The 280,799-nt window shown below is 45.1% G+C and overlaps 5 long non-coding RNA genes across 8 annotated transcripts; 3 read left to right on the top strand and 2 right to left on the bottom strand.

The window, feature by feature from the left end:
• The first annotated feature begins 9,063 nt into the window (after positions 1–9,063).
• Positions 9,064–32,926, top strand: LOC103547118 (uncharacterized). Of its 2 annotated transcripts, XR_011529801.1 has the most exons (4): positions 12,508–12,713; positions 13,003–13,223; positions 15,657–15,834; positions 32,148–32,926. It is a non-coding gene; the product is annotated as an uncharacterized lncRNA (long non-coding RNA). The 2 variants fall into 2 exon arrangements; XR_011529787.1 differs by lacking the exons at positions 12,508–12,713; positions 32,148–32,926 and adding an exon at positions 9,064–10,233 and having other exon boundaries at positions 15,657–18,807.
• A 3,165-nt stretch (positions 32,927–36,091) lies between these two features.
• Positions 36,092–43,551, bottom strand: LOC139077340 (uncharacterized). The gene is made up of 4 exons (XR_011529768.1): positions 43,334–43,551; positions 40,584–43,006; positions 40,010–40,189; positions 36,092–36,975 (listed from the first exon to the last, which is right to left on the bottom strand). It is a non-coding gene; the product is annotated as an uncharacterized lncRNA (long non-coding RNA).
• A 28,461-nt stretch (positions 43,552–72,012) lies between these two features.
• Positions 72,013–252,279, bottom strand: LOC139077335 (uncharacterized). Its single transcript, XR_011529759.1, has 4 exons — positions 252,172–252,279; positions 168,580–168,668; positions 78,107–78,260; positions 72,013–75,903 (listed from the first exon to the last, which is right to left on the bottom strand). It is a non-coding gene; the product is annotated as an uncharacterized lncRNA (long non-coding RNA).
• LOC139076963 (uncharacterized) lies at positions 87,142–98,221 on the top strand. Its single transcript, XR_011529059.1, has 3 exons — positions 87,142–87,323; positions 93,260–93,514; positions 97,975–98,221. It is a non-coding gene; the product is annotated as an uncharacterized lncRNA (long non-coding RNA).
• On the top strand, positions 120,689–131,719 carry LOC139077313 (uncharacterized). 3 transcript variants are annotated; one of them, XR_011529717.1, is made up of 4 exons: positions 120,689–120,862; positions 125,757–125,917; positions 126,557–126,648; positions 128,419–130,192. It is a non-coding gene; the product is annotated as an uncharacterized lncRNA (long non-coding RNA). The 3 variants fall into 3 exon arrangements; XR_011529743.1 differs by having other exon boundaries at positions 120,720–120,862; positions 125,784–125,917; positions 128,419–131,719; XR_011529730.1 differs by having other exon boundaries at positions 120,720–120,862; positions 125,784–125,917; positions 126,557–126,787; positions 128,419–129,335.
• Positions 252,280–280,799: the final 28,520 nt, after the last annotated feature.

The raw sequence follows: 280,799 nt of genomic DNA, 5'->3' as shown, positions 1-280,799 counted from the left end.
TGGCCATCCTGCCTCTGCTCACACACCTCCTGTGATGGGGTGCTCACTACCTCCAAGGCTGTCAGGTATTACTCGTAGCTCCCACCACCACAACGCTCTTTAGGCAACAGCAAGATGACTCCAGAGAGCCCACAGGGCAGCGGGGCCTAGCCCGGTGGTTGAGAGAGAACCAGGACTCTGAATCAAACCACCTGGTTAGAACCCCAACTCCGTCACTCACGTGCTGTATACCAAGGGACAATAAGCTATGCCTCTCTGTGCCTCAGTTTACTCACCTGCCAAATGGGGGAGGTCACACACTGCACTTATCCCATAGGGCTGTTGAGGGGATAAAATAAGTGATGTAAACCGTGCTTGGCACCTGGTGCCGTACGAGTGTTTGATGCTATTCTTCTCTGAAGTGCCAGGACTTGGGGCCCCCAGCAGCCCCGTCTTCTCCTGGGATTCTCCACCCAGCATGTCAAAGCATGTGAATCCAGCCTGGGCACGAGGCACCCAGACTCCTGGCTTGGACGCCCACCCAGGCAGCCTGCTCCCCAGGCACAGCCATGGCACCAGGAGGACCAGGCCAGGGAAAGATCCGGGGCGTGGGTGCTGCTCTGCCCGGTCAGTTCTTATGCCCAAAGCCCAGGGCCCCAAGCCAAACAACCCTCCCTCCCTGCAGGTTGGTGGCCCCTCAGGGCCCCTGTCCTCATTAAGTCTCTTCTAGTACCTCTGAACCCCACGTGGGAGGGTAACAGAGCTCATTGTCTTTCCCTATCCTGGGGGACCCCATGTAAATTCATAGCTGCCAATAATGGATAGCATCTCTTAACTTCACCCCCATCTGCTTCCAAGGCCTGGTGGAAGGACTGTCCCTGGCAATGTTCCCCAGGACCCTGGAGCCACTTTGTCCAGGAGCAGAGTGCATCCCCAAGCTGAATTATGGAGTCTCCAGCCACCACCGGAAACAGAACCAGCTCAAAGCTTCAAGGACACAGCAGCTGATTAAAGGAGCAAAATGACAAAAACACAAAACAACAACAAAGCCCCATCTCCCCAGGACCCTGTTCCCCCTCAACAAGTTTTTGAGCCAAACTCAATTTCCCTTGAGATTTCAGCCATTCTCAGGCCCGCTGGGGCCAGGCTGAGCATCCTTGGTCCCTCTTGCTCGAAACAGCCCTCCAGCCGTCGGAAAGCACTTCCAGCCCCCAGAGATGCCTCAGCAGCTCCCTGCCTGTCCCTCTCCTGGGGTTGTGCCCGGGTGCCAGTGTCCCCACCTGAAGCAGCTGGGTGAGCTACAAGTGGATAGCAAGGATATGAGGCCATGTAAAAGTGGGTCATGATGGAAACCTCTGGGAGGCCCTGGTGGGCCTGCTCTGGGGAGTGAGTGCCTGCTGGGAGCCCCGCCATCCCTGCCTCTCTGGGAGCGAAGCTTCCGTCTATGCACAAAGCCATGGACCATCTCATCCCCACGGCTTCATGGTAGATATTATTGCCCATTTCACAGAAGAGTAGACTAACGCTCAGAGATGTTGAGAAAAACTAAGGTGACCCGCTATCCTGCATTGCCCCAAAATGAGTTTCCTGGGACACCGGGCTTTCAATGCTGAAACCAGGACAGTCCCAAGCAAACGAGGACAGTTGGTCACCCTAGCAGTAAGTGACAAAGCTGGGATGCAAGACCCAGGCCTTCCTGACCCCTCTGTCCGAGCTACGTCCACGCTCCCCAGCTTTCTAAAGGCGGGAGAATCGGAGCGATCCAGTCCTCAGCTGAGCGGAGCCCTGAGCTCTCCCTTCACCTGGGGCGAAGCTGGGTTTAGTCATCGGCTCGGCAGAGGAAGGGCCGCCAATCAGCAGGGCAAGAATTCAAGGATTGTCCTCTTAGCTGTGCTCTGTTGGGAACAACATGGTTTTTAAACTTTTTTGGGAGTTGGGATGTTGCAGGTAGATTTATTTGCAAAAGTGAAACAAGTTATACCACATTGGTCTGGGGTGCTCTCCTTTCATACGGAAGCTACTGAAGAACACCTCTGTCTTGTCTTCCTTAAAGGAACAGCAGATGCCTCGGAGGAAGTGGAACAGCAGCTGTCGGTCCGCAGCCTCTGCTCCATCCCGCCATCAACGGCCTTGGAGCATCACCTCTCCTGCAGAGCACAGCAAAGCGTTGCTCCGCCTACAGCAGTAGGGCCCGTTCCTCACGTGCACGGGGCCTCAGTGCTCACTAGTCATTGGAATCTTGGTCTCGAGTCGCTTCTGTTCAGGGCCAGCTTCCCCTCTTTGGTCTCCTTGGGAGTCCCGGCGAGATTAAATTCAATGAACACCCTTGCGGGCCCAGGCATTACGACCAAAGACTAAAACCAGTAGGGCCTACGATTTTGTTAGTGGTGGGGACACTGCAGGTGCGGGTGGGGGGGGCGGGGTGAGCAGGGAGACTGCAGAGAAAGTTCCAGAGAGGATGCTCCCTTGACTTGCACTTGCCTCCAGGCCCACCCCTCTGCTCCCCTTCCCCCACTTCCCCCCAAATCCCCAGCAACTTGGCAGCTGGCCTCCCAGGGGTGAACTGGGCCCTGCAGAAGCCACTTGAAGCCATTAGAACATTAAATGGAGAAGCAAGTCCCGACTGAGAGAGCGGCCTGTTCCCAGACAGGAACAAAGGCTAACCCATGAGTCAGTAAAGACCCAGCTTGGATCTGAAGACAGGGCGAGGGCGCTGCTGGCTTCCGCCCTTGAGAACCAGTGGCCTGGCCAGGAGTCCTGGGAAGACCTCCCTCTGTGAGCCGGGATCTGGTGCAGCAAATGCTCCCTCCTCCCTTTGGTCATCAGACTGACCTCTGTTAGTTAAAGCGTGTCAGCCTTAAGCTGTAAGCTGTTGAGGCAACTTGATTCTAACACAATATTGAGAATGGAATGGAAACGCTGTGTCTGGGAGATGAGAGCTGGTGGCTTTCCATGAAGTCATCGTGATGCTGGGCAGGGGCCACCCCTGTGCTCCGGGGCCTTCAGACAGGCTGTGATAAACTCAAGTCAGCCCAGAAAAGAGAGAGCCCACGGCCATCCTCCCACAGCCTGAGCCATGGACGTGCATGTGGGCCTGTGCCGAGGACACTGGGACACCTGCTGGAATCGCAGACTCTCCTGTAGGAGGGTGAACAGTGTCCATCCGAAACTCGTGTCCACCTGGAACCTCAGAATGGGACGTGCTTTGGAAATAGGGTGTTTGCAGATGTAATTAGTAAAGATCTTGAGATGAAATCATCGAACCAGGACTCGTGCCTCTACAAAAAGAGGACGCAGAGAGACACACAGAGAGAAGACGGCCGTGAAGACAGGGCAGAGAGGGGAGCGATGCAGCTGCAAGCCAAGGAATGCCAGAAGCCACCAGAAGCTGGGAGAGGCAAGAAGAATTCTTCCCCAGAGCCTTCACAGAAAGGGGGGTCCTGCCACGCTCTGATTTCCGACGTCCGGCCTCCAGCAGTTCTGGAGAATAAACTGCCATTGTTTGAAGCCACTGGGAGTGTGGGAACTGGTCACAGCAGCCCTGGGGCACTAATATAACACCGAGGACCAAAACGAGGACCCAGAATTCCTCGGGGACCTCACGCGGTGGGGCTGGCGCCCTGCTTCTTCGCCTAGAACAATAGGAATTGTGACTCTCCTCTGCCGTCCTCTCCTGGCTGCGGGCGGCTGGCAGAGGCTCCAGCTTGTGTGTTTTGCTGGGAGTCTGCTGTCTCAGGGAAGGACCCACTTTTCTAAAAAGAAAAGAAGGGCTTCAGTTGCACCTCTGGACCCAGAAATTTCTTTCTTAACCAGATTTACACAACCAGGCTCTCTGCCTCCTCTTTGTAGCTGCCTGAACGACGCTTTGCAGACATTCCCTTCTGCTGCCCGCTGATGATCAGAGAGAACCATGGGCACCAACGATGCCAGCATCCGTAGCCCAGGAAAGTCCGGCTTGCCAGTCGAAGCCCTCTGGACCCATGCTGTGGCTTGGGGAAGGTTCCACAGGCAGGAATTCTCTGTGCTTCTAGGTTCCCAGAAGCTTTTAGCTTCTCTTCCGGAGCCAAGAATCTCTTTTGCCAATATATCCCAATCTGTGTTCCTTGGAACTGTAATGTCCTGTAAAATATTAATAATTTTTTTTTTAAATATCATAGTTAAATAAGTCTGGGAAATTCCAGAATAAATATAGTTAAGTAACTTTCTTTACTGCAGGCCTTCTCAGGGCCTTTAATGTGTCAGATACAAGTTGTGCCCCTCCAAGCAAAGGGTAGAGTATTTGGGATTCCCAAATCTGTTTGACCACAGGTTCTCTCTGCGTTCTGCCTGCTCCAAGCTGATTGTGCTTTTTGAACCTCAGCAATGAAGACGTCCCTCCCTTCCTTCTCTCCTGCCAGGATGTTCTCCTCCAAGTTTTAAAAAACTACTCTGCCCCTCTAGTCTTCCCCACGAATCGGTGTAACCGTGCCACTTCCCAGCCCAAGCCCTTGACCAAGTCTTTATCCACCCAGGGTCAAGCTCACTTTGAATGGCATCAAAGGCCCTCCAGAGCCCGCGCCAGGCCACCTCTGCCACTCAGCGTCCGCTCTGTGCACCCCTTCACTCCATCAACCAGCCTGACAAACTTATGATTTCTGACCATGCGGCACCGGCACGGCTTTGTTCTTGCGGTCTTGCCTGTCTCACCTGCCTGGAGAAAATCTACGGGTCCCGAATGCTGAGTGTCCTCCCCCACCTCACGCCTCCTGCTCCACCCCGACCCTGATCACTGCCCCACCTCTGAGTCCCACACCCCATCACTCCACAGAGTAACGGACCATTCATGGTCTGCCTCCTGCACTGGGCTGTAGGCCCCGAGAAGGCGGATGGGTCTCCCCCACAGCAGCATCTCTGCGGAACCGGTGCCTCCAGGTGTCCACGCACCTGCTTCTTCATGATGAGTCAGGGTCCAGGACATTCACAGGCCGTGTGTTCACTGGAGGGGAAAGTTCCTGCTGTGACAAGGCTGGCAGGTCCGTACACCACCGCTCCGTGTGCTCTCTGCTGCTTGTATCACTGTCTGCTCTGCTTGATGTTAGCACAACGACATCATTTTCTTTTCCCTTGTTCTTATATTGTTTTATGTTTAGCCTTCTGTGTCCTTAAATTTAAGGGGTGTCCCTTCTGAGGACCACATCGTTGTGTTTTGTTCTCTATTCACTCTACCTTTCACTGGAGTCTTAGACCTTTACACATAATGGTGTTCCTTATGTGGTTCGTCTTAAATCTACAATTGTGTTATTTTCCGCTCCTCCCCACTCTTCATTTGGATTAGTATTTTTTAATATTCCATTTTCCCATTATTATCTTATTACTAATATATTCTCTTCTTTTTATTTCATAATTATCTAGGGGGTTGCAACATCCATTTTGACTTATCATTTAAGTCTAACATAAATTAGTACTTTTATGTGTTTCTAGGCAGTGAAAAGGACCTTAGAACATTCTAACTCCATTCATCCCTCTCCTGGCTTGTGTGCGATTGTTATTACGTATTTTAATTCTATGTACATCTCAAACCCCCTCAAGACATAACTATTGTTATTTTAAGCAATCAATGTCCGTTTAGGCTTGCCCACATTAGTATCCACTTCCAATGCTCCTTAGTCCTTCCCACATCGCCAAGCTGCCATCGGGGATCATTTTCCCTCTGCCTGAAGAACACTTTTCAATATTTTCTGTAGTACATGCCTACTGGTAATGCATTCTCCCAGCTTTTGCTTGTCCTAACTGTCTTTATTCTGCTCTCATTTCTTTTATGGAAAATTTCAAGCATACAAAAGTAGAGAAAATAATGTAATAAATCCCTGTGTATCCATAACCCAGCTCAAATGTCATCTCTTGTCTCCACGGTTTAGGGCTATTTTCAAAGGATGGTCTCGGTTGGAAATTTTTTTCTTTCAACACTTTGAAGATATTCCATTGTCTTCCAGCTTCTGCTATTTCTATGGAGAAGGCTGCTGTCAGTCTTACTGATACTCCTTTGAATACGCCTGATAATTCTGATTGTCAGACAGACATGCTATAGCAAAAGAATTTAGATATAATTTGAAGCTCTGGACGGGCTGTCTTCCTCCAGAGAAGGTTTGCTCTTGCCTTCCACAGGCAGCCAAGCTAGGTGCACGTGCAATCCCGGGTGACCTTAATCCAGTTGGGAACAGAGATGATTCAAAACTGGGCTTTGACCCTTGTGAGAGCTGGTCTATGTCCGGTTCACTCTTGTTTTTAGAGTGTGCCATGCCTTCCAGGGTCCCCCAACCCCCTTCTGTCTCCTGAAACCTCCACTTACAGTCTCAGCCTCTCAGTCACCACTTTTAAATCCAAGAACAAAATGTTTGGGGAGACTTCTCAAAGAAGGAGGTAAGACTTCAGTTGCCCTGGTGCCTTACCTGCATGGTCTGCTGACGGCAGCAGGCTCCACTGTAACTGCCAGATAAGGCAGTGTCCTCCCAATTCAGCAAGGGAAAGCAAGTCATAGTCAAATCTTCCATCGGTTTCCGTAATGCTTACCTTCCACTAGGGCGCTGAGGAACAAACAGAGTATGTAACAGGGAACTTGGGAGCGACTCATGATGCTGAGGGCCACAGCTCAACAGGCTGTTTTTCGAGACATGCTTGTGGTTACAACATTTAAAAAATGAAAACATACGGTCTTATGGTATTTTTTACCAGTTGGCTGGTTCGGGGACTAGAACGAAATGGACACACATTTCTGGTGTTGCACACCAGAGCAATTTGACTTGTCTTGCTTGATTTTAATTCAGATTAGGTTCAGATGGACCAAAACTTCTTCTTTTACAGATGACTGAAGTCCACAGGCAAACAAATCAGAAAGTCAAGGGCCAGCAAGGGTGGGGCAGTCACAGTGTGAGTGAGACAGTCAGGGTGCAGTGCTCAAGTCCACCCCGTGTAGACGGTCCCGGGGCTCCGGGCTCAGGAAGGAAAAGCAGTAGCAGCTACTCAGCGCCAGCTGACTGTTGGCACGGAAAAATTCAGGCCCTGAGCGTCAGATCTTCTGATCTTTCAAAAGTCCAAATAACTGCATGCAATATCCCAATTTTTCAACATTGGCTCGATTAAAAAAAAAAATCCAGTGCAAGTCAAACCAAACACATCTTTGAGCCAAAAGTCTGTGGTTTCCATAACCATAAAAATAAGAAAGTATCAGCATCTCACTTCATTTTTTAGCTTCACTGTGTTAATACACAAAGAAAGCTAAAAGATGTTCTCCACTTTGGAGCACCTTGGTCTCACTGCACCACCCGGGACCCACCCTGGACACACCTGGGCTGCTGGAATCACCTCCTGGATGTTTCTGCCCCATTCCTGGTCACCTGAATTGTGTATGCAAAGTTTTAAAAAATGATATAACCACACAGCCTTGTTTAGTTGGAGTATCCAGAGTTGCGGTCTCAGCATCTGAGGCTGGCACAGGGCCCCAGGCGATTTCAGTGTGCGGTCAGGACTGAGTTCCTGCTTCCCCTTCTCCTGGCCGATCAGTGACAGTGACAGAGAGCTGACGTGCCTCAGCCGTCATGGCTGAGAGCTGGCTGATCAGCCAACTTGCTGGCTGGATAGAGCTCTCTGCTATGCAATCTGAATTTTCCCACTTTTAATGATAGTGATAGTGATGTTGATGCTGATGAAATGCAAAATTCTGCAAGCAGCTAGTAAACTGTGAAGTGCAGTGCACACACATAGGTTGGTTTTCTGAGTTTTCTCCTGTTCCCAGACTTCCCTGTGTGCCCTCGTTCTTCACACGTCCCCTGCTCTCCCAGCTAATGCCCCCATGCTGCTTTGAGCAGGCCCTTGCACTGGAACCCATTATCCTCCCTCCCTCACTCCTGCCTTGTTGTCACCAGAACCTTGGTGGAAGGCTCTGTTGCCTCCAGATGTTGAGTCCCAGGACCCTGCCTGGTCCAGGGCACAGGACTGGCACATGGCTCTGCTGCTGACTGGCACAGCCTGTGGAGAGGAGACTTTGGTCCTTGTTCCAGATGTCGGCCCCATAAGTGCCCCTCAGCCCCTCCCCTGCTCCCCTCCTAGGCTCCAGCCAGCTCTGGCTCTGCTTTCCCGGGGTGACAGCCCCTCCTCCCCTCTGTTCCCAGACGCTCTTCTCCCAGTCTCTCCCATGCAGGGTCCCCTCTGCTCTCCCCTCCTCCTGCCTGGAGCCCCCAGATCGCAATTTTATGCTCTCCTGGCCGTTGGGGCATCCTTATATCTGAAAGCGTGTAAGGATTTTCCACACAGTGAGCCCCAGAACACTGCCACTGTCTTCTTAAAGTGACCGTACTTTCAATAAGAAAAATCCCTTCCAGTGATCTGACAAGTTCAGGGTCCACTGGGGGGTGGGGATGGGCAGGGGACAACCTGACAGATACTGGGATGAATTGAGCCCTGAATGCCCCTGGCACAGCCGGGTACTGGCAGAGTGGTACTCACAGATGAAGAGAGGGCAGAAAGAAAAAATACTCATGCTACAGTGTTCACGTAAAAAGCAAATTACCAACCAATATATAGCATGATAGCTAGTGCAGTATATATTATGTACTATCCCATATATTGACATAAAAAATTCAGAAGACTCTACAGCCAACTCTTGTCAGTGGCTACGTCTACATGCTGGGATTACAGGTGGTTAAAAATGTTTATCTTATGTGTACAATGCATATTTCCTAAAATTTCAACAACAAAATTGTCTCATAAGAAAATACTAAAAGCCATGTTTAATTCTAATTATAAACAGACTCAGCCCACCCATCTCCGACCTCCTGGGAAAGTGGAGTTTGAGGTGTCCTCTCTCCCAGAGCGCTCAGGGCCACCTCCTTCATAGGATGTGTCACTACCCTGGTTTATGATCCTCCCTCTCCCTAGGCTGTGCCCTCCAGCCCATCAGAGCAGCCAGAATATCCTCGTCATAGTGCTTATGTAGTCATCAACTAATTAATTTCAGCTAATGCCTTTTATGTGCAATTTCCGGTCTATTATCTGCCTTCCCCAGCGGGCTGCATCAGCAAGTTGGGGAACGCAGGCTGAACAGTGAGCACAGTCTGTAGAACCCACAGTTGGTGCTTGATAGACAGTTGCTAAACGAGTGAACGCATGAATGCATGAATTCAAATCAGGACTGTCTCAGGAAGTCCACATGCCTGCCCGATGACGTCTGCCATCAGACGCGTCTTGCTGAAACGCACATATCCTGCTCGACAGCGGAGGCTGTCACTCACCGGAGGGGGCACGCATCACCCAGATCAGAGAACACTTCCATCTGTCCCTGAGGAGTCCTGTTCTCTGCAGAAGCCACCGTGTGCTCCGGGAATCCAGACGTTCTCACAGCACTGATCTTCCCAGACAGGAACTGAAAACAAAAGAGTCAAATCTATGCATTTTCCCATGTGTTATTTTTATTTTAAAGATGCACAATATGATTAAAAAAGAAAAAAGAAGAAAAGGTCTATTCCTCCTCCGGAATTCTACTTCCAAAGAGACAGCAACCATTCTCATCTGGAGTGTGCTTCGTGAATCCCCTGGAGCGTGTCCTAAAACGCTGGGAGCTGAGCCCCACCCACAGTTTCCGATGCAGGAGGTCGAGGTGGGGCCCAGGAAGCTGCCTTTCTAGCCTGTTCCCAGGGGCTGCTGATGCTGCCGGTCCGGGCGCCAGGAGGATCGGTGAGCCCGAGGACTCTGCTGGGCTGATGGGGAGGCAGCAGCCCTGCTGACTTGCTGTGTGGCCTAGAGGAAATCACTGTCCACTCTGAGCCTCAGGTTCCCTGCGGGTAAAGAGAGAACCCCTAGAACGTGGTTCAGCGACGCCCAGCACCAGACTTCGCATCGGCACGTCCCAGCCAGTGCTGGGCAGCAGAGGGCAGCAGAGACTGGGAAATGGGGTTTAGTCCTGCTGCTTAACCACGCCACTGAACTGCATATTCACTGAACTGTCTTCTGTTTGAACGACATCTCTCTGGCAACTCAGCGCTCCAAAAACCATCAGCCAAAAGAACAGGAAATCTCCTAATCCATGTGCACTCTCTTTCGTGACTAGGAGAAGTGAACTGATGCCTTACGTGGAAGTTTATTAGAGTCAGATACTTCTGAATCTCCTTTATGGCCCTTCTGCACACAGGGAAACTGAGGCCTGGAGAGGGAAGAAATGGCCATGGTCACACGTTGGCGGCAGGCTTAGGATAATGCACAGGCCTATCGCTCTATCCTGTTGTAAGTTCACATTCGCTCCTAGAGGAGAATCACGCAGGGTGGGCTCTGGGGGCTCCCGGCAAGGCCCAGGGACTCGTGGGTAGGTCAAGGACAGGAGAGGTTTCCAAGCCGGGCCCCATGAGCCTAGAGCACCCTCCATGTGCAGCTGGCAAAGGGGTGCCCTGCAAATATTTCACCCCAGGGTCCCCAAACATCTACGGGGGGTGGGAAGGGAGGCAAAAGATGCAGCTTCCCAAGACCCACCCCCAGGACCCCATTCATCAGGCCTAGGGGGGCGGCCCCAGGATCTGCATGGTAAACACACCCCCATGAGACTCAGGCTGGTGTCCCCCAACCACACCTGGAGGATCGTTGTGTGGAGGTCAAGTCACAGTGGAGACAAGACAAGGGACGTGGCCAACACTGGAAGTTCCCATCTTTGGGCTCAGAATCCCGCTCCCCCACCACCATGAGGCATATTCCTTGGTTCTGGTAACTTCCTCCCACAGTATCTGTGCTTCCTAACATTTTGGAGGCTCCATACTTTGTGTCTATTACTAAAAAGTTATTAATCAAAATAACAAGTTGTCAGATAAACGTGTTATTTTTTCCACCTTGATAAATATGTCTTCCTTGTGATCTGGAAGGCCAGCTTTGAATTTAGAAATCTCAGGAGTTGCCTGTCAGAACGTGGCAGTGCAGGGAGCAGGACTGTGGCCCATCCCCTTCGAGGTCCACCCCCAGCTCTTTATTGGGCTGGGAGGGGCCTTGTGCACATGAGTGAGTGCACACATGTGCGTACGCACCAGCCTCCTGTGCCCACGCACCAGCCTCATGTGCCCAGGTTCTGTCCACAACCCCATCCCCGCTACCTACACATCCAGCTGCACTGTCACCCAGAGGAGAATGGACCCAGGGAGAGAGGCCCACACAGACCTGGAGTTGGTTCAGGGCTCCAGGTTCCCAGGATGAACTCTGGAAGGACAGGATGCAGGAACCGGGTCCCCACATCCCAGCCCAGGGACTCGTCACCCTATAGACAGCAGGGGCCCAGGAGGCAGAGGAGTCCCGCCCCTTCCTGCCCGGGGCTCAGACGGGACTGCCTCAGGGGCAGCAACGCCACTCCTCCTGCCCTTGGAAGACCCAGTGCTCAGTGCTGACCGCCCTGCTCCACTCCTCAAAGGGCCACAGTTGGACAGGGCAGTTGAGTGGCCATCCATCCCCACCCCTAGCCCTAGGAGGCGTTCAGAGACCCCTTAACGAGAAGTCCAGATCCACCTGCCACTTCCAAGGAGACATCTGGGCCCCGGAGCCTTGGGTGTGCTCAGGCTCCTTGGCTGTGGTGGTCCGGGGATGAGGGCCTCTCCCAGGCCAGGCCTGCGCCGCGGGCCGTGTGGGAGTTGAGGGCCTGGGTCGTGAAAAGCCCCGGTGGGCCTGTGGATGCTACACTAGCATTGGGTATCCATAGCCTGACTCGGAGGGCTTTCTGGAACCTCAGGGAGGCGTGCTGGGACAGAGATGGCGGAATCCAGGATGGAGCAGGCTGCTTGGAGATGGGCTGCGGGGCGACCGCGGCTCAGGCTGAAGGCGAGGGCTGCCGCCGTGGCTGCCAGCTGGGCCGCGGCAGGGGCTCCGGGGCTGGGGCTCCACGGGCAGGCCAGCACCAACTGTAGCAGCATCTCCGTCAGAGGACAGGGTGGGGGTGGGTGCAAGGGAGGGGAGGGCCGTTAAAACACAGCTTTCTAGGCCTCACACCACCCCTTCTGAATCGGGGAGCCGGGAATCTGCATTTTAACAAGTCCCCCAGAATATTCTAATGCACACTGAAGTGTGAGAAGCACAACTTGGAAACATTTTTTTACTCATCCAACCAACAAATATCTTCAGAGTGTTCCCTCCCTTGACACCGTCGGACCCCTGTCTCCTGCAGCCAAGAAAAAGCCAGCTCTCCCCAGGCAGCTTCTCTCCCTCTTCGGGTCTCAACTGCAATTTCATCTCCTCAGCGGCGCCCTTTCCAAAATAGTTGCCCCTTCCAGGCCCTCTCCACCACATCCCCTCACTTAGCTCCTTTTGGCCTTTACCACGGGCACAAACTAGCTCATTCATATATTTGTTTTACTCATCGCTGTGTCTCCCCCTCTAGAATATAAGGTCCCTCAGCCGAGGCAAGGGCCTGATGAACCGAGATCACCCCTCCATCCCCAGTGTTGCTGGCAAATAACAGGCTCAATGAATCTTTGTTGGGTGATGAATGAGGCCACTTCTCACAATGGGACAATGGGGCAGGCGCCTGTTGGAGAAAAAGGGCATTTGAAACGAGGGAAGGTGTAGGTGGCGGAAGCCCCCGAGCCCCGAAGACCCAGCGCGGCTGGCTGCCAGCCCCTCTCCAGGGACGCTGGCCCATGAAAGGCAGACAGGAAGAGAGACCAAGAGAGCTCACAAACGGGGGCGTCCTCCCACCTGAGGGAGGATTCAGGGCTCAACACGCTTCCTGGGGCCAGGTCCGTGCAGGCAGAAGGAAGAGGCCCGGGGGCTCCTAGGCCGCGCCCGTAGGGGCCCGGGGTTGGCGGGAAGCCGCCCTTGCGAATCTGCTTGTAGGTACTTGCTCTCTGGCATGCCATGAATTGTTTTCTGGCTGCCTTGCTAGGGGATTAAGCTTTCTTTTAAAAAGATGAAAAAAGTCTCCAGCAAAAGCTTGACTAGAGCTGACCCCCAGGAGTGGGGGGTGGGGGGGGGGGTGTACAAACTGACGGCATTACATTTGTCTAATTAATCTTCTTGTCAACAAAGTTGTTCTCTGCCGGTGCCAGCCCTGACATCAGCCCGCAAGCTTGCCACGCTGGTTCAGACCCGACCCCAAAGGCCGCCCCTGACCCGGCCCTGGCTCGCCGACCGACCACCCCCAGAACGCCGGCTGTGGTGCTGCTGCTGGAGGGGGCGCCGGTGGATGAGACCTGAGGTGTCCCAGACCCGCTAGCCTGGGGGCCTGGGGAATCCAGCTTGACCGAAAGGTGGGTAGAGACGGAAGGTTCGGCGCTCTCCAAGCCATAAGGAGCCTGGCTCCCAAACAGGACTCAGAGACACTGAGCTTTCTCTCAGGTTAAACTCTAAGGGGTTCAGTTCCAGAGAGCAGATCGCTGGTGCCACGGCTGGGCTGCAACTTTGCACATCAGGGCCTTCAGGACACAGGCAGGAATGTAAATAAGTCTGACCAGGCTTAAGAAGTGGGGGGGGGGGGGGGGGGGGGCACTGAGGTCAAAGGGCCAATACAGGTCCTGCCTATGAGAGGCAAATTTTCAGACTGTGCACACAGGTTTATGGGCTAAACTGGGCCCAGCGGTGCCCATTTCCTACCTCTGTATGAGACTTTTCAACAGCACACATCTCCAGGCCTTCCCCACCTCCCGTCTGACACAGGCCCCTCCTGATTGTATTGTCAGAATCACCCTGGTGATTTCCTGCAAAGCATTTGGAATGGTCCCTACCCCCTTTGTCTATTTACTTATTATCTGCTCACCTCCCAGCTTCTTAACCAAGCGCTCTGTGCATAAAATCCAGGCGCTCCGTGAACTTGGATGGGGAAGCATTCACAACCTTTTCACTAACTTCTAACTGAAATCTAACGTTTTCTTCAGTCATGAATATAGGCAACACGTCACAGTGCATTAGCAGTGCCTGTGACTCTGTCACCAACAGCAATCATGGCTGTTTTCACCCTGCCTTGCACTTGGTACCATTACCTGGAAATATCATCTGTGCTCATCACTATTTGAAAGGGTGGTTAATATACTGGTCTGCACATCTTGTTACATCATATATTAACAAAAAACATGACTATCTGACAATTAAACACTTTGATGACTGCATTTCAGTATAGTTGGCTGCTTTGTAATTCTGTGTATCTTATTTTTTTTGTGTGTCCTGAAACACTCTGAGAAGGGACCCAGGAGCTTCACCCGACTGGGAAAGAGCCCACTGCACCCCAAGCTCCCTTTTGTCTTCTTCTGTATCATCAGCACCCATCTCGGGTCCTAGCACATAGTAAATGCTTATCACTGTCCTGCTGACTGACCTACTGAATGAGCCATAAAACAAATGAATGCATGGTGGCATGAGCCTTGATATGACCTTGTCCGGGTGCAGGGACCTATGTACCCCCAAAGGAGCAGAAGGTTCCCGGAACCCTTTGCCACCTGAGCTCCTTTCTCCGCCACAAACCCGCTGCCCCAATGGGAGGCTGGGGGCCTTGCATCCCCAACTGAGACTTCAGGGCTGACCAAAGAGTCTCGGCCAAGTAGGACCCCACCGGGCCATTCCCTTTGCTGCTGCAGCCACACGGGCCGCCAGCGCCCAGAGCTGGAGACCAAGGGATGTTCCCTAAAGGACATAGCAGTCCCTCCCCATCCACTGCAGTTGCCTGACTCACCCTGGTCCTGGCGAAGGTCGGAGTCGGCGGCCCCGGATGCGCTGCTCGCTCCGGCCGCGCGATGGCACTGTGCGCCCGGCCGAGGAGGCGCTGCGGGTCCCCCTGCGCGCACTCATTTTGGGCTCCCCGCCCGGATTCCAGGCCCGGAAGTTGGGATTCGGATCCTAGCTCCGAGCCTCCGTGGGGCTTCGGCCCAGGGAAGGGCGCTTGCGGACCGCCTCGGGCCTCTCTTGAGCCCCCTGAGGTTAATCAGCAGCCAGTCAGTTACCCATCAATTGAGTTGCGCCTCAATTACCCATCCGTTACCCATCAGTTCCTTGGGGCTGGAAATCATCCCCAGGGCAGGGCGGGAGGCGTGGGAACGCCGGGCTCCTGGGCCCAGGCTCAGCGGGAGGGGCAGAGGGGCCGGGTCGTTGCTGCCCTCGGGGTGAAACCCCAGGAGGCGGGCTCTGAGACCCTCTAACTCGCTGTGCGCACCCCAAGTCTTCAGAGGGGACCATAGCATAGAGGCCAAGCATCCTGTCATGAGAGCCAGATAGACTTGAATTCTAATTGTGTCGCTGCCTTTCTACCTCCCTTTTCTCTTTTGCAAAATGGGGATAATAATGGTTCTGTTCAGTTGGTAGGATTGAACGAGATGGTGCTAGAAGGGCTCGCTTAGCACCGCGCCCTGTGTTCAGACACTGCAGGATCCATCATCATCATCCCTGTTGACTCAGGCTAGGCGAACCTCGGCGTCACCATCCGCAAAAGAGGAACAGTATCCGCCCTGTACCTTGCTTCATGGGATTGTGGTGGATTTGAATGAAATGTATGCAGAGCTTGCACTGTGTCTGGCACGCTGAGAATAGCCAAGGACTGTTGTCCTTTATATTGTTCTTGAGCCTGTACTGTGCCGGCGTAGGCAGACACCAGGACATCCTGCTGCCTCTAATAATACCGTCACCCCCACGTCCTAGAGCTTTATGCCTAGATGGGGTGCAGACTGCACCAAGTCTCCCGTTTTCTCGTTTTCTAGAGAGAACTCGTGCAGTGGGGATTGCTACTTTCAGAAGGAAACTGGAGAAGGTCGTGAACATTCACCCCAGTCCTTTTTATCCAGCGAGATTCACGCCTGGAAAACTGCTGTCTGGTCAGAAAGACTTTGCTGAGAAGAGCCAAGAGCTGAAACCCAGCCGAGGTGTTTCAGGAAAGAGGTGAGCCAGCCTTGCTCCTGTGCTGTCCTGCATCGGCCCTAAGGCGCGTTTCCCTGCGCGGACGGAGACCCGGCTCCTCCTGGCTGGTCCCTGTGTGCGCGGTCACTGGGGCGTGCAGGCCCGAGCCAGCCCTCTCTGAGTCAGCCCCGGACCAAGGTGTCCATAATTAAGAGACACACGTCAGGAATGTAAATTCCTGTGGTTCCCAGCCGAGGATGGATTCATTTGGTGCCTCAGGACAATTACAGGCTGAGGGAGTCTGAAAGAGGCAGTGTTACAGTTTAAAGTGTTATCAGTTTAATGAACTGCTTATGAAGTGTTAAATGCATACAAGTGTAAACGCGGCATCTGGGCTTGTGTTTTATTTGTAGACTTCAAACTGAGCGCTTGGTGTTTTGAAAATGCCAATTAATGGTGTAAAATCAGAAATCCTAATGGGAAGAGAAAGATTCTTTTGTGATATCTCCCTAAACTATATCAAAATGAATCGGAAACACACACACACACAGGATATAGCACAAAGAACTAAAAGATAAAGTCTTTTAAATTAAGGAAGCAGGAATTTGCTACTCTGTTTTGCGTTGTTGCATGATTTGGTGTGTTTTTGCTGGAGGAAGCAATGAAGAGTTTAAAATCAGAGGTACCATCAACACAAATTTCCCAGAAGTTGTTCTAGGAAATTTGTCATTTCTACCCATTTCTTCCAGGCCAGAAAGTAGACAGTCTACAGGAATATTTACTGTGCTTTCATGAGAAAAATTTCCAAGCTACCCCTTGAAGCAATGAAGTTGGATTTGGAGCAAATGGAAACATTGTGAAATTGCTTATTTTCTTCCAAAATTTGTATTTTTCTTCCTTATTTCCTGTTAAATCAGTGTCACTCATTAGCAACCATATTTTTGCGTTATATACTCAGCAGAATTTTCGCTCCATGACTGTATTCCAAATTAAACTTTTAAGTTTCCAGGAAAAGTGTAACAAATGTTTAAATCGGTCAGAAGTTAAACTAATGAGAAGAGGGAGAAAATACCCCACAACTTTCTTCTTCTCTTGCACAGCGATTGCTTTTTATCTGCTTCACACCTTGGGGACACTTTTATCCCTGGGATCTTGGAAAGACTGTTCACAAAGCAAGAAGACCCAGGAAAATGCCAAGATGCCTGAACTTCGAGCTATTGAAAAGTTCTGGCAAATGCTGGTTTCAGGGAAGCAAAGGCAGTTTGAGGATTTCATTGCAAGGTTTGGATGGGGCCGCCCACAACCAGTTGCACTGTGTTAGAGCTGGAACAGTGTCCAGTCTGGAAGCCTCATTTCACAGATGGTGTGGCAGAATTCCAGGCTGTGACAGTAGCATACCCGGGATAATTTAGTGATAAAGTTACAAATATAGCTCCTACCCTTTGCTGAGTGTTCTTTAATGAGCAGCTACTAGTCTCGTTTATGGGTGTCTCTGCCAGGGTACAACGTACACATAGCTAAATGCAAAGTGTTGCTTTTGAGTGACAATAGACAAATGATGCCCTTCATGAGAAGAAGGTGGCCATATAAATTAATCTCCTGGAAGGTGACCCAGCAAGACCCAAGCTCTGTCTTCATTCTGCCCTTGTTTGCTTTTCCTTCCAAAGCAAAAGGCCAGGATGAGCAGGGAAAAATTAAAAGAGCAATTTCCTGGGACAAAGTTGTAAATCTGCTATGATCCTGACAAGACAGTGGTGGCTTTGCAGGTCAACGACAGTTACAGACAGACAAGGTCTGGAGTAACCTGAAATGTTCTTCTAAGGAAATTCTGGTTGCTTCATCAGGCCCAGAATATTTTCAGAAAGAAGTATATTAAAAGTATTATATCTTTGAGGGAAAAGAAGAAAAATGAAGATATTATAAAACTTCAGTAGCCAAATCAAACCATCAACAGATGGATGGGTATAACAGAATGCCTCAAACACAGACCTAATAGAGATAATATAGATAAAAAATTAGTACATAGTAAAGATCCATGAAGAAAGAGAGATTAGTCAATCAATGATGTTGGGACCAACCATGTGGAAAAAATTAAAGATAATCCCCAGCTCTCCCCATATACCAAAATAAATTCCACATGCATTTAACAGTTATATGCAAAAATAACATAAAAATGGAAGACGTAGGTAAATTTCAGAGAAGGACTTTGTAGATATAAAAGCTTAGACATTAGTTAAAAAGTTAAAGGTTATTGGGTTTGACCACAGAAACATTAAAACTTCTCGACGTCAGCAACGCTGGGAAGATGTTTGTGATAAATACCGTGAAGAATTAATCCTATTTTTATGTGAAAGGCTATTTTGCAAAACAATGAGAAAAGTGCTAACATAACCATATTAAAATGGACAAAGAACACAAGTAAATAACGAAAATACAGATATTCAACAAACATGTAAAATATTTAAATTCATTCATCAAAATATACATCAAACCAATAAAGAAAATTCATTTTTCCCATTGAGCTGCCGTGGGACACGCCGTCTTGCACATTCCCAGCGGGAGGTCACACTGGCAGAAGCTTTCGGTAAAACAATAGTGTTAACCAAGAGCCTTAAAAATGGCCATATCCTTTCGTTATGTTTTCCTGGTTCTACAAGAGCTCTACAGCCAGATAAGAGCACAAAGAGTCATTTACAAGATTTTCCATTTTTGGAGTTGCTTATAAATTTTGGGAGATAGCCTGTATATCCAGTAATCAGAGTTGCTATCATCCAAATGATGGAACATTATGCAGCCATTATTATTATTTTTTTAAAGATTTAAGGCTATGGGGAATTGAAGATGAAATAATGCTAAGAGAACAGACTTTGGATGTAAAACCTGTACATACTGTATATTTTAAAAGACTGAAAACAATACTAAAAGTTTTCAATGGGCATTGGGTGTAATTTTTATTTTCTCCTCTGATGCATTTATTTTTTTCCACAATAAAATATATTAATTTATGTTCGAAAACAAGTTGTTGAAAATAACACCACCTTCTCTGTCTGACCCCCTCATGCAGACTCTGGTGGTGATTGGTGGGGGCAGACATTTTTCTCAGGCGGTGGGAGGTGAGCACATTCTCTCATTGGAAATGGGACCACGTTCTCACAAAGCCGGCCGGGCCCTCCCATGGCTTCTTGTATGAAAGTTTGTTCTGCACTCGTCAAATCCTTTAGGGCAGGTTTTCCCAGCCTAGTTAGGGGAGCAAGGTCTTCAAAACCCTAAAGAGCTCTGCCTAACTCCCACCGTCCTCTGCGTCTCTACCCCTTAGAAGGGGAGGGGCTTGCTCTGCTGTGTTTTTCTGTACTGTGGGAAGATACTGTCAAACTAGGGGTCCTTTAGAGTTGGTTAGAGGAATCAGTTCTCTGTCTACATGAAGCCAGAAGGGCCTCCTTCTCTACCTTGGCCAAAGGCAAGCACAAATGAGCTCCACATATCCCGGTGCTCGCTGGCTCTGGGCTCCATCACATAAACTGGGGAAGGAACTTTACTACACACTCAGGAGCCCCAGCTGGCCCTGTAGAGCTGTCCTCTGTTGGGGTCTGCTCTGGCACTGCATACGGGGGTGTACTGGAGCCAGCTCACGCTGCTGGCCAGAGCCTGCTGTGAGCATCTCTTCCCAATTCTGTTCACCACATGGGTAGCTTAACCTTGGCCATCATGGGAGTATTTACACCATGGAAATAGTCAAACACTGCAAATGGGGCTTTTTTTTTTCCTGGAAAGCCCAGAATTATTTTATCTTAAATAAAAATCTACCAGCACTTAAAATAACGATCGTTTTGTTCTCTCTCACAGTTTCTGTGGGACAGGAAACAAGGAAGAGCTTGACTGAACAGTTCTGGGTCTCAAGCAGTTGCTGTCAGATGATGGCTGGAGCTAGGAGAGGAGAGGGCTGCAGCAGCTGGAGGCCGGCTGGAACTCTCCCACCCCTCGTAGGCATGTGCTTTCTCCACGTGGGAGAGTATGGGCTTCCTCACAGCATGGCGGCCGCAGCACCATCAGCGTGCTTACATGGTGGTCCAGGGCTCTGATGAGAGTGCTCAACTCACATGGCAGAACTGAATTGCCTTTTATGGCCTCACACTGAAGTCAGACGGCATCACTTCCATGCATTCTGTTGGTTATAAGTGAGTCAGAAGCTTACCTAGTTTCAAGGGGAAGAGAATTAACTTGAGTGTCAAGTTTCTTGAAAAGTATATAGGATGAGAAATACGATGAGAGATGGTGTTTTTGGAAAATATAATCTGCCATAGAGTTTTAAAATATACTTTGGGATTTGCCTTCAACGGCTACAGCACATTCTTGCAGATATTCAGTGGGTGGCTACTCTCTGTTTGCTGAGCGTATATCTGATTTCTGAGAATACAGAAAGGTATTGAGAACTAACTCTAGTAAACAAGGGAGCTAACTCTGCTGGATAACCAGAAAAAGAGAAGTTACAATGGTGACGGAGTCAGGTTCATATGAGTCCTTACCCGAGGCCCAAAGACATTTCCCAAAGAGGATGCCACAGCCCTTCTCAGCAACACCTCAGAAATAAGTGTGCAACCTTCTAAATGGACTGCTTAGAAGAGCAGCTTCTTCCGGACTAGATATTACAGATGCAGCAGTTTCACCATAAGTCTATCTCACCGTCTGGTAGCATACTGCACTTTTCTTTTGCAACCGTCAATGTATTTAGCATTGTCCTAGGCATAGGAGAGGCACAAAGTAATACCTGAGTGATTGACTTACCCACTAGAGCAAAAATAAGCCAGCTCTTGGTTCAACTCAGTCCCTAGGTACTATTTGGAATTGGCCAGTCATAAAAAAGAGAAGCTGATTCTTCTCTTCAAAACCTCTTAAAATCTTCCAGTCTAAGTTTAGGCTGGAAGACTCAGGGTTTAAATAAAAATGTACATTTCTCTTGATACACGAGTTCATCTCTTTCCAAAGTCTGTGAACCTCTGCATCTATTTCCTCTCACCCTTGTTGGTGGGGATCACAGAGAGCAGAGGAGTAGGTGGGCAGCGCAGGTATTGATGCAGGTTTCTTCGTGGCCTGGAAGGAAGACCCAGATGGACCAATTGGCTTATTTCTCCTTCAGGCCACTAAGTATCCTCTTTTTGTTCCCAGGCCCCACTTGACTAATTGCTCCTCAACCATCAAATATTTATCAAGATTTTAAGCTATTCTGTCACTAGATGGACATAGATGCCCATGGAAGTCGTTATGCATCTGTGCTTTCCCATTAATTGGAGCTTTGAATTTCCCTCATCTCCACCAAAGACGAAGGAAAGAACTCAGAATAGTTTTCAGTAGGACTCATGGTTGTAGACATGTTGGTGCTTACACAGGATGTCAGAGGCATTTCCTGCTCCCTATAGATCATGTGCTCCCCCTGCCATATTTCTGAGCCCTCTTGCAGATAGGTGGGGCCATATTACTAGTTCTGACCAATGGGCTGTGAGAGGAAGTGACCTGTTACTTCTGGGTTGCAGCATAAAGCACTGGGAGTGGGATCTCCAAGTGTTCTCTTCCTCTTCCATGGTAATAATGGAGGTCATGTATTCCAAAAGGGATAGCTACAAGATGCAGGGCCACCATTAGCCTAGGTCTTTAAGTGACTATGTGGAGTACTAGCTCCCTTGACTATTCCTCAGGCCCTGGCCAACCTATGCTGGGCATGGAATAAACCTTTGTTATGTTAAGGCACTAAAGTTTTAGAGTTAATTAGTTGTTATAGTATAGCCTAGCCTAACTCGACTAGTATAAAGGTCTAGAGCAAAAGAAGAGGCCTGTGAGCTAGCCATGTTCTCACCAAAGGCTGGTTTAGTGGTCCTATCTAAGCAGGACACCACGTGAGTGGCCCACGTGTGAGATGCTACTCTGCTGGCAGGAAGAAGTGCCACTCAGCTTTTGATTTAAGGAAGATAAAAATGGGACCCTACTGGCCAATAAAGGATATTTCCTTTGGATACCATAGAAGCACAATAAATATTTTATTTTTGACATGATTGTTTATTATGGGACATATTTATGGGTTCAGGATCATGATCAGTATGTAGAGAGTCTAAAAGCCAATGTCTGATGAGTTAGGTGGACACCTAGCATTTAACTCTCAGATGGATATGTAACTATCGGTGTGCATACACGTGTGTGCGTGTATGCATATGTGTCTACATACCTATAAATCCACAAGAGTTGAGAATATAATAAATAGGGGTATTGTTGCCCCATTTTGTAGTTGGCCACTCAGTGGCTCTACTCCGGAAGCCAGTATCAAATGCTAACAGATTTTTATAAACAGTAAATGAAGGAAGCCAGAAAATCAACCTCTAAAGGAAGAAGGCCAGTCATTTATTGAAATATTAGGCAGAAATAATATAGAATATTATTATATATATGTATTATATATTACATATTTTCTTATATATATTATATATGTATTATATATATTAGGCAGAAGAATATAGTTGTTAAAAGTACAGGATTTGAACTCTGACTGGCTGGGCTAGAATCTCGGTTTCATCCCGCTTCAGGTGTGTGGCCTTGGGTTAGTTATTAATCTCTAGGTGCCTCAGTTTCCTCGTATGGAAAGTATTGATGTCATGTAGTTGTTATAAGGATTAAAAGGAATAACTCTTCAAGGTCCATATTAGGATTATGTTTAGCTGTTTGTAACAGAAAACAGTGGCTTAAAACAAAAGAAGGGGAGTTATTTCCTTTAAAAAACCAGAACCAGGCACTCCAGGCTGGTAGATTGCCCAGTGTCAGGGACCAGGCTCCTTCTAACTTGTTCCCTCATCTTCAACAAGCAGCTTTCACTCCATGACCCAACATAGTCACTGGTGCTCCAGCCATCAGATCCTCACTTCAGCTAGCAGGGAGAAGAGAGAAACTAGAGGCAAAGGGCTCATTCTTTACATCTCATTGACCACAACTTAGTCCCATGGCCACATCTGGGTCAAAGGGAGGCTTGCAGTGTTGTCTCTATACTGGGGGGGGGCCACGTGACTAGCTTCAAACCATGACTTCTAGAATTAAAGAAAAGGCAGAAAGCAGATACCAGGGTATACAGCTTGGAGTCTGTGTCTCAAGTGCTTGAAGCCGTACCTGGAACGTAGTGAGCAGACAGTAGATGTAGACTGACACTTATCAGAAGTCCGCCATAGTGATGGAGCTAGTCACGCTTCAAGCACACCCTAGACCTCCCCTTCTTGTTCAGAACAGTTTACTTTTGTGCTCAGGTTCAATATACAAAACAGACTGTCCTGTTTTGACAGAATAGCAACAACAATTGAAAAATAAAAAGCAGGTGCGGGAAGGGACTGAATCTTATATTCCCTGGGAGAGAAAACACTTGCACCCTAATGATGCCATAGGTGTTGGTGCAGCAGGGCTACGAGGGGAGCCCTGGGAAGGGATGAGAGGTGAGGGGGCCTCAGGGGAGATGACTCCTCCAGCTGAAGGAAGGATTTCAGATAGACACGTCCACATGAAATGCAGATGAGAACTGCTCTGGTCCTTCCCAAGGACACACAGGACGGCATGTCACCTGGCTTCTCTTCTCCCAGCTCCTGGTGAGGGCGAGGGGAAGGAGAGGAAACAGGAAGGAAGACAGGCTCGTGGAAAGGCTGGGACCTGAGGGGAGCAACTGCCGCTCCTGAAGCTACTCCTGCTACTCCCAAGCCTTTGGTTGCCAGGACTGCTCGGCTGGCCCCACCCTCAGGTTTGCGTGACAAGAGAGGGGACGGCCTGTGTTGTCCTAACCTTTTGCATCGGTTCCCTTGCTGGAAGGGGAGGCAGTAGAGGTCCTCTTTGTTCCAGCTCAGTCAGCCCTCTCCTAGAGGCTTTATCCTGCAAATGTCTTCACATCTATGTCCTTGTGTTTCTAAACCAGCAGTTCTCAAAGTATGGCCCAGGGAACCCTGGGGTTCCCCAAGAAACTTTCAGAGGATCCAGTAGGTCAAAACTATTTTCATAATAACACTAAGATGTCATTTGTCTTTTTTGTCCTCATTCTCTCATAAATGTGTGGTGGAGTTTTCCAGAGGTTGTGTGACATGTAATGTTGCAAAGAAGTGAATACAGAAGCAATTATGAGAATCTTTCTGCCTTCCATTAACCCAGATTTTAAAAGGATTTGCAAAAATGTAAAACAAAGTCCCTCTTCTTGGCTAAAATTTTTGTTTTGAAAAATATAGTCGTTTTTCATAAAAATGTGTTATATATGTTAACATGTATTATTATGTTATTTTAAAGGAATTAATAAATATTTTAAATGTTTCATAGTTTTAGTTTTAAATATGGCAGATATCAGTAGATACAACTCACATGAAACAAAGGCTCTTTTGTGTCTTCAACGATTTTCAAGATTGAAAAGGGTTAGCAAGCCAACCAGTTGGAGAGCCACCGCTTTTTTTTGCACTGCTAGTGTCTGTGTGCACACACACGTACACTGAAAAGTACACCGTGACCAAATGTCCCTTCCTACCTCCAGGCCAGAAGTTGGCAAACTTTTCTGTAAGGGGCCAGAGAGTAAATATTTTGGGCTTTGGGGGCCATAAGGTCTCTGTAGCAACTTCTCAACTTGACCACAGTATGGCAAAATCAGCCATAGACGATGGATAACAAATGAGCCTGGCTATGTTCCAATAAAATCATTTATGGACACTGAAATTTGAGCTTTGTATAATCTTCATGTATCACAAAATATTATTCGTCTGCAAATATTATTCTTCCTCCACATAAATAGATTTACAAATCAGAGAACATCCTCGTTTCCTACTTTTTAGCTTGGGAAATACGATTAGCCATACTACGTCACCACTTTTCTCAATGCCGTCGAAGGCTTTCAAATTAAGTGGGTGGTGAAAGTTCAAGGGTGTCATCCAGAGTTTGCTTTTGTGTGAGGGGACATATAAGCTGGGTGCTTGAGACTCAGAAAAATGCCTCTAAGGAACTAGCTGAAGGCAGGGCAGGGAAAGATATTGGTTAAAAAAAAGAAGAAATAGAAAAATTCATTCTGCTGAATTCAGTCCGAATTGTCTAACAATCTCTGACTTGTTTCCTACTCATTCAATGCACACTGTGTTTATTGAGTGCTTACTATGTACTAGAGGCTTAAAAGTTAAAAGATTAAAAATTTGAATCATATTTTCTATAGAGACTTTCTGGAACTCTTTTTGGAATGCTTTTTGTGAATTCACAAACCAGGAATCCATGAATAATGAGGATCAACTCATGTCAATGTGTTATTAGCACCTAAAAAGTTCTCAAGATGAATAAACATTGGTATGCTCGTTCTGGGGGAGTTGGGCCATGTATCTGTAAAATCTTTAACTCTGAGAGTTCAACTTCTGAAAATTATCCAGAGAAAATCATCAGGCAAGTGAGTGAATATTTATGTGCAAGGATGCTCATTGAAGAGTTGTTTATAATATAATGGAATATTATGCAGTTGCAAAAAATAACGAATTAGATATTTGTTATTATGAAAAGAAATTCATGAAATGCTGTAAAGTGAAAATACAGTCAGGCAATAGATATACAACGGGCCCATTTATTGAATTGATATATTCCATTTATGATATAGATATACTGTCATGCACCACATAGTGACATTTTGGTCAATGATGGAGTGCATGGACGACAGTGGTCCCAGACAATTAGTACCGTATAGCCTAGGTGTGTAGTAGCCTATATCATCTAGGTTTGCTTAAGTACGCTAGATGGTGTTCACACAACAATGAAATCGCCTATTGACACATTTCTCAGAATATATCCCTGTCATTAAGCAACATGTGACGGTATTGAGTCTATGGGTAGAAAAAATTCTGCAAGGAGATATATCCATAAGGTACCATGTCTGGGAGTTTGGATTATAGGTGAATTTTTGTTCTTTGTACTTCTCAGTGTTTTCCAAATTTGTTTAAAATGAGAGAGCTACTCTTAGAACTAGAAATGTATTATTTAAATAATGACTAGTTTTGGGGTGCTTACTCTATGGCAGACACTGGGCTAAGTTCCTTAACTCTTAAATTTTTATTAAAATCCTATGAAGCAATAGTTGGTTATATTTTATAATTTGTCATAAAAATAGAGAAAGTCTCAAGGTCTCCTCGCTTCGTTCCACACATTTGGAAGGCTCTGGAGGGCTGGCTCCCTCCGACACGCCTTGCTGCCACTCTGGGAACCAGAATCCCAGGCAGAGACTTCGGGCCAAGTCCCCATTGCTCAGAAAAGTGCTGAGGCCTGAGTCTTCCCAGCCAGGGCAGAATTCCTGGTGCTTGGCCACAGGGATGGGGCGAACGGATTCAGGCAGGAATTTTGTCTGTCTCCTTCTTTGTTTTTAAAAGAAATAGCCACTGCCTACACTGGGTTGAGCCCAGTATTATCTGGTTTTCTTCAAAGGCTGAGCAAAGATGAGCTGCTGCGTTTATTTATAAGTTTCTGGGAGAGAGTGTGCTCAGCCCAGATCGGAGTCAATTGTCAGCAGGGCCCGTTACAGCACCAGGATGAGCTTAACAGATGTAAGCGCATCGGCGTGAGAGTTTCTGCTTGTAATTTATCCTTTCGAGCATGGCTATATCCCCAACCTGGATTTTTCCAACAGTCAACAAATCAAAAAATGACCCAAGGTGATAATGGGAATGAAGTTCAGGCTCCAGCCCTTTCTATAGGGCATTCTTCCCCAGTACCAGTCTGCAATACCATGCTTGACAAATCCTCTGCTTTCCAGCTTTTCCTTTTACTCCACATATTATAAACTGGAGTCTGCTAGATCTGAGGCCAGAGGACTTGGATGCAAGTTTGGCTCTGCCACATTCTGCCTGTGTAACCTTGAATTAAGTCACTAACTCCGTCTGGCCCCTCAGTTTGCCTATTTGAAAAATAAGGTCTAAATATTAGGTCGTGTTTTGATTTGTTGACTGTTTAAAAAAATACAGGTTGGGATATAGCAATTAGGTCCCGTCCTAGAGCCTTTCCACTGAGTTCTGTTCAGGCCAGCACAGAGTTTGGGTTCTTGCGATGCCAAAAGGCTAGAATTTTAAAGCGCTACTCGATTTTCAGCATCAATGAGCTTAGCTGGGGTATTTCTGGGGCAGGAGCAAGGAGGGGGCCTTCCAAAATCCCAGCACACAGGGGTCCCTTGACCTACATAAAACAAGTCAGTGGCCCCTGCGGCCAGCCAATTGGAGCTCCTCCGATCACGTGGCAGAATCAGGCACGGTCTGTGGTTCTTTTCAGGGAGCTGCATTTTCCGAGAAAGGTGTAAATGTCAGTCTCATAAAAATCCATTCTAAAAGCCCCAATCAACTTCTCAATCATCTGCTTCCCCTTCTTCTCTCAGCTCTCCCAGAGTGCCCACGGCGCTTCTGAGATCAGAGAGCATAATTACAAATGAACTGGGGCTCTGGGGAAGGCTTACAGCTTAATTAGCTCCCGTCCCTGCGCTGTCTGCGTTTCTCGGCCTCACGCTCCATGCAGGAGCCCTGACTGCCGGAGAATTCAGAGCGGGAGCCTCCTGGCTTGTTAACACACTCTGCTCGGTCCCTCCTGACACTCACATCCAGGCGGCAATTAGGCCCAGCGAGGAGGGGAGAGGCCCCTGTTTGTGCATCCGGAGCTGGCTGGCGGGGGGAGCTTCTTGTCTGAGCCAGCCCGGAGGTGAGGCGCACCGTGGAATGTGGAGTGGCGGCGGCGGCTGCGGGAGCGTGCACCTGCCCGGCCCAGCCCAGGTCAGAAGGCTTCGGGCTGCAGGTGTGTTTCCAGGGGCGTCTGGCAGGGGCGGGGCACTGAAGATACCTGAGGTTAAAGGGGCTCATACACTAGGGGTCCGGCGTGGGGGCCAGGAGGGATGGCAGAGATAAGGGCTGCCGTGACCCCTGGCTGTGAGCCACCCTGGACAGCAGAACTCCCTCCTAGCTCAAGCCGGGGCCTCTAGAAAGGGCTGTGGGCTTGTGCAACATCAGAAAGAAGCAACTGTGCAACCACACCTGGAGGGCCCCTCTCAAGGGAAGGAGCAAACCCCAAAGTTGATTTCTTGGTCCTCATGACTTCCTGGTGTGTTAAGGCTTGGGCTGTTGCTGAGTGCCTGGCTTGAGGTGTTTCTCCACCCTAAAGGGAACTCATTGCCCTGTCTCCTGGAGAAGAGGGATCTTAGAGGAAGAATCCAGCCTGGAGGCAGAAAAAAGAAGCCATTAGCTAGGCACTGATGCTTGTCCAAGAAGATAATGGAGGAGGAGACAGGGGCGCCTCCCAGCTGCTGATCCCACCCCCACTCCCCAGCCGGGCGTCTGCACGGCCCAAGAGGCCTGAGCTTCCTCGGGACCCAGACCCCACAGAAGAATTTAAGCCACACTCCCTCCCTCAAAGAGAGGGAGTAAAACATCCAAACTGAAATGAATACTTGGATTTAATATTTAATAAAAATATTTAATAATAATACTACATCTAAAAGTCAGCCATCACTCTACTTCAGTACTTATATAAAAATGGGTTTGAATGTCAGCCAGGGATGTATTTCAATCTGTTTGATATAACACAAAATGGCTTTCCTCAAATTGAGTGCCCTGGGCCCACAAAACTCTTAACACAGACCTGCCTTACACCTCAGAGAAACTAAGACACAGAGGCAACATGAACCTATTTCACGACCAAAGTGCTGAGGCCTCAGAGGGACCACAGGCCCTGAGGCCTTAGAGGGATGCCCTGGACCGGGGCCTGACCCTTCTTGGGGATGAACTTTGTCAAAGGATGCTCAGCGCTCACACGGTCCTTTGTATACACCTGCCAGGCTCACGGGGGGCCTTTCTTCTTGAGGAAAGAAGACTAAGGGGGAGTGTTGGAGTGAATGAGAGAGAACGTCCCGTCTATCTCTTATTTCCGAGCAGTGCTGTAAATCTCTGCCCTGCCGGCTCTCCACACTGAGATGCCCTTTGTGCCTCCTCCGGTGGCTCTGAACCAGGCTGCCTTTTTGTTATATCGTTAGGGAAGGATTGCTTCTGTGCACAGGAGGAAGCCAGAGTGACTAGTTGCTCGCTGTATTTATATTTTAAACAGGCATTGACTGGGTGTGGACCACATAGCTGGCGGATGCTATTTTTGAGGTGTTCAGAGGCCAGCAGGGGAGACAATTATAGCACAAGGAAGGCTCAGAGAAGAGTATGTACAAGTGTTGCAAGGCCCAGGGAACCTGAGAGTCATTCTAGCTGAAGTTGGGAGACCACACAGAGGAGAGGATGGCCAGGCTGGGCCTCCGATGATGACCAGGGTGTCTGTGCATCCAGGCCTGAGAGAGGGTGGGAATTAAGGGTCAGGGACTGGGCTATGGGGCAGGGGGCTCAGGATGGACAGGTGGATTGTGACCCGAGGGAGGGAGGCAGGGTGCCCGGAGCAAATGAGAGGAGACAGCCTAGACTACAGGAGCTACGGGAGGAATCCAACAAGGGAATGTTTCTTCGGCTTCTCTGCTGCAGAGCAGAGGCTGGAAGGGAGGGAAGAGAAAAGGGAGGTCTCTTCGACTGCCTGCTTTTTAGCAACATCACCCTACTTGTCAGCCACAGCCATGAACGGGTCACACCACTGTGCTCTCCGTCCACGGCACCCTGTGGCTGCCTCTGTAGCTTTTCTGCCTATAAACCAGGGATCTTTCCATGAAAGCTCCAGCTGGGTTTGGACCTAGATCCCGAGCCAACCGGAAGTCCCCAGGCCTTGCCACTCAATGTGTGGTCCAGGAACCCGCAGCATCAGCATCCCCTGGGAGCTTGTTAGAAACGCAGACCCTCAGGCCCCGCCCCAGACCCACGGGATCAGATTTCTCCAGCTCACCAGAGCCATGTGACTCCCTGAGGGTTTCTAGACCTAGAGTGGCCACTGCCTGGGGCAACGCGACCTCAAAGTTGGACCCTTCCGCTCCCAGGCTCAGGCCACCGAGGACAGGGCGATTACAAAACCAGGAATTTTCTCCAGGTGCTAAGCAAGGCTTAGTTTAGGGTTTTCAATATTGCAGGCAGAAGGCCAATCAGAAGGGGCTCAGTCCCTCTCAGACACACGTTGTCTTGTCGGGCGCACAATCAAGAAACAAAACAACCCAGGAATGCCGGTGAGCTCAGGCCAAGGTGGAGCAGCAGTAACTCATGCCGCAACAAGTTACATGTGTCTCACTGACGAGGCAGCCTGTACAGGTGGAGTCACGCGCCCATACCTGTCAGCACGTACATTATCCACGATTATCTGGATTTTCTTTCCATTTGGCCTCAGAGAAGGAGCCGCCACACAAAGAGTTTAGCAGAGCAGAGTCACTGGCCGTGCACTTGGATAGAACAGTATCCACAGATACAAAGAATAACCAGTTTAAGGTGTATGTCTATGGGGGGGTGGGGCTGCCGAAAATCCGACGCACCTTCTCGAAGGGGAACTTACGAGAAGCTCTCTGCTTTTCTGCAAGTCACGACGTGAGAAAAGCTTCTCATCACATTTAGGGCCTTAAGCATTTGAAAATAATAGAAAGGAAAAGTTTTGAATTAAAATTTATGGTTGAGCCTGCCTGTCTGGGAGGAGCTGGCTTCGTGGGCAAAGCTGACGCCAGCCAGGCTGCAGGGGCTGGGAGAAATTGGACACCAGCGTCCCCGAAGTGAGGGGGGACGGCTCTCCCAGAGACCAGCGCGCTGGCCCCTCTGGGCCCAGCAGCTCCCGGCTCAGGCTGCACTCTGGACACTCCTGGGGGAGTGTTTAAGCAATGCTGATGCCCGGACCACACTACAGACCAAGCCAATCTGAATCTCTGAAGGTGGGGCCCACTCATCGACAGATTTTTAAAGCTCTCCAGGTGATTTTAATGTGACACCAGGGCTGAGAACCACTGAAGACTCCAGAGCTGGAGGAAAGGGGTGGGGCTCCTTGCTTCTGACCCGCTGGGGTCTTCCCCTCCGCTGGGAGGGGAGAGTGAAGCTGACAAATTCATCTGCAGGGATGTGGTGTCAGTTCAGCACTGTCCTCACCACTCCTTGCCTCTGAGCAGTATGAACACTTCCGATTTCCATCTAGGCAGCATTTTTCAAAGCACTTAGACATCCATGATCTTATTTTAACCTGTGTATTCGTTTGCTATTGATGATGTAACAAATTACCACAAATGTCAGGGCTTGAAGCAACACAAGCTTATTATCTTACAGTTCTGTAGGTTGGAAGTCCAGCGTAGTCTTACTGAGCTAAAATCAAGGTGTCACAGGGTTGTGCTCCTTCTGGAGGTTCCAGGGGACAATCTGTTTCCCTGCCTTTTCCAGCTTCTGGAGGCCACTCACATTTCTTGGCTTGTGGTCCCTCCAATCTCCCTGCTCTCTGCTTGCCTCACATCTCTGTCTCTGACTCCGACCCTCCGGTCTCCTTCATCTGAGAACCCTCGTGATTACACCAGGCCCTCTAGGATAATATTCCCATCTGAAGATCCTTAACTTAATTGTATCTGCAAAGTCCCTTTTGCCATGGAAGGTCCTATTCCTAGGTTCTGGGGATTAGGATGTAGACATCTTTGCGGGGTGGGGAGGGGAGGCGCATTCGTCCCCTCCCCCACCAATAGCACCTGAGTCAGATGTGCATTATTATACCTGTTCAGCAGATGAGAAAACTGACACCTAGCCAGAGACAGGCAGCTCCTGGATGGTAAAGCTCCTACATTCTTGTAACCCCATGCCTCATTGCCACAGCATCTGGCGGCTACCTCTTGGACTCATCACCCATCTTGATCCTCCAGCCATTGATCACTTTCCCCTCCCCTCCCCTCCATGAAGCCCAAGGGGTCTCCTGCCCTCCTGTGGGGTTGGTTATTCCTACCCTCTTATATTGGACAGCTTCATAGGCACCCAGCAACTGATACAGAATGGTGTCACAGCGAAACCCACGGCTACAACCAGGTCAGGCTGCATCACCATGGGGCCTGGGAAGCTGGGTTCTCTCTCTGGGCTGGTGCCCATGGTTTTAGGCTCCTCACATCCCCTTGACTAGGTCATCATACACACAAATAATACCACAGACCTCTCCCCTGTGGCATTTCTCAGAATTCCACCATTGTTTATGTACTTCTGTAACTAATCTCGGTCTTTCTCTCTCAACTGTAAACTCCACAAGGACAGAAAACATACTTGTTATTGCTCACCAGCACCTTGTAGGGTGTATGGCATTTAGGGGATATTTAATAAAAATCTGTTAAATGAAGGAGTGTTTGCCAGCTCTCTAAGGCTGACAGACTGTAACTACTTCTTTGCCTTCTAGAAGCTATGGTTGATTGCATTAATGTTCCCATCTACTGCTTTCCCCTGTAGGAGGACCACACATCCCCATTCATTGACATGTGACCACAGAGGATCCCTCCCTGCCACTTCCAGGCTTGGCCATGTGACCTGCCTTGGCTGGTGGAATATGAATGGATACGACAGAAGCCATGTCTCTGCAACTTTGAGAGCAGTTACATGGCTTGGTTCTGCCTCTTGTTCTTTTCCCTTTGCCAAGAGAACACAATGTCTTGACTGTGGGCTGCTCCTTCAGCACATGTCCCAGAACGAGAAGGAGCATGGAGCAGAGCCACAGTGGCCACCATGCAGCTCTCAACACGAGCAAGATTGAAGCTGATTTTTGTTACTGCAGCACAACTTAGCAAGCTCTGACAAATACAGAAGGCTCTACTGGACATCTCGGGGTATATCTATCCAGCTTTCCTTCCTCCCAAATGGAGACCACAATGCTGCCACCTACAAGCTGTGTGATTTTGAGAAAAATCACAGAACGTCTTGGCCTCAAATTTCTACACTAACAGACAGAGCTTTCTCCCAGCTTTCTGACCAGCAATTCTGAAGAACTAGCCTATCACTTGACACTTGACCCCTGTCGTTCATGAGTTATCTTTGCACGTGGTAGTATCATACCAGGGAAGTCCCCCCAAATTTTGAGTCCAACAGCTATGTATTCTTGAGCAAATTGTTTTATCTCTCTTATCTGTAAAATTTTTCTCCTCTATTAAAGGAAAATGCATCACACAGCATTGGGGTATGTCATCTAGCTCATAGAATGTACTCAATAAATCGAAGTGCCCTCCCTTTCTCTTACCTTCTTGATCAGATTGAGTCCTTTGAGATACACTTCTTTGAGTCTGACATGCCCTGAACCTGGGGTTTCCTCAGGGAGGGGGTGACAAAATCCCTGGATAAAAACCCACAGAGGTGTATGCAGATATTCATAGCAGCATTATTCATAAAGGTCCAAAAGTGCAAACAAGCAAATGTCCATCAGCTGAGGAACAAACAAAATGTGGGATTATCCATATGATGAAGTGTTTTTGAGCCATAAGAAGGAACGAAATACTGATTTACGCCACAAAATGGATGAACCTTGAAAACATTATGCTAAATGAAAGAAGACAGTCACAAACGACCACCTATTGTGCACTTCTATTTATATTAAATGCCTGGAAAAGGCAAGTCCATAGAGACAGAAAGTAGATTGTGGTTGTCTAATCTACTGGCAGGCTGGAGAGGATGGAGGGGTTGGGGGGGGGGGGGCGGTGACGATAGCTAATGGGTACAGGGTTCCTTTTCCAGGTGATGAAAATGTTTTGGGGCCCGCCGTGTGGTCAAGTGGTAAAGTTCACGCGCTCTGCTTCGGTGGCCCAGAGTTTCACCAGTTTGGATCCTGGACACGGCGCCACTCATCAGGCCATGCTGAGCTGGCGTCCCACACAGCACAACAAGAAGGATCTACAACTAGAATATACAACTATGTACTTGGGGGCTTTGGGGAGAAGAAGAAGGAAAAAAAGAGAGAGAGAAGATTGGCAACAGATGTTAGCTCAGGTGCCAATCTTTAAAACAATTTTTTTAACTTAAAAAAAAGCAAATGTTTGAAGTTAGTGGTGATGGTTTCACAACTTTGTAAACACACTAAAGAACAATGAATTGTACACTTTAAAAGGGTAGATTATATGGTGTGTGAATTATATCTCAATATTTTTTTAACAAAGAGCCTCTGGAGAGATGCAAAGGGACCAGTAGCCAGGGGTGGCTGGCTCAGGGGAGGAACATTGCTGCATCCGTCCCTCTTCTCAGCCCTCTCTGTGTCACCCTGCTTTGGTCTCCTAAATCTCTTCATTTTTGCTGAGGCCACATGCCCAAGCAAGGAAAAAGTCTCTTTTTGCTTAGCTCAAAGGAAATGGTTGAGATTTTTCAAGGATCACTTTATTAAAAATTTAAAATGGGGTAGAGTGAGGAATAAGACTATAAATGCTCAAAATGTGAAGGAATGAAAGATGGAAGTCTCCTGGAGTTCAGATTCCTTACTCTACAACAGTCACAAGTACAAGCCAACTCATGGGTCTCAAGTCCTTCCCACCCATTCAGTTCTGTCTAGGAAAACCAACCCTGAAAGTCCCCGGACCTTTGGAAGCTCTGGACAATCTCCTCTATCCCTCCTTGCCTTTCACGTTGGGCCCGAGCCCTAGCTGGTAACAGTCTGGTCGCTGGTCCTCTCAGTATGGAATGCCATCTCCTCCCCTCCAGACCCAGGGACCAAGGCATTGGTGAGTGAGAGCATGGGTGGGGACCCTCAGCTCTTCTTTCCACCCCAACCTCCCAGAAGGAGAGGGCTGTTTCCTTACAGTGCTCCACAAACATTATTGATGGACCTATCACCCAGGGCCCAGAAAATTCTAACTTCCCTTCACTTCCCAGGAGAGTGTAGGTCCCTTGCCCCATCTTCAATCTGTAGGTTCAAAGATGACCAATTCAATTGTAAGAGTATCCTAGCAAAATGAAGACAAATAAGTCATGACTCTTCCCTGCTTTTGCTTGCATATTTTTAGATTTTAAGATCAAATGATAGCGTACCAACCCAAATCTTTGGGTGTGTTTTGGATTGGTGTGAGCCTGTTGGCCACTGCTACAGGCCAGCTTGAGCTGATTGACGGCAAGAAGCCCACACGTAGGAGAGAATGGGCTCCTTCCAGGGCAATCACATCACCGGTGTTGGGGGGAGTTTCTTTTCCTTGCCAGTGTCTGCTTCCCTCTGAGGGGCTGCTGGCATCATCTAGAGAGAGTTTGGAATATGGGAACATGACTTGTCTCTTTCCTCAGAGCTTTGGAGCTTATTTACAAAGCTCTCCAGTTCCTGGGTTGAAAGGGCTCACCAAAAGACCAAGATATCCTCAAAACAATCCAGGCCACAGTCAATATTTATAACCCAGGGCTGCAGCTCAGGTGGCTTCATGCAACTATTTGAGTTCCACTTAACCACTGGACACTGATCATTGTGGGACACCTTTTGCCCTCTGGCCTCTCTCTCTATTGGGAATACACTTGACTTTCAAAGGCTCAACTTGTGCCATTCAAAGCAAAAATGTTCACCTCATTTTTAAGCCCTATCTTGTTCCCCTACAGTCTAAATAAACATTACTCAACAGCCCAAGTTACTTAACCATCAATCATTTCCACTTCAAGGAGAAGGTAAAAGGAACAAAGATGTAACAGCACAGAAAGACTGAAATTTAACCTCCACCGCTGGGCGCTTTCCAAGCTTGTTCAGATTAGTTCTTCAAAAAGAAGCCCCAGAGAACTGACGTTACCTCAAACTTACTGAAATTCCTTTTCTCTCAAGGATTACACTTGAGCATGAAGCAAGTCATCTTGGAAGCCCCGGGCAGGTGGTAAACTCAGTTAGTGTGCGAATATTTGCTCTCCCTCCCCTTTGGAGGAATGTCCACACATCTTTGACATTCCTCTTCTCTTTGATGCTCCCTCCCTTGGATGGGTCTCTGACCCAGCCCTCCACCGTTTCTCCCTCCACGACATCTCCCAGTCCATGAGCTTCCATGTCTATTTCTCCTTCCTTCCTTTCCCTTTACAAATCCTCTGGAAAACAATCACCCCCTACAGAAAAATCGGCCTCTGAAATCTCCACTCTCTCTCATCTCATTGACAAATGCCCATGTTTGGCTCTGAGACGCAGAAGTCCTACTGTGTAGAGCAGGGGACAGCGGTTTCCCAGGGGTGGCCTCAGACCACCTGCACTCGACTCACCCGGATCTTGCTAAGTATAAAGACACCACTCTGAACCTTACCACCTCTACTGAGTTGGACTCTGGGAAGTGGGCCGGGGACTCTGCATGTTTAACAAGCTTGCCAGGTGGTGCACCCAGTGAAGTTGGGGATCCACTATTACTGAGGGGGAGCATGGCTTTAGAGTCAGAAATACCCTGGCTGGATTCTGTGCCTTGCTTTTTAGTAGTAGCATTGTTTTTGAACAGTTTTATTGAGATACAATATACATACCAGGCAATTCTGTGTACATACGATTCAATGGTTTCTAGTATATTCACAGAGTTGTGCAATCATCACTACAATCAATTTTAGAACATTTTTATTACCCCTAAGAGAAACCCTGTATCCATTAGCAGTCACTCTCCATTTACCTTTAACCTCTCAGCCCTAAGCAGCCATTAATCTGCTTTCTGTCTCTATGGATTTGCCTATTCTCAATATTTCACATCAATGGAACCACACAATGGGAGACTGTCTGAGTTCTCTCACTTAGCATGTTTTCAAGGTTCATACATGTTGCAGCATGGCAGTACTTCATCCTTTTTCGTGGCTGAGTAATATTCCATTGTACGGATATACCATCTTTTATTTGTCCACTCATCTGTTGATGGGCATTTGGGTTGTTTCTGTTCTTTGCTTATCATGAATCAAGCTGCTGTGAACATTTCTGTATGAGTTTTTGCATGGATGCATGCTTACATTTCTCTTGGATATATGCCTGGGAGTGAGTGGAATTGCTGGGTCATATGGTAACTCTATGCATACGATTTTGAGGAACTGCCAGACGGTTTTCCAAAGTGGCAGCACCATTTTACATTCCCACTAGCAGTATATGAAGGCTGCAATTTCTCCACATCCTCACCAACATTTGTTTTGTCCATCTCTTTTTTATTATAACCATCCTAGTGGGCGGGCAGAGGCCTCTCCTTGTGGTTTTGATTTACATTTCTCTAATGGATAATGATGTTGAGCATCTTCTCATGCACTTATTGACCATTTGTGTATCTTCTCTGGAGCAGCTGCATGATGTGGAAAGGTATGTAATCCTGAGCTTCAGTTTCCTTGCCTGTAAAATGGAGGTAATCGGAAGGTGATTAAATGAGGTAATGAAGCTGGAGTCCCTGATACATAAGTAAGTGCTTAACAAAGGTTTACCCTTCCACGCCATTGATTTGAAACATATTAACCTAGCTAGGCTGGACCCACGATTTCCAGCATCTCTTTTCCTGTACGGTTCCGGGTTAAGGTTGACCACAGGAGGAAAATTTGGAAGGCACAAGTGCTGCGATAGCCATTTTATGCTCATCCACGATAGCCAAAAGGTGGAAACAACTCAAATGTACGTCAGTGGGTAAACAAAATGTGATCTATCATTACAGTGAATATTGTTTGGCAATAAAAAGGAATGAAGTCCCGACACACGCTGCAACATGGATGAACCTTGAAAAACTATGCTAAGTGAACGAAGCCAGACGGAAGTGGCCATATGCTGCATGATTCCACTTACGTGAAATGCCCAGAATAGGCAAATTCACAGAGACAGAAAGTAGATAAGTGGTTGCCAGGGGTTGTGGGGAGGTGAGAATGGGCAGTGACTGCTTAATGGATCCATGCTTTCCTTTTGGGCTGATGAAATGTTCTGGAACTAGATAGTGGTGACGGTGGCACAAGACTGTGAATGTACTAAATGCCACTAAATCGTACACTTTAAAATGGTTTGGATGGTAAGTTTTATGGTATGTGTACAAAAATTCCTTTTTAAATTACTTAAATGTGCCATATGACTCCTGCCAGGTCTAAGCCCCCACACTCTGGTGATTTCACCAGGGTGCCATCACTTTTATGCTGGACCCTAAACCTCAGCTGATCGTGCCCATGATGGGAGCAACTGCTGTTTACTTCTGGGAGGATCCTTCCTATGAAAACATGCCGTCTTCTGGAAATGCAAAGAAATCCTCTGCAAAGGAGGGGCAGTTCGTCTCAGCAGCCTCTGCTGGCCAGAGCATGGCATGGAGACCAGGGCAGGTGGTCTGAGGCACAGACTCCAGAAGCTTCTTGAGCAACACTGGGGACACACCTGAGGCCACCCCAGGCACTTATGACACCTCCACTGAGGAGCTGAGGACAGTCTCTTCTGTATTCTGCTTGGGGTTGGGCTAAGTAACCAAGTGATCTCGCACTCCACGGGGCCAGAGGAAAGACTGTTCTGCTCGAGATGTGGCCTGGGCAGAAGGTTAGGAGGCCGCCACTGGCCCAGATCCCGCTTAACAGAAACCTGTGTCTTATCTTCTAAGTTATGTGGGACTCCTTAGTCAGGTCAGCTTCCTTCTCTCTCTCCACCCCCCAAGGACACCAGGCCCTTCCAGGCTGGTTATTCGGGTGGAGGCCCTGGCTGCAGCCTGACACAGCTTCCCAGGCAGGGCCTTCTCAGTCACCACTCTTCCTGATGTGCACGTTCAGAATCTTCAGAAATCCTCTCCTCCCAGCCTCAAGTCTAGGCCAGTCTCTCCCAGCCCGTAACATTCACTGCCTGCCTTTCACTCCATCCTGGCCCCCATGTTTCTCCCTCAATGTCATTTCTGACCTTAGTCAGTTGCATTTTATTTTCTTGCTCCCTGGCTATGAGGGCCAACCTCTCTGTTCATTACCCATAAATCCTTCCAACCAGCTCCAATGTGTGAGCAGAAAACACTTGCTTTTAGACGCTCTGAGGGCAGATAATGTGTGTGGACTGCCAAAGAGCTGACGCACAGGGCTACGGAGTGGAGTGGAGGGCCGTGCATTGTCCAGGACCATTTATCACAATGTGGCACAAAGTTCAAGGTTTCTGCCAGCCGGGCTATTTCCTAATGTGCTGGAGGGGGGTACACTTCACATGCCTAGAGAGGCCTCCAATTTATGAGGCTTTAAGATCAAAACAAGGTCAGAGGGAAATTGGCTGACCCACTGTGAGTGCAAAGTGATTTCAACTAAAATGAGTAGAGAAGATGGAGATCATAGAAAGGGGAATTTCAGATTTAGTGTCTGATGTTGCATCTCCTAAAAATAGGCCACCTCCCGGGCTCTGATCTTGGCTTTCTCTCTGCGTTGTCTCTTTTGGAACTAACTGTGCAGACGTTTCTGTGCTAATTTTCCACCTGCCTGCTACAAATCCTCTATTCGGAGTCATAGCACGCTTCAAATGCAGCATATCCCTAACTGAACTCATTTATTCATTCACGGTGCTCTCTCTCATGGCGGTCACCTCCAAACTTCTCTGCATCCTGACTTCCCCGCCATTTCCCTTTCCCACCCTCAGTGGACCACAACCCCAAGCTGCCTGCCAGTGCCCACGAATCCCTGCTTTCTGGTCCTCCCTGCTCCAGTCTACCCTCAGACCCACAGTCCAAATTCTCAGAAGCCTGGCTCCAAGCTATCTGCCCCTACTCTAAGCTTTCAACTTATCATCATGAAAACTCCATTTCATTCACTCTGCATCCCGTGTTTCTTGAATATCTATTACGTGCTGGGCATGGTGGCGGGGACTGGGATTAAAACAGTGAACGAGTCTCTCGGGGCCCCTGATCCAGTTGGAGAGGTAAATGTGAAGACAGGCAGCAGGGAGGCACGAGGGACAGTGCATGCCAGGGCCGTGGATGAGGATGCCGACCCCAGACTCCGTGGGTCAGAGAAGGCCCCCAGGACTTGAAGGAACAAGTCTAGGTTCCTCAGGGGGCACCGGATTGTCCATTCTTGGCTCTTGTCCCTCTTCTGGCCTCTTAACTCCTCACATGTTCCTGGAGCACCCACAGCAGGCTCCCACCTCTTTCCAAACAGGCCAACATCCTCCTACTTCCAAACATTGTTTTTCATTCTTCTTTCTCCCTGAATTATTCTTGCTTCTCGGGTCTAAATGTAAACTACTACTGAGCCATGGAAACAGCAGCTTCTCCCGGAAGCCTTCCTCGGTTTCTGGGTTCACACGTAATCTCTCTCTTTACTGCCTTTATCCCCTTCTACCTGGTCTACTGCTGTGGTCTGTATCACTTCCTCTTTTTCTCATTGAACTCGGGGGGCAGAGACCACACTTTGTTCATTTTTGAGAGCCCCAAAGGACCTACCGACCATAACGCCATCACTGAGGTGAAGGTGAAGACGAATTAAGGAACAGGTTCAACAGGGTTTTTTGTCCCAGCTACTCTGAAACCCTAATGGGCCACCGTGGTAGATTTGGACCGTTCTGTGTGTGCTGCTTTGTTGTACCGAAACCCTCTGTCAACTCATCGGCTCCAGCACGAGTCCTGGAAAAAGTCAAGGGCAAATCACTTTCATCCGCATGTCCCTGGGGCCGCAGCCCACCCCTTGTAGATCCACAGTAAACCTTTCCTGCCCCCGACCAAGAGCAAATACTTCCAACTCTTTCACTACACCATGCACAATCTCCATTGCGCCCACGTTGAGACCGAGTTAAAGCTCTTGCAAATACAGTCACATCTTTCTCTCTCGCCCATTTGGAGGAGAACTTCCTTTTATTCTGGGCTCATTGCTCTCTGCCATCCTTTTCAATCCATCCTTCTCTGCTTCTCAACCTGCTGGCAAACCCTCCCCTCCTAAGCCAGCTCTATTTAAACTGGCTGGCAGCCCAATCCATATGACCTTCCTTCCCTCCCCTCCTCTGGCACTTGGGCCCCTCACCTTGGCTTTGCTTTGGAGAAAGTTTAAAAGGCTGGTTTCCTCGATCCCCTTTAATCATATTTTGTTATCTCAATCAGCATTTTTATTTTGCATTGTTAAGACAGTCTGCCTTGAGTTCTGACTTCGTGGGGGAGGGGAGAGAGTTGGAAAGAGGATTCTTGATGACGGCTATATTTTATTATGTGTGATGGTCACGGGTTAGACGTGAAGTGCATCAAGCTGGGGGCTGGGGGGTGGAGCAGAGAAGGACACGAAATACCATAAAGTCACGGTGCAAAATATTTTTCAAAGAGACATCAAAGCCTTTCTCTGCGGTGTCTTGCCTTGACCCCATTGCACACTGGCAAAACACAAACTCGAATTAAAATAAAAATACCAGGCTGGCTCCATTTAGCCAGTTAGGCTGCTGGGCTAAGCGACCAACTTTATTAAAGTCACCAAACGCAAACATTCCAAGATTTATTTTCCTCGTTTATAATTTTTCTGCCTTCCCACTGGTGGGCTGTTTATTTCTAATAATTTGGTAGGAAAAAACATTCGCTCATACCAGTGGAGGTCTTCTATGCCAAGCTGCAAAGCAGAGCACATTTTATTGCGGAATAAAACCCCTGGAAAACAGGCTCCAGGGGGGCCCACAGCCGGCGAGTTTACAAGCACAGTACAATTGACGCCATTATAATTAGTTCCCCCCAAAAGTCTTATTTTTCAGGGCAGAGATCTGAATCTTTCTCTTTGCACATGAATATCTCCGGACTAGAGCAAAAACATTATGGAGGGTGAGTCATAGACCAGCTCTGGGCTTTAAAGCCTAACGCAAATCCTATAAATCTAACCCACATTCTTTTACTGGGAATGACTGACTTTTATGAAAACCAAGGATTGTAAATCAGAAACCTAAATAGCTTACTTTGCAGCAGATAAACACAGATTTATGTAGTGGCTGAGCCCGAACTTAACCCTTTCATGGCTCTACAGAGGACCTGGGGGAACGTGGGCGGTTGGGGGTTGCTCACATCCAGCACTGGGGTTTCTTCCTAAAAGCTGGAGGGTGGAGATGGGACATGCTGCACGTCTATCTCCAGCAGATGGAGGTGGGCAACACGAGGAGCACATCTTTCTGTGGCCAAGCGTGCTTGTTGCTAATCCATCTCAGCTGGGTGCACACTGAGCCACCAGGAGTTGGCTCCTGATTATTCCAAAAGCCAGTCCCCAGCTTGAGGTGGCACACCCTCAGGAGCTAACCTAGAAGGGGTCTCTGTGTGGCTGCTTGTATGTGAGCCTGTTCTCACCTGGGATTCTAATCCCTACATGGGTGACCTCTGGCAAGCCACCAAATCTCCCTGGACCTCTACCTTACCATCTGCAAAATGGTGCATCTAGCACGTTGTAAGGATTAAAGAGGACAATTACGTAAGGTGCTTAGAACAATGTTGGCTCATGACAAGTGCTCAATATACGTAAGCCAGTATTGTTACTATTATTACCAGAATTACTGGTTATGTAGACCAGACTTCTCAAACTGTAATGTGCACATGAGTCATCTGGGAATCTAATTAAAATACAGATTCTGGTCTAGCGTGCCTAAGATGCCGCATTTCTAACAAACCGGCAGGGGATGCGATGCTGCTGGTCCCTGGACCCCGCTCTGAGTAACTTGGGTGCAGAATTTGAAATTTACCAACTGTGCCCACATCCTTTCTCATTCAGTTCTCATTTCAACGCTTGGCCAGGTGGACAGGTCAAGCGTTCTTCTTGTGGTTTATGTTATTATTATCGCCATCACTGTGATCCCTGGCAAAGAGACCTGTCTCCAAATCCCCTCCCATCCTAAGCGAGCTGCCGTCCCGCGGGTCGCAGTGGCCGCCCGGGGCCGCCCCTCGCGGGCCAGTCCCGAAGCCCGCCGCGCGCTCGCCTCCCCGGCCTCCGGCTTCTGTGTTTAAGCGGGGCGCGCCCTGGTTGTCTACTCGAGCTTTAAAGGGAAACAGGACCCGCCGACCCCCGGAGGGAGGCAAAGGGCATCGATCATTTTTATGTGGCATTTCAAAGGGGGAGGCTCCCAGGCGGCCGGAGACAAAGGCCCGCGGCGGGGTTAATGGAGAACCCCGGATTTAATCATTAACGCTTAATACTAAAGCAGCCCCCAGGAGTGCTGCCGAGGTGGGGGTGGAGGATGCCCAGCAAGCTCTGGCTCAGCCGTTGGGGGTGGGGTGGGGGCCCTCTGGGGGTCGACCAATGTCAGGGCTCCCATGGGCGGCTGTGACATTAGGGCCCTGTCCCAGCCTTGCAGACGTGGCTCTCTGCTGCAGCTGAGTGTGGGCAGATGCGTCCTTTCAGCTCCAAGAGCCTGAGAATCCAGGGAGGACGAGGGGCACCAAGGTGGCGTCGAACTAGGGAACTGGATCCTTCCGCAGGCTCTCCTTGCCCTGCGAATGTAGAGGCATTAGCTCAGGTTCTAGGCCAGACCTGAGACCCGGGGAGTAAGCCTCCCAAAGCCGCACACGCCTGGCGGGGCGGGTCTGCGAGTCCAGTGCACAGGGGAGGCCCCAAAGCCAGCAACTCTGCGGTGCCTGGGGCGTCCAGAGGCCCTTCTCAGCCCAGACTCTGCTCATCCCAGCACTGAGGCATTCAGCTCTGACACCTCCTGGTCCCCATCCCCCCATCCTCCCACCACCCACCTGTCCGCCTGCCTCCCATGAGCACACACTCAGCGTCCCCCAGCTCTCCACTCTTATCTCATTTTAATCATTTACCTGGAGCTGGGAATAAGTTGCCTCCTTCAGTGTTTTCTCAAGTGCTTGGACAAAGCCTTGAAATCGCACAGAGAGAAGTCATTTCCTTTCCATTTCTCCTCCAAACCATCTGATAAGGAGGAGCAGGCCGCTGACCCCCTGCGGGCACTGGGGCACCCTCTTCTTAACAACCCGGAAAAGGCTCCCGCTCAGAGTCCTTAGCCAACGTGATTTCTCCCCAGAATTTCGTAAGCATCATCATGTGTTCACTGTTTCTCTTATTTTTAACTTTTTTTTTATATTGAATTTTGGCGCTGTGAGTGATGTTAAACTGAATGTTAAACTGGGTGAATTATCACCAACTGAACAGTCTGTGAAAGCAGCACTCAGATCAAGAAACAGAATTTGATAATTCTGGATCAGAAAACAGAATTTTCTGGACTCCCAGAAGGCCCCTCCCCCTGTCCCTTTCCGGTGACTATCCCCCTCCCCAAAGGGGGACCACTCTCCCGGCTTCTCGCAGCGTAGGGCAGATCCGACTTTTTCACACCATCATACAGATGGAATCCAGGTCCAGCTTCTCTTGCTCAGTGTTCTGTGTGTAGTTGTGGACTCTTCACTCTCATTGCCGAAGAATAATCATTGTATTGATTTCATGGTGACTTTCTATGTATAATACTTGGATACTGGCTTTCCATTTACCACGGTCAATACTTTTGAGAATTATTAAAGAAAAAAATGACACACAGTTCAAAAATTAAATAACAGCCCTAGTGGAACAGAGATGTGGCAAAAATAGTGCAGATGTGCATGAATCACGAAGATGTGGCATTTCAGACCTACTCATTTAAGCGATGGAGTTTCTGGTCCTGTGCCCATGCCCAGGTTGGGCCACTTGTAAACCTCATCATATGGGAACTTCATAAAATCTCCCAGCGCACCTGTTTTCCAGCTGTCTTGCAGGCCAAGCACCATGGTGGTGTCCCTGACTCAGAGCTCCCTAGTATGCCTTAGAATGACACAGGGGCCCCTGGAGCACACATATGCCGGCTCTGGGACCTCTGCCATGGCTGCTCTGTAGCAGAAGAGGGTGAGTCTGCCCTACGCCCCCAGGACACGCAGCTGACCTTTCCCACCTCCCTGTGAGAAGACTGCCCAGGAGGAGATAAGATCAGTGTAGTTAGGGCCTTGCAGGGGGCCTCATGCCTGGGGAGCAGGATTGAGTGGAACAGTTCAGATCTGGCTTGAGCCAGGTACCCCCCGGGGCTCTCTCTCCGGCCACAGTTTCGGGCACATCCTCCTCTGGCTTCCCTGCTGAGCGGGGGACCCTCCTGGAAATAGCACAGGGCCAGGATCCCCAAGGGGCTGGAAGCAAAGGCTGCCCCAGAGAAACCTGAGCCCTTGCCCTGGGCTCAGTTAGGGATAGATTTCCACCTTTCTCTCCCGAGAGAGGAAAAGTCAATCACAAGCCCTAAGCGGGAGGTGATACTGACTTGTTTACTTTCAGATAGGGCTTGGAGAGCCCTGTTGACTCATTCATCTTGGGAGATCTGATCGCCCAGCAATGATGGCTCACACTTAGGAGGCTGAGAAAAAAGGCCTCTGTTCTCTCCTGACAAACTCAAATTGAATTCCCATCTCCTGTCCCTTTGTAGCTGCGTGACCTTTTGCAAATCCTTTAACCAGTCTCAGCCATCATTTCCGGGTATGTAATGGGGAGGTAGGAACACCCTCTCAGGGCAGTGGCGAGCATTCCACGGGCCAGAGCCAGGCAAGCATTTCGTGTTGAAGCTCAGTCAGTGGTGTTGGCCTCCGTCTGGAGGAAAAGAGGCATGGGGGAAAAAGTCTAACTTTGAACCCAGTTGCATGGTTTTTAACCCCAATTCTTGACATTTCTTCATTCAGCTTCAGTTTTTTCTTTGACTGGAAGAAGGAAAGAGGCAGAGTTCCGCCTGTCACACCACAGGTGCCTCTGGTTGGTTAGGATCTCAGGCTCCCTCAAGCTTGATCCTCTGATGGCCTATTTCCAATGCGGTATCTCCAAGAAGAGCTGGGCTGCTTCCAAAGGGCCGTCCCAGCATCCTCAGCAAAGGCCCAGAAGCAGGATTCTCGCAAAGGCTCCCTGAGTAACAGTGGCACTCAGGATACCTGACTCCCTACTCACTAAGGGCCCCCCATTCTACTCCACAACTTGTAAACATTGTTCAACACTTTAGATGATTTTAAAAAATTAAAAAAGGACACCCATGTTGATGGCAGCATTATTCATAATAGCCAAGAGGTGGAAGCAACCCAGGTGTCCATCGATGGATGAGTGGATAAACAACATGTGGTATATCTATACAATGGAATATTATTCAGCCTTAAAAAGGAATGAAGTTCTGACACATGCAGAGGACACATGGACGAAACTTCAGGACATTATGCTAAGTCGCAAAGAGACAAATATTGGATAATTCCACTTACATGAAGTAACAAGAATAGTGAAGTTGGTAGAGACAGAAAGTAGAATAATGATTGCTGGGGGCTTGGGGCAGGGTGGGAGGGAGAGTTGATTCAGTTTTAAAATTGAAAATTTTTTATCCTGGAAACCCCCTCCGTCTTGGACAAATGGGGATGATTGATCACGCTGCTGAAACTGCTTCATCACATTCTGCTCTGGTTACTTTCTGCCTCACCCAAATTAGGAACTATGTTTATTGAGCAGAGGCTGTGCTGAGCACATTTTCTACATGATTTCCCTTAATTTCCCCAACAACCGCATGAGCTAAGTATTACTATTATTATTAAAACCAACATACTTTACTGTTCCTGTGCTAAACAATACTAGGACAAAGCATGCATTCTGGTTTTTGTGCTGAAATAAAACTGTGACTATACAAAATAATTTAGCTGCCTGCTGCTGGCAGGAGGCTGCAGACATATTTTCTTATCCAGACCAGAAGCTTGCTCATCAACACTCTCTTCAGGACCCTCGCCTCACTGTGCTCACCAATCAAAAAGGACCGTGTCATAAATTCTGCCCCGTCCCAACCAGTCTTTCCAGAGCTGTCTTAAAAATCCCCCAGCTCAGGTCTTCAAACCCAGTCACTCTTCTCCCCCGACGCCCCTCTTCTGAGAAGACTGTCAAGGTGGTGTGTGCTCCCTCTTTGCCGTGAGTCTAATGAACTTGCCTGATGTTCTTGTTGGGAAGTCGACAGCTGGCATTATTTCCCCAATTTTAGAGCTCAGGCATCTGAAGCTCTGAGAGATTGTCTCTTTTCCGATGAGCAACGAACGTTTACTATGTTGAGGATGTACTACGTGCTGGTTATTGTCCTGAATACCTGACATAGTTATTTCATTTGATCGTGACAATAATTTCTGGGAATATTAATTCCAGGTGTTGATCTCTACTTTGTAGATGAGGCTACTGAGGACCAGAGAGTCCGAGCGACTTGCTGAGGGTAGAAGAGCTAGGAAGCTATAAGCAGAGCATTAAAACCTCAGTCCGACGGACTTGAAAGCCTGCTGGAATACCTGCAGTGGCTCCCTAGTACCCCAGACTGCAGCTCTCGTGTCCAAAGCTGACCTCAGCTGCCCTCCATGCACCAGTCTCTCCTTTGCCCTCCCTTCTCCTTCACCCGCTGTCCACTTGCACCAGGCTGTGTCCTAGGCCTTCTCTTGGGTCCCAGCCTCCTCCCACCTGCAATGCCCACCAGCCTTTCAGTCCACCTGACTGCAGCCCCCTGACCACTTCAGCCACCCGGAGCCTTCCTTCTCCCAGCTTGCGTTCATCCCTTCTTTGCTCTGCCTTTAACTTTGCCTTCTTTCCCTTTTCATATACTCATGACCTTTGCAAAGGCTGTCAGCTTCTGGAGCCTCTTGGTCGCTGACCCCTCTGCCTTGCCCACGCCCCAGCACCTCCAAGGGTGGTTCTGCGTTTGGTTAGCTGTGAACCTTGGCCAGTCCCTTTGGCTCTCTGAGCCTCGGTTTCCTCATCTGTGAAATGGAGATAATAACATCAGCTCACAAATCAATTGTGAGACTCTGCCAGGTGATGTCTGGGAAAACACTTTCATTTTGATGAGCTTTCTCTCCCACAGCAAAACCCAACAGGGATGGGACAACCTTCCAACTTGTCTACACTCACAAGCTCCTTAGGGAAAATTCTGGTCCCTCTGGGTGGAGCTTTCTCAAACTTCTGTATGGTCAACCCATGTGTGAGGTAGGGGGTGATGGGAAAATTGGTCTGTGAGGTGGTCTGAGAGGTCTGAGGGGCTGAGAGCGCTAGCACCTGGCTGAGCATCTGGGCGCTGCTGGTATTGATCATGGCTTTTTACTTATGTATTTTTGATGCTTTCATATACTGGGGCCTTGCTGACCCTTGAGGGACTGCCCCTCTCAGGGCTAGACAATTCCTAAAGACAGCAAACAACTAGCCTGTGAGTGCACCTTTCATATGCAAACCACGCCAAAACCAGGATCCCCGCCACCACCTTTATGAGTTCTGACACTCCAGGCCACCTTCCCCTGTCCTCACCCGGGGCCAGGTACCAGACAACTGAGACAGCACCTACACCCCAGAGCCTGCTGAGATTTTTCAGACTAGCCAATTCTAAACTGCTTACCCTGCCTCACCTTTCTTTCCCATGCAAACCACAGTAAAGGCTCTTGCCCATGGCTTCCCCTTGCTCCTTCTGGCTCCTGACTGACCCTGTGCTTCCCCATGTGACCCTGCATGGCCTGCCCCTTTCTCTTGGGATCACAAATGATCTTTTCAACAGTAGTCATCTCCTGATCTGTTGGCCTCACTATACCCGAATAATAATAAAACCTATGTTTTAGAACACTTGTGTCCAAGGGACAGAGGACAGTTCTCGTCATCTTGGTCCCAGCTGATGAAAGCCAAGGAGAGAGCATGAAGCTAGTTCTAGAGAGGCCCTACTCTGTGGCCGCAGCAGCTGGAGCAGCACCCTCCTGACACTGCTAGGCTGAGCCAGGCTGGGCTGAGGCTGGGGGCTGCTGGAAAGTACCCCTCCATGCAAAACCAAGACTCCAGGGGAGCTGTGAGCTGCTTTTCTGCCCACGTCCAGAAAGGCCCAAACCAACCTCCACTGTTCATCTCTGCACCCAGCCCATGAGCACTGAGCACTGCCGTGGGCCCAGCAGGCCTGGCACGGGGCCTCCCTCATGGGACCACCCACTGGACCCCCTCACCCCACCCCACCTCATGCAGCAGCCTCATCCTCTCTGTTTCCTCTGTCTCTCCAGGGCCCTGGGGGACTGCTATGTCTGGACTGACTACAAGAGGGAGCCGAGGGAGAGTGGCCGGGTTTGCAGTTAGAGCTGCCATGCTGCTGATCCTGGGGATGGTCAAGGAACCTCCCTTTTGTTTCCACATTGATAAAATGAGGCACTGGGGTTCACTGCACTGCCTGGTGGGGTTATAGATGAAAAAGAGAAGGCACTGGAAAGGTTTTGGCAAGCCCACAAGCACTGGATGGAGGAGGGGCTAGTATCAACCTTCCGTGCCAGTGGCTCGTCACTGGCCTTGCAGGTTTGCTTTTGTTTTTTCAACTGCAGCCTTATTTTTATTCACTTGAACAAACCGTATGCATTTCAGTATGGTTGAATACACTCTTTCTGGTGAACATTTCTAGGTGTACAGTCATAAAGCACCACCACGATCAAGGTACAGAACAGTTGCAACATCCAAAATATTTCCTCATACTCTTCCGCTGTGTCAGCCCCTCTCCCCACTCCTCCCAACCCCTGGCACCTGCTGATCTGTGTCCAAGTCCTCTCATTTGGCCTTTTCCTCCATGTTAAGTAAATGGAGTCACATAGTATGATTATATGTTATATAAATGGAATATAGATGGAGGTCGTGTTAATGGAATCATATATATATAGAGCCTTTTGAAATGGGCTTCTTTCCCTTATCATTATGCCTCTGAGATCCCCCCAAGTTGTTGGGTATCAACAGTCTGTTTTTTGTTGTTGTTGAGGTGCATTCTGTTGTATGGATGTATCACAGTTTGGTACCAGGATTCTCACCAGGTGAAGGACATCTGGGGTATTGTTAGTTTGGGGCGATGATGAATAAAGCTGCTGTAGTCATTGTCAGGGTTTTGTGTGAGCATAAGTTTCATTTAGCTTGGGTAAGCACCTAGGAGTAGAATCGATGCATCATATGGATATTTTAACTTTATAAGAAATTGTCAAAGAGTTTTCCAAAGAGGCTGTAGCATCGTGCGTCCCCCAGGAATGCGCGAGAGTTCCAGTCGCTCTGCCTCCTTCTCAATGCTTGGTGTTGTAGATTTTCCTTCTTCCTTTTTTCTTCCCTCTTCCTTTCTTTTCTTTCTTCCTTCCTTCCTTCCTTTCCTTCTTTCCTTCTCTCTCTCTCCCCCGTCTTCCTTCCTTCCTTCCTCTCTCTCTTTCTTCTTTCTCTCTGTCTTTCTTTTTTCTTTGTAGCCATTCTAACAGGTGTGAATGGCTTGTAGCTTAAGACTGGGGGCTGCATTAGTCTGCTAGGGCTGCCATGATCAGATGCCACAGACTGAAGGCCTTAAACAACACAGATTTATTCTCTCACAATTCTGGAGGCTGGAAGTCTGAAATCAAGGCCTCACAAGGTTTGTTTTCTTCTGAGCCCTGTCTCCTTGGCTTGTAAATGGCTGCTTTCTTGCTGTGTCTTCACATGAGTGTCCTTCTGTGCACATTTCTGCTGTCTCTGTATGTGTCCAAATTTCCTCTTCCCATAAGGACACTAATCATATTGGATTAAGGCCCACCCTAAATATCTCATTTTAACATAATCACCTCTTTTAAAACCTTATCTCCAAATACGCTACTTTCTGAAATACTGAGGGTTAGGACTTCAACATATGAATTTGAGGGGACATAATTCAGCCCCTAACAGGCAGTGTAGACACATCTCAGCCCAAGCACATGGAATGGGAACATAAGTGAGCACGTGGCCTTTATGGGGGAAGGTAGAGAAAATTCCTTAAGTCCATATGGTTAAGGGTGGTATCCATCGCCTTGGGGCAAAATGCTGGAAATATCCTCCCACTGGAAGTGCAGGAAGAGCACAGGCTGTAGAACCAGACCCCAGCTCTCATCCCCTCTCTGCTGTTTCCTGGCCACAGGACCTTAGTGGGTCACCTCTTGGCTAAGGCACACTTTCATCAGCTGTAACAGAAGGGAAATTCTAACTGTCTCACAGCCTGATGGTGAGGAGTTAAGAGGATAATTCATGTGTAGCACTTCCACCAGCCGAGATGTGTGAGAACTACAACTTCCTTTATTTTTCCTTCTAATTCATTTTTGCTTCTTATTAGCGGAACTGTAGGGAAACTTTTGGCATTTTTTCTACCTCCTGGGATTTATGTTAAGGTCTAAGTGCTTAATAAATGTCAGCAGTTGGATTTAAAGATTCTTGGTAAAATTGGCTACTGGAGACTCGAATGTGCTCATAGATTTGTACATGACTAGAAAACTGTCAAGTGCTGGAGAAAGTTAGCCATTGGGGTTATTTGCCAAAGGTCTCAGATAGCTCCACCTTCTGCCTCCTTCCAGGGGCTGCCCAAGTTCAGCCTCTCCACCTGCATTTCTCAAAGAAATAGTATAGGTTCAGTAAAGATGAGTGAGACCCAACCTTGTCCTGAAGGAGTTAGTATGGACCCGGGGAGACAAGACGAGCAGAGCAATATGCAAATGACAAAATAGAACAGGGTCTTCTCACCCCCGGAAAAGCCAAGTCAGCCAGTGAGCCATCCCGGAGGAGAGCGATTTTAGGCCTCATTCCCAAGCACGGGTGACTTGAAAGAAGTGGTGTTACTTCAGCATCTCTAGACTGGGGAGAGTATTCAAGGCAAAGTTGGGAGGTGGCAAAGGCTGGGGCATAGACAGAGAACCTTTGGTGGGCACGTGGCAAGAAGAGGTAGACAAGAAGACCAAGAAGGAAGCTGTGGGTGGCCTTGAATGCCAGGTTGAAGCAGCTGGACATACTTTCTTAGCAACAAGAAGCCAAAAACAGTTTTTAAAGGGGGTTTTTCTCATCTAAGTTGAGTTTTCGGACGATAACTCCAGCATCTAGGAAGATAGACTGAAGGGGAACAGGTTTAGGCAAGTGGCGCAGGTGGAATTGAGACCGACGGATCAGAAAAGAGGGAAGGAGGAGCTAGTCTTGGTGGGGGCGGTGGGGATGGGGCAGGAAAGAAGCACAGAGACCCTGGGGAGGTGGAGCTGGTTGGCCAGGGTGGGAGTGGGTGGAAAGAAGAGGGTAGAGCTAAAGAGGTTCCTTTGTCACTGTATTAGCTTTCTATTGCTCCTGTTTATAATGACCACAAATACAGTGGCTAAAAAGGACATGAACTTGTTATCTTATGGGTTTGTAGGTTAGAAGTCCAATATAGTCTTACTGGGCCAAAATCAACTCGTCACGGGTCTGCTCTAGGAAAGAATCCATTTTCTTGTTTCTTTCCAGCTTCTAGAGTTGCCCACATTCCATGGTCCATGACCCCTTCCTCCATCTTCAAAGTCAGCATCTTTTTGACCCCCTGTAGTCACATCTCACTCTGACCACAGCCAGCAAGTGTTCTTTGGTTTTAAGGACTCATGTGACTAGATCGGGCCCACCTGGATAGCCCAGGCTACTCTCCCCATCTCAAGGTCCTTAATTTAACCACATCTCTGCAAAGGTGTTTTTGCCATGCAAGGTGACATAGTCAGAGATTCCAGGGATAAGGATGTGAACATCTTTGGGGGCCATTATTCTGCCTGCCACATTCATGTAGCCACAAGCTCTGAATCCAGGCAGGAACTCGTCTCCCAGTGTGGCTGATGCCTCCATGCTGGGCCCTTAGCCCCCTCCCCAGGTATCAGACATGGAGTTTCCTGACTGGTCCCCTTTCTCCAGGCTTCAGCCCAAGTCCTCCTCCTAAGTAACTGGACATCCCCTCAGTCCCCTCTCCTGGGCTCCTGCTCTCTTCCAGACCACTCTGTCTGCCACAATTCCTGTGCCCCAGATTGGCAGCTGGCTATGAGCCCCCTGCTCTCAACAATGAGCCTTCTGAGGCCTGGAATGAAGGGACTTTCTTCGGGGACTTCTGGGGACAGCCAGGAGGGAAGCATCTCCCTGCAGCCCTCGCTGGAGAGGGGAGAGCACTTCTGCAGACACTTCTGGACCAGCATCTGCTCTCCCGTGCTGGGCAGTCGGCAGTCTGACCTTGGCACTTGGGGACCTGCCACTGCAGAGAGGAGGCCCTTCCTCCATCCCTGTGCGGTTCCCACCACCTCCCGGGCTCAGCAGACCCAGCAGCAGCTCCAGAAGTCACCAGCGTGCAAACATTCATAACTAAGGAGACTGTTTTCTCAGGATGAGCCTGGGGCTTCTGTCTGTTCTATTTTTCAAAGCCTCAGGGGCAAGAAACGTGGAATTCAACCCAACAGCTCAGCCCTGACCACACTATCGGAGTGTGCTTGTCCCCCGACTGGACACAAACGCCCCTTACCTTGCACGCCCCAGGGCCTGCCAGGGCTGCATTCCGAGCATGTATTCCAAACTCAGCCTGGGGTGGCAGAGCAAACACGCACAGTGGTTCTGCACAGAAGATCTACCTGGGGCATTTGGGCCCAGATTGTGTTTGAAGAAATGTGGGAGAAGCCAGGCACTTTCCCCAGTGTTCCTGTAACCACAACATTCGTGGCTTGAGGACCAGGATGGGGACAGGCCAGCTGTCCAGGACACCTGACACCTTCCCCCTGTAGGAACCCTCAGCTCCAAGCAAACCAGACACTGTCACCACTCACAAGCCTGCCCTTCTCTCTCCTCCCTGGCTCTGCTCACCCCTTCCCCTCCTTGCAGCTCAACCAGTCTCCCCGAGACACTTAGGTCTCATTGTCCCAGCCTGGACAATGGGGACCCAAAGCTGAGTAAGATGTGGTGTCGGCACTCCTTGACCCTGCAGTCCAGGGGAGGAGGCAGGGCCTTACACAAACCAATACAGCAAAATGCCCTAGGGGCCAAGTTGGCTGGGCACAGGTGCTCTGAGACACCAGCGCCCAACCTAGCCTGGAGGGGCAGGCAATCAGGGGAGGCTTCCTGAAGGAGGAGAGTTCTGAGCAGAAAGGGAGGTGGGCCAAGCAGAGGGAACTGAGGACACTCTGGGCAGAGGGGATGGATGGAGGGGATGATCTCCTCCACTTCGAGGAGACATTCTTCCCTGGATCTTCTTACCCCCCAGCCCAACCCAAACCTCTGTGACTACCCACTACTCTGTGTAGCGGTGTGTTCATCTGGCACAACCAGACTCTGTGTGGTGTGTGTGTGTGTGTATGAGAGAGAGATCTACAGTCTCCTGTACCCTCCGTGCCACCCCAGAGCACCTCGCCATTAAAGCTTGTTGAGCAAACGTAAATGGCTGTGTGTGCAGCATAGCCCTCGAATGCTCAGGCAGGTCTCAGCCTGGGCTCCATACAGGCTCCGCCCCCGCCCAGCTGTGTCTCCTCAACTGTAACTGTGGACAATCGCGGCATCTGCCTCCAGGGTTCTCGGTCAGCTGTGTAAAATGAGGACACTTGCAAAGTGTTTAGCAAGTTCCTGGTGCATAGAAAGTGCTAAACGAATGGTAGCTATTATTATTCCTGGTGGTGTTCTGGAGTTCCTAGAGCCGCTATGCCAGGGTGCTGGCTGGCATTCTGGAGGCCCCAGGGCACAGTGGGAAAAGCTCCCTCTGAGGGCCGGGTCCTGGCATGAGTCCTGCCCCATCTACGCCCCCTCAGGCTGGTTCTCCAGGGGCCCCAGGTCTTCTGTGAAGTGGCTGCTCAGCCCCGGTGCTCTCAGAGCTTTCCTAGAATAGAGCTCCATCTCAGGGCTGCCCTCCTTCCGCAGGGCCCAGCACTGCTCTCAGAACCCCGTCCGCTCCCTGCTTCGGACTCCCGGACGCTGGGCTGAGGGAGGCTGGCCCGGGGGGCCTGGGAGCAGCTTCCTCACCGGCCAGGAGCCCCCTGCCTCCTCCACACGCCAGCCTCCAGGGTGGTAGCATGTAGCTGGAGCAGTCACACCCTGCATTTCCTCCCTGGGCCTCTCCCCTGGCAGGCGAGGGATGAGCCCGGGCGTGCTGCTGGCCGCTGCCACCCCCTGGGGAGTTCTCAGCTACCTCCCACTTTGCTGCTGAGCAGCTTCATAAAAGCTGCACAGCTGTGGAGTCCTCCAGGAGAGGCTGCAGCAGGTGGGACCCAGGGAGGCAGTGTGCCATGGGCGTTGGCACATGCTCTTGGAATCAGGCAGGCCTGGGTCCACATCCCAGCATCGCTCTTCCAAGCCGTGAGACCTCACTTGAGGCCCAGTGTCTGGCCTAAGTCAGGGAGCGATGAATCTTTTCTTTAAAAGGACCATGTGATTAGACCAAAGCCACCACACAAGTGCCAGGAGCAAAGAGTGCTCAAGACAGGCCATCTCCTGAGTCAGAACATGTGGCTGTCCCTGCACCTTGGCTTGGGGACCTGGGAAGGGGAGGAAGTGAAACAGACCAGAGGGCATGTGAGTTGGGCCTGGAGAAGAGGCACAGTGCTCAGCATGCAGAAGGGGCCAGGCTGGGCTCTCCCTTGAGCGGGGGGAGGCCTGACATTTGACCCAGCAACAGTCCAGAGCAGAAGGGTGCTGGGCAAGGTCAGAAGACATCTTTGTACCTGAACGACAAGGTTGGGGGCAAAGCTGGTCCATGGAAAGATGGGAACGACTAGCCAGAAGCCGGATTCCTATTGGATGCCCTGTGGCTTGAGCAGCAATCCGGTTCGAAGTTTCCGAAGACCTACTGTGCTCCTGCATTTGGTGCCGCCCAGGGCAAAGGCGGGCCCTGTGTTTGTCATCTAGACAGGGAGACAAGGGCAAGTGCTTCAATACTGGGGCAAGTGTGGGAGCCCGAGGATAGTGCTGGCCGTACCCTCTGAGCTCCAGGGAGTGGAGAATTCCTACCCCCACCCAGGAAACGAAGCTCAGAGGGTGAGTCGTGCTGGAAGTCAGGTGGTGTAGCCACCGGAGTGGTCAGACCTGCTCACCCCCACGAGGGGGCTGCTCTTTTCCTCTCTCCCAGGATTTCTGGGGAGGGACCCTGGCCGTTAGGACGTGACCCTGAAGGCCAGGGGTGAACTAGGATAGCTACAGCCGAGGCAGACGGAAGGAAGTCTCAGTCCTCAGGGCCACACAGGGTCTTAGGGCCAAACCCCTCGGGGGCCCATCCACCCAACCCTCTTTGGACTCAGGAAGGAGGGGGAATGACAGCTGGCCAGGGCTTCAGAGGTCTCACAGCCTAAGCCTTGCCAGTTTGCTTCCACCACCGACACATTTCCAAGAGAAATCCGGTGTCCTGATGACGGAGAAGGCAGAGATGAAGCACGGGCTGTTGGGAGGCCTCGAGCACGAGAGGGTGTTTGCCTTTTCACTCTTGAGCGCCTTTTCACACTGAATGCCACCTCCTCAGAGAAGCCTTCCTGGCCGCCCAGTGTTCTCTGTCACCGAGCGCTGTCTGCTTCTGGCCAGGCACTAATAACCATTGGGGAGAAGGCAGCTGGAAGTCACAGCACAGGTTCCCATTCTGGGTGGGTGGTGCCACGACCCAGGAGGGTGGGGGAGCCAGCTGGACTGACGCACAGGGGACCACACACAGGAGAAGGAACAGCAGGTTCTAGAAGCCGTGCAATTCTAAGAATCAGAGACACTGGTTTTCACGACTGAGTTTCACCCTGCGACTCTGAGGTTGCAACTTGCTTCCAAATTCGTGGCTTCTCCCAGGCCCTTCTGAAACCCCAAAGCAGAAGGGGGAGAGGACCCCGTCTTGCCAAATGCCTTCTTGCCTTTGGCAGGGGGAGGCAGTTAATTTCCCCACCGCGGTTTTGCATTCGCTGCCAGCAGAGCACACGTGTCCCTGCTACCGTGACTCCGCAAGTCCCTGCAAGACCCATGGAAAGCCGGGTTGTCATTTTAAGTTTCTACTCACACATCCAAGAGAGCCGTCAGTGTGGGGAGCACTCCCGGCCCCCTTGCGCTGATTTCTGCTGCTGCTGCTGTCAAAGCCAGCCCGGCTTGCCCCATAAGGTCCCTGGAGTGGCGATAATCCAGGGAAAGGAGCAGAAGGGGAGTGGGGACAGACAAGCGAACCACGGAGTTGCTGAATCTACTTAGAGAGGAGCCCACAGTGCTCAGCCCCATCCCTTGCTGGATTGTTAACAGAACTGGACTCCCTCTGTCCGCAGCAGCCTCTCCTCTGAGCTTGGGATCACAGGAATCACAGGTTGCAGCTTAGCTGACTGGGCACTTCCCGTCCTCAGTGCTTCACAGCCATTTTTAGAGCCTGCAGTGACTACAAGCTCGGCTTGTTCCAAGTGAAATGCCAAAGAGCTGGGTCTTAAACAAGTTCCCCTGTCCTTCACTGGCCACTTTCAGCTCTGCTTGAACATTTCGGGTTTGCCTGCTGGCCACCAACCAACACCACAGACTCCCAGCACCTCACCCGTTCCTGCCTCTCCCTGCCATCCGACGGGAAAGGCAAACCTTCTGTGTTTAGCACAGGCCTGTCAGTCCAAGTGTAACGCAGACATAAACCATCTCTGTGGGTGGCTTCAGGACTGTGGCTGTCAAAGCTGCCCAAGTGGACCTGGACTGTGGACTTCTGCTCGGTGAGGGGCAGGCTGCCGCCTGGGCTCCTGTTCCGCAACAAGGGGTGGGGAGCGAGCAACGTTAGTCGAGCAGCTACTCTGAGCCTGTCTTTAAGGCAAGCTTTTAGCATGTAGTCTGTGTCATCAATTCCCCGTCACCATCCTGAGAGATTGTCATGCCTGCTTCACCGATGAGCAAACAGAGGCTCTAAGAAGTCACATGACTGTCCTGACTCTGCCCTCCCTCCCTGGGCCAGAACCAGGATGAGAATGGGAGGTTGACCCTAGCACTTCTCTTTTCCAGGACTCTTTCCAAGTTCTCCAGCAATGGCAGCAGCTATGAATGTCATCAGGGCACATAATCTAATAAGGAGACAAAATCTTCGAAACCAGGCCTGACCTGGAGAATTTTATCCTGAGGACACCACCTGCAGGGCTGGGTGCAGGTCCTGCCCTCCCCTGTCACTCCTGGAGGAGTCAGCACCTGGAGTATGCTGCCACCTCCTAGGGGCGGGGAGGAGTCGCAGAGTTCCCACCTCAGGCTTGGGTGGTGGCCCCTTGCTTCTGCTTGGCCAGGACCTGCTATCTGGCATCCCCTTCATCGCCGTCTCACCCCACTCTTTCATGCCAACATCGTTTCACGTCTCTGCTCCCTCCCCTCCAGGCTCCTTGCTACGCACACAGGTGTGTCTTGATCCTCTTTCGATGTTGGTTTCTCTGCAAGCCGAGTCTAGATCTTTGGCACCGATCATTGTTGCCACGGGGCTTCTCAGAGATTGGGAGCATCAAGCGCAGGTGTTCTGGCCTCAGGAACGTGTTTGCCATGCCATCTGCTGAGCCCCCGATGGTTCTCATTCTATACAACTACCTCAGAGCCCAGGAATTTGCATCTTAACACGCTCCCCGGTGACTGATGCTGGGGGTCTGGGCACTGCACTTCCAGAAGCTCTGAATGACACCAATGCAAGCTTTCCAAATGGCTTAACACTGGAGAAGAGAGAACAGTTTTCAAAGGAAGGTGGAACAAAGGACTCAGAGGTGGTGGGGGAGGTGCAGGTGTGCTCGGCACGAACATATATGGAGCCCCAACAGGAGCTGGTTGTTTCAGATATTTCATCACTTTGGACCCCACAGCAGCCCTGCAAGCTAAAACTGATTAGTGCTTCTCACAATGGAGGGAAACTGAGGCTCAGGGAGCTTAAGAAACAGACCCAAGTTTTCATGGGCTGTCAGGAAAGACCCAGAATTTGAAGCCATATCTGGCTGATTCCAGAAGACTTCTTTACAAATATTGCTCTGCCAATGGTTGAGCAGCTACCAGCTACCAGCTATCTTTATGCAGGGCCGGGCACAGGGTCAGTTTTCAAAGCACACCTGTAAGTGAGTGAAGAATGATTCAATGAATGAATGAGTAAATGAGAGAACAAAACTGCTTGGAGATTATGGAAAGCAGCCCAAGAGGTTCCTGCTATGACCTCATGCCCAAACTTCTCCTCCCCTGGTTTCTTTAATCTGAAAGGTGACCCAGCTAAGTTTGCCCAGTTGATAAAGCCAGGCAACTCACCTGCACCTTTTGTCTGCAACCCGAATCCAAACAGGAAGCTGGGGCTCAGATAAGGCGGAGGAAGGCCATGCCTGGAATCAGCACCAGACGGGAACTAGTCATTTAATTTGATGTCTCAAATATCCACCGAGCACCTTTCAGTGCCAAGCTCTGTGCAAGGGGCTAAGGATGAAGCAGGAAACCAGACAGTCCCTGCCCTGGGATGGCCTGTCATCTACTGGGAATCTAGAGGTTAAAGATGTAATTGCCAATGGGATGAGTGATATGGAAAGGGAGAAGCGTAATGCCAGGCGGTTGCAGCAAACCTCCCTGGAGTTGTGGCCTTTCAGCTGGAACCTTAGAAGTGAGAAGGAGTGAGTCAGGAGTCAGCGATGCGAAGGATGCAATCCCTTCTCGCCACAACCACCCTAAGGGCAAAAGGTGCTTGTTGATTTTGGTTTCCCTGTTCTTGGTCGAAATGGTTTTCCATAAGACATTGCCCATTATTCCAGCTTACCGTGCTCTCTGCGCCTGCTCCCCAGCTTTGCCTCAGCTCTGCCTCCAGGAGCAATGGCTCAGCCTGTCCTTTCGTTAAGGCCTCCTGCCTGCCTCCCTTCACCCCTTTAGCCAGTGTGTGTGTTGAAGCCTCCTTGTACTGGCCTGCTAGTTGATTCTAAATTGTCAAGGATTTTGTAAGCTGGCTAAAGAAAGTCATATTAAAAATTAGGTTATATGGGGGCCAGCCCGGTGGCACAGCGGTTAATTGCGCACGTTCCCCTTTGGCGGCCCAGGGTTCTCCAGTTCGGATGCTGGGTCCGGACATCGCACCGCTTGGCACGCCATGCTGTGGTAGGTGTTCCACATAGAAAGTAGAGGAAGATGGGCATGGATGTTAGCTCAGGGCCAGTCCTCCTCAGCGAAAAATGAGGAGGATTGGCAGCAGTTAGCTCAGGGCTAATCTTCCTCAAAAAAAAAAAAAAAGAAAAGAAATAATATTACTTATCACTACTGATGTCTTCTGTCCTTTATTAGAGCTCCACAGCGAATACCCATTTGCCGTGGCAATTCCACAATCGCTCCTAGTTTTTCCAGGACACTGGGTAACAAACCAGGTATCTACAGACCGGTGTAGCATCCTCCCTACAATCTGTAATGTTATTTCTCGGGGAGGGGAAACATGTTCTGAGTTCCAAGTCCCTGACTCACATATTGCTTGAAAACAGAGCCTATTTGTAGCTATGGACCGGCTACTCATGGTTTTCAAACAATTTTTTTTTTTAGCCACAGCAACCTTTGTTCAACTAACATCTTATATGTTGGCCCAAGATATAAAACAGATTTTACAGCCAACGAGTACAGTTGAGATGGAGGGGATGGGGATAGCCTGGAGCCTGCCCCCACACCAGATTCTGCCAAGCACGGTATATAAAATCCTTGGCCTATACTATTGACAGTGTGGACTTCTGAAGACCAGTTGGATTATTTGGTTTATTGAAAATGGTTTTGTGTCCACAACATGGGACTGTTTAGGACAACAAGATGCCTTTGGTGGAAGACTTCTGTCTTATTTTAAATACGCCTCTGTGCAAGCAGAAGTAATCATTTCTCGGTGATGGCAGGTTAATGGGGTGCTCCGCTGAACCCTGAGATATTGCCGATATTGCTTTCCATGGATCAAACAAGACAGATCAAAGTCAAGATTTTCAAAATTCTCTTGTAGGAGGAAATTCCTCCAGGCAAAACTTTGAGGTTTTCACAGTCCTGAAAACTAGTCTTGACTTTCTTCTGGCAACAAAAAAGATCCTTTTACTTGTGCCAAGCAGGAATATATTCCTTCTCAGAAACTACTTTATAGATTACGTGTCATTTCCTACTTTCCTTTTGATTTTCATAGTAATTATCTTCCTTTAAGAAAATGTCTGCACAGCAGACAGTAGGCATGTTTAGGCAGATAAGCATTGCAAGCCAAGCCAGCTGGGGGCAGCGTGGTTTCTGTAACCCGTCTAAGGCCCAGGACCCACGTGGGCAGCACTGCATTCAAAGAACCATAGAGTTGGGGCCAAAAAAGTAATTGAAAAGGAATTCCAAACCTTACCTGGGCTTCTCAAAACTGTGAAGGGGTTCCAAATTGAGTCTACAGTAACAATTTCTTCTACTGGCCTGTCTCTCACCGGCCGCCTGCGCCCACCCTTCCAGGTTTGGGAGCATCTCCTTCTCCTCTGGTCTCCCAAGCCTTTCTCCACGCCAGCTGTGCCCTGGGATGGCAATTACAGGATTATCTTGGATGGGCAGAGGAGGGATCAGGGGGAGGGAAAATCTGAATACTCCTTCATCTGAATAACTTTGGGCTTGAGATTTGCTGCGTTCTAAATTACATCCTTGTCACTGTCTGATTTTGTGCACGCTGCAGATTATTCAACCTGATGTACTGAGCCTGAGCCAACTGGCTCAAGGGAGCGATACTTAGCTGTGTTACTTTATAAGTTTCCAGTAGTCCATGTGGCAAAGAAAATCTGACCGCAGTAGCAATAACCGAATTATCATGGCCACTCTTTCTCATAGGATAAGTGACAGACTCCATGTATGCTTCTGTGTGTACACGGTTCATCTATTGTAATTAAGGTTAAAACAAGCAGAGGAAGTCATTATCTGAAAGTCCAATGAGACGCAGATGCTGGACAGTAAAATGATAAGTCCCTCCTTTTGCTCTGATTATGGGAAATTAGGGATATTGACAATGATTGGAGTAAAAAATATCACCTGAATTTGTTAAAGACAGACCCCTAGAAATCAGAAAAGTTTTCAGACAACAAGTGAACTTCAAGGAAACCACTAAAAACTGTTCCTACACCACACTGTTATTTCTTGACAATCAGGCTCTTGTTCACTTTAAATGAGACTTGATTTGTGATCACTGGAGATACAAACGGCTTAATGAAATAGTCCCTGGCTTCCAGAAGTGCCTGCACTGGAAGGGGGTGGTGGTAGTTAGAAGGTTACTAGTCTGGAAGCTTGCATTGTGGAAGCACAAAGCAAGGGGGACCAAGTCTCCCTGAGGGTAATGCGGGCCAGAGAAAGCCACGCCAGGCAAAGAGGAACAGGAAGGATGCTCTAGACTGAGGGAGCGGCGTGCACAAAGGCTGCAAGGTCTGAGCGTGCATGGTGGGTTTAGGAAACTGTGAGTACTCCAGGGAGGCTGGAATAGGGAGAGCAGAGAAATGAGTCTGTGGGGGAGGTGAGCATTGCCAGGTGTCTGTGGAGGACAGGAGCAGAGTACCCTGGCCGGAAGAAAAAGCGAAGGCTAAATGAACAAGGAAAACGAACACCGACACTTCATCCTGTGTAAGAGAGACACCCGTTAGTAGATTGGGCTCAACCAAGACAGGCAGAAGCCTTCCCTCCTAGATCCGTAGGCGGGCTTCCACCTCCACAAAACCCTTCCTCCTCTGTCACTCAAGAGACAGCTCAGATATCAAGGACTTGACCAGTAGCAGAGGCCCTAGGTTTCTAGGAAACCCAAACCAATGCTTTCTAATCAAAAATTGGGAAGTTGGGGGAAGGCAGTGAGCAACTGCAATAACTGTAGGCTTTAATGGAAGAGGCAAGAGCTGCACATGCGGCTCAGCCAGAGCAGGGAGGGAGAGGCGAGACGGCAAGAGGCCTGATTAAGGGGAGAAGCCCACTGGAACCCAACCTCTTTAGATAGACAGATACATAGATGGATAAATAGATGATAGATCGATCGGTCATCCATGCCATTTGTATCTACTCATCTTGGACTCTGACTCAAGAGTCTCTTGTTTCTTTTCTACTGTGCAATTAAAAACAAAAGCGTGGGGCTGGCCCCATGGCTGAGTGGTTAATTTCGCGTGCTCTGCTTCGACGGCCCAGGGTTTCCCCGGTTCGGATCCTGGGTGCGGACATGGCACTGCTCATCAGGCCACGGTGAGGCAGCATCCCACATGCCACAACTAGAAGGACCCACAACTAAAATATACAACTATATACTGGGGGGATCTGGGGAGTAAAGAAAAAAAAAAGCAGAAAAAAAAAGATTGGCAACAGTTGTTAGCTCAGGTGCCAATCTTTAAAAAAAAAAAAAACAGCCACAACAAAAGTGTGCCTATAACAGCAGAGGTTTTCTTCTCTAGGTCCTTCCAAGATGGTGCTGGCTTCAAATCCGACTAAGAGGAGCATCAACAATTCAGAGCAGAATGGCTTTCGTCTGTGAATAATGGCCCACCCTCAACCTCCCACCCTCCCCCTCCACGCTCCACCAACGCTCAACCTGAAAACACAGGAAGGTAACGACCAGGAATTCTCTTCAGGATTCCACGCAACAGCGCCTCGGAGCAAGGCATCCTCAGACCACAAGGTCTTCCATCTCCAAGTGGCGAGAGGCCATAGACCACCCCGATTCCTCCCTGGTATTGAATTCCTTGATGTTTGTAGAGTCTCACCTATCCTTAAAAAAAGTTAAGATTTGAAAAAAATAAATACTCAAGTCTCTATGTACATAGACTGTCCTTTTCAGCAGCAGAACAATAATCTCAAGACATTTTACAAGGAACTGAGGTCACACAAAGTACTACTTGTTAGAGAATTGCCCCTTCTCTTTTTCTAACTGAATTGTTCTCTTTTTAATATCAAATTACCTTTTATTCCACTGTCTTTGAAAGATAAGATTAGAAGAGGTGCAATGAAATAAACCACATATAACAATGTTTGAGTACGTTAAGAGCCCTGTAGTTTGGTTATGGCTTTGCCACCAACTGTGGTGTGACCTTGGGCAAGGCTTTTGACATCACTGAGCTTTTATTTCTCTATCTGGAAAGTGATGAAGGTGCTCTCTAAGGTACTTCCTGCTCAAGCATCCTATGGCCTTCTCCATCCCCTTTGGCTAGCACTGTGCTTGACATATAGCAGTGCTTCATAAATATCTTGAGTGCATGAGTGTGGAGTGGTTTTCTACCCTGCTCAACAAAGATCATGTCCAACAACTGAGGCTGGTATATGGTGGTTTGGGTAAGCACATGCCCCATAAAGGAGACAGTCACTACTGTGGCTTTTCAGGCACTTGGGCCTAATTTTCTAGCAAGTGATTAAAAACTTTTTTTCTTTTTTTGGTGAGGAAGATTGGCCCTGAGCTAACATCTGTGCCAATCTTCCTCTATTTAGTATGTGGAACACCGCCACAGCATGGCTTGGCAAGCGGTGTGTAGATCTGCACCCAGGATCCAAACCTGCGAACCCTGGGCCACTGAAGTGGAAGGCTTGAACTTAACCACTGCACCACTGGCCTGGCCCCAATTAAAACCTTTTTAAAAATACTACGTGGGCCAAATAAAATGATTCTATGACCTGTATTCCATCTACCGAACGAATTTCTCCTGCAAGATGTATGATTTGACTTCTTCATGAGATGTTGAATATCTGGTTTGAATTTGGAAATGTGAATATGGATGCAGTCCACACCATGCTGCTTCACCCAGGTGCATGTGTGCACACATGGACTCGTACCTGATATGGACCAAAATCAAGAGTCACGAGATGAGCAGTGATAATTTCCTGTGAAGCACATCGGAGTCCAGCAGAAACAATCCATGTACTGGTTATTATAAGATCCCAGCAGGACATTCCAGTGCAAAGGCACACAGTTAGATAGAGCCCACTGCTGGTGATATACTTCCCCTCAAACTCACACAGGCCTGACTCACACAGACTATAGTCCCAAGAGATGAAATTGTGGCTGCTTCAATCTGCAGTGGTAACCAGAGAGGCAGAGCCACCGGGTCAAATCATAGCAATTCAGAGATTGGTCACAGGAACTTAGGAAGCAAGACAGGGAATGAGAGGATGGCAAGGTGATAGAAAATGTGCAAGGAGACATAAAAAATGTTAGGACTTATTATATCTTAAACGTAGGGAAAACTAGAATAAGCAGAAAGCCAGTTCTTAATAAGAGCCTGAGGGTTTTTCTTTTAAGTCTGGTAAACCTAAAGAAAAGCCAAGGAATAAATACAATTCCACGAGTCCTTTCCAGCTGAAGCCTCATGCCTTTCCCAAGCTCTGAGAAATTTAAAATATTATCTCTTCAACTATTTTTCTCCTCTCTGGTTTCTTTGTCTTACCTTCCATCTCTTTATCCTTTTGAACTGTGTTCTGCAAAAAAGAAATCCTTCAGTTTGATCCTGCAGCTCATGGGTTGGGTCGTGGGGTGCACCTGTCAGTGGGACCTTTTATTTATGATTATCATACTTTAACTTCCAAGGTCCATAATTATTTAATTATACCAATGTGTTCTTGTTTTCGAGATGCGAGATCTTCTCCTAAGCCTCTCAAGATTACACATGTGTTAAAGGTCTTGTTCTGCTCTATTAACTCGATTTCCTCAGGTTTGAGCTTTTTCTGTTGTTGAGTGTGGTCTCTCTTGCATGGTGTTGGTTTTCTTCAAGTATTCTGGGTCCCTGGTTGCCTGTGAAGTTTTGCATTTGTGATCCGCTGGGCCCCTGTGTTGGAGGCCCTTCCTGTGAACTGCAGCGTGCCTCAGGAGCTGAAGGAGACGTCTACTGAAGCAGACGAGGCTGGATAGACGGGCGTGCACCACCAGGAGCCTTTTGTCCCAATTTAGAAGTGCTCTGTCCTTTCTTTTTTTTTTAATTAAAATTATATCTATAGTAGTATGAAGACTCAAACCAGACTAGAAAGCTTTTTATCAAAATAGCAGTGCCCAGTTGCCCACCTTCCAGTCTCTGGCCCAAGACAGCACACACTTTCAATCATTTTAGGACGATTCTTGGGGTATTTATCAGCTCATCTCCAAATGACATGATTACATTGCTACTTCTTGATTTCCCCCCCCAATTCAGGCTTACCTATAGAATATACACTATAAAATATGATCCATGCCACCTTGCCTACAATCCCACCATTTATATACACACACAACACACCACACACACAAATACATGCACACCCTTCCTGTCCCTCCCTCTTTGAGATATAGCTGTGTTGAATTTTGGTTAGCTAAATGTATGGTGCTGTCATTATTATGATTATATAAATGTTATTCACAACAGAGCCACATAGTAAATTACGATTATTTGCCATTTCTTAGGATTTTAATGTCTCCTATAGTTAATTTTATGTTTATTTTATAGTTTGTTTAGTTTTCTAAGAAATGTTCCTGGGGCTGGCCTGGTGGCACAGTGGTAAAGTTTGCCTGTTCCGCTTTGGTGGCCCAGGGTTTGCTGGTTTGGATCCCGGGTGTGGACATGGCACTGCTTGGCACGCCATGCTGGGGTAGGCGTCCCACATAGAAAGTAGAGGAAGATGGGCACAGATGTTAGCTCAGGACCAGTCTTCCTCAGCAAAAAGAGGAGGATTGGCAGCAGTTAGCTCAGGGCCAATCTTCCTCAAAAAAAGAAAAAGAAAAAGAAAAAGAAATGTTCCCTAATTATATCCCAAACTTCTCACCAATGGTCTAAACATCTTCTCAATATTTGTGATGCATTAGATATTTTATCAATTTCATCTTCTTGAAGAAATTTCTTCTGGACCTTCTGACTGTTCCACTCTGGACTGGTTGCCTTCTGCTCCTGGTGCCCCGTTGCTGTACAAGGGCCTCCCTTCAACTGCATCCCGGAAACTCCCTGCGTCTCCCTCTTGTGCTGGACCCTGCCCTCTGCATCCCACATCTTCCTTTCTTGGCTTCCTCCTCCTTTTAGTGGAGACTTCCTCCAGTATTTGCCTGAGAAAGGGCTCATGGCAGGTAAATATTTTGGAGATCTCAAAGATCTGAAAAGCCTCTTTATTGTCACATCTGTTTGATAGTTTATTTGAGTCTGGAATTACAGGACGGAAATCATTGCTCGTCAGGAGTTTGAAGGTGTTGTTCCACTGTCTTCTTGCTTCTAGCACTGCTAGAAGGAAATCATTCTGATTACTGATTCTTTTAAGGGATCTTCTCCTCCCCACCTGAAGCTTATGGGATTTTTCTTTATTCCAGTGTTCCGGTAATTCATAATGATGCGCCTCAGTCTATGTTAAACCACTGTGCTGGGTATCTGTTTGTTCATTACAATGTAGAGACATATTCTTTGGTTATAGGAGTTTTCTTGAATTATTTTCTTGATAATTTTTTTTGCTTTAATTTTCTCTTTTTGAAACTTGGATGATGAACTCTTTGGACCAGACTTGAACCTTCTAGTCTTTTCTTTCCCATTTTCTGTCCTGTGGCCTTTCTGCTCTACATTCTGGGAGTTCTCTTCCACTTTGTTTTCCAACTTTTCTATTGAGTTTTAAATATCTTGTGAGTGTGTATGTGCATGTGTGTGTATGTGTAAATATTCAAGGGCTCTTTCATTCTCCAAATACTCCTTTTAATTGCACCCTGTTTTTGCTCATGGATTCAGCATCTTCCATTCTCTCTGAGGAGAGTAACGAGACATCCTCAAAGTTGTCCTCTCCTTGTGTGCTGTGTCTCTGTTTCCTCTAACTTGCTCTTGTTATTTCTTTATTTTGACTTTTAATTTTCTTGTTACAGATTTTCCTTGTAAGTCTGTGATCCTTGCTTTTCCTCCCAAAATTAAAGTGGGGCATTAGAAAGCCAATTTGGACAAAGCAATTCTGAAAAACAGCAACAACCTGAAGGACCACGCTGCCTGCTTTCAAAACTTCCTGTAAAACCACAGCCATCAAGACCGCGTGGCCTTAGACATAGAGCCCCACAGACAGAGCAGAGTCCGGACACGGGCTCACGCTCATGGTCAGGTATTTTCTGACACGCATGCCAAAGTAATTCAAAGGGGAAAAGTAGTCTTTTCAAGAAATGGTGCTGACCTCAGCCCTTATTTGATCTCACACACAAAAATTAACATTAAATAAATCATAGATGTAAACACAAAAGCTGAAACTATAAAACTTCTAAAATCATAGAAGAAAACCTTTGTGACTTTGGAGTAAGCAAAGATTTCTTAGACAGAACACCAAAATCATAAACCACAAAACAAAAAAATTGATAAATTGATTTCCTAAAAAAACCAAACAAACCCTCTGCTCTTCACAAAACAGCAGACTTCCATTTTTATGAAGTTCTAAAATCTCTAATGGAAACCAGGCACAGTAGTGAGGCTTGGCTGGGAAGGAGCGTTTATTCTGATTCAGGAGGTGGTCCAACTTGCACACTCTGTGCTCCTGGCATTTGAACAGTGGCTTTGGTCTAATTGCATGCCTAAGATTTTGTCCATTTTGAGAAGACATTGATTGTGCTTTGACACAATCAGACACTCAGCTGAGGGCAAACACCATGCAATTCTCACCATCACCAACCAGGGGTGGGAGGTCGGGGAGAGGCAGGTAAGCTCTATTATGTTCCCAGTTTTACCAATGGGAAACAGAGGCTTTGAGATGCTGAGTGACTTGCCCAAGTGAGGTCTCATGACTTGGAAGGGCGATGCTGGGATGTGGACCCAGGCCTGCCTGATTCCAAGAGCATGTGCCAACGCCCATGGCACACTGCCTCCCTGGGTCCCACCTGCTGCAGCCTCTCCTGGAGGACTCCACAGCTGTGCAGCTTTTATGAAGCTGCTCAGCAGCAAAGTGGGAGGTAGCTGAGAACTCCCCAGGGGGTGGCAGCGGCCAGCAGCACGCCCGGGCTCATCCCTCGCCTGCCAGGGGAGAGGCCCAGGGAGGAAATGCAGGGTGTGACTGCTCCAGCTACATGCTGCCACCCTGGAGGTGGCAGAGGAGGCAGGGGGCTCCTGGCCAGTGAGGAAGCTGCTCCCGGGCCCCCCGGGCCAGCCTCCCTCAGCCCAGCGTCCAGGACTCCGAAGCAGGGAGCGGACGGGGTTCTGAGAGCAGTGCTGGGCCCTGCGGAAGGAGGGCAGCCCTGAGATGGATCGCTATTCTGGGAATAGGAAAAACATGTTTATTGGAAGCTCTGAGCCTGAGGGTGAAAACTTCTTGCAGGATGATCAAGCTTTCTTCTTGGGCTGATCACAGTCCCCAGAGGAGAGTCTTCCATCTCCTGCCTGGAGGATGTGGTCATGCCTGCCTCAGTTCCGGGGACCGATTACAATTCGGAGGCATTCAGTTAGGTGAATGTTCACTGATGGCCCCTGAAGGACACCCAGCCCTCAACTGTCTGGGTGCTCCTGACTTTCCCTCCCTCTGGCTGGGGCTCTACACTTCGGCCTGGGTGGTAGCAGGGGGGTAGTGATGACGGGTCTTGGGAACCAACTTCTTAAACAGCCATTTTTTTGGCACCACCTTCCTTCCTAGCCCAGAGGTACCCAAAGCTGCCAGGCTTGGTGCCGTTGGGGAATCTGGCCTGTAAAGTAGGTGGCTTCCTGGCTTCCCCCATCCCCGACAGGGGCCAGCTTTCTCCATTCAGTCCCCACTGGTCCAACTGCTCTCCAGCATCCGGAATTCTGTTACAGTTGTTCTTTTTCCCAGTCTGTTTGTCCATGTGGGTTTGTGCGTTAAGAAAAAACAAAACCTCTTTACAATTATTTTAGAGGGCTTTGGAAGGGAGAATAAGAAAACACTGGTGTTTGATCCACCATCTTTACTGAGACGTTGCTCCCTCTGCTCTTTGGGGTCAGCAGCTCCCTGGACACCACCGTTTCTCTGGACCCTGTGATCACTGCCTGCTTTTGTCTGGGTGTCAGTACTTAAGAGAGATCCTCGGTTAACCACACATGTGCAGTAGCTCAGGGCTGCCCTCCCCACATGCCCCCGGGGCTCCCAGCATCCTCCAGCCTCTCCAGCTTCCACAGAAGTTTCTCCCACAAACGTCTGAGGCATGGCTTTCTTGCAGGCTTTCTTTCCCACCTATTTTGATCCGATCTATTTGGTTTTTAAAGGAGTTTTACAAAATTTCTTCTGTGTTGACAGCACTCTTTCTTATTATTCAAACCAGTTATGGTTTTACACTAAAGTATATTTTTTTCCTACATTTCATGAGATTTGGGGTGGAAATGGGACTAGTTACAGGTGCCCTATTGGCCGTCTTACCCAATCCTGAAGTTTAAATATTCAGGCCATCCTCTTTTTCCTTTTTGGGCAGTTGGGGGTGAGTTGAAGGTTATGTCAAACTTTGAAAGGTCTTTGCAACACCAAGATTATTCACCCATATTTTCTTCTAGTGCTTTTGTGTTAAATCTTTGGTTCATTTGAAATTTCGTTTGGTATTAAATGTAGAGAGGGAGCTAGATTTTTTTCAAAGGTTTAGCCATTTGTTCAAACATGAGATATTGACCAGTTTTCTGATTTGAAACATACACTCTGTTAATTCAGGTAGCTTCAAAAGAATAAAATGTGTTATATTATCTCACGGGTTAAGTTCTCCTTGATAATTCTTTTTTAGCTCTGTCTTGGTGATTTGTATAAGTTTATTCTATAAAATGCATTTTGAATAATTTGGGCAAGTTAAAAAATCCCATTAGAATTGGGATTGCTTGAATTTATTTTTATAGATTCATTTAGGGAGCATTGCATTGCAATAATCATAAGCAATATTTCAACCTCTTGGACGAATCTAAGTTATCCAGCTAGCTGAAGTAATCGTTTACTTTAAGATGTAATAAAATTGTCTCAGCGTCCCATCTCACACCTGATAGAAGTCCCAACACGCTTCTCAGGCTCTCTGGGGTTTCGCGGCAGTGGAAGGGCTTGGTGTTTATTTTTCCCTGGGCCAGTTCCATTTTCCTGCTTCCATGGAATTCTTGGTCTCCCCTCTGGCTCTGACCCTCACACATCTGTCCTTTGTCTAGTCTACAACACCCCATTGGAAACCATCTGATCTTTCCGCTGGCACGAACTCAAGGCCATGATCACCCCGGACAGGCAACTTCAGGGTGGTATTACGCTCTGAGTCCTGGAGTCAGAATGTCTGGGTCAACAGCTAGCCTCACACTTGCAAACTGTGCACTTGGTCAAGTTACTTAACTTCTCTCGGCCTGAATTCCTCATCTGTAATGGGAAGATAGAATTTTTGTGATAATTAAATGATATAAACAGTTAAAGTGCTTAGTGCATTACCTGGAAAGTAGATGCTCAATAAATATGAGCCGCTATCATCATCATCATCATCATCATCATTATTATCATTGTTGTCATCATCACCATCATCATTATTGAAGTTTTGGAGGCTATATGAATGGGTTGTATTACAATGTAGCTCAACAAATGACTTTAAATTGAAAATTGGCTGTTTACTCTTAAAAGTCCCTCCAATTGTCCTCTTACAGAAAGAAGGTCCTCACTCTCTCTTTAAGCTCTAGGTGGGCCCATTACTTTGATCTTTCTCCTTCTCTTTCCTGGTTTACTCACCTCCAGCCTAATGTCACTATCTTAATTCTAGTCCGTAACGACAAGGCACAAGACTTATTTTTCCAAAATTAAACCAGCCCATCTAGGTATGTGGCTACAACAAAACAAAACAAAACAAAAAAACAATTTTCTCCTCAAGAGGAATTCTGTAGTCAAGTCTTACAGTCCAAAAACTAAAGAATTATTTATTCCCCACTTCACAAAGTTAAGAAAGCATGTCTAAAAGGTGCCTCTCTCCATTTCATTAAATCACCTTTATTGTCCATCAATAGAGTTTTGTTGTTTTCTCTGCAGCACATATGTCTTATTAGTTGTTATAGATAAATTGCTATTATGAATAGAATTTTTTATTCATTATACTTTCTAGCTGCTTATCATTAGTATGAAAGTTATTACTTTTTTGTATTTGTTTTGGCACTGGAGTCATATTATCACTGTTTCTAACAGTTTTCTCAGTGTATTCTCTTGAGTTTTCTCTGGTATATAATCATTTTATCTTTGAATAATGACAATTTGCTTGCTTCTTTCCAATCCTTACACCTTTTGTTTTGGTTGACTGCTCTGGCTTGGACAGATGGTATGAATCAGTGATGCTAATGACCTCTGGTATTGATGGATTCTATTCGCTAGTATTTTGCTTAGGATTTATAAGTGAAATGAGGGCTATAGTCTTATTTTGCTGTATCTTTGATAGGTTTTGTTAGAGTATTTTGCTGGCTTTATGAAAACAATAAAGGCGTTGAGACACATTCCTTCTTTCTCTGAGTTCTGGAACAATTTCAATAATTTCTGTGTCATCTATTCTTCAGCGGTTTGAGCCGTGCATGCTCTCTGGGCCGGGCCCCTTGCAGGAGGAGCTCCTTCACAGTCACCGCACGGCTTCTCTTAGGTTTCCTGTCTATTCTTGATATAGGAAATATATTATTTCTAGAATAGTTGCCCATATCATCCCAAGTTTTTAAATTTATTTCTAGTTTCACAAAGTATTCTTTAAAATTTTAAAAACTTTCCCCTGCATCTGTGATTATCTGCCCTTTCCTTTGTCTAAATTTTGGCTGTTTGTATTTTTCAACTTTTTTTCTTCTTTAAGATAGATTATGACTTGTCTGTTTTAGTCTTCCATATCTTTTGAATGAATCAATCAATTCTACTGCTTTTAGGGGTTTTAGTTTAAATTCAGTTTTATGCTTTTTTACATTTATTTCCTTCTGCTTTAGGTTTAACAATCTTTTCCTAAACTTTTGAGTTTTGTGATTAATTTATTTTATTTCACTCTTTTTTGTTAGTAATGAGAGAATTACAATTATACATTTTTCCCCAAGAACAACTTTAGCTTCAACACATACATTTTGGTGTGTAGGAGTCTCATTATTGCTGTTTGAGCAAATAGATACTGAGAGAGTGGGATATTTCCCAAGTGGTGGGGAAGTTACAGTTTGTTTGTTTCTACTTATTCATTTCTAGCTGTATCGCATTTCGGTCAGAAAATGTGATCTGTCCTCTTCCTACCTTTAAAAATATATTGCGGTTGGGTTTATGGCATAATGTAGACTTTTTACCTAGTATTAAGATCTGTAATTATTTCATAAATAAGTGAAAAGAACATACAGTCTCTAATATAATAATATAACATATGTGATATGTACCTATCACGTTAATATATATTTCCATACATATATAAAATATGTATACATATCGGGATCATCTATATCTGTAAGTTTTACATTCTTGATCTGTCAAGAACTGAGGTGCAGAATTTGACACCTTTTTACTCACCTCTCTCACTTATCTGGAGTTTAATGTACAAGAGATGGGTTCTCAGAGTGAGGTGCCTGGAGACCTTGGCATCAGCCTCTCCTGAGACCTTGGTAGAAATGTAAAATCTTGAGTCCTACCCTAGGCCTACTGAATCAGAAACTAGGGTGGCAGCAGCCCCCTGCGTTTTAAGAAGCCCTCCAGGGGACTTGGGTGCAGTCACATCCGGGGACCCCTGGAGAAGGTGTGAGGGGTCCATCTCACTTTGTCTCACTTTCTCCTGTGGAATTATTCTTTTTTCCCACTGATTCATGATTCCACCTTTTTCAATAACTTTTTTCTGTTTCTGAAATATTTATTCTGCATTGTTAACCTATATCATACTGTTGTAACCTTTATAGTTAACAATCAAAGAAAGGTAAATTAGCATTAGGCATTATGCTTTTCCTATTAAATATAAAAGCTTAAAAAATTCAATAACTTTCAGTGTTGACAAGCATCTAATGAGCTAGACACTCACACGTTGGTGGTACTATTGAAAGTGGTGCATGTTTTCCTGAAAAGAAATTGTGGCAGTAAGTCTAAAATATCTTAACCTTTGTTTCAGCAATTCCACCTCTAGGAATTCATTCTAAGGAAATAATCAGAACTGGTGAAAAATTTAGATTTACATTGCTTTTTTGTGTGCTTGTTCATTTATACTGTTAAATAATTTCTTAATTATTTTAATAAATAGAATATATTTTGGAGAGGTTTTAGGTTTACAGAAAAATTGAGCAGAAAGCACAGAGTGTTCCCACGTGCCCCTCATCTCCAGTTTCCCTTGTTATTAACATCTTGCATTGGTGTGGTGTATTTGCTACAAGTGATGACTCAGTGTTAAGACATCATTACTAACCAAAGTCCATAGTTCCATTAGGATTCGGTCTTTGTGTCGTACATTCTATGCGTTTTGACAAATGTATGACGTGTACTCACCATTACAGTATCATACAGAATAGTTTCACTGCCCTAAAAATCTCCTTGCCACATCTATTTACTTTTTTAAATAAGGAAGAATATACACCACCAAAAGGTCCAACAATATGAGAATGTTTACATAAATTATGATATATTCAACTCGAATGAAATATTATGCAACCGTTAAAAATTATGTTCCTGGGGCTGGCCGGTGGCATAGTGGTTAGGTTCATGTGTTCCCCTTCAGCAGCCCAGAGTTCAGAGGTTCAGATCCTGGGCACAGACCTAGCACTTCTCATCAGGCCACACTGTGGCAGCATCCCACATAAAGTAGAGGAAGACTGGGACAGTTGTTAGCTCAGGGCCAATCTTCCTCACAAAAAGAAAAAAAAAAGTTCCTTTAAAATTAATGACTTGTGGGAAATGTCCATGATATATTACTAAGCAAAAAAAGGTATACAAACTGTATTTGTAATATCATCCCAACTTTGCAAAAGAATAATTATATATGCTCATAAGAAAAAAATACTCCAAAGGGAGGAAAAGACTGAAGACTTTACAGCAAAACGCCTAGAAGCTCTGTGAGAAGCAGAGATGAGGTTCTAGGGTTAGGAACACAGCCTCTGGCGCTAGCCAGCCCTGGGCAGAATCTTGGCTCAGCCACCTGACAGCTGTGTGGTCTTGGGAATGTTACTTTGTTTTCTTTTTTGTGTTTATGAAATTTTCTGAAGTAAGTACGTATTGCTTTTAAAATGAGAAAAGAAGTAAAAAGAGGAAGTGACAGAGGAGCAAGAGTAGAGACAATGGAGCAATAAAGGTTGCAGGTGGCAAAATTCCCCACCCAAAGTGGCTGAAGCAGAAAAGGGAAGTTGTTGACCCACAGAACTGGAAAGTCCGTAGGAGGGCTGGCTTGAGGCAGGGCTCAAATGCTGACCCTCAGACCCCATTCCTCTGTCTCTCAGCTCACTACTGAGCTCTTCCTAGGCCGTGGACTTCCTCTTGCAGCAGCCCCAGACCTCACATGGTTCCCACATGCCTCTCACTTCACAGCCAGTGAGAGTATCGCAGAATTCCCAATGAAAATCTCGTCTCATCTCATTGGCTCTGAGTCACATGCCCATCTCTCAACCAATCAGAGCAGTCAGGGAAAATACAGTGGGCTGATTGGTTTAAGCCTGGATCAGTCAGCCTCCTGAATCAGAGATGGAGTCCACTTCTCCCTGGGGACTGATAGCAAGTGAAGGGGGTGATTCTCTAATGGGAAATACTGGGTGGCAATAAACAAAAGATGCTCTTTGTCTCTGAAAGGAGGTGGCTATACAACTCTGCCAGCTGTTTCGGGTGTATCTCTGTAACGTCCCTGTTCCTCCTACAGCACAGTTTTGGGGGTCTTTGTATGCTTACAGTAGAGATAGCTGTATTGGTTGGTTTATCCTGAACGAAGACTGAGCCAGGCGGTGAACAACTGGTTCTCAGGACGCTGGACCACAGGCTTATTGCTAATATCCTTCAGTTTGTGCTTTCGGCATTTCACATAAAAAGGATTTCATTAAATACCCTTTCTGAACTGTCCAAGGCTATTAATTGGGAGGCAAAGAGAAGGACCCCTGAGGCAGGGATCAGGACATGGGGGACTCTTCAGTGCATTGTAACTCAAACACAGCATCTTGGATGTCTTTTATGACCTCCCCAAGACGACAAAAGACTGGTATAACAATACTCTTGCCAATTTGCTGAAAAGTTTATCGTTCTTAATTTCACAGCTGGAGCTCCTCACCCCAATTCAATATCCTTGAGCTAAACAGAGTCCTCATTTTATGGCTGTTATGAAACTGTATTCTTGGAACAATGACAAACTCTGACTCCTCTAAAATCGTGGCCAGTTGAACCCACTTGTGTCTCTGGGATTGGCAATAAAAACAGGTTGGATGTTAAGCAGATGCACCTGCTTCTCAGGCATCTCTCAGGTGCCAAAAGATAGACTGATTGTGCGGACCAGGCTCCAAGAACTGGGAGGGAAGGAATGGAATGGAATTCCCTTGGGAAGTTGGGGCCTCAGGGAGTATGGATCAAATAAACCTCTCTTCTGAGAAGGCTGCCCTTCCACATGACAGTGAGATGATCCAGTTTCCTTGGGCCATGACTATGGAGAGACCTTTAGCCCCACCTTAGTAACACATGAAAAAGTATATAATTCTGGCAGGAACCCATAAAGAATAAGGTACTAGACCAGGCCATATGCACCTTGTCATTTCCTTAATAAAATGGGATTTCATTACCTTGGCAATGTCTTCCTTTTTATCTTGCCTGCTGCCTCTTTTTCTGTTTCCCAGATTTGCAGTGGGTTGCCCTGTTACTAGAAAAGAGACAGTTTTTCAAAGAAAAATACTACATTACTATTACTAATGTCACTGTTTATATTGTATCTTTGCTGTGCTAGTCACTGTGCTGAGGGCATTCAGTACATTTCCTCGAATCCTCACAACAACTCTCTATAGTGGCTTTCCTAATTAACATTTTTAAACAGGAGGAAATTAAAGTTCTGTCTTGTAGAGTAACTTGCCCAAAGTCACACAACTCTACTGATCAAACTGAGGTTTTGAAACTAAACCTGCCAATGCTAATACCGTGTTTCTCCCCTCAGTATCAATAGCTGACGAAAATGTATTTCCTTCAAATTGCTTTTGGCAAAATTTAGTCTGATTCCATTTTAATCTCTGCTTTCTGTATCTAGCTGCCTCAGTGGCGTTACAAATGTCATCCTTGAGGTAACTGGTCATCTAGGGAATCCAGTCTTCTCAATGCATAACCATTCCACAGCAGCCTTCCAGAATCTTCCATGGGGGTCTTTGCCCTGAGGCCTTGGCAAAGCCACATAAGAACAAGATCTTCCCCTCCCTCCACCAGGGCCTCTCTGTCCCACCTTTGTCCGGCCTCTTTCTTGGCTCAGCAGTGCTCATGACGGGAACAAGACAGGCCTGTGGCCTGACTGCGTTGTTTGCACTTATCGGATGTGAAATGCTAATAATTGCTTTGCAATTTTACATTTTGATGCAAGTACAGGGTTGGAACCAGCTGTTTAAAAACCAAATAGTTTTAAAACCCATTATGAAGTGATGATCTCTTACAGGAAACTGGTTGGGTTTCTGCCCTTGGAGGGGATGCTGGTGGGTTCCCATGAGCCAAGCTCCACCTAATAAGCCAAACAGAGGCTGGCTGGGGGGCAGCGGCTGTGGATGTGCTGTGACAGCCACAACTGTTTGTAAATATTCAAGAGGAAAGAGGTTGGGTTTTCCATTCTTCAACCACTGAGAAAAAGAAAGAAAAGAAACCACTTCCTGTCAGTGAAGTCCTGTGATTCTAACTTCGTTAACTTCGCTCACCCTTGAAAAATGCTTTTCCAGAACCATTTCTAAAGGCTGTACCCAGGGTTTGGAAATGGCGTTTGAAATTGTTGCCTCCAGGGAAAAACTCATGAAACCACCAATTACTCTGAGGACTCTTTTTGGCTCTGTCCCTTCTTTGTACGTTGGGCACATTCTAACACTCCTATGCCCTCATTTGCATCCTGCAAGAGGTGAAGTGTGGACTCTGGTCTGTCACCTCACTCCTAGGAAACTCCTAGAAAAAGAGCCTGATTAAAAATGACAACTTTCCCACAGTGATCGAGTTTTTCAAATTCATTCAGTGACTGATTCATTTATTCAAACAACAAGTTTTGGAGTCCCTACTATGTGGCAAATGCTGCCACAGGTTCTGGGGACTTGAAGATATAAGATCCATTACCTATCTTCAAGCCACAGGCCAGAGCAGAGGAGGCAGAGAAGGAAAGAACTTGAAGCCCTCGTGGTGAGGCTTATAATGCTCAGGACACCGGGAGACCAGCCTGGGGGTGGTGGGCATGGGAGGGTGAAGGAAATGGTCACCAAAAATGGCTTGTTGGAAGAGGTCGCCCCAATCTGAATTCTGAAGAACATAAAAGAGTTTGCAAAATGTTTAAGACAGGAGTAATCTGCACAAAGGTGCAGGAGTGAGAAGGGAGATGCATTATGGGGGCTGCAGCCTGCATGTAAGGGGACAGAGGGAGGAGGGAAGACTGGGGAGCAAGGCGTAGGCCAGTCACAATGCTGCCTTCTGTCATCATCGTCCCTGTGCTAAGTCACTCATCTTTGGTCCATGGGAACATCTCAGCACTGCGAGTCTTCCGCATGTGGGCCTCCTTGCTGTCATGCGGCCCCATGTCCACAGTAATTCATCCAAATCTACAGCACTGGTTAGGTGTGGGGTTAGGATAGCCTCCTGGTCCACCCGTCTTGTCTGCATTCACAGCACAGAGAAAGGTCGGGCCCACCAGTGCCTCTGCCTGTCCTCAGGAGGCCTTCCCTGGGCTGGTAGAAGCACCCCTTAGACACCTCTCCTTTTTCTTTTGCCTCCAGAACTTCTTCCCTTTAACTCTTCTGCTCCGACAATGTCCTCACCTCCCTTCTTATTCTGACCACTCTCTTCCCCCCATCACCCACAAAAACAGTCAGGAAATGGCTCGTCCTGTTGGTACTCACAGCCTCCTGGGCCCAGAGGTGAGTGAAAGCCCTTCTCTTCTCAGCCAGGTGAAGCGAGGGGGGAGCTTCAGGTCTGAATGCTGTCTGGGGGCTACTGAGGATGATCGTCTTTTCCTAGGTCCACTTTACTTGATTTTTCCTCTGGTGGTCCTCACTACCTTTGAAAAAGAAATTCACGCCTCTTACACCAGGAACATGAGGTTTCCACCAAAAGACTCTGTCGAATCTATTAGTGAGAGTCAGACTCCTCTCTGACTGAGTAACTCTGAACTTACCGAACCAGAAATGGATGCATCCTTCTGCTCGCCTTCATTTTCTTTACAAAGCCCGCCTTCTGTTCATTCACACTAACAGAAGTGTTCAGTTACTTTTCCCTAATTCCTCCTGCTTGGAAGGTAGACGGACTGACCTGCTTCCAAACAATATTAGTAGTTCCAAGAGGTTCCATGCATTAACACCTACTGGGTTTAACCTCTGGGCTCAACTTGACACACATTATTCAGGGCCTAGCATATGCCAGGCCCCCAACGATTGCTCCTTATTTTCTCAATGAATGAGTAAATGAATCAATGATCCCTGACACTCCTAATTAACCTGTAAGTTAGGTCTGGTTGTTTCCACTTTATAAATGAGAAGGCTAAGGCTCAGAAAGGTTGAGCTGCCCAGGGTCATTTGGGTGATAAACGGGAGATTTTGGTTTCTAACACAGGTCTCTCTGGCCCCTCAGTTCATGCTCTTCCAGAAAACCAGGAAGATGTCCACCTGTTGCCCCACTATACACAGTTCACGTCAATAATGAGTAAGCCTTTGCATGGACACCTTTTGTGATAGTGTTAGGTAATGAGGCTGTGGATTTGGGTAATTTTTCGTGACCCAATTTATCACTTCTCAGTTGCCTCCCTCCATAGAGTTGTCTCCTCTGTCCATACCCAGTGCAGCACTCCATTCATTCGTTCATTCCTTCACTCATTCCACAGACATACTGGAAATGTCTACTATACCCTGGATGCTAGAAATACAAAGATAACTCCAACAGCTCCCACCTTCAAGCATCCTAGAAATCGTCACAGTGTATTAGTCGTCTATGTGACTATCTTAAGGTCAAAGACAGAGTCTTGTGAGCATTCTTGTTTCAGCTCCTGACAAAAGACCTGGCAGATGAGACGCCCTCAGTAAACGTTGGTTGAATTGGATTGATATGGTGTCTAGTGTAAAGATGGGTGCTACATAGAAAGCTGTGTTCCATGGGTCACACTATGCTTTGGGGGGCATGGGTATTAATGAATTCTTTCAGATCATTGAGCTGTAATTTAACAAATCACACAATTGCCTTAATATAGAGAATTGCTAGAGGGGTTAGATTCATTTTCTTCCCTCACATTAAGAAGCAATTGTGGTCATTCCTTATGCAACATGCCAGTAAGCACTCATTTAACTTTTTCCCTCGTTCTTTTTTTAAACTAGATTACATAAAATATGGTACAAAATTTTAAAAATCACAAAAGAAGGTAAAATTAAAAGTAAGTCTCGACCCCTGGCCCCAGCCACCCAGCTCTCATCCTTAAAATGAGCAGCTGTCCTCAGTTTTCTATACTCAAGAAAATACTTCCAGAGATAGGCTATGCATACGCAAGCACATACTGTGGGCTTATGGGTATATGAACATCCACTGGCCCCCCACAGAAGATGGTGTATTACCTCCACTGTTCTACACTGGGCTTTGTTCATCTAATGCTAACTCTTAGAGACTTTTTTCATGTTATCGCGTCGATAATATCCTCATTTTTAAATGGCTGCTTATTGTTCTGTTATATTGTTTTTGCAAATATTTTAACTGGTCCCCCACTAAGGCATATGTCGGCTGTTTCCAAACATTTGTTTGGTTACAAAGCCACAGCGAATATCCAACACATATCTCATTTTGCGCATCTACCCTGTAGCTGTAAGATAAACTCCTAAAAGTGAAATTTAAATACATTAATTTCACTTTTCAAATTTAAATTTAAAATTTATTAATTTGGGAGCGGTCCCCGTGGCCAAGAGGTTAAGTTCGTGCACTCTGCTTCGGGGGCCCAGGGTTTCGCGGGTTCGAATTCTGGGCGCGGACATGGCACCGCTCATCAGGCCATGCTGAGGCAGCGTCCCACATGCCACAACTAGAAGGACCCACAACTAGAATATACAACTATGTACTGAGGGGATTTGGGGAGTAAAAAGCAGGAAAAAAAAAAAGAAGATTGGCAATAGGTGTTAAAGATTGATGCCAATCTTTAAAAAAAATTTATTAATTTTAATAAGTGAAATGAAATCACTTCCTAGAAGGGAAGTTCTAGAAGGGCTGGGCCAAAGGATAAATGCATTTTCAGATAGATATTGTCACGTTGCTCTTCGTAGAGGTTGTGCCAATTTGCACTCCTGCTGTCAAGATGGGTTACCAAACGTTTTGATCTTTGCTAATCTCGTTATTTTAATGTTCATTTCTCTTATTATGAGATCTTATTTATTTTTCAATAATCCAGTTTACAGTTAAACCATAGTTCTCACAATGTCAAAGGCACTACAACCACAAGCTTGGTGTTCATCCTGAGTGCTGTTCACCTGAAACTAAAAAGACAGTTAGTTTTATTAATTATGTTTTGGTATCACTTCTCACCCCAAAATGAATTTGAGTTTAATTTAAAATTACAAACAATAAGACAGAGAGAGGTTTTTTAATCCAAAGAAGGGAAAATAAAGGCAAAATGGTAAGATGAAAAAAAAGGGGAGTTTAGTATAACAAAATGCATATCTTCAGGTCCAAAAATTTACTTTTGGACCATATATTGGCCCTGAGCTTCCTGGAGGAAGGCGAAAAGGAAAGCGTAATCAGTTAACATGTGCACATTATTCATAAGGAAAGAGAGAACTTAAGCAAATCAAGTTTTTGGATTTTAAATCTAAGAGAAATTCACATGGTTCATCACAAAAGGGACTCTAGATAGTGTAACAGATAATGTCCTCAACGAGACTCCTAAAACAAAAAGTAAATGTTTGGGATGACAGAGCTATTAGTTTGTCAGCTCAGAGTGCTTTCCTCGGGCCCTGTGTCTGGTAAGAGCATCCCCTTTCCTCTGGGCACCAACTCCCTGACTCTCCACGGTCCTGGTGGGCATCCCTGAGCATGCCTCATCCTCCCACTGTGAATGCTGCTGTGCAACAAACCACACCATAAGAGCATCGCTTTAGCTCATGGGTCTGCGGGTTGACGGTTTAGTCTGGGCTCAGCCAAGCAGTACTTCTGGTCTTGGCTGGGTTCTCTCACAAGCCTGACTGTTGCAGGGGCCACTGGGGCATCTTGGCTCTGCTCCACAGATCTCTCAGCCTTCAGCATGCTGGTCCGGCATGTTCTCATGGCACAGCAGAACCCCAGGAGTGGAAGCAAGAAATGCACAAGTGCTCAGCATGCATCACATCTATTAATATCCCATTGACCAAAGCCATCACATGGCCAAACTCAGATTCAAGGGATGGCGAAGCAGACTCCTTGTGGGAACAACCGCTAAGTCACATGGAAAAGGATGTGGATATACGGAAGGGTGTGGAATTAGGGCCCTCAGTGCTGCAATCTACCGCACCAGGCAAGTGACCTAGGCTTGGCCAGACACTGGGCAAACCTAGGTGGTCCTCACCGAGTGCAGCAAAAGGGCCCATCAGGGGCCTTTCCTGTACTGACACATAACTCCTGGGAGGAGGAAGCTCACGTTTCCACTGGCTGGCTCAGCTGAGGCTTCCAGCAGCACATTCCCCATTGCTTCGAGAGAGCCTACTTGCTGCAGAAGGCGATGAGGCCAGCATTCAAAGAAAAGCAGAGCCGAGAGTGGATAAGACACGTGCAGCTAGAAAGAAGCAGATGGTGTGAAGGCCCTGAAGCTCGTCCTTTGTGTCTGTATTTCACTCCAGTATGCAAACTAGTCCCCCGAGCCAATCTGGTTTCCCATTTGCTGTATCAGATGGTGCTCAAGAGCATGGATACTGGAGCCAGTCTGCCTGGGCTCAAATCCCAGCTCTACCACGGGAGAACTGTGTGACTTAGAGGCAAGTTGCTTCATTCCTTTGTGCCTCAGCTTCTTCATCTCTAAAATGGGGATAATGATAGTCTTACCTCCCAGAGCTGTTGTAAGATTGAATGTATTAATATATGAAAGGACTTGGGACAGTGCCTGCCACCTAAATATGTGCTGGTTATTTTTTGTTGAGGTTAGTTTGCATTGCATTTCTGTCACTTGCAATGGAAAGACTCCTGGTCAACAGAGTGACTTTCATGGGTGGCATCTCAGTTGGATTTGATGGAAAGACGATACCTCACATAGTAGCAGAGCCCCTAACCTCACCCAAAGCCATTGACCTGCCTTCCAACTGCCAAATCTACCAACCAAGATGAAACAAACTGAACACTATCAGCTCAGATTAGTCTAATCTGTGACTGGCCCTGTGAGGGGGTCATCTGTAGAGTCATCGTAATTAGAGGACTTGGTACAAGAAGACAATGTTCATGGGTATCAGTTCCCCCCTTTCCAGATGTGGGTGAGGTTTGTCTGGGCCCAGGACTCAGTGGGCTGAGCCAGATTCCTGCGTGAGCTCGTGGACTGCAGTGTGGATAATTGGCTTCTAGATTTTTTGTGTGTAGCAGCCACCAAGCCGCATGCAGCCAATACTGGCCCCCTCCAGGGAAACACAAGACTGCTAATGGCCTGGCCTTGCAGAGCCTGCAGCTCCATCAGGCCCCTGTGCAGCCTGGCTGGAGCCCCCTCTCCCTCCAGGTCTGCCATCCGGCTGTCTGCTCACAGAACAACAGTTTACAGTTTGGCTGGCTACAGCCTGCCTCCACATGGGGAATAAAGCCGAGCATTGTGCTGGGCTTGCAACATCTTTCCCTTCCCAGAGTTCCTGATGTGTTTGTTACCCTGGATCCGCACTGAATGTTCTCTTTGTCGCGGGCCTTTGCGTGCTGAGGTGGGTTTGCCTTCTCTGTGGCAGTCCTGGGTTAAATAAATACATTAAGGCAACATACACGGCTTGACACTGGAGCCAGCCCCAATAACTCAAATAACTCATGTGGCAAAAGACGGGGCTGCTGCGGTTTTGAATTCATTTAAAGATGGATTTCTTTGTTCAGTTCCTTTGCGGGAGGACGACATAAACCGGGCAGGGGCAGCCACGCTCCGATTCAGCTGGCCATTTTTCTCCAGCAAGACTGTTTGAGAGTTTCTAAATCCTGTGCAGATGAACACAGAACATGACCTTCAGCCAGTTGCAGGATACCGTGCTGACATCACCACATAAATATACACTCCAAAGAAAGCCGTGATTAAGCTCAGGGCTGATTTTTGTCACTTTTCCAGTGCACAGGCAGACTGCTTGTTCGTCATGCACCTTCACAAAACTCATAATATTTAGAAATGTGCTGTGTTAGCCCCAGAGGCTTAAATAAACTAAAGCCTGTGAATGTTTTAATGTAACGAATTACCTTCACATGTGAAATTATGACTCTATATGATACTCAATACTGCCAACATTGTCTACACTCTGCTCTTCTGGGGCCATACGTACATTTCTCCTTCTGAAATATCTGTTTCAGACAGTCTTTTAAGAGGAAAACAAAAGGTTTCTATTTCAATACCACTGCATATGTCCAAGACACTAAAGAATGAATGAAATTGTACATTTTTTAAAAACTCCAGAGTCTCTACTCGAGGAGTTTGTGCTTGAAGGCCAATGGAAGGATGAGTGGGAGGGCGCAGCCATTGTAATCCGTAAAATCAGTAAATTTCATTTTCTTTTAAAAGCAGAGACAAAAGATTTGTTTTCTAAGTGTATAAGAGATTCTCAACCAGAGGCAATTTTGCTCCCTCCAGGGACACTTAGCAATGTCAGAGATACTTTTGGTTGTCACAACTGCGGGGGGGAGGGTGTGCAGAGTGCTACTGGCATCTAGTGGGTAGAAATCACGATGCTGCTGAGCATCCTGCCATGCACAGGACAGCCCCCTCGACGAAGAAGCGTCTATTCCAAAACACCAGCAGTGCCACAGCTGAGAGCCCTTGAAGTATAGAACATCTGAGAGTTGGACCGCGTCACTAGTGTGTTCCAATAGGTTGGGTGATCACAAACTTAAGACGCTTTCGTAAGTACTAATCTTACCTTCCAGCAAGTTCACTGGGTGCTACATATTGTTTCAAAATTCCCATTCCCCACTTTTCTCAAGCACAATGCCATAAAATGCCCTTTGGTAGACTTGCCTGGCTCAAAATTCAAGGAGCAAAAGGAGCTCCTCAAATCTTTTTTTAACTTTTTATTTTGAAAATTTTAAAGTCACATAGATGTTTCTAAAACAGTAGAGTGTGCCCATCACCCAGCTTCCCCCGATGACATCTTGCATAGCTATAGTACAATATCAAACCAGGAAACTGACTTTGGTACAATATTGTTAAATGACAGTCTTATTTGGATTTTACTGGTTTGCTCAAGTTTTAAATAATAAAACACTTAAAAATGTATTCCCCTCAAATAATCAACTTCATTCCTCTAGAAGTACTTTCTATGGGAAGCAAAACAATAATGTTTCTGCTTCTAAGTGATCCTCATTGCCAAGGATGCCAGGAAAGGAAGTTACAGGTAGAAATAATCAGCTTCTAATGTTATTAACCAACCTCCACCCTTTTCAAAGCTAAGACTCAAATGATACTTCCTTGCTTTTAGTGCCTTCTACTGTTGTTGAATTTGTCAGTTTACAAATTCCCCCAAATTTAAGTATTAAACCTTATGACAAAATAGAACTACTTTCTCAACCTTCATGCCCCTGGCGAGGTGTGAACACTGCAGCCACCGGGAAGCATTCTCCAGGGCTTCCTGCAAGACACACACACACCCACACACATTTTTAAGAGTCTTTTACAAATAAAAATAAAAGGAGAACACGTGTCCCAGCCCTACTGGAGGGAAGGCACTGTCTTTATCCCTATTGTTCCACAGCTGCCGTGACCTTCAGACGTCGTAAGCGATGGGCATAAGATACTGAATGCTGCCTTCAGCCTCAGCTTCCTTCAAGAGCTTCAGAGAAGAGGCTGGATGGGGGGCCAGGCCCCAGGTGAAGTTCGTTAAGTTATTCTAGCCACAAAATAAAAAAAATAGAAGATGAAAAGATGGCCAAAAAAGGTCCTGGCAGATGGGGCTTCTGCACAGACTTTTAGACCGCCGAGAAGACCAATGTCCAGTGGGAGAGAAAGCTCCAGACAATGAGTCAGAACTGAGTTTAAATGTTGGCTCTGCCACTTTCTGGCTGTGCAGCTGCAATGAACGAAATGTTTGTGCCCCAGCCTGGCAAGTTCATGTGTTGAAATCCTAACCCCTCAATGTGATGGCATTAGGAGGTGGGGCCTTAGGGAGGTGATTAGGTCATGAGGGTAAAGCCCTCATGAGTGGGATTAGTGCTCCTATAAAAGAGATCCCAGACAGCTCTCTTGCTCTCTCTGCCGTGTGAGGACACAAAAAGTCAGCTGTCTGCAACCCGGAAGAGCGCTCTCACCAGAACCTGACCATGCTGGCACCCAGATCTCAGACCTCCAGCCTCCAGAACTGAGAGAAATAAATGTCTGTTGTTTCTTAGCCACCCAGTTTTAGGAGTGCGAACTAAGACAGAGGTCCTGAGCTTCAGTTTCCTTATCAGTAAAATGATGATATCACTACCAATCCTGCTAGACACAGAAGGTGGCTGAGGAGGTCACTGACATGCTTGATGCGAAGATACCCTTTATAGGAAGAGAAATAAACACAGAGTGTATGCTCACACAGCGAAAGTGAACAGGGCTACAGCACACACATCGACATGGACGAATCCCACAAATGTAATACTGAGTGAAAAGAGTTACAAAAGAATACATGAAGCGTGATATACCATTCATGCAAACCTGCCAAACTATCCTATATACCTAGCTTAAGACCACACGCTGCCGCAGTGGAAGTATGATGCAAATGCATGGGAATTAGAAGCGTCCAGTTTAGGGGAGGAGTTACCCCTGGGGGTAAGGGAGGGCGGGGAGGCCCCTGAGTCTAACTGTGCTGACAATAGTTATTTCTTAAGCTTGGCGGGAAGCTGAGTGACTATTCCTTCCATTATTCTGGATACATTTTTCTACGTCTTTAATATTTAAAACTGCTCAAGATTTAAAAAAAGCTTTCTATCATTGTCAAAAGAGGCCTTAAGTGTGGAGTACCCTGGGGCTGGTCTGAATGGGGCTCCATCATTTGTGACCTTGGGCAATTCGCTTAACAGCTCCAGACTTCAGGTTCCCATCTGTCAAAAGCACCTCCTTCACAACACCTGGCAGGCTTAAACAAGATAATGTTTGAAGCCCACTTACCAGCGTACTTGACACATAATCACCTCTCAATAAATGTTAGATTTTAGCTACTGCACAAAATGCATGGGATTGTATGATCATCATGATGACTCATCGATTGACGATGGAGCAGCCCTGTGCATAAATAATATACATGCTTCCATCTTCCGGCCACTGTAATGTAATACTTAGGACACAGAATAACGTTATTATTCCAACCCCAGATTTATGAGCCAGCATCTTACTTGGATAACTTGGGTCACTCCACTGAAATATCTTGTGGAGAGACAGTTGATTCCCTGTTTGGATTCTTGCCAGTAGCCATAAAAATTCTTTACCACTCAGTAAGGTTATGCATTATAGCCATGTAGGCATTCTGGCTATCAGAGCTTTCACTTTTTGGGCTGTGCCAGATAAACTTGAACATAAGACACCTCCAACAGTTTCAAGATTTATGGCAACGAATTCCAACCTCCTGGCCCCAGGCCCATGCAAGTCATGTTTCTTACCACCGTATAATGTTACCCTGTGTAGCCAACTCACAAAGCAAGGTGCCCAGAACAATGTTAGGTTTCATTGCCAAAATACCAGTGAGATGGAGTAGACTAATAACCGTAAGCCACATTTATGTCTCTATGATCTTCCAGCATTTGAGTCAATGAGGAGAAGTTTGTCTTTGCCATGTTGCTCTCAGGTTATTCTGTTAAAATTTGACAGCCTTGCTATCTTAAAACAGTCTAGTCCTCTGGAGTGGGCCAGCCCATCTCTGGGATTTCTACTTTACAAACAGAGCAGAGGAGAGTGGATTACAACCTGAAGCCTCACGTGGCCTAATAAAGGTAAGAGTCCCCTAGACCTGCCATCTGCAGGGGGGCACGTCCTGTGTTTAACCTGTTTTAAGAATGAAAGCATCTTTCTATCCTGAAATGGCACAATCTTGCCGGTCTTTTCTTAGGCCTGTAAAGTTACTTTTTACATGTAGGTCTGTGAAGTACGGCCTTGTTGATTCAACATCTGGAACTACTCAGGTGGTTTGTCTCTGCCGACTTTATGAACAATAAAAGCAAACCACTGGATGATTCCTGGATATTTAAACTTGGGGCACATGCATCTTGGCCTCACCGCTGACAAACACAAGATTTTAATTTTCCCTGCTGGATCCAAATGCAACAAATGTGGTTGTGAATAGAAGGCTAAGTGTTCTCCTCAAAAATGGGCTACTTGTCTAAGATATAATTTTATAACTGTGGGGCACATAGCTCAGAATTTCCAAAGTCCTTGCAAATCTCAGGTCTGTCCCCAAGCCCAAGCACAGTCTCCCTTTAAAGAAACAGACTAAAGTTGATGACTTCCTTACTACAGTTTCTGCCCAAACTGGGAAGAAACCTATCAGACTCCCGTGGAGACTCCAGAGTCCACCGCACTCCCGGAACTGTTCCATCAGAACCATTTTTTATGACCTGGGGACAGAGTTCTCGGAAGTGATTTTTGAGCTGTTTGCAGCCAATATGCAAATTTATAACTATCCTTAGAAATGTCACCAGAATCAAAGAGAATGAGTCCTTGAGGCCAGGTTTGAGAAAGAAGAAACCAACTACACAGATTAAATAGGAAAATGTAGAAAAATACGTGATTTTGCTGTGAAAATATCACCTGATTATAATCACAATGGATTATAAGCTGATATAAAGAATACAATGTCATAATATTATCAAGTGTTAAAACACACGGTTGGTTAAAAATCTCAAAACAGAACTTTAAACAGGGGTCACCAGGAACAAGGCTAGCCCACTGCGCTCTGAGGAATCACCTTCATTTATCTCTGTATCCTCAGTGCCAAGTACCACGCCTGGTACACAGTAGGTACTACCGTGTGTTAAAATTATTTTTTATATAATTAAATTTAATCATAATAATTAAAATTAAACTACCAGTTTAATTTTAGAATACCAGTGTAAGTAATAGAGTTGTGACTTTATTGAGCAGAACATTTACCAAAACCCTTGCCTACTCAATTGAAACTTCAAAATGCAAACCCAAAGAAAGATCTTGTGGCCCTTCTTTCAACTGATTGGGACATAAACAATCCCTCACCTGTACACAGATTGTGTTCAGAGAGAAGCGACTTTGGAAAACAGTCTGGAACAGTCTGGAACTGGAGCCCCCTTGATTTCGCTCTACCCCACAGCCAGGGGATCTGTTCGGAATGTAGATGGTGCAGACGCTTTCAGCCTGACTACTGCCCTTTCTCCAAGGTGGAAAAGCTCCTGCGGGACCTGCCTCCCACCTAATCTGCAGCTCCGTTCCTGCATCTCCTCCACCCTCACCGTGCTCCCGGCACACTGGTCTCCACGATGTCCTTTCAAAGGTCAGCTCTGTTTTCCTCCATGGCCTTTGTGTTGGAGCCTTGGTATGCCAGTTTGTGTTCTTTCCCACCTCTCCATATGGTCAACCCCAAAGGGTCCCAACACAAATGTCACCTCCTTAAAGAAACCTTCTCTGACCACTCAGTCTAAAGAAGGCCCGGCCACCCTACCACATCGTCCTCACTATCTCATCATCCCGCTTATTTTCTTCACAAAGTTGCAGGGAATGGGCTCCGAGAAAGAGCAGAGATGGTGGGAAACAGGGCTGACAATATTTGGTTTGGGCCAAGTTTTACGAGGCCTCTGGAGTCAGCAATGAAGTTCAGAGGGTATCTGGAGAGCAATCTGGCATCAGATGGGGAGTTACTGGACCGCATCATGTTGCGTTGTGGACAGGAGGTGACACTGAGAAGACCAGAGGCAGGGAGCTCTTCTAGAAGCCACTGTAATAGTCCAGTTAGAGAAGGTGATGGGTCCACGAGGCAGTTGAAACACGATGAAGAATAGGAGATAAAGATGAGTGAAACAATTCCTGATCTCAAGGAACTTATCCAGCAAGGAGTGAAATACTGAAATAACTGCGCTGCAAAGCTCTGGAAGGGAAGAACTCCAAGAGGGACACCTCAAAGGAGGTGGGTCCTCACGAATGGTCCTACTTAATTGATGTCATTTCCTCCCTCCCGCTATTAGAGCCACGGTCTCATTCATTCCTCCTTTGAGCCTCATGACTTGTCTTCTCAATTTCAGTAAAGTTTGATTTGATTCTATTTTCTGTTTTTCTTTTGAAATGAGATCAGCTTCGAGATTGTTCCAACAAGATTTCAAAGTGAAACTTATGGAGGGGTAAGCTCCAAGCCTCTTAAAGATCTAGCGCAAAGTAGAAAGACTCTAAATTAAAAAAAAAAAAAGTATATTTCTCAGCTGCTGACTCTGATATAGAAATTTAAAAGGAAGACAAATAGTTATCATCAGCGCACTTTCTTTTACTAGATAAATATATGAACATAACTTGCTCTAGAGATTAAGTCAACGCATACACAGATGGCAGAGGGAAAACTGAAAGGCAACAGAATAAATATGGTTGGAGATAGTGATTCTATATGCACAAGGGGCACATGGCCAATTGGTGCTATTGTAGCACATGGTTGAATATTTGCCAAAAACATTTTTTTTTTTGGATCCAGCACTTAACTCTTATTATCTGTGATGTAGCTTGAAAACTAAGTAACTAATCACTAGAGAATTTTATCAGTTGAAGCTCTGTTAGATTCAACTGCTAATTGCTTTCCATTCTATGACAATTATATTGCTAACAGCACTTTTAAATTGAAGCCATTGTGAATAAGCTTTGGCCAACAGTGGAGGTGGGAAGACACACAGCGGCAGAGTCAGGCAGGTCTGAGTTCTGATCTCTGATCCACTATTTATTAGCCACGTGACTCTGGACAATTTATTTACCCTCTTTGAGCCTCAGTTTCCTTCTCTGTAAGATGGAATTAATAATAACATTTATTATCACTAAGCAATAATATTTGTTATTATTATTAACATACCTTCTAGGGATGGTGTGAGGATTAAGTGAAATTTGTGCGATGTGCCTTGTACATAAAGCTCCTCCATAAATGACAGTTTCCTTTCCCTTCAGCACCTGAACACGATGATGATGCCCAGTGCCTCAGTTTCCCACTATGCGAGATGACTGCAGGCAGTGCGTTACTGTGGTATGGGGAGAAAGGCTGTGATATTGGGTAAAATGAGAACCAGGTTATAGCTTCTTTCCTATCCCTCTATTAGTGAATATTGCAATTGCCAAAAAATGTGCTGGCTGCCACTCTGAAGGCCATGTAATTTCTATCTTTTCCAAAAGTAGGAGTAAGTCAAATAATTTCATGAGACTTTAATGATGTTGCTTATTACTTCTGCAGAGAATGAGAAAACAAAAGAGACAACATAATAATTAATTCAAAGTTTTGTTTTAATTAAGGTTCCTGGCACATGCAGCGACAGTTGTGGGGCTAGAGAACTTTTTCATGTCTAACAAGCCAAAGAGACTTTTTGGCTACACAAACCATTTATACTTAACACCGGTTTAATAGGTTGGCAACTGCCTTTTAATAAGTAGAAAGTATGAAATGTCATGGGAGAGTCTTTAAAAACGTGTGAGTCCATATACCTACCAAGGAATACCTCACTTTCTGTAAAGTCTTTTGTAGACTCTAAAGCACTTTTATTTGCATGATCTCATTGAATCTGCTTTATGCCCCTTTAAGCCCATTTAACTGACAAGAAAACCGAGATTCAAGAGGTTCAACAATTTTCCCAACTGATAAGTAGCAGAACCCGGGCTCCAAATCTGGTCTTCCAAAGCCCAGTCTGATGCTCTCACCACACAGAGGTACTTCTACGTGATCGCTAAGGTCACCGTTAGAAAATCAAAACTAGCACATATTGATTGACTGCGCTGTGCCCCCTCAAAATTCCTCTGTTGCAGCCCCGATGCCCGGTCCCTCAGGACGCAACTGTACATGGAGATGGGTCCCTAAAGAGGCGATCAAGTTAAAGCCAGGCTGTGAAGCTTTGCCCTAATCCACTCTGACAGATGTTCTTATATAAAGAGGAAATTCGAACACAGGGAGACGCTGGGGATGTGCTCGCACAGAGGAAAGGCCACGTGAGGACATGGTGAGAATGTGCCATCTGCAAGCTGAGGAGGAGGCCTCACGAGAAACTGGATCTGCCAACACCTTGATCTTAAACTTCTGGCCTCCAGAACTGTGAAAAAATTAATTTCTGTTATTTGAACCCCCAGTCTGTGGTATTCTGCTATGGCAGCCTTAGCAGACTAACACACAGTGGTACCAGACCGAAAGAGAGCTTACAGCAGACTATCCACCCAACACTGATAAATGAACAACGAATTTAACCATAGTCTTCCAGGTAATTATATGCAAATAATAATTATATGCAAATTTTCACCTTGGGATATGAATCACTCAGGATCCAATCAGGAGTAATTTATACAAACAAAGTTTAATATAAAGAGTTATTAACTACAAGAGAGAATTGGAATAATGGGGGATTGGTTGCTAACGAATAAACGAAACTCTAAGGAATATAAGACTAGCAGGTACAGGGAGCCATCACTGCGCCTGGGGCCGGCGTCAGAGCCTAAGGAAGAGCCCCCACCCACAGCCCACCCTCAGGGCTGGGATGCATTTTCCTGGAGAGGGCACCGTCATGGCTCACTGGACAGCAGGGAGGTGGCTGTGGTGCTCCACCAGAGGAACATGCCAGAAATCTGCCTTTCAGGGTGCCAGGGAAAATACTTCCCAGGGTAATGTCACCAGAGGTGCTCCGTTACAAAATTGCTCCAGGGGACACAGAGGAAGCTGCTGGCTACTCAGTGCTGCTGTAGGAGCTGGGGACAGGGGAAGCCCCAGGCACCACGGAAACCTGGTGCTGGAGAAGTCATGTGAGGTGCCAGAGGTGGAATCGGAAGGGAGAGCTCCTTGCCCCTGCTGTGTCTCTCTAGCACCCTCTACTCACAAAGCGTGGTATCATGCCAGCTGGCCAAGGAAACATTGTTAAAGGATTCTACAATTTCCCAGAACAGGCAATTAAGGGTGAATTTGGAGCTGAGAAGCAAGAGATTGATCACGGGCACAGCAGGACTCAGGGCTGCACTGAATCTGAGATCTTCGTCACGCTCGGGTAACTGGAGTGCCCATAACCCACGCCCTAGACCAGCTTGAAAGCAGAACCAAAGAACTGGTTGGGGGTTGGTAGTTGGAGTCGCCCCTGCAGAGAGACCTAGAATTTTCGAAGAGCGAAGGAAGGAAAAACTGACGGAGGGCTATCTGAGGACGCAGGTTCCCATGACTGAAAGCTCTGTAACCGTAACTGGCATCTCTTGCCCCGAACAATGAGTGTGCGCTCCCGAGGTTGCACAATCTTTAACGTGACTCAACTGCAACTCGGCGTTCCTGGATTTTAATCTCCCGAACTTCCTTGTTCCTAGAGTGATGTTTGTCTGAATCACAGGATTTACAAGTTAAATATTTAAAACCTCCATCTTCTTGGAATGAGCAAGTACTTAGTGCCAATACGTTTCTTAATTAACTCTAAACTAGTTCAAAAATTAACTCTAAATGATATTTGTCTCTAAAGATTTTTAATTATTGAGAGGAAGAGAAATACCAGACTGCTCCAAACTTATAGTTTTAGATAATATGAAATTAGTATCTCTTTTTTTTTTTAACCCTTCTAGAAGTTTCTAGTTCCGCAAACAAGCAAGATATGGCTCCAAGAAGCTTACTTAACATAGGAAGACAATGAGTCAGAGCTCTGGAATGTGAGAACTGGATGAGACCTTGGAGACCATTCAAGTAGTCCTATCTTTCCTTTCACAGATGGGGAAACTGAGTCCTGGGGATCTTTGTCCCAAATCTCACGGTTACTGAACGGCTACGTTGGAACTAGATGCAAGGTCTTGCAATTTTCTCTAAATTTTCTACATGGCCACCTCAAAAAGAAAGCATGCTGCACCTTTCATTTTCTGGTGCAAAGCAGAAGAAATGCGGAAGGAAGAGAAGGAGAAAGAATCAAGTAAGTCCTGCTCCTTACTGAAACTGCCAGGTGCCCTGCTGGAATCCTCCTTGGGAGAGGTAAGCTGGAGAGAAACCCTTTTCCCTTCTCCTTTCTCCCCTGTGGCCAGTGTCTGGAGTGATCATATGCAAAACACTTGAAAAGTCTGCCTTCTAAGAGGAAACATCTGAAGGCGTGATCTTGTCTCAGTACGATGTAAGAGGCAAGAATTTGGATCATATTTTTTCCTTGTTTTGCTTTCTTGTTGTTTGTTTCTTTTCATATTTGGTGGCTTTGTTTCATTTTGGACATTTAGAAAGTTGGGCGAAATAGCCACTCACACCTAAGCAAAGAGCATACTCATGGTGAGAATTATCAACTAGCAATAAGAACACAGTCTTCTCAACTCTCAAACTTACCCAAGAATTTGGAGATGACCAGGATGCTCATTGGCTATTCATATTTTTAAACCATTGTAAATACTTTTTTCTGGAATCATGAGTTTTGACTTAGCCCTTTAAAAAGCAATTAAGGTAGGGGCGGCCCAGTGGCGCAGGCGTTGAGTTCGTGCATTCCCCTTCGGTGGCCCAGGGTTCACCAGTTTGGATCCCGGGTGCAGATCTACACACTGCTTATCAAGCCACGCTGTGGCAGGCGTCCCACATATAAAATAGAGGAAGATGGGCACAGATGTTAGCTCAGGGCCAATCTTTTTCAGCAAAAAGAGGAGGATTGGCGGCGGATGTTAGCTCAGGGCTAATCTCCCTCCAAAAAAATATGGAATTAAGGTGTACAATTTGTAAATACAGATGTGCTAGAACATTAGAGTATCTAACAAACATTATGTTTAACCTTCTAAGAAAAAGAACTGAATTTTCCTCAACTCCTAGACTAGTAGATCTTGGGGGAGGGGAGGATGCGATTTTTGTGACTATCTGTCAAGCTCTATGCCCTCATTCACAAGGCAATTAAGACCTAGTCCCAGTCACCTGACTTTTATGCAGACATTCAGCCAGGCAGAGGAAGGACCATTATCCAAATATGTGTGTTGGTGTTGCGTGCTCTCCCGTTGCCACGTTGTCCCCATCATGGACTTCCAACTTAAGATCTGGCAGACTTGGCGACAGAAACAGAATAGTTTGTCACCATAAAGTTTGAGGACTCCATGTTCTCCCGAGAACTGCCCAGGTCTCTTTGCTTTGGTTTCTTTTAGAGAAATAAACTGTTTGGGCACAGTAATCTTACTTAAGGAAAAAAGTTATTTGGGCCATAAATGTCCTGATTATAATGTAGGGAAAAGAATCTCCCACCTTTTTCACACTTAGGATAAAGATTCACAACGGCTGGTGCTGACGGGCATCGGGGTGGGGGGGGGATGGAACTGAATTCAGATATCAAAATTGAGATATCATTTCTATGACTTCAATGACGCTCCTTACATCTGATAACTTTGTGAGAGGAATTGTAGGAGCTTAGTGGTTTTGTAAAAGTTTTAAAATCAGGTGACAGAGGGAAATCAGTGAGTTTCCCACCATCCCTCTGCCTCACATATTTAAATATTTTAGTATTTTTTTCCCAGTTTCTTAAGGTTGGGGAATCTTTCGGAGGTTGCAGTTTTACTCCTCCTTTCTCATCTCCCCATTTTGGATTTGGACAGTAGTTTAGGACCGCATCTGCAAAAAAACAACCTTTCTCCCGGTACCCGGGACATCCGAGTTGCTCGTGCAGCTCAGATAAATGCGCGTCTCATTGCATGGGGCTGTCTAAACAGGCCGGGGCGCTGACAGACTGCAGAATCTTCCCCTCTCCTCCTGGAGACCTGGGCACAGGACCCAGTGGGAAAATGGACCCGAGAACCTTGTCCATCTAGCAGCCGTGCCAGAAGCACCAACTGAATCTGAAAACCACAGATTCAATTAACTAATCCCGCTCCTAGAAGTGCCAGAAAGAAATAATCTTGTCACTCCCCCTTTGCCAGGAGTCCTCATCCAACGCTCAATATGCTTTCGATTTTCCTAGAGCCTTCAAAAAAAGACATGTTATTGCAAGGCCACTCCCTGTTTTCCACATTCTTGACAGAGGTATGTTTTTCATACTCTCCACAACACTTTACTGAGGGGACAGTATTTGTTTTCCATTTCTGTACAGTGTTTTAGTTGGTCTCATCTATGTTTTCATAATTAATTGAACCTACAGAGCCAGATTCATTCTCGAGGGCACGGTGAGTAATTATGGCCCAGGAATTTTTTTTCCTGCTGAAAATATGTAAGATTCATCTTCCCATTCTTTTCTGGTCACCTGAGGGCCTCAGCGGCAGAGATATGAAATTCCATCTTGTGAAATAACACCAAAACTATTTAGCACCATTCCCCTCCGCACAGCGCTATGAAGACTGCGCTTTGTTACAAACTCTATTCCCCAATCGTACGAGCAGGATCTCAGCTTGAGACACGTGTTCTCCAACAGATGGTTCTACAAAGTGTTTTCCTGTCTGTCATTTGCACTTTTCTCCGTTTTCTTTACACTTTCCTATCACATAAAAATTGGATCACAGGCTGACGTATCACAGGGGCAACAGGGCACAACTGTGTCACATCTAAGATGGTTTCATGTGACTTTTATCAACAACAGCCAAGGACAGAAGGACGTTTCTTGTTACAAAATTACCTTGAGAGCGACGAGGTATTTTATTGGTCAAAAAAACTTAAGTGTGAAAATTACGCCACAATGTTACTACAAGCATATAGTCTCTGTAGAAATTTCAGAGTCTTCAATGGATGTGGTGCTGACAAAACAGAATTGAAGATTTGATTCGGGCACTATTTTCCCAGCAAAAATGCTACTTATTTGGAGAGTGGTTCCGACTAACTTTGAGGTCTAATGTGAAGAGAAAGGCTGCAAAGACAGAGTGAATCAGGTCGTCTGAAGGTCGTCTGCCTGTATAATTCAGCTCAAATCAACAGCTAACCCACTGTTTTATTGACCTTTGACCTCTGGGCCGAGACTTCCAGAATGTTCCCCTGCGTAGCGGTCATGCTGGCAGCTTTTGTTTACCTTCAAGTAGGATGTTTTGAGGCCCTTTTGAGAAATAGTGCTAATTTGTATGGAAACTTTTGAGTTGAAATTGTCTGTGGGTTTTCTGTTGCTTACAGAAATCTGAGCTAAAATCGCCTCGCCCTGCCACTTGGGTTGAATAACAAAAAACGAAGCAACCATATAAACAGACCCTTTTTATCGACGATAGGCCCCAACTTTTCCCTTCTTGAAATGTGAGTCACTGGGGCCTAGAGCTTATACCATAAGCAGAAACCAGATACTCTTAGAATCAGAAGTCTCTCTAACACTAATTGGATTAAAAATCATGAAGCATACTCCCAGACTGGAGCATTCAAATCAAATTAGCCACCATCTTATTTTTTAAAAATAAAGAATTACTGCCTTGTGTGTACATTATCATCACAAGTTAACGAAGGAGGTAGCATGACCGGAGCCTCTCACGTTACCGGAACTCAGTTGCCACAAAGTGCCCTCTTGGTTTTCTTTGTGCAAAAGCTGAGTGCGAACCTTAAAGTGCTACTGCTTCATTCTCCACGGAGGCAGCGTAGCAGAAACTCCAAATGAGACTTACAAATGAGAAAGTGGAGGTCCAAAGGTGGCGACAAGCTCAGGCTCACACAGTAGTTTGGCAGCAGCACCTACAGGTGAGACCCAGGTGTCCTCACCTGCTGTGTGTGCTCTGGGTACGTTCCCAGTGTTTCCCCTTAGACGAAGGGAAATGCAGTGATCGCTCCAAGTACGAGGGAACCATTGCAAATCCCAGGCACTGGCTTGGGTAAACCAGAGCCCTATGATCATCCTGGCCCGATAACACAGTCACGTGTCACTTAACCACGGGGAGACATTCTGAGAAATGCGTGGTTAGATGATTTCATCATTGTGCAAACATCATAGAGTGTCCTTACACAGACATGGATGGTACGGCCTACTACACACCCAGGCTATATGATACTGATCCTAAGGGACCACTGTCATCTATGCAGTCCATCATTGACTGAACCATCATTATGTGGCGCATGACTATAGTATGTCCCACCTTAGCTCCCCACAACAGCCCACTGATAAAGGAGAAATGAGAACAGAAGCAAAGCAAAGCAAGCAAGCTGAGGATTTCTGCTTCCGGTTAGAATGTAGGAGAATGGGAAAGACCTTTGTTCTTGAGATAACAAGAGAAACTTGGGCAAAATAAAAAGTGTGCTTTTCTATTGGGCTACCTAAGAGCCGTGGGATGCAAGAAACCCTGGATGAACTGAATTCTAGAGAGACGCGAGCCTCTCATGGGTGAGCAGCTTCCTTCCTGGGGGAGGAGTGGATCTGGGCACGAGAACATGGAAGAGGGTTCTGCCAGAATGGGGTGGGACTTTGCAGGGATGAGGAAAACTCAGCTGAGCCTGAGAGGACCTTGTGGGCTGGCAGGATGGAAGGAATCTGGAAGGGCCCCAAACAAATCACTCAGCCAATAATTCTCCCACCTATTCTACAGCAGCCCCAAGTTCGCTGAGGAGGTGGCAGTGGAAGAGGAGCTGGAAAACAGCCTCGGGTGCTTGGGTTCCGAAGCCCAGACAGAGTCTAATCCAGAAGGAACCACTGGCCTCTGGAATCGCAACTTAACCCCTTCATAGCTTAAAGACAGACAAGATCAGAAAGGCAGGCCTCTGGAAAGAAATGAAGATCACCTGAAAGTGTAAATAAGTGAATAAACATGAAAGACAATTTTTATCAATGTTTAATTTATGTAAAAGGTGATTGAATGTTTAAAGCAAAAATAATAGCAATGTGCTTATATGTTATAAGCAAAGGGCTTATAACATATGTAGAAGTGAAATATATGACATCCTAGCACAAAAGATAGGGGTACAAGTGTGAGTCTACTGAAAACCTTGCACTTGAAGTGGTGTAAGATTAATTCAGTATGTATTACATTAAGGATGCAAATTACAGTCTCTAGTGCAATCATTTAAAAAACCCAAACAAATAGGCTATTTTTTCTCTCCTTCTTTCTGGAGAGGAAAAGTGAAGGGATGTGTTGCCCAGATGTACCTGTGGGATGGAGGCGCTCATTCCCCCAGCTCTGCAAGAGTTGGCTACTGTAGCTTCTGGCCGAATCCTTCTCCAGAATTGCCCTCAGCCTTGGAAAGCAGCTTCACCCCAGGTTCCGTCCCCTTCCTGGGGCAGCCTGCATCCTATAACGAATTGACGTAGAGGGCGCACAGGTCCAGCCCTCTTGCCTTGACGGGGAGAGTCCAGCTCCGGAGCTCCCCATGGGACTGGCCAAGGCCTTTGTTGCAGCTGGATCACAGTTTAACCTCTCCCTCCGCTCGTTCCTGCCTCCCTCCCCTGTCAAAAGCATTGGTCCTGAGACCACTCCCAGGAAAGCTCCTGCACACAGTCTGTGCTGGGGAAGCTGACCTGTGCAAGCTGGTCCCGGAAGTATGCTGGAACCAGATTATCTGCTGGCTGCTGCAATGAGGACCTCACCCCTGGTGGTGCATGCTTGCCATTGTGGGGCACTTGTTAAAATTTTCACTGGTGGTGAACTAGGACATGATCCCTGGCAGGAAAATGCTCTGATGGATTTGGGATCTCAGGCATTTAAGAGTTTTGGAGGACAGGGGGCAGGCCCAGTGGTATAGTGGTTAAGTTCGCATGCTCTGCTTTGGCAGCCCAGGGTTCACAGGTTCAGATCCCAGGTGTGGACCTACACACTGCTCATCAAGCTATGCTGTGGCTGCGTCCCACATACAAAATGGAGGAAGATTGGCACAGATGTTAGCTCAGGGCCAATCTTCCTCACAAAAGAAAAAAAAAGGTTTGGAGGAAACAATAATTATATGAATGGTGGAATCAGATGTTGTTGCTAGAAGCTATCAATTTGTTGGAGAAAGATAATGAAAGGCTAATGGTGATTAAACATCAATATAAGGCAAAATATGAAAACCAAAGGGCCTCCTTGGCAGCATATGAAGAGATCCCTGTCTTCTGCAACTGTAGGCAGAGACAGCTGGGAAGCAGGCCCTGAATTTAATTCTAAGAATAAAAGAGCTCAAAGAGCAATGGTCTCAACCCTGGAGGTCTGCTGTGCCAAGCTCAGGGCCCTGGTTGGAAAGCAGTAGTGGCAAGGGGACAACTGAGCTGAAATATGAAAACATCTCAAATCCCAGATCTCCCGGAGTTCTACAGACCTGAAAAAGGACCCCATTCTCTCCTTACAGGCTAGTGTCTGCCTTCACATGAAGACGATGATGAGATCTGCTTTGCACAACAATACCTCACCACTCTCTTCCATATCCCCCCCTTTCCCCCAGCAAATCCACTCCCAGCTCCCCTCCTGCCACCAGACTAATAACTAGGGTCCAGTCACAACATCTGGCCAGAGGAGTGCAGTCCTGCTAAAAGAGGAAAGGGACTATAGCCCAAAGGTGCTGTGGGACCCACCCAACACGTTCCCGCAGGAGCCAGGAGGGTACGTGTGGAGTGAAGGGTGAGGGTGCCGGACAGAGTGAGATGCAATGCAAAGTTGGATGGGGAGTCACACTGAGATGGAAACACTCTCCTTTGATACAGCATTTAACATCCTGGCAAGGGCCCCAGGAGGTGGAGCTAGAACCCTGCTAGGCTGGTTCCTGGTAGCTTAGAAAATGTGATGGTAAGTGAAGTAGAGATGCCAGATCTGTCATGACAGATGGTGGAGGAAGAGATCAAAAGGCTCAGAAAAGTGGGCAAGCTGGAGTGGATATACTACATAAAGCCAGAGAACACAACAGCTCTTGTGTTGCACAGAAAGGCCTGGAAGAACACTGCGTTTGCCAAAGCAGAAAGAATGCACTGGTGACAGGGCAAGTGACATGAAGAAGCTCAGTGGTGGCTCTCCCCTGAAGGTCAAGGATGCTGGTGGAGATCCTGGTACTGAACTGGGCTCCCTGGGAGCAATGGGGATGACAGAGGCCAGGAGGTGGCACTTACCATCCGATGCCAGGCGTGTGTAATTATTGTAATGAGCAGCAAGGTGAGAGTGGCAGCAAGAGGGATCTGACCCATAGAGAGCTATGGAAATGTTTAGAAGAATTTTCATTCTGAGGGGAAAGACAGACAGGCAGACAACAAGGGTATTGCTCAACCTACGCAGCCAGAATAAAGCAAGAAGGGGTAATCAGGAGGCCGAGGGCAGCCATCAAAATAAGTTAACATCCCATGTCTACCTTCTCACACCTGGAACAGACTGACTGGAGAGAGGCTGGGCCCCCTGTCCTTCCCTGAAAGGGACCTGTGGCCATTTATGTGGCTAACTATACTCTGAGGAAAGGGGAATGCTCAGATATTTTGAGGATTGTTGGACACAGGTGGCTGCTGACATTGACACCTGAGGACCTGAAACATTACTGTGCCCACCCCCATTAGAGGGGGAGAATATAAGGCCCAGAGAATAAAGTCCTGGTTAAGCCCCAGTTCACAGTAGGTTCACTGGGTCTCTACATGCCCCAGCGGTTATTTCTCTAGTCTCTGAATGTGTAATTGGACTGGGTACCCTTGGTAATTGGCAACTTCTCCGCACACCTGCCACATACACACACATTGATTGGTTCCTTGGCCTGTGGGGTTACAGTGATCACAGCAAGGAAGGCCAAGTGGAAACCCCCGAAATCTCATCTCCCTCCCCTGGCCAAGACAGTAAACCCAAACCAGTGTTTCATCTCAGGGGAAATTGTGGAGACTCAGAAAAACCTACAGAATGCAGGGGTGGTGGTCCCATCCTGCTCTCCTGTATGTCAGCAGTTTGGCCTCTGCAAAACCAGACAGAACCTCGAGGATTAATTCAAACTCAACCAACGAGTGCCCCGATTGCAACTGCAATGCCACATGCGGTATTTTTCTAGAGCAGGTGACATGGCCTAAGCACATGGAATGGAGCTATGGGTCAGGAGAATGTGTTCTTTCCCATCCCTGTTAGGAAGGAGAACCAGAAGCAGTGTTTACATGAGATGAACCACCATGCGTATTTATGGTCTTGCCCCAGTGTCATCTTAGCCCTCCCACCCTTGGTCATAATGTATTCTGAAGGGACCTGAGCTATCTGGCCTTGCACAGAACATCATATTTGTCCATTACATCAATGACACCAGTTAGTCAAACCAGATGAGCAAGACATGGACATTGGAGGCTTTGGTAAGACACATGGACTCCTGAGGGTGGGAGACAAATCCAGGAAAGATTTAGGGATCTATTACATCAGATCTGATTACATGATCATGAGAAATACTGGGGGAGGTGGGGATTGACTAGAAAGAGGCCTGAAGGAACTTTCGAGGGTGATGGAAATACTCTATACCTTGATTGGAGTGTGAATTACATTGGCGTATACATTTGTCAATACTCATCAAATCGTGTACTTAAGATTTGCAGTTTCACTGGATGTAAATACTTCCATAAAAAAGAAAAAAAGAAAGAAAGAAATGCCAAAAAATTAGTGTAGGCTCTCCACATTTTGAGGAATTTATGACTAGCATTTTAACAACTCTTCACTCTCCCTACCCCCACATACACGCCTTTTTAAAGAAATGATCAAGGAGGCCGTTAGAATGGAAACCACAAGGCTTACCCTGGATGCTCTCCCAAGGGGAAGCATTTCTCTAAGACTTGAAAGGAACTAAGAGACCTGCTGCTCTGGCCCCGCTCCTGGCCAATAAGAAGGACTTGGTTTATAGAGTGGTTGGCACAGAAATCACAGGAGAAAGCAGGTACCTCTTCTGAGCAGAGGCTGTAGGTTTAGGCTGGCAGGCCTTACTAGGTGGGCAGCGAAGCAGGATGACATCTCATGGCGAGGAGACAGGAAAAAGTGCCAGCTCTAAAACCAAACACAGTTGTATTCAAAGCACCTAATAACTGGGATTCTTGGCAAGTTAACTTCTCAGAGCCTCAATTTCTTGATCTGTAAAATAGAAACATCACTAGCTTCCACACAGCATTGTTCTTAAAGTTTAAAGAGACAATAAATGGTAAACCCTTTGCACAGTGCTGGGCACTCATAGATGGCAGTCTCTGTGACCACTATCACCATGACAGAGGTTTGGAAGGGCCCCGTGGTGGGTTCTGACAATGCAAACTCAGGAGGCCTGACAGGCACGCCACTGTGGGCCGTGTTGCAGGAGCCAGCGCTGCTGCACAGGAGTGACACCGTAGAAGGACCTTCGTAAACAATGGCAGACAGGAGCTCAACAGGAGACAAACATAAAAATGTCCCATGGGCCTCTGGGAAGTGTCACCTGGGGCCACAACAAATGTCAAAGACAGCAAAAAGTCTGTTTTAGTTTTGTTCGGAGCAAAGAGCTCAAGGGGAGTAGGGACCCAATTCTACAGAACTCTTCCAGTCCTTTCTTGCACCTGTTTTACTTCCTCAGAATGTTCTTGATCATGAAGAAGAAAGAACAAACAGTTAGGAAACTCACTGCCTCTAGAGTCAGAAAAGGCTGACACATAAACAGGCCTCATGGGACTCTGGCTAACTTTGCAGAGACTGATTCCAGGATGCTTCAGTTACTCAGAACTCGGGGACCGAGCAGCCTCTTGTATCTGGTGTGTTTTAGAAAATTTACAAATAAGTTCACAAAACAGCTCAGGAGTCAAAAGAGGGGTTTTCAAGTCAATTCACAAGATGCAGGAGGGAACAGGAGAGGCCCTTCCCCCGACCCCTTGGCCAAGTCTTCTCTATTCATGCTTGACCCAGAGCTGCTTCCCCGTCCCCACAGCCCGGGGACCTCACAGAGCCAGTGCAGGGGCCTCATCAAGAGGTGTGGACAGCAAAAGGAGAGGGAGGCAAGAGAAAGTCAGCATGGAGCAGACATCAGAGATCAAAGGACAGCAGCCTGGAGCCGTTCTGACGGGAGTCGTCAGGCCTGTCCCTGACCCAGGCAGCCTGGCCTCCAGGACCCTTTCTAGGTCCTGAAATCTTCACCCTATAGCTGATGACTTTGCCTTTCTCACGGGAAACAAAATGGAAATGAACTTTGGCTGTCCACCACTGGTTTCACCCAAATTCCAGCAAGGTCTGCGTGCACCTGCCTCACAAAGATAAATGTCCCTGTCTTTCAAGAAACAGAACAATAATGTGTGCAAAGTTCCTATGAGAAATTTTTGTTCAAAGCAATGCCAGCTGGTTGATTAATGTTGCAACTAAAGGTCAGAGAGGACGCTGCCCGCTCCATGTGCCTCCAGTGGGGTTTTGGACTTCCAGCTGGACGCCATCACCACTGCGGCAGCCTGAATAATGTGCCCCCAAAGACACGTAGGCCCTAATCCCTGGCACTGTGCTTGTTCCTTGCTGCAGATGTGATTGAGTTGAGGACTTTGAGTTGGGGAGACAATCCTGAGTTATCCGGGCGGACCCTAAATGTAATCACGAGGGTCCTTATAAGACACTTATAAAGGACACTTGAATCTCAGAGAGAGATTTGACTACAGAAGAGGAGACGGCGAGGTGCCAACAGAAGCAGTGGGAGAGCGAGGGAGGGAGATTGGAGGACGCTGTGCTGCTGCTTTGAAGATGGAGGAAGAAGCTGAGAGCCAAGGAATACAGGTGGCTGCTAGACTCTAACAAAGGCAAGGGAAAGATTGTCCTCTGGAGCCTCTTGAGGGGACCAACCCTGCTGACACCTGGCCTTTAGCCCCTTGAGACTGACAGTGGACTTTTGACTCCAGAACTATGAAGCAAGCTGTGTTGTGTTACGCCACCAAATTTGAGGAAACAAATACCACTACCTACCGTTTCTTTCCCAAGAAAGTTCCTAGGAGGGGTGGAACTATCCCCTATGCAAATCAGCAGCCCAGTTGTGAAGGATTCTGTTCACACGTTCTCTACCTCCAAAACTGTTGGTGGGGGACGTGGTCCAGTGCTGGTCAGAAATTTGAAAAAATAAGCCATGGTACATGCAGAAACTGATGCCATGCAAGAACCAGAGGGCTAAAACCAGTGTGGCAACATCTGCATGTACACATCGTTTTTTAAAATAGTATCATTTTGTGTAAAGAACAAAGGGGCAACAGAAATACTCTTTAACTGGCCTCTAGATCTCTTGGTGGCTCCGATTTTCTACTTCCTCAGTTATTTTTTTCTGCCTTTTTTTTTTAACAGCTTGATCGAGATATAATTCACCTACCATATAATTCACTTTTTTAAAGTGTACGATCCAGTAGTTTTTGGTATATTCACAAAATTGTGCAACCGTTCGTCCTATCTAATTCCAGAACACTTTATTCACCTTGAAAAGAAGGCTGGTGTCCATTAGCAGTCACTCCACATCCCCCTCTTCTTAAGCCCCCAGCTCTAGGCAACCACTAATTTGCTTTCTGTCTCTATAGCTTCCCCATTCTAGACATTTCATATGAATGGAATCATAAAATATGCGGCTTTTTGTGTCTGGCTTCCTTCACTTAGCACAATGTTTTCAAGCTTCATCCATATTTATCAGTATCAGTAGTTGTCTCCTTTTTATGGCCAAATAATATTCCATTGTATAGGTACACCACATTTTATTTATTTATTCATCAGTTGATGGACATTTAAGTTGTCTGTACTTTTTGGCTTTTACGAATAATGCTGATATGAACGGTCATGTACAAGTTTCTGTGTGGATATATATTTTCAGTTCTCTTGGGTGCATACCTAGGCATGGAATTGGGGTGTTATATGGTAACTTTATGTTTAACTTTTTGAGATACTACCAAATTGTTTTCCAAAAATAGTCACTGTACCATTTTAAATTCCCACGAGCAGTGTGAGTGTTCTAATTCCTGCACAGCCTCGTCAATACTTGTTTTTACCTATCTTTTTGATTACAGCCATCCTGATGGGTGTAAAGTCATATCTGATTGAGGTTTTTATTTGCATTTTCCTAATGACTGATAATGTTGAGCATCCTTTCATGTGCTTATTGGCCATTTGTATATCTTCTTCGGAGAAATGTCTATTCGGATCTTTTGCCCAATTTTAAATTGGGTTGTCTCTTTGTTGTTGAATTGTATGAGTTCTTTATATGTTCTAGATATAAGGCCCTTATCAGATATATGATTTGCAAATATTTTCTCCCATTCTGGGGTTGCCTTTTTACTTTCTTAATAGTGTCCTTAACATACAAAAGTTTTTAATTTTGGTGAAGTCCAGTTTGTCTCTTTTCTCTTTTGTTGTTTGTGCCTTAGGTGTCATATCTAACAAGCCACTGCCTAACCTAAGGTCATGAAGATTTACCCACGTTTCCTTTGAAGAGTTTTATGGTTTCAACTGTTGTATTTCAGTCTGCAATCCATTTTAAGTTAATTTTTACATACGGTGTGAGGTAGGGGTCCCACTTCATTTTTTGCACATTGCTGTACAGTTGTTTCGGCACCATTTGTTGAAGACTACTCTTTCTCCATGGAACAATCTTGGTGCCCTTCTCAAAAATCAATTGACCATAGATGTATGGGTTTCTTTTTGGATTCTTGATTTGGTTCCATGGATCTATATGTCTGTCTTTATGCCAGTACCACATTGTCTTGATTGCTGTAACTTTGTAGTAAGTTTTGAAGTTGGGAAATTTGAGTGCTCTCCCTTTATTCTTCTTTTTCAAGATTATTTTGGTTATTCTGAGTCCCTTGCATATCCATATAAGTTTTTGGATCAGCTTATAAGTTTCTGGAAAAAGGAAAAAGTAGTTGGAATTTTGATAGAGATTGCATTGAATCACAGATCCCTCTCTGCAGTACTGCTCTCTTAACCATAGTAAGCCTTCCAATTCATGAACCTGGGATACCTTTCTATTTATTTCAATCTTCTTTAAGCCTTTCAATGACGGTTTGTAGTTTTCAGTGTATAAGTCTTATACTGCTTTGCTTAAATTTATTTCTAGGTATCTTCTTCTTTTTGGTACTATTGTAAATGGAATTGTTTTCTTAATTTCATTTTCAGATTGTTCATTGCTAGTGTATAGAAATACAATCAATTTTACAAATTGATCTTGTATGCTGCAACTTTGCCGAACCTGTTTATTAGTTCTTATCGTTTTTAGTGGACTCCTTGGGATTTTCTATATACAAGATCATGTCATCTGCAAATAGAGGTAGTTTATGTCTTCCTTTACAATCGCAATGCTTTTTATTTATTTTTCTTGGCTAATTTCCCCTCACAGAACCTCCAGTGCAAGGTTGAATGGAAGTATCAAGAATGAACATCTTTGTCTTGTACCCGATCTTAGGAGGAAAAGGTCAGTTTTTCACCATTACGTCAGCTACGGGGTTTTTATAGATTCCCTTTACCATTTGAGGAAGTTTCCTCTTATTCTCACTTTTTGAGTGTTCCTCAGTTATTTTCTTAAGAAATCAAAATTATGCCCAGCCTAGAGCTGTGTGGACTTCTGATTTTGTCAAACATGCCATACGCTCCACAAGGTTTTATCATATCTGATGCTCTCACAGTGACAACTCCAAGACAAAAAGGTACAGCATTCTGTCATATCCCATGACTCAGGAGGCACGGTGCTGTATAAAACACTCTGAAATCTCTCTTTCCAAAATGACTTAAGTGGAAAGTATTACTTCCCAAAAGGCTAATGCCTCTGCCCGCCCCACGCCGGACCTGAGCCCTGAGGGGCCGCTCCCTGTTGACTTCCAGTCGTCAGTTAGAAGCTGTATATTCATTCTAGAACCTTTCCAAGGAAACACTTAAGTCTGAAGCCTACACCTGGTTTTCTCCCAAAGTCTAGGCCCTCTTCCTTCCCCGGTATCTACAGGTCTCCCTCCATTGTCCTCTCCTCCCATAATCTTCAATTCCAGTGGAAGACAGCACTTGGCTCTCGGGAAAGAGCAGAAAAAGGAATGGAATGAAAGTTCTTCACGGCGTTTCAGGGGATTTGTTTGAAGCCACAGTGATGACCCCCCTCCAAGTCCCTGCTGGAGTCCCTGTGGGACCATTCAGAAGTAGGACTCTGTCCTCAGGCCACTCCTGAGAGTGGGCCACAGGGTGGCCCCTGAAAGGGCTGCCTCTTTGCTGGGCCTCTGGGGCCCGTCACCCTCTCTCCCAGTGTCCTCTGTGCAGGCTGTGGCTGCCTCGGCCAGCGCAATGGCAGGGGCCCCCAATTCACTCCTCAGCCCACCCAGACCTCAGGCCAGAAACTCTGAATGAACGTTTTCCTGGTTTTCCTGTGTCCTGATTCTCTGGATGACTAACTGTCTCTAGAAGCCCGAACAATCCAGTCACCTCAAGCCCCCAGGCTTGGATTTGTGCAACCAGCTTCTCAGAAGGCCCTGGGAACCCCTGACTGAGGTAGGTGTGGCTGTCCTCAGTGACCCTCCCACAACTCTTGGAGCACAATTGGTCTGGGAGTTGAGTGAAGAGTTTTTGCTCAACTTAATCTCTTTATTGTGGACTTCTGCTGCTGAACAGACTCCAGCAAGTCGGCCAAGCACAGCTCTTCCTCCTACGCTTTGAGTCTCTGTGGAGGCCGTGTTCTGGAGGGGTCCTCCGAGCACCAATGTACCCCTCTTCCGATAACAGAACCCAAATCTCCTTAGAATAATAACTCCTCTTTCTCTCTGAGCATGTGACTCAAGCTGCTCAATTCACATATTTTAATCTCCGGTGACAGTGATTGCTTCAGGGACCAGCTCATAAGCCAAGTTTGTCCCAGCAGAGTAAATCCTGGTAGTTATTCAGAAGCTAACAGGGTGAGATGTATGCTTTTCTCCACAGCTTCTAACTTGAAAAACTTTGGGCCTTAGAGCTGTTGGCCGCCATCCTGATCCACCAAATACAGTCCAAGAATAAAGTCCATATGAAGGAAGGGGAATAGAGCTGAGGGATAAAGACATTGCTAGACATTTTATGCACTCCTGGATCAAGCTGTGCCTAAACTCAATTTATCTCCTAAACTTTCTAATTACATGAATAAATAAAATCTCTTTTTGCCTAAACCAGTTTGGGTTATATTTTCTAGCATTTGCATCCAAAAGATCCCTAAAGGACACAATCACCATACCTGTAGGCATGCAGAAGGCTCAGGCCTTGCTCCCCCCTCCTCCCTCAACCAGGCAAGTCTTCCTTCCCCATGACCTAAATCTTGCCCTCCTTCGAAGTATTGCTCAAATGTTACCTGGAGCATCCCATGACTTCTCCTGTTCTCAATAATTGTTTCCTTCTTGTGACATAATAAGAAATATATATTTGGTCTCTGCCCCTTGTCTGTGACACAGAGCTCCTAAAACCCTTGTAATTTTCCTGAGTGATGGGGGTGCCAGGAGCATCTTTCCTTCTAATATCTGCTCTTTGATCCCAGTTCCTGACACAGAGCTCCTAAATCCCTTGGAATTTCCTGGGTGATGGGAGCATCTTTTGTTCTGATGAAGCGACTCTCAGGTAACTTTTAGGCTTCCAAGTAACTTCAGGATGGGGCCCGGACAATGAAAGACCAAGCCATGCTTGGATGCTTAGAACTTTCATCCCCACTCCTTACCCTCTACAGAGAGGAGAGGGGCTGGAGATTGAGGAAATAATTGATCGTGCCTGTGTAAGGAAGCCTCCATAAAAATCCTTAAAGTATGGGATTTGGAAAGTTTCCAGGTTGGTGAACACATCCATGTGCGGGGAGGGTGGCACACCCCAACTCCATGGGGACAGAAGCTCTGTGCCTGGGACCTGTAGGATCTTGCCCCATGTACCTCTTCATCTGGTGGTTCATCTGCATCCTTCATTATATCCTTTCTAATAAAGTGAGAAACATGAGGGAGTGTTTTCCCTAAGTTCTGTGAGTCATTATAGCAAATTACCTAACCTGAGGAGGGGGTGTGGGAACCCCCATTTCTCACTGGTCAGTAGCACAGGTGACAGCCTGGGACTCGTGACTTGTGAGTCTGAAGCGGGGGCAGTCTTGTGAGACTGAGCCCTAACCCATGGGTCTGTGCTACCTCCAGGGAGTTAACGTCAGAACTGAAGTGTAGGACACCCAGCTGGTGTCTGCAGAGTCAGAGAATTGGCTGGTGTGGAGAAAAGCCCCACATATTTGGTGTCAGAAGTGTTGTGAGTAGCGGAAACAGAGGGGCTCCCATTTACCTCTCTAAATGGATGTAATTGTGACCTATAACTTTGAATCTAACTAATCCTTCAGAGCTCTCCTTATAGACCTCTAGATCTTCTTGACCCCAAACCTCATAAGCCTCTTAAGAGTAGGAACCAGGGGGCCAGCCCAGTGGTGTAGTGGTTAAGTTCACACGCTCTGCTTCTCAGCGGCCCGGGGTTCACTGGTTCGGATCCCGGGTGTGGACATGGCACTGCCTGGCAAGCCATGCTGTGGTAGGCATCCCATATATAAAGGAGAGAAAGATGGGGGCTGGCCCCGTGGCCGAGTGGTTAAGTTTGCGCACTCTGCTGCAGGCGGCCCAGTGTTTCGTTGGTTCGAATCCTGGGCGCGGACATGGCACTGCTCATCAAACCACGCTGAGGCAGCGTCCCACATGCCACAACTAGAAGGACCCACAACGAAGAATATACAACTATGTACTGGGGGGCTTTGGGGAGAAAGAGGAAAAAAATAAAATCTTTAAAAAAAAAAATAAAGTAGAGAAAGATGGGCATGGATGTTAGCTCAGGGCCAGGCTTCCTCAGCAAAAAGAGGAGGACTGGCAGTAGTTAGCTCAGGGCTAATCTTCCTCAAAAAGAAAAAAAAGAGTAGGAACCAGCGCTTGTCTGTCATGCATCTGCACCCCCTACCCCCAGCAGGTCCTTAGAATCACTTCTGAGGAGCTGTAGGCCCTACAGGGTCAGGGACCATGCCAAACAGTGTGTGGGGGTTACCACCACGAAGGACCTGGGATGGGTCATGAGCAGGACTTCTGCATTTTACTTCCATATTATTACTCGAGTCTTTTATGATATGGCTATTTATTTTAAAATATTTTGCAAAGAAAACCCTCAGGGTGAATAATTGACGGGAGGTGGTGACCCGGCCAGCGCTTCTGCTCTGCTTTCTGAAGCCCCTTGAACCCATGTCCCCTGGGGGATGCCCATGCTTGCTGCTTCAAGCAGAGACCCAAGCACCAACCCACGGCCCTGACCTTGCATGGGAAGAGCCCACCAAGACGCAGACATGGACAAACTGCTTCAGGGAGCGTTTTATCCCCCAGAAAATCCCCAGCCCCAGGATCCTGGGTGCTGCCCAGACTCTTCAAATACAAGGGGAAATCAAATAAACAAAAGTAAATATTGTACTCACAAGCAATAGAACGCCTAGCAACCAAGAACCAAGGAGGGCAGAAGGCAGAGGGTGACTGCGCAGCCCCGAGTGCACTCTGCAGTCAAGATCCTTCTGCGTGCAGAATACGGTCTTGAGTGTTAACTTACAGACGGCGCATGGGACACTGAGGCTGACAACCACCGAGAGCTGACATTTAAAATGTTAAAAAAAAAAAAAAATATATATATATATATATATATATAGTTTTTCCACCTTGGAGGAGAGGTCAGGGGTCACCTCGGCCTTTGTCCCACTGACTGGCAGGGGGAAGGGGAGGTCTCCCCCAAAGCTTTGGGACTGGGACATTGCGACCAAGGCTTGAGTCAGCCCTTTAGGGGCCCTGAGCCCTGAAACAATGGTGGTGCAACCCCACACGTAATTCAAAAGAAAATGTTAAGTCACAGAATCAATGTAAGAGATCTGACGTTTTTCTGTCATGACCATTTCAAGGCTTTGTTAGAAATAATGAATAGGAAGCATGTGACATTGTTCTTATTAAAACTTTTTGATATGAAAACTTTTAAACATACTCAAAGTAGAGAGAATAGTATGATTTTTTAACCTGTCATTGAAGTGAAATATTATTAAAATTTGGCTACATGTGCCCTATCGATCTTCTCTTGTTTTCTTTTTCTTTGCTGAACGATCTGAAAGCAAATCCAAGACTTCATGTCATTTCATTTGCACATACGTCAGTATGCATCTCTAAAAATTATGCTCATATTCTTGTATAACCACAGGCCATTATCATACCTAAGTTAAATTTTTTTTTCTGGCATCCTCCAATACTTAGGCCATAATCAACTTTCGCTAATTGTCTCAAAAAGAGTCTTTTTCATTTGGTCTGTGTTATCACGTTTTTAATGCTTCTTCTTTGTCAGTGCCCTAGGCATCAGTTTAGATCAGCTTTTGGAAATGTAGGATTATTTGGGATATAGTGAAAGCAGGAAAGAAGCAAAGAAAAAGAAAAAGAAAAAAAAACATTAATAAAAAAATAGCAGCGGTATTTTTATAAGATCCATGTGGAATCTTGCTGGCCATCAGCTTTGCCCATATGGGACTCCCAACTGGGTGGGACAGGATTAAACTGTTGCCGATAAAGCAGATATTTTCCCTAGTGACTTCTGAATCTTGAGAGCTTCTGAAGATTTAGAGTGGGATGTGGATAAAGGGTTGTTGTCGTTGTCTGTCACCATGGCAACTCTAGCCAGGACTTGGCATTGCGAGGATTTTTCCAGTGGATTTTGAAGGACTGCTAACCCTAGGTCAGAGAGAGCGGGAATGTGGATTTACAGATACACAGCTGCGCCCTGGCATGGCTTCCACAAAGAAGAAGAAAAGGGGCTCCTTGGGGCCAAGGTCAGTCGCAAATGAGAACTAAGGGAGAGGAGCCATTGAAAGCTCACTTGCTCAACAGGCTTCCCCCTGCCACGGGGGGCGGGGGTTGCATCTGAGTCCCAAGAACCCCTAGCTCGAAGAAGGGCGAAACACATTCCTACTTTATGACCTGTAACCCCACCTCTAGGAATTTACTCTAAGAAAAAGCCAAAGTTTGCACCAAGATTTATTTTGTTTGAGCACATCCCTCAGAGTATTATTTATAGCAATAAAAAGGGTGGGGAGGATTACCTTAAGGCTCCACAATACAGGATTGGTTTAATAAATTATAGCTCATCCCTGTGAAGGAATACTAAGCACCCATTCAAAACACGTTGTGGAAAAAAACCTCAATGATATGGGAAAATGTCCACAATACATCAGGTGGGAAAAAAAAGAGGCTATAAAATCAGTTTGATATCAATCTCATTTCTAAACTATTAAAAGAAAAAGAAAGGAGGGGAGGGAGGGAATGAGAAGTCTACACATTAAAATATTTTTAAAAATGCATATATAGTTTTTTCACCAAGTGGCTGGATTTTTGCCTTTTTTTTTTTTTCAAATTCCTTACAACGAACTTCCACCAGTTTATAACTAAAAAATTTTTAGGGGCCGGCCCCGTGGCCAAGTGGTTAAGTTTGTGCACTCTGCTTTGGTGGCCCAGGGTTTTGCCGGTTCCGATCCGGGGCACGGACATGGCGCTGTTCGTCAGGCCATGCTGAGGTGGCGTCCCACATGCCACAACTAGAAGGACCCACAACTAAAATATACATCTATGTACTGGGGGGATTTGGGGAGAAAAACCAGGCGAAAAAAAAAAGATTGGCAACAGTTGTTAGCTCAGGTGCCAATCTTAAGAAAAAGAATTTCTTTTTATAATAATAACAGCAACATAACAGAGAGATAAAGGAAAGGAAGAAAGAAGTGCATGGGAGAGAGACGAGGAGAAGGCAAAACTGTCTGAAAATAAAAGAAGAGAAAAAAAGAAAATCTGGGCCAGTGGGATTGGAGAGCACCTTTACAAGATTCACTTAGCATTAAAAACAATTATTTTACAATAGAAAAGGACGCAAAATCAAGATTGAGAATGTCTAAGGAATCATCTAATAAATTGTTGGCTCATACTCATGACTGGACAACCTCAGGCCAAAATTTCCTTTGGACAGAATGTGGCTCCCTTCATAAGACGGACTTCCTAATGAACCTTGACTTTTTAGGTTGTGAAGGTTTATAAATAATTCATAACATCGTAGAAATAAATTTATATAGTTTTCCTGAATGATCCATAGGTGGCTGTTCAATTAACCGGGAAGCCGGCATCGAGTTTCTCCTAAGTTTATTAGCTAATAAGGGCCTGGCGAGGGGCCTCCTGCTCATTAAAAAAGTGATGACAAAGTCAGGTACCATTTCTCCCGTGAAGTTTTCCACTGCAGTCAGAAAGCGCTCTTTGCCCTCAACATAAAGAGAAAAACGTCCTATTCGTGATGACAGGTACTGGTTAGTGAGTGGACGAATCTTAGAGAAACATGTTTCTTGGGGGAAACTGGCCTGTCAGCAGGGGCGGTGCTGTCCTCTCACCCCTTGTCCCTGTCCCCAATTCTGCAGGTTTTGCTGGGGCTTTAGGGGCGGGGGCGCGGGACGGGGCACGGCCAGAGCTGGAGTCTCCAGCAGCCGGTCGCTCGAAGGCTGTGACGCCGGTTCCAGAGCAAACTGATGGCACGGGGGTCCCGCGGGCATCCAGAGCAGCGCACCCCGGGGCCCACGGACGCTGCGGTGGGCACCGCTTAGGCCCAGGACACACTCAGCGAATTCTTAGCCATCCAGGGCTTGCCGTCAGCTGTCTCTCCAGAATCTCAGCCTGCCTTTCCCTCTCTGACCCTGGGTCCCTGAGCTGCCCACTTGCATTTCCGTGTATCACGCCTGGGAAGAAAGCTGAAACCACCGCGAAGAACGGGCTTTCCAGTCACCGGCACGCTGAGTACCTACTACAGGCGGCTCCCTCCTAAGCATTCGTCAAACAAGTCTTTACTGAACATCTACTCCGCGCCAGGGCTTATTCTAGGCACTGGACATACAGCAGAGAACAAAACAAAGTTTACTTTCCAGGTAATAAACAATCAAATGATAATAAACAAGAAAAATAGGGAAAATATATAGTGTGCCAGATAGGCTGGGGCTAAGGAAAAAAAGTAAAGTAGCAAACAGGAACAGGAAGTAGGAAAGGTGGTTATTAGATAGGGTGGCCAAGGAAGGCCCCACTGAGATGACATTTGTGTAAAGAAGTGAAGGAGGTAAGGGAATGAGCCAGGGAAAGAATCTGGGGAAAGAAAATTCCAAGCAAGGAAACAGCAAGTGCAAAGGCCCTGGGGTCTGTTGTTCCTGGCACAACTTAGTGTAGCTCAACCTTTTTTCTATTATCACCCTCCTAAGGAGCTTTTTTTCCCCTCTAATTGCTCCCCTAATGAAATTTTATTGTATATCTGTTTCTGTACTGTGTGTACATGTGTGCTTTATAATTAAAAAGAATAAGATATTTTTTGCCCTCAAGAACCAATTTTTGTGCCCTTGGGAGTGGTAACATTCTTGTAGAGAATGTGGGATATAGGCTCAGCAAGGAGGCCAGGGGGCCTGGAGCAGAACGGAGGGAGAGCAGAAGGAGAAAAACCCTGAGAGGTGAAGGGCCTTGTAGGTCGTCATAGGACCTTTCAGTTTGAGGGAGATGGGAAGTCACTGGTGAGTTTTAGCTGCTGAGGGGTGACAAGGTCTGACGTTTTATTAGGACTGCGCTGGCCACTGTGGGACGTTATGGGAATACAGAAATGAACGGCAACACTCCCTGTCTTGATAAAGGTTACGGAGGGAGTGGGAGAGGTGCCTCTCCTCTCTCCTTCCTTCCTCCCTGCTCCCTCCCTCCCTCCCTCCACCCCTTCCTTTCTCCTTCTATCCCACCTGCCTTTCTTCCCTCCTTCCCTCTGTAAATATTTGCTGAGCACCAGTTTGGGGCCAGTAATCAAGCTGCCTGTGGATGCCCTGTGCTGAGGGGGAGAAAAGGTGTGCACAGAATGACACGGGCCCGGAGTAAGGAAGCCCACCTGGGGGATGGACGAGGGGATGGCTGGGGCCAGGGCTCAGAAGGCTTCTGAGGAAGGACTCATCTGAAGCCACAAGGACTGACAAAGACCAGGGTGTGGCCAGGAGAAGAAGCTGTAGGAGCACTTCCAGGATGGAGGGTAGCACGGGCTGAAGCTAGGGGCACAGCCAGGGGGCAGAGGCAGGAAGTTGAAGCCAGTGGTGCTTTGTGGGAGAGGGTGCAAGGTGGGAGGGAGGTGTCAGAGAGGCTTGACTGGACACCAGGTGGGGCTAGATTGCCAGGGGCCTTCGAGACCACATTCACCATCTCAGGCCTGATCCTGCAGCATGGGAAGCACAGAAGGGTTTTGGGGGGCGCTGGCTCGGGGACACTTCAGAGCACCTGCATTGGCGAGCGCACACAGACAGTGGATTTGAGGGAAGGCGAGCGAGTGGACGCAGGTGACAGCCAGGATGCATTAAGGAGTTCAGGCGAGAGCTGCAAAAGGCCTGGGGTAGGATTCCATGAGTCCATGCTCTAATCCTCTGTAATCACTCTCATTATTCATCTTACTTTCAGGCAATAAGATGGAGTTAGAAACCAGCCCAGTATCAGGGGAAAACCCAAATCTGTTCAAATATGGATACAACTGGATAGACGCTCAACAGAGACCTTCATTGTCTGCTGCCCCTCTCCCTTCAGCTGGACACCATTTCCAAACTTCTCCTGCACATTTTGAAGGACTGACGATAAAGCCAGTGAGAGGGAGGACGCAGACAGAACCCTCCCAGGGGCCAGGGCAGGTAGGGCCAGCCCCGTTTCCCCATGCCAACCCTATTGTATAGTATAGTGCAGTATAATATAGGGTGGTGCCTCTAAGAATGGAATGTTCTATGTGCCCCATTACCTCCAGCGCAGGCAGTTCAGGAGCCCCAGCCTGAACACCTCCCCGTCTGTCCGCCTCTCACTGTCAGCATCTCAGCCCCACGGCTCCCTGCTCTCCACTTTCCTCTTTTCCATTAACTTTAACTACACTTGGGCAGATCGAGAATAAATTAAGAACAGAACAGACAAGGACCTGCATCCAAAGCAAAGACTGACACTCCTCCTGGGGCCGGAGCCCACGAGGAAAATTGCTTCTGCTCATCATTTTTCATTTTCTAACAGTCCCATCTTCTCCAGTTTCTAAATCCCAGGAGGAGCCAGTAGCAAGAACGTTCCAGTGTCCAAGCCTCAATGTTGGAGGGAAACAAGACCTGGCGGCAGACTGCCCCCCGCCCCCACTGGTGTCGTAGTCCATGCCCCCCAGCCACACCTGGGGTTAAGGATGAGAGCGCAGAAGGTTGACCCTCCCTCCCAGGAGAATGGAGGTTAAGCTACCAGACACCCTGCGGGCTGTTTTCAGCAAAGCTGATCCATGTGAGGAAGGGCCCTGCAGAGGCCAGCTACCTGGGGGCTCCTTACACTCGGGACGTGAGGGCGGCCTGGCCGGCTGGGGCCTAGACACTCCTGCTTGGCTGTCTTACCCACGCAGAGAGGACAGCTGGCAGGAGGTCACGCTTACTGCTTAGGATGCCAACCTCAGACACTGGAGAGAATGCTCAGATAGCCCCAAATGGTTGTCATGCCCAAGTCCTGTTGCCCCCTGGGGCCTGTTGTGTACATAGGAAAGGCACATGATATATGGTAAAGGGCCCAGCTTTGGGGACAGTCAGTCCTGGGTCAAATCTTGGCTCCTACCTCATATTATAGACTATTACACTACAATACACTATATTATACTATACTATGCTGTACTACACTATACTATACTATACCACACTGTACTGTACTATACCATACTATACTACACTATACTATACTGTACTATACCATGCTGTACTGCACTATTCTACACTATACTGCGCTATACTGTGCTATACTATACTGTACTACACTATAATATATTGTACTATACCATATGGTACTGCACTATACTATGCTGTACTATACTATACTATAATATACTATGCCGTACTACACTGTACTGTACTGTACTATACCATACTGTATACACTATACTATACGGTACTATGCCATACTCTACTGCACTATACTACACTATACTGCACTACACTATACTATACTATTCTGTACCACACTGTATTATACTATACCATACTGTGCTACACTATACTATACTATGCTGTACTACACTATACTGTACTGTACTGCACTATACTACCCTATACTGCACTATACTGTGCTATACTATACTGTACTACACTATGCTATACTATGCTGTACCACACTATATTATACTATACTATACCATACTGTACTATACTATACTACACTATATCATGCTGTGCTGCACTACGCTATACTGTACATCACTATGCTATACTACACTGTACTATACTATATTATACTGTACTACACCATACTGTACTACATTATACTGTACTGTCCTATCTACACTGTACCACACTATACTGTCCTGTACTACACTATACTGTACTACATTACACTATACTTCACCATGCTGCACTACTATACTACACCATACTGTACTACACTATATTATACTCTATTGCTAGCACAGTGCTTAGCACTTAATAAGTACATAACAAATGGTAGTTACTACCATTATTTAACAAGCAACTCACTTGTCCGCCTGGCAAAACTCCCCTGCGACTCTGCCTCTCTGATCTCCCGGCTCCACTCAGACTTTCACTCTGCCCCACACCCACTGTGCCTCACACAAACCCCCCGGAGCAACAGCAACGATGGTAGTTTTTTGATTGTCTGCTGGCTCCTTGCTGGGAGGGACCGTATCCTGTCACCTCTTTGTCCTGACGGCAGTGCCTGTTGAGAGGAACACTCCCTAACTGCTGGAAGAAGGAAGAATGTTGCGTATGGGCGTCTTCGCTCCCCAGGACCTCCCTTGCCATCCTTATCGCGGGCCCAGGACTCCCTGCAATGAGGGCCGCATCTTTTCTGTGGCTAAGTACTGATCCCCACACGTTCTTGGTGCAAAGGCAACTACGGGAGGCAACTGTCTCCCAGGTGACCTCCTTCTACTTTCAGGGACTGCTCCTTCTCCCTGGTGGAGATTTCTGGCATATGATCATGGCCATACTTACCCCCTTCATGCATTTACAGGCTTATGTCTACATTCCCTGGGTCTTCATCATTCCAGATGCAAAGACCTAATCTGCCTTGCCTGCGAGTCGTCACCCCACACCTCCAGCTCTCAATCATTTTCTTTCCCCCTCTGGGCCTGCTCCAGGCCCTCCAGGCTCCCAGGAGGGCCAGGGAGCTGATGTGCCCCCTTGAGGCCAGGTGTGGGCCTTACGCCTGTGCGAGTTCGGCTGCCCTGGCTGCTGCTGCCTGCTGCTGCTCCTCCTCCTCCTCCCCCATCCCCTTCCCCTTTTCCTTCTCTTCCTCCTCCTCCTTCTCCTCCCCCACCTGCTCTCTGCCCTCCTGGGTCCGGCCACACACAGAAGCTTAGAGTCTGCCATTTCAAGTGATTTTTGAGAACTATCTTTGGGAAAAGCCTTGCACCCATCAAACGGTGCCGATCTTATATGAGCTAGCAGAAATCCAAAATTAACTAAGCAAAAGGTGCTAATCTCATCATCATCATCACACTTAGACCCCACTGTGAGGCAACACGAGGCTGGGGGCCGAGTCTGTGGACCGCGTGAGGGCGGCTCCAGCGATCAGGTTGCTGCAAGATCAGGTTCACCAGAGATAATAACCACAGTTGCAATTACATGTGCTGTTTACATACTTTGCCCCTTGTACTTGATATAGTCCAGAAGGTGCCCCAGGCAGCTGCTCAGCGCCTCTTGGGGTGAGCCACAAACTCTGGGAGAGAAGAAAAGCCGCCCCACCCTGAAAGAAAAACAGAGCCCAAGCAATGTCCAGTTGGGGCGTCTCTTCAGACCAGATGCCCTTGAAAGGGTTCTCTTTCTGTCTTTCTTTCTTTTCAATAGCATTATTACAAGATGGAATTCCTCCTCTGCAGAGAGAAAGAAAAACAACTCTCCTGGTGTTTTCAGTCTTTTAAAAACAGAGGTATTGGTACAATCCCAAGTCTTTGAAACAAATTTCCAGTAGTTTTTCCAGGTGCTGCTGGAGGATTTGGAAATGAAGAAGTAGCCCTTTAACCTAGTGCAGGAAAACAAACAAGCTTTATCATTCTGTGAAGATGTCACAGTGTGCCCTCAGTACTTGTTGCAGCCTCAAAAGCCCGCTCTGTGTACTGCAAAAACAGAGCAGCTCCGGATCTGGGAGAGCTCGGCTCAGGATCTGAGATAGCTAACAATCTGGCCTACAAGCAATCTGTTAAGTACTATAATGGGGGCTTGCAGATTAATGTTGCAAGCCTTCAGCTTCAGGGTATTCATGGGGGCATTTCCTCCTGAAACCAACGATGACAACAGAAAAAGGAACAAAGCAAATAATGTGAGCACAATGCATTAGAATTTCCAAAATCTTTTCCAACACTCCATCTCGTTGCAACAGAACAGTGCTGTTGGTAAAACTGGGGACAAAGAGAAGGCATCTGTAATTCGTGAGCTCTGGGTGTGTGCAATCAGATGGCAGTTAAGAAAGGCGAGGAACAGTGTAATTTGCTGGATTTGGCCAGGGCTGGGCTCCCAAGAGCTGGCGATTTAACAGATTGCAGCCCTCATGTTTTCTGACTTGAAAGATAATGAAGCAATAAAAGCGGCCGAGGCAGCCAGCGAGGATTCTGCCCCCTGGGGATGGCTGCGTGAGAGCAGCTGCCCGTGCGGGCACCCGCTCAGGGTGTGACCCAAGATTGCAGCCCTCCAGCAGACCAGCAACACAGAGGACTAAATTCCCTCCTTCGGGGACACCAGAACCTCGGCTTGCAGGGTTGTCACTGAGCCGGTGCTATGCCAGGGCGGCCCATATGGTCGAGCGGTTGTCGCCAGAGACACAGAGCATAAATAAACCCTGGGAGTACAGATGGGAGGCCGGCTAGGCTGGCTCCACTTCCTGGTCTCATCACAGGGGAGTCCGTGTGGAAGCCCTGGGAGGCACCTCAGCCATTTTCCAGGCCAACGACTGCATTTGTCAGACGAGAAAAGCCAGAGGTTAAGGGACTTGCCAAAAGTCACACAGTGAGTCAACTGAAAAGCAGTAAGAGGTGGTGGCTAAGAGCACAGCATGACTCCATTGCCCTTGGCTTTGGCAAGTGACTGAAGTTCTCAGTTTCCTCATACCATGAGTGTGAGGTTAGTACCTGCCACATTAGGTGCGTGGGACCCAATCAAACGTAAATGTGTGAGGCGCCCACTGCCAGGTTCATAATCACTGCTCCGTGGCTGCTGATGGTTCTGATGCGTATCATGACCGCTAGGAGCTGGAGATAGATCTTGAGATCTCTTCTGCCCGGGTCATGGGTAAACATGATGGATAAAATTATGTGAACCAGAGTTTGAATTTTGGCTTCTAGTTTTGTGACTCCCCCTTTCTGAGCTCTCGTTCTCATCTGTAAAGCGGAGCAGCGACACCACTGTTCACAGGCTTGCTGCGAGGATGGGAGGCAGCAGCGAGGGGACGGAGCCCTCCCAGCAGTAAACCGCAACTGTGACCCCCTAATTCAAAGCTCCTCCCCTCGGCGGCAGCGAGGACAACGGCTTTCAGTTTGAAGAATGGTAAGTTGCTGCAATGAAGGTGCTAAGTGTGTGGCTGCAGTAAAGGCTGGCAGGAATGGAACAGCCGGCTGGTGGATGGCATGATTTGAAATGAACCATATGTTTAAGATTATGAACCCAGATGTTAGGCCCTGGCGCCCAAGGTTCACACCATTAGACTCAATCCTTTAGGTGTCTCTAATGGTCCTCGAGGCTCCAGGAAACTTGCATTAAAATGCAAATCGGTCTCCTGTAAAGGGAAACACATTAAGCTACCCTCTTAGCAAACTGCTGAGCTGGGTTTCTTTGGGGCAGGTTGGGGTGAGGAAGATAAGAGAGAATTTGAAAGGAAAGAGGCAAGAAGAGTTATCTTTCTACTGAGCACAGCAATGGACCAGGGACGATGTGTAATAGGTACAGTGGGGGCTCACAAGGTGACTGGGGGTCCTGGAGGAGAGAGGTGAGGAGGAGAGTAGCTGAAGCTTTTCACAGCCCTGGAATCCTGTTCCAGCCCAAAGCACAGAGGCATAATTCCATCCCGTCCCTGCTGTGTGAGGCCACGGGATTGAGGAGAGCTGGTCCAGGTGATGAGGCTTAGCCAAATCCTCAGGGATGTGCACGAAGGCGGTCAGGCCCAGGAACCAATCCTTGAAAAGGAGGGTCTGTTTCTTACGTGTGTTGTATCCCTTAATGCTTAACACCCTGCCTTATACACGCTGGGGCCCAGTTAATGTTTGCACAGGGAACAATAAAGGCTACAAAGATGAAAAGTGGTTACAGATGTTCCAAGTTTGTTTTGTACACAGAAATTAGAAGAATTCCTCCCTCAGCAATTACAGCATTCCTGTTCTTAACACAGTCGCTTCTTTTCTTGTGGCCTTTGGATGAGCACGAAATAGCAGAAGGGACATTCCTCTTGGAGAGGCCTGGGGTGGAATTTCTATTTCTTTTTTCTTTAAAGTCATCATTTCAAATTCTTTCACTGAAATCTAGAGTGCTGTGCCTTCAAGCAGGCAATAGGCATCACCTTAGCTATACAGTGGGTATGAAGAGCCTTCCCTGTAGGCCAGTACTATTTCAAAGATTTTAAAATGTTAAAGAATACAGGCGCCTGGGGACAAGGATCAGTGCCGGAACCTTCTTTGTACCGGGAAAGCCTCTTCTGAGCACCTCTCTTGGGTTCAGGAATTTCTGATTCCAGTCCTGATTTCTCCCACAGCCTTAGTCAACTCTAGAATCTCCAAGTTGATAATAAAATAATAATAGTGGCTCCCCTTACTGAGTCCATATTGGTCAGGCACTGTGCTCGTAGCTTTACACATTAATTCTTCTGTTCTTTAAGGTAACTCAGAACCATTATCATCCCCATCTCATGGATTAGAAACGGAGGCTGGGATGAGTTATCAAGATGCTCCTAGTCATACAGGCAAGAACCTGGCGGGGCCAGCCAGGATTTGAAACCAGGGCATCTGGCTCCTAAGGCTGAATATTGGTGACTGGCTGCTTAAATGCTCTGCCTCCATTTATGAGAGGAAAACATCTGTGTCCTCGTCTTCAAATTGTTTTGTCTCTAAAATATCCTTCCAGCAAGGAGGAAAACCAGTGTTGAAGAAAATACCACTGAACACACAGCACTCCCCAAAGCTCAGAGACAAAGGAAGTCCAGGAAAGGAAGGGAAGGAGGAAACATGGATTTAGTTCCACCGTGAAAATATTCCACACTTCAACCTCTTGGTAAAAAGCACGTCAAAGCGCTTCTTAAAAAACTCTACCAAGAAGACATAGCAAATAGATCTTTTCAGACATGCTACATACCTCTCTATTATTAGCTCCATTTCAATTTATTCACTGAGTGATAAGAATTTTCCAAGAGACTGTTGGCTCTAAGAGCCAGTATCTCCTAGAAAGATCTTCAGATGCAGGAAGTCAGATAGTGTTTCTTATAATGATTTCTGAGTAAGCTGTGTAATTCAAATTTTGGCTCCACTGCCCACTAGTTGTGTAACCTCAGGCAAGATCCTTGGCTGCTCCCGGCCTCTCCAGTCTCATCTATAAAATGGGAGAACACTTAGGGTGACAAGGTGGGGGAGGGGCAAGACGCTTGGCTCATAATCCCCAGGAAATTGCTTTCTCAGTGGGGCCTGATTTGATGGTTCTTCAAAAGATTTCATATTTTGGGAACACGGGGCAGCTTTGACAAGAGAGAAAATCCAGTCCCACCCACTACAGATGCAATGCCTCTCAGCCTTGGGAACATACAGCGTCCAGGTGCTTGAGCCAGGACATACTCCAGGCAGCAGGGGCCAGGTTTAGTCCTAAACTCTGGCAGGCCCTCTGAGTGTTAAGCCAAAGGATTTGGGGGTGGGGGACGGGGGAGTTCTTTTCCCATTTGTGACTTTTCAAATCCTCACCTCTCCTATGGCCCTATCTGAAGATGATTCACATTCCTACTGAGACACACCTTGGGGGTGAGCCAAAGAGGGTCTTGGAGCCTCTACCCCAAATTGTGTGGCTTTTGAAGGACATTCACTTTCAAGATGGTCTTTTGTTCTTTTGGAGAAAGAAAGATTTCTCTTCCCTTTTGCACGTGGCTACTGCAAGCTGCAATTCACAAAGCTGCCAATTTGAACACATGTGTATGGGCACATGCGCACACACTCACACACTCACGAGTTGACCCTAGTCCTGGCTCCCTCTGAAACAATCCATCTTCAGCTTTCACTATTAATTATGACTCTGTGTACCGATAACCAAATGACACTGAGCCCGGAATGGCTGTCCCTCTCTCTCTGCATCACATTTACGCAGGTTGATGACGTCATTCTGGGCAAGGTTAAGGCAAGTCTCCACAGTGCAAAGGTTCTGCTTAAAACAAATACTGCTTGCTTTCGGGACCTGGCAGGGAAATTAAAAAGAAACCCAAGATGCTCTAGGCTTCTGTCCTGGTTTCCAGGCAACCAGATGCTGGGTGCAGGAAGGGAGAGGGGCTTTCTTCTGGTGCCAGACAGTATTGATAGACAGTGGGCTAACGCTCAGAGCCAAGGAGATGGGGAGGGACAGAGGAAGCCTGCATAAGCCTCATTACCCTAATCAACCATAGAGTCGGCCTGCTGGCAGGGAGACCTGGAAAATGAGCCTGTCTGCAGGGGCGGAACTGGGGAGACATGCTTTCTTATACTTACAAAGACTTGGCTGCTCTAAGTGTGCGGATTCCCGGGGAACTATCACCGTGGTGTATAGCTCAGGTGGGCAGAAGGACCCAGACAACTGCGTCCTTGGGGAGGCCCAGGATCCGCTCTGGTGGGCATGGGCAGGGGAGAACCAGGAACAATGCTGGGCATTTCTTTCTACAGCACAATTTAACAGATACCTTCTGAGAGGCTGCATGTGACCAGCTCAGAGCTGAGCGAACACACAAGAACAGACAAGATGGATAAATACCAAGCCATCGATCCCCTCTGCTGTTTCCGTCAGTGTCTAGAGCCCTAGAGGATCACATGGTGTGGAGGAAATGTCAGGGGCTCCTCAGACGGACCTGGGTTCAAATTTGCACTCTGCCACTTACAAGTGGAGCAAGTGCCCCTTGGTACTGGGCCTAAGGCTTCTGAGCTCCCTTCTCGTTCTGTCCCCAGGGGGTTGTGAATCAGCACTCAGCACAATCATATTATTTCTACTCAAAAACGAGAGTTTTTCATCTTAAGAATTTCTATGGTGACCCTGTGAAAAGTCGGTGCAGCCAAAATTGAAAGAACTCCTCAGGTTTGATGAGTGAGGTTGTTAGGCATAGAAGTTCTCCTGGTACCGCACAGCATACATAATGGATAATACACAGACATTACAAGACAATGGCATACCCACAGTATTTCATTAAATAAAACTGTATGGCATAACACTTTATGCCAGGAATTGTTATTCCCATTGTGCAGAGGAGGAAACCAAATTGCAGAGAGGGGAAGAGGTCTGGGGGAGGTCACACAGCTGGTTCACAATGAAGCAGGGTCTCCATCCCAGAACCTGCAGGAGGGATGAATTTGCCAAACGGTGCTGAAGCGAGAAGACCCAGCCCTACCCAGCGTCGCTGTGCCTCTCCTCCTCGGGCCGCCAGGACTCCCCCCACGGTGCTGGTTCCTGGGACTCCCCGAGGTGGGGAGCCAAGGCTGCTGCTGGCCCCCTGAACTGCACGCCTGTCTAAGCTGCCATGTTGCCCCCGCGTCGAGTTTTGGCATCTCATCGTGGAGCAGCAGCCATTGTGCCCTCACTGTGCCCATGTCTCCTGCATCTACACTACTGAGAGGAAACAAAAGAACAAGCAAACAAAAACAGGTGTCAAATCCCTGGCTTTGCATCCTGGCTCCCCTGTTTGCTGGCTGTGTGGCTTTGGATGAAAATTCCCCAAGCCTTGGTTTCCTCATCTCTGAAACAGAGCTTCCAGTCCCCGTCTTTTGGGGCTAGAGTGAGATTTAAGTGACAAAAAGCAGATAAAGCGATCAGCAGAGCACACCTGGCACCTGCCTGTTAGCAAGCAGTAGAATTTTCTCCTCTGAAGTCTTCCTCAGGTCTTCAGAAAGGCAGTTAAGTGCGAATGCAATTTGGCCTCCTTTGGTGAGAACTGGGGGAAGACGTGTCACCAGGCCAGAGGCAGTAATGGTAACAAGAACTAGCATTTATTAGGACTTACTAAGTATGAGCTGGCCACTAGTCTAAGCACTTTATAGGGTTCGCCTCATGGATCCCTCACATTGACCCTGCAAGACAGACCCTATTGTTGTCAACCTCATTTTATAAATGAGGAAACTAAGGCCCAGAGAGGTTAAGAAACTTACCCGGGCACACAGCTAGTTCGCTCCTACATGTTGCCTCTATGCCACACAGCCTCCAGCCCACTACGCTTTCCCCTGGTCTGTCTCTCTCGCAGTGACACTCGGCGCCAAACCCTTTCCAGGTGGCTGTTACACTAAGATGGAGCCAGAGCATCTCGGGATGCTGTCCGACACTCCGAGGGCAGCAGAACTCTCGCTGGGTGGCTGATGGCAGACCCATTCTCTTGCCTCGAATGCAGCAGACTGACCGCTTCCAGTTAAGTAAAAATATCAAAACCGTAACGTGCATGAGAGCACCTTGGGATAAATGCATTACGGAGCTGTCATCACAGCTCTCACTCCACCAGTTCCTGCCGTTCATGTGCGATGCACATGGGGCTCCTTGGCAATCGGGACCACCGCTTCCTTCCAACACAGGTGATCCGCTTCCTGGGCCGACCTCCGGGTCCTGCCACGACCCTCCCACAGTAGCCATTTACTCGTTCTACCACTGGTTTTTTGCGTTTTGTTTTGTTTTGTTTTGCACGGAATTAATCACCTATTTTCTACCAACTCGCCAGGCAAACGGGATCTTTCACTTCCCTCAGTGCTTCTGTAACAGGAGGGGGTTTGAATGAGATGGGTGTTTTCCAAACTGGGCTGCTGGGGAGAGCTCTGAGCACTTCAAGGGGCTCACTAGGGGCTGCCGTAAGAAGGGAGTGCCCCGAAGGAGAGACTCTGGGTCCCTGAGCCTATTGTTTCTGTTTTACATTTTAGAACCCCACCTGAAATTTTGTTTCAACAAAGGGTTTGGTGGCCAAAAACCCATTCAGGAATTAAATAATTAAATACATAAATCAATTACATAAAGCTGCTGAGCCACGTGGTTTCTCAGGTCCTGTGCTGTGTTTCTCAGGTCCTGTGCTGTCCCACTCCGCATGATCAGCAGTGGACGATCACAATGGGAATGGCCGAATGAACAGGAGAACATGCAGCCTGCAGTCTCTGGTATGTGCCAGGGACACAGAGATAACGGGAAATGACGAATGAGGCCAAAGCCAGCTAAAGATGGGACTCCAGTTTGGCATGTAACTGAGAATTCTCCTCTGCTCTTGCACAATGACAGACAAGGTCTCGTGGCCTTGAGGTGGGTCTGGGAAGGGGGTGAATCTGGCTGGGCAGCTGGGGGCCAGAGTCTAATTGAGTCCCCTGCTTTACCACCGAGATCCTGATGTCCTTGGTCCTCAGCTCCTGAGTGATTCTTTCTATATCCCAGTGATAACCAGCATGACGTGACAGGTAGGGGGGAGGGGACACCCAAAACTCATTGATGAGTTCTGGCCACAAAGAAACTTCTGCAAATGGAAAGAACCATTACACACTTGCACACACACACACACACACGGGCTATTCATTTTAGAAAAATCATGGTCTATTTGATGACGGCTTATGTTTCTTTCTAAATTGAGTTCAAACTGGCATAAAAACATGTATTTTGCTTTGTCCTTTGGCCTCTCTTCTTCTCATTATCTGATATTCTTTTGAGGATCAGATGCACGTCTATCACAGGGAACAGGAACACCGAGGACAGGCAGCAAACAGCTTGGAGTGGTTACAAGGATGAGCTTCCAGAGTCACGGGGCACGGGGCACCCAAGGCCTCGGGCACGTGGCAGAGCACATTTGTTCCTTAAAGTCGGTAGGATCCAGTCTGTGTTTTGATAACATTGCTCTGAAGGAGGCTCCGTCCCTTCTAAGTCATGCCCTGGAGCTTAGTCCATCATATGGCTCCTCTTATTTTATTCACAGCACTTATTCTTACCTTTACCTCATTGTCGATTTGCTTATAATCTCTCTCCTCTAGAAGAAAGAGAGTTTGACAAGAGCAGCCACCTTATCTGTCTTGTTCACCCACGTTTTCCCAGCTTAGAGCAGTGCCTGCCATAGTGCAGGCACTTGACAAATATCTATTGAATGAATGAATGAATGAATGGCCCTCAGCCTTGCCTTCTTACTTAACACAAGCCTGGGGCAACCACGATGCAGCCGAGGTGTACCATCAGGAGATCCAGTCTGCTGCCCCAGGAAAACCCCTAAAATGGACTTTCCATACCCACACCACAACATGGATGTCATCTCCCCCAAACAGGATAGCTTCGAGCGTGCATTCAGTTCACGCAGGTGAAAAGTTCCCACGTGTTTTCTGGCACGTGGCAGGAGTTTGCCCAGGCATTGCTGAATCCAACACAGCTTTTATCATTTCCCCCATTTCAGAGAAGAAAAGACTGAGGCTCAGAGGTGGACAGAAGTGGTAAAGCCATGACTCATGCCCCTATCTTCTGATTCTCCGATCACAGCTCTTTCTGCCTCTTCATGCCATTTTTCTAGAACAATCTCCCACACACACACTCAGTGCATGTTAGTGGTTTAAGCTTACATTTTTTAATTTAAAAAAATTTAATTTAACATTTTCCCCAAACAAACGCTTCATTTTTCTTCTCAGCCAAGGCGTATTCCCAAGTAAAGGCTTCAGATAGACAGATGGAAAGAGGGACAAGGGTCATTTTCTACAGAGGGCAATCTTTCTGGCAGGTCTTAGGGGGCAAACCCTGAACCCAGGCATGCGGTGGACCCGGGGGACTCCCCCAGTCCTCCTCTCCCTCCTTTCCCCTGGAAGGGCAGCTGGGTCCTCTGGGCAAGCTGCAGAGCAAGGACCCTCCTCCCTCTTAGCTTCCCTCTCAAGCCTCAGTGGGATGGGGACAAACGATTTCTCTTGCAGGCGAAGATCGGGCAGAGGTTTCTGGGCTGTGCCAAGCCACGGTTTTGTTTTACCTCGTGATGAGGAACAGCTGTGTCCCAAAGGGGCGGCACCTCGCCGCCTCCGCAGTGTTTTGATAAGAGGCGCGGGGTTGGCGAGTGTGGACGAGATGAGGAATCGCGTTTCTCGCAACAGTCCTCGCGCTCCAGGTCACGAGCTAATCTCCTTTGGGAAACCGAGACCAGAGATGGGCCTCCCTCTCTCCCTGCTATCTCAGGGTATTTTCTGTCACCATGGAGAATGGTAGAGGCTGGAAAAGGTCAAAAGGACACGGCCTACGAGCTGAGGCGGCAGAGCAGTGAAGCCTGTTGGAAAGTGCCAGCATCCAAGAGGAGGATGGTGAGAACCGTAGAGCCGGGTGCCGGGTCAGTCGGATGGACACGGGTTCCAAGGCCACCTCTGTGCCGCCAGCTGTGGATGTCCGAGTCTCAGTTTCCATATCCGTACCTAAAGGGCTGGTAGGAGTGAACGAGTTGGGCTGTGCAGGGCCCTTTGGTGTTTCAGGCGATGTGAGTTGAAGAAGGAATGAGCGCTTGGTCTTCAGAAGGGGCAGAGACGAGCCGCCAGGTCGGGTCAGAGTCACGGTTAACAAGCTCTCGGCTCCTCACTCCGTCGCTGTTTGGTTTTCACTGCGTCGCGATTTTGCAGCTTTCCCACTCGGACCACCAACTTTCCTGAGCGTTTAGCCTTCTCTGCCGGCTGCCGTCCCCTCCCTCTCAGAGTCCCCCACCCCCATCCGCATCTACTTGATGATGACAGGAATCGCCAGGGGCACCAGGCAGCTCAGAAGTATACTCCAGGACATGGCTGTCACACTTTTCTTTTTTCCTAAGACCCACAGTAAGAAATATATTAATAAATTTTGCATTGCAAATCAACCCACACATACATATAAATGACTGATTAAAGAAATTTCATGAAACACTCCCCGTCCTTCTTATCTGCACTCTATTATTTTCTTTTCCATTCCACTTCATTCCATTCTATTCTACTTTATTTTGCCTTTGAAAGTGCTGGTTACCACCCAGTAATCTAGTTCATTAACCAGCTGCCAGTTTGAGAAACACTGGTTTCCGGTGGGACTGCCATGCCGTTCTCTCTGTCCAGTTGTGGACTGTATCAGTGGCCCTAGAAACCTGTGTTCCAATTCACAGCCTAAGAATCATCAGGGGCCTTGATAAATGTACAAATTTCCAGGCTCCATCCCCAGAGATTTGACAGCGTTTCAGAGACTGGTCAGAACCAGAGTGTCTCGTGGGGTCTCCCTGGCACTGAGATGGAGATTCTGATTCCAGGGAGAAAGCTTCTGATTGGTCTAGATGGGTCAGAGAAGGAAGATGCCTTGATGGGCAGTCCCACCAACACTGTATCCCTTGGGGTGGGTAGCTCCCCAAAGTAAGTAGAAGAAAGGGTGATGGATGCTGCCAGGGACTGTTTGTGTCGCCCCAAAATTCATATGTTGAAATTCTGACCCCGAATGTGATGGTATCTGGAGGTGGGGCCTTTGGGTTGATTAGGTCATGAGGTAGAACCCTCATGAATGGGATTAGTGCCCTTATTAGGAGACGCCAGAGAGCTCTCTTGTCCCTTCTGCCATGTGAGGACACAGGGAAAAGATGACTATTTATAAACCAGGAAGCAGGTCTGACTAGACTCTGAAGCTGCCAGTGCCCTGATGTGGGACTTCCCAGCCTCAAGAACTGTGAGAAATAAAAGTCTGTCGTTTAATAAGCCACCCAGTCTATGGTATTCTGTTTTAACAGCCCAAACAGACTAAGACGCTGAGCAGGCAACATCAATGTCCACACAGAGACTGTTCTAGAACACCTAGGTAACAGTTTGCTAAGCTCTCCTCTGCTGCTTACATTCTCCCGTGTGCTTTCTGGGGTGCCTAGCACAGTGCGCGCGGCAGGCATCCAACGCGTGTGGGTTGCATGAAAACCAACGTACAGTTGCATTTTGACCACGAGTCTTGGTCAAAATGATTGGGTTTTTGACCCTGTGCTTCATGTACACAATTGAAGACAAAATCCCTGAGGTCCAGTGTCTACTGATTACAACAGAGTCCAGAAGATTTTTTTTTTAATTTTATTTAACAAACTCTTACCATGTACAAGCCAGTGTTCTGAGAGCCTTACAAATATTAACTTATTAGGTCTACATAAAACCCTATAAGAGAGGTCCTATTACATGCCAGGCACTATCTGAGGTATTGTACCCATGTGCTTCTAAGATTCACACCTCTCCTGTAAGGGGCAGCGATTATTTTTTTCCATAGGCGGACACTGAGACTCGGAGAGGTTATATAACTTGTCATAGGCCCCACAGTAAGCAGCAGAGCTGCACTTTGAACCCTAGAAAGGAGGAATGAGTCAGGCCAGGAGAATCATTGAAACTGCATTTCATCCTAGAGATACCAGTTAGCTCTTGCATGCTAAGAACAGCCACAGGTTGAAATGCGCCAAGCCCTGAGGGAAAAAGAGCTCCCTTCTTACAAACAGAAACAGAGACATGGAACCAAAGTGACTCACAGAAGTTCCCGCTGTGGACAGGACGCCGATCAACACATGGAACCTCCAGTGGCTGGCTGGGCATTCCTATAGCTTCGATGTGCCCTCATTCTGTTAAAATGCAGTGACAAGGAAATTCATCACTGCTCACATGATTTTTGTTTTCCAATGAGAGGAAGAAAGCTCTATTCACTCACGGAGAGTTTTGTTCAAACATCAAGCTCTATTTTAATTTTCTAGTGGCCAGTATTGCAGTCAGCCACGCTTTAAAACAATGACCCCGAATTCCTCTTGCCTTCATTGCAGTGACAATGTTGTTACAGCTGACTAATACTCTTTCTCAGTCTGTGTGGCTAACCAGCATTTTCTGAGTTAAATATGTCTCTCAAGGTTGTCCCAGGTAGGTTCTGGGATGGAAACTCTTGCTCCTAATTTGGAAAAACGGTCCCTAGGGTCATTTTTCAATAATAAATAACAAGTATATATTTATTAATAAAAATAAACAAGTGGCATGATTTGTGGTTTAGAACTGTTCTGTTTAGCTTTTGGATCCAAATATGTTTTCTTGATCTTGGATTTAGATTCCGTTTGGTATAGTGCCTATGACTATGAGAGATTTTAACAGAAGGAAGTTATATTGGAATTTGTATGCAATAATTACTTTTCCATAGGTGGCGAGTTTAAACATGCTGTTCTTCCTGAATTTCCTTCAGTTGAGTGTGAACATAAAATATAGTTGCTTAAAACCACAATTTATTGCTTCCCGTGCTCTGTCGGTTGACTGGGTAGTTGTTTTTATGGTCTTACCTGTGCTTACTCATGTGGCCTCAGGCAGCTGACCCTTCGGCTGGGTCTGGAAAGTCTGAGATGACCTGACTCACATGCCTGGGGCCTCGGTGCTGGTTGTTGGCTGGGCCCCTCTCTTCATGAGATCTCTCATCAGTCAGTATCTAGTTTGGGCTTTCTATCATGGGGCAGAAGTGTGCCAAGAGGGCAAAATGGATGCTGCAGTCTCACACAGACTAGGCTCTGTCTAGTGACAGCCTCTTCATGTCAGTTCTGCCATATTCTATTGGCCAAAGTAAGTCACAAGGCCAGTCTAGGGAGAAGGGGTGATGACATAGATTCCATCTTCTAATAGGAGGGGCTGCAGAATTATTTTCATTCGTCTCACACAAAATACATTTAACCCCTGCCCAAAGGTCTCACTCCTTTATAGAGCGTCAGTCTCAGTCTCAAAGTCCAGGTTCTTGATCATCTAAATGCAAATACAGGTGAGATGCTGTGGATGCAGTTTCTCAGGTCAGCTCTTCAGATGCAGCTCTCCTGGAATCAGAGAACTATAAACTAAAGAGCCGTGTTACCTGCCCCTGCTTTGCAGCATACTTGGTAAAGTGTGTTGCCACGGTAGATAGTTCCCTTCAAAAGGGGAGGAATGGGAGGCACACGGCAGTTGCTGGTCCACAGCATTCTGAAATCCAGCCAGGCACAAAATTCCAATTTCCCCATTCCAGAAGTATGGCATACTCCTTAATTAGGGCCCACTTTTGCTTCCTTGGAGTGTGTCTCAGTCAGTTAGGGCTGCTAGAACAGAATAACACAGACTAGGGGGTTAAACAGCAATTTACACACAGCCTTATAGTTTTGGAGGCTCGAAGTCCAAGATCGGGGCACTGGCAGATTCAGCGTCTGGTGAGAGGCCTCTTCCTAATTTGCAGATGGAAATCTTCTTGTTGTATCCTCAAATGACAGAGCGAGCTCTGGTCTCTTCATCCCCTTATAAGGGCAGCAATCCCACCACGGGGGCTTTACCTCCATGACCTCACACAGACCCAATTAACCTCCCACAGGCCCCACCTCCAAACACCACCGCATTGGGGATTAGGGTCTCAAGATCTGAATTTTGGAGGGACACAAACATTCAGTCCATAGCAGAGTGGTTCCATAACCTATTCTTCTCCTTGGCTCTTGGCTCCACTCTCTGGGCCTTGGCTCTGCTCTCTGAGTTGTCCTTCCTTTTCCATAGGAAATGGCCCATGTTTGCAACTGAGTAGTTTTTTTCTCTGCCTGCTTCCTTCCCATAGAAAGTTGGGGGCCTAGAGGCCCAGAGGTTCTTTTCACTGTCATTTCATTCTGCCCCTTTAGGTCCAAGCTGGGGGTATTTTCAACAATACAATGTCTTAATTCTGATTGGGGTTGAATCTATGGTCCAAAGATGACATCCATTATTCTTTCTTGAGACAGCCCTCTCTCTACTTTGAACCTGTTGTGGGATATTCCCTTAAGATTCTTACAAGCCCTTTGTCCAGCTGAGAGGGTCTATTAGGCATCAGCTTATCACTTTCTGAGGTCTTCTTAAAGGATCTCACAGTCATACCCTTGACGGATTTTTAGCCTCGTGCCCTGTTTTCCTTGGAGAATGTTTTATTGGCTGGGATGGGGAGCGTGTGTGCTGGAAATAAGAGACAGTCTTGTTTTCTAATCAAGCACGTCCTGGGTCTTCTATATTTCCTCTAAATTCTGCTTGCAAACTAAACGGTTTTTCTTTAGCTCATCTCTCTCTTCATGCACCATCATATGCAGCTAGGAGAAGCCAATTGGCACTTTCAATATTCTGTCTAGAGATTTCCTTGGCCAGATCTACAAATTCAATAAGTAACTTTGTATTTCCAAGTTACCTTGGGCAATAATTTGGACTATTTTGGACTATTGTTCCACCATTACATAACCTGGGTTGCCTTTTCTCCCAGCTTCCAATAGCAGTTTTCTCATCTTCTTTCCAACCCTCACTAATGGCATCCTTCCCACCTTCCACCCACCTCCCACTCCATAGCTAATGTCGTTAATTTTATGTTTTTGTTACTGCAACATCTCACTTTTAAATACCAAGTGTGACAGTTAATTTTATGTGTCAACTTCATTGGGCCATAAGGTGCCCAGATATTTGACAAAACATTATTCCAGGTGTGTCTGTGAGGGTGTTTTTGGATGATGTTAACATTAGAGTTGACAGAATGAGTGGAGCAGAGCACCCTCCTGAATGTGGCTGGGCCTCATGAAATGCATTGAAGGCCATAGAACATAAAGGCTGAGCCTCCCGAGAGGAAGAAGGAGCTCCTCCTGCCTGACTGTTGAACTGGGACACGGGTCTTTTCCGGTCTTCAGACTTGAATTGAAACATACGCTCTTCTTGGGTTTGAGAGTGCTGATTTTTGGACTGGAAGGACACCGTCAGCTCCCCTGGTTCTCAGGCCTTTAGACTCAGATTGGAACTACACCATCAGCAGTTTGGGTCTCTGGCTTGCTGACTGCAGATCTTGGGACTTCTCAGCCCGCATAATCACGTGAGCCACTTCCTATCGGTTCTGCTGATCTAGAGAATGGTGATAACACACCAACTTCTGTCTGTTACTTATTGCCACATCTCAAAACACCACAAAGCTTAGTGGCTTAAAATACGAGTAGGCAAACGTTTTGTAAAGAGCAGGATAGTAAATAGTTTAGGCTTTGTGTGTTTATCTCTGTCTCAACTACTCAACTCTGCCTTTCAGCACAAGAACAGCCATAGACAATAATGTAATGAATGAGGGTAGTGACGTTCCAGTAAAACTTTATTTACAAAAAAATGTGCTTGATCAGATTTGGCCGGCAGACCCTGACTTACAACCATGATTTATTGTTTCTCTTAACTCTGTGGTTGACTGGGAAGTTCTGCTGGTCTTGCCTGGGCTCACATTTCATTGCAGGCAACTTCAGTCAGCCAATGCCTCAGGTGGGGCTAGAGGGACTAAGGTGACTTCACTCACATGCCTGGGGCCTTGATGCTGGCTGTCAGCTTGGCCATTCTCTCCATCTGGTCTCTCAACATTCAGTATTCTAGCCCAGGTTTCCTCAGGCAGTGACTGGAACATCGCAAGAAGAAAAAGGCAGAGGCTGCAAGGCCTCTGGAGGCCTATACTCCAGAACTTACACAACTTCTGCCACATTCTGTTGGTCACAGCAAGTCACAAGGCTGAGCCAGGTTCATGGGGTGGGGAATAGACTCCGCCTCTGGAGTCTTGAGGGAGCTGCTCAATATTGTTGTCATTATTTTTCAATCTATCTCAGAAATGAACAGGATACCTTAGCTTTCACATCTTTATCCATTAGGGTCTGTGAGCAATTTAGGCCCCCTGTTACCAGCATGAGTCCATGGAAGCCAATACACCAGTCATGAAACTAGACTCCTTTACTAGCCTTGCCTATACCTTTTCATAGCTTGTCTTAGAATCTTCGTCTAATTATGAAGATAGCCCCAGGTCAGAAGATATATTCACTGGACCCTGGAAAATGAAAGCAAAAGGCTATGGGAGATACCCATGTCTGTCCAGAAGGGGGAAGGGGTCTTCCCAAGGCCAGTCCTTCCGTGGCCCGTCTGCTCCTCCTGTCCACAATAAAAACTGCAAGTAAATGAGGATGCAGCTCATTATCGTTCCCCATTCCCATCTCCTTCTCCTGGACACCACGTCAAAAGGTTTACAGCAGGACGCTAAACACTATGGAGCTATTCCATTTTCAACTGGATCATGAGAATTTCCTGCAGGTGTTTCAAACTCTCAACCTTCTCTTGGCATCTTCTCTGAGCATTTTTATGTCTCTGTTTCTCTCCAAAGTTGAAATCAGATCAATCATTTTTTTTAACCAAAAATTAAAATTCCTTGCTGATCTTGCCCATCAGATATTTCCTGTGGGATACTGATCTTGTTATTTGTAAATAAAATGCTTTCTGATCAGTCTGCTAACAGATGCATATGTACCTGTAGTATTGTCTGATGCATAAGCCAAAAGATAAAACATTTACAGATATTGTATATAATGCATTTTTATCTTTAAAATAAAATTCCATATAAAAATATAGATGAATTTAACATTATCTCTAGAGGCTAAGAACGTAGCTTCTAAAAGTGTCTTTCCTTCCTCTCCTTAAAGTGTCCTTTTCTAAAGTAGTCATTTTGGAAAGTCATCATTAAAATGCATGAAAATGAAACCTCCCAAGACACCAGCCATTCTTCCATAAAGAAGGCAAATGTGGCCAATTATCTGCTTTTTAAAAGTGTTGATTTTTTTGTGACTCTTTGTTTAAAGCTATTTGTCATTGAAAAGGCTGTGCAAAGCCAGATACAGAATTCATTTTCAAAGGTAACTTATACCCAAGAGCCTGCAATTGTATTATCGGCCATGTGGACTTAAGAACTCCTGTTCTCTGAGAAGGTTTTAAATCAAAAGTGTTAAGTAGAGTTTAAGCCCCATGTCATTTTAAATTCCCAGCTTTAGATCCATGAAGCATGGATTTTATGATGGAAATGACAACTGACCCTCATCTGTAACAGATACAGAAAACTAACTTTGTGGCTTCCTCAGGAATTCTCAGCGAGTCATTTAGGCAGATAAAGTATGAAAGACTAGAAAGGCAGGCGTAAAATCAACTGGCCAACAAGTGGCTCCTGAGGGTCAATGCTCAGCTCGCGCTCCTCTCTGCCTCTGCTCCGGGAAGGCCTTCCTGCTTCCCTCCTTGCAGTAAATTCTACCCCATCTTTTTCAACAAACGTTTCAGAATTTACACAGTAATAATGAAAACTAGCAGTTACTATTTATTGAGTACATACCATATGCCACACACTGAACCACACACCTTAATGGTTTATGTCATTTGATCCTTACAACAACCCTGAGAAGCGGTGAGGATGCTTCTCCCAATTTTAGAGACCAGCTGAGGCTGGGAAGTTAAATAATCTTCCCGAAGGTGCAAAGATCATACAGAGCAAAGGTGAGATTCAAACCCAGGTCTGTCCCCCAGAGCCTGAGCTCCATCTGTGCAGTAGTCTAACACTTAATTAATTACCCTCCTGTGTTGCTATCCCCCTAATTACAGCATAAGCTTCTCAAGGGGAGAGACACATTATGTATGTCAATGGTATCTTCCAGGCTAACTGGCACAAAGGTCCAGTAAACAGAATTTACGTGCTAGTAAAAAAAATATGTATATATCTATGTATTTGTAATTCACCAGTTTCCCACATCCATCTGAAAAGTCCGCCTCTTCCAGGGGATCTGTCAGTGCCGGGCTACAAAATACTCTTCTTTGGCATTCAATTTCAATTCAACCAATTCAGAACTTGAAAACTAGCAGGCCATGTTTTGAATGAAACTCCAATGAGGCTGAAACTATACAGGGGGTGAGGGGCTGGTCTCCACGAGAAAGCAAAGGAATGCACAAAATACATCAGTCATACCACGCCTTGGATCATCAGCGTCTCCTTCGACGCGCCACAAAGCTCCGGATTTGAGAGGAGTGTTAGCATTAAAGCTTGATAAAGTCATACTCATCTAACAAATTCCACTGTCACCTCATTAGATATGAAAAATAGAATGCTTTAGGACACTTGGAGATATTTTTGGTAAAAATAACATTTTTTTCTTTATAAGGGAACCGAAAAGCGTCGCCTAATTGCATGGCGAGCAGTCAGGAGAGGCCGCACAGCCAATGGGGTCGGGACCAGAGATCTGGTAGTGTAAACTGTCCTCCATCCTATGAGCATTTCCTCCCCAAAGAGAAATTGTTGTTAAAACCTTAATTGAGAGGTCAGTGGTCTTAGGACAGGCAGGAGATAAGCCACCAGCTATGTGAAGTAATGTCGACTTTGATCTGCCAGGCCTTTTGGCATAGAAAGAAAGCCAGCGAGGAGCCAGAGGTCCTCTAATCTTCTTAGAGATAAGCTGAAACTGTTTGGCTGGGGCAGGGGATCCAGGGCAGGAAAAGTCTTCTTTCTGTGCACTGCGGCCAGACTTATGAATGAATCCCTTTCAGCTTGACATCCTCGCCAAGCTCTGTAACCACACTCCCAAATGGGGAGGCAACTGTCCGAGGGGTGCTTGTTCCAAGGAAGAGCCTATGGGAGTTACCAGCATCACCTTCTCAGGGGCTGCTTTGGAAGATGTCCAGCGGACGGCTTCCCCAAAGAAGCCAGGATCAGCAGAGAGCTGGTCAAAACGCTACAGGACAGGAAGCGAGGGAGGGAGGGAGAGTCGAGGGGAGGAACAAACAGAGGGAAGAAGGGAGGAACTGAAGAATTGAGTTATTCCAAATTTCTGTGTGATGCCAAGTATATGAAAATAGAAACAATGTTACACTGAAAATAAAAAATTATGTAAAAATTAAAAGCCCATTTTTTTTTTTGGTCTTGAAACAGCCAACATTTTCTTAGAGTTAACAAACTAGTCAAAGCCCAGGATCCATTGCATAGGAAAAGATTGATTTAATAAAAATTAGCGGGGATATATCCAAGAAAGAAAATCTATCTACTGGGAAAGGCAGATATTCAGAAGTTGGTAAATGCTGCCTTGCCTCCCACTGACGTGGAAATGACCAAAAGGATTAATTCTTGCGACTGAAATCCTCATAGCCGGGACACACTGGAACCAACTGACTGAAGGGGATCTTGAGCGCTCTCTGATGGAAAAAGGACTGATGCCCTATTAGGACCTTTTGTGTGACTCTTCTGGCCTTACAATGTTTCTGTGGATGTCATTTTATAGAGTATCAACCAAATGAGGTAGATATTTTGGATGCTTTGCAAATGGATAAGCCAAGATGTGTCTCTTGTGTTTGGAAAAGGGAGTTCACTATTCACAGTAGACATGGGGCCTCCAATCCCTGAGTTCAGAAAGAGTTTATTCCATCCAGTGGGGCACCATAGCCCCTGACCAAGCCAGAATGCACGCATCATCTACACCAACACTTGGCCACCCATCCCAGCAAGCAGGCGTTGGCGAGCATGACGCACCTTCGTGGGTAGGAATGATGATACAGCAATGACATGGCTGTCCACCTCTAGAGGGCTAAACTAGGCAGAGCTTGTTGTACCCCACTTTTAGATTTTTGGAGCTGGGGTTGGGAAGATTAATTGATTTGATTAATAAAGGGTGCACAGCCGATAAGGGGCAGAGACCAAATCTGCACCTGGATCTTTGAGTATAAGTCTGAAAACATACTATGGAGGCAACATGCAGCAAGACACCAAAGTGAACTTCCAATTTAAAATTTCATAGTAATTGAACATTTAGAATAGAAAGGACTCTCAAAAGGCAACTTTCACCCGGTCAAGGAATTCCCCATAGGTGGACATCCAGGCCTCGACTCCCACCCATTGAGTACTTATGTCACATAGAACAAGCCCACCACAGATCAGCAGGGGCGTCCCCACTGACGGACTCTTCACCTTCTGAAACGTTACTGATTGTCAGGGCAGAGGGAAAGAGAATGTGGCAGACCATGCTCTGGCTCCTTGCTCTGCCACTCACATTTCATTTGCCAAATCAAGTCACATGGTCATGCTTAACCTCCAGGGGGGTGGGGAAGTGCAATCCTACTATGTTCCAGGAAATAAGGCAAAGTAGTGAATGTCTTAATGACCTTTCCAGTGCCCCATCTGAACCCAGAGTGAAAAGTTTTCAAAACTGATGATCGATATGCACCGTTCAAGTCTGTAGGTCCTAGATTTGAATTTGTTGGTGCCTTTCTTGAAGCACATAACCGAGAATATTGTCTGGTGTTCAACTGGAGGAATGGCATTATCTTAATGCAGCTAGAGAGAAGCAAGCTATTATGACACAGGGATTCCTCCTGGAAGAGACATCTTTGAAGATTTCAAAGACAGACAGCAGACCCAGGGAGGATGCTTGGATGGGAATGTTTCTTCTTTTGGAAGCACTGGGGTCATAAAGCATGATAAACCTGCCCCTCCTTTTCCCCCTGGCAGCACTGGCCACTTTCCCAGTCTACCTTTCCCACACAGAGAGGGGAAAGAAGAAAAAGAAAACAGAACTGGCGAGGAAGAAATGTGGAAGTAGCTGTGGGGAAGGTTCTTAGAAGTGCAGCACTACTTCAGAAAAAACAAAGAAGCTTCCCAAAAAGTCTTCAGTTCTCCAGAAGACACAGAATTTCCAAATAAACCAAAAAACCTCATGACTGGTCCCCCCTTCCATCTCGAATTCCTTAGCACGCTCCTCGGAGCAGCCTGAAAAACGGATCTCTAAGTACACAGAAATTTAATGACAATTTCTAAGCATCCAAAATTCCTGAAAGAGACCAAAACTACTCATTTTAATATTACTTATCTCCAAAATATGCATTGCCTCATTATTATCATCAATCGGATATTTTCCCAAAGGAAAAAAATTAATTGCCCGCCAGAAATGTTTTGAAATGTTTACATGTGTTTCTTTGTATAAGCACAAAAGTGAGTGTGTGGGAGCCTGTTTATAAGTTAGCAAAGTGTTAGTAAACTCTAGTTTGACACTGATAAGGTTCATATGAAAGTCATCACTGAAGCTGTTGCCTAAATAGTAAACAGGATCTCTTGGCCTACCCTCTTTCAAGCATGCTTTACTAGATTAAAAAAAATATATCATAACCAGAAGAAATGCAACATGTAGGGGAAATGTGGCTGATTACTATTGCGTTCAGCCCCATGTTTAGGGAGAAACAACTTTTGCTGAGATCCAGGGTCTCGTGGGGTGGGCTCTCGGTGGGTCAATTCATGGGCAAGTCACTGAGCATCAGTCTTCTTCATTTGCAAAATGCTGATGGTAATAGTGCTTCTCTATTCTGTATTCTTCCACATCCAAAAAACAAGAAGGCTGATGATATTTTAGACCACAGCATCTGCTCTTACCAAGAGCTGAAACAGAGAAACCCAATAAATGCAGCCCTGCTCTGGCTTTCAGAGCGGGGAGAGAGACCTTCTGGGGAGGGCCCTCCTCTTCCACCTTCATTCCACACACTTCTATTGTGAATGGTGCCCCCCGGACTTGTGCAATGCAGCTGCCCTGCCTGTCTTCCTCTGTGGCTCCCGACATGGCACCTTCCTACAGCACAAGATCAATAAGTGTCTGTAGACATCTCATCTACTGGACTTGAGCATCTGCACGGGAGGGTGCCAGTGCTCCGTCTCTCCCATGCTTGGCACAAGGTCATGCCTACAAGCACAGCTCTTAGGTCCTCAACGAATATTTACAGAGAACTGATTCTGGGCTAAGCAAAGAAGGGACAACAACAAAAACAACAAACCTGGTCTCCAACCTCACCGAGGATCATTCTAGAAGGGAGCCTATGGAAATGGTGCTAGTCTGGCAAGGTTGGGTTTGGATCCCAGTTTTTCTACTGGGCTTATTAATGCAACAGCTTCAGGCAACTTTCTTAATCTACGAGTGTCTGCTTCACCTACAAAGTGGAAATAATACCCACTTTCCACATTGTTATGAGCCTAGATCAAGTAACTTACTGAAAGCATCTAGAATGTACCGGCAATGTTCAAACAATGCAAGTCTCGTTCCTTTAGCAGTTGAGTGAGAAGAACAGGGGGCAGTTAAATAGCCTGAGCTTCTATTTGTCCCAACATTTTAACAACACCTGCCTGCATTTGGGCCTGCCTTGCCCTGACCCCGTTTCAGGAGTAAGCCTGTCCAATTGTGTTCGTGTTGGCACATTAATCACGGGGCTCCTGAGTGAAGGGCTCGCACAACTGTCATTACCTCCAGACCAGACACTGGCGACCGCACCATGGATGGTCACTCCAGTCAAGCCATTGTTCCAGCCTTCTCCTCCACGCAGGGCTTACATGGAGCCAGGGCTCCTTCAGCACCAGAAGCTGCCCTGCACAGCTCCGGGGAAATCAAGGGCTGGATTTGGTCCCAGTGCAGCCTGCACATTAAGCAGCCACTCAACAAGGAGAAGCTCCAGGCCAGCTCTGAGGTTCCCAGGTCACAGGCCAGGCCCTGCCAGACAACAGAGGCAAGATAATGCCACCTTCCAGTGGGCAGGCCGCCCCCAGGAGGGGAGGCCGTTAGTCACTTAGTTGACTTTTGCCGTTGTAAGGAAGGAAAGCATTTTGTTCTTTTCTTTAAGGGCAAAAATTCTTCAAGGAAGAAAACAGCCTCATACTCTTAGTGGCCGCAAGAGTCTGCTCTGTGCCCCGTCTACGACACTGCTGCCTGGTAGCCTGTGTGTGTGTGCAATAAAAGCTGAAATGGGTTCCACCAATCCAGGGAACATACGCACTTGATAGAGACTCATTTCTCTACTTCTTTGTAATCACTGCAGTTCACACCCTTGTAATTTTCTTTCTGCTCCCTGGGAAGCCACCAAGAAATGGCTTTGTGTTCCCGGGAGCAAAACTTCATTTAAAAAAAAAAAAGGACTCTCCTTCTGCACAGCCCTAAATGTGTTAAGGTAGAATGGCTTTTTTGGGGCGGGGGGAACTCCTAGCATCACAGTAGTATCTATTTTGGCTCAGTGCAAACACTTGCTACCCTCCTCTTCCAGTCCCACTCTCATGGAACTTTCTCTGTCCTTCCATGTAGGTTTTATCTACACTTAGCTATAGTAGAACTCCTTGGGCTTGTGTCTGTCTTCCCCATCAGTGGGGGGCTCCAGGAAGGCATGGATTATACGCCCAGTTTGTTTCCATTTTCCTCTAGACACGCCCACAGGATGCACAGCAAAAACTTGGTGCTTAATAATGCTTTCTAAGTCATTGGGACCCGGAAGCCCACTCACTCTACTGTTACGTATTATAAAGTAAGATTCACTTTCATAAATTGTCTCCAGTCCTAATACTACGCCGATTTCATAAACGAGAAAATGGAGGTTCACTCTGAAATGCCAAAGACACCTTTAGTCTTTGAGAGGAGCAGCTGTCCAGATGTTTATGGACAGGGGATCCCAATCTCTCCCACAGAATAGCTCCACTTACCACCCACACGGGTGATTCTCATCTTCAGGGTCAGGACCCACTGGAGGTCAAATTCATTTGTGAGTTAGACCTCAAGTAATTTTTGCTTAAGTTTATGTTTAAGCAGCTATGTTCTTAAACTTTAAAAGATTAAAAAAATTACAGCAGATTTCAGGTTAGCCCCTAATGACCGGTTTTCACCCATTTGCATTCCCATCTGCTTCATGAGAGGGAAAGAGGGACAGATGTGGAGTGTTTTCGGGGCGGAGGGTTCCATCACTCTCTCTGCCCTCTCCTGTCTAACCACATCGCAGGCCAGAGGAGCCACCATTGCTGACAGCCCATTCCTCGTTGTGACGACACTTTCACAGAGGGCTCTATATCCCAGAAAATATAGTGGAGTGCAGGGGAGTGCAGAGATTTTAGGAATCTGGGCTTCCCGCAGGCTGTGACTGTCACCCATGCTGTGGTGGGAAAGATTGAGAACCCCCGTCCTCCACTGGCACCCCTAGGAGACGTTACACTACCAGTTTCTTCAAATGGCTTTAGTTTGAAAAGCTACTCATCACTTAACCCCATTAGAAAACCCCAATTCCATGTTATAAAGAATAATATGGAATAACTACCTTTGGGAGTATTTTAATGTACTTGTTCATACTTTGTACTTGAGTTTATTCTCAAAATTGTCCTAGGAAGTAGACCAAGAACATATCCACTGTTCCATTTTATGGATGATAGCATCTGAGTTATAGGCTTGTTCAAAGTGTCTTTCTAGTTTTGCAAGCCTAGATTGCTTTATTGTTTCTATGTTCTATGGATGCATCAAGCCGTCAGACAGGTGTAGTGGGTACACATCAGTTCAAGCAGTGCACGGTTTTAAATGAGCAGGCAATAGTGAAGTCTTGGCTTTTGATAGCACAAAGAGAGGCCTTTGGCCAGAAACGAAGCGTATTGTTCTGCTGTGAGATGGGTTTCTGCATTAATTACTGGAGGATTCCTCTTATTTTTAGAAATAAGCATTTCTGAATGAATCCTGAACCAGCACTCGTGGACACATCTAAAGGAGCACAAAGTACTTTGGGAAGTAATTAGAATTTATGCCTTTTTAGTCTCATTCCTATATCACAAAAAAGTATACATGCAAGGGTTTGTGGACAGATTCATGAGTATAAGGACAGCCTGAAAGATGACTCTGGAAATAAGAAGGCATTCAAGACCTAATTTTTGCTGTTGAGAGTTTCTTCCAAATATCTCAGCAGAAAAACCAGGTTAACTTTTAAAAGATGAGGACAAGACCACAGGGCTATATTGCTTCAAATCTAAATAAACAAAACTGAAAAACACTGACCAATGTAGGAATTTAAAATTGCTGAAAGATTGCAAATGTATTGAACACATTTCAGTTTTGCATACGTGTTGTTGCTGTCGTGTCAGATGCCCAGAGACAACGTGCTTGCCTTGGGCGCTAAGCCATTGATCCCAACCTCAGTGGGAACATACACAGGGCTGTTCTTGGCACACTGGGTCCTTGCTGTCTCCCAGGATAGAAATCAAGAGAGACAACAAACGGGAGTAGAAAAGTAAAAGATTATTAGCTTGTGCACAAGGGAGGCACGAGGGAGCCGGTGTGGAAAGGAAAGGGGCAGGTGACCGGCTTGTTAGGATACAGGATTGTGGGGCAAAGGCCCAGGAGGAGGGCCTTGTCATGGCAGATAAAGGCGGGGTTTTTCTTGCACTTGAGCTGTTGACCAACACGCCACCACATGTGTTGCGTGTATCATTAGCATGTTAGCTCTCCACCCTGGGTCTGATTTTTAGTATGGTAATGGGGCTAAGGTCACCTTCAGCCAACTCCTGGGTGCTAGGGCACATGAGTAAGTGGGAAAGTCCTAAAGCTGCGGAACCTGGATCTTGGTGGTCTCTATCTGATTCTCCTAGCTTGCCAATTGGTTAGGGGCCTAACCTTGTTAGGCCAGGGGCCTTGTGGATGACCATGTCTAGTTAGGCTGGTTCCTGTCTCAGGGGGACCAGCAATTTCACCTTCATATGTGTTTCCAATGCATTTTAGTACAGTGGGCATTTGCTCAGCTCTCCCACTTTTACCAGTTTCATCAGGGCTATCTGTGTGAAAGCTTGGAGATATTGGATGACAAGGGGTTCATGTTAGTAAGAACTCTTCCCTCCTCCCTCCAAAAGGGGGGCAGGAACGGAGGATTTATTTCATGTGACTGAAAAGACCCAAGGGAGAAAATGAGACATGGCTAGATCTAGGAGTGCCAATGATTAAGTCATCAGTCTTACAGCATCACTCAGCTCTGCTCTCCAAGGTTGTGACGGTTAATTTTAGGTGTCAGCTTGACTAGGCCACGGGGTGCCCAGACATTTGGTCAAACATTATTCTTAGTGTGTCTGTGAGGCTGCTTCTGGATGAGATAAACATGTGAATCAGTAGGCTGCGTAAAGCAGATGGCCCTCCCTGATATGGACAGGCCTCGTCTAACCCGTTGAAGGCCTGAATAAAACAAAAAGGCTGACCCTCCCAAGAGTAAGAGGGAACTCCTCCCGCCTGACTGTTGAGCTGGGACATGGGTCTTTCCAGCCTTCAGGCTCAGACTGACACATCAGCTCTTCCTGGGTCTCCAGCTGCCCGCTTTCAAACTGGAACTTACACCGTCAGCTCTCCTGGGTCTCAGCCCTTCAGACTCGGACTGGAACCACACACTGCTCTCCTGAGTCTCCAGCTTGCTGACTGCAGATCTTGGAACTTTTGAGCCTCCATAATTGCACGAGCCAATTCCTTATAACATATATAAGGATCATGTACCCATCCCTGGACCAGTCACTGTGGCTGGAGTTATAGAATATGGTGATTTATTGGCTGAGCTAGAGAAGGTGCCCATCCCTGGAGTCACCAGTGGGGATGAGCCACATGAACTGAGGGTGAGAGAGGAATGATCCCCAAAGGAGAGTCAGGATGCTGCCATCCTAAGACAAAAAGAGATGGTGACAGGCGGAAACAGATGCCCTGTAATTACAGGGCCACGCCCCAGATGTTTGAATTGACAGTGACCTTGTTGATTAGCTTTGGGGCCAGAAAAGCTAGGATGGAAATCACTGCCACTTAGCTGGTAGTCTTAGACAACACACTTTGCTAAACCTCTACTTCCTCATCTGTGTGGTGAGAACACTATTTAGACTCGACACTAAGTATGTAAGCACCTAGCAAGGTACTAGCACATAATGAATACTCAATAATCGGGAGCTCGTCTTATCCTATAAGACATGAGAGTTAAGTAACAGTGGCCTAGCTGTTTTAGCTATAAAATTCATTCAAGCTGGTAGATCTCAACCCTCATATTTCCCCAAGATAACTCAACAATATTGTATAACCCAATGGAAGCTGTTCCCACTGGCAAGAGGTCGGGGGAGTGGTCCCCCTTAGGCTATATGTCAGAATCTTCAGGGGACGTCACATTGAGAAAGTCCCCCTGCTGATTCTGATACGCAGCTCACCCTCCCTCCCACCTTGTGAATCACGGATAAGCCATTAAACTGGCTTATTAGAGTAAGGCACAGCAAAATTATCTTTCAATTATGTCTGCAGCCAAAAATAATTTTAAAAAGGAAAAATATTATTCAGAATCAACGTGTACTCTTCCCCTCGCCCACTAAAACAGCAGAAGGAAGAAAATTCACAGTTACGTTTAAGGTTCTAATCATAACCCATCTCCATTATAACATGGCGGTTAAGAACGTGCCTGCTATTTTAAGTCCATAATTATTTTTTAATAGTACTATCATTTCTTTCCATTAAGTCTGTGTCAGTGAACTAGAGCTTGGCCAAAAAGAGTGAAAATACATGTAGTCAAAAGTTGACTGATAAATAGAAGTATGCCTTTTTTCTTAATCTCTGATACCAAAATGAAAGGGATAAGAGAAACCAGGAAACACAACAAATGACAACTATTAATTTAGTGGCGGCGTGATTTGCATAGTAATGCAGGAAATGTGCTGCTGATTATGGCATTTGCTCTATCATTAGAACCCCGAGAAATGTGCCGAGCTTGACTGCATTCTCCACCGGTTAACACTTTTTTGATAATTAAGCCAACTACACGATATGAATTATTCCATTGGTCCAAATCGGCAACCCTCATTCAAGATATTTCCTTTTTTAAAAAGCGTTATTTGTTCCTGTAAATACACATCTGAAAAAATATACAGAAATCACATTACATCATATTACAGTCACTTTGATTTTGCCCCAAGTATTTTGAAGCACCTTTTTTTATCCATTTTTGCCTCATTTCACAGAGAAGGTGGACTCAGTCCACCTCAGTCACTGAGAATCCCAATTTCAAGAGTTATATACCACCTGAGTCCCTCCTCAGATCCTACCCAGGAAGATGAAGCCAATAGGTTTCCAACTCATGGGAAATTCCATACAGAGAATCCTAGTGGATAATTGAGAAGTCAAAGAGTGTGTGTGGGGAAAAAGCCGAAATATCAAAGAAGGGACCAGTTGGAAATGTAAGATTTTACTTCAGTTTAGTCCAACTTTTTGGTTAATTATGTACTTTTTTTACTTTTAGTCTATTAACCTTCTTAGTTAACTAGTCTACCCAGAATTCTAGGACCACACCCTATTTTTCCTATCTCTACTCATCCAGTGTTTGTATATTTCAGGCTCCACCTTCCTATTTAATTCAATTCTACTGTCAGAGGCCAGTTCAAATCCTAACCCCCTCAGGGAGCTGTCCTTGATCAGTTTTGGCTGGTAGACTCATTCTCAGCTCCCAAACTGATCTCACCCATTTAGTACCACTCAGAACGTCTACTATTATTATTTTCCTTTCTCACGTCGTCTCTTCCTAAATATTTTATCTCATTTAACAAGTGTCACAGAAAATAGCAGATGCTGTAGGCACCAGCAAGACAGGAATGACTGAAACAGATAAGCTCTCCACCATCATGAAGTCTCCGGTTCAGTTTATAAAGGAGTAACGTCATACACACACTCAGTTATCGGCAAACATGAAGAGGGCAGGAGTGAAGCTGAGTGGATTAGGGGAGGAAAAGGAAGAATAGCAATTTAAACAGCACAGGCAATTCTCCCTCAAGGAGCAAGTGCCTGAGTAAACGGAGGATGTAAATGGAGATGAGTGTACATGTGGTCTTCTCCTCCGTTGCATCTCCCTTCCTCCCTACCTCCTTATTGTGGGTTTCCCAGAGTGAACATAGCTCATGTTTAGTATATATTTTTCTAATATGGCTCTTAGAGGCAAGTCGATTCCTTCATTTAGTGCTCAACAGAAGAAGCAGTGATCAGAGACAATCCAAGGGAGGGAAACACAATGTTGGACGCATTGGAAGATGAATTGTCAATGAACATCAGTTTCCAACACAGTGCCTCCCTTAGCAACTTTCATGTGCAATGTTGAACACAGCAGACATTTGTCTTAGGGGCCTCTGTCCCTGAACTTATCATTTGGAGGAGATGCTCCTTTCTGTAGAAGCTCCCTGAGGGCAGGCATTTCATCATTCCCTCCCTCAAGGACTAAGGGTACCTAGCTGTAGTTATTGCCGAATAATTTCCTGGGCTCACAACAGCTTGAAGACGGGAGGGGTCAGACCAAAAGCTAAGGCGAACCTGGACACTCCTGAAAACCTACAAGATGAGTTGGGATCACAGTGGTCTCCTGACACTGGAGCCTGAGTGGGTTGTTTTGCAAGAGGAGGGCAGGGGAGTTGTTGGGCATTAAGCCTTCGGCCAAGCTCCAAGGTTCCCCCCTTCTTCCCCCTCATTTCCACAAAGAGCTTCTTTCAGTAAGAGGAATTCTCACAATCTAACTTTGCTGGAATACTTTCTTCACTTGATGCGAGTCCAGAGCATTTTCCCCAAGGATCCCTGGTCATGTCAGAGGTGGCTCAGAGTTGGTGAAAAGAGATCTGGGTTTAGTGGTAAGATACTCATTTTATTACATGTTTTCCATTCAACTGGCCAGGATCTTATCTTCTCTTTAACTGCCTTTTGTTACAGCTTTGGCAAAGAAAGAGCAGAAAGTGTGAGCTGCATGCAGATTTGACACAAGCCTAGGATTCTGCATGCAGACTAAGCTCCTCCAAGATCTATTTTTGTGCGTGGGATATGTAGCACGTCATATGGCCATGACCATATCAGTCACGTGAGTTCACCCCCCTGAGCCAGGTGGTGCTGCTCTGGGGGTCTGAGCTAGGGAGGGGAAGACAACTGGGAGACACTTCAGAGCTGGACTCTCAGGAAACCCTCTAACCAGTACTATCTAATTTTAACAGTTTATTCATGAAAAACGAAGTTCCGGGGAGTTCTGCTACTTACAGAAATAAAAGTTGAAATGGATCTATTCTTGTATTGTACAAAATCTCTCAAATAGGATTCCAAAGACAAAACCCAGCATTGAACCAAAATCAAGACTTAAACATGAGCTCATCAAAACAGCATAGAAATCAATCAATCATCTATGCTACGTGTTTCAATAAATATGCCAACAATAGTAAAGTTTTAGGTGTGGTCTTCAAAGGCCAACATTTGTTATATTAAATTCCCTGTAGCACTTTTGAATGGAGTTGAATAACAAAATAAGGCAGTTTGTATATTTATGGGATTCTTTTCTTCAGAAACTTTTGGACTTAGTAAAATGTATCCCATATGTGTGATAACTAAACGGTATTTCCATGAGGCATATATTTTCTTTAACACCATCTTTCAGTTAATGAATGTTTCAAAGGACAGTTTTCCAAGTTTTCCTCCTGCTTCCCTCAGACAAGATGTTCTAAGGAAAAAAACTAGGAGGAAATACTTCATCACTATTTATTAACAAGTATCGCTTAGAAGGAAAGTGGGAAGTCCATTCATTTGCTTCCATCACCTCACATCCGAGTAAACCATTCCCAGGGCTTTTCGTTATCTGATGCTCAGTCTGGCTAGCCATAGATCAAGAGAGACCCTTTGCAAAATGGCAGACACAGAAGGATGTCAAAAAAAAACCAACAGAAATTCTTAAATGACACCACCTTCAGAAAGAATTCTTTTAAAGGAAACAAACCAAACAGTTCTCAACTATCTTTTTCTGTTTCCCAGCCCCACCTGTGAAAAAACTGTAAACTATGCTTAGATTCATTCAACAAATATTTACTGGGTATCTATGACATGCTGGACACATGTTGGGCCCCAAGGACGCAAGATGGTTCCGTACAGGAACTTCCAGTCCAGAGCAGAAGCCAGTAGACATGCTCTGGCCCAGGTTTTAGGGAAGCGAGTGTGAGGCAGGTCCCCTGGAGGAGCTAATATCTGAGTGTAAAGAGAAGTGGGAGGATGAGAAGGAGAGAGGAGGGCAAAGATGCCAGGTGGGGGGGTTAGCAGAGCAGAGAGGAGAGAAAATAGCAGGGGACGTTCCCCATCTGCCACTCCGAGTGAGAGGGGCATGACAAAGACCAGGTGAAGAGCCAGCAGGGCCAGACCACTAGGGCCTTGCAAGGCATGCACACGAACCTGGGTTTCACCCTGAAGGGATTAGGGGGCGCCACTGAAGGGCTGTAATCCTGCAGTGACAAAGTGACATCTGGGTTTTCATCAGGGTATCAACAAGGTCAGAGTTGTGCTTTTTCAAAATCACCTGAGCTATGGTTCAGAGACTGGATCAGAGGGAGCAAGGCCCAGAGGCTGGACGAGCCCTTAGCGAGCCTGCCTTGCTTAGAGTTCTTGGTGTGAAACCTCCTAGCCATCCTGCAATGCCCGCTTTCTCACTGTGTGGCACCACTTGTTTTCCAGGAAGCAAGTGGGTCATGTAATAAGATGTCCCCCAAAATGTCACAGTCCTCAGAGGAAGACCACAGGAGGTTCAGCTGACACCCTCCGACCCCCAACCACTGAGGCAGACCTTGATCACTCTGAAACGCTGGCGAGTCATTAGACATTGGGCAGCTGGCAACAGGTTGTTTTAAAATTTTTAGTTTCCAATTTCCGTATCTCTTACAAATATGAGATATTTATCTTTTAAATAAAACTGAGTACAAATAATGTTTGGAAAACTGTGAAAATTTGAGAGTACGCAATGAGATGCCCAGGTCTGCACCCCCCTCTACTTGGAGGGACCGCCAAGCCTGACACTCGTTGCCGCAAAGGCCTGTAAAAATAGTAATTAGTCATTGGTTTTCTTCTTGGCGTCTAGGACAGAGGATAGTGTGCCAATTAAGAATATTGTGGAAATATTCCAGAAACATGGGTTAGACACTTAAGAAGAAAAAAATTCTCTGAAGGTCTCAAACCTGTTCTTAATCCTAAAAGTATCAAGTTGAACACCAGCCACCATACATCAAACTGAGATAAGAGATCTGCGAAACCCTTCAGATGTGGAATTTTATTTTATTTTATTTTTAACTTCTAAAGGTTAGATGTGAGAATAACATGATGATAACCTCTTTATCTACCAAGACAGCACAATCCGGGCTAAGGATGAAACGATGCTTACACTGATTAAGAGAAACGAACCAGTCTGCACATTTGCCTTAAAAGTTCCCAGATAACCTGAGAAGTGACAAGAAACAGAGACCATAAATAAAGTTAAGTGCCCCAAAGCAGAGTACACCCACGCTGGCTTTGCTGTGTCCTGCAGAATAATTCTTTTTCATACTACGTAGCAAAGAAGCTCAATCTACTCTTTCTAGTTTTGTCTGGTTTACTGAAAACAAATTCCAGATAGGGTTCTCAGATGCTTTTCTCCTGCACATTTCTCTAAAGATTTAAAGCTTTGCAAAAACAGACTGTACCAGAGTACCTCATTTCTTTTAAAAGCCAGGGATAAATAAGAAGGAATGAACTGAGCCAACTGGAGGCCTTTGCAGCTTCCATGGGTCCTGGCACTGTATCTTTTGCTTAGAATGTTAAATATTTTTAAATGGATGTGTGATCTTAATGTCCATAAGAAATATTTTTCTATTTGATTTTGTAAAATGCAAACACCTATTTTACCTTCAATAAGCCTGGAATAAACCATCTTTGTAAATGGTAGTTGGGCTCTGGGGCATCCCAGCTCTCTGTGACCATCTCAGGTTGTCTGCTTGGGAGACTCACATGGATTCTCTGAGGGTGGTTCCTATAGGTCCTGAGACGTACCCTGAATGTCAGCTGATGAGCAGAAATGTTAATGGCATTCAGGAACTTTGACTTTTAAAATAATAACTTGGAACCAACCAACCAACCAACACGCTACTCTGTCGTTGAGAGCATCTGTTGTTCTGTGGTCTTCCAGAGTCCGAGGACCTGTCTTATATTGAATTTATTACAGTTTTCCTTTGGAAAACGACTTCTTCCTGAACCATCAATCGATGCATTTCAGTGGAGCCGACTCTAGCCCTGCCTCTGGAGGCAGCCACTGACTGAGGGCTGCCAACGAGAGGATCACATTCTCCTGGCACAGTAATCAGTTCAGGGACAGGTAATATTGCAGCCGGAGCCAGTGAGAGTCAACGGCTCTTGTTGAGAAACAGCCAGTTACTCATATTCCTACTGGACTCAAACTCAGACCAAAGTGAGGCTTAGGTGGCCATCTTTCCACCATGAGGTGAGAATATGTGAGAATGGAGCTCATGATCCGCTGATGGTATAGGTGACAGATGGACAGAGAGAAACTGGGTCCTGGGGACAACATTTGAGCCTGTGGATCAAGCAGCACATGATATGGCAAATCCCTGGACTTCTCAGTTATGCATGTCAGTAAATTCCTTTTTTGTGCTTAAGCCACTCTGAGACAGATTTTGTGTCATTTGCAACAAAAGAGGTCCTAATGGATACAGTTGTATACAGAAAGAGGAACTGATGATAACACAGCTTTGGGCAATACCACATTGGAAATGACTCGATTGTGTTGCCGAGTGAAGCTTATTCTCCGTTAATAAAATCTTAATGTGGCAGAGCCTCTTTTGGTGTCTGTAATGCTCCTGAATAAATGGAACTTCTAAAATTTTTAAAAGATAATAACTCTTAAGATAAGATGTTAACCCCACAAAGTGAGATAAAAATGGAAATTCAGGCCTAAGGAAACAAAATGAAGACAGTAACAATTCATTATGGAACTAATGGTACAGAATAGAAACTATTTAAAATCAAATTACTGTGGGGTTTCAAGTCCAATAATGGCAGAGCAGCTTGTATTGGACTAACTCTGGACAAAATATTAAAAAACAACTATCTACAGATGCTGGAGGGCAACCAAAATCAAGCAGACTTGGAAGAAATCCAACCATTGAAAGATGGAGGGTGCATTGGGTGAGATCTGTGTTTATATGACTCTTCCCTTAAGGGCACCCACAGTCCACAGAGTGCTGAGTGACTAAGGCTCAAGCAGAAATCCACAAACTTACTGGTTTAAGGTGTTAGAAGATGGAATTTCAGGCAACCCGAGCATCTGAAAATTGAGGCAGGAAATCACAGAAAACCTGAATAGAGAATCCCCAAATATGCATATATATTTCCCCAAATCTTTGGCTGATCCCTGAACCACACATGAAGAAGGACACTCCAAGGAGTCACAGAAAGAAATAGCTAGAAGCCTGAAAAAGCTGAGCAGAGATTTCAGCTGCTGGTCATAGGAGGGAAGACACAGTGTTGAGTTTGAATTCTGCCAAATTATAGGGTCTTGGAAAACATCTCAGGTTTTTCATGGAAATCCCAGAAGACTCAATCTTAGGAATAAAGACTATGTCCTAGAACTAAGGATTCACCCTTAGAAAAAGGGCAAAACCGTAACAGACCATGGTCAAAGAGCGTGAAAGCAAGCCCCCACCAGTTCAAGAGGATTACCTGGTAATTTAACTCCTTACTAAAATAAAAATCCACACTCTTCAGAGGAAGACAACAGAATCCAGGGTCTCTACAATGTATCACCCACAATGTTCAAGCTACAATAAAAACAAAATAAAACAAAACTAGATATGAAAAGAGACAGGGAAATGTGACCCATACTCAGGAGTCAAAGTAGTCATTGAAACTGATCCCAAAATGACACAAATGTTGGAATCAGTGGAGAAGGACTTTAAAGCACCTAGTTAAAAATATATTTCAAGAATTTAAAAAATATACAGTAATAGTAAAAAGATAAGGAGGGGCCGGCCCCGTGGCCGAGAGGTTAAGTTCGCTCACTCCACTTCGATGGCCCAGGGTTTCACTGATTCAGATCCTGGGCACGGACTTAGCACCACTCAACAGGCCATGTCGAGGTGGCATCCCACGTAGCAGAATGAGAGGGACCTGCAACTAGAATATACAACTACATACTGGGGGCTTTGGGGAGAAGAAAAAATAAAAAAGAAGAAGATTGGCAACAGATGTTAGCACAGGGCCAGTCTCTAAAAAACAAAAAGATAGGAATCTCAGCAGAGAAATGGAACCAAATGAACACCCTGGAATCAAAAATACAACATATTAAATGAAAACTTTATTGGATGTGCTTAACAGCAGATTACAGATGGCCAAAGGAAAGGTCAGTGATTTGAAGATAAATCTATAGAAATTAGCCAATCTGAATAACAGTGAAAAAAATGGAAAAGAATGAATCAGCACTGAGTGGCCTGTGGCACGATATCAAGCAGTTTAACACACATTTGTGATTCTAGTCTCCAAAGGGAAAAAGGAGAGTAGGGCAGAAAAAATATTTGGGGAGGTAAAGGCAAAAATCACCCCAATTTTGGTGTAAAACATTAACCCACAGTTCTGAGAAACTCAGCAAATCTGAAGGAGGGTAAATATAGAGAAAAAAATCAAACCTAAGTTTATCATATTAAGCTACTAAAATAAAAATAAAGAGAAAATCTGGAAAGCAGCCAGAGGGGTGAAAAACATATTACATTCAGAGGAACAATGATTTGAATTACTAGAAACAATGAAGGCCAGATGACAGTGAAATACCACTTTTATATTGCTGAAAGGAAAATAAAACATTCAATCCAGGATTCTATATCCAGTGGAACCATCCTTCAAAAATTAAGGCAAAATAAAGACATTTTCATATAATTAAAAACAGAAAATTTGTTTTCAGCAGATATGCTCTATAAGAAACACTAAAGGAAGTTTTTTCTTTTTTTTAAGATTTTATTTTTTTCCTTTTTCTCCCCAAAGCCCCCCGGTACGTAGTTGTGTATTCTTTGTTGTGGGTTCCTCTAGTTGTGGCATGTGGGACGCTGCCTCAGCGTGGTCTGACGAGCAGTGCCATGTCCGCGCCCAGGATTCGAACCGATGAAACACTGGGCCGCCTGCAGCGGAGCGCGCGAACTTAACCACTCGGCCACGGGGCCAGCACCCTAAAGGAAGTTTTTTAAGCTAAAGAGAAATGATAGTAGATGGAAACTTGGAACTACAAGATGGAATAAAGAGCTCCAGAAATGGCAAATATGCAGTAAAATATAAATTCATATCACTGTTCCAGAGATTTGAAATAATCCACCTCATACAAAGTTTTTAAAAAATTCACAAAGATATTAAAACAATGAAAAAAGCTAATAAATATGGAGGTCAGAAAAAAGCAATCTAACATAATAATAATTGGGACCCCATAATAGAGAATACAACTCAAAATCAAGATGCATTTAGATATATAGTATACGAGGATGTCCCAAAAGAAAGAAAGACTTAAATCCACTGACTGAAAGAGCATCCAGTATTCCAGGAAAATGTGAAAGAGAATGTTGAACATTAAGACATATTCTCGTTCAGTTATTAAACTTAAAGGATAAAGAAATAATTCTTTAAGCAAAAAAGCAGGTAAAAAAAAATACCTGTAAGTGGGAAGGCAAAATCAGGTTGGCCTCAGAATTCTTAGCAAAATTCAAAGCCAGAAGACATCGGCACAATGACAAATGCTCGAAGAAAAAAGTATGTCCCAAGAAAATTTTACCTACTTAAGACACCATTCAAAAATCAAAGCAACATGGAGGCAATCTCAAACGGGAAAAGCCATCAGGCATACAGTAATAATGAACAATTTTGAAGAAGCTGCTTGATAGTAAAATTCAACTGATTAGTAATAAATCAGAATAGTGACATCAGAAATGGAGAACCACATTAAAAGGACGGGTAGTGAACACTGAATTCATTCTTATGTTGAACCAACACTAAACCACCATGAGAATTATATAATAAATGTGACTGTTATACATCTGGATGACGTAAACATAGGAATTATCAAAAACTGGTGTCTAGCAGGAAGAGACAGGGGAAGAAGTATGATGATGCTAATATTCCTATCTCTTAGAGCAGGACGTCATGAACATTGTCTAAAATTGAGATAAGCAATTACACAAAGGAGATGCAATGAGTCCAGCCTCTTGACAATTTCAACCTGTCTATTTTACTCTAAGGTAAGTGTGGAGCTGCCCACAGCCACGTTTGCCACCAGGTGGAGAAAGCTGGGCTGAGCATGTACCAAACCAAAGAAAAGAGAGCAAGAGTTAAGGGGGAAGGGAGAGAGATGGAGACCAACAATCTCACTGCCATTCCTAGATGCAGCCACGTCCAGAATTAACGCACTTTTCTTGGACCTTCTACTTACATGAGCCAATAAATTCTTTTTTTCATAAGCTAAAAAGTTAATTTTTTAGTCTTGGAGAATTCTTGTAGAAAATAATCTTTCATAACATACAAAAAATTTTGTGGTCCACCAAAACCATCTATTTCAATTCAGATTTTCTTTTATTAAACTCAAAGTTACATTTAACTACTTGTCATTAAAAGAATGTGTACAGACTAATTCTATCTTGATAAACTGTTTCTACCCATCTATTTAATATGTCTATCAATACTTTTATATCTATACATGGAGGAAATGACCTTCACTTTATGTTAAGAATTTTTCCTTCTGGAGGATGGTATTTCACGTTTATTATTTTAACTTTCATCTTTGTACCTTTCTGTACTGAGGGTATCAGTTTTGGTTTAATATGAGCATGTATCAGGTTTATTAAATCAATAGCGTTTTAAAAGAGGGTAAGAGGAGAGAGAGCCTGGATGCATGTATGTAAACCTGTTAATTAGAGGTGATGGAAATAAAATGGTTGTTACTTTCTTCTTTTCCTTTGTTTTATAAATGCCCAAAAATGAAAAAAGAAACAACACAAGTAAATCAGTAAGAAGAACACAAGAAATAAACAAACAGCAGCATAAAGTCGGAATTCAGATATATTGCAGATGGAGGGGCTCCACCCCCAATCTTTAGAGCCCTGATCTAGTACCACCCCCCTCATGCCCTTTACATCCTCTTAGTAAAAGAGGGTTAATTATATTTTCTACAGATTTCCTATGAATGAAGCGGACTGTGAAGTGCTCACATCGTACTGGTGTGTGTGTGTGTATGTGTGTATGTGTGTGTGTGTGTGTGTGTGTGTGTGTGTGGTTTTTTGAAGGTGGTTGAAACCTGGTTGAAAGCTCTCCGACAGAGCCCTGATTGTCTGGGGGAGGCAGTGCTAGCAAAATTAGAAGAATGTGTAACATAAAAATTAGGTGAAAAGGGGGCTATTGTTCCTATAACTAATCTTTAAATTGAATCTTTTCTAGCAAAGGAGCGGATATAGCATCAGTTTCGGCTCTATTAAACAGGCTTGACATTTTTGTGAGGAGGCCAAAAAATACACAGGTTATAGCAATCCTAACCTGCAACCTGGTCACACCGAATATGCCCTCTACAGTCCCTAGAAACCAGCAGATGTCCTAGAATCCAGTTCTCCTACCGGGATAAAGAGAATGGCTAATAAGAGAGAATCGCACACACATACTTCGTACACCCAAAGCCAAGAACTATGCCAGCCGCCAACTTCAAAAACTCAGGAGTTGGACTACAGAATGTAGCCTTGCTAGAGAAGGAGAGAGAAAAGGGGCTGCAAGACATAGATATTTTAAACTTAAAACACTAGAGGGGAGTAGTTCCTATTTGGCATTTCTATAGCCTAGAAAAACAGCTTTTATCCCAATCGACCTTCTAGGTGGCCATTTTGTCTTGCCACATAGAGTTTATCTCCAAGGGTGCCTGGCTTCTGAAATGAAACATGAGTGGAGAATGTCAGTTGGGTTCAGAACAATGCCATGCCATATACAGGCCCAAAGGACTCCGGTGGCTGGCTCTGCAGATGTCAAGGTAAACCCGACATCCCTCTCCCAGATGACTTTGGATGAACTGAGGCTACAAACACCGCCACATCATCTAAGTCTCCTAGAGTTGGCTCAGCAAAACCAAGAGAGGGCTTGGCCTTTCTGGGGAGCATCCTTTGCCTGCCTTCCTGGGGAGTGTGGCTTATTTCTTCCAAGAGGGAGTCAGTTTCCCCGATAATGTGCCTATTTTAGAGGATTCCTTGTCCAGGAGAGTGGTCTGAGAACAAAACAAAGTACAGGTTAAGAAAGTGAAGAGCAGAGGCCACTGGGATGAAGCCTAGCAGAAATGAACTCATGAGAGCAATAAATAACAACAATGATGTGGACACCTTCAGAAACTAAGGCTTAAGAATCTGTTGGGCACTGTGCCAAATGCGTTTCATGTATTAACTTATTAATCCTCTTAGAAACCATAAGAGGTGGATACTGTAATTATCTTCATTTTGCAAATGAGGAAATTGAGGCTCGGAGGAATGAAGTGCATTTCCCAAGATGACAACACCAGTGAAGAGAGGACCAGAACCAGAACTCTTGTCCACCTGACTCTGGCTCCTGCTCAGGGAGGGCTATAGTCTGAATGTTTGTGTCTCCTAAATTCATATGTTGAAACCTAACCCTCACTGCAATGGCATTAGGAGGTGGGGCCTTTGCGAGGTGATTAGATCATGAGGGTGGAACCCTCATGAATGGGATTAATGCCCTTATAAAAGAGACCACTGAGAGCTCCCTCACCCCTTCTGTCATGTACGGACACAGCAAGAAGATGGTTGTTTAAGAACCATCTTAACAACCATCTTAAGAAGCTGGCTCTCACCAGACACTGAATCTGCCAACACCTTAACCTTGGAGCTTCAAGCCTCCAGAACTGTGAGAAATAAATACTTGTTGTTTATAAGCCACCCAGTCTATGGTATTTTTCTTATAGCAGCTCAAATAGGCAAAGACAGGGATCAGCCTTCCATTCTCACCCTCCTCCTGCCTGCCTTTCCTCCACCTCACCCCAAAACAAAAGCCCTTCACCTCAGGACAGACCTGCCACCAGTCCTTCATATACTTTGAGACAATGAAGGGAGACAAACCTTTTAGAAATCTTCTCACACGGTTAAAATGGATGTTTTGCTACTTCCACTGGGGGAACTTCAAGAATCAAGTCACTGAGGTGCTGTGGGCAGGCAAACTCTGCCTGTACATGATCTATATTTGCAAGAGCCGTTGATGATGGTGTGAGGACTATGCATTAACTTTAGTTCATCAATGAAGTCAAGGAATTGGTCCAACATTGCTTGCCGGAAGCAGCAACTCCACAGGAGCGACAGTCTGCCCTACATTAGCCCTGCTGCTGGCGCTGCCCTGGGGAGCGGGGGGAGGGAGTGCTGGGTGGCCCAGAACAGGGCAGTTCCCAGGCTGAGCTCTCTTCATCTGTAAGACTAGATGAGAACATTGAACCAAATGATCTCTAAGGGGTGTTTAAGCTCTAAGGGAAAGCAATAAAGATTCTGTCTTTAAAAACCTTAACATTTAATGTGGCATTTTGCATTCATCAGATTGGCAGAGATCAAAGTATAAAACACACTGGGCTGATGAAGGGATGACAAGACAAGTGAGTAAACTGGCTCAACCTCTTTGGATATCTATAAAAATAATAATAATGACAATGACAATCATAATAAATTGCAATGCATATACCCATTGACACTGGTAAACCACATCTAGGAGATTCTCCTTGATATAAATTTGCACGTGGAAGATAAATAACAGTGCTGTTTATTGTAACAGAAAGCCAGCAATGAAATACTTGCCCTTTGGTGAGGGCTGGTGCATTAAATTGTGCTACATCCAATTTTGGACACTATACAGTCATTAAAAAGAACGAGGTAGATGAAGGTGTGCTCTTAGAGACGACTCTCCAAAAGAAATCATTGGGAGAAAAAGTGGAGAACCATAGAGCGTGCTCCCATTGGCTTGGCTGGATGGTTTGAAGGCATGTGTGTGTGTACTTGAGCATGCATAGTACTCTGGAAGGATTCACTTAAAAAATAACTGTTAGCAGTGGTTGCCATGGAGAGGGGACTTGGGGACCCAGGATGAAAGGAAGGGTTATTTTTTTATTGCAGAGCCTTTGTACTCTGAATTTATTGCTTTATACGTGTAATGAATTTTTCATTAAAAAAACTAGTTCAAAAAATGTTTTCCAGTGTATCGGAAGCCATGATAAAAACATAAAAATGCAGCAGAGAAATTATGTCAACTATGTCATATAAAGTATTACATAGCCACATACACACATATACACAGTCATGGGTCACTTAACAACAGGGATACGTTTGGAGAAATGTGCCATTAGACGGTTTTGTCATTGTGCAAACATCATAGAGGGCACTTACACAAACCTAGATGGTACAGCGCAGTACACCCCTAGGCTCTACGGTACTAATCTTATGGGATCACTGTCATATATGTGGTCTGTCATTGACCCAACTGTCATTATGTGGCACAGGACTGTTATGTGTATGTGTGTATGTGTGTATATATCACACACATAGCATTTAGAGAATGTGTTAACCCAGTTGTTCAAAAATAGCAAGCTCATGAAATTCCAGTTACTAGTCCTCTCCCAATTTGGACACAGCCTCTCTCCTCTGTAACCACTGACCGTGCTTGAAGCCTCAGTCAGCCATCTTGCACAATGGACATCGCCGGAGGAAAGCTCTCGCTCCCTTGCTCTCCCACCCAATGCCAAAGCCTCTCTCTCGCATCCCCAAGAAGCGCAGTGAAGATGCTCAGTCTCCATCCCTGCCTGTGGCCAGAGGACATGGGCAGCAAGAGGCCTCACCGTGAGCCACATCGCCGGCAAATGGGCCAACGCTTGTTGGCCATGGCCTGAAACCTCCAACTACACATGGAACAATAAAACATCTCTGATTCACGTTTGTTGAATGTTCTCAAGCCCTGAGAGAAAAAGAGTCAAAAATAGCTAGGAGTTTTGAAACCCGTTAGGAAAAGGCACTCTTTGGCATACTTGTTTTTTCAGCGTTCAATGAACAAAAAGGTTCACTGTTTCGACCACCAAGAGAACAGCCAAGTTTTTAGAAATGCAGTCACACTTTTGGCTGACATAAGGAGATTTTCCAACTGGGCTTTCATACGCATACTTACGGGTGGTCTGTCCTACCTACCACAGGCTTTCCTGTGCCAACAACTTTGTTTGTAAATCTAAATGTAATAACAAAGCTTGTGTACTCATTGAAAGCTAGATGTTCAGGACTTTTTGTGAAAGGGGAAACACAAAGATGCCTCCATTGCGAAGAAAACCTTGATTCTTTCAAAGATGTAAAAGTCGCTTTAAACAGATCCCTTACATCTTTATGGAGAAGTGTAGCTGACTTGCAGTTCCTTCTGCAGAAACTCGAGATTGATTTATTTCCACTGGGCAGATTAAAATACACAATGTTTTCATGCGGATGATGGGACTTCATAAATTTGTCACTGCCTGGCCATGTGCAGCCTTTGATCCTTTCAGTTGGGCCTTGTTTTGAGCTGGGAGCATTTAGCTGCCTGGATGTGACATGTGTGTCTTTACATCCATCCCTTCAGCGTGTTGAATTTGGCCGTCCTCATCAGAAAGAAAGAGACGGGGCCAACTCTTGAGAAAGGGCCGCACTGCAAGGGTGAGCCATTTCCACTTTAAAGCGAAGCTGCTCAGAAGCCCATGGACCAAACCGCCCCCATGTGAGAGGTGACGGCGGTCTGGCTACTGCATCTGTCTGCCTCTTAATCACTAGGGCAGATCCTGCTGGTTGGCCTGGTAGGGGTATTATACCCTTCCTCCCATCCCAACCCCTCAGTGCTCCACTCAAAGAGGACCCCAGCCCCAAGGGAGAAATACTATTCAGTCGAACCCAGCCAAGTCACTGAAGTGCAACAAACAGCTACTGAGCTTTCCAAGGGCCAGGCATGGTGCTGGTACCAGAAATATAAGAGAATAAGACACACCAGCCCCTGCCTTCAAGACGCTCATCAGCTAGCAGGGAAGACAACCAACCTCACAACAAAGTGGTCAGTGCACGGACAGAGATATGCCCTGTGAACTGTGAGTGATTACCAACCAGGGACCTGTCACAGCCTTAGGGGGCTGTGGGTGCTGGAGGAGAGCAGGCCAATCATGGAGGGCTTCCTGAGGAGGTGACTCCTGAGCTGGCTCCTCTTGGAGGATGTGTAGGAGTGTGGCCAGGGCAAGATGATAGGGAGGGGTGTCCTGGGAAAAAGCGAGAGAACGAGCAAATGCACAGGTGTGCAGAACAGCACAGAAATGCAGAAGGTGTTTGTGTGGCTGGAATGTGAAGTACAAGTTCGGGGGCCATGAGGCAATGGGTACATTTGACAGCATGGACTGACCTCTTCATCCTCTTTTAAAATTAATAATGATGATGATATTTGGAGTTTTATTCCGTTTTATACATAAACAATCTGAGGGTCCACAAAGGTTATAACTTGCTCAAGGTTCTCCATCTAGAGCTTAGCAACCAAGTCCAGGTCTGTGGGATGCTAAAACCCTTCTGTTGACTGCTACATAAAATTTTTTTTTTAAGTGAAACATGATAGAGCTTCTTCGGTAATCACAAGATAATTGGGGAGACCAAGTCCTTGCTTTCTGGAAGTTGTGAAGGGCACAAGAATGATCATGGTGTCAAGAAGTGACCACTACTGCTGGCAGGAGTAGTACTCAGTGGAGGAGGCAGCAGAGGCCCCAGCAGATGGAGCTTTACCTAGCAAAGCCCAGGACAGGCGGTGGTGCAAGAAGTGTGCTGGTGCCCAGTAAAGGTGCAGGGGACAGCTAAGGTTCACCAAGAGACGGATGGGACCCACCTGCAGCGGCAACACAGTGGCTGGATGTAATGGGACCCATGAGCTCAGAGTCAAGGCAACAACAAACTCACTTATCAGAGCAATTGGGAAGAGGTACGAAGGACCGGGGCAGGAATGAGAGACGTGTGGCCTTCAGCAAGGTAAGGACACTGAACTTCACATTTAGTTAAAGTGCGCGATACAGAATCCAATAACAAATTAAATATTTTCAGTAAGAATCCAGAAAGTCACCTATTCAACAACAGTTTTATTGATCACCTACTATGTGCCAGGCACTTCGTTAGGTCCTGGCAATATAGATAAGAATAACACATCATCTCTTCTCCCTCCTAGAGCTCACATCATCATGGTGGGGATAAAGAAAGAAACATACGGATATACAATGTAATATCATTGTACCTTGGATGTTAAAATAAAGGTAAGTGTTAAGAAGAAAAATGTAGTAGGATAAGGCATTGAAAGTTGTGGAATGACACTGGCAGGCTATTTTAAGTAGGGTTGTCTAGGAAGAACTCTCTGAGGAAGTGACATTTGAACAGAGACCTGAATAAAATAAGGAATAAATGGTATGAAGATCAAATATTGAGTGCAAAGGTCCTGGGGTGAAATGAGCTTGGTCTGTTCAAGGAACAGCAAAAACATCACTATGGCTAGAGCAGAAGACACCATGCATATGGAGATAGGAAATAAGTCAGTGAGTTAGACAGAGTCCTGGAGGCCATGATAAAAATTTTAAATTTTATGCTGCATTTCATGCTCAGGAGGTTATTTGCATAAAAAAATTTTGAATACCAAGATTAAAAAGTGAAGGCCGGGGGGTCAGCCTGGTGGCGTAGTGGTTAAGTTTGCGTGCTCTGCTTTAGCAGCCCAGGGTTTGCAGGTTCAGATCCTGGGCACGGATCTACACATCACTCACCAAGCCATGCTGTGGCAGTGTCCCATATACAAAATAGAGGAAGATTGGCACAGATGTTAGCTCAGGGACAATCTTCCTCAAGCAAAAAAAAAAAAAAAAAGCAAGCAAAGGGACGAGTGGCTACACACATGCAAGCATGTGCACGTGCACACATACATTCACAAATAGGAAACTAACTTTCAACCTTGCTCATGAATACGCATGAAAAACAAATCCTAAGTAAAATATCAGCAAACACTACTAAACGAGTAACCTACTGTTATTAGGTTAAATTTATGCCAGAATTGCCGTGATGGTTTAGTATTACTACATTCATTAATACTTAGTCATATCAGTAGATCAAGTAAATAACACTATGTGATCATCTTCAAAAGATGCTGCATAGGCAATCAATAAAATATTATTCTCAATTTTGGGGGAAATAGCCTCTTAAAATAATTACAAAATGATATTGTTAAAAGAAAGATTGCCCATCTTAAACCAACAGCCACTATTTCCTTTAGTGATATAACACTGGAACCATTCCTATGAAAATTAAGAAAAAGGTACAGTTGCCCACTATAGCCCCTGTTAATCAACATGGCTTTGAAAGGTCTAGCCAAGGAAATAATGCAAGAAAAATAAATAAGCAGTAAACTATTAGAAAACAGGATGTAAAATCACTCCCTACAAAGACAATATAATTATATATCTAGAAAAATCAAAGGAATCAATTAATAGGAATGAAAGTTTGTTAAAGTGGCCAGATAGAAGATAAATATATGACAATTACAGCTTTTCTATAATACTAGAATTAATTAATTTAAAAGATAATAGACAAGCCAGTTCACAATAACAATACTTAAGAATAAGAAGAAGAAAAGTACATGAAATGATAAAATTTATGACTGACATAAAAGGAGGTCTGAGTAAATAAAGGCATTACGGTTCAAGAAAGAAAACCAAAGCACTATAAAGACGTCAGTTCGTTCTTTCCCAATAACTTATCTGCTGAATGTAATTTAAAAGATAACTTTAAGGATTTTCTAGAAGAATGGCTGAGAATTTTTTAGAGTTAAAAAATGATGCCTATATCATCCAATCAGAATTTAAAACAATATTTTACTGGAACAAGGACCAACAGAAAATTGAATAGAGACTCTAGAATGTGCGCACGCGTGCGCGCACGTGTGTGTGTGTGTGTGTGTGTGTGTATGCGGGCACATGTGTCTATCACAGCAAAATCAGCAATAAGCAGCATAACTTAATGGCTAAAGAACTGTTTATTATTCAACAAATAATATTGGAAAATTTGGTTGTCAACCTGAATTATTATTAAACACCAAACAGCTATAGATGAATTTAAGTTTTAAATGTGAAAAGAAAGAAGCAAGGAAGGAAGAAAGGAAGGAAGGGAAGGGAGGAAAGAAAGAAGAGTAAAATAAAACAAAACCAAAACAGAAATGTAGGTGAACAGCGGAGCTCTGAGAGGAGCACTTTCTAACCCAGAAATGATTCATGAGATCACAAATGAAACACTTAACAGGTTTGACTACCTAAAACTTGTATCATTTCAAAAATAGCATTTGAAAGAAAACAAAGGCAAATGACAACTCAGAAAGTATTTTCAATCAGCATTATAATTATTCTTAAAAAACCAAAAATATTTTTAAATCACTAAGGAAATTTAAAATTGTCCCTAAATTCAAAAATTGGCAAGTGATATGAATACACCACCACAAAAGGATGGTTGATGCTGGCTGTGGGCTGGAACACCTACAGGTGGACTCTCCAGCAGAGGTCTCAAGGTAGACAGACTTCTTGCTTGACAGCTAGATGCCAAGGTCTAGCAAGTGTCCCATGACAACCAGGTAGCCACTTCTGACTAAGCCCGGGAAGTCACATAGCTTGGCATTGTTTGGTTGCAAGTGAGTCGCTAAGGTCGGATCAGGCTCACAGGGGGAGATATGGATCCCACTTCCCCATTGGAGGAGTTAGAGAATTTCCAGATATGTTTTAAACCCACCACAGAGTGAGATATAACTTCTAACTATCACATAAACATTTCTTCTTTATTTGAGGAAGATTAACATTGAGCCACCAATCCGCCTCTTTTTGCTGAGGAAGACTGGCCCTGAGCTAACATCCATGCCCATCTTCCTCCACTTTATATGTGGGATGCCTGCCACAGCATGGCATGATATGCGGTGCGTAGGTCTGCACACCGGATCTGAATCAGCGAACCCCAGGCCACTGAAGCAGAATATAAGAACTTAACCGCTATGCCATGGGGCAGGCCCCGGCACATATAAACAATTTTTAATGGTAATATTCAGTGTTGCTAGAACTGTGATCAGTACATTTTTTTCTAAGGAAACAATTTGGCAATGCATTTCTAGAACTTTGAAAATGTCCGTGTCCTGTGTCTCAGTAATTCCTCTTTTAGTAATTGTATTAAAGATATAATAAAATTTGCAGTCAAATATTTATCTATTTGCCATGGCATCATTTATTCCTCTTAAAAAATGGGTAACAATCTAAATGTTGAGCAAGAAGATGATGGTTAAATGAATTGTGCTGAATCTGTATCCGAGATTATGATGCCATATTTATAAATCTTGTTTTTGATGAATATGTAATAGCACAGGAAAATGCCACAATGCTGTGGAAAAGGACTATATAAAATTAAATACAGTGTGTATTTATAAAGTTTATTTTCAAATGTATATCAAATATACATGCACAGAAAAAGACCGGAAGAATAAACACCCAAATGTTAACAGTGATTATTGCCCCGGTGGAAGAAAAAAGGATGATTTTTATTTTCATATCTATACTTCACATTTTCCAAATGTTCTATAATGCATATTGTTTTGCTTTCATATTTAAAAAAACAAGAAACATTACTTTCTAAAGTAAAGGGGAGAATGTTCGATCCAGAGCCATTCAAGGGTGGTGGGGAATTTCTCTCAGGTTTAGCAGCAGGTCATTTAGAAACGTTCGCCAAATCCATTTGAAAACCCTCCTCAAGGTAAGATTTTTCTAACCAATTTCACAAGCACCTGAAGCCGTTATTTTAGATCTTCTGAATAGATCAAATAAGGTTGCTCTAGCCACCATTCAATATTTTAAAACATGAATAAATAAGACAGAAGAAAACAAAACAATAAACTCTAAATCAGGGTGTGGAGGGATTCTCTAAGGAGTTGTATGGTCTTGGGGGCTGTGCAAGGACCAAGCAAAGGGCCACTTCTCGTGGAGATGAAAAGAAACGACTGCAGCCTTCAGAAACAGCCCTACGTTCAGTGGCGATGCAGCGTCCTATCTGCGGTGACAACCACAGCCCTTCCCCTTAGTCAAGGTCTTCCGTGACATGAGCTTCTCCACAGCCCCTTGGGTGCAGGGTAGCGGGGGACATGTTAATGCGCAGGAACCATTTTAACAGGGTGTGAACCCACTAAAGCTCACAAGCAGGCAGAAGAACAGACTCATGCGCCCAGTGGGCTGCTTTGAAGGGTCATAGTTTTACCCAGAATGGCAAAGGTGTGCTGCACATTTGTGCACTCCTCTCTTGGGACCTCAGCAGACAGCAATAATCAATCAGATCACTTCCCTGCCGAAGGCAGATTCTTCCTTCAAAATCCTTCTTTCAGCAGTGCTCTGATGGCCTAGAATTGGCCTGAGGGTAGGAACCAATCTGACAGCTTGCCCAGACACAGGACAGACTGGCTCCACCAAAAAAACTACCAATGGCTCCAACTAGTCCTACTGATGGATTGCAAAATCTTACCTAAGATGTCTTTAAATGGACTGCTGACACCACATTCACATTCTACTGAATCACATAGTTTCTTGCGGATCCAAGAAAATTAGCACAGTGCCCAACTCCTCTTGGGCACCTTCCCTCATTGCCAGCAAGGTCTATTTAGGCCCCACATCCATCACACCGTATCCTTCATGACCTCCACGCCACCCTCAGGCCCCTCAAGAGAAAGATTACGTATCCTCTTTCCCTTTCTCAATTCCATTTCTCCCAAGACTCTCTAGGATCTAGCACATTGTCAAGAACATGGTAGACACTCAAGAAATGTTAAAATAATCAATGCAATGATTGGAAAAATGGTAACACCTCCACTGATCTAAGAGATCAGACTGGATAAAGATTGGAGGTTATTCCACGGAGGCCTCTATTTTTTTTTCCCCAGGCTCTATCCAAATATATGGGTGTCGTGAGGTCTTTTCCTGGTGTGGGCTGCCTTGAACAAGCTTAGGGGCTCTCTGATACACAGGAAGTGTGGGGACCACTACATTCAGGGTTATCGGCTCTGATGCTGTTCTGCCTGGACCATCCACCCTGCAAACGCCCTACAGCCAAAATGAAGAGTCTTCACAGCTGGGCATGGGGGAGCCGTCTGCAAGCAGGAGAGGTTAAAATAAATAGCGACGGAGAGAGACCCATCTTGATGAGAAGCCTGCACAGCATCCAATGCCCTGGAATGCTCAGCCACTTCAAAAGGAGAGTAACTGCCAGATATCTGCAAAGGGGCAAAGGCCTCCAGGCCACTTGCTCAGTAAGTGCTGCACAGGAAGCAGTGGTCAGACTGCCCGGGACCCTGACGCCCGTGGGGCAGATGTTTTACCACAGTTGCTTCCCGGCTCCTCTGGTCAAAGGGCCTCCCAGACGGTTGCTAGTGGACCTCCAAACCAATTAGCATGGTCCGTGCCTCCTGTTTATTTTGAACTTTGCTTGCTTGTTGCTGTTGGAACAGGGGGAGACCTACTTATAATTACCAGGCTCTTTTCCACTCCATCCCCACCACAACTCCTGAACTGTCCTGTTTGGTGTTTTGAAGGCTGGATTTGTCCAGGTGCCACTGGACAGCCGGACGCTGCAATGTCACTCACCCGTGAGCCTCAGCTGCGCCATGAACATCATCTAGTCAACTGCAGGCTTCACTGGATCCTTTCACAGATCTGCATTTCCCAGTCACTTCCTATTAGAAACGAAATATGAATTTGTACTGGTTAGTTGACTTGACCGATTAAATCCAATTCCAATATAATGAGGTCTAAAGTGTTGTCCCACTCCATTACCTTCTCAGACATTTGAAAAATACTGTAGACACCCTTGACACCCTGTCCCTGTGTCTTGCTCTTTCATACAAACACTCACACATCTTAATTTTCATTCCCTTAGAACAGAGTTTCTCAACCTCGGCACTGTTAGCATTTTGGGCTGGATAATTCTTTGTGGTGGGGGATGTCATGTGCACTATAGGATGTTTAGCAGCATCCCAGGTCTCTATGGCACTAGATACCAGTGGCACCCTCCCCCCGACAGCGTGACAACCAAAATGTCTCCAGACATTGCCAAATATCCCCTGGGGAGCAAAATCACCCCCAAGTGTAAACCGCTGTTTCCTTCAACTAAAAGGGTCATATAGAACATCATTTCTTGTGGAGACAAGAGATACTAGAAGTTGAGTAAGAAAGTTCCTCTTTTACAATTTATTTCCTGGATTAAACAAATCAAGGAGTTTAAGTAGTTGGGAGAAAGTCCAAGAGTTCATCTGAACAAGAAGTGCTCTTTAGAAGGAGCCAGCCAGCCGTCCCTGGAGGCCAAGGGGATTTAATGCACAGTGTGGCAAGGCTCTGTGACCCCGTCACTGCATCTTTCTGTCTCGTCGGGGGAGGCCTTGCAGATGGGAAGGATGGCATGAAAGGCCCTGGCATCTCCCCACCGTCCCACCCTCTCCATCAATACTAGCTCTACCCTAGCCAGCCTACTCCATATGTCAGAATAGGAATAGAAACAGAGAGAAATTTCACCCAACTAAATATTTTTATCAGAAGAGGAATTCAAGGACAGCCATGGTTGGGGGCTTGCTGCCGTGTGTCCCCTCTCCTGGGCTCTGTGAGCCCCCTTCAAACCTCACTCTCAGGCCACTTAGCACCCTGCACTGGGATCTTGGGTCTGTTGTTTATGTCTCTCCCAAGACCATGACCTTCTTGAGGGCAGGGGCTGCACCTAATTCAGATCACTCCTTGATCTTAGCACAGAGCCTGGCCCACATTATTATCGTAATAGTATAGCTGACATACACTGGATGCTTACCTGTGCCAGGAACTAAACACTAAATACTCATATACATCATCTCATTCAAATCCTGGGAGGTAGGTATCAAATTACCTTCATTTTACAGAAGTGGTGGTGGAGATTTAGGGGGATAAATGACTTGTTCAAAGTCTCCCAGGAGAGTGGACATCAGCATCATGGCGGAGTGAGTTGTTCCCTTTGTTTCTCCCCCTTAAGTTACAACTAAACAGACATCCATTGACAGGCAGAGGATTCCCTAACAACACAACAGGATGCCTGAGAGATCCACGCAGCTATACATCTGAAGTGGGCAGACTGGACCCCTAGGAAGCAGTGAAACTAGGAGAGGGTTGCCCCCCACCCCCACTGGCAGCCGCAATGCAGGTCATGGATCCTCACACAGTGGCCAGTGTGACTGAATGGAGGCAGAGGCAACTCAACCCACACACGAATGCTTATAGAGCAGCTGTAACTTGGCTCATGGGAGCACCCACCATGTGAACACTCCCCACTGAGTAGCAGTGGCTCAGCCTCTGTGAAGGTGCCCCACTTGAGTGGCTGCAGCCCAGCCTGCATGAATGCAGAGTGGCCGACTGGCATAACTATGAGCAGATTGGGCAGAAACAGAAACAAAAGCCCCTGTCCCCTACCAACAGTGGCAAGTGGAATCTGCAACCACAGCAGAATTGGTGACCCAGGCCCCAGCGGTGGCAACCCTGACACCAGCTCCACCAGCAACGGGGATTGTATACAAGTCCCCGGGTACCCCAGCTCCTACCAGTGACAGTCACACCCGTGAACCCAGCAACACTGGCAGTGGTGTAACCAGCACCCAAGACAATTCAGGAGCACCAGCACAGGTGATACATGAGACAGCAGCAACCGAGCCCATGTAAAGCCAGTGGAAGAACACAAGACCCATGTGACCAGAACCAAAGTAATCAAAGCTGTACCAAAATAAGAAAAGGTGATTACTACCATAAATGCACCAGCAGAGGATCAGTGCATCAAACACCATGAAGAACTACAATAACACTGCAGAACAGAAGGAAAGTGACAACTCTCCAGAAACCAAACCTGAAGTCACAGAACACTACAATCTAACTGACAGAGAATTCAAAATGACTATTATAAAGAAGCTCAATGAATTATAAGAAAACTCAGAAAGACAATTCAATGAGCTCAGGAATAAAATTAATGAACAGAAGGAATACTTCACCGAAGATACTGAAGCTCTAATAAAAAACCAAAAAGAAATTCTGGATAGGAAGAACACAATTAACAAGATAAAAAATAATGTAGAAAGCATAAAAAATTGAGTAGACTTTATCGAAGAGAGAATTAGCGACTTCAAAGATAGAAACCTAGAAATGCTTCAGGTGCAGGAGGAGAGAGAACTGAGATTTTTTAAAAATGAAGAAATTCTTCCAGAAATATCTGACTCAATTAGGAAAAGTAACATAAGGATTATAGGTATCCCAGAGGGAGAAGTGAGGGAGAAAGGAGCAGAGAGCTTGTTCAAAGAAATAACAGCTGAGAACTTCCTAAGAACTTCCTAAACCTGGGGAAAGGACTGGATATGCAAGTACATGCAGACAATAGAAGTCCTAAAGACATAACACAAAATGACCTTCTCCAAGGCATGTAATATTAAAATTGCCAAAAGTTAATGACAAAGAAAAAATATTAAGGGCAGCAAGAGAGAAGAAAATAACCTACAAAAGAACCCCCAGCAGGCTTTCAGCAGATTTCAGAAGCTTATAGGCTAGGAGAGACTGGAATGATATGTTCAAAATACTGAAAGACAAAAACTACCAACCAAGAATACTCTATCCAGCAAAATTATCCTTCAGATATGATGGAGAAATAAGAGTTTTCCCAGATAAACAAAAGCTGAGGGAGTTCATCACCACCAGACCTGCCTTACAAGAAATGCTGAAGGGAGCCCTCCTACCTGAAACAAAAAGGCAAAAGTTTACAAAACTTTGAGCAAAGAGATAAATAGACAGACAAAATCAGAAAATTGCAGCTCTCTATCAGGATAGATTAGCAAACACTTAATTATAACATAAAACATAAAGGGAAAGAAAGCATCAAAAATAACTATAAATACTTCAATTTAGTCACAAACTCACAACACAAAAAATAATAATTTGTGACAAAAAAATGTAGACAGGGAAGAGGAGAGAGATGGAACCTGCTTAGGCTAATGGAGATAGGAGGCTATTAGAAAATGGATTATCTCATCTATGAGATCTTGTATACAAACCTCATGGTAACCACAATACAAAAAATCAGAGCAGAGCCATAAATCATAAATAAAGGGAAAATTGAGAAAACCGTCATAGAAAACCACAAACTGAAATGGCAGTCAGAAATAAACAGAAAAGAAATAATGGAAATATAGAACAACTGGAAAACAAGAGATAAAATGGCAGTATTAAGCCCTCATAAATCAATCACCACTCTAAATATAAACGGATTGAATTCACCAATCAAAAGACACAGAGTGGCTGGATAGATTAAAAAACAAGACCCAACAACATGCTGTCTCCATGAAACACATCTCAGCTCTAAAGACAAAAACAGGCTCAGAGGGAAGGGATGGAAGATGACACTCCAAGCAAACGGCAAGCAAAAGAAAGCAAGTGTAGCCATACTTATTAGACAAAGCAGACTTCAAGAGAAAAAAGATAAGGAGAGACAAAGATGGACATTATATAATGATATAAGGGATATTCCACCAAGAAGAGATAACAATTATTAATATATATGCACTTAACACAGGAGCACCAAAGTATATAAAGCAACTATTAACGACCTAAAGGGAGAAATTAACAGCAAAACAATAATAGTAAGGGATTTCAACACCTCACTTACATCAACCGATAGATCATCCAGACAGAAAGCCAACAAGGAAACAGTGGCCTTAAATGAAACACTAGACCAGACGGACTTAATGAATAAATATAGAACATTCCATCCAAAAACAGCAAAATACACATTCTTCTCATGTGCACATGGAACATTCTCAAAGATAGACCATATGTTGGGAAACAAGGTAAGCCTCACTAAATTTAGAAGGTTGAATGACATCAAGAATCTTTTCCAATCACAATGCTATGAAACTAGAAATTACATGAGAAAAGCTTGGAAAGTCACAAATATCTACAGACTAAACAACATGCTACTGAAAAACCATTGGATCAATGAAGAAATGAAAGGAGAAATCAAAAAATACCTGGAGACAAATGAAAATGAAAACACAACATACCAACTCTTATGGGATACAGCAAAAGTGGTACTAAGAGACAAATCTATAGCAATACAGGCCGACTTCAACAAACAAACAAAAAATCTCAACTAAGTAATCTTAAACTACATCTAAAATAATTAGAAAAAGAAAGACAAACAAAGCCCAAAGTCAGCTGAAAAAGGGAAATAATAAAAATCAGAGCAGAAATAAATGAAATACAGACTAAGAAAACAATAGAAAAGATCAATGAAACTAAGAGGTGGTTCTGAGAAGATAAAGAAAATTGACAAACCCTTAGCAAGACTCACTAAGAAAAAAAGAAGACTGAAATAAATAAAATTAGAAATGAAATAAGAGCAATTACAATGGATACCACAGAAATACAAAGGATTATAAGAGAATACTATGAAAAACTATATGCCAACAAATTGGATAACCTAGAAGAAATGGACAAATTCTTAGAATCATAAAACCTCAGAAAATTGAATCAAGAAGAAACAGATAATTTGAATAGACCAATTACAAGTAAACAGATTTAAACAGTAACCAAAAACCTCCCAAAGAACAAAAGACCAGATGGCTTCTCTGTTGAATTCAACCAAACGTTAAAGGAAGATTTAATACCTACCCTTCTCAAACTATTCTGAAATATTGAGGAAGATGGGATGCTTCCTAATTTATTCTACAAGGCCAACATTACCCTGATACCAAAACCAGACAGCGACAATGCAAAAAGGGAAAATTACAGGCCAATATTGCTGATGAACATAGATGCAAAAATCCTCAACAAAATATTAGCAGATCAAATACAGCCATACATTAAAAGGATAATACACTATGATCAAGTGGAATTTATTCCAGGGATGCAGGGATGGTTTGACATCCACAAATCAATCAATGCGATACAGCACATTAACAAAATGAGGAATAAAAATCACACAATCATCTCAACAGATGCAGAGAAAGCATTTGACAAGATCCAACATTCATTTATGATAAAAACTCTCAATAAAACAGGTATAGGAGGAAAGAACCTCAACATAATAAAGGCCATATATGATAAACCCACAGCCAACACAATACTTAAAGGTAAAAAACAGAAAGCCATCCCTCTGAGAACAGGAACAAGACAAGGGTGCCCACTCTTGCCACTCCTACTCCACATAGGACTGGAGGTTTTGGCCAGAGCCATTGGGCAATAAAAAGAAATAAAAGGTTTCCAAATTGGAAAGGAAGAAGTAAAACTCACACTGTTTGCAGATGACACAATTCTATACATAGAAAATCCTAAAGAATCCACCAGAAAACTAACAGAAATAATCAATAACTACAGCAAAATTTCAGCATACAAAATCAACTTACAAATATCAGTTGCATTTCTATACACTAATAATGAACTAGCAGAAAGAGAAGTCAAGAATACAATCCCATTTATAATCGCAACAAAAGTAATAAAACATCTAGGAATAAACTTAACCAAGGAAGGGAAAGACCTATATACTGAAAACTATAAGACATTATTGAAATAAATTGAAAAAAACATAAAGAAATGGGAGGGTATTCCATGCTCATGGATTTTAACTATGTTAAAATGAACATAGTTAAATGTCCATATTACCTAAAGCAATCTACAGATTCAATGCAATCCTAATCAGAAGCCCAATGAGATTCTTCACATAAACAGAACAAAGAATCCTAAAATTTATGTGGAAAAACAAAAGACTCCAAAATAGCCAAAGCAATCCTGAGAAAAATCTGGAAGCATCACAATTCCTGACTTCAAAATATACTACAAAGCTATAGTAATCAAAACAGCATGGTACTGGGCAGAAAAACAGACACACAGATCAATAGAACAGAATTGAAAGCCCCAAAATAAAACCACACATCTTTGGACAGCTAGTCTTTGACAAAGGAGCCAAGAACATACAATGGAGAAGGGAAAGTCTCTTCAATAAATGGTCCTGGGAAAACTGGGCAGCCACGTGCAAAAGAACGAAAGTAGACCATTACCATACACCAGACACAAAAATTAATCCCAAGTAGATCAAAGATTTGAATGTAAGACCTGAAACCATAAAACTCCCAGAAGAAAATATAGGCAATACACTGTTTGACATCAGTCTTAACAGCATCTTTTTGAATACCAGGTCCATTCAGGCAGGGGAAACAAAAGAAAAAATTAAAAAATGAAATTACATCAGACTAAAAAGATTCTGCAAGGCAAAAGAAACCACAAACAAAATGAAAAAACAAACCACCAACTGGGAGAAAATATTTGCAAACCATATATCCGACAAGGGATTAATTTCTAAAACATATAAAGAACTCATAAACTCAAAAACAAAAAGACAAACAACCTGATCAAAAAATGGGCTGAGGATATGAATAGACATTTTTCCAAAGAAGATATACAGATGGCTAACAGACACATAAAAAGATGTCCAATGTCACTAATTATTAGGGAACTGCAAATCAAAACTACAAAGAGCTATCACCTCACATCCGTCAGAATGGCTATAATTAACAAGACAAGAAACAAATGTCGGAGAGGATGTGAAGAAAAGGGGACCCTCATAAACTACTGGTGGGAATGTAAACTGGTACAGCCACCATGGAAAACATTACAAATAGAAACACCAATAGATCTACCATATGATCCAGCTATCCCACTGCTGGGTATTTATCCAAAGAACTCGAAAACACAAATGCATAAGGATACATGCACCCCTATGTTCACTGCAGCATTATACAGAATAGCCAAGACTTGGAAGCAACCTAGGTGCCCATCAAGGGATGAATGGATAAAGAAGATGTAGTGTATATACACAATGGAATACTACTCAGCCATAAGAAATGATGAAACCTTGACATTTGTGACAACATGGATAGACCTTGAGGGTATTATGCTAAGTGAAATAAGTCAGAGGGAGAAATTCAAATACTGTATGATCTCACTCATAAGTAGAAGATAAAAACAATGACAAACAAACACATAGCAACAGAGATTGGATTGGTGGTTACCAGAGGGAAAGGGGGAGGGAGGAGGGTGAAAGGGGTGATTAGGCACACATGTGTGGTGATAGATTATAATTAGTCTTTGGGTGGTGAACATGATGTAATCTATACAGAATTCTAAATATATTATGATGTACATCTGAAAGTTATATAATGTTATAATCCAATGTTACTGCTATAAAAACAAAAATTAAAATTAAAAAAAAATAGAAGTACCATATTAAATATACCAAATACCAAATTTGAAACAGAAATTGAAATACCAAATTAAAAACAGAAATACCATATGATCCAGCTATCCCACTACTGGGTATTTATCCAAAGAACATGAAATCAACAAGTCAAAGAGACCCATGCACCATTATGTTCACGGCAGCATTATTCACAATAGCCAAGACATGCAAGTAACACAAGCGCCCATAGGCTGATGAATGGATAAAGAAGATGTGGTGTATATATATACAATGGAATACTACTCAGCCATAAAAAGACAAAATTGTGCCATTTGCCACAACATGGACGGACTTTGAGGGTCTTACGCTAAGCAAAATAAGCCGGACAGAGAAAGACAAACACCACACGACTTCACTCATATGTCGAAGATAAACTAACACATGGACAAAGAGAAGAGATTAGTGGTTACCAGACTGCACCAGAGGGGAAGGGGGTCGGGGAGTGGGTGAAAGGGGTAAAGGGGCACATATGTATGGTGATGGATAAAAACTGGACTATTGGTGGTGAACACGATGCAGTCTATACAGAAACTGATATATAATAACGTACACCTGAAATTACAGTGTTATAAACCAATATAACCTCAATAAAATAATTTTTTAAAAAAAGTCTCCCAGCCTGTGACAGAGACGGTGCCAAGACCAGGGTTCAGGCTGTTCAGACAAAGCCTCTTAAACCCTGAATATTACCCGGCACTCGACACTCGATGAATTAATGGATGAGAGAACAAATTAATGTGCTCCGCGGTGATCTTGCCAATCAGAGAATGTTGTGAGACTGTGGTGCCTGCCAGGTGACCCCATTCTCTCATCACAGGGAAATTTAGGGCCTTGAGATCCTATCTCACCTCTCCTGGCCATGCTGGACACGCCCTGAGGTAAGTGGAAAAGTTCTCCTGGGAGCTTGGTATTTTCCCCTTTAGGAAGGAATAGCCGCCACTTAGAACCCCCCTCCCTGGGCTCTCATGCATGACTATGCCCTCCTGCTTTGTGCGTGGGGACACTCCTGGCTGTGATTTGGGGAAAGTCAAAGCAGAAGCTGCAGTGTAAACAACTCTGCCAGTGCTGGGTCAACGTATTTCGGCAAACATTTTTTGACAACCACACAGCCAGCGCCTGCGCTGGAAACTGTTGAGATCATGGTCCTTGCTCTCCAGGCTCCTGGGGCAGCGAAGGAGGGACACAAACCCAAGTAAACCTAATTCGAGTCAAGTCTTGGTAAATGTTGTAATCAAGTCCCAACAACTCAACAAAACAGGGAGGGAGTGGTTCATTCTGCCCAGAGAGACCAGGAACCGCCTTGGCGAAGAGGCTGGATACAACTTAGGCCTGAAGAAACAATGGAGGGTTGAGAGGCACAAGTGGAAGCGATGCCAGGTGAAGACGACTCGGGGAGCAAAACCATGGCGGTGGTGTGTGGAGAGGAAATCACAGAATGGTGTTGGACTCTGGGGGAAGTGAGGCTGAAAGCAGCCTGGGACCAGACCAAGAGTACACGCGTTTCTCCATTCAGTGGAGAATTCTGCCCCTTTGTTCAAAGCACAACAAACGATGAGAATATCTAGTTTTAGTTGGGATTCCACCAGAAGCAGATCCTGAAAGAAGTATTTGGGTGCAAGTTGTTTATTTGGGAGGTGATCCAAGGAAGCATTGGGAAAGCTGTGGGGGGTGGAGACAGGGAAGGGCAGGATGCCAGCACAGGGCGTGTTAACAAGCAGGTTTCCACCAGGGGCAACTGGGCTTCAGTCCTGCTGGCAGGGACGTGCTGGAGCCGCTCGGACTGACTCATGTTAGCCAACTGTGTTCATCTCTCCCCTACTCCCAGTTCAGTGACATCTGTTGGTAACTTGAATTCCACCACAGTGGGAGTATTTACACCACAGAAATTGGTAAACACTACAGATGAAGGCTTTCCCTGTGCCCAATCCCTCCCAAAGAGCCTGTTTACCAGCGCACCACTGCCTGCTGGGGCCTCTGAGAGATGATATTGTCTTCCTTGGGTAGAGGCACTGGGGAACTGGGGCATGTATCCACCCATTGGTCATTGGTTGAGAGCTGCTCCTGGTGGGTTCCGTGCCCAGCATTCCTAGAACGGGACAAGTGACCCCAGCTGGAGAATGCCCTCAGGCGGCATCTTAGTCCATTTGGGCTGCTAGAACATAAACACCATCGACTGGGTAGTTTTAACAACAAACATTTATTTCTCACAGTTCTGGAGGCTGGAAGTTCAAGATAAAGGTGGCTGCAGATGTGAGCCCACATCCTGGTTCATAGAAAGGGCAAGAGGGCTCTCTGGTGTGTCTTTTATAAGGATACTAATCCCATTCATGAGAGCTCCACCCTCACGACCTAGTCACCTCCCAAAGGCCCCACCTCCAAATGTCATCACATTAGGAGTTAGGATTTCAACATATGAATTCTGGGGGGACACAAACATTCAGTCTATAGCAGGCGGGGAGCCTCAGTTGCTTGCAGTAGCAAACCATTAGCATGCAAGAGAAAAGCTATGGCCAGGGCCCTAATAGCATTGGCTATATATATGTATATGCTATATATATAGCCGATGCTATTGAATAAGATGTCCCCTGCTCCCGGAAAAATGGCTGAGTAAGTCGAGTGGAATCCATAGCGCCTCCACTAGCTAGCTCCCTTGCTCTTCCCCACATACACATCTAATCCTCCTCTTGGTGGCAGACAACCGTTCCCTATGGATTTAGCACATTAACAAAGTATTCTTCACGCAGGAACTCACACTTCCTAGGGATGTTTTCACTATACTAGGGCTCCGGAGAGAGAGAAAAATCTTCAAGTTCTCTTAAGGTATTAAAATGGTATTTTTGGAGTGGCTACTTAAACTAAGCAGCCCCATTACCCCCCACACACCCCGAGATGCCCAATAATTGAAGTTAGTTCTACTCCCCCAAAAATAAAATCAAAATACAGCAAGCTTAGGGCCTGGCAGATGACAACTTTCTTAAAAAAGTAAGGACAAATCTTCCCAATGGCAGATACACCACTGCCTGGATCCTCCAGAGAATGAGGTCTTGTCGAGTGGCTCTCCCTCTCTGTGCCCTAGTTTTGCCACTTGGGAAAGCTCATAAGATAGACCGTGACAGTGGAAAGATTTTGGCCTCGGCTCTTATTTTCATCTTGTGAACTCTGACAAGCTCCGTTCCCCCACTGCTTGGGGACTTTGTGCGGACGAAGGAGATACTCTGTCTCCGAAGTGCTGAGAGCTCTTTGGAAGCAGAGAGCCTCGGAGCGAGATAAGGACGGCCACACAGCCAACCTTTCATTACTGGGCTTTGGAAGGGGCAGTGCAACAGCACCCGAGGCGAGGGGGATGAGGACAGGGCAAGAGCTGATACAGGTTCCTTCGTAGGGGCTGGAACAGAAATAAAGTTGGGAAAAGACGGGATGGATGACAGAGGTAACAATGTTTTACTTTGAGCTTGCCTGGCCCCAAGAAACGGACGCTTCCATGCAGTGACCGCCCCTCCCATTCCCCGTAAAATCATCCCTTTCCAGCTTGTGTCCCAAATAACTAATATAATAAACAATGTCTCCTTTACTGAGCACTCCAAAAACAATCCTTTTGTTTAACCACAATTCGCAAAAACAATTTCTTCATTGTAAATAAATCCCCAGACTCTGCAATATGCCCTGATCCAGGAAAACACAGGAACATATTTTATAAGCCCTGCGTATTTCCAAACAAGGGACATTGTTTCACCATAGAAACGCTATTTTTAAGAATCCTCCTGACAGTCAAGCATAGACAGTGGTCTTCTGGTGTGAAAATAAAGGCAGCATGAAAGTGAGGTGCATTGTGGAAGGTAAAGCTGGGAACAGGATCCAGGCCTATTTGTTCCATCTATTCAGCCATCGCCCAAGGGTCTTAGAGCGTGACTTGAAGCTCTGAGGCCAAATTGGAAGGGGCCAGCCCAGGTCAGGCTGCACCAGCTGGACGGGAAGCGTAACCAGCCTGGGGAGGCAGTAACAGCTTCTCAGGGGACCAGGCTGCCACGGCAGACAGGCTTTCTGGAGCCAGGATCAGAAGGGGTGCCAGTCCCTGGTGCACCAAGAACCTCAAGCACAGTCCCTGTAAGGAAAGCCAAAGCTACCTGTATCCTCAGACAGGGACACACACAAAGCAATGCCTCTCTCCCAACTGGCAGTGGCGGATTTGGTTGGATAACTGAGGTGCTTTCTCTGCTCCCTCTCCCCACCAGAGTCTGTTCACCAGCCCACCACTGCCCACTGGGGACCTCTGAGAGAGGATGTCCTCCTGAAAGCAGAGAGCACTGGAGGGGCTCAGGTACTTATCCGCCAATATCCGCCAATCATCAGCTGAGAGCTGCTCCTGGAGGGTACCTGCCCAGCATCCCAGCCTGCCCTAGAACGGGACAGCACACTTGCAGCCGCAGAAGGCCCTCAGGCTGGGAGCCCCAGTTGCTCACAGCACCAAATTATTATTAACCTGTAAGGAAATGGGGAGAATTGAGGGGCTATGGGCTATAGCATCTGCTGAACTACCCAGGGGCCATACTGATAAAATGTCCCCAGCCCATGCTCCAAGTTTGAACATTATTAATTTAGTTGGAACATTTCCTGAGATGTGACATGCACTTCGCTGCCCTATAGAGAACATTCAGAACCTCACAGACGCCTTTCTCAATGCTAAGTTACTGAGTCCACTCAAAGGAGGCAGAGCTAAGAGATGGATCCCAGGATCTCAGCCCCTGCTTAGCCCCTCACACAATGTCCGCTCAAACCATGAAGCCCCCCGAGGCTCACCAAAGCTCTCCATGCCCTCCCTAACCAGGGGCATCTCTAAACTGTCTGCCACTTAAGTTCAAGGGACAAGGTGCCTGGGGCAGGACAGACCCTCAGCCACTGAGATACTTCAGCAGCAAGGAAGGAGCCACAGGGCCAAGGACCCCTCCTCAGAGAGGGGCTCAACACTCAGGATGGACAACCCCAGAGATGCCCACAGAATGTTCTGCTGCCCCGACCCTCAGTGGCCTCAGACACTGTATTTGTCCTAAGGATTCAGTCTCCTACTGTCTTTTGCCATTTCACAACTGATTTTCCTGGCTCCTCCAACCCAGTGTTTCTGTTCTGCTGCCCATTGTGAACGAATATCAATCGCCCGGGAAAGAGACAGTCTTGATAACTCAGTACACTCTGCCTTACCCATAGCTGACAGTCAACCAGCCCTATATCTGGGGGCTGCACACCCTTCTGCTATCAGTCAGTAAGGCATACAGGGGTTGTGGATGTTTGCACGGGGCTGGGGGTGCTCGCTGCTCTCTGCCTTCTTTCCAGTAGCATCCCCGACTTCTGTTCAGGCCTGCACCCCTCCCCCTCCCTCAGACCACAGCTTGAGTAGAACTCATGACCCAAGCCAAGGCATTCGGCTCCTTCCCTTTCCCTGTCCCAGGGCTTCCTTAGTGGGGGTGGGGCGGGCAGGGACTGCTCTAGGCTGGTCCCATCAGAACCATCTCAATAGTTTTTCTGGGCATTCTGGGGCAAGGACCCTTACTCTCCTCTGCTGGGCGTGGGGCTGCTGGCACACAGGGCTTTCTAACAGGGCTTTCTTGCTTTTCGGAGGATTTTCCATCGTCTTCGCTTCTCAATGACCAGCTTTGCTGGTGGTAGGTGAGGCCATCTGTGCAGTGGCCAGATGTAGTGGGCCCTGTTGGCTTCTCTCCCAACCTCCCTCGACCTTCGCTCCCAGCCCCTCTGCTCAAGCCCGAAACCAGGGAGGAGGGAGGGGTCATCCCAGATTTGCTCCCTGCATCCAATCAATCATCACGTCTGATTAATTCCACCTCCAGACAGCTGTGAAATCCACCCACTGATTTCTCTCTTCTCTGATATCACCCTAATAGGAGCCCCTGTCATCTTCTGTGAGGGCTCCTAAATTAGCCCCTAACAAGTCTCGCCCTCCACCCTTTCTCCACCTACCAACCAAAGGAAACTGCAAAACGTCGTAAACGGGATCATTGCGTTCATCCCTCCCCAGCTTACATCACTTCAAAGGTTTGTGAGTACGTCTCACCCACACTGTTCTGGCCACACTAGCGCCCTTTTGGTATTTGGAATGTGTCAAGTTCCTTCCTGCTTCTAGCCTGTATGAGTGTCCTATGGCTGCTATAACAAATTATCACAAACCTAGTAGCTTAAAACAACGCAAATTTATTATCCTATTGTTTAGTAGGTCAGGAGTCCCACGGGTCTCACTCAGTTAAAATCCACACATTGTCAGGACTGTGTTCCTTTCTGCAGGCTCTGGGGGAGAATCTGTCTCCCTGCCTCTCAAACTTCTAGAGGCTGCCTGCATTCCTTGGCTTGTGGCCCCTTCCTCCATCTGCAAACACTGCATCTCTTTGACCCATCTTCTAATGTCATATCTTTCTCTGACTGCAGCTGGGAAAGGTTCTCTGCTTTTAGGGACTCATGTGATTAGACTGGGCCCACCAGGATCATCCAGGATATCCTCCCATCTCAAGGTCTATAACCTTTAGCTGCAAAGTCCCTTTTGTGATGGCAAAATATACACAACATCTTTGGGAGGCACTATTCTGCAGACCACAGGCCCTTTGCATGCATTGTTTGCTACACCCAGAATGCTCTTCCACCCCCTCTTCTCCCGGCCGACTCCTTTAGGCCAAAGGACACATCTTAAGAGAGAAACCTGCCCCCCCAACCCCCCACCGCTGGAAAAGCCGTTTTAAATTAGACCCTCCTCGTTACCATGGCTCCTGTTTCTTTCCCTCACTTTCTTTCCCTCACTTCCTTTCCCTCACAGCACTTCCAAATTAATCAGATAAATTTGTCTAATTACTAGTTGATTGTTCCATTTGACTGCAAGCTCTGTAAGAACAGGAACCATACTGATTTTGCTGTGTACTGTTAACAGTGTTGGCCACATGGTAGATTAGACACTCTATAAATACTTAATGAATGAAACTGGCTCTAAACTTTAAGCTCAGGCTTGCCTCCTCCAGGACAAATCCTGACCAGAGGTAGGATGGATTTAAGGAGCTCCAACCTAGATTTCTGGATTCAATGCGCAGCCTCCCTTGCTGCCTTTTCCCCGGTCATGATCCCCGGTGCCCCCTCTGATTCTCTGAGCTCAACCCGCTGCCTGAATCACCTGCCTTATCTGCTCTTGTCCACATGACCCCTGGATTAGGGTCTACTCCTGGCTCACGCTGGGGAGGGGTGTGTTTCCTTCAGCGCACATCTCAGAGCTGTTAATTTCACTTTATCCTCTGTACCAGGAGGACAGGGTTTGCTTCTCTTCTGCTTCCTGTTGGATCTGCAGGAACCCCCGCCCCGCCCAGTGCCTGGTCCTCTCCCCCATATACTCAATGCCTGATGGTGAATGAACAAACGGACACGTCTCTCCGATCTGGATCTCCCAGGACCGCCCGTGGATCGCTGCCCTCCTCCACATTGGAGCTCCTGGGTGCAGACTGCTCTGCTGACCGACCCTGGACCCTCTGGAGGCCATGTCTGGACGTCCTCTTTCCATTTCCAGTCCAGTCCCCTTGCCTCTATTCCACACTACAGGAATTTTATCTCTGATGCCAATTTTGGGATTAATACTCGTCTCAGAAATTGGCACAAGTCCAGAGAGAACATAGGATTTAGTCAAACCATATTTACTGAGCACCTAATCTGTCCCAGGTCTTATACTGAAAGTTGTTCAAAACTGAGCAACCACAGAAACCACCGTTGAGAGCTCACAAAATGGCAAAGACACAAATAACCACCAAAGAATGATACAGGCCCCAATTCTGCTGCCACAGCTATGCGACGGGGGTTGGGCTGCAGGGGAAAGAAAAGACAGAAGTGTCCAGTTGTTTCTCCACCAGACCATCCTACTAAGGGCAGAACTCATCACCAGCTGCCCCTCTGGCTCAGGTGGAGGGGAGGCAGGGAGAGCCGGTGGAAAAGGTTTGGGGTGGAAGCAAGAAGTGTGAACAAGATTTTACTTCTCATTTAAGTGTAGTTACCGTCTAATTCCAGCAAGGCAGAGGCTCAGGCTCTGAAAAGCCTTTAGAAACGGGAAGGACTGTTCTCCAAACAGGCACTCATCCTCAAGTGAGGATCCACCTGGCCGACTTCATGGAAGGGCCCCAAGGATGAACGAAGGCAGCGTCAGCAGGCCTCTGGAGCAGGGACAGAGCTGCCCAACTAGGAGGGAGGACACAGCCCCCTTGGGCCCTACTTCTCAGAGACTCTTTCTCAGACGCCAAAGCGCTCAGTTGGGAAAATTGCAAAATAATAGTAAAAAGATTTTCAAGTTGGAAAGTGCAGCCCTGAAGTTGATAGGCACCAGGCAGGCCATGAAGTTCCATCAACTGCCAGCTGAGATGCGAGACCCCGGGGGCAGCCAGAGGACGAGCAGGCAGGTGACACACAGATGAAATGTGTCATCTATCTCGTTGGCCTTGCTCACCCATGGAATCCCATCAGAGGGCTCATGGGAAGACATGGTGGGGCTCGCGACATACCTCCAACTTGCTAGCTCACGTTAGTCCTTTACTTGGGCCCTTGGTTGTGGCTGACACAGAGTTTTACTAATGCACAGTGATCTGCCAAACCATTTTGGCTGTGTTTTTCTGGAAGCCAGAGAGAAGAACGCTATAAAAAATAACAAGCTAAGCAGAATGCCCTGCCTGTCTCCCCGAGGGGCCACCAGCTATTTCCCATGAAAATAAAGAACAGGGAAGAATTAAGAGCGGGGAGGGGAGGATCAGAGAAAGCCATCTGTAAAACCAGGAGGGTTTTCAATGACTTTTCAGCAGCAAAAGAACAATTATTATATTATTCTGAGGGCATTCAAAATTCTTGAAAATTGAGAGAACTTGAAAGTGAATTGATGCTGTTGTTTTTGCTTTTTAACCAGCATTTTGAAATGTTATGGGAGCCTCAAAATAAGTTTTAAGAACTGCCACTCTGTTCCCTGATGTGAAGGGGGCTCCATGGGGCTTCTACCGTAATCCGGGTAAGTAAAGAGTGGATTAAGGCAGTAATTTGCAGTAGCTAAAAAAAGAACTACAAAGGCACAAGTGCTACCAATTATATCTCAACACAAACCAGTGCCTCCTTAAGCCTCGACGCAGAGAAGGCAAACAATTTCATTGTCAAGCAGGGGTTCTCTGGAAAGCCTGGGAGCATGCGGGGCGCATTAAAGGGGAGATATCTCGCATGTGCAATTACTCAACACATCTTTAAAACTGTAAACACTTGTTCACATGTGGAGAAGTTTAGAGCTGCGCAGGCTTGGAAAACCCACCTGGCAGGCGGGCTCCCTCCATCTCTCTCCAGTTGAGTAACAGTTCTCGCCGCCCGCTGTTCCTCCGAGAGCCAAACACAAGTCAGCGGAGAAATCATTACGGAGTGGGGGGCAGGAGTTCACGCGCGTTCTATTTTTAGCCAGAGCGCTCCCTTTTCCCCTCTCCCGATTGATCCGCTCGTATAAACCTTGCCTCCGTTTCTCCCCGCCCCACCTAGCTGCCTCTGGGAGCCTGCGCACTCAGAGGTGCCTTTTGGTTCTGGCCTGCTGCTCTCTCCACCTTTGATTGGTGAGTGGCACTGAGGATGCCGACATGTCCAAGTAATCTCGGCGGAGGAACTTTGCCCAGCGTTGGTGTTGGAAAGAGAAGGCTGGGTGGCCTCAAAGAATAGTCCCATGCGTGGAAAAATCCTCTCTCCCAACGTGCTCAACAGAAGAAAGTATAGAAGTCGAGGACACCAGCTTATAGAGCTGGGAATGAAACGGAAATAAAGCAAAGTTTATTCTCTCCCGTCGGCCCCGGCCTGGCTTACTGGAGAACCACACTCAGATGTGTGTGAGTCACATGTCAAACGTGGAAAAAACCCACTAGACCTTCCTGCTTAGTTGGCTGCCCAACGAGAGGGCACGGCTGCTTCTCCTTTCCCGGGGCGGATCTTACATGTCTCCAGCAAGGAACCGATTGTTTTGCTTCTCTGATTTAACTTGCCATCGTGAGGCCTCTGGGGAGGGAAGCAAGCCAGTTCCCCGGCCCCTCAGATCCGCAGGCACACACGCTCTAGGCACCCGAGACAAGCTCAAAGGAGAGGGCGTGTGCTCCATCCAGAGGGCAGTACACCCAGCCGTGGAAAGATGGCAATAAATCCCTGAGAAATTAAAATTTCACTTGAAGTGGAAATTTGACCATCACCGAAACTCTGCCAAATTTTGGATTTGCGGATTGGTAAAGAGGTTTCCAAAATGAAATGATGTCTACAGGTTGTTTGTTTTAAAGGACGTAATATATAGTAAAAATGAAATAAGCATCCCACCCGAGTAAGAGTGATTTCTCTCCCAGCAGACCTTTTCCAGGCTCTAGTAATTTCGCTGTTAATGGGCAGAGGGAACGTAATCAGCTAGGTAATGGGCACCCCTACCACTGAAGTCATTTAATTAGCACCAGTAAATGAAAGCTGCCCAGGTGCTTGGGCCCAATTAGCTGTGCCCGAAACATCTCCCACATGGGCCAGCAATTAGAGCCTAGGGTGGGGAGCTGAGCGCCCTCGGAGAAGACTGCCCCAGCAGAGCACCCCCCTTCAACAAGCCAAGCAATGCCAGAGCCCCCGAATCCTCAGGAAGCCATCGCACTTGGAGAGGCAAAGACACAATTTATAGAGTCACATAATAATTTTTAATGATACAGTATTTTCCAAGTAATAATAGAAGTCTGGGCTCTGAAGTCGTATCACCTAGGTTTGAATCCTGGCTATATGCTTTGAGCAAGTTACTAAGACCTTTTTGTCTCAGTTTCCTCATCTGCAAAATGGGATAATAATAAAATCTACTTGAGGCCTAAGTGAGTTAATATGTATAAAATGCTGCTTAGAAGACTTACTGGCACATACTTTCATAAGTGTTGTTATTTTTACCATATTTTTTTATTATTCTTGTTATTATACATTTATCTCACTTTATTTTTATCTCACCAATGCATCGTGGTAGCCCATTGGTTTACATATTGTGTGTGGCTGCTTGGGACCAGCACAGTAGAGTTGAGAGTGCCTAGACTGTTCAGATTGCAAAGCCTAAAATAGTCATTATCTGGCCCTTTAGTTAGCCTAAATTAATATTCATAAGAACCTGTCAAGTAGGTTTTGTTTCCAGTTTTCAGATAAGGAGACCAGGACTCAAAGGAGGTCAAGGATATGCCTAAAATCTCTCCTCTGGAGTCCAGACCCCATTTGACCCCAACATCCGCCCCTTCCGGCCATGCTCTGCTGGGTCCAGGAGCCCAGAGCCTGTTCTCAGTGCCGTGCCCATCAGCACCCACCAAGGCGAGAGATGAGCTGGATACAGCCAGGTGGGCTGCGGCTGATAAAGGCGCCCTCCTCCTCCAGGGAGGAAACCGTCATGTGCAGAGTCGGGCCATTGAGGGCAGTGATGCTCTGAGTCAGCTTCTCTTCCCCTCCTACACACCAGAAGTTTATTCCTGGTCCCTGCTGTGGCTGCTTTGTGTTAGGCACGATGGTGGCAGAAGCAGGTTCCCTGAGAGGTCTGTCCCCTGGCTTGGCCAGGGACGGTTTTGGGCCTGTGATGAGGCATCGGCATTGAGTTACTCCTCAGGGACACGTTGGTAATATTCGTTTACCAGATGATGTGGTAATTACCCAGAGAGCTGTCAAATTTCAAATGTGTTCAGAAAGTGGAAGTTATTGCTACCACATGTTGTGGGTGTTAAGAAGCATTTTCCTTGTTGGAAAAGTGCCCCGGATTTCAAAGTCTTTGAAGGTAAGAGAATCATCTCAACTCATCATAGACAGTTGCCCATTTAAGGGACACCCGGCCATCCGGGGTTACAGGTGCAGTGGGAAGGTTTCCAGGGCTGGGCTTGGAAGTGGGAAGTTTGCCCTCTATTAGCTATGTGGGCTTGCGCAAGCCACGGCCCTTCTCTTCAACGATAAAATGATTCCTATGATTCTCAAGTTCTCATGCGCTAAAGTTATGTCCCCTTTATTGCAAGGGAGGCCATTCTAAGCAGTGTGACAATTTAGTGAGCATGTGGCCTTGGAAGTTATATCATCCGAGTTCATATCCTTCCTCTGCTGTGTGATCTCGGGCAGGTTAACTACTCTGTGCTTCTTTCCCCTCACTTGTAAAATGGTGAGAATTGTGGTACCCACCTCCACTATTTTATTCCTACTTTGGGTATTTAAAGAGGCAACCCAGTGTCGGATCCCTGATGAATACCCCACACATCATACGTGCACACACACTGTTATTTTTGTCATTATAAGCAGTATTTTCTCGCTTGGGATAAGCTCTGAGAGGTCATTTTATAAGGAAGTCAATTGCAAGCCCATCTAGTCAGAATCAAAGTCACTAAAAGACCCTGAACCTGGCGCAGAATCTTTCTGCACTTTCTGATCCCCACCTATAGATCTAATCGTGAAGTTCTCCTTGCTGAAAATTCTGGGGCCCCTGGAGGGAGGGGTGGGAGGTCTGTATGTTTTTGTTTTGTCCTCCTTTCTTCTCCGCTGACTTCATTTCTGGCCCCCAAGCTCTGTGAGCTTCTCTTTGGTGTCTATGAGCTTCTTGCCAGAGCCAGTTCGAGAAGGTGACCTGGGAGTTTTCAAAGGCAGCAGAAACTCAGAGCACTGAGTGCCGGCCCCGTGTCTGGTTCAGGTGGGCTCTCCACCCTGCCTGGCAGCATCTCCATCCTCTGCCCTCCCGCTTCTTTCCTTCAACAGAGGCTGATGGAGCGCCCACGCCCCGTAGTCTGTTCCAGTGAACAGAGCAGGGTCCCCTTCACATTAGAAAGGTATGGAGGGTATATGCTAAAAAACAATAAATAGATACTATATTCTGGGTCAATAAACATTGTAAAGAAAAATGAAACACATAACAGAGATCACGAGGAGACCTCAGGCTCTGGGAGAAGGCCTCTGATCAGCAGACATCAACAGAGATCAGAAGGAAGTAAGGGCATAAGCCCAGCAAATAACAGGGGGAAGATAATTCTAGACAAAGGCCTGAATAAAGGTCCTGAGGTGGGAGCGTGTTTGGGGCTTGGAGAAATATTAGGGGGCCAGTGGGGATGCACAGAAGGGGCGAGGACAGAGCAGCAGGACGTGAGGTCAGATAGCTGGTGGGGAACCAGGTCGGGTGGGGTCTTTTAAGCCCTGGTGAGGACTTGGGCAGTGTGCCTTAGGGGCAAGGGGAAGCCTCTGGGGGCTGTTGAGCAAAGGAGAGCACGAGACTCCAGCAATTGAGCACAAAGATTCTGAAACCCAACTCGAGTTCAGCACCCAGGCCAGCCCCTTACTAGCCTCTCGACCTTGAGGACATAACGTTTCTATGCCTCAACTTCCTAATCTGTTAAATGGGGCTAGTGATACGGTCAGTTATCGCTTGTTTTGAAAACACAGATTTGTTCTAATGCAATTCATAATATGCCAGGGAATAATTGGAGCATATTGGAGCAGTTTCATGTTTGGCTATACATGATTTCAACCGCAAAACACACAAAATGAACTTAGAAAACTGCACCCAGTTGAATCAAGTCCCATAGGGAGATCCAAATGCGCGAGTATACACCTAAAACATCTCCCAGCCACCTCAGTCCAGCCGTGTGGGAGGGGCCACAGCCTCCCCACTGGTGCTGGGATTGTCCATTTCAGATAACCCGCCTTCCGCTTGCTCTCTGACTCACCAGCTGACCCTGTTTGACTCTTCCAATACCCACGTCTGCAATCAAACTTCGTCATTTTCAAAGTAAAGTGCCACCTCTAATGTAGAATTTCTGTATTTCTGAACCACTTGAGTAAAACTGTGCTACCATTTTTACTAGGTTCCTGCCTTTTTAAAAAAATGTCTCACTAATGAAATTTTTCAGTGTTGTGCTCCTAACTGCATTTTCCCCCAAGCCCTGTAGTTTTTTTATTGTGATTTTACATAGCACACTGATTTTAGGAATACATAGGTCACATGATAGCAGAACTGGCTGCCGTACCCACCTCATAGGATTACCGTATTAAAGTTGTTAGTACTTACAAAGCAAGTACATGTCTAGCTAGCACATGCCAAGTGCTATAGTACTCATCATTCTTATTGTTATTATTATTACTAAAGTGGCATGCCCTCTCAAAGGGCCGCTCCAGCAGCTCTGTTCAAAATAGGCTGTAAGCGAGCAAGAGTGAAAACCTGGGAACCACTTAGGAGGATGTTGCGAACATTCAGATGAGTGGGGATGGCAGCTTGGACGTGGGCTGTAACAAGGCAGGTGGGGAGATGTGGTTGGATTCCATTGTGAAGGTCGATGCAACCAAATGGACTGATAGATTGGGTGTGGGATGGGAGGGAAAGGATGACTCCAAAGATTGTGGAAGGATGGTAGCGACCTCCTCTTTGATGGAGAAGACTGTGGAAAGAGCAAGATTTGGGGTAATCAGTGCACTATTTTGGACCTGTTCACTGTGAGATGCCTGTTAGCTGTGCAAAGGGAGATGCCAAGGGGACAGTCATTTCTTCCATTCCTTTCTTCACTGTCCCTGGACGAGGAGAGCTGCCCTACCCTGGGCTCCCCATTCTCTTGGATTTCCTTCCTCCTAGCAGTTCTCAGGTTTTTGGTACTGCCTTCCTTGCTAGACTATAAGCATCATGAGGACAGAACCATGTCTTATTTGCCACTTTATCCCCAGAGCACATAGTTAGTGCGCAATAAATGTTTCCTAAAATAAATGAGTAAGTGAGTAAATGTAGAGGGACCACTTCCCTTTACCGAGCAGCTTCCCCACCATCCCCAGGAATGGCTGCATCCTCCAGTGGGCTGGACCACCAACCAATCAAGGAGCAAGACGGTGATGGGGGAAGGAACCTGGCCAGCCCAGTGCTCCTCAGCAGGGATTCTACTCATGTTCTGAAGGAAATTGCTCTTCTTACAGGACACTTGGCATCCTAGACCCCAAACAGTCATGCCTGACTCACTCCCTGGAGAACAAAACACCCCTCATGGACAATCACAGTTGCAGCATCTTCTTACAGTGGCCACCACCATTTCTATTGAAAATGTCCTGCAGTCTGAAAAAGACAGTCACCACTAACAAAGCACAGATTTTTACTAATAAAAACACAACTGTTACGCTGTGATTTCTACTAAAAAAAGTATTTAGAAAGGTGGGTAAAATTGTCTGTGATAAGGTAACCAACTGTCCAGATTCTCCCAGGACATTCCTGGTGTTAGCATCCTGGGAGATCCCTCAGTCCGGGGCAAACCCACCCTGGGAAGCAACCTGAGCTTCAAAGGGCGATGCGTTTGTCCAAAAGCTGACCTGCATACAGTCCAGTGCGAAGAGACCCCAGTACAGACAAGAGGGTCAAATCTCATAGAGGCGTACGTCTCTGCCAAGGTCACCCAGCAAGGGTTTTCCATGACAGCCATTTCCCACTGGCATCACCAACATCCAAAGTAGAATATAAATTCAATATAGTCTGCACTATCCTTCCGTCTCCTTGAGGACCTCATTCACTCTTCATTAGCCTGCTCCCGGCTGTTTCTAGGAGTCAGTGGAGCATGGCAGAGGGCAAGGACTACACAGTGAGGTGGTGACCAGGGATCCCACGGTCTGCACCCCACAGCTTATTGGATCACCAGCGAAGCGATATGGGTATGACGTGATGAATCTGGAAAAATATGACATCAGCAAATTATATTTCAGGGGCTTTCGTTTCTCACTAACTACGAAATAAATTTAGCGGCTTGCTAAATTGCACCTTGAGATATTTAAGACAGCAAGGGGAAATTAGCAATGTCAGGTATTTGCATTTAAATTTTTTAAAGTAGGGATAAATGAATATAGGCCCTATTCCCAGGCTCAGGTATATCTGCCTATCAGGTTACCTTTAACTTGGCTATTAAAATGCAGCCGGGAGCGCCTGGGTGCGGCCACATGAAAAGCCCCTTGGAGGCGATCTCACAGCTGGCTGCCCTCCGCAGAACAAGCAGGGCCTTTCATGCAGGGGCTCGGTGCCCCGGGAGCGTGGCGAGGCTCCGGGCCTCCCAGTGTTCCCGAGCTGGGGCTTCATATCACAGCCACTCAGGTGGAAAGGGGGGAGCTGGCCTGTCCCTCCTCTGCTCCCGCCTAAGGTCACAGATGAATAGAGCCCAAATGAGGAGTGGAGCTGGCATCACAAGCAGCTCAGTGATGTGCGGAGGACGGTGTCCTGTTCAGAGATAAGGCTGGAGTCGGGGAGGCTGTGGGGCTCCGGGGGCAGGCAGTTGATAGCAACAGAGACAACACAGCATTGTCGAGAAGGGCCAGCTTGCTCCTGAGCAAGATGGAGCCAGCAGGACAGCGTGGCTCAGGAGGGTGCCGACAGGAGCAATGTCTCTAGCTCCTTCCAGGAGCCTCGACTTCCAAGAATAGAAGGTCGGCTTTAAATTACACTCACACCTCACACATTGCCTTGTGCCCTCAAATCATTTTCCATTCTACACAACGCCCAGAATACAACTTCCCATTTGTTGAGTGCCTGTGTCAGGCAGGCGTAGGGCAGTAGGCCCAAGGGTGAAGAATACAGGCTCTGGGGGCAGACTGCAGCTCCTGCACATAATAGGTCCTCAGTTAAGGTAGCTTCTCTTATGGACAAACCATGATGGTCGCAGCAGCTGGGAGCAGATGCAACCCTAAAAGGAACAGGCAAATCAGACAGTCCTGGAGCGGAGCTAAGCTGGCTGAAAGTGTCAACACGGGTGACTCTGAAGTCTTTGCCCACAACGCTGGACATCTGTGGAGGAGGGACCGCCACACAGAGAGAGCTGCTGGCCCCAAATCATAGCTCTGCCGTAAACCAACCTGCTGTGTGATTTCACCAGGCGGCCTACCTTCTGTGAATGGACTTCCATTTCCTTGCCTCTGAAATAAGGGAATTGGAGTCCATTTCTCAAGTTTCTGTGGCTTTCTGGGTTGCATAATAATTAGTTACTTAAGAGCCAAGATTGTGCATTTTCAGCTTTGCATATGTATATAAGACATACATATTAAGTATATAAGAAGTATATGGGGGCTGGCCCGGTAGCGTACAGTTAAGTTTTCACGTTCACTTTGGCAGTCCGGGGTTCGCTGGTTCGGATCCTGCATGCGGACCCGGCACCATTTGGCAAGCCATGCTGTGGCAGGCATCCTACACATAAAGTAGAGGAAGACGGGCACAGATGTTAGCTCAGGGCTAATCTTCCTCAAAAAAACAAAAGAAGTATATGTCCCTGAATATAAGAAAACATTAATATAAGGCAGTTTTCCATTTTCTTAATGAGATATTAAATAAATATATAATATATGTTATGTTTTATAATGTAGTTATTAATAGCTATTATAATGTATATTTTTATATAAATGTGACTATATGTTAAGAGGTAGATGATATATTCAAATACATATTTTAATATTTTATTTGTAAATTTAGTTGCATATTTGCATTTAAAATCTCATATAAAACAGATTATTTTCATTAAGTAATTTCACTCAAGCTCTTCATATGCATCTTTATCATCAGGATCTTTGTCATCTAGACCCAGTTTTTGAGTTGTGGGACACACTTCTCCAGAGCTGTCACCTTGATTTTGTCTCAAGTCATTTGAGATATAGCCCTCTGTGAATCCACAGTTCTTAGGAGGGCCTAAAAGGTCCCACATGATCAGGTCCTGCCCGCCTTCTTGCCTGACCGTTCTCCCTCCAGGGTTGACTCTGCCCCAGTCATAATGGCCTCCTTGGTAGTCCTCGGTCACTTGGAGCACTCTCCTACTTCCTATACCCCCTGTGGCGGACACTCTTCCCCTTGATTTGTGCATGGCTCACAACCTCACGTCATTCAGGTTTCTGTTCAAATGTCACCTCATCAAAGAGAGGAAACCATATCCACTTCCTCAATACCTGCTGTTTGACTGCTAAGCAAATAATGATTATAACATCGCCCCAACTCCAGTAGCAGTTTCTTAATTACAGTAGCAATGCTAGATGCTGCAACAGAAATCTCAGCCAACGAACACAATAAAAATTTATATCACTATTATGGAAATTCAGCGAGGCTTGGAAAGCCCTCCCAGTCTTCTTGCCTCTGTGTGGTGACTCAGAGATCCAGGCTGCTCCATTTTGGATTTGCAGCTTCCAATGTCACTGCAAAAGGTGAAAAGAGGGCTAGAAGTTGTGTGGGGTATTTCCAAGGACATGCCTGAAAGTGGCTCCCACCACTTCATGCACATTTCTTTGGCAGCACTTGGTCACAGGGACAGCCACTCACTGTGAGCAATGCTGGGAGACGTGGGCTCCCACGGTATCTAGTGAGAGGAAACCCTGGGGCACATGCAGAGCAGCACTGTTGCTGCCCTGAGAGTTGTATCTGCGTTGGAATCCTGCCTCCGACTCAGAAGTCTTTGGATCTGTTTCTTCATCTGTGACTTGGAACTAATGATGATCTGTATCCACAAGACTGGCAGAATGTCACAGACATAATAAGTGATCAATAAATATTTCCTTATTAGTAAATTCAGATTAGCTGGAAAAATTGTATAGGTCTAAATGCTTGGGTTAAATTTCTAAAATTATCAAAATATTAAAATATTAAGCAAATTATCCTTGAAACTAAAGAATAAAATTTTATACCAACAGAAGAGTTAATAAAATGGAACTATTAACCATAAGCAATCCATCAACAATTGAATGTCTGTGTAATTTGCTTCTTTTCTACTGTTTTCTTTTTCTTTTTTTTTAAAGATTGGCACCTGAGATAGCATCTGTTGCCAATCTTTTTTTCTTCTTCTTCTTCTTCTCCCCAAAGCCCCCCAGTACCTAGTTGTATATTCTAGTTGTAGGTCCTTCTGGCTCTGCCATGTGGGACGCCACCTCAGCATGGCTTGATGAGTGGTGCTACGTCCGGGCTGAGGATCTGAACCAGCGCAACCCTGGGCCACCGAAGTGGAGTGAGCGAATTTAACCACTAGGCCATGAGGCCAGCCTCATTTTCCTACTGTTTTCAAACATGGCCCTTCTCCTCCACTTCCAGCAAATTACTCCTCCTCTCCTTGTGAAATCAGAAGAATGCGAGGAATAATTTGCAAATATTTTTCTAATTCTAATTAACATAGTTTCCTATTAGCAGAAGACGCAAATTATGCAATATATTATGGGGGAAATCTCTTAATAACTCCAAAAGGTTTAGCGTAGATAATTAAGAATTGATGAATCACCTATAAAAATTTCCATAGGGATTAACTGTACCAGAGAAATGCAGTAGATAAAACTTTGGAGTGAGGGTTTCTTTATTAATTACACCGAAACTTTTTTTAATCCCAAAAGGTGACAGAGGACAGTAGAAGGGGAACAATGAAGAAAACTGAGAAGAAACCCACCGATGCCTGGAGAGTCTGAGCCTGTTTCACGTGAGCCACGGGAGTGTTCAAGAAGGCAGTGCTTGGCAGCATCCAGTGGCTCAGACCTCTCACCCACAGTAAGCGGTGGAAAGAGAATTTGGCATCTAGAAGCCTGTGGCTGCCCTTACCCAGAGCATTCCCAGTGAAGTGATAGGGACAAAAGGCAAGTTACAGCGTGGGAGGGATGAAAGTTTCAGGAGATGGCACATGGAGTCTATTTTTAGAGAATTTTGTAAAAGGGAATGAGAAAGCAAGAACTACACCTTGACAGGATGGCAAGGTCAAGGGAAGTGGTTTTGTTTGTTGTTTGTCGTGTATGTTTCTATTTGATTGTTTTAGGAGGAGAAGGTACTTTGTAGAGAGGCCAAGGGGAAGAAGCAGGTAGAGAGGTAACAACTGAATATATAAGGAAGAGAGAGAATAACAAGGTCCTGGGGTGACCTGGGAGGATTGAGGCCAGTGACGAGTGGAGGGGTTGGCCCAGGGATGGAGAAAAAGAGGGAGGAATGGAGGAGATATAAATAAGTGTGAAGGTTATGGGGAAGGAAGTTAATGAAATTCATAGCCGATCTTCTCATTTTCTCTGAAATCAAGAAATCAAGACCATTCTGCTAAGAAAAGCGTGAAGTAGTGGGGCATGAAGAGAAAGTGGCAATGGTTGAAATAAGTCCTTTGCAAAAGACAAAGGGATCAAGGAAGGTATATACTTTTCTAGTGCTGTATAACAAATTACCATAAACTTAGCAGCTTAAAACAATAATATACATTTGTTGTCTCAGTTTCCGTGAGTTATGAGTGTGAGCATGGCTTACCTGAGTTCTCTGCTCAGGGTCTCACAAGGGTGCAATGAAGGTGTCACCTGGGCTGTGTTCTCATCTGGAAACTTGACTGGGGAAGAATCTGCTTCCAAGTTCATTCAAGTGTTGGCAAAACTCATTTCCTTACGGCTGTCTGACTGAGGACTCCTGGGTTTGTACTGGATGTCAGCTGGAGGCCACCCTCAGGTCCTAGAGGCCACTCAGTTCCTTGCCACATGAACTTCTTCAACAAGTCACTTACTTCATCAAGCCTGCAAGGAGTGCCCCTAACTCCAGTAAGCTAAGATGGAATCTTACACAAGAGAACACACTCACAGGAGTGACATCCCATCACCTTTGCCATATTCTATTGCTAGAAGCAAGTCACTGGTCCTGCCCACGGTCAAACGGAAGGCAGTACACAAAGGTATGAACACCAGGAGTAAGATCCCTGGGAGTCACCTAAGGGTCTGTCCACCACAGATGGGGACTAAGACAGCAGATGAGTAGCAAGGCCCAGCTGAACCCAGAATCACATTAGCCAGATCTGGAAATTTCTCTATCAATATTAGAGAGAGCTTGGCTTAGAAAGAAGAATGGAGAAAGCAGAGGATTTGATCCATCCAGGGCTGGAGAATGGTGTTTGTGTGGGGGTGAATGAAGACCCTGCATGCAAGTCACTGACTGTGAGGTCCACGCCTGGGAAGAAAGTCAGAGAAATGACGAAGGTGCAGCTGAACAGGTAGATAGGGAGGGCTGCACAAAGAGTGGGGCTTGCAGAGGTCAAGAGGCAGGTTTATTGGAAGCCAAGGACAGGGTGGAGCCAGTAGGTGCTTGTAGTCAAAGGGTAAGTTGTCCAAAGTCACATTTACCGAAATGGGGACGACAAGGACCGGCAACTGCCCAAGGGTTTGAAGTCTAAAGACAGAATTCAGGGAAGTGAGAGCCTCCAGTCTTGGAGGGATTATCCATATGGGCATTAAAGTCTGGCAAGACTGTCTATCCCCCAAACTTGGAGAGACCATGGGCCAGACATCAAAACATAGGAGAATATGTACATCTCCAGGTGCCAGCAGAGTGCCCATAGGTGGTGGTCTTGTAATCTCAGTGAAATTGAACCAGAGAATTGGTGGGGTTGCTCTGGCCGCAATGCCCAGGCCCAGTAAATGGTTCCCCCAGTCAAGAGCTCACATCGTGGAAGTCTCGGCAGCACCTGTGGCTCCTCTCTTACCCCCTAAATAGGTCAGTTACATCTTCCAAATAAATCCTGAATCATGCCACTGCCCTTCATCTATGCCACTGTCACCTCTCTCTCAACGACTAAAAGAGCATTCAGACTTGGCTGCCCACTTCCAGTATCTCCCCTTAGTCCGTTCTCAACCCAGCAGCCAGATGGTTCTTGTGAAATGCAAATCAGATCATATCACGCATCTGCTCAAAATTCTCCCGGGGCTCACCACCTGGCTCAGAGAAGAACTAAACTCTCTTCCATGGAACCAAAGGCCTGGCGTGGCTGGTCCCCTCTACCCTTCCTGCCACCTCTCTGCCATGATCCCTGTTGCATTATTGGTCTCTTTGCTCTCCCTTCACTTATCGTGCCATCTGCCCTAACACCATCACCCCGGACAGCCACCTGGTTCGCTTCCTTACCTCGTTCTGCTTATCTTCTTCGAGACTCCCCTCACCACCCTCCGGAAACAGCAGCCCCCTGACCTGCCCCTTACTCTGCTGCACTTGTCGCCAGAGCTCTCCTTACCAACTGATATTTTATCATACTATGACTGTCCTCCTCCAATAGAATGTAAGGGTTGTGAGGGCAGAAACCACATCTGCATTGTTGACCATCATATATCCCTGGCTCCTAGAAAAGTCTCTGATCATAATACAGACTCGACAGTTTTCTGTTGATGGGCTGACTGAATGAATGGAAGGAAGGAAGCTTAACAGTTACTTAGTGCATTTCCCATTTCACAGGGAAAAGTAAGGAGCACAGTGCAGTATAGGGATCCAGGGTCAGAATCTAGTGCAGAGACGAGCAAGTCCTCCTGGCATGGGTGCCTCCAGAGCCAGCCGTGCCTGAGGGACCCTCAGCTTCTTCGCTCACTGTCTGCTTGCTTGTTTGTTTGTTTAAAGGTCTTGCCATGCTGTCTTGCAATGCAAAAAGAAGTCAGATGGAGATAGTAATATTTATTTTCTGAAGGATAAACTTCTTGTCTCTTAAAGGTTAAAAAAGTTGGCTATTTGTATTTCTCTGGCTCAGGTTCTCAAGGACCTGAGTACCGAGTACCCAAGTACTTTCGTGTGCTGACAAAATGACTTCTCGTGCCTAAATATCTCAACAACCATGGGGGACGACTTGGGGTGACCAAGACAATAGTATCCCTGCCCGTGACCTTGAGTTTCAAATCTTAAGCTTCATTGACAGAGGCATGCCTTCAATCCTTACAACCGTGTGAGATGAAATCACCAGGACTCTGCCTTCGAGCCCAGCCGGACTGTCTTCACAGCTGAAAACAATGCCCAGGCATTGGGTTAGAGAGCTGCCAATGGCATAGTGAGGTGGCCTGGGCAAACTTTGTCCCATGTGTATACATTGACACTGGGGAGATGACTAGCAGAACCCGGAACAACGAGCTGCAGGCACGTGATTCTGGACGTGTGTGAATGTTTAATTCTGACTTACACTCTTGGTAATGAAAGTGAGGCAGAGAAATGCCAGGAACACGCAAAGCCTTTCCCGTCAACGCATTTTTACTGCAGTTGTTTAGATACTTTTTAAATCAAGCCATAATTGCTGGCAGGAAATTAACACATGGGCACCTCTCTACAATCTAACAAGCTCTAATTATACTCACAATCTCAAAGAGTACCGTGTGGAACTGAAACACACCTTCAAAATTGAAACTTTGCTCCCCAGTGAGGTTTTTCTGCTGCTACATTACATTATTTCTTTAAGGAGGTCCTATGTTGAAATACAAATACCGCAGAATCTAAGGCAGTGCCTCCCCGTGAACTGTTTGAATCTCTGTCTTCAAACACTTCATCAAGTAAGCACTAGCCTCTGCTTGCATACCTCCGGGGGTGGTGAACTTACTACTTACTAAGGAAGTCCTCTAATAAACTGAACTCTGCCTCCTGATAAATTCCATCCAAGGTCTAAAGCCTGTCTTTTGGAGCTACACCTTCTCAATGTAACTTTTCTCCCGCTTGACAAGCTTTCAGACGCTGAAAATAAGATGCCCTGGAGAGGGACTTCAGGCATGGGTACCATATGGAAAACGAGATGTCTTAGATTGAGGTCCCAGAAAAGTCCCTGAGTTGAAGGCAAGAGGTATGGTAAGGTTTCAGGGGAGACAGGTAAGGGAGTCTACAACAAGGAAGGAGGGAGGAAGCCAAACAGGCAGGAAATTTCAGGCAAAGCTCCACAAATCCCTAAAGCAAAGTAAAGCTTCAGAGCTGCCCCGTCCCGAGCTGAGGCTGCTGGGCTTTCAGACTCCCACCCTGAGAGCCATTGGTCAAGGACTACCCTGGGCTAGAGGGAGGTTGACGTGAACTCCCAGGCATCGCCACTCTGCACAGATCAGCAAAGTGTCCCAGTGTCCCACGGGAAGTTTGCCAAAGAAAAGCCACAGGTGCCCACTATCATAGGCAAAAAGCATCTGGCACCTAGAGAGGGATGCACAGAAATGGGAAAAGGAGATCTGAGGTGGGTCTTATGGAGCAGTAACATTATTGGCTACAAAAAATAATAATTGGAAGTCACATAGGGGACCATGAAAATCCCAGCTGCTTCCCATCACTCAGAGATCAGAAAACCTGACAGCAAGGCTCAAAGCCCTCAGGTGGAAGAGGCAAAGGCGTCTCTTCGGAAAACTGACCAGTCTGACAGAAAAATCCAGAAGTGCTAAAGGTTTAAGTTTTCCAAATGAAGAAGCTGGATCACCCCACAGTGAGCGCACAAATAAACAACACACACACACGCCCCACGCTTAAATGTAAATAATCAAGGAGCACCATTAACTTAAAGAAAGCCTGCAAGCCAGAGATCAAAGCAAACAAAATTAAAAAATAAACCTGTGGGAAATCAAAGCAATGTTAAAAAAAAAAAGAAAGAACACTATAATTGCTATCCTCAGAAAGTCAAGAGAAATTATTTTACCCATGAAATAAGAATCAGAGGTTATAAAAAAGGAGTAGTTATAAAATGGGAACAATTGAAAAAACCCTTGAAAAGCAGAGAGAGAAATGAAATATTCAATAACAATGTTGGAAGATAAAGTCAAGGAGGAAGAGAAGACCAGCAAGTTAGAAAATAAAGAGAAAAGACAATAAGAGCATAATTCCAGGAGGTCCAACATCCTGGAAAATAGGTGTTCCAGAAGAAAGGACAGAGACAACTGAGGGGAGAAAATCATCTTTAAAAACTCAAGTATCTGGGGCCAGTGGGGCCGGCCCTGTGCCTGAGTGGTTGAGTTTGCGCTCTCCACTTCAGTGGCTCGGGGTTTCACTGGTTCTGATCCTGGGCACAGACATAGCACCGCTCATTGGGCCACATTGAGGTGGCATCCCACATGCCACAACTAGAAGGACCCACAACCAAAATATACAACTATATACTGGGGGTGTTTGGGGAGAAAAAGAAGAAGAAGAAGAAAAAAAGAAGCTTGGCAACAGTTGTTAGCTCAGGTGCCAATCTTTAAAAAAAAAAAAATGTAAAAAAACCTCTCAAGCATCAGACTTCTCAAACTGCTAGAGAGTAGAGCAGAGCTTTCAAAATTCTGAGGAAAGATGATTTCCAAACTAGAATTCTATTTCCAACCAGAATATCAATTAAGTTTGAGAGTAAAACAAAGATATTTTGGGGCCAGCCCAGTGGCATAGTGTTAAGTACACATGCTCCACTTCAGTGGCCTGGGGTTCACCAGTTTGGATCCTGGGTTCAGACCCACAACCGCTCGTCAAGTCACACTGTGGCAGCATCCCACATACAAAGTAGAGGAAGATTGGCACAGATGTTAGCTCAGTGACAATCTTCTTCACCAAAAAAATAAAATAAAATAAACGAAGATATTTTTAGCTATACAAGTTCTCCAAACTATAGTTCTCATGCATCTTTTTTCTCAGAAAGCTTAGAGCATGTGCTCCACACACACACAAAAGAAGTAACAAAGCAGGAAGAAGAAATGAGATCCAAGAAGTGGGGCCCAACACGGTAGAAAGGGAATCCCCTGCAAGGTGCTTAAGGAGATGCAGGATGACCACCAAGTAGCAAACCTGGAGGGCAGACAGAGCTGGTTGGAGTGAGAGGATGGAGAGCAACCAACGGGATGAAGGATGTCTCCACGAAAAAGGGTAAAACTGAGACATCAGCTGATGAGTTTGCATATATTGGGAAGATTGACACTTTCAGTAAAACGTTTGAGGGTACACTGATAGTAAGCACTAGAAAACTAGGCAAACAAAACAATTATCAGGTCTAGCAAAAAGAAAAAGCTGTACAAGAAAAGAAATGTGATCACAGTATACCACATGGCTCAGCTCAAAATACAATATTATGCCAATGTCGAGATTACAGATTGAATCCTCTAACTGAAAAATTATGATGTGACTCCTGGGGATGTGAGAAGGGAAGTGGGGGAAGTGGGGGACGAGGGCATGTGTAAGACACTTCAAGCCTTCACTTTCAACAACAGTAAATTAATAGACAATCTCTAGAACTAATTAAAAAAAAATCAAGAAATGAAAGTATGTATTAGGTTTCTATCACTGCTGTAACAAATTACCGAAAACCTAATAGCTTAAAACAGCACAAATGTATTACCTTGCAGTTCTGTAGGTTAGAAGTCTGAAATAGGTCTCACCCGGCTAAAGTCAAGGCGTCCGCAGGGCTGCGTTCCTTCTGGAGGCCCTGGAGGAGAATCCATTGCCTTGTTTGTCGCATTCCTAGAGGTTGCCACATTCCTTGGCCCATGGCTTCCTTTCTCCATTTTCAAAGCCAGCAACGGTGGGTCAAGTCTAACTTCTAATTTCTGCCTCCTTCCACTTTTAAAGTCCCTTGTGATTCCACTGGATCCATCCAGATAATCCTGGGTAATCTCCCTATTTGAAGGTGAACTGATTAGCAACCTTAATTTGACTGGCAATCTTAATTCTCCTTTGCCACATAATCTAACATATTCACAGGTTCCAGGAATTCAGACACGGGCATCTTTGGGGGCCATTATTCTGCACACCATGGAGTGTAAATGTGTTACTGGGAAATGTGAGAAGAAACAATGAAAGAGGGAAAATTCCTCTTCGGGAGACAGGAACTGCGCTTAGGGAAGGGTATGGTAGAGGGCAGATGTTTTTCCTTATAAACTAGTACTACTATTTGCCTTTTTCAAAAACCTATGTTAATGTATAACTTTAATTAAAATAACAATTAAATTACAAAACAAAACTGCCATTGCCAGGAAGGAATTTCAAACAGAGACATGATCAGATTTGCCTTGTAGCAAGTTCCCTCTTGAAATGTGTGGAAGATGACTCAGAGGGGAGAGTTAAAACTCAACTCACCCATCAGTGATATGCCTGGGGAAAAATCTTTGCAAGATAAAAAGAACTGCTTTTACTGATGTCTGGATGGGGTGATCAAAACCCTACAGAGGGAATCAGAAAAGAAAAAAGAGAGAACTCAAAGGCAGCATATTTAAAACCAGCATCCAGAAACCTGTACTTCAGAAATTGTACCTGGGTTCCGCTCTGCAGCCAGGTCTGCCTGACATCTTAGAGCAGACCAGAACCCCCTGGCCTAGGAAGGCATGCCTTTCAGGTCCCCTGGAAGTTCCCAGAGCTTTTTTTTTGTTCTCTTGGCTATTACCTTCTAAATATTTTCTTAATTTAAAATTAATGCAAACTTCTGTAGCAAGACAAGGAAAATCACATCTGAAGAGTTAATGGTCCATTGAAACAACTTTCGCTGGCATTTTACGTTATTGCATCATAAAGATAATGGGCAGTGATTCATTCAACCAAGAAGGAAATAGTTCAAAGTCAAAATTCTTTCAGTTCAATTCCCAGCACTAACAGTGTGCATGTGTGTGTGTCCACGTACATATGTTAAAACGGTCCATAGAAATAGGAGACACACCTATATTGGATGTTACAGTAACAGCTAACACAGGCAAGTGCCTTATATAGTTCACGAAGTTGACAAGACAATCTTGAAGTAAATGGTATTATCAGCTTTGTTTTATAGGTGAAGAAGTTGAGGCTCAGAATGATTACAGAACTTGTGAAGGACAGTCGGTTGCTAAGGGAGCAAGCTGGGGGTTTGAACCAACGGCCCTCCGCCCCTCACATTTCTACTCCCTGTATCATGCCGCCTTTGGGGCAATGGGGCTCAAATCCTTTCAGGTGCAGGGTTTCAGAAACACCAACCAGAGCCAAGCTTACGAGTAGCAGCAAAATTACTAGCAGAAAACATGGCGCCATTGTGTGGATGTCATGAAAAGCACTGTCAGGAGCAACACATCCACAAAAGAACCAGACATCTCAGAACGACGAGCCACTCCCCAGAGCTCCGCCTTCCATTTGTGGCTACCAATTCTTCTGAGCATTCCCTGGCAAGGAATAGATATCAAGTGTCAGGCCTTAAAAGAAATTTGGGAGAGAAAGACCTACAATTGATTTTTAAAAATCCAGAGCATTTTATGAGAAAGGTGGCTGTTTGCCCATCTTAGTGACTAAATGCCTTTGGTCCAGCTCAAGGCTCATCCGTGTCCCAGGGACTCGGGTCCCAGACGGTGACCTAATCCAGGTGGATATGCAGAACCCCCTGGCAGTGCTTGGTGGCATTATCAGTAATGTGTTTACTGATACCGTCTTCATTTTCTTTAAAAAATTTGATAATGAATTGGGGCTATGTGAGTGATATTACTTAGTCAAATTTCTGCAGACAGGGTACCCCAAGAGCAGAAATTGGCTGACTTTTTCTGTAGAGGGCCAAGTAGTAAATATTTTAGGCTTTGCAAGCCACAGAGTCTCTGTCACAACTACTTAAGTCTGTTACTGTAGCATGAAAGGAGGCATAGACAATACAGAAAGGAATGAACATGGCTGTATGGTGATAAAACTTTCTATATGGACGCTGAAATTGGACTTTCATAGAATTTTCATGAGTCACAGAATATTATTCTTTCCCCCCCCCCCCCCCAATCATTTAAAAATGATAACACCATTCTTCTCTCACAGGCAATACAAAACGAGGCATTCTGCCTGGATTGGGTCCTCCGGCCACAGTTTGTTGGCTTCTCCCCTGGATGATTCCATGTTCATTACAGGCATAGCCCTCCATCGTTTTTCTTGGATGATGGCATGGTCTGGAGAAACTTAAACCAATTTTAAGCTTTTATCCTTTTAGAAAACAGTATCTTTCATGCCTTTGATCAAGTCATAGAGTAAGGGCAATGCTAAGCTGCCAAGGACAAGAGCAGCCGCCCAAACGGGAGAGACAACGTGGTAGGAGAAAAGAATAAGTCACTTATTTATCCTCCAAACCTGGAGGTGGGGAAAGGGGGAAGAAGGATGAAAACACAAATGAGGAAGTCTGCCCCTCCGTGTGTGCACACGTTGCTCCTTCCATCAAGAGGTAGAGCTTAGGTGCCCTCTTCTTGAATTAGGGCTGGATGTGTGAGTGCTTTGACCAACAGAATGCAGAAGAAGTGACATTCTTGGACTCCCATGCCTAGGCATTGAGAAATCCACTTCCTCTCTTGTGACCCAGCCTCTGTGATGTGAGGAAGCCCAAGCAGCCTGGTGAAGAGGCTCACTTGGAGAATCAAGATTCCTGCCAGTTAGCCTTACCTGAGCTCCCAAGTGACAAGCAGATCAACTTGTTAACCATGTAAGTGAGCCATCTTGGAAGTGGGTCCCTTAGCCCCAGTAGAGCCACCCCTGAGCCATATACACTATGTGAAGCAGAGGACAGTAGTCCCTGCTGAGCTTTGCCCAAATTGCTAAATCATAAGCAAATAAATGATTGCTGTTTTAGCCAACCTGTTATCACCAAACTTCTCTCCCATTCGTTCTTAAACTCATTCCAATCAGACTTGCCCATCTCTCTACCAAACTGCTCTTGTCAAGGTCACCTCCACATTGCCAAATACAAAGGTTCCATACTCAGTCCTCATCTTACTTGACCTATAAAAAGCACTTGGACCAGTTGATCACTCTTTCTTCTATGACACACTTTTTCATTAGGCATTCAGGCACCAGAATCCCTTGGTTTTCCTCCTTCGCCATTGTTCCCCCATCTCAATTTGCTTTTCTGGTTCCTCCTTTCTCCTGTCCTTTAGTGATTGTATTAGTCAGGATTCTCTAGAGAAACAGAACCAATATCAATGGGTTCACACAATTATGGAGGCTGAGAAGTCCCACAATCTGTTGTCTGCAAGCTGGAGACCGAGGAATGTTGGTGGTATAATTCAGACTGAGTCTGAAGGCCTGAGAACCAGGGAAGCTGATGGTATAATCCCCAGTCTGAGGGGCAGAGAAAAACGAGAGGAAATGTCTCAGTTCATGCACTAAGGCAGAAAAAAAGGGTTGAATTCCTCCTTCCTCCACCTTTTGTTCTATTCAGGCCCTCAATTGTTTGGATGAGACCCATCCACACTGGAGAGGACAATCTGCTTTACTGAGTCCACCAGTTCAAATGCTAATCGCATCCAGAAACACCCCTACAGATACACTGAGAAATAGTGTTTTATCTGGGCACCTGTGGCCCAGTCAGCTTGACCCATAAAATTAACCATCACAGTCTTAGAGTGCCCCTGGGCTCAGTCATTAGCCTGCTTTTCTGCCCTATCTACAGCTACTCTATTGGCGATCTCATCTAGCCGCATGGTTTTAAACACCATATATGACTATTTCTGTAAGATGCCTCAAGACTGATCTTCCAGACTTCATTTTCCAACTACTTTCTCAACACCACTACTTGCACATCTGGTAGACATCTCAAACACACCATGTCCAAACTGAACGCTTGATCTCTCCACCAAACCAGCTCCACACACAGCACTTCCCATTTCAGGTGATGACAACTCCATCCTTCTGTTTGCTCAGGCCCAAAGCCTTGATGTCATCCTTGACTCTTCCCTTTCTCTCATATTGCACATCCAATCTGTCATGAAAGCTTATTGGCTCAACCTTCAAAAACACGTCCAGAGCCTGACCACTTCTTACTACCTGCACTGCATTGGTCTGGGCCAAACTTGACTCTTAATTATTGCCTTAATTACTGTGATGGCCCCTAAGTTGTCCTTCTACTTCTACTTTTGCTCCTGAGTTCTCATTGAAACAGCCAGAGTTGTCTTTATACGTCAGACGATGGCACTCGACCACTCAAACCCTGCAATGGTTCTCTACATCTATCAGTGTAAAAGCTAAAAGCCTCAAAGCCCCCTATGATCTTCCCCTCCACTTAATCTCGCTTTCTCATTCCACTCCAGCTACGTTGACCTCCTTGGTTTTCCTCAAATAAGCCGGGCACACTCCCTCCTTAGGGCCTCTGAATGGTTATTTTCTCTCCCTGCCATATTTTCCCCCAAGATATCTACCTGGCCAACTTGCCCACCTCTTTCAAGTGTTTGCCCAAATATCATTTTCTCAATGAGGCCTGTCTCGACCACCCTATATAAAATTGCATCTCCTTAAACACCCTTCAACTCCTTTACCATTGCTAGAACGGGAGCACCATAAGGGAGGGATCTTTGTGTTATTTACTGATGCTTCCCAAGTATATATCTGGCACTTTATAGGTTCTTAATAAATATTTGTTAAATGAATGAATGGCAGAAAGAGCTGAGATGAATTCCAAAGCCAGAGTCACACAGGGCCCTATATAGGTCACTACTTCTTTCAGAGTCCCATCCTCCACATTGCAATTGAGAACATTGGAGTAGATCTCTTCCCATCCCCAAACACTCTGGCTCTGATCTGATGGTCTGTCCTTCCTGACAGTCATTTCTCCCTCTCCAGCAACAGTTAACAATTTTCACTGAGCAGCCACTCCCCATTTGCTCTGACCATCTTGTCTGGAGGGAGCTCCACATTGGTTGGGTGGGACACACCATCCAGGCCCAAGCCCCTCAGCATGTTGCATTTCCCTGGCCACTGTGATTGGTTCAGGAGCAGGCATGAGACCCAATCAGTGAGATTCAGCATCTCTTCTAATGAAAATGCAGGGGCCACAGCAGGTGCTCTCCATCTCAACACCAAGAGTTTGTTAGGTCTAGAGTTGTCACCTTTAGGGGAGGACCTGAAATTGCTGAGGACAATTGGATGGAATGAAGTCAATACCATGGAAAGTAGAACAAAGAAATTGGAAGAAACTGAGTCCTCAAAGCATCAGTTGTGCCCTGAATTTGGCTGGTACCCTGAACTTTTCAGGGATGTAAATTGAAAAACTCCCTATATGTCTTAAGCCAGTTTGAGTTGGGTTTTCTCCCACTTTCAGCTGACACCAGAGCTGGGAGTGTTTGTGAGATGTCTTTACTGGTAGCCAAGCTAAAATTTGAGACTGCCCCTCCCAACTGAGAGACAACATAAATCACAGCGTTATTCCTGCCCAAACCTCCACCTCAGCACAAAGACTGGTAGTTTGTTACACAACTGGAACACGATGCAATCTCTACCTGCCCGTGTTCCTTCTTCCATCTCTATGTGTAAATTAAGAAAACAAGAGTTATAAAAAAAAGGAGTTGTTCAAGACTTTTCTATTTCCCCAGCACACACAGACCATTGCTTATATAACAGGCACTCAATAGATACTTGTTGAATGATTGAATGAAGAGAAGAACATTGCTTGTACAGACTAATAAGTAGTTTCCTTTATTTTCCTTAGAAACAAACAGCAGACAAAAGTGTGAAAAAAGGAGATGATTGATTTTATTGAGTTGTACTTGGTACAAGGCGCATCTGCTGGAGCCAGTTCTGGCTTTCCTAATGCAAGAGGGACAGAGGGTACTTGGAGAGGGTACAGAGATTAAACTAGTGATGGATTGGAATGTGCACAACACATTTAACCAGGGTAAGAAAATTGATAGCAGCAAATAACAACTGAAGAGACACTTACTAGCTAACAAATGTACAGAATCCAAGAGTTTAGAGATCATCTGATCTAATAACCTACTCGTTTTACAGAAGGGGAAACTGAGGCTTCCAAAGCTGAGGTGATAGGGAAAATGCCTAGGCTTCTGAGATGTATTCTGGGATACTAGTTTTCAAACTGTGGATCAATACCTTTAGTTGGTTGTGAAATTAATTTGTGGGTTTCTGTCAATTTTTTAAATGAACAAATGAGCTTAGCACAGAATAGAAAAGAAAAAAATCCAAGTATATATTCTGTAATAAGAGTAGGTATTGCATAAAATTTTTGTTTCAGTTTACACATGCACACACACACACACAAATGTACATATTGTGTACTGAGTCAGGATTTAAAATGTATCTCACACAATAAATCAGGTTTTTGAAAGTTTGTAAACCCTGGATCTAGGCAGATGACAGCATTGACTGATTATCCACTGTGTTCAAAGCCCAGCAGAGAAGGCCTTCCCAGTGCTTGGACATCAAGTTCATAACAGTAAGTGAAAACCTAGCCAATCATTGGAATCACATGGCAAGATGTTTTTAAAATACCCTGAGCCTCACCTCCAGAGATTCTTAAGGTCTGGAATGATTTTTGTGTTTTTTAAAAGTTTCCCAGAAAATTGTTATGCACAGATTAGTTTTGGGACCAGAGATTCCTTCAAAGGAGAAAAATCAGCAGAAGTCCATCCTTCATCAATTACAAAGTGCTACAGCAGTGACTAGAGAGAGCCACCCCAAGTCATCATATGGGGCACTGACACATGGGGCTCCTGTGGAGTGCAATGTTTGCATCAAGCACCACCCATAGATGTTTACAAACAGAGATTTAAGGTTTCCTGGAGACAGAGAGGAGCAAATGGGAAAAGCAGAAAAGGAGAACGGCCAAGAACCCTCTAGAGGAGCTAGTATTATCCTGATAGCAAAACCAGGCAAAGACATCACTCACACACACACACACACACAACCCCAAAAACTATAGATGAATATTTCTTATGAATATGGTTGCAAAAATCCTCAACAAAATACTAGTAAACCCAATCCAGCCACATATAAAAAGAATTATACACCACGACCAAGTAAGATTTATCCCAGGAATGCAAGGTTGGTTTGATGTCCCCAAATCAATGAGTATAATACACTGTATCAATAGAATGAAAAACAGAAATCACATGATCAGCTCAATATATACAGAAAAGCATTTGACAAAACCTGACAACATTTCCTCCTAAAAACTCTCAACAAACTAAGAATAGGATGGAATTTCCTCAATTAGATAAGCTCATCCATGAAAAATCCACAGTTAGCATCATTCTTAAGTGTGAAAAACTGGATGCTTTCCCCTAAAAGTCACAAACAAGTCAATTTAATTAATTAAATTGAGAAAACAATTCCATTTACAATATCATCTAAAAGAATAAAACAGTTGGAACTATATCTACCAAAAGAAGTGAAAAACTTTTATACTCTAAAAATTACAAAGCATTGTTTAAAGAAATTAAATAAGATCTAAATAAATGGAAAAACATCTCATGTTCATGGATCAGAAAACCTAATATTGTTAAGATGGCAACACTCACCAAAGTGATCTACAGATTCAATATGATCCCTACCAGAATCCCAGCTGGTTTCTCTGTAGAAATTGACAAGCTGGTCCTAAAATTCATATGGAATTTCAAGTCAAAGCAATCTCAAAAAAGAAGAAAGTTGGAGGACTCACACTTCCTGATTTCAAAACTTACTACAAAGCAACAGTAATGGTGACAGTGTGGTACTGGCAAAAGAGTGGCATGGGCATAATGATAGACATAGGAATAGAGTTGAGAGTCCATAAATAAACCTATGTGTCTACAGTTAACTGATTTTTAAAAAGTGCTAAGACCATTCAATGGAGAAATAATAGCCTTTTAAACCAATGGTGCTGGGACAACTGGATAAGTACAGGAAAAGAAGGAATTTGTATTCTTACTGCACATTATATACAAAAATTAACTCAAATGGATAAAAGAACTAAATATAAGAGTTAAAACTACAAAACTCTTAAAACAAAACATGGGGTAAACCATGATTTTGGATTTCGCAATGGATTCTTAGATGTGAAAGCGAAAGCACAAGTAACAAAAGAAGAAATAGATAAATTGGACTTTACCAATACTAAAAACTTTTGTGCATCAAAGGACACTATCAAGAAAGTGAAAAGGTAACCCAAAGAATGGGAGAAACTAGTTGTAAATTATACATCTGATAAGGAACTTGTATTGTAACTCAATAATAAAAAGACAAGCCTAATTAAAAATTGAGCCAAAGATCTGAATAGATATTTCTCCAATGAAGATATTCAAATGGCCAATAAGCACATGAAAAGATGCTCAGCATCATTAGTCATCAGAGAAATGCAAATCAAAACCGTAATGAGGTACTGCTTCACACCCACTAGAATGGCTATAATCCAAAAGACAGATAATAATAAGTGTTGATGAGGATGTGGAAAAATCAGAACCCTCATACACTACTGGTGAGAATGAAAAATGGTGCAACCACTTTCGGAAAATGGTCCGGCAGTTCCTCAGATACTTAAACATAGAATTACCATATGACTCCACATTTCCACTTCCAGGTATATACCCAAGAGAAATGAAAACATACGTCCACACAAAAACTTGTAAATGAATATTTATAGCATTATTCATAATAGCCAAAAAGCAGAAACAGCTCAAATGTCCATCAACTGATGAATGGATAAACAGAATGTGGTACGTCCATACAACAGAATATTATTCAGCCATTAACAGAATGAAGTACTGTTGCATGCTACCACAAGGAGGAACCTTGAAAACACTATGCTAAGTGAAAGAAGCAAGTCACAAAAGATCACATGTGATATAATTCCATGTATATGAAATCTCTTGAATAAGCAAATCTACAGAGACAAAACATAGATTAGTGGTTTCCAGGGGCTAGGAGGATTGGGGAAAATGAGGAGTGACTGCTAACCAATACAGGATTTCTATTTGAGGTCATAAAAATGCTTTAAAATTGATTCTAGTGATAATTGTACCTATCTGTGAATATACTAAAAACCATTGAATTGTACCTTTACATGGGTGTATGAATTATATCTCAACAAAGCTATTTAAACAAGTAAACAAAAAAGAGCTCTCTAGAACAGGGGAGAGCAGCCTATTCTAAGGGAACCTGCATCTTACAGATAACTTCACAGTAAGACAGGTCTGTACAGCTACCAGGTTGAGGAACTCAGGGAGGCTGGACAGAAAGATAACAGGCAGAGGCAAGGAAGAAGGGCCGTGGAAGTTGCTGAGTCCTCATAAAGAAGCAATCAGGCATCTGAATTACATACATAGTTTTTGACAGATACTGTTTGATATGTGGTTTCTGTGCAAGATAACTTGGTTTTGAGCCATTTAATACTAGAGTTACTTATGCACGTTTCACATTTCCTTAGAAGGAAAATCCTTGAGATCAGAGACTTTGCTGCCTCCCGAGGGGCCCTGTGTCTCCAGTGGCACATATTAGGCACTTACTAAAGATCTGTGGGGTGACAGAGCCTCCTTGAAGGCGACATCTGTGTCTGAGTCAGTTGTGTAGCACCCATATCGTCTAATGCGCTCCCATCACTCCCCTTGTCTGTGGGATGGAGATCAGGGTTGTGCTGTGTGAATTACACAAAATTATGCATGTCTAGCATTTAGCAATCTACCTGAAATATTGCAAGCATTAATGCTCATGACATTGTTGTACTATTGCGATGATTGTTGTTGCTGTTATTTTTGTTGTTCTTATAGTGACTGGTCAGTAATATTGATTGGTGCAACAAACAACAGTATGTGAAGTACAAAAAGAAATTGCTGTTAGTGAAGATTGTTAAGCTCTGTGCACACGGAGCGAGGAACCTTCTCTGCGGTTTTTTTTTTTTTACCCCCACAGCCTCCCAATATATAGTTGCGTGTTTTAGTTGTGGGTCCTTCTAGCTGTGGCATGCGAGATGCCGCCTCAACATGGCCTGATGAGCCGCGCCATGTCCGCGCCCAGGATCCAAACCAGCGAAACCCTCGGCCTCCGAAAGCAGAGCAAGCGAATTTAACCACTAGGCCCCTCTGCAGTTCTAAAATATGCATTAAATGATGAGCTGTCTGCCCTGTAAGCATGCTCTTGACTTGAAATAGGGGAAAGACAAAGGGACACCCAAGGATCCCATGAGCAGTCAAGTTGTATGTGGCTTCTACACACAGTGTGAGTACCTCAGAGTGACATCAGAGGGGCCAGCAGAACACTCTTCCAGGAATTTTTCTGAGTAAAAAATAATAGTTCACATGAAGTTGTCTCTTTGGTTTCCAGAGCACTGACCAATGCGTTGCTCACCAGCAAATCTGGAATATGTGACTCCCTAGCCGGGTTTTTGTAACCCAGGAAAAAGGCTGCATGATGCTGTATTGTACACTGCGGGCTTGCTTTGTTTTATTCCGTCTTGGCAAGTAAGGGCTCCAGAAGTCAACGCGAGGATTTGAAGAGCCAACTCTTCCTCAATTGCACCTACACAGTTTTTGGATCCAAAGCCTGCATTTGGAGTCAACCCTGGTAATGGCGGTGACCGTGCCGTGTTCCTTACGGGCCTTCTCCCAGAGTGCGGGAGGTGCCTCTGCCCACCGCCGTCGCTCACTCTGTGGGGTTGGAATGATGAACACGGGGCTTGAATGCGCCAGCCTTGGACTGGTGCCCGTGCCTTCTCACAGGTAGCTGGTCAGAGGTGTGGGGTCTGTGCTCATGGAGGCAGCACATTATTTGACATTTATTTATATTTTCACTGCTGGTGGGGGTAGGGGGTAAGAAGTAAAATTTTTTTATGAACCCAGAACTGTTCCCCCATGATAATATTTTTTGAAACATAAAACTACACTATTGTAGAAAGTGTGCTTGTTGGATTCTTGTGGGTAGAATTAAAAACTCGTCAGTGGACAGGGTTGGCACCTGCTAATTCTGAAGGGTGTGTAAGGGGAGCTCTGGTGGCAATTTGCTACCATTTTATACAAGCCAACAAAAGTAATCAAAATCAATGTATAGGCATGTATTACCCTTCTCTCTTTAAATAGCCTTTTGAATGAATCTCACATGAGGAACCAAGCAGAGCAAGAGATGTGGTTTATAATCTACCACCATGTTAACTTTAATGCATCTTGGGATATTGGATACAATAAACAACCTGGCTGAGGGCACACCATATCTTATGCCTTTTCCTGAATATCCAATTACAGCCTTCTCTATTTTACAAAAGTAAAAAGAATTTTCTGAATTCTACCTCTGACATTTTCATAAAATTCACAAACATCACTCCCCCTAGCATATTCTAACACACATTTGTACTGATAAGAACCTCCTGAATGTAGTGCAAGGACAGAAAGATCCAGGCTTTACGTCAAAGACCTGGGTTTGAGCCCCAGATCTGCCCTGTAATAATCAAGAGTTTAGGGGTGTTTCTCAACCTCTTAGAGCTTCAGTTCCCTCATTATAAAATGAAGGTATCCTCGTTTTAAATCCCCATGGCAGGATATTTATGAGGGTTAAATGGATGGAAGGATGTAAGAGATGACTTCAAGAAGTGGCCTTCAAACCATTGTGCTGTAATTTGTAGTCTTTTCTTTCTGTTTGCAATCCTACTTAATACCTACGTGTTTTTTCTGTATTCGTTACATAATTATAGTAAAATACAGTTATCTTGGCTTAGTACCAACCAACAGAAGGAAATTATAGCCATGGTCCAGGGTAAGAGTTCCTGTTTCATTTACTGGACATTCTTAAGTCCTGAAGTTGGATGCTCAGGGCCGCTGGTGACAAGACCCAACACCTAGACTCCATCTAGTGGGGCCTTTGTAACCCAAGTGGTCCCAATGGAAGACCCTTCACTTCAGGAAAGGCAGGTAGAGAGTCAAAGAGGGTGCAGTCTCAGTGTCTTCCAGTGGAGTCAAGGATCCTGCAGGCTATCCCATTGTGGTCTGGATCTCAGTCCAGGATGTGACCTCGTACTTTGCTGCTCTAGGAACTCTATTTCAGCAGGTTTGGTTAGTTCCTGGAGCTGGGAAATCCCTGGATAATGAACTCCTAGTAATTAAACTCATAAAAGCCTGGTATAGAACCAGAATGCCAATGTAAGGGTTTGCAATGAGAAACGGTAACTTGTTAGCAGAATGAAATGATCACATTGGCAGGTCAATGCATCCCCTCCCTGAAATAAGGAAAACCACATTCGAATTGGGTGACTATTGAATCAGAACAAAGGAATCTAGATGTTCTTAATCATCTTCTTCACAAAAGATATTTTGAGGCATTCTTCCCCATTCTTGAGTAGCTAGAGAATGCTGTTGCTTGAACTGTTTGGGTAAATCTTCTGGACAATGTTGAGTACACAGTGAACGTGTCCTTTATCTGTCCCCCAAACATGAGCTTGGCCTCGTCTCCATGTTCGGCGTTGTGCCAAGTGTTTCAGCGACATTTCCATGCAGCCTTTCCAGCGATGGTATGAGGAAGGTGTGTTGTTACTACCATGTCACATAAACTGGAGTTTAAAAGGAGACACTTGCCCAAAGACATGCTAGTAAGTGGCAGAACCAGGACTCAGACCCAGGCAGTCTGACCCACATTCTCAGCTCTGAGATTCTACCGCCTTTATGGACTAAATTACTCCAGCCAACCTCTGAATTCTTACTAGTAATTTTGGTGTTTCTAAAACTCCCCAGGCACCTGCCAACTAACCATATATAAAGTTACTGATTAAAAGGATGCCTTGGTTGACTGATCTTATCTAAGATATGCTGATTTAATTAAGCCCTGTTTAATTAAATCTCCGTCTCTTCAGTGTGTCTTCCTACAGAATCACAGCCACACACCATTAAAGCTGGGCTAGACTCAAAATCCTGTGATCCACGTTTACTCTTTTACGGATACAGAAAATGAGACCCAGAGAGGTTAGGCACCTAGCCCAATGTCTTTCTTAATGTAATGCTCATCAAATAACTATTGAGAGACTAGTAGGCTCAAGGCATACAAGTCATGCCAGAGTCAAGACTAGCTCCTTAATTCTTACTCCAGCAACTGTTCTCCACTCTATGCAGCAGTTCCAAAAAAACTGAGATTGTTGTTATTTATTATTCTTTTTTTTTAACCAAGATATAACCCTTCTCCCTGATAATGCAATGTAAATTGTGCCTTGGGTCCAATTGCTTGTCACCCCTTGTCATCAAGTTAGGATTTCTATCCCTAGAGATATCTTGGGCTGTAACTGGACCACTCTTGCCCAATGCTCTCTGCCACATGGGCGTCCCAAAAGCCAGATGCTGGTGGACCATCCTGACTCCATGTTGTGGTGAGTCTCAGGAGGATCCTGGGGTTCCAAGTAATTCCTTACTATATTTCTTAACCCATTCAACAACTCTGTAGAAATAGCTGGCAAAAGTTTAGGAAGTTTAAAAATTAATCAACAGATGTATCACCTGAATGACTGCTTGTGGGATCACAGGTAAAAAGGCTTCTAGACTGAAAAGCAGATATGGCCACCAATCTTGAGATAGGAGGACAATAGACAGTGGTACTCTTCCGCCCATCTGCCTGAGGGAGCGACCCACAATAGTCAACTAGAACTCATCAGTGAGCTAAGTCTCAGCTGTGTATCTCTGCCCCATGGCCCACATCTGCCAGCCTCTGTGCCCCAATTCAGAGTAGGATGGTGAGATGGTGACAGAAGAACAAGCAGAAAAGCCAGGAAACTTCACTTTCCATGAAAACAAATAAAATCCTTGTTGTTTCATTGGAACTTGGTTTTGATGCTTTTCAACACAGAGTGGAATTTTACCTTGTGGGCGAATCCATCCTGAGGAACTCCGCTTAGATAAGGTTTCATTAAGATGCACCCAAAGATACAACAGAATCCTGAAGCAGCTCTTGAGGACAGTGCAGGCACATTGCCATGTACTTCTGAGGTTTAACATTTCCTGAAAGTCAAAGTAAATTTCAAATCCCTTCCGCCACCACCCTCTACGGTCTGAGGATGGAGAGGAAAGAGAAATGAGGCCATCCAATTCTCATCAAGTGGCTATTGACAGCACCTCCCACGTGGGAGGCACAAGGATAGAAAGACGAACACAGCACAGCCCCTTTGCTCTAAGAACTCAGAGTCCAGGTGACGCCCCGAGGACACTGAGGAGTAAGTCTGCTGTATTGGAAATGCTGTTCTGTGTGGGGCCGTGAAATGACTTTCTCCAGGAAAGCAAACTTCAATAGCATTACAGGAGGAGCTGGAATGGCGTTGTGTGTGTGGGCCTTGGAGTCAGCCTGCCGGGGTTTAGTTCCTGGGTCCACAATTTATGAGCTGTGTGAAAGTGGGCACATTTATCTTGGCCTCTCTAAAATTCTCAGTTTCCTTGTCTGTAAAATGGGGCTAATTGTAGCATGACTCTGAGGGTTGTCCTTAGCTTTCAGTGAGCAGAGCCTTTTTAAAGTGTTTAGCACGACACCTAGCTCGTAGTAAGAGCTCAATAAATCTTAGCCATTATTGTTTTTAAATTATTTTAAATTATTAACCTGTAATCTGCCGAAATTAATGAAACATTCTATCAAAAGAAAGAAGGGGCTGGGGACTGAAGGAAGGAAGTAATTGTTCCTTAAGAAAAAATAAAGTAAATAAAACCTGGATAGAAGTGAAAAGCTTATGGATGCGTGATCAGAAACATAACCACCTCTTTCCTCACTAGGAGGTTGCCCACTATCGTCCTTCTAGGACCTTCCCAGGGGTCAAAACACCTCTTGCTTGTGGTCAGGCCAGTGGCCATGTGGGCACCACATACCTACTTCTCACTTCCTCTTCTGCTCTTCTTCCATAGTCAGGAAAATGTTTGTAAAAAGGATGGTTGTTTTGCAAACGAGAGCTCTATAAAACTCTACAGAGCCTGGGGCACCAATGCTAACCTCTGCCATCCAGCCAAGGGGGATGTCTCCCACAACATGAGCCAGGGAGGCTTCGGTTCAAGGATAATTGAGGTTCATGAGCAAGTCCAGATTTGAGCACACTTAAAAGATTTCTTGAGCTCCTCCTACATGTCAGTTGGTGCCAGGGCTGGAGATGGACAGTCTCTGCCCTTCTATCTGAGTGAGAAAGACCAATAGTAAGCAAGCAAACAAACGTCTGAGTTGGAATCATGACTTAAGGGCTCGACAAGCCTCTGTTTGCAGCAAACAAGTAAAATTTTAGTATTAAATGGATTTTGCTCTATTCAAATTCCCAGAAGATAAACCATCTATTTAGGGCAAGTCTTTATGAACCACAACATTCAGCCCTTCACAGTGCTGGATAACTAATATGTGCCATAAAACCACAGAGTGCATGTAACCCAGAAAATTAAGAAAAAAAAAAGTTGCACCAAACGTGATATCAAGTTGCTAGCATCAGGTCTGTCCACGTCGTCTGCATCACCCCCTGATCCCAGCTTTCATCTCACGACTGCAGAGTCCCTGGAGTACTGGACTAGTTTCCTAACTAGTCTCCCCACTTCCATTCTTGCCTTTCTCCAATCCAGTCTGCACCTGGAAGCCCAAGTGATTTTTCTAAAATGCACCTCTGACCATGCCCCTCCCCTGCTTAAAATTCTTCCATGGTTCCCATTACTCTTAATCTAGAAAGAAGGCACTCAAGCTAGCCCATGTCTGCTGCTGTCCTTACCAGGATGGGCTCTCAGATGGGCCATTGGCCACTAGCATTTGGATGAGAGCATTGATTAATTTCATAACTAATAATAATCATAATTTCTATCAGGAAGGTGGTATGATGACTAAGGAGTGGCCCATCTGAGAGCCCATCCTGGTGAGGACAGCAGCAGACATGGCAGGTGGGGCCACAATCGGAGCGACTCCCCCCACCTCCCATGAAGCCCGCTCTCCCCAACCACCATTTGTAGGTTGCTCTTCAAAGCCAGGCAAGACCCTGGCTACTCAAACTTCAAAACAACCAGCTTACAAAAGCCAGTTCTAGGAAATTTACCATGAATAATGCACTTCTATTTGTAAGATAATAGAATCTATGTGTAAACTTTAATTGTAAAATGAGTTCAACCCAAGGAACAGGTAAGCCCATTATTGTACATCTCTGGAAACTCTGATATTGACAATTACAATCTTATCGGTGGCAGTTACAAATGGTAATTGGTAAATTAAAAAAGTAGTACTTTTCCTCAAAAAATGAAACAGATGAGGAAAGGGAGGGGGAAGAGGGAAGAGTTCTAATTATTTGAGATACGTTTTTTTTGTGGTAGTTGGTTAGCTGCCTCTTTTTAGCACTGACATTTCCAAGTCTTTTGTGAAAAGGAAATTTCAAGAATATGCTGAAGTCACTCTTTCAGAATCAATTCCTAGATAACTTTTGTTTTCTTTGGCTTTTTAAAAAAAAATCATTGTGGTAGTAATAAACCTGAGGTAAACTAAAATAAAGATCCCTGAATATTAAAAAAAAATTAAAAAAAGTTAAAGTTAGCCGTCCATCTGGGAAATCTGAAAATCCAAATTCATTTTCTGGTGTGGACTATGAATTATACCTGGGTAAAGCCATTTTGAAATGAAGAAAGACCACTTTATCTTTTCCTTACACTCTACTTTTGATTTAAATTTTTTATTATGGAAAAGTTGGTTTACGTTTTTATTATGGAAAATTTAAATGTCTATGAAAGCAGAGGGAATAGTAAGTTGAACCTGGAGGTACCATTGCAAGCTTCAAAAGTTGTCAATTTATGGCCAATCTTGTTTTATCTATACCCCACATATCTCCCTCCTCAAACCCCAATTTATTTTGAAGCAAATCTCAGATATTATATCAATTCATCTATAAATATCCCAAAATGTACACCTAAAAGATAAGGACATTTAAAAATATTTCAATAACACTACCACATCTAAAAAATATTAACCACAACACTGTCTGCAATTGGTTGAATACTCAGATGTGGAACCCACCAAAACAGAGGGCCAACTGTACTTGTATAAAAAGAAACCTCCTCTCTCCAACTCTTGTTTCCTGAAACAAAAGATCATATAGAAACAACAGGATAAATGCTTTATTCTTTCCTTCATTTACTAGTTTTCAAAATCATGAGTTATTTCCTAGTATTCTCCAAAGGTGCCAGTGATTTTTTTTCCAGCACCATTTTGAACTCATGGATTCAAACATATTTGACGTGTTCCAATCCATTTTAGTTATTATCTTTATTGATGTTAAAATATTTGCCCTGTGGAAGCTTTTGCAAGTTGGCTCCTGAGTTCTTTTGACATGTTCCTTCTAGCCTTTGATAGCTTCCTTGCTTTCAGTTATGACAAGTTGCCCCGGGCTCACCTTGTTTATTTCCTCCCAAATCTGAAATCAGCAGTCTTGCCAAGAAGCCTTGGCAAGCAGAACCTTTTAGCAGAACCACAATCTGGGTGCTAGGTGTGCTCAGTGCTACTGATATGGTCATCGGTTCTAAGCCTTTATAGTGGACAGAACTTGAAAAAATATACGTCTATCTATCTGAGTTCACACTCTGAACTCAAAATCAGGACTATAAGATTTTGCTTAAATTCTTTGATCTTGCAACTGTGTCTATAGAGTAGACCCCCTTATCCATGGGGGATACGTTCCAAGACCCCTAGTGGATGCCTGAAACCACAATAGTACTGAACCCTATGTATACTACGTCTTTTCCTTTACACACATAACTGTGATAAAGTTTAACTTACCAGTTAGGCACAGCAAGAGATCAGCAATAACCACTAATAAAATAGAACAATTATAACAGTATACTGTAATAAAAGTTATGTGAATGTGGTCTCTCTCTCTCAAAATATCATATTGCTCTGTATTCACCCTTCTTCTTGTGATGATGTGAGGTGATACAATGCCTACCTGATGAGAGGAAGTGAGGGGAATGACAGGCATTGTGACCTAGGGTTAGACATTACCGACCTCTGATGCAACCTCAGAAGGAGGATCATCTCCTTCCAGACTTCGGTTGACCACGGGTAACTGAAACCACAGAAAATGAAACCACAAATAAGGAGGGACTACTGTAGTCATGCCAAGAATCCCATTCTCAGTGACACTAACACAATCATTCATTTGCTTTATCCCACGCCTTACTTATAACAGTCTCAGAATAATAATACATGCTCCAGCACCAACAATAGGATTACTGAAAACAATTTGAGATTTTTTCTGCAGTTCTTTTTGTCCTTAGAGTGTATACTCACCAGGGCTCACAGTCAGATTACCATATTTAAAAGTCACTTGGAGGAGTTCCTCTCTCTTCGCTTATGCTGCCAGCTCCATACACAGTTAGGTTTATTTGTTTCGCTTTATTTTCAACCTTTAAAGATGGCTTTTTAAAATTTTGTTTTATAATTACGTAAAACATTTGCATGGTTCCAAAGTCAAATCTACAAAACAGAATGTTAACAAGGCTGTCTCCCATCTCTGTCCCCGCCACACTAGTTCCTCCCTCTCCAAAAGTAGTCATTTTTAAACATATGGTTTTTTCTTTCATTGTTTTCTTTATACAAGGAAATTATATATATATATAAATAGATATATACCCTTTCTTTGATAAATGATAGCATGGTATTCTTTTCTCTACCTTCCTTTGTTCACTTAACATACCCTGGAAATCACTCCAGAGTTATACATAAGGAAATGAAACATAAGGATGCTCATTTCTTTTTACAGCTGCACAGCACTCAGTTATGTGGATGTCCTACAGTTTATTCAACCAGTTCCCTTTGATGGACATTTGGGCTGCTTCCAGTCATTTGCTCTCATATATAGTGCTGCAGAGAGTAGCCTTATGCATACGTCCTTTCATATTTTAGCCAGGGTATTTTGGAGAGTCCTAGAAGTGGAATTGCTGGGTCATAGGGTAAATGCATGCGTAATTTTGCTAAAGAGCGCCAAAGTCTCCTCCACCGGGATGGTACCATTTCACATTCCTGCCAGCACCATATGAGAGTGCCTTTTCCCCACGGCTTTTCCAATAGAGCATGTAGTCAACTTTTTGGATTTCTGCGTCTAATAGATGAGAAACGGTACCTTGATGTCATTTTAATTTTATATTTATCTTACTATGAATGAAGTTGAGCATCTTTTCATACTGTTAAAAGAGATTTTAATTTTTTTTCTGTCAATTGGTCTGCTTGTATTTCTAGCCTATTTTTCTATTGAATTGCTGGAGATTTTCTCCTCTAATTTTTGTAGCTTTTTTATACACCAGGGCTGCTAAACATTTGTCTGTGATATAAGTTGCAAATATTTTCTCTGGTTTGTCGTTTGCCTTTTTAGCTCAATCATGGTGTGTTTTTGTTTTTTTCTTTGAATTCTTTTTCATACAAAGGTTTTTTCTTTAAAATTTCAATACAACCAAATTTACCAATTTTTTTCCCTTATCATATCTAAATTTGAGTTATAGTTCAGGAAGTTTCACTCTCTCCAAGGTTAGGAAATAATTTACCAATATTTCCTTCTAGTATTTTGATAGTTTCAGTTTTTACATTTAAATCTCTTACCTGCTTGGAATTTAACCTGGTATCTGCTGTGAGGAATGGATCCATGTTTGTTTCTTTCTGACATCTATCTACTTATCCCAACACAACTTGTAGAAAAGTCTATTCTTCCACCAAATTGAGATGCCAACTTTTTCATATATTTTCTTTATGCAAATGGATCTCTTTCTGGATTTTTCTACTGTGCCCCTTCATGTGTCAGTACCGACCTATTTTGATTATAGAGGCTTATCTACTATCTTTGGATGTCTCACTGGCCCTCTTTTTCAGAGATTTCTTGGCTACTGTTATTTATCTGTTTTTCCTAATTAACTTGTCTAACTTCCAATTGGAATTTTTGAGTATCAGTCAGTTTTCTAAAAACTTATTGATGGCTGTTTGACTTGATTGACAACATGAGTTGGCTGCTTTGTCACAGAGTCTGGGACAGAACAGGTACTTAATGTTAACAGAAGTGAAATGCCTTGAGGTTCTCCGATCACCACCCTAACAGCAAGTGTTACCCCCAGATGGGGGAAATCTATGGTGATTTTAATCCCTATTACTTCAGGACATCTGAAAAGAAGACTGGGTTAATAACATCTAAGACATTTTGAAAAGAACGGAAGGAAAAGGAAAAAAGTACTGGTTGCACTGGTGTGCTTCCAATGAGGGGAATTCACTCAACTTTCGGCCATCGTGGGAGGGAGCCATTTTGCTGGGGGCCCTTTTGAATGTTTTGAATTTGTAATACACGTATGCATTAACTGTGTGTTTACATAATTAACTCAGCAAATTTCATATCACTTACTAATCAAAGCCACTGCGTTTCAGTTAGTTCAAGTGGGGAATTCCTTTCCATATACTCTACACACGTCTAAGATGATTGTGACCTTTGGCACCTGAGTGGGAGAGAGACCCTCAGGCTCCTGTCTAGGATATCCTGTGGGTGACTTGGCTTGGAGCTCAGTATCTTGGCTTTTGCACTGTTTTCTATTTTTGAAGAACATACCGTCCTAGGAAAGCATGGGAAAGAACAACTCCTTTCTTTAATAAATGATTCAAATGTTGGAAATGGGGAAAAGAAAATATGGCACAAGGGAGCATATTTTCCAGGTTGTTACTTTTCTACTGGAAAAGGCCACATTAACAAACGCAACCTTGGTTAAGTGTAACCTGCCCTGTTCCTACCGGGCTGATCTGGCATGCTGGGTTTGAGCAGTCGATATGTGTCAAACAAAGCCAAGAAAATCTGGGCTCACATAACAGGCCAAATGGAAAGGAAAAGGCACAGAAGGTCACTCGTCCAGATGTGTGCCCTCCCAAAAGATGGCCTCCCCGGTTGTACCTTCAACAATCCTCCTGAGGAAACACTGATTCTGAGAACAACAGACACGTCAAAGTCTCACTCATGGCCTGGGGATGCTCAGAGCTCGCTTTACCAGCGGACACTCCGACTCAGCAAAATGCTTTTAGTGGAGGCCTAGGTTGAATCCAGGATTTAAATCCTGACTCAGTTTACTAGCTGCAGAAACTTGTGCCTGAGACTCAATCTGGATACCATCAAAAGGAGTAAATAATATGAGGCATGTAAATACTTAGGATGGTACCCAGCATTAACTGTAATTAGCGTAATAACCTTCAGAACTCTGCCAAAAGTGCTGTTTAACACAAGAGAAAATGGGACCCCTCTTTCTCCCACTTTAAGCATTATCTGGTGTCATTTCACGCTATGAACAAACAAGTAGAACACCCTCTCCATTTTTCTTCCATGGTCACAACTGATAGTATTTTCAGTTGAGAAGACATGTGTTTACCGGAGCATGTGTGTGAAAAGCCCAGCAGGAAATGGCAATTATGCATCATACTATTCCCTTCATTTGTTTCAAGGGATCAAAAGTTTCTTCTTCCCCGCAGATGGCTGGTGCCCTGGTACCTGCACACGGAGCCACACCAGAAGGCTGGCTGACACGTGCGTGCAGAGATGTGGCCTGAGGCAGCTCCTTCAGAAGAAGGTGCAGCTACAGATATCTGAGGACCACACTCACCCTCCCAGGCCTGGCGGCCCCTACGCTGCAGCGTGCTGAGTATTTCCAGTGCCAAAACTACTTCTCAATTACTCATAATTGAGTAGCAAAGAGATTGTTATTCTTTGCTGAAACTTGACTTTTCATCCAGGAAGGAGATTTTTCTCATTTCGGGGAGGGGGGCGAATTACATTAAAATCTGTTGGAAAATTTTGGTTGGAACAAGGCACAAAAATGTTCCTTCTAGTTGCAGATGCCTCAGTTGTCATTCTTTAACAAAATCAGGGCTCGCTTTGTGAAAACAAACATGACCCAGGCGTGTTCGCTCTTTCTTTGGAATGTATCCGTTGTGCTAAATTAGATTTTTCGAAAACCCTCACCAATGGCCCTAAGGTTGTACGTGGCCATTGCTGACTCCACAGCAGAGGAATTAAGGGCTAAATTTGTTCTGCTGAGTGCCCAGGTCTCTGCTTATCCAAAGGGCATTGGGATTCATTTTGGAAAATCCTAGAGATTACACACAGGCATTCCTCCAGGGGTAAGTTAAAGAATTTAGGAGACATCCAGGCACGTGTCTTAATACACTGGGAAAAAAACCTGATGCCTACAGGGTGCCCTAGTGACCTGAAAGAGGTAAAATGTCTCCCAAGGAAGCGCTTTTCTGTAAAACCTTTTGCTTTAAGCCCTGCACGTCCTTCCATCCTCGAAACTGCACAAGATGCAGCACCGCCTGAGACTCTGCTGTGGCTTGACATCTCATTAACACTGTTAAAACGATAATGGGAGTGTCCCAGAAATAATGGAGGTATTTCTTCCACCTGATTGTTGTTGACTCCTGCTTCCCGATTCCATCATGATCCCAAAGGAGAGGAGGAACTTAATTCTGAACACAGGAAAGACTTGAGTCCAAAACCTTTACAAGTCAGGCAGCTCTAACATTCCTAAATTGTGCCTGATGATTCTTAAGTTTGTTGTTGTCATTGTGTTGGTTTGTCAGAGGGGCATGTTTGCACTCCAATATGTGGAAGGCAGTGACCAGATGATGTTTTCATTGCTTCAGTGATTGCTGTCCCATGCTGATTAGTGGAAAGAATACTTGGCCACATAGGTGAATTCCAACAACAACCCTGTACATTACGATATTTATTATAAAATGCAGAAGTTTAAGGTCCTATCCAAAAAGTCTACAATTCTTGCTCCATTCATTCGACCAAATGAACATGTGAGGACAATGAGCAAGGGCACAAGGATATACACCCAAGTAAACATGCACACACAAAACAGGACAGGGAGGGGGGTTGTGTAAGGCCTCAGGCTGAACAAGTTGTTGAAGAATACAAAATATGGCTAGAGGCAAGTTCTAGAAATTCCAGTTGATACTTCATGAGCAAACTAGAGGGAAGAAACAATTGCCTTTGGCAACACAGGACACGGGGTAAAATATATATTTTTAGCATAGAGTCTTAAAATTTTTAGAAAACTGGGGACCCTTTAAAGAAATTTGGTACATATCAGTGAAAATAATTTTGAAACCCAAAGAAAACTCTAAGGTCAATGAAAAGGAAAGTGTGGAAGGGTCGAGTAATTGATAGGTCTCCCGGTGGCTGTACACCTGTGCTGAGCAGGGAGGGGGCTGGGGTATTTATCTCACTTTTCCCTTTTCAAGGCACATTTTTTATTTCCTTTGCAGTCCTCAGCACTCTCCTAATGACCTCCAATAATAGCCACTGCTAGTGTTTCTGTGATGGACCACAAATTCCACCCCCAGCTTTATTTTAACCTCACAACGACTCTGTGAGGTACGACTTATTGTCTCCTATTTGATAGATTAAAAAAACCAAGACTCAAATGGTTATACAGATTTCCTAAGATCACTCCCAGTAAGTCACAGAGCAGAACCTCCATCCCCATGGGGTGACTCTCAATGACAAGCTCTCCCTCCCAGGCCATACTGTCTTGCCTGGCCTAACATTCTGTTTAACAGGATGCCAAACACATGGAAAACCTTCACACAAGTAAAACCAAATATTGATACACATTGTCCACAGTGACATCCTACACTGAGTCGCTGGGAAATATTCCTAGAGACATGTTGGTTGTTCACTTTTCATTCAGCTGTTTAGGGACAAAAGCATAATCAGGTCCATCTGTACGGAAAGTAAGTCCCTGCTACTAGAATACAAATAAAGTGCTTGACTCTCTTGTCCACATTTGTATTCTTCTGACAATTTTAGTATCGTGTTTTGAAGCGTACTCATTCATGAGTCACCGGGGGAAGGCTGAATTGGAGATTACCAAGCTCATCACAGACGTGTTCATCCTGGGCCTCCTTTTCGCTGGAGATTTGTAAATCTGGTTTACAGTTTGAGGCCTTGGAACCATCTCATTCCGTGTCTTTGTGTGAACAGGTCTGCCTTAAGCCAAGGACTATTTTGCTCAATTTAAAAGGGGGAAAATAATCTTGAGTAGGGCAAAAAACAAGGGCAGCACATATGATTTGAATTACAGTCAGATAATCACCATTCATGACCAGTCCAAGCTGGAAGTAAAGCTTGAATTTCTCCTCAGAGACATTTCCCGGCTTAACTTGTAACAAGGGCTACAATTGAGTATGGCCTTTAAGTGAAAACTAAAGAAGTTCAACCCATTTGAGGCCTTTACTGACTTCTCCAGCCTCCTGTGAAATTAGTCCTTTTGGAAGAAGATCATTTATGAGTTTCATTGGAAGCGGTAACAATAGCCCTCGCACTCCCCCACCCCCTCAGCAAATGTTCTAAAGAAAGTTTTTTTCAAACCAATTTTCCAAATGACATCTCTGAGCGCTGTTCCTCATCCCCACTCTCTGTTTGGAGAACTGAAATCAAATCTAAATATTTACTCTCTCTGAAGGTTTTCTTTCCCATTGAATTCCAAGATGACCAGAGGTTCACCTTAACCTATGAACACTTGGGAATCATTTTGGCACACAAAAAGTATGAAGGAAAGAATACATTTCTGCGGCTCAAAATCCCAATGACATATATGCTTCCTCTAGCTAGTTTCTTTTCCGAAGCCCATTCGCCTTTCAGAGACAGGAAGGAATGAAAACCAAAGATCCATCTGCAAAGTTGGCATCAAGCAAGGTGAGATTGATCTGAAATAGCGTTTGTGTTTGTGGACACATAGTTTAGGGCCATGTTTCCCAATCCTGGTTGAACAGAATCTCTTGGGAAACTTGAAAAAAAAAATCCTGATGCCCAGGCTGCCTCCCAACCAGTCACATCAGAATTGCTAGGGATCCCACTGTTTTAGGAGATAGAGTCTGGGTTCTGGAGTAAGGAAAGTTTGCTTCATATCTCATTGTTCCTGCTTACTGGTTTTTGGACAAGTTATTTAACCTCTCTGAGCTTAGATTTCTTCCTATGTACATATATTTTAAAAGCTGAAAACGCCTACTTTATAAGGTTGCGAAAATGGGATAAAATACTATCTGTAGACATAGTGCCTGGTTTATAAGTGATCCATAAATGTGTAATAACTTTCAAAAATTTAACAATGTCTTTCTTCAGAATTTCCTTCCCTCAGCCTCAATTTGCGTTTACCTCCAAAATCTCAGATAATTTCAGGAAGATGATTAATGATATGGACAAAAGATTAAGGAGGACACCTCATGAGTAAGAGTACAATATCCCCAAGAATAGGAAAGGACTTCCTGGAGGCCAGAGGAGTCAGGTAAGAGGGTAATAATCAGAAGGGCTCGGGATAAAGACCCTGACTCCCTCCCTACTCCACCCCCACAGTCCAGTCCTAGGAAGGAACCAATCCCCAGTTGAGTTTGTGGGACCCAAGAGCAGGGGACACCTATGACCCATTTCTTGGGAGTGATCCCAGAAGGAAAGACGTGGCAGTATGGAATTTCTAAGTATGTGGAACTTAGCATCACAAATTTTCTCTTTCCCAAATGCTGTTGGAGCCACAGAATTATTCCTTTGAGGTATGAAAGCAACAAAGGGAGTCACGGGACCTGAGATGACCTTGCAGGTGGGAAAACAGGTAAAAGAGAAGAGGACTACGCTGATTGATGACCAAGAGCCAGCCCAAGCGAGGAAGGCATAAACAGGTACCAATGTGGAGAGATGGCATCCATGACTGGATATGGCCACCTGCACTCCTTTGACACAAGAGCAGATCCCTCCCACCTCTTTAGACAAAACCCAGGGTAAAGAGATGAACTGAGAACAAGGAAAATAATGAAACTGTATCTCTCACACCAGATTTTGTGACTCGAGCTTCATACCTGCTGTTGACATTACTATGGGGTTTTTTCTCAACCAATTTTTGGGGTGTAGTGCCCATATTATGTCATAGGCCCCAGGGAAGGAGATTTTCATAACTTTCACGTAAGGGCCAAGGAAGATAAAATTGGCGAGATAAACTCTTACCACCACATGAGGGCCCACATCCAAATTACAATGGGTCAGATCAGCAATCTCTGAGGCCCTTTGTGGTCTGTGGTAGAGCTACAGTCCAGACACCATGCCAGGCCTGATTTATCACAAGCCAACCCAACAAGATGAAGAACGGACATCCGGCCAACGAAACAGGTCTTTTTGATTACAAAATACAAATCAAGCCTTCTGATTATTTTCTCTTAATGGATGATTTGACCAAAGCACGTAGTTCTAACCCAGAACCTGAGGCTCTGATTGGCCCTGCTTCCAGACTTTCGGAATACCTCACCCTAGTGTATAAAATAAAGTTGCATACTAAAGTTAACAACTTCTGAAATACAGCTATAACAATTATATGATTCTATGTTATCCTGGATTAACATGTGGCCCATAATCTTTTGATACGACAAAACTCAGCTGTGCCATGAGATCTAACGAGTTTCATTTAAGAGCAAGAGTTACTTGGTAATGTTACATACTGGTGCATTGTTCAAAACATTTATTGGGATTTAACACTACGCAGTAGATAAACAAGTGTTCCCCAGCTGCTAAATCTCGCTTCATATATTTTAAACAATCCACTGTGCTGGTGATTTCTGAAATGTGAAAAGACGTCATATCCAATGCACATTTCTAAATGTTACTTCTGAAGCTACATCTGCTTCACAGCACTGTTCAAAGTGTTCCATTTTCCTCCAGGGTTACTTAATGATCATATTAGAATGGGTGAAAGTCAAGGACTGCATCCATTTTCTGAAATGTAGGACTTGATATCGCATACTTACCTAAGAAAAAAAACAGGGACATCTAAAAGACTGGAAAACTTGTCAACCAGGCAATGAAACCGCGAGGATTAACAAAGTCAAATTTATAAAGTGCAATAAGGTTCTCCCATGAAAGAGGGAGGCACGCAGGAATTTTTAAGCTATATTATTACCCTAACGTGACTGGGTCATCCACTGAACTTTGTGCAATTTTTCAAGCTGTTCTGAAATGACTAATAATGGCATGTAGTGTATAATACGCTGAAATGTGTTGAAACTTTGGGTAATGTTCCCAGTTTGATATTCAAAACACTTGGTCAGCGAGAAAACCCTGAAGAGCCATTTCACTGCACTGCACATTCGGCTTTCACAATCTCCATCTCATTTCATTCCACGAGTTTGGAAATCTTGTCTTCCTCCCTGCATTTCAAGTAGGCCCATGTCTCGCCAGCATATTTTACAAGCAAGAAAATTAAAGCAAACCATTAATATGAACCTCGTTCTATGGAAACAAAGGGAATGGTGCTGTATTTGACATCTCACTGGTCTCCTAGAATTTGTTCTGTGTTTTGGTTAGCTGAATCTACTTGGCGCCCCAGGAGTCTGGCAACATGATCACTATCGTGGAAAAAAAAAAAAGGATGAAAAAAATTCAGCTTGTATTTGTGGCTCTTTCTGAGGAAAAGGAATGGATTATGTAAGCAGATGTTGGAGATAGTTATTCTTTTGCAGTTATCCAGCACGTGGGCCCCAAGAAGCCTGGGCCTTCCTAGGAGCAACAGAATGAAGGTGCCTTCAGCATACTGAAAGGAAAGGGGTCAGCTGGCAGGTCGCCCGCTAATTTGACCAATGTAAATAACCGTGCTGGCATAGCTTACACTCTAAAAATAGCCCAGAAAAACTGCAGGCTGTGGTCAACCTCCCAAATACTATGGAATGCAAGCAGAACTTCTGGAGCCTGAATTTTAAATATGGCAGCTTAAAGAAGGATTTGAGACACTTAAAGTAATAGTCAGGTTTTCATTTGAGTGACTGACATGAAACAGTTGTTCTAAAGTAATGGGTAACATTGGCAAAGGGGGAAAATGTTCTTTATCGGAGAACAGCAAGAGGTAGTAACCGAGGAGAAATTATTTGCCTGGGGAAGAGGTTCAAGAAGCAGTGATTGAAAGAACAAATTACATTTTTCAGTGTAAGTTCTTCTGAACCAGTTAATTCAGAACCCAGGGGAAAATTGGCCTCCATATATTTTTACTTAAACCTTCCTTACCCAGGCTGATGACCACCTCATCCACTCACTTTGACTCTTCATGGTATCTGCTGGGTCCCCCCAAATCCAATGTATCACCTGAGAGCTGTGCAGTGCTCCCAGTAAGGATGAGTTTAGTAGCATAGATGCTGAAGACAATTCTCAAAAAGAAATGGCTGCGTCTCTGGAATAAGTGAGGCCTTGCCAAAGGTTACAATTTTGAGAAGGTCAAAAGTCTTTGGTATTATATGGTTGTTTAGAGTCTTATCTTGCTAATTTACCAGTGAATAAAACTAACAGGTGATGGTGATCTCTTTGTAAGGGGAAATTCTTCCTCTTCCTTTTCTTGTCCAGTCTGTACAGACAGCTCACTTTCCTGCTGATCGAATTACATGGACCATGTGCTTCATCCTCCCACAACATGACCCGGGTCATGTGTCCCAAGCCACATGAACCGGCTAAGAGGGCTGGGTATAACACAGAGTGTAAGAATATGTGGGAGTGTATTCAATTGTATATTTAAAAAAGAGTATATATGCTTGAGAAGAGAAACCAGGTGATCCGAGTATTTTGGAAGGATAAAAACAATACTTCACAGAAAACTGTTTTACTAAATATTTTAAGCAGCACCTCTTTTAAAGTTAAATCTTATATGGAACCCCAATATTTAATACATACCAAAATGTAATTGCCCCAGTGAAATTTAGGCAGGGCAGTGGCAGCAGCATCCTTCAAATCATTGTCCCCAAACACTTTATTTTGCCAAAGATTTGTTTCCCTGGTAAATAGGATAGCTTCTGAATTTGCTTTATAACTGACCCAATGACATCTAATTAGCCTCGGTAATAATTAATTCTCTAAAATGTGTTCTACCCCATAAAGTGCTATAGTATTTAAATGCTTACACAGTGCTTTTAACATCCCCTTAGGAATGAGCATTAGAAAGACGCACCATGTTATTTCCCTTATATAAAAAGTTTCACAGTCAATCATCTCTAGGCAGGAAAAAAAAAAAAAAGAATCAATTAAAATCTAAGATGGAACCGTCCCCCCTGGAATTCTAGCTTCTGACTCTGCATATGAATCGGGCCATTCACCAAAAAGGAAATTTTCACAGCAGAGACAAGCTTTTCATTTGCTCCTAGCGGAAGCTGCAAATCTCCAGTGCCAAGTGTTTTGCTGGTGTCACTTAAGGCAGGCGTCTCAGATTTCCACACAGAAATCTCAATAATCTTCAGTATCTTTAGAAATAAAATTTAGCTTTTTGGTAGGGAAACAATCAAATAAAGCTCTGATAAAATTGTTGCGAGGGGAAAACATGCTTATGGCAATCAGGAGATGCTCCCCACTCAAGGTCAGGCAGGGCAGTGGAAATTGTGGTGACCTGTACTATCCAGAATCTTTCTTGATCATCTAAGGTGTGACTGCAGATGCATCCTCTAGGAGATAAGAGAATGGCCCAGTGCTCCCTGGGACATGCCTTGGCCCTTATTGTGGGGAGGCTGTCTGTAGGATCTTAGATGAGCTTTCCCAGTCCCTACACTGCAATACCATAAATACCTTCCGTAAGTTGGGAAGAGAAAGGGTGCTGAATTGTTCCAGGTCCAATCCAGCACAACTATGAAACGTCAGCAAGTGCCCGTGGAGAGGTGGCCAGGAATCAGGATGGGCTGTACTTTGTGGCAGTTCCCGGTTTTGCCTAAGATCCATCTCCTAGAGGGGCTGTGCCTGGCCCTTCCTGTTGCAGCCAAGGGTGAGATGTTGGTTGGTATCGAGGCAGGGTTCCACTCTGGGCTGCTTTCATAATGACAGAAAGAGAAGAAAAATGAACTGCAGCGAATCTGACCACGAAATTCCATGCAGATCAGTGCAACCAGGGAATTTGTTTTTTCCTTCACCAACAGTTTCTTTTACAGATTAAAGGGACTCAAGCACTTTTTCAAGATATTGAGAAAAAGCTAAAGCTAACGCTTGAGCTGTTCAGGGCACTGCGCCTAGTGGAGGCAGAACTCCTTGGGTCTTCATTGTAAGCATCACACAGTGGATGACCAAGTTAGCTTTGCCTCATCCTCCCAGGTAAGCTGTGAGTTGAGTGAGTTCAAGAAGTCCATCCATATCTTCTCCTCTGGTCCACTGTGACAAGTAAAACGTCAAGAGAGCTGGAATATATTTACTATGCCCTGGTGAGGAGCCCATGTCAACACGTAAACCTGTCAACCACAGGCAGGAGACCTAGGAACGAGTCCAGCACCCACGAAGCCCGCTGGGCCTGCTACCATGTTCGTATGCATTCCCAAAGAAGACGCTAGCAATCTCCTCGACTAGGGAATTTGAAAAAGAAAGGAGATAGGTATCTGCTTGGACTGGCCATAGATCTATGACAACATTTATCACATGACACTGAAATTATTCATGTATCTGTCTTCTTTAATAGAACATACAGTCCTAAGAGAAGAACAACCATTTTGGCATCTAGCACAGTTCTCGGCACATAGTGGGGAATCAATAAATGTTTATCCAAAAAGTAATGACTTCTGTCTAGACTAAAGGACTTTAGACAACATAACCTCTTAAAATTCATTTCCAGCCACCAAATTCAATAAAGGAAGGTTGAGAAAAAAGGGTAGCTCTTACGTGTATTACATCTCTCTGTTAAGACAAGGCAACATCAATGACCACGGGTCTAATTGAACTCAGTCACAGCAGTAGGTCACCTGAGTTTTACTTGGGGTGCTCTGATTTACCTGCGTGGCCAAGTCAAGGCTTGAGTGGAACATTTTATACTCCATTGTGTTTTGAGGGTGGCCTTTGCGGACTGCGACAGGCGTTTTTAAGAGTAGTTTCCTCCATTTTCCCTGAGACCATCCATCCTCCTGGTGACAGTGGGTGTTTCAAAAGAAAGCCCTTCAAACTAGAGCCTGGATGTCAGAAAACACTAAATCATGGGCTTCTGAGAATCTCTGAAGGATCATGCCTGAGAAATTCTTCCGGACCCCAGTGGCATCAGGGGCTCATTCCTTTGCTGAGGATTAATCCAGAATGTAGGATTTGGACAGACGGGTCTGGGCGGTGCTCCTGCTCCGGGCAACTCATCGGCAACGGTTTCCCGCTTGGCTTCCTCCAGCTGCACAAAGACCATTTTTGTCTTTGTCAATTATTTGCCTCTCTCTCAGCTCTGCTTTTTCTCAACTTGCTCTTGGCTCACGAGCACCAGAACCCTTATAGTCATCACATCTCAGTGGTCTGTCCAAAGTGGGTTGGATTGTTTGCTTTGAGGCGGGGAGGGGGGGGGTTGGCATATTGAGAAAGACAAGGTTTTGCCCTTGTGCTCTCCGCCATTCCCGATGGCTGACACCATCCACAGAGAAGAAAAGCCCCGGCCATTGAGAGAGCCCATGTGGCACACAGGGACAGGACTCAGCTTGGGCACCGTCCCTGACCCAGGCCGGTAAACAGAGGGCTCAGCAGGGCTGCCTGGCCTGGGCTGCGGCCGAGGCCTCCTGCAGGAAGCCTGGACAGCATGCACTGACCTGCCACAGCCTCCTTCCCTGGGACCCTGGGAGCAGCCTGGGGCTGGGGCCAGCAGTGCTGGAGGCCAGCAGCGAGACGGTCGTCAGACAACGCAAGGCCAAGCCGGGGAGGAGACAAGGTCCTCTCCAGCCTTCTGAGGGCAAGTAGAAAGGAGGTGACTGTGGGCTTTTGCTGAGGTTTCCAGAATCCAGAAAGTTCTACAGGATATTCACGGACAGGATTACAATCTTGAGCTACTCCCAGTTTTTTCCAATCCAGGTCCCCGAAAGGGAAGAACACAGGAGTCGCCGGCACCTGGGGAGGGCCTGTGCTCAACCCGCTGATGGAGGCACCAGGAGGAGCAGAACTAGTTGCCCCAAGGCATCTGTGTGTTCCCACTACAGCAGCTTGGGCTTAGGGCTTTTAATAAAAGTGGCAATAAAATAAATTTTTATTCAAAATGCATTGGATCGACTTCAAGCATTGTCCCCCAGACTCCCTACCACATCCCCTGGATCAATACATCAGAGTAATCCAGCTGGATTCATTTAAATATATCAACAGTGGCTTCCTGGAGCCCGTTCTCTGGGTCAAAAGTGATTTTCAAGACGTTTGGGGCAGGTTGTCATTGGAATACTGTTTTACAGGCCCAAATTACTAGCTACCAGAGTCTATGGAAAAGCATTCTCCTTTAAGTAAACTTTCTTTCTTCCTTTAAGACCTCAGGGAAAAATAACCATTCAAAAGATTTTTTTTTTCCTAAGTTCTTTCTACATTGATGGTTTTTATTGCCAAAATCCATTTGCTGTGTGCGAAGCACTGTGACAGGTCCTGGGTGCCTTATCCAGATACTATCTAACAGGCTGGTTGCTGCAGGATAAAAAGACTATTTTCCATTTAACTTCAGGAGTTTGCCCAGCCCGTGTTGCAGGAGATAAGGGCTGGGGACAATGGAACTCACCACAGTTGGGGAAGTAAAGATGAAAGCAGTGTCGCAGAAGCTTGCCAGATTCTTCTGTGAAATACTAAAAGCCCAGTCATTTGACATATAAAGCTTAAAATTCCTTTTCCATATTCTGTTTGAATTTTTCACCACTCAATGCATCTCAAGCTTGTTTGCACCTTAGGTTCACCCCACCTAGAATCCCACCCTTTTCTCTGCTTACCTAAGCTTCCTCCATCCTTTGAGGGTCCCTCAGTGCTCTTAAAACTGAGCGACCTCATTGGCGTCCCAGACGTTGCCCTGGTTGCCCCGATGTTGACCAGCATGTGCCTTTGGGTGAGTCACTTTTACCCTCTGAGGCTTATCTGTAAAATGGGCCCATCATCTCTGACTTGCAGCGAATTAGGAGGCCATTCTAGATAAGGAATGGCACAATGCTCCGAGGACTCTTGTGTGACACGAAGTCAGTCACACCTCCTCCTTGAAACCCAGAGCTCCAACTTCTGGACCACTCGTTTAACAAGTAGCCCAAGCCGCTACCGCTGGTGTTTCATTCCTTTTGTGGGAAAGACATTGGGTATTTAGTTTCTCTCTGTTATGAGGATTTGGGGTAGGGAAAAGTTATAAGCACACAGAAATATTTATGCATGAACTGACAAAACGGACTATTTATAAAATTAGAAAAAATATATCATTGCATTATCATTTATATGTAATGCTAAAATTATGATTAGAAATTAGAACAGCTCAGATCAGAGCCATCATTACTGATAGGTAAGGAAATGGTAGAATAGGACTAGGTAACAGTTGAAGAAAAGAAAAGAAAACCATCTAGAATGATGACACAATGGTCATGTTGGAGATGTAAATAGCCAAGGATGAATAGGTCTCAGGAGGAAATAGAAAGGGCCTCTTAGATTTTTGCCAAAATGACCTTCTTTGTGATCTGTGCTGTGAAAGCATATGTGAAGGGAAAGGTGTTCATAGAATGAGATAATTTTGTCAAAAAAAATTATGCCTCAAGTGCCCCAACATTCTAGTAATTCTTTGTTCATACTAAGAAATCAGCACATTGCTGCACAATAGCCTATATTCTGCTTATTCTAAGACAAAGTAACCTACTTTCACAGCTATTAATGTCTTGTTTTTTCACTAGGTATTATAGCAATTTGGGTCTTGGTTTTAAGTGGGTTTACTTTTTCTAGAAGCAGGTATCCTCATATAATGAGGATCTTTACACACCTGCCTCAATTGCACGATGTGCCCAGACAGAGAGGAGCCCTGATACAGCTGTTACTGGAGTCCACCAAGAAGAAGGGCACAATCCACCGTGATTCGATTACAAAAAGCTGCACGGTTGTACCTGGTAAGTCTCTGAAATGATCATTTATTGAATAATCTTTAGAAAACAGAATATCACCATGTGAAAGTAAGGATTTTAAAAATTTTTTGAGGTCACTCACTTGTTACAAAGAGAAAATAAATTATTTCAATGAGAGAAGAATCATGGTCACAAACAGTAACACAGGCTGGGGCTTCCTACGGAACAAGCACCTCATGAACCTGGGGCTGCCCCTGGAACGTCTCCCTTTGAAGCCCAGGGTGTCTGACAGTCTGATTTAGCACCCCTGCTTCTGGAACCCAGCGTTAGGCCTCAGGACCCACAGGTGATGAGAAGCTAAAGTCAGCAGCTGCAAAGATGTACACAATGTGCTGAACCGGAGCAAATTCCGTAAGGTCGGTCCAAGAAACCGCGAGGCTAGAACTGGACTGAGCATTGGAACTTTTCAGGATGGTGTCAACCTACTCCTCGAGTTAATCATTTTAAGGTGCTGTGAGTCGATCGCGAGCAACGAATAAGTCCTCGCTATCAGGCCTGTCACCGGGCGATCCCGCTCCCTCCATCATCGCCAGGAGCGCTCCAGTGACTCATCAGTCTTTCCCCACCTGGGAAATAGGAACAATGATGCCACGAAGGGAGGGTGTGGGGTAGAGCTGCCAGGCTTGTGCAGTTGTGGGTTGGAGCGGAAATTAAGCTCAGCCTGGTATTAACCTTCCAGAGAGCGGTATCAATGGGCCACAAGGGTGTCCTGCCCCAGCCTTCCACACCCCCGCCCCCGTCTTTGCCGACTCATGGCCGTCGGTTGGGAGAGGGGGCAGCAATCTGAGAGGATCTTCAAAAATAAAGTCAGGGCGAGCTTCCCGGTTTGGAACAGTCGTTCTTTTCCACTTGCTCATCCCCTCCCCGGCCACTGTCTTTCAAGTGAAAACCATATCCATTTTCAAGATCTCTTCATAAATGATGATTTAAGAGTAAAGGCTTCAGAAGAATGGAGTCACGTGATAATGCTTTAATTAAAATACAGGCCACTGCCACTTCAAGGTTTTGCCTTTTTCTACCAGCTGCCATCATGTTTACCTTAAATACATATAAATTTAAGCTCCAACTTAAGCTTATAGACCTTTAAAAGCAAAAAAGGAAGCACGTAGACCAAATATTTCTTTATCTTGGATACAGAATCCTATTGAATCAATTCTTAGACAGTCAGTGCTGGAAGAGAGGACAGAGATGATTGAATTCAATTTCCATAAGGAGGCTGATGTCTAGAGACGAGGCATCATCTGCCCAAGTTTATCTACAAATCTGGCTTTCAAACAAGAAAATGACACGTTTATTCATTCCATTTTTATGGAATGGACCGCCAGAAATACGCCCCACAAAAGCAGCGACTAGCGCAGTATCTGTGCTCTTGATGTGTCTGCAACCTAGTCTAGGAGAGAGACACCTGGAGTCAGGCCAGGTGGGGGTGACGTGGTCACGTTCTCAGCATACTTAGGATGATTCCTCACTGGGAGAAGGCAAGGGGTACTCTGAGAGAAGTATTGCTGAAGGCACATTCCAAACGAGAGAGCAGCTGTGCAAAGGCCCAGCGGGCCCTAGAGCAGGGTACATGGTTAAGGGGCTGAAATGTGAGAATGGAGGAGTGTGTGCAGAATGCTAGGTGGAGAGGCCAACCACGTGACTGGAGAGGGAGGCAGGGGCCATGGAAAGCCTGGAGGGCTGTGCTAATGAAGGTGATGGAGCCAGTGTAGCAGCTTAACCAGAGAGAGGCCAGAGAGGAACGCTGGTTTTAGAAAGGCAATTCTGGAAGCTCACAGAAGAAGGATTACATGCAGGCAAGAAAGCATTTCAGAGGCATTGCAATAATCCAGGCCAGGAATGAGGATCTGAGACAGGGTGTTTTCAGTAGAAGGCAGAGAGAAGAGATAGCAGATGGGGGGGTGGGGGTTGCAGAATTATCATAGATATTGATAACCGATTAGTTACCAAGGGGGAGTTCAGAGAAGAGAGATGTCAGGAAGAACCCAGGTTTCTGGCTTGGGCTGTTGGGTAACTGACAGCTCACTAAGCAAGGAATTGCTGAGAAGGTTAAGACTTGAAAGGGGAAATGAATTCTGCTTAGGCGAGGGGTTGATATTCTATTGGGTTTGCAGTGGCTGTAGGACATCCAGACGGAGGTGTCAAGAATCGATTGTTTAAAGGGACCTGAAACTCAGGAGAGAGAGATGCCCTAAAGATATTGGGAGTCACTCATACACAAATAAGATATGGGAGGGGGCGAGATAAGGCAGAAAAATGTGAAATGAGAAGAGAAGAATGTCAAGGATGGAACACTAACATTTAAGGAAGGGAGAAAGGAGGGAAATGAAAGAGTGGTAAAAATGGAGGTTAAAGAGACCAGAGGTTTTGGTATCAAAGAACAAGAACTGTGAGAACAGGAGCGTAAGATCTAGATGGTTAGTGGTGTGATCAGAAGGGAGGATAAATGAGTTTAAGCCAAGGTACCAAGGAATGGTGAGAGGAGCTTTAGCTCTATCATCTCCATCACCCCCTTCCAAAATCAACAATCAACAGAAGTAAAAGTTAATACTTTTTGTAAAGTATACAAACTATACTTTTGGTGAAAAAAAAATCTATATTTGCATTTGCTATGACAAATCCCTCAGCTACACCTTCCACCCAGATGACTGCCCCCAAGCCTCCCCCGCATGTAAAATGTGGTCCTCCTCCCGAGCTGAGAGTTTCAGTGGGAGCTGGGGATGAGGCCACGGTGCAACCTCAGCAAGGGGTTCTTGAAGTGAAATGGGGCAGAGGTTCCCGGAGAGGAAGGAGTCAAGAGCCCGTGGGCCCAGGGATTCGATGGCCACTGTTTGGGCATAGAAGATTCCAGAGCCATGGGAGGCACAGGGGGAAGAGGGAAGACCAGGAGCCTAAGGTTCAAGGAAATGGGAGGAGGGCCTGAGAATTCAGGAGATGGCAGAGACCAAAGAAATGCTTTCTGTGCCATTCTGGTGAGGAAGAGGAGGCAAAGAAATAGAGAGAGAAGAAGAGGGAAGGAGAAGAAGGAGAGAGCAAAGCGAGGAGGGAAAAGAGAAGGGAACAATAAAAGAGATGACAAGGACATCAATCCTAAAACCGGCTGAGCAGCTCCCAGGGCCCTGAGAGCTCTGCCTCCAAGTTTCAAGCTTGAGTTCTCCTCCCAGGGCAACTGAAGATCCCAGGGAGCGGCTGCCCAGCTCCCGGCAAGGAGTTCGCTCCTGTGACCCACAAGCCAAGGGGCTCCAGACCTCAGGCTGTGGATGACTCCGTGGTTGCTCCTCCAGGGGCCTGATTGGTGGGGAGAAGACCCTCCAGAACTTGAACCATAGTAGGTCTCTGAACTTCCTGCTGTCTCCGCTAAGTCCTCCCCTCCAGGCCTGTACTCTGCAGCCTTCCTTCGTCTCAGATTCGCTCATAAGAGGGAAACGGGTCCTGTCTCCACACGTAGATCATGTAAGCACCTCATCCCCATCATCATACCCAGAACAGAGCAGGCCGTGGAGCTGATGCCCAATGGGTGGCTATAATGGGGAAAAGAAAAAGGCCCATCCTCAGCTGGCATAAAGAGAATATTGAGAAGAATACTGATAAGTCAACAAATCTGTTATAATTTGAAAACTAGCAAACAAAGATACTAATCCCAAGGCAGAATTGCCATTTCTGCTTTAAATTCTCCAATTGCTTCCCATGACACTTAAAATAAATCCAGCCCCCTTGGCTGTATCTACAAGGCATTTATCCTACCCTCCATCCTCATTTTATACCACATTCCTCCTGGCTCCCTCAGCTCTAGCCCCTGGCCATTTTTTCTGTTCCTTCTTTCTGCCTTCAGGGTTTTTCCAGTTTCCTCCACCCGAAATATTCTGCCCTGGACCTTTGCACAGCAAACTCCTGCTCATTATTCGGATCTCAGCTCAGACGCCATCTCCTCCCTGAGGCCTTCCCATAGCAGCCTACCTAGACCCACACCTGTCACTCTCTGTCTCACGTCACAGCGTCACTCCCAATTCCACGACCCTGCAGTCTTCATAGCCCTCATCGCATTCCGAAAAGTTCATGTGCAGTTAAGTAGTAATTGATTGCCCAGCATGTCCCCTCTGAAGGTAAGAATCACACAAACGGACTGGCCTATCTCATTTTGCAGTGGCCTTCACTAGCCTTACATAGAGGAAACAATGAAGTACTCTCTGAACGAACGAATATACGAGTAAATGAATTACGGCTGATGTAGTCACACCCTAGTAATCCCAAAGCTCAAAGAGAAACAAAAAGTAAAGTTTGAGAGCTTCAGGCTCAAGCTGGTGAGGAGTCCTTCCCAGGTGAGCCAGGAAGACCCTGAGTTGTGAGGCGTCTCCTTGCTTCTGTTTCCACTTCTTCAGCTCCTCCGAAGCCCAGCTCCTCCCAATCTGACTCCCCCAAAGGGTCTCAGGGAAATCGCAAGTGGGCAATTCCTAGTCCACGCTCCAGCCTCATTCAAGTTCATCGTTCTGCAGTATCTGGCGCTGCTGTCCACAGAGTGACTTTCTGAAACTCTTCCACTCAGTTTCAAGGACACCTCTCTACTCTAATCCTTATATTGTCTCCAGCCATCAATCCTGATTCCCAGCCTGGAACTCCACAGGTCCTGCCCTTAATGTTCTCCTGTAAAGCTCTCACCTGCCCAACAGGTGCCCCTACCTGTGTTTGAAGCTGCCAGCTCTCTACAAAAGCGACTTCACCTTGGGAACATTCCCCGGGCTCTACTCTCACCTCCTCCCCTTTAAGCCTTCTTGTCTTTGGTTTTTGCCTCATCAGCCTTCACCGGCCTAGAGAGGAAACTTCAAACTCTTTACCTTGGTTACAAACCCTTCACATTCAGACATCACCATCTCCCATCATACCCTGTGACCATTTCCCTCCTTTCCATTTAAATCCCCTCTACCTTCCAGCTCCTCTGTATTTCTCTCTGTTCTCTGAACTTGCCTTGTCCTCTCACAGGGCCACCACCTTGCACATAGACTACACTATGAATCCCCCACCCCACCCCACATACACACACATAGCCTCAGAGTTGTGCAGTGCACAACCTGCACAGCCATGCATAGCAGTCTTGCCCTTTAATGATGTCTTGCCTTTGTACATTCTTTCCTTTGCCTGGAATATCTTCAGTCCACCTCTTTGTCCCTTCTCCAAAACCCTTTCCCCAACTCCTCCAGGTAAAGTATTTACTTCCCTTCCCAGATACCCTCAGTCGCTTGAACAACCTCTATCATCTTACATTCTACTCTAATGATCTGCCTACTAGTCTGTATCACCCATTGGTCTGGAAGCAGAGACACGTCCCATTCACTTTTTTAAAATCCCAAGTGCCCAGCACAATACCTGGCACATAAACAGTGCTCAGGATACATCTATTGAATGAACAAGACATTTTTCTAAGTAGGGATTATAACAAGCCTGGGCAAAAGCTCCCATATCATCTTATCCAGAGAAGGATCATTCCCAATTAAGTATTTTTGTATAAATATAGTGTCTTTAAGGCAGACTCCACCGCTACAAACTTCAGAAGATTCTAGGAGGTGCTCACACTCATTTATTTATTCAACAAATATTTACTGAGCACCTGCCCGGCCCCGGGCGCTATGCTAGGGCTGGGCTCCAACACAGCACATGGCCAAGCCCAACCTTGTGGAGCCTTCTGGAGAAGGGGATGCGGAAAAGTAAGACCAGAAGCACACAAACCGGAAGTCTCTGCGTTAAGATGGAAGCAGCCACTGAGGGGAAAAGTTGGGAGGGTGGAGGGGGGAGGTATGGGAGAGTGCCCGGATGTCAGTGGGCGGGAGGGAGAGAGTTTGCTATTTTAGATACGGCTGTCAGGGAAGGCTTCAGAGGCTGGAAAACCAATGACGTAGATGCGTAGTGAAAATTCATTATTTAAAAAATATTTTTGAGCACCGTGACTGTACTTAATGTTGCCAAACACTTTCTCTGCTCCCATGAAATAGCATTTATTTCACCTGTCCTGCCACATCCTCAGATGCCCCCAGGTGGCCATCATTGCTGTGCACAGTGACACCAGAGGCCTCAGGAGGGAGGACCGAGGGCACCTCCAGAAGGACCAACCCTACGGCATCCCAGCTCCGAGTCTCAGCCTCCTGGTTTCCCAGGGGAAGGAGGAGCGTTGTTTTTGCTTTGCAACATGTTACTGAGGGCATGAGTGCTGGGGAGGGGTATGCGGTCCTCTTAGGCACTTTGAGGATGTTTCCTCATTTGTAAAATGGAGATTTTTACACCAGTCCTGCCTCCCAACTCCATCCTGGCCTGCCTGGGATAAAATATGCTTTCAAGGTAGGTTACAAAATAAGGCACGTGGTCAGCCTTGTTCCTTTCCCTTACAAGAGGTGTGTGGAAGTTTCTTGACCTCTTGTGGCCTCCATACTTCTTGCCAATTCACCCCTTACCTTCCCCTTGCTCTTTCCACCAGACAGGTGCTTTTCCTTCATTGCCTCACTGAATCCTTGCACCATCGCTGGGCAGCAGGCCTATTCTAGCGATAGGGAGTAGGAGAGCCAGACAAGGGGAATAACAGGTCATCAGCTAACCTGTGACCAAGCAGAAACTCAGTTCAGGTTTTTCCATTCTTCTCTCCCTCTATAACCGCCTTTGCAGCTTGAATCACCACCTTAGGCAAACACAAAAAAATACACGAGGTTCTGTGGTGGCACAAGGTTTGGGTCTGCAAATAAAGCTCTAATAATGCTCCTCTCATCAATGAGTTTGGTTAAGCTAATCCTGTATTTGAGTTCAACCTGAAGTCTAGGCTTAACTTATTGATTTGAATAAAGGGCATTTTCAAAGTGTAAAGACTTGCTTAGTACAAAGCTAAAGTCTGGTGAGTTCAAAAAGATATTTTCAGAATTCCAACTTTCCTGAATCTGATAAAACCCTAATTGAGGCAGTAATTTGGACAGATAGGAGGCTGGCTGTTCCCCCAAGTGATTCTGGGGCTAAGCGCTAGGGAGTGATGCAAATGTGGTGAGTGGCTAATAATTAAAGGATTTAATTAAGCATTGTCTGGGAACGCGTCTGCTAGCTCAGTGTGTGCGTTGGCAGCTCCTAGCAATCCGGGTGGTAACCGGCTGGGGGAGGCAAGCATTGTTGAAGGGAAAGGAACTGGTTCTTGGGGGAAGATTTTCTAGTCCAAGGGTAAAAGAAACACATGTTAACTATTGCTAACCCACATTTGGGGCAAGAGTTTCAATGAAAATGGTAAAGACAGGGGTTTTTGATTGTTTAACATTCGATCATTTGCTGTTATGAACCCAACGTCTAGCACCTGTGTTAGCACATGGACAAGAACGGTCTCCTGTTGGTCTCTCTCTTTCTAGACCTGAACACAGTGTAGGTGCCCCGTGACTGCTCAGGACTGCCATAGTCAGTGAATAGATAAACGCTAAAAAGCATCTCCAACAGCAAACTATCATGTAATGTTGAAGCAAAAAAGACTACACAGGATACAAAGTCTATACATAGTGTGATCCAACTGTGTAAATAAATACGTGGAAAAAAAAGTTGAGGGAAATTGTAGTGGTTATTTCTGGTGGATGAGATCTTGTGTGTTTCTTTTCTTTCCTGCTTTTTTATTTTCTATACTTTTAAATTATATGTATATATATGTATATGTATACATATTTGTACATATGTATATATACTTATATATTATAATAATATATTGTGTATTATTGTATACTATAATTATATCTAATATAAATAATATTTTATATATATTTCTCTTAAAACCCATAGAGATAGAATTAATGTACGTCAAAGAGAAAGAAAGTGCTATTTCTGATGCAACACCAGACTCACAAGTGGATGAGTCCTTAGGAATGAGCCATTCATTTCATTTATTAACTTAGTCAGTCGGTCAGTCAACAAACTAATTGAGCACCTGCTCCTGCTGTGCCTGGCGAGGTGTTAGGTGTGGTCCCTGCACTTACTATATGCCATTCGCTTGAAAACTTGGCATTCATCTCAGTTAACCCCATACCCATGCCTATGTAGTAGGTACTATCATTGTTCTAATCTATGAATAAGGAATCTGCTCAAGGTCACACATCGGTTGAGGAGAATCCTAACCAACGCATCTAACTCCAGAGCTAGAACGCTCACCTGCTCTGCCAGCCAAGTCTCCTGGTGGCCCCTCCACTGTGACCATCCCCAGACTTCTACACTCTGTCTTCCTTCACCTTCTACTCACTGGCTTTGTTCATTCCCCAGAACCACACAGAATGAGGGGATCCATCATCCTCTTAATGACCACGTGTGTCCCACGTGTCACCATCTGCTAGGGTTCCTGTGACCCAATATAGCATCCTCTCCTCCAGCCTGCTCCACTTCATCGACGTCTGTAGGATTTGGTTCCGTAGCTGAGCCCCTCATTGCGGTTTGACCTTGCAATTGACCATACCTCACACTTCTCTGTGCAGTCTGACCAGCACAGAGGGTCAGCTCTCTTGAGCCGGACACTGAACTTCTATCATACCAGCTCAAAAGCATGCTCATTTTGACTTTTCTGCATAGTTTTTTTTTTAACATTGAACGTGCATTCTTTCGTACACAGCATATATAGATCAAGTCCTCTCTGATAACAAATGCTAAACTAGAGAAGCAAGTAATTCTCAAAGACTGTATTCTAAAATTTCATTTGTAGGCCAGTTATTTGAAATCAAAACTTTAACAAAAACACTATAATGCACGATGATTATATTCGCAGGTCAAATCACCAAGCCCACCATAGCGCTCCCATAACTGAAATATTTTGTTTGAAATAATGTGCAAAACATTAGTAAGGACTCGTAGTGTTCAAGCACATGAAAGCCATTTAAACACAGAGAATACCCAGCACTGTCTTAGTAGATGTAGGGTCATTTCCTGATGTGTTCTCACACTGTTAATTATTAGAGCAAAAATATTGATTATGATATGTTTTACTTATCTTAAATTCGAAGCTTTGAGATAAAGCAAGTTTTTTTAAGCAGGCCTAAGAGGTGGTTAAAGATTTTAGGGACATAGTCTGGGAATGTTCTGGGAAGGCTTGGGAGAGCATGAGCGATCCGTGGGGCAGGTGCTTTGTGTCTAAATCAACTTTTAAATACGCCTCTGCCCTTTTCCTGATACAGCCTGCAGTTGCATGACTCTTGCTCTGAAATCTGTTTTGCATTCTCAGAAGTTTACTTTCAGTTCCAGAATCTCTGTGGGTCGAGGGTCAAGAATGTGGGTTTAACCAGGGGCATGAATGACCAGAAGGCTTAGACTCACCTGAATCTAGGGGCCCAACAAAGTTGTCAGGACTCTTTCTCCGTCCCTGGTCTCTGCATTCTCTGTGATGGCTTCACTTCAGGCAGATTCTCGGTTCTTAGAGACAAAGAGACCTCCAACATCTCTAGGCTTGCATTTCGCCTCTTTAATCACCCCAGCCAGGAAAGGGCTTCTCTTTCCCGCAGTCCTCACACACGTTCCAGGTTTGACCCTCTTGGTACCAATTTGAGTCATGTGCCCACCTCTCAGCCAATCAGGAGGACGAGAAGGATGGAAACACTGATTGGCTAAATCCAAGTGATATGCCCGCTCTCAAAGCAGGTGGAGGGGTGGGTAGAAACAAAGCAAAACAGTGATCAGCTCATCCAAACCACATGGACACGTGGATATGGAGTGGGAGAGGGGTGGTTCCCAAGGTGACTGGAGAGGCTATGACTCACAGAAGGGTGAGTGGATAATGGATGGACAAAACACCAAATATCTGCTATAGGGAAGAAAGGAACTTACCTTTCCTGAGGGCCTACTATGTGACCAGTGCAAGGTGCTCCACAAGGCATCAGTCATCCTCCCAGAAGAAAAGATGGGTAACCACTTAGTGAATCAGCCCACAGCTAAGAGATAAGCAAAACCCAAGGCAAGTAGTTGAGGGCCTCCTGGGGACACGATTAAGAAGAAAGAGTGGCAAGGAGAATTTTTAGGAAAGATCACGGCATTGGAGGAGCTAAATCACATGTGAAAGGGATGCTCCTAGACCTGCTGTCTGTAAGTCAGGTTTGCCCGTAATCATTACGCTAAAAAGAATAATGGCATAAAAGCCCGACTAAGGACCACCTGAAGCGAATGGCCGTTTGTCAACATGGTATCACCCTCCACACCCTTCTACGGATCGGGAAACTACAATTTCCAGAATCCGTCCCCTGTGTGGTTGCATTTTGAGTTAGCCAATGAAACCCACCTGGTGGACTAGGAGCAGAGACATTTTTCCCTGGAGATCGTTTCAGAGACATGTGAGCAGATGGGAGAGCTACAGCTGCTTCTCAGCCAGTGCTTGTGAATCACCCATTTTGCTACTGCAGGCTAAGCCAGTTGGCAGGAGTTTCTCCAGAAATTCTTGAGAACTACAGCAGTTTACATAGAAGCTTTTGAGAAGCTAAGGTCTTCAGTGTCTACTTCCCCAACACTCTGGCTGCAGCCTCCCTCGTTTTCTGCAGTAACTTTTCTGATCTTTGCAACCCCAGCTCTCCCAATACTCGTATAAGCCCTAATGCCCAGCTTAAAGCACTTTATTCCTGGAATACTTAGTTTCATCCCATTTTCCTGACCAGCCCAGACTGATAGAGAACCCTAGCACAAAATGGATCCTGTCCTGAGCTCAGGATCTGAAGTCTGAGAAGGGCCAGCAAACATGCCTTGTAGCTTTGGTTAAACTTTAAGCTCAACAAATATGCTTTTACTTCCTCTGCCTTTTTCATACCATCCCCTTGAACTTGAAGGAGTGATCAATAAATAGTTTCATTTAGAAAGCTGACTTTTTAAGTTGCAAATGATGTTGCCGTACTCAGGATCAGTAGGGGTGAGGTCCACGCCAACACCAACAGTAGTGGGCTTCCCCATCATACACACGCACGGGAAAAGAGAAATTTCCCAGGACATTTCAGCCTCTTGAGTTGAATATATATAATTAAAATCATCCCCTAGGAGCTAAGATAGCCTAGAGGATCCTGAGAGTGAGTAAAAATGGTTAACAATAATTAAGGGCATGTTACTTATTTATGCTTATGTTTATTGCCATTCTTAAACTATTGCCCAGGCTTAAGTGCCAAGAAAGCCAGGGTAAATAAGCAAATATATACGTTAGGGCTCTTCTGCTGGGCCTCCACCACTTGACTCTTCAGTCAAATGGATTCTGGGCCATGATGTTCCAGGCCTCTTAATTAAGATGCTGCAGCCTGAAAATAAGTTTGAGTAGATGCAGAAAATCCTAAATAAATCAATTATATTACAGCCCTGCCATCTTCAAACTTCATGACTTCTTGTAGAGTCTGCAGGAAATGGTGAGAGAAGCTTGGAATTTTTAACTAGATAGGCCAATGTTAATATCCTGGTTTTGGTCCTTATTAAATGTTTATACTGCATTTAAACTATTGAACCTCAGTTTTCTTCATTGGTAAAATGGGGATAATAATAACATCACTAATGAAGTAGGAACAATTCTTATTACTGGTTTTTTTTGGTTTTTTTTTTTGGTGAGGAAGACTGCCACTGAGCTAAGCTGACATCTGTGGCCAGTCTTCCTCCATTTTGTATGTGGGATGCTGCCACAGCATGGCTTGGTAAGCAGTGCATAGGTCTGCACCTGGGATCCGAACTGATGAACCCTGGGCCGCTGAAGTGGAACGTGCAAACTTAACCAGTACACCACCACCTGGCCCCTAAGTACAATTATTTTTATATATAAGGAAACTTCCCAAGAGCAGTGGTGTACAAAGAGGTAGCTAGAGGGGAGGGTACTTTATATTCTTCCATAATCTCCATCAATACCCTCCCAGCAAGCCACACCCTCCCACCCAAAAGCATAATCAAGGAAAAGCTATGCACTTGCTTTTAAAATGTAATTCAGTGTTCCAATTGAATGTTGAAATGAAATTCAAAAGAACCTCCTAGCCCCTCCCCCTCAGCTCCTTCCTTATAAAGAAAATCAATTTGAGACCAGAGTAATCTCTCTAAAGTATTTCTTTTCATGACAATGTTTCACCAAAACTTTACTCCTATGCTTCCTCTGAATAAAATCATTAGGTTAATGATTTTAAATATCTGGACTGACTCTCCAATTTGAACCCTACCATGAGACAAACATGAGGCTGACTAGGTATAAAATGAATGTAGTCATTGGGAGTAAAAGAAGGGTGATTGGTTGAAAATATCAATAAAATCAAAAAGCCTCTAGCCAGGCTAACTAAGACGACACAAATTACTAATATCAGAAACAAAAGAGGGGACATCACGATAGATCCCACAGAAATTAAAATAAACACTGTGAACAATTCGATGCTCATAAATTTGATAACCAAGATGAAATGGACCAATTCCTTGAAAGACAAGGTCTGCCAAAACTCACACAAAAATAAATAGATGATGTGAATTGACCTATATCTATTCAAGAAATTGAATCAATAATTAATAACCTTCTAAAACAGAACCAGGCCCAGATGGGTTCACTGGTAAATTTTACCAAACATTTAAGGAAGAAATTATACCAATTCTCTACAATGTCTTTCAGAGGATAGAAGCAGAGGGAAAACTTCATAACTTATTCTATAAGGTAAGCATTACCCTGATAGCAAAACCAGACAAAGACGTTATAAGAGAAGAAAACTACAGATCAATAGCTCTCATGAACATAGATGCAAAACTCCTCAACAAAATATTAGCAAATCAAATCCAAAAAAGTGTGAAAAGAATTATACACCACAACCAAGTGGGATTTATCCCAGATGTGCAAGACGAGTTAAACATTCAAAAATCAATTAATATAACCTATCACATCAACAGACTAAAGAAGAAAAATCACATGATCATATCAATAGATCCAAAAAAAGCATTCAACAAAATCCAGCAAACATTCGTAATAAAAAGTCTCAGTAAACTAGGAATAGAGGGGAATATTCTTGACTTGATAGAGACTATCTACAAAAACCTACAGATAACATCATACTTAATAGACGGAAACTTGAAGCCTTCCCACTAAGATAAGCTACCGACAAGGTCCCTGCACACGGTCCCAGTCTGATTCCTAGCTGTGTTTCTCAATCTTTTTTTTTTTTCATAATCTCCCACCCAAAGGAGCTTTTTAAGACTTTTTTTCTTAATCACTTCCCATGAAATTTTAATATCACAGATATACTGTATATCTGTTTACGTAATGAATGCATATCTGTGCTTTATATATTAAAAGAATAAGATTTTTTTTTTTTAAAGATTTTATTTTTTCCTTTTTCTCCCCAAAGCCCCCGGTACATAGTTGTATATTCTTCGTTGTGGGTTCTTCTAGTTGTGGTATGTGGGACGCTGCCTCAGCGTGGTTTGATGAGCAGTGCCATGTCCGCGCCCAGGATTCGAACCAACGAAACACTGGGCCGCCTGCAGTGGAGCGCGCGAACTTAACCACTCGGCCACGGGGCCAGCCCCAAGAATAAGATTTTTTTTCATCCTCCAAGGACTAGTTTTTGTCCTCTTTGGCATAATATTGCCCCCATTGTGAATGCATGTCCTAGAGCATAAAGATTCACTAGAGTAGAGCAAATCCCAAAAGCTAAAAGACCCTGGAGCCCAATAGGCCCTGTGAGGGTGAGGGGGGGACAGAGAGAAATGGGTAACAAAGCTTAATTTTAATTAATTGCAATCAATCAAAAAGTATTTATCAAATGTTTACTAGATGTCCCCAACTGCTGGGTGTGTAGGGATGCTAAAGAAGCAGACAGACACCTTCCTTGTCTTTAAGGAATAGACTCTGAATGACTCTATTTGGAGACCCAGAAAGAGAACACACAGACCATTAGACAATAATGAAGTCCCAGTTACAATGAGGATCCAAGTGCAAGAGGGGGAGTCGGAGACAGAGCAGTCACTGTGGGATGGGAGGGGGCAAAACAAGACTGCCTGGAAGAGGGGAGGTTAGAAAGTCCTCAGTGAATAGGCGCTTGGATGCATTCCTTCAGCAAGCAATTATTTGGCACCTACTATGTAGGTCACTGAGCTAGCAACTGGGCTTCCAAAGATAACAAAGACCGTGCAAGGCATTCAGTCTGATGGAAGAACAGGTAAACCCAGGACTAGCTACCCACAAGGAACAAGTGCCGAGGGAGGGATGAGGCCGCATGGCAGGGTAGAGAGAGCAGATGCTGGGGCCAGAACGACCGGGTTTCAAAACCCAACTGAGCCACCCCTCTGAGCCTCAGCTTCCTCATCAGGGAAATGGGGAGAAAAATGCCCTCTTTGTAGGGTTGTTGGTGGAAGGTATATTATTTGAGTCTTTAAGAAGCAGACACCAAGATAGTATTAGTTGTGCTAGAGATTTACTAGGGGTGTGGGTAGGGGTTGGGAGGGAGCTACAGGAAGCTGGCAGAGCCATCGGATCGTGATGCAGCTCTGTCCCCGTGGAGGAGACTGGGAAAGAAGGAGGTGGGTTGGGCCGCCTGTTGTGCAGTTCTAAGAAAGTTTTGGTAAGCCAATGGGTGCTCTGGAGTCAAAGTCGCCCATCAGAGGAGATCCACACTTCTCAGCCTGTATCCCTGCCAAGCTCAGCAACTGCCCAGAAGCAACAACATCAATGTGGTGGTGGACTCAGCACAGCCGCTCAAGCCGTCAGCAATGATGCTCCCTGCAGACGGGTTTTTGTTCACAGCCATTACAGGCAGCTAGCATGAGAAAATGTACATAGTCATTACGCTTATGTCAAGTACAAAGTTTGACCAACCTTGTCAATGGTAAGGTGTTACTATTATTATTATGAACAAAATACAGTGAGCACACCAATCATGGGGTATGCTCGTTAATTTCTCCTAGAGGGTTTTAGAGAGATTCACAGAGGGTGCATGGGATGAGCACAGCCTTGCAGAATAGCTCAGATTTCTTCAAGGGAGGGGAGGTCTCGCTAGACGGGATTAACTGCCTGGGAGATGGGGTCAAGGACAGGCTTGACCCCCACAGGCTTGCTGAGCAGACAAAGGCCTGGAGCAGAGCCTTAATTGGTGGAGGATTATAAGGTTTTTCCCAACCACAGCCTGTCCCTATTTCCAGTCAGCACAGCCACCAGGGTGGCACTCGGTAGACCTGCTCCCTCCAGTCTCCCCATGATAACGTCTAGAAGCAAACCCACGCAATTCGCTTAGCGTCCTCAGACCCAGAAGGATGAATCACTGCACGCATTTTCTCTTTCACGTTATACACCCAGAGAGTTATGAATAAATCACACCAGGACTGGGGCCTTGTCTAGCCTCCTCTTTACAATTATTCTAAGACAAAGCTTAATCTGTAGGAAGTGCTATGGGAAGAAGACAAATTTCAACCGCTGCCCTTGCGTTCATTAACTGCGAATTCTGAGCATGGGAGCTGCTCTCCAACAACACGCCACACTCAAATACTCCACTTCCTGTACCCACCTCTTGTCTGCTCATTTTCCCTTCTGGGTCGAAGACCTCACCCCATCCTAACAAACCCAGTGATGACTCCCCCCTACCCTTTAATTGTTCTCCTCCTCCTGGAAGTCTTCCTGGGCCCCTGGCCAGGTAAGCGCTGGTGTCCTGCACCCCCACAACTGCCTGGGTGCATCTCCATCCTTGCACTTGGATACTGTGCTCTGACCTCTGACCTTTGGATTGGAAGCTCCTTGAGGAAAGCGTCTGTGTCGTAGTCATCCTCATGTGGCTCTCGCCTCACACGAGTGGGCCTGGCTCATATGCACCCCAAGTAGCAGCTCCTGGAATAAATGAAATACCATGAAAAATAATGTGTTGGTGAGGGAATGGGGGTGGAAACTCACTGCATGAAAGGAAGTCAAGTTAAGAGATTTTAGATGGGGCTTCACAGTCCCGGGCTATGAAAAGGAATAAGAAGAAAGCTAAAGTGATGAAATGAACATCCCTCTACAGAGTGAAAAGCAGAGAATCGCTTCAGAGAAGCTGGAGTGACAGCACCACCAGGCTTTAATTAGCCTCGTCAGGAACCTTCAGTTCCAACTTCTCGTTGGGCACACCAATAAGACAAAGTCCTGTGCCCCAGAACTGGCAGTGTTCTTCTGCCTAGCATGTCTTTCTAAAGTCGTGGAGTTTTTCTTTAAGTCCACCATGCCAAGGCGGGAAATGAAAACATTTGCGTGCTGGCTCGGGAAATACTGTGTCAGGAATGCCTAGAATGAAATTCCACGCATAGGTCTGAAGACCGAACATTTTAATCGTTCTCAATTTAAGACTCACTTCACCAATACTGTCCAGTTTGAGGGTGAACTATTGAAAGAACGTGAAATTCACATCTAAGATTTGAGTCCCTCCTGGGTTGCTATTTATCCCTACCCAGATAAAGGTGCCCTAGGGCATATCCAATAACGCCTCCAAACCCGATCATACAAGCACTAGGAGCACTACATCGGGATCACCTAGTTCAGTGTTCTCATTCCGTGGATGAGGAAACTCGAGCCTAGAAATTCCATGACCTGCCAAAGGCCAGCAGATGGCAAGTGATGGCTGGCAATGGGGATGGACCTGTGGTGGGTTGAATAGTGTCGTCCAAGAAAATATGTTCAAGTCCTAACCCCGGTACCTGTGAATGCAACTTATTTGGAAATAGGGTCTTTGCGGATGTGGTTAGTCAAGATGAGATCATACTGGAGTAGGGTGGCCCTAATTCAATGACTGGTGTCCTCATAAGAGAGGGAAATTGGGACACAGAGGCACAGAGGGAAAACGCCATGTGAAGAGGGAGGCAGAGATTGGAGTGATGCTGCCACAAGTGGAACTCCATGGATTTCTGGCAGCCACCAGAAGAGAGGCATGGACCAGATTCTCCCTCCGTTCAGAGCCCCCAGGAAGGAATCAGCTTTGCCAACACCTTGAATGTGGACTTCTAGCCTCCTGAACTGTGAGCGAATAAATTTCTGGTGTGTTAGTCATCCAGTTTGTGGTACTCGTTATAGCGGCTGTAGGAAACCAATACAAACCCCAAGCCTGGTTTTTGCTTTCATGAGTATCCAGAATTAGAACCTAAGGATAGAAACATATTTCAACACAATACTCTTTCCACCACATCAAGAAGGAGGAGGAAAATGTGACCACTTTTGCCCCCAGTTCTGATGAGCACAAAGATCTAAAACAGGGAAATGTCTTCATGTATGAGCTTGAGGGACTCGGTTAAGCTGGATCAGTGCTAAGGACTTGAGCGTGCTGTCAAGGGATGCACACTCTGGAAGCCAAGACACAGTGGTCGTCCTTGCAAAGAGCTCAGAAAGATATATGCCTGCCCAATTTCCCAACTCAAATGATAAGTAGTCCCAGCGGACACTGTAATTCTATGAATTTCCAATGTTACTTTGGAGTCATGTGACTTGCTACACATACACTCTTGGAAGTGATGAAAAACACAGAGTGTTCCAAGAATATCAGCATCCAGGCTGCCAAGATGCTTCTCAATGGAGCTTGCAATCACTGAGGTTGGAGATAATTGTCTTCTCCTAATCAGATCATCACTGCCACCCAAGCAGTTCCAACACCCAGGACAGAGGAGGGACTGGGAGGGGAACCAGACCAATCTTCTCCAGCCTTGCTCGGGGTTTCCCTGCATGTGGGGAGTCAGAGAGAAACCCTCAGTGGTGTTTCACGTTTCCCAAAGTTTTGGTCTGAGTTCATTTTTCATCTCACAACTGTTCTGGATGATCCAACATGTGTAAAGGTTTATTCAGGCTGTTTGGGGTTCTTTTGTGAAACTGTCAAAACAATGACCTCATTTGGAGCCATCTGCTGGCAGGCAGGATTGGCACGGAGCTTGCTTCTGACTTGTGTCGCCGGAGCAATCAATTCAAGATGGCCACTCTGGGTATGAGGTTTGCTGAGCGATATCAAAGCAGATAACTGATTGTTCCATCTTTTCCTCAAGTTACCAAACATGTCCGTGTTAAAGCAGCCTCCGCTGAAGGCTGCCTGCCAGGCACAGCAAAGGGAAGACATCACCCGCTGACCCAGAAACACAAACCCCTACATTGCCTGGAGTTGGGGCTGCTTCCCCCGCCGTGTCCCCGCCTGCACATTAACTTGTGAAGCAAAAGGAACATGATCTAATCAGAGAAAACTGTTGTCTTTGGAGCAGAAAGCATGTGGGTACTATCAACACGTGCAGGCCAACCACACGGGATGACCTTGATCTGACGCCACGCGGCTGACCCAGGCTCTCCCAGTAACAGCAGAGTCCGTGGGAAAGAATCACTCTGGGCATAGTTCAGCTTCAGCGTGTGATTATCTGAAGAGAATGAACTGGGACAATCCACAAAGGCACGAAGTCCGTGGGTATTCTGGAACTGTGACCAAGCTTGCTGAGCACAGCGTTTTGCATGGCGCATGCAGTTAGGGAGCAGGTGTGCTCCTAGGTGCTCATGAAAAGATTCCTCATTTTTTTATTGCCCCTCCCCCACCCCATTTCTCCGGGAAAGAAACATAAGGAATATGCAGGAAAATTATTTTTGACCCAATTTGTTGTTATTGCCAATTTGCTTCCTGAAGTGGCTAATTGGGCAAGCTCAGCAGAACATTCCAGTTTCTGCTAGGGAGCCTGTTTCAGAGCACTTCTGTGCACTCCCTCTGCTGAGAGATGAGACAGTGACACTTTTCTCAGATTTCACATTGTTTATGATAGCATAACAATGACCCACATTGGGGCCCAGAAGAGGCTCTGGGGTGGGGGCGAGCCTCTTCTCACATGTTGAAACCAGCAACCAGACATTTCTCACAAATCCGAGCCATTGCAGACTGCTCAGGCAGCGTTAAGTCTGGTGTGAGCCCAAAATTGCTGCCAAGCAATATGTAATTACTGGAAACGTGGGTTCAGTGGGTGTGGTAATTTGCAAGAAGATCACAGTGACATTATCAACACAGAGCAAAATAAAAGTAGGGCAGCATCTAAATCCATAGGGTCAGTAAAGAAAAAGTTGTAAGGGCTAGAGAAGGAGCCACCTGAGATAGGGAGGGAGGGCAAATAAGGTTGCCACCTGCCTGGAGGCATCATTCCTAAATTGGCCAGTTCACACTGATAGCAGGTGCCCGGATACCTTCACTAAGGGGTGAGTTTTGAATAACCTCCCTTCAGCATGGACCAGGCACCCACACGCAAAGCAGATCTAATAATAATAATAATAATAATAATAATAATAATGGATTTGGTGGGCCAGCCCAGTGGCACAGCAGTTCAGTTTGCACGTTCCGCTTTGGTGGCCCGGGGTTGGCCAGTTTGGATCCCAGGCACAGACCTCCATGCTGCTTATCAAGCCATGCTGTGGCAGGCGTCCCACATATAAAGTAGAAGAAGCTGGGCACAGATGTTAGCTCTGGGCTAATCTTCCTCAGCAAAAATCGGAGGATTGGCAGCAGATGTTAGCTCAGGGCTAATCTTCCTCAAAAAGCCCAAAAAGTATTTGGTGGGTGTGGGAGATGATTTGCTAATGCAAAACAAAGTGCGTTATTAAAATTACTTCTTAACATCCACCCCGCTGTCACGCACTACCAGGCTTGTAAGTGTTAAGCAGACCCCATCTACAGTACCACTTCAAGAAATGTTCCTTCCTAAAGAGAGGTCACTGATCCAACCCCAACAAAACATAATCGACCTGGGGATCTACCTGCACACAGACACCTCTTCTATTTTTAGAAAATCCAAACTGGACCACATATTTGCAGATACATTTGACACTTTGTAAAGGACATTTAAATGAATATTCACCCAAGAATAAGCGCAGAAAAGATAAACTGCCAGACATCATCATGTAAACAAGTTTTAGAGCTTCTTTCTCTACTGTCACTACATCAAAGTCAGACGTGGCTGTTCCTTGGGCTGTTGTCATTAACTCATCATTGTGACTTAAAATACCAAATATTTTATGAATCTACCAAAAATAGCTATTTTTACATCCAGAAATCCACTCTAGCTTTGTGATATGCAGATTTTTACAACTTACTCTAAAAATCACATTTTACTCACGCTTTTGTTTAATATATCTTATAGCCAAAAGCAATAAAGCAAGGACATGACCCAATAATTAACTATCGCATACTGAAATTAGTGGTCCGAGACAAGCACAAATGCAAATTTTAGTGCATTTAGCTAAATCACAAGTACATATTGAAGGTCTAAATCATCTTATTAGCTTGTGTGATGATTGTTAATATTCGCCATTTAAGTGAATGTGTCTTATATTTAAACATCCATAATAATAATTATTATTATTAGTCGTTACTGGTTTTAAAATCCAGCCGAAGTAATTTCAGGAAAGGCAATGAATGCGAAGGTTACTTTCTTCTACAGGAGCTCAAGCAAGATGGAACTCTGGCAGTGGTTTTTTTCTTTTGGCGAAATGTGGAAACAGGCTCCACACCTATCACCATCCAGCTCAGCTTTCTAATCCACTTAGTGAGTGGGGCAGGGCTTCCCAAGGACGCGGTTCAAATCTGAGGCGACCATGGGTCCACCCCCTTCATCAGAGCTGGGTGTCGTGAGCCTCTCACTGGCTATATGTGGTTCCAGGCTGACATTTGGCCATTTTTGGTGGAGCTGAGATGCTCATCTCTCAGGGCACTGGAACCTCCAAGTTCGAGGTACGGAGCCACTGCGCTCAGGTGAGATGGAGCAGGTAGTCTACTTGACAGGCACTCTACCCTACGCCCTCTCCTGCCCCCAAAGCAAACTGCGACCTCCCACTGGGATCTATGGGTCCTGGGGATACAAACCATCCTGGCGGACAAAAAAAGTAGAAGACTGGAAAATATGATGCAAATTTGCAGTAAATATTTATATGGTCAGAGAGGTCTCAATTCAGAGTTGTGTGTCTGCCACCATCTAAAACAAATTCCTTCATCAGCTTATTGTTCCAGGGAGGGTAGAGTAGAGAGCTCAATTGCACCAGCTCTGGAAACAGGATTTAATTCTTTAGTCTCCCACTAACTGTGATGCTGGCAAATTTCTTTGTTTCCCCATGTCTCAGGTTCCTCATCTGCAAAATCGGCTCTGGTGAGGATCAGGGCAAGCTACGTGCAGAGCTGTGTGTAGCCCCACGGACTTTTTCACTCACTCCTGCTTCTGCCTGAAAGTTGCTGAAACTGGTTTCCCCCGTGGCTGGATTCTCCAGGTTTCAGCTTAAATGTCCACTCCTTGGAGATATTCCCTGCTCGATCATATATCCTGTATATTTCTTTCACTGTGATTGTCACATCCTGAATTACACAGTTTGTTTGTTAACTTATTTATTGTCAGCTCCCTCTGTCCCCCCCACAACCCTCACACACACACACACACACACACACACACGTGTGTGTGTATGACTTCTCTGAAAGCTGGGATTCTGCCTACTTTACTCATTGTCCTATTCTGAGAACCTTAAACAGGGCTTGGCATTGAGCAGGAGCTAAATGGATACCTGCTGTGGAACGAATAAATTCACATGAAGTGCTTGACCAGTATTAGGGCTTCAAAAGATACTGGGAGGATGAACGAATAAAAAGAACTTGAGAAGCTTCTAGTCCAATTATACCTACAGTGTTTGGAGAATCCTCAAATTCCCTTGGCCTCGTGTTTTCCATGTCTTCTACCTAAGATTAGATGTAGGCCCCTTGAGTGCAGGACCCCCTCTTATTACCTGTGTGTGAGCAGAGGAGGCTGAGGAAAGCTCAGAGGCTCTCCTGCCAGACATGAATCCAAATCCCGGCTCTGCAGTGTCACCTTGGGCCAGTCATTTATCCGGGTCCTCCTTCTGGGAAGATTGGGGAAATGACACAATGTCCTTAGGCTGATATGAGGGTTAATAGAGAGAAAACATACAAACTGTCCAGCGGAACTGGCTACAGAATTTGCAAGCCCCAGTGAAAAGTGATACTGCGGGACCCCTGGTTCAAAAATTATTCAGAACTTCAAGTTGGCAACAGTATGGCATTAAACCAAGCATGGGGCCTTTCTAAGCATGGGGCCGGGCGGGACTGCACAGGTCGTGCCCATGAAGCGGCCCTGCTGCCCAGCCTGGTGTCTGGCACATACTAGAGCTCTAACAAATGAGTGCCTTTTTTTTCTCCTTCCCTTCTCATTAAAAATCTGATGTAATGAAATGAGACAGATTGTAACTATTGGCTGAACAAAGGGATCCTGAGCAGTGGAATTTCTGGTAATGCTAACCATTCAGGCTAATTATCCAGTTTGTGAATTATTCAGATACCTTCGTTGTCTTTCTTCTTCTTTGAGTTGTCGCTGCTCACTGATAATTCAAAAATAAACTGTTCCATCCCCCATTTTTCTCTTGTACCCAGATAAATGACCATTGAAAAAAGAGGTTGAAACTACAGACTCACATACTTGGACTGAACAAAACCATGCTATATTTATCCCTGATGTACTCACTTATTCACCATGTGTTTATTGATTGTCTACAATGGGCAGGTAACATGGAGAGTCCCTGAGACAAGGACCTGGAATTAGTCTGGACTCTTGTGGTTGCAAGAGACAGAAACTCAACTCAGTTAGTTCAAGAAAAGGAGGGATTTATTGCTTCACTTCACTATGAAGTCCTGGCGTCTGGCTCAGGTATAGTTGGATCCAGAAATACAAATATTACGATCAGTCCTGCACAATTACCATGGACAGAGAAGGGACGCCAAGATTAGCAAGATCTGTTCATACATCCATATCCACAGCCAGAGAGCAGTCCGGGCATCACAACAAATAATTGCCCAGACTACGTGGGATGAGAAAGCAATTGCCCAGTGGAAAGAGGGCTGGACACCAAATTACAGCAGCTGTCCACCGCTGGTTTTAACAGGAGATTTTTGAGAGTTGAGATCCTAAGAAGCATACATTTCTGAAGTTCCAAGCTCCTTCTCAACAAATATTTCAGGAAAGAAAAAAAGAAAAAGCCCTTTTCTGAGATACTACAAGAATACATATGATTTAAAACATTTTCTTCCTGATATTCTAGACACAGAGACTTCGTCTCCATGATTCCAAACATCTGGAATAAAACCAGAGAAAACACGTAGGCAATCATCTACACGTTTCTAAGTATCCAGATGTCTGGCATCAGTTAGTCATTGCCAGAGTGTGTAGGAGTCCCCTTCAGCAGCAGAATTGGAATCACCGCCCAGGACGAGGTTCAGATGGTAGTTTTCTGAGAATAGAGATACTTCTCCTTGTGCTGTTTCTTACAGAAATGAATTAGCCCTGCCCTAATTAGAGAGCCAAGTATAATGAGTGAAAATGAATACAGGAAAAATTTACAGTAACAACATTTCCAAAGGTAAGACTGGCAATCTGTTTCCTTAGTCTACCTGAATTCTATTTTAGGAGGAGGTATTAAAAATAAAAACTAGGGGCTGGCCCCATGGCACAGTGTTTGAGCTTGGAATGTTGCACTTCAGTGGCCTGGGTTTGTGGGTTCAGATCCTGGGTGCAGACATGCACCATTTGTCAACCATGCTGTGGTGGCGACCCACATGCAAAATGGAGAAAGATTGCCACAGATTTGGCTCAGGGCGAATCTTCCTCAACAAAAATAAATAAATAAACAAAATAAAAAATCATGGTAGCTCCTGCCATGTTTGGTGATGAAAAAAATTACTTAAATTGTACATGTTGTCATGGAGAGAACACACGACAAACAGTTAGAAGACCTTCCTTCTGGATTCAGTTCTACCCCATGGATCCTTGGACAAATCACTTAACTTGTCTGCAGCTCTGCTTCTCTCCCTGGAAGACGCAGGTGTTGGACTTGATCTTTCAGGTCCATTCTAACTCCACCACGGTCTGGTGAATAAATGTTTATAGAAGCAATAACACTAACACCTCACGCTTTACAATTTATAAAGCGTTTTTGGGCACGGCTCATTTGATCCCTGCAGGAAGTCTGTGAGGAGTCCGCTCAGTCAGACATGGTCCCTCTGTGGAGTGGCAGTGTGACGTGTGTGAGGACACACAGACAGCAGGTGGTAGAGAAGCCCCTACACCAGGTCTTCCTGTGCTGCAAGCTCTCTCCTTCTCCCATGTGGTGAAGCAGATCTCCAGTCTTCATGACCAGGCTCAAGTTTTAGCATGCAGTATTAATATCACCTTGACAGATTTCAGGTACCATATGATAGGTCACTGAGTCTCCTAGTTATTCATTGATTTCTAAATAAACTGGACCTGAATTCAAGGCTAAAACGATGACTTGGTGACCCACAGATACTCCCATTTAAAAGTCACATAGCGACTACAGAGGTGGGGGCAGGGAAAGTACAGGATGAGCCAGGAACATCTTGTGGTGCCAGAAAATAAGGGAGTACTCAAAAAATGATAAGGCTTGTTGATGGAACAGAAGAGCCAAACCAGCGGAACTCCTAATGGCCTGAGCTGGAACAATGTGAGCCTCCAAATAAATAACGATAGCATTGGATTATAACACTCTGAATAGAATAAATAGCCCAAGTCCATACTGACTTATTTATATTAATTAGTATATTAACTAATGAATGAGAGGAGAAAAGACTGCTCTTCCTTAGAATAAAATTTCAATTACTAAATGTAGAAGGACAAAGGGAAATAGAAAACTTCATGGCATTAATAGGCAAACTCCATAGTAATAATTGTTACAGAAAAGAGACACTTATGGATGCTAAAATTAGAGGATGAAAGAGGAGAAACAGAATTTGCTTAGTCTCATGGTATCTTCCCCAAGACATACATTAACTACAAAGGAACAGATAGTGAAGAAAACCGGCAGACACCACCTTAACCAAGCGATCAAGGTAAACATCCCCAGAGATATATCAGCATCAGGAACCCTGTGATGGGATGCCCCGAGAAGGATACGTGACGTCTGTGGGATTCTCACCAAATATGTATAACCTCATTCTAATCATGAGAAAACATCACACAAGCCCAAACTGAGGGATAATCTACAAAATAGGTGATGAGTAGTCTTCAAGCGTCAAGGCTGTGAAGACAAGAAAAAACTGAGAAACTGTTACAGCTTGGAGGAGACAGAGAAATAACAAGGAAATGCAGTGTGAGACCCTGGGCATTAGAGGAAAACTCAAGGGAGTTCAAATGAAGTCTTTAGTTAATAGTATAGAATCAATGTTAACTTCCTGGTTCTGATAATTATACTATAGTTGTATAATATACTAATGTTAGGAGAAACTAGGTGAGGGATATATTGAAACTCACTGGACTATTTTTACAACTTTTCTGAAAGTCATAAATTAGTTCAAAACTTTTTAAGGCATCTCAGAAGCCATTTTGAGTTTTCTGAGCTCCTCAAAAAGTCAGTTAGCTCTCCTGAGATAGTCAGAGCTACTGTAATCATCCATCCATCCCGGCTCTCACTCCAAAGGGCATCTCTCTAGAGACTGAGATCCATGAGACCCCAAAACCACATTTTGACCTTTCCAGTTTGCTGACAATCCAACTATTGGAAACCAGTCTGCATTCTGGACCACTCATCAATGGCAAATACTGCTCAACTTAATGCCTCTTAGGAGACAATGTAAGCTCTGTCTTCATTGAACGCAGAAAGAGAGAGCCCAACAGCCCCAAAGATATTTAGTAACAAAAATATCTTCTTAATTTTGATCACATTTATCCCAATTCTTTTCACATAACTCCACGGGCAAAGCAACCAGAATTCTTCTGATAAAATCTGTCTTTACTTCCTGCCTCCAACTGTGCCCACCCTGCAATTTCTCTGCCATCAGTGTCTGTTCTCGTCCTTAATGGGTGGAGAGCACACGTTATAACTTAACATTTTCTACATCTTTTTTGGTTGTTGGTTTTTCTTAAAAATACACAATCCTAACTCCATTATACGTTTCCTGAGGGTGTGAACTGGCAGTAAATTTCAGTTCCAAGCCACATACGCAACTGACAATTTCGGGACACCACTCAATTGCACGCAAAGCCACGTAGCTGTAGAACTCAGTGTCACTGCCTAGAAGTGATCAGCCTCCTGAAGCTGATGAGTTTTATTTTGGAAACTAGACTTACATTTCTCCTCACGAGCAGCAGCTCTTTGCTGTTCCTAGGGACTTGATGGGCAGAGGAAGGGCTTTCCCTGAATTTCTCCCTGCCTCAAACCTGGAGCAGTTGACCAGTCAGTGTCTCATGGACTCCCTTTTACTGAGCTTAGGAGGCTGGCTTTAGGAGAAGTACAAGACTTGGTCCCTGGCCTTGAGTATCTTACACTCTGGTATGAGTTTAAATTGCTGGTTTTAAATAGGTAAGTCCTAAATAGGAAGAATTTACTACATAATGTTTAGGGCAACTGGAATCCCAGGGGAAGGAGAGCTAAGTAACCAGAAAATTTTCAAGCAGAAAGAGGATTTCATCCATTGACACAATAAATATTTGTTAAGTTCATTGTCTGTGCCAGGCACTGTTCTAAGTGCTAGTGTCTCAGTAGGATTCAGATAATAAATGCAAAAACAAATAAACAAGTTCATTTCAGATAATAAGAAATAAATTAAGGAAAATTAAATTAAAAAAAAATTAAGATTGGTAGAGTGTATTCAGTTGATCTGCAGACTTAAGATGAAACCTCCAGCCAAGCAAATCCAGTGTCACTGTAATTTACGTTCAGGCTTTTGGAACTCCTTCTTAGGACCCCAAATCTCAAATTGACGTAAAGGTTTTGCACCTTTGTAGTCACCATGTTTCAACCCTACATAGAAGCAAGACTGGCACCCAGTAAGATCTAATCAGATCCCAGCTCTGGCAGTTTTCTTTTAAAATCCCAGAACTCAAGTGCCAAGATGATTTTTTTTGCCATCATTTCTAGAAAGAGGAAGCTCTTCCAGAGAGGAAAAATGCCATTTTTCATGGATGGTAGGCCTTTCACCACTTCCTTGGCTAAGTACATAAGCCTATTCATTCAACGGTCAACAATATTTGTTGACCACCTACTATCATAATTGTCCTCTCAGCACCTAGGACAGTGCCTAGAACACAATGGATATTCAATAAATGTCTGTCAAGCTAGGTTGTCACACAGAGTTTTGGTCTAACTACACTGAAAATGATAAATGATATGAAGATGTGATGAGGATGTTTCTTTTACATAGCTCTTATCCATTTATGGATCGATCCATTAATATGGCAAAGAGCTTTAAAAATAGAAAGTATAACCTAGAGGCAAATGTTCATGTCCTTATTATTCATGAAAGTTGGAAAGTAATGCATCTGGCTGCCAAGAGAGCTAATGAAAGTGTCCACTGCAGAGAAAATGATCCGAGGACCCCCATTGAAACCCAGGCTCCAATTTACAGTATCAATTAATGTCTTTAACAATGATCATTAAAGCAAGCCTTACTAGTAAAAAGAGATCACTGCAGCCTTTGTGGTTTAGTTAGAAAGGCCTCCTTCATTGAATCAGGCCCTATCCAGCCTGATACGGTGCTAAACATTTATCACTGGTGAATCCGTCTTTGAAGGCAAGGTACTGTACCCCTCAGGTATATGCTGACAGTCAACAAAGTGGGTCTGATGATTCCTGCCCATAGAAATAGCAAGCTCTTTATGTCCCCCATTGCACAAAGCTGCCTCTACCAGGCTTCTCATCTTAGAAAATGGTACTTCTATACCCCTAGTTGCTCATATGAAAAACCTAAGGCCATGCATGATTCTTTTATTTCTCTGGTTTCTGCAAAACGTATCTCAAATACATCTATTTCTTTCCATCTTACCGCCACAGTCCTACTCTAGGCCACCACCATGTCCAGCCCGGGCCAATCATGGTGGTCCTTTCCCCTTGCCATGCTCAATTAGCTGTTAGCATGTGATGCAATTCTGATCAATGGTATGTGAGAGGAAACCTACTGAGAGCTTCTGGGAAAGGTTCCCTGACTCCTAAGAAGAGGCACTTAGAAAGAGATGGGCTTTGCTTCAACTGGACTTTGTCATTTCTAGATATGACTTCTAGAGTCCTGAGAGCCATCTGGTTGCCATGAGAACAGATAGCCTTGGAACAAAGCCAATACTCCAAGACAGGCACAACAGGGGCAAAAAGAGCTAGGGTCCTGATGATATTAATGAGCCACTGAATTAACTACCCTGAGAGCCACCCTACCATCTGGGTTTCTTGAAAGATGAGACAATAAATGTCCTTATTGTTTAAGTCACTTTGGGTTGGGAATTTCAGACACTTGTAGCCAAATGCATTCTGACTGATTCAGCCTCAGAAGCATCATCTCTTCTACTTTTGGCCCTCTCCACCTGTTCTTCATGCAGCAACCAGAGTGATCCTTTTAAAAGAATACATCTGATTACATAATTACCCTGCTCAAAGCTCTTCAATGACTCCTCTTTCCACTTACAAAAATTTAAGTTCCTTAACACGGTTTACCAAGCTGTATCAGTCATCAATTGTTGCATAACAAACTACCTCAGAAACTTAGCAGTTTATGACAACAAACATTTATTATCTCACAATTTCTGTGGGTCAGGAGTTCAGGAGTGGCTTAGCCGGGAGTTTTTAGCTCAGGGTCCCTCATGAAGTTGCAGTCAAGATGTTAGCTGGGCCTTGACTGGGACTGGAGAATCTGCCTCCAAAATGGCGTACTTACATGGCGGCTGGTGGAAGATCTCAGCCATATGGACCTCTTCATACGGCTGCTGGAGTGTCTTCACAATATAGTAGCTGGCGTCTGCCAGAGAGAGTGACCCGAGAGAGAGCAAGGAGGAAGCCACAGTGTGTTTTTCTGTCCTAATTTTGAACATCACACACCATCACTTCTACTACATTCTAGTCATGAAGTATAGACTGCTCTAGGGGGAGGGGAGTTAGGATTCACCTTTTGAGGGGATGAGTATCAAAGAATTTGTGTGGAAAAGTTTTAAAATTATTCCACAGGCTTTACATGATCTGACCCACGCCTACCTTTCTGATCTCACCTGATGTCACTTTTCTCTCAGATAAACCATCCTCCAGGCCCACTGTTCCCCCTTGAGATCAGACACATCAAGCGCTTTCTCACCTCAAGTCTTTTGTACCTTCTGTTTCCTCTGTCTGCTCTCCTCAAGTCCTTGCCTGTCTGGACACTTGTCAATCTCTAGATCTCAGTTTAAACATCTTCAGAGACACCTGTTCCAATTGCCCACTGTAAGTTCCCCTGTTGTTTTCTTTCATGGCTTCCTACATTTTCCCTCCTGTCATTTGTCACAGTTTTAATTATTTGCTTTATTTATTAGTTTACTTTTTAAAGATGCAAGGGAAGAGACAATGATTTTACTCAACACAGCATCTCCAGAGATTCAAAGGGACTTGGCATAGAACAGGCTCTCGATGAATCTTTGTTGAGTAAGTGAGTGAACAAACAAATGTATCATCCTTGAACACACTCAAAGAAGTGTCAGTTGCAAACTGGGCATATAAATTCATGACGTGCCACCTTCAGGAAAGACACTGTGCATAAGTGGAATTGAGACGTTATAACTGCTCATCATGCTTCGATTCTGAAACAGAAAGCAGAGCCAGGCCAGTAAAAGGTAGGAAGTGGGTTTCACCATCCACTCCTGGAAGTGCCTGGACGTAGGATGTGGAGCCACCCAGCAAGGAGGGTCTCTTGACGTGGGCTGGGCTTTCACCTGCCCCATTCTTCCTCCACGTCAGGCCTGTCTTTCTGCCTCCGTTTGGGGATCATGACTCCCAACAGCACAGCAGGGTTAGGGGTGGAAATGGACAAGTGGTGGCACTCTGCCACAGGGCTGTGAGGCCAAAGGTCAAAAGGGGCAGCATTAAGAGGGCTGAGAGAGCAGTGTGTTCTAGGGGGTGGCCTTTCACGAGGTAATTTTGGCAAGAGACAATCTACAGACTTCTTCAAATGATCAAGGGCTCCATTATCCTCCCTGGTGTCAGAGGTGCTGAGATTTCTCCCGGTTCCCACGATGCTACACTGGGAAAATGTGTGGCAAATGCAGAAATCTTGCAAGGGGCAGGGCAGATCCACTTGACCTCCTCAGCTTAAAACCCAAAGGAGAATCTCTCTGCCCAGGGGTCACAAAAGCGACCAAGGGGAGCCCATACTCCTGGTCTATCCACAAACACCAGACTGGGAGAGATTACTTCTCATTCCAAGATTACAGCATCCAAAGTCAGCACAAAGTTGGTTATAGATTTCACAGTCATGATATGTAGAGGAGAGTATACTTCTGATAAGAGTTTATATTTTTAAAAAACAGAAAAAAATTTTATGTTCTAAATCAAATTGAAGGCATTAGATCCCCAGGAGTTCTCCCTCAGAATATTACTCCCTTCAGAGGAGTGACAGTCAGACCCCGGGTGGCTACAGTTGAAAAACAGACCAGACAGGTGAAGGCCAGGCAAAGATGAGGGTCAGAGCATAAAACAGTGGTTTCAGACCCAGCCCTATGATCTCTTTTTTTTTTAAATAAAAAAGCAAGCAAAAAATAAATTTATAAGAACTAGAAGATAGAGTAATACATAATTTTATTATATTGCTTTTTAAGTTTATTAAGAATTGTATAATGCTATACAATTTTAGCATTTGAAAATCTATACCTAGACAATGTAATTTGTCACTGTCCTTTTTTAAAAATTATTTTATTGAGATCATATTGGTTTATAACATTGTGTAATTTCAGGTGTACATTATTATATTTCAGTTTCTGTATAGACTGCATCGGGCTCACCACCAATAGTCTAGGTTTTATCCATCACCATACATATGTGCCCCTTTACCTCTTTCAACAACCCCTGAACCCCCTTCCCTTCTGGTAACCACTAATCTGTTCTCTTTGTCCATGTATTTGCTTATTTTCCACATATGAGTGAAATCTTATGGTATTCGTCTTTCTTTGTCTGGCTTATTTCTGTTAACATAATGCCCTCAAGGTCCATCCATGTTGTTGCAAATGGGATGGTTTTGTCTTTTTCTTATGGTTGAGTAGTATTGCATTGTGTATATATACCACATCTTCTTTATCCATTCATCAGTCAGTGGGCACTTGGGTTGCTTCCACATCTTGGCTAGCGTGAATAATGCTGCAATGAACATAGGGGTGCATAAGTCTCTTTGAATTATTGATTTCATGTTCTTTGGATAAATACCCAGTAGTGGGATAGCTGTATCATATGGTATTTCTATTTTCAATTTTTCAAGAAATCTCCATACTGTTTTCCATAGTAGCTACACCGGTTTGTATTCCCACCAGCAGTATACAGGTTTCCCTTTTCTCCATAATCTCTTCAAAATTTGTTATTTTTTGTGTTGTTAATCATAGCCACTCTGACAGGTGTAAGGTAATATCTCATTGGAGTTTTGATTTGCATTTCTCTAATAATTAGTGATGTCGAACATCTTTTCATGTGCCTGTTGGCCATCTGTATATCTTCTTTGGAAAAATGTCTCTTCAGATCCTGTGCCCATTTTTTGATCAAGTTCTTTGTTTTTCTGTTGTTAAGTTGTGTGAGTTCCTAATATACTATGGAGATATATGATTTTATATGTCAGATATATGATTTTCAAATATTTTCTCCTAGTTGGTGGGTTGTCTTTTCATTTTGTTCCTGCTTTCCTTTGTCTTGCAGAATCTTTTTAGTCTGATGTAGTCCCATTTGTTTATTTTTTCTTTTGTTCCCCTTGCCTGTGTAGACGTGGCATTCGACAAGATGCTGCTAAGACCAATGTCAAAGAGTGTACTGCCTATATTTTCTTCTAGGAGTTTCATGGTTTCACTTCTTACATTGAAGTCTTTAATCTATTTGGAGTAAATTTTTGTGTATGGTCTAAGACAATGGTCTACTTTCATTCTTTTGCACGTGGCTGCCCAGTTTTCCCAACACCGTTTATTGAAGAGACTCTCCTTTCTCCATTGTATGTTCTTGGCTCCTTTGTCGAAGATTAGCTATCCAAAGATGTGTGGTTTTATTTCTGGGCTTTCAATTCTGTTCCATTGATCTCTATGTCTGTTTTTGTGCCAGTGCCATGATGTTTTGATTACTACAGCTTTGTATTATATTTTGAAGTCAGGAACCGTGATGCCTCCAGCTATATTCTTTTTTCTCACAGTTGCTTTGGCTATTTGGAGGTCTTTTATGATTCGGTGTTCTATTTCCTTAAAGACTGTCAGTGGGATTCTGATTGGGGTTGCATTGAATCTGTAGATTGCTTTAGGTAGTATGGACATTCTAACTATGTTTATTCTTCCAATCCATGAGCATGGAATATCTTTCCGTTTATGTCTTCTTCGATTTCTTTCAGTAATGTCATAGCTTTCAGTGTACAGGTCTTTCACCTCCTTGGTTAAGATTATTCCTAGATATTTTATTCTTTTCATTGTGATTGTAAGTGAGATTGTATTCGTGACTTCTGTTTCTGCTAATTCATTGTTGGTGTATAGAAATGCAATCAATTTTTGTAAGTTGATTTTATACCTTACAACTTTGCTGTAGTTGTTGATTATTTATAATAGTTTTCTGGTGGATTCTTCTAGGGTTTTCCACATATAGAATCATGTCCACAAACAGTGAGAGTTTTACATCTTCCTTTCCAATTTGGAAATGTTTTATTTCTTTTTCTTGCCTAAAATCTCTCTGTCCAAAACGTCCAGTACTATGTTGAGTAGGAATGGTGAGAGTGGGCTCCCTTTTCTTGTTCCTGCTCTCCGAGGAATGGCTTTCAATGTTTTACTGTTAAGTATGAAGCTGGCTGTGGGTTTGTCATATATGGCCCTTATTATGTTGAGGTGCTTTCCTTCTACACCCATTTTATTGAGAGTTTTTTTTATCATAAATGGATGTTGGATCTTGTCAAATGCTTTCTCTACATCTATTGAGATGATCATGTGATTTTTTTTCCTCATTTGTTAATGTGGTGTGTCACATTGATTGATTTGCGAGTGTTGAACCATCCTTGCGTCCCTGGTATGAATCCCACTTGATCATGGTGTATGATCTTTTTAATGTAATACTGTATTCAATTTGCCTATATTTTGTTGCTGATTTTTGATCTATTTTCATCAGCACTATTGGCCTGTAATCTCCCTTCTTTGTGTTGTCCTTGTCTGGTTTTGGTATCAGGGTAATGTTGGCCTCATAGAATGAGTTAGGAAGTGTTCTGTCTTCAATTTTCTGAAATGCTTTGAGAATTATAGGTATTAAATCTTCTTTAAATGTTTGTTAGAATTCTCCAGAGAACCCATCTGGTCTTGGACTTTTGGTTTTGGGGAGATTTTTGATTACTATTTCAAGCTCTTTACTTGTGATTGATCTATTCAGATTCTGTATTTCTTCTTGATTCAGTTTTGGGAGGTTGTGTGAGTCTAAGAATTTATCCATTTCTTCTAGATTACCCAATTTGTTGGCATATAGTTTTCCATAGTATTCTCTTATAATCCTTTGGATTTCTGTGGTATTCATTGTAGTTTCTCCTTTTTCAGTTTTAATTTTATTTATTTGAGTCTTCTCTCTTTCTTTCTTAGTTAGTCTGGCTAAGGGTTTGTCAATTTTGTCTATCTTTTCAAAGAACCAGATCTTAGTTTCATTGATCATTTGTACTCTTTTTTTAGTCTCTATTTCCTTTATTTCTCTGTTAATTTTTATTATCTTCCTCCTTCTGCTAACTTTGGGCTTTGTTTGTTCTTCTTTTTCTGGTTCTGTTAGGTGTTGTTTAAGATTACTTATTTGAGATTTTTCTTCTTTGTTGAGGTAGCCCTGTATTATTATAAATTTCCATCTTAGTCTAAAATGCTTTTGCTGCATCCCATAAGAGTTGACATGTTGTATTTTCATATTGATTTGTCTCCAGGTATTTTTTTATTTCTCCTTTGATTTCTTCATTGACCCAATGGCTGTTCAGTAGCATGCTGTTTAGTCTCCACATGTCTGTGACTTTCCCGGCCTTTCTCTTATAGCTGATTTCTAGTTTCATACCATTGTGGTCAGAAAAGATGCTTGATATGATTTCAATCTTTTTAAATTTATTGAGGCTTACCTTCTTTCTCAACATATGGTCAAGCTTTGAGAATGTTCCATGTGCACTTGAGAAGAATGTGTGTTCTGCTGGTTTGGGATGGAATGATCCATATATATTTAGTAAGTCCATTGGTCTAGTGTTTCATTTAAGGCCTCTGATTCCTTGTTGACTTTCTGTCTGGGTGATTTATCCATTGATGCAAGTAGGGTGTTGAGAACGCTTACTATTATTGTGTTGCTGTCAATTTCTCACTTTTTTTCCCCTTTTACTGAGGAAGACTCACCCTGAGCTAACATCCACTGCCAATCCTTCTCTTTTCTTTTTGTATGTGAGCCAACACCATAGCATGGCCACTGACAGACGAGTAGTACAGGTCCATGCCCAGGAACCAAACCCAGGCCCCTGAAGCAGAGCATGCCAAATCTAACCACTAGGCCACCAGGGCTGGCCCAATTTCTCCCTTTAGGTCTGTTAATAGTTGCCTTACATACTTTGGTGTTCCTTCATTAGTAGCATATATATTCATAAGTGTCATTCCTCTTGGTGAAATGTCCCTTTTATCATTATATACTGCCTCTCTTTGTCTCTCATTGTCTTTTTTATCTTGAAGTCTGCTTTGTCTGATATAAGTATGGCAACACCTGCTTTCTTTTGCTTGCCATTTCCTTGGCGTATCATCTTCCATCCCTTCACTCTGAGCCTATGTTTGTCTTTAGAGCTGAGATGTGTTTCCTGGAAGCAGCATATTGTTGGGTCTTGTTTTTCAATCCATCCAGCCACTCTGTGTCTTATGACTGGAGAATTCAATCCATTTACCTTAGAATGATTCTTGATACCTGAGGGCTTAATACCCACATGTTATCTCTTGTTTTCCAGTTGTTCTATATTTCCATTATTTCTTTTCCCTTGTTTTTCCGACTGCTATTTCAGTTTGGTGGTTTTCTTTTATGGTTTTTTCTTTATTTAGGATTTGTAGCTCTGCTCTGAGTTTTTGTTTAGTGGTTATGGTGAGGTTTGTGTAAAAGATCTCATAGATGAGATGGTCCATTTTCTGATAGCCTCTTATCAACATTAGCCTAAGCAGGTCCCATCCCTTTCCTCTTCTTCTGAGTTATTGTTGTCACAAATTATTCTTTTTGTCTTGTGAGTTTGTGACTAAATTCAAGAGTTTATAGTTATTTTTGATGCTTTCCTTACCTTTATCATTTATTTTTTAATTATTTACTAACCTGCTCTGATATAGAATGGCAGTTTTCTGATTTTGTCTATTTATCTCCTTGCTCAAGGTTTTGTAAACCTTTGCTTTTTAGTTTCGAATAGGAGGGCTCCTTTCAACATTCCTTGTAAGGCAAGCCTAGTGGTGACAAACTCCCTTAGCTTTTGTTTATCTGGGAAATCTTTTATTTCTCCATTGTACCTGAAGGACAGTTTCACTGAATAGAGTATTCTTGGTGGAAAGTTTTTGTCTTTCAGTATTTTGAATATATCATTCCATTCTCTCCTAGCTGTACAGTTTCTGCTGAGAAATCTACTGAAAGCCTGATAGGGGTTCCTTTGTAGGTTATTTTCTTCTGCCTTGCTGCTCTTAATATTTTTTCATTTGTCATTGACTTTTGCCAGTTTTAACATTATATGCCTTAGAGGAGGTCTTTTTGCATTGAAAGGAGTTTTATTGGCTTCATGTACTTGTAAGTCCAGTTCTTACCCCAGATTTGGGAAGACCTCAGTTATTATTTCTTTGAACAAGCTCTCTGCTCCTTTCTCCCCATCTTCTTCCCTGGAATACCTATAATCCTTATGTTGCTTTTCCTAATTGAGTTGGATATTTCCTTCTTTTTTTTAAATTGAGGTTATGATAGTTTACAACCTTGTGAAATTTCAGTTGTATATTATTATTTTTCAGTCATATTATAGGTGCACCACTTCACTGTTTGTGTCCACTCCCACCTCCCCTTTCCCCTGGTAACCACTAATCTGTTCTCTTTGTCCATGTGTTTGTTTATCTTCCACATGTGAGTGGAGTCATACAGAGATTACCTTTCTCTATCTGGCTTATTTCCCTTAACATAATACCCTCAAGGTCCATCCATGTTGTTGTGAATGGGACGATTTTATCCTTTTTATGGCTGAGTAGTATTCCATTGTTTACATATACCATATCTTCTTTATCCAATCATCAATTAATGGGCACTTAGGTTGCTTCCATGTCTTCGCTATTGTGAATAATGCTGCAATGAACATAGGGGTGCATGAGTTTCTTTGAATTGCTGATTTCAAATTCTTTGGATAGATACCCAGTAGTGGGATGGCTGGGTCATATGGTATTTCTATTTTTAATTTTTTTGAGAAATCTTCATACTGTTTTATATAGTGGCTGCACCAGTTTGCATTCCCACCAGCAATGTATGAGAGTTCCTTTTTCTCCACAATCTCTCCAACATTTGCTATTTTTTGTTTTACTTATTTTAGCCATTCTAACAGGTGTAAGGTGATATCTTACTGTAGTTTTGATTTGCACTTCCCTCATGATCAGTGGTGATGAGCATTTTTCATGTGCCTATTGGCCGTCCATATATCTTCTTTGGAGAAATGTCTGTTCCTATCCCCTGCCCATTTTTTGATTGGGTTGTTTGATCTTTTGTTGTTGAGTTGCATGGGTTCTTTATATATTATGGAGATTAAGCCTTTGTCAGATATATGATTTACAAATTTTTTTCCCACTTGGTAGGTTGTATTTTTGTTTCAATCTTGTTTTCCTTTGCCTTGTAGAAGCTCATTAGAATGATGAAGTCCCATTTGTTTATTCTTTTTATTATTTCCCTTGTCTGAGAAGACATGGTGTCTGAAAAGATCCTTTTAAGACTGGTGTCAAAGAGTGTACTGCCTATATTTTCTTCTAGAAGTCTTATGGTTTCAGGTCTTACCTTTAAGTCATTGATCCATCTTGAGTTTATTTCTGTGAATGGCATAAAAGAATGATCTATTTTCATTCTTTGACATGTGGCTGTCCAGTTTTCCCAACACCATTTGTTGAAGAGACTTTCTTTTCTCCATTGTATGCCCTCAGCTCCTTTGTCGAAGATAAGCTGTCCATAGATGTGTGGTTTTGAGTTGGATATTTCTTGAAGAATTTCTTCATTTTTAAAAAATCTTAGTTCTCTCCTCTACCTGAAGCAGTTCCACATTTCTAGCCTCTAAACCATTAATTATGTCCTTCATAACATCAGCTCTATTTTTTATTTCTAGATTATTTTTTATCTCATTAATTGTGTTCTTCATATCCAGAATTTCTATTTGGTTCTTTTTGAGAGTTTCGATCTCTTTAGTGAAGAATTCCTTTGGCTCTTTAATTTTATTCCAGAGCTCATTGAACTGTCTTTCTGAGTTTTCTTGTAACTTATTGAGCTTCTTTATGACAACTATTTTGAATTCTCTGTCATTTAGATTGTAAATTTCTACGACTTCAGGATTGGTTTCTGGAGACTTGTCATTTCCTTCTGCTCTGAAGCGTTGCTGTAGTTCTTCATGGTGTTTGATGAATTGATCCTTTGCTGGTGCATTTGTGGTAGTCTCAGGTCACAGATTCCACCTACCACTGCTGGCGGGGGCAGGAGCTGTGTTTTCTGATCCTACCCCATCTGCTGGAAGTTGTGCCAATAGGGCTGCTCAGCATTTGCATGGGCTGGCCTCAGCTGCTTGGCGAGTCACATATACATGCGCAGGCCAGGTCTCTGTGCTCTGCCAGCAGGTTGCTCCTTATGGGCAGGACTGCTGTACTCAGCAGGGGACCATTGGCTGAGATGCTGTGCTAGGCAAGAGGGGAGGGGCACTTTCTTTTGCACGTGGGCTGGCTCTGCACTTGTGGGTAGTTTGACTGAGCCATTGCCCTTGGTAGGCAGGGCTCCCTTGTGAGGGCTGGAGCCACTGCCACTCAGCAGGGAGCATTTGCATCGATAGGGCCACCACAGCATAGTGGGAACTCCCTTGCGCCAAGCTACCATTCTGAAAGTGTTTGTATGCAGGCCTAGCTGTCCCTGCCTCCTCTTACAGTCACACTGGCCACTGTGTGAGGACCTGTGATCTGGATTGCTGCCACCAGGGAGGGTGAGGGTCCTGTTCACCCAGTTCCACTGCTTCCCAGGGATCTAGTCCACCCACCTTCAGATGTATGGCTGCATGGATCTCTCAGGTGTCCCTTTGTGCTGTGTAGGGAATCCTCTGTTGGTTAATGAATGTCCATTTAGCTGTAACTTAGACATGAGAGACAAAGGGAATAACTCCACCATGATGCTGATATCACCCCATCACTATCCCATGCCCTCTTTTTAAAATAAATACTTTATAACATCCTCCTTGTTAACCTGTAATATATTTCACAGTTTACATAATGTAACTACACACATAATTTCAAAAAATCAAATCAATAAAATGCTCTAACTGGAATATAAAGAGAAAAAAAGTTAAATAATTTATGATAAAATAATCTGCATGTCAGTGTGTATGTGCAGGTTCATGTACCCTCAAGATGTAATGGGTAACCAGACGCTTACATTACGAATATGTTTGGATTTAAGAGAAGTAGTTGTTGACACTTTTCTTTTATATTTAACATTTTAAAATAGCAGCTCAACAATATATTCATAAATATATACTGAGTTACACTGAATGCAACAGCTATAACCATAGACTCACACAGGTTGTTGTTTGAAGGCCTCAAATCCATGAACAGTGTAGCAATGGGTAACATGATTTTTGGAAAGGGTCAACAACTCTTGGGAGAGTTCTGAACAAAACAAAGTACCATTGTCCCCCGTTTTATTTTTTTAGTTGCATTTCTTCAATGTTCAGTGTATATTAAAACCATGCACAAAATACTTTGCATATATGTGTAAAATAGAGTTCAGTGCTAGGTTCAGATAACTGTCTATGGGTTTTTCACCTTCGTGGATGTCCAGCAAGATGTGGGCTAATTCTCCATGGTGAGAGATCTCCTGTTCCAGGTCGTCTAACGTTCCTGAACCCCCCAATACCACCAGCAAATCCCAGTAGTGTCCCCACATCATTGTGACAAATAGAACCACACCCTGGGTGGCAGCACATTCACTGTTGAGGACCACTGAGAAAGACAGGGTCTAATATTATCAACTAAGCTCCCAAAGACTTCATTCATGTTCCTCAGAAATGTACGAGTGCCTACCATGTGCCAGGCTCTATGCTGGGCACTAAATGTGGGTGAAATGGCAAGTCCAAATCTGGAGGTATGTCAACAAGAAATGTGATAAGCGTGATGAACAAGACAGCTCCTCCATCGTAAGGTCGACACTTAATAAACACACACTCTCTGTATCTTCATCTTTGTTTGGAGCCTTCATTACAAACCGTTTCACCTCATAGCACCACCCAACTCAATCTGCCAGTGTTTCTGATTTTAGCTCTAACTTTGAGCCTCACACTTGACCTTTGCGTCCAGTGTCAAATATTGTCCCTCCACCACATCCTTAGCTTCCCTCCTCAGAGTGGACATGGGTCCAGCTCCCATTGGTTATTACCTATCCTAGTCCAGCCTTTTCCCTGGGAGCCTCAATCAGCCTCTGGGGCAGAACTCCCTATCAAGTTTTCACCCACCCCTGGGAAAAGCATAATAATAACCAGACAAAAATGCACTACTAGCTCATGTCCAAATTATCTCAAAGGGTCTGTCCAAGGGGTTCAGTAATTCAGGCAGGTGTGGAAGCAGGCAGAGAAGCAGCGCCTTTGAATATCTCAGTTCAAAGGTAGGATGTCCATTCCCATGGACACTGGGAACTAATAGGAAAATAAGGCAGAAAGAGTCTTCCTGGAGAACTGGGATCCCGAAGCTGGAGTCTGAGTCTCCTGTCTCCCCACCCACCCATTCTCTCAAACACAGGGTCAAGACCAGCTCTGAGGGCTTGAAGTTGTGCTGACCTGCTGGTCATAGTCAACTGCTCCCAGACATGAGGGTTGCACAGTGGCATGGACAGCAAGCTCAGGAAGGAAATGGAAACACCTAAGGGATTGTCCCTCTATAATGACTCTCCTCAAAGCTGCTAACTGCCACACTTCCTAGCCCAGCACACACCATCTGGCCTGAGCTACCTCTCTCCCTAGTCCTCCCTGCCACACAGAGGAGGACAAGGTCAAAGCCCCATTCCAACCGAGGCACAAGGGGTCAACTAGGGAGCAGGGAACTCTTTTAATAGAACTGCAACTCATATTAGGGTCAGATTGGCAATTAGAGTGGTATGGAGCAAGGTAGAAGAACTCGGCTGAGAGCTGAGTTTGCAGATGGCAGAAGGAGAAAGTACTCAGGGGCGGGAAGGCAGGCATTAGATGAAGATCAAAACACAAGGACAAGTAAGCTCTCATACTCCCAGGAGGGGTGGGTGGGAGACAGGTCCTAGAGCAGAGCAAGTGGTCAGGGCTGAGATCTACACACCCAGGGCAGCTCTGGGTGGGCAGGAGGCAGTGGGAGGACTGCAAGTGTTGGGAGGTGGTGGGGGGTGCTGGATTCTGCGTGGGCAACATGTAGCATCATGAAGAACTGGCCAGAGCTTCCGTCACGTGCTTATCACACTTACACTCCAAAGACCAGATTTTCTAAACCCAGTTCTTAGGGATAAAAATCTGAGCACTTCTCTATGGTGGAAACATGAGAACTTTCCTGAAAGGATCGCATCATATTACAACTAATTATCACTCATGTCTACAATCTAAAACATATTCTGCCAGCTACTTTCACCAACTTCAGAAGTATTTTATAGGAAGTTAAATCAATCCATGCTCCTAATTTTTTATAGTCATCATTCTTAAATAAAAAAGAGTAATCTGACATTTTTAATGAACTGTTATTGGCTCCCTTTAGTTATTCAAAGTATAAAAGAACATGTTGTTACAGTGTCTTTGAGCTTCAGAAAGTTAAACTTCAGACAGAAATCTACTTCCAAAAAGTAGAAACGGCAAATAGCATCAGAAAGTATTCTGGCTTGCCAGCAACTCTCTACAAACTCTTACAAAAAGAAAAAACTGTTTGAGAATATATATGGCTGAGCAAGATGGGGAGTTTTCTTACCCAGTATCATGCTTAAAATTCGTGCATTTTTCCACCAATTTGTGTGTAAAAACTGCTGTTACTTTCTATTTCAGTTTTTTAAAATTTCAGTCTTCAAAGAACTCATATCCTTAGGGTTCTTTGTATGTACAGCAAGCTCACCAGGTGCCAGTGGGTGATGGCACTTTAGACAGGCTTTGTGGTAGGGCAATCTACGCCTTCTTAGAGATTTAAATATTTTATTACTCATATCACCTTTTATGAAAAGATAAGGGTGTGATTAAGAGGAAGGTTTAGACAGAATTTGGTGCCATTATGGTTAGGGCCTTGGAAAGAACCAGGTCCTGCCCTGCCAAGGCTTCTTCCCCATTGGACCCCTCCTTTGTACTCTCCCTCTCCTCCTGGTCCCACTTCCCATCGTTCTCCTGTTGACCCCATCCTAATGGTCCTCAAGCTATCACCCTCCTGTTGCCCCTCCCCAGCCATCCATCCCAAAGGCCCTCCCCTGCCCCACTGCCCCCGCCCCGTCAGACTCCCTGATCGTCCTCCCCGTTGGGCTCCCTCTTTATCTGTCACCTTCCTCATCAGCCTCCCTCCTTGCAGGGTTACCGAGTCACCTATATGTAAAAGGAGTAATGGCAGAAAGAGGATCAGAATCTCTTCATTATGTGCAGCAAACTTCCCCCAAGAATCTGAACAAGATGGTCCGGAACAGGCAGCTGAGGGTGAAGCCCAGATGGGGCTCCTATTCCCCACTCCTCCACCCCCAGGATCTTATCATCTGGGAAGGAGGAAAGATCTAGACATTCGATATTGCTTTAACTTCTCTACCCAGCTGCTCATATAAAGGAAGTGGAAAGAAAAAAATCTGTCTATCTTATATACCTTATACAGACATACCTATCTATCTCACCAAGCAAGGGGGCGAGCAGACACAGGCCTGGGGTAGGCTGAGGGGTCCCTGTCCCTGCTGACGACCTCAAAGAACAAAGCACGTCAACACCAAAGAAAGTTCTTATTTTTCCAAGAATATGCATATAAGTTAAAGTACTGTTTTTCAAACTTTCCCAATGGCACTAATACCGGTGTGCTCCCTGGACACTGACAGGAGGGCATGAGATCTGGAATTTAAACTGTATTTTTGGCAAAAATGCCATGTGATTCTGCAGGAACCTTTGAAGAAAGACCGATCCTTGAGTACAATTTGTACCTGTTTTAACAATCCTTATCTGTTGCCCATCTTAAGCATTAAGTTAGTAACTGCTTAATCTGACCCTGATTTTATGCCCAGACTTGGTTAGAACTAATCTGAATTACTCAGTCCCTCTGACCCCTTCCTCTGATGGGAAGAAAAGCCGTCAGGACATGACTTTGTCTGTTTGTTTGTTATTAATAAGGTCATGGGTTGCTTCCATGTTCACCTTCTGTGAAACTCAAGTCAATAAATATTTGGGTTCCTACAGCCACAATGGCTCTCCACCCTCTGGGCCTGTGAGCATTCATAGAGAGCAACTCTGCCCTCCGGAGTTCCCTGGTTCACTTGTCCCCACCCATCATCATGCAGTGGGAATAGAAAGAGCCTGGCAGTGGTCAGAACTGGTTCACTCGTATCCCGTACCCCGCTGTGTGCAGGCACAAGGTTGAGCCTTGGCCTCTATGTGTATAAAATGGGTAGAAGCACCCTCTTCATCTTTTCTGTGTGTCTATCCCCCTTCTAATGGGAGTTGTTTCCAGTTACTCCAAGGATAGACTTTCCAGGCAAACTTCTAAAGGAGTTTGTCTTCCTACCAGGGCACCTCTAACACAATTCAGGCAGCAAGGGTACAAGGTCCTGAAGGAGATTGGCATGAGAGGGAGTACAAAGTCCAAAGGAAAATAAGAGATATGTCTATGGAGTGGAAGCTATTTTATCAACTCCTTAACAAATAAGTGCAAAAGGAGGAAGAGCTTCTTGGGTTTTCCTCCATCCCCACCTGCATGAGTGTTTGGCCCATGAAAGTGTAACTAGGGTATCTATTTTCAAAATCATCCAAATCACAGAACAAGAAAAAAATAACCAAACTATTTTTTTTCAAAGCTCCCCTGAGAAGGCAGCTCTTTATCACAGTGATGGTTGCTGATGCACGGGCAAACAACAGAATCCTGGGGGCTCCCGGGAAAAGGGTGTGCTCGGCCCCTGCCCCTGATGCTGTGCCCAGTGACCCTTGCTCTGTGCCCAGCTGGCCCACAAAAGGAAGTCACAAATCTGACAGAAGCTCACGGTGGCAGCCAAGATTCTCTTTGGCTGCCTTTTCTCCTGGCTCCACCCCATTTTTCTCCTGACTCACCCCAATTCCCTGGGACTAAAAGCTCTTCTCCATGACTCCTAAGGCCATGACTCAGAGGTGCCCTCTGACTCTCTCACATGTGGCGACTCATTTGAACCTCCCCCCGCCCCATAGTCTGGACTCTCTGCCATTCCTTGGAGAACTCCTCCCTGTGGGTGTCCTTGCCCTTCCCCCGACCACCAAGGTGGGAGGGGGGATGGGTGCAACACCCAGCAACACCCTTGGCTTCAGACCTCGATTTTGGAAAGTTCCTTATTGCAGCTAAACCCTTCACCTTAATATCCTCTGGACCCTGCCCCTCTTGGTACCTGCCACCTGTCAAAGGAGAGGATTCGTTTCCCTTCTATTTGTCTTTTCTCCCTGATTTGGTGTGAGGCCTTTCCCTTGTTATTAAATAACCAGGATATGTGTTTATTTTGCTCTGGCTGAAGAGGGTTACACACATAACAAAACAATAAAAGCACCAAAGAGCACCTGTTACCTGTTCTGCCCAACTGTGCTTAACTCTATTGCCCACATATTTCAAGGAATGATAATCTCACCCAGATACAGCAGCATCTGGCTCTTGACGTCTATCTCCTTTTATGGATCCTTTTCTGGGCCTCACGTAGAACTAACTTCCTTTATCATTACCGTGAAACTCTCCTTGGTCCTTATATATTCCCCCCTTGGTTTACTCCTTCACCGATGCATTTTATAAGAAAAGTTGGTGCCTCAAAAGTCTCGTGGAAGCCAGGTAGGCATTCCCTTTTCCATTTTGCAGACAAGAAAAACACAACTCCTTCTAAATTCTGATGTTAGAAAGTCGATCTCAAGGAGTAGTTGTTCCTCTTTAGGCCAAGGAACTTGCCATTACACCACGTAGCCCTAGTGGTTGGAGCCATGGAAGGACTCCTGGGCAGGT

The sequence above is a fragment of the Equus przewalskii genome, chromosome 1 (genome assembly GCF_037783145.1).
Source record: "Equus przewalskii isolate Varuska chromosome 1, EquPr2, whole genome shotgun sequence".
NCBI lineage: Eukaryota > Metazoa > Chordata > Mammalia > Perissodactyla > Equidae > Equus > Equus przewalskii.
The sequence above is the reverse complement of the archived record's forward strand: the minus strand, read 5'-3'. Positions and strand labels throughout refer to the sequence as shown.